General features: G+C 40.6%; 5 protein-coding genes across 19 annotated transcripts; 1 reads left to right on the top strand and 4 right to left on the bottom strand.

Annotated features, from left to right (window-relative positions):
• Window positions 1-1,675: 1,675 nt before the first annotated feature.
• Window positions 1,676-23,701, bottom strand: araf (A-Raf proto-oncogene, serine/threonine kinase). Its single transcript, XM_054773823.1, has 16 exons — window positions 23,588-23,701; window positions 21,056-21,255; window positions 20,623-20,726; window positions 15,270-15,372; window positions 14,988-15,142; window positions 14,765-14,863; window positions 13,954-14,098; window positions 13,829-13,856; window positions 13,604-13,734; window positions 13,293-13,495; window positions 12,338-12,514; window positions 11,922-11,968; window positions 11,502-11,620; window positions 10,037-10,168; window positions 8,942-9,076; window positions 1,676-8,753 (listed from the first exon to the last, which is right to left on the bottom strand). Exons 2-16 carry the CDS (start codon window positions 21,161-21,163, stop codon window positions 8,613-8,615), a joined length of 1,827 nt encoding a protein of 608 aa, XP_054629798.1. The 5' UTR covers window positions 21,164-21,255; window positions 23,588-23,701; the 3' UTR covers window positions 1,676-8,612.
• Window positions 23,702-25,518: 1,817 nt separating this feature from the next.
• imp4 (IMP U3 small nucleolar ribonucleoprotein 4) lies at window positions 25,519-31,473 on the bottom strand. Its single transcript, XM_054773610.1, has 9 exons — window positions 31,388-31,473; window positions 30,859-30,967; window positions 29,426-29,509; window positions 29,230-29,339; window positions 27,364-27,496; window positions 26,358-26,512; window positions 26,177-26,271; window positions 26,020-26,093; window positions 25,519-25,828 (listed from the first exon to the last, which is right to left on the bottom strand). Exons 1-9 carry the CDS (start codon window positions 31,388-31,390, stop codon window positions 25,716-25,718), a joined length of 876 nt encoding a protein of 291 aa, XP_054629585.1. The 5' UTR covers window positions 31,391-31,473; the 3' UTR covers window positions 25,519-25,715.
• Window positions 31,474-31,874: 401 nt separating this feature from the next.
• On the bottom strand, window positions 31,875-63,146 carry rabl6b (RAB, member RAS oncogene family-like 6b). 8 transcript variants are annotated; one of them, XM_054772837.1, is made up of 19 exons: window positions 63,008-63,146; window positions 61,673-61,854; window positions 58,817-59,133; window positions 58,316-58,450; window positions 58,208-58,222; window positions 57,982-58,029; window positions 57,808-57,834; window positions 55,597-55,649; window positions 55,347-55,435; window positions 50,899-51,039; window positions 50,352-50,457; window positions 49,659-49,762; window positions 49,192-49,574; window positions 47,643-47,790; window positions 44,318-44,521; window positions 39,727-39,973; window positions 39,434-39,620; window positions 37,362-37,420; window positions 31,875-34,776 (listed from the first exon to the last, which is right to left on the bottom strand). In XM_054772837.1, the coding sequence occupies exons 3-19, from the start codon at window positions 58,947-58,949 to the stop codon at window positions 34,594-34,596; spliced, it is 2,262 nt and encodes a 753-aa protein (XP_054628812.1). In that variant the 5' UTR covers window positions 58,950-59,133; window positions 61,673-61,854; window positions 63,008-63,146; the 3' UTR covers window positions 31,875-34,593. The 8 variants fall into 8 exon arrangements, with proteins under 8 accessions (XP_054628812.1, XP_054628813.1, XP_054628816.1 ...); XM_054772838.1 differs by having other exon boundaries at window positions 57,982-58,023; XM_054772841.1 differs by lacking the exon at window positions 57,808-57,834.
• A 924-nt stretch (window positions 63,147-64,070) lies between these two features.
• On the top strand, window positions 64,071-85,634 carry LOC129179521 (TNF receptor-associated factor 2-like). Of its 3 annotated transcripts, XM_054772846.1 has the most exons (10): window positions 64,071-64,794; window positions 67,094-67,172; window positions 67,406-67,504; window positions 69,525-69,686; window positions 69,862-69,936; window positions 70,054-70,128; window positions 74,411-74,899; window positions 75,630-75,807; window positions 75,874-76,022; window positions 79,791-85,634. In XM_054772846.1, the coding sequence occupies exons 1-10, from the start codon at window positions 64,607-64,609 to the stop codon at window positions 80,007-80,009; spliced, it is 1,713 nt and encodes a 570-aa protein (XP_054628821.1). In that variant the 5' UTR covers window positions 64,071-64,606; the 3' UTR covers window positions 80,010-85,634. The 3 variants fall into 3 exon arrangements, with proteins under 3 accessions (XP_054628821.1, XP_054628822.1, XP_054628823.1); XM_054772847.1 differs by lacking the exon at window positions 70,054-70,128; XM_054772848.1 differs by lacking the exons at window positions 69,862-69,936; window positions 70,054-70,128.
• A 6,107-nt stretch (window positions 85,635-91,741) lies between these two features.
• Window positions 91,742-214,613, bottom strand: tncb (tenascin Cb). Of its 6 annotated transcripts, none has more exons than XM_054773135.1 (23): window positions 214,469-214,613; window positions 160,832-160,967; window positions 137,443-137,993; window positions 134,261-135,481; window positions 132,473-132,736; window positions 132,271-132,386; window positions 131,320-131,473; window positions 129,227-129,496; window positions 126,826-127,011; window positions 124,171-124,260; window positions 121,204-121,467; window positions 113,960-114,235; window positions 103,845-103,967; window positions 100,841-100,984; window positions 100,597-100,716; window positions 99,885-100,028; window positions 99,645-99,775; window positions 97,306-97,438; window positions 96,984-97,135; window positions 95,020-95,116; window positions 94,556-94,717; window positions 94,308-94,471; window positions 91,742-93,135 (listed from the first exon to the last, which is right to left on the bottom strand). In XM_054773135.1, the coding sequence occupies exons 3-23, from the start codon at window positions 137,930-137,932 to the stop codon at window positions 93,025-93,027; spliced, it is 4,812 nt and encodes a 1,603-aa protein (XP_054629110.1). In that variant the 5' UTR covers window positions 137,933-137,993; window positions 160,832-160,967; window positions 214,469-214,613; the 3' UTR covers window positions 91,742-93,024. The 6 variants fall into 6 exon arrangements, with proteins under 6 accessions (XP_054629110.1, XP_054629112.1, XP_054629111.1 ...); XM_054773137.1 differs by lacking the exon at window positions 214,469-214,613 and adding an exon at window positions 164,015-164,133; XM_054773136.1 differs by lacking the exon at window positions 214,469-214,613 and adding an exon at window positions 163,996-164,132.
• Window positions 214,614-262,620: the final 48,007 nt, after the last annotated feature.

Here is a 262,620-nt window from a genome sequence, read left to right as displayed (position 1 = left end):
ATAAATGGTTATTAACCATTCTTCATATATGTAATATGTTGGGGGGTTATTTTATAAGCGACTCTTGTTAATCTTGTTAAAATACTTCGTTAGCATGGGGATGTTTAGACTGAGCTACGTAAAAACTTGCGCAATGCACGTAGCGCAGACATAAACGTCATATACGTTTACGTGTAACATACATAAATCGAATAAAACATAAAGTGTAGTTATATTTCAATGTAAACAACCACAAGTAGGGTGCAGTGGTGGATTCATCTCGAGCTTTTTCCGTTTTTTTCTAAATGGGGAAATACCATCTATCCAAACATATCTTCCTAGCAAATGTGTTTTTTTCAGTGGTGAAAAAAAACGTAAAATAATTTATGGAACAAAGAAAAGAGGGCTTTAATTGTCCACTTGGACCATGGATGTAAGAAAAAAAGATTGTTATTTCCCAAATTTCCATCTATCTTAACGTTTTCGAGAGTGGAGGGGGGGCACTTGCTGCCGTAAAATAGATCGGATGTCGTAGATTACACATGCCTGACGTGACTGCCGAAAAATAGGCCGACCAGATGTAGATGCGTTCTGCATGTGTAAACCCCAGTTGAACCGATTGCGTTCCGGGTACGTATTGCGCAGTGACATCTTCCTCTCCTCTCAGGTGTTTTCGGGAACACTCGCCCAGCATCGGCCTAATACATCCGGTAGCCGCGAAAGTTTGGCCTTCAAAATAAAAGAAGCACGACAGTAAAATAACACCAGTGGGAGACCTTCTGGAAGATCCCTTATTTTTCCAGGATATTTATAAAGGCACATGTTGACAGGTATGAAGGGAGGGGGGAGACTTACCTCGTGTGGTTGCAATTCATCACAAAACGTAGCAGCTGGTAAACATTGCGAACGTCATTTCTGGTATTAACGTGACAACAGTAACGGCTATGGGACAACGCTACACCGTCACAATTCATGCGCTGAGGAACTAAATACCTAATTGCTCGTTTATGGCTGTTAATTTGTTCCACGCCTGACTGTGATACGTGAATTTCCATTAAGGAGGATTCTTGATTCCTTATTTTCCTTGCTGCAGCATACAAAACCTGTTTACAACCATATGGTTTTTAACAGAGCTTTTTAGACATGCAATAACACCCCTATAGTCACCCATACACTTGTATTAGCCAATATAGTAGACATACACATGACTCATGCTTGTGTGTTGCTGTAAAAGAGTTCCGGTGCTAGAGGAGCTGAATTGGGGGTGGACAGGAAGTGACATCGCAGGTTCAGAGTTGAGTTTTACGTTGGCATGGGTTATGGCTGCCACAGTAGCCCATATTAGGGCTTATTGTGCCTGTTGTGAGATGATCCAAACCTGCAATAAAAGGCTGTTGTTCCGACCGTCAAGCCTGGTGCTTGTCTCACCCAGCATTACTGACACCTAGTGACCAGTGTGGAATACTACATATCACAACGTCTGAATGCTTTATATTTATTTGATTTTACTTGTCATTTTTATGCTTGAAAAATTCTTAAATTTAGGCAAACATATGTACAATTATCTTAAATATACATTTTTTGTAAAATGATAGGCCACGTTTAACAGCATGATTTATTATTGAAAAAAAGAACGAGGGACGACCGTACTTAATGACGTGTACCAAGATGAAACATGCAATCAGCAACCAGAGAATAAAAATCTCAACAAATGAATTTATTTTAAGAATAAACCCTGCAATGTCTTAGGACAAAGAACACTTTAGAGGAAAAAAAAACAACTAAGATCTCCATGACACTTTAAAATAATTTTGTTCTTTTCCATCACACAAAAAATAGAAATAAGTACATTTCTTAATAAAAAAAAATGTAACTGTACACAGCAGAATATTTATTGCAAACGGAACAGCCCTGGCACCCCAGAAAGGTGGAATTATTGCAGTTCACCTCCAGATATGAAAAAGCCTCTTCTGATACGAGCCTCCTTTCCTCCGCCAATCTTTTTCTCTTTCAATACGGCCAGAAAATGGTCCAAAAAGGTCGCATTTATACAAAACCTATTGCTCTTTATAACATGAAGGACATTTTCGAGAGCAGCCATTTGTATTCTTGCTATTGCTGAAATGTTCTAAGCGCTATTACAGTATTTTACTAAATCAAGTGTCGTGAAATCCCGAAAAAAAAAAAACTGCTTATAAAAAAATTTTTAAAAAAATGTCAGGTTTTCTTTGCGCTCAAGGTGTTTGAATGCCCTGGCAAAAGACGATCAGGTTTCCAATGTTTAGGAGGAGCAGACAGTACCAGTAGCCTGCTAGAACATGTGATCCACATCACCTCACATTTAGTTCAGCTCTGAGAGTTAAGATGTTAATAAATAAAAGGCAAGGTCTCTCCAAAACCGCCTCACGTTTCACGACTCCTCCAATGTACACTTGGTACGCATGGAAAGCGTTCACCTTCCCCCCCACACACATTTTGTTATGTTACAGACGTACTCCAAAATGGAATAAACTCATTTTTCCCCTCAACATTCTACACACAACACCTCATAGTGACAATGTAAAAACATGTCATCAAAGGTATTAAAAACAAACAAAGAACTCACATGTGCACAAGTATTCACAGCCATGAAGCTCAGATGCGTCCCGTGTCCACTGGTCATGCTCGAGGTGTTTCTTCAGCTTCGCTGGCGTCTTTGCAGCGCCTCACAAGTGTCATCAGGTCGGATGGGAAGCATCTGCGTGCGGCCGTTCTCGCATCTCTCCAAATCACCTGAATTGACCACAGGTGGACTCCAGTGAACTTTCCCAACATCTCAAGTGGGAACAGGGTGCACCCGAGCCCAATTTTCAACTTCATGGCTACGAATACTTACGCACATGTGATTTCTTAGTTGTTTTTTTTAACAAAATGTACAAAAATCACACAAATGATGAGGAACTGTGTTGAATTCTCAGTGAGCAAAAAGAATGGAATTCATTTTGGAATAAGTCTAACATAAAAGGTGGACAGGGTGCTGTGAATCCTTTCCGGATGTACTGTACATGGGATGAATAACAACATAGGGTACACACCTGCAACACTCTTACACTTCATATGTCTCTCATCACTTCAAGTGGTCTGCTCGTAACATCTACTGGGTTACAGTGGAATGAAATCTGGCAAAAACGCATTTAAAAAAAAAAAAAAAAAGGTTACGCTTCAATGACTACATTTCAAGAATTTCATGTATTTTTATCTGCATGTTCCATGCGCCAACACGATTGGAGCCATTGGACATAAAGCTTTCAAGAGTGTTTGAAGAGCCGTGCTAGCAGGGTAAGGCGTCAAGGTGTGACAAGGGTCACATGACATCACTAGTTCCTAACGTCCATGTCACACCATCCCTTAGACCAGGGGTGTCAAACTCGTGCCCTGGAGGGCCGAGACACTGCAGGTTTTCTTTCCAGCCAGTCATTAAAGCGGGTGATTTTAATGATCAACACCCTCGGTTTGAGGGAAGGAGCTCATCAATTAAAGCACCTGCTGAAGAAACTGGTTGGAGAGAAAACCTGCACGAGTTTGACACGTGTGCCTAAGACGTTAGCAGGAAGGTAAAGCAGCAAAACATAAATCCACAGGAAGCTGGTACACTGCAAAAACTCCATTTCAAGAAAATAAAGCAGTCCCATTTTAAGTAACAATTTCTTAATTTTTTTCCGAAAAAGAAAAAATATCGTGTCTAGCAATTTTCACTTGAGAAAAATAATCTTATATTAAGAAAGTATAGCTAGCCAAAATATTTTTGCCAGAAATGTCTTCTTTTTTCTAATAACAATATATTTGCCTTAAATTAAGAGCAAAAACTGCTGACCTAACTGTCTACATTTAAGAACGGACTCTCACACACACACACACACACACACACACACACACACACACAGTAAATATATCTCAAGATTTGCTGATTTCGGAACAGCCATGCAATTTTTATTCAAGAAAAATAATCTTATATTAAAAAAGTATAGCTAGCCAATTCTTATGAAGATATTTTTGCCAGTAATAAGTCCTTTTTTTCTAATAAGCTAAAAATCTTATTTTGATTATTCTTTCAACAAGAGATAAAGAATATTCATCTTAAATTAAGAATAAAACTGGTTTCTAAACTTCCTACGTTTAAGAATGGACCCACACACAGATAAATAAATAAATGTAAAGACTCGCTGATTTCGCACCAATGTGAAGGCTGCACAGCAAATTTCATAGAGCGTACCAACATTTATTCAATTAAATGTCGACATAAAATCTGTGCAGGCCGCACGGTGGTCTAGTGGTTAGCATGTCGGCCAAAACAGTAACAGTCTGGAGATCGGGAAGACCTGGGTTCGATTCTACCTTGGGCATTTCTGTGTGGCGTTTGCATGTTCTGTGTGGGTTTTCTCCGGGTACTCCGGTTTCCTCCCACATTCCAAAAACATGCATGTTAGGTTAATTGGAGACTCTAAATTGTCCATAGGTATGAATGTGAGTGTGAATGGTTGTTTGTCTATATGTGCCCTGCCATTGGCTGGCCACCAGTCCAGGGTGTACCCCGCCTGTTGCCGAAGTCAGCTTGGATAGGCTCCAGCATGCCCCCGCGGCCCTAAAATAGGAGCGGTACAGAAGATGTCTGTGTAAAGGTGTAAAATTATTCAACTTGATTGAAGAAAATATTCTTTACGTAGTTTATAAATGTAAAAAACTAGTGAATTTACATGCAAATCATGCCAAAAAAGAATTCTGATAGTGTTTATGACAATAGGTTTTCCTGAATTAAGTGGATTTTAGATTCAATCACACTCCTTTTTTGAACAAAAGTTCCATCAATATAATTTGCGTCCTGCTTGTTGAAAAGATGTAACCAGCATAACTAACATGCCAACAGGTGAAGACATTGGCTGAGTGGTTAGTATGTTAACCCCACGATCGGGCAAGCTGGGTTCAAATCCCCATTGGAACACATCTGTGCAGAACTCACACATTCGCCCTGCGTATCGGCTTCCTTCCTTCGGCATGATAGGCTGATCGGAGCCTCTAGACATTGGAAGAAAATAGAATAGCACTCCTACATCTAGAATATGTGCAAACAAGATTCTTATAAGAGCATTTGGCTTACTTCTTACCTTACCTAATAAGAACATTTGACTTAAATTCAGCTATGTGATTAAAAACAACTTGCTTATTTTAGAACTCATTATATTCTTAAAAGTCACAAGAAAAATATTCTAGTTATAAGAATTCTAGCCAAGCAACTTTTGCTTTCCCCATTGGCAGAATGTTTTGCTTGAAATAACAAAAGTTGTCTCATTTTAATATCATTTGGGCTTCTTTCAAGTATGGCGGTTTTTGCAGTGTACACAGGATCTACGCACGCAGACGACAGTGGTTTGCGAGGTGTTACTAACGGTCTTTCATTGTGGGACGGCTGTACGGACATGAGGCGGTTTAGATTCCTGGCATGGAAAGGTACCGAGCATGTCTTCCAAGTCATAAATATGTATAAAATAGTATTGTTTTGCATGTATATTAGTGTGTATGTGTTTATTTGGATACCTGCATAGTCCATGTGGTGCAGTTCCATCGTGTGTTCCACACATTACTTGTGATTTTTGGTTGTTATTTTGAGGGAGGTGTTTGCTGTGATGACCTCCCGTCTCAATTACGTGCAGTTTTTCGGGGATCTACCGTATTGACGCTCCACGGCGGCCAAACCAACAAAGAATCCCCTGTTCAAAAACAGACACCTTCAAGCTCGACTGAAGAATCACCAGCTTACAAAATGGCCAACCGGAACCGGAAGTTATGGCATCCATCTACGTCATCAGCTCTCACTCTCAAACATGTGAACGCAAAACACGTTTTTAAAGTCTCACATGCACAAAACAACTCTTAATGCATATACAGTGGTCCCTCACTTTATCGTGGTTTATCAAAAATAAGTTCTCACTGTTCTGTGGTTAAATATGGTCAATTTGTAAAAAAAAAAAAGCATATTCATGCAAATTGTACATCATCTTGGCATAAATTACCGTAAATTCCGGTGTATAAGCCGCACCCACTAAATTTAGAGGAAAAAAATAGATTTGTTCTTATATAAGCCGCATGTGTCCACATCATAAAGTGGCATATTGTGGCACGCACAAGACCGTGAGGACCAGTCAGCTCTTTATTTGACAGAGTCCATCACGAGCTATGAATAAACTCACAACGAGCTTGTCAACCCAGTAGAAATTGCAGGGCGTCATTACTAAATATAACAGTCTGACTCACTTTCATCTTACAAACAACATTCAACCCATCACACAGCAACTAACACTCAAACGTTATACCTTTAACGTTATATAAAGAAACATGTATCAAGACAAGTTTTTATATGAAAAAAAAAATCCAACATTTTAAAGTGTTCCCATAATGCATTTCGTTTGAGAAAACAATTTCACTGGAAGAGAATAAAAAGCATAGAAAATAGCTGCAATGCTGCTTCTGTCCGCCAGAGGAAGCCAGAGGACCCAAAGCAAAAAGAGGAAAGGTGATGTCATTGCAGCGCCCCAATGAATATGTTGCTCAGATGCAATGCCTTATGGGAAAACTTAAAAAAAACAAAAACATTTTAAAGTCCTATTGGGAAATGATTGTATATTTGTATATACAACTTTTGAGTATTAAGTTGCTGTGTGATGAAGTTAGTGCAGCGTTCTTTGAAAGATGACTGTTATGTTGTTATACTGGTATATACAATAACCTCCACTGACTTCCAATGTGTTGACATGCTTGTGAGTGCACTTATAGCTCGTGATTGGCTCCTGCCAAAGAAAGAGGTATTGTTTCCTCATTGACTTGCGTGCAGCACAGTACTAAACAAAGCTTAAGAAAAAAAGTAGCGGCTTATACACAATGGAATTTACGGTAAGCATTTTCAAGTATAAGAATGGCTAAATGAAAGAAAATACAAATATGATGCATTCAGACGACGTGATATGAAGTGTAATACAATATCTGTGACTTGTGTGCACCTTTATGAAGTGTATTACAGAATCTGTGACTTGTTGTGTGCGCCTTTAAGAAGCATTGTCTGGGAAGGTACAGTACGTGTGGCGTCAGCTGGCTAGAGTTGACTGTTAGCTGAGTGCTAGCAGCAGGTTAGCAGTGTAGAGAGTGTCCGACAGCAGCTCCTGTGTGAATGTTCACTGCATGTGTTCTCTGCTTGTTAAAGTGATGGAGGTGCATCATGGGTCTCTCAACTACAAACAGTGGCAGTAAAGTAGTATTCTACTCTGGTCTGGTCTGGTGAGACAACAGCCACCAGGAAGTATGCTGTTAATGCTAACGTGTGAATCTTACTTATGTCTAAGCTGGCTTATTTTCTATAATGTCTACAAGTGTAAAGGTGACTACAGCGACGTTATTTCATGTCTACATGGCTCTATTAAATGGTAAAAACAGTATTTAGAAGGTCAAAAAGGTTTTATACGCTGCAAATACGAAAATATTTCATTTATTAATATTGATACTACTCACTTATCGCGGTCAAGCTTGGAACCAAGCAACCACAATAAACGAGGGATGACTATAAATGATGAATGAAAGGGATAAATGAACATTTCAGGTTTCTTTTACCTTCACTGAAGACGTGACTGTTCCCAAAGACACAATGTGGCAGCAAGGTCAACCACCACCGCCTTCCTGTTTCCAGTCACGTCAATCACGTCTTGAATGAAGGTAAAAGTAAACTTAAATGTTCATTTAGCCATTTCATTCATCATTGATATGCCTTTAGAATTTTTTTCTCTATGTAAAACTATAATTGTAAAACTATAAAAACGTGTTCTGTGTTAACACTTTTGGCTTTCTGGAACAGATTAATTGGATTTACATTATTTCTTATGGGACAAATTCATTCGTTTAGTGTCCATTTTGGTTAGTGTGATCTTTTGGAACAAATTAATGATGTTAACCAAGGTTCCACTGTAGTAGTAAAGTAATGTGTCTTTTAGATGTATTCATTCAGTTGAGCTTGAGACATTACTGAGACCAGTGCAGACAGGAAAAATCATTTCTCAGGTGCTAACCTTTGACTTGAGCAAGATGTGTCCCAATGTTGTCATCTTGGGCTGCAAATACATTTTCAAAGGCTGAATAGTTCATATTTGAAGGTGCTGGCATATGCATTGTCATTCTTCTGTGTTGGCTTGATGTTATCAATCAACCGGATGTGCACCATTACGGGGAGTAGTGGCAGGTAATTCTGGAGGTGTATGTCTCCAGAATGACATTTCCGTGGTGATAATTGTGGATTATGGAGCGTAAAGTGACAGTATCTAACGCCTGTTTGAAAGATGCTCCCAAACCGACAGTTGGCGAATAAGAAAGCAGTTGTTGTGTGAATAACGTAAAAGACAACTAAACACCATTCGATTAGTCTTGTAGTGTGTTACTGCAGGCTGGAGCTGCAACGGCTCCAATAAGATTTAAGAGTTTGAGATTGCGTTGTGAAACAGAAGCCAGCGGAAGCCTCTCGGAGGCACTGGACTGTGTGCTTTAAAAAAAAAAAAAAAAAAAAAAGACAAACAAAGAAAAGGAGGACACAAGCCTCTCGACCAAGCACTGCTCGGGCCTTAGAGAGGCACCAGCCTCGTGGTATGGAACAGGAGGGGGTTCAGGTCCTCGGCGTGGACGGCCCGGTGGAGAGAGGGCTCAGATCGACTGCGTTCAATTTTTGGCAGCAGGTCCTGCACATGCTCGATGGATACCAAGATCTGATGAAGGCAAAGACCGTTGTAAAATGAGACATAATAATTGCAGTGTTTCCCATACATTAATGTGTGTGCGGCCCGTCACTCAATTTTGACTGCCACAAAAACCATTGCTCTTGATGCTTTCCCACGACTGAAAACCAGTCAGAGGACCCCAACATTTGGCCCATGAGGAAATAAAGAGTTGTCACCTGAGGAAACAAGGGTCTCTCATCACGCTTAAACTTCAAGCAGTCGACGATCAGCCTTTTCATGGACTTGGGTAAGGTGCTGTCGAGCTTGCCGAGGTCCGGAGACAAGTACCCACGTCCCACCATGAAAATGATCTGAAAGAAAATCAGTACACCAAAGTTTGCTCAATAGAAGATAATGAAGGCAAAGGTTTACTGAGAGGCTGAAACACCAGACAAAGGTAAAGCCGCCACATGTTAAAAATTGAGTGTAAAATTTAGGAGTTGGGCTTGAACACCATTCATACAATTTCTTCCACTTATCAGGGTCTGGATCACGGGCGCAACAGCCTCCTCCTCCAGTTCCACCAAAGGGTCACTAAGGACTTAATTAAATGTAAATTGTGCTAAGCATGTTCAAAATAAAAGGCCCCAAAACGAGCCCTGAAAAACACCAGATGCTACTGGGAAAGGATGGGAATTGAAGGAGTGGAGTTTAAAGAAACACAGTATCTCTGAAAAGTGAGTACACCCTTCATACATTATAATATCTTCTATAGGGACAATATTAGGACTAGAAATTAAGCTTGGCTTTAACTTACTTAGAGACTCAGAGAAGTCAATGTACAGCTGGTAAAGCAGTATAGATTTACCATCCTCTGAAAATAAGTCAACACACCTCCGTTATTGTCTAAATCAGTGGTTCTCAAGTGGTTTGGCTGCAGGACCCACAATCATCCTTCAGTGACAAGTGACAACCCAAAATGCAGACATTTTTTAACGCAAACTTCTCAAATATCTTATTTATTGAACAAATTACATTTATCAACCCTGTGATCCACTGAAAAAGAAGATCCACTAATTGAGAATCACCGGTCTAAATAGCATGTCAACGCAAACAAGTACAGCTCAGAGTGAACGTTTCCAAAATGTGGCTCCATTGTTACGTAAGACTGCCGAGATACAAGTTGTATGCTGACTACTATAAAGTATATCCAAGTTTAATTTCTATTGTACTGCCCCTTGTGAAGATACATTGTAATAGAAAATGGTTGCTGAAATGTGAGAGATGTGTAGACTGTATAGGCATATCAAATACAAATAGTGATAGTTCACCTGATCTCTGTTGTTGATATTCGAGTAAGGCAGGCTGCCTGACATCAGCTCAAACAGCACAACTCCATAGCCATATACATCAGATTGGAATGTATAAGGATTGCTGTCCTGCATGCGGATCACCTCTGGAGCCTTGTGGGACACATGGAACAGAAAAAAAATAAATAAAAAATCAATCCGGGACCACCAGAGAATGGCCCCTATCCAAACCCCTCCTGCTACATCTGATTTCAGATCAACAATTGCAATAAAAGCGTCTGTTGTAATTATCAGATTAGATTCAGCTCCAGAACCCTCCCCTTCTCTCTTCAATTGCCATTGTTCACTCTCGGCACAATCCAGGTTTAAGGCCAAAATATGCCTCCCACACTTCTAAAGTATAAAATGTACAGATACTCATGACTAATGAATGATAATGGAAGATCCATGACTACTGTCGGAAGTAGTGCTTCCATAGCCAAACAAACTTTTGCACATCAGCACACAACTATTTCCCACTTATGGTAAATGAGATGAGTTTTCCGTGAAACAAAAACAGCCACAACAACAAAAACATTGCAGGTGAGTGCTGAATCAAGAATGTGCAGGGCTCAACTGTACTGTGTTGCCTTAACCAATAAAAGAGCAATTTACTAGTGTATTGACTGACAACAAATATTTCTGCAATCAAAGATTTCTGGAATATCAGTATTTCTGTTCATGCAGCGTAATCCCTCGCCACTTTGCAGCTTCACTGTACCATGTTTTTCAAAAATATATTAATAAATCATGTCTCGTGGTTGAAAATGGCCTATTATTAGTATAAAAATCTGCGTATTTAAGCAAGGTTTCCGTATTTATTGCCTACATGAAGCACTTTCAAGCATAAAAAATGGCTAAATTAAGTAAAATATAAACAGTAATCCCTCGTTTATAGCGGTTAATTGGTTGCAGACCCCAATTTCAGTCAAGTAGGATTCCTTATTTATAAATCTAATATTTTCGTACTTAGAGCGTAGAAAACCCGTTGATGACATTCTAAATACTTTTTGTAACATTAGAGCCTTCTAGGCATGAAATAACAGCCCTGTAGTCACCTTTACACTTGTACTACCCGATATAGTAGATATAATATGAGAAAATAAGACATTTAAGACATAAATAAGACTCCACCGGATGTGTGGAGGACAGGAAGTGACATAGGGTGCTCAGAGTTGAGTGGATTACGACTGCAGCAGTAGTTTTTGTTGTTATTATTATTATGATTACTATTGCTATTATGTTATTATTGTGCCTGTTGTGAGATAATTCAAACCTGCAAATAAAGCCTATTGTTCTGGTGTTCAAGTCTAGTTGGTGCTTGTGTGTGTCACATTACAGTAACATTACTGACACCTGGTGACCAGTGTAGGATACTACATGGCATCAACTAAAACTACTTGTATGAACACCAAACGTCACTTCCTGTTGGACGGTGTAGGCTTACCATCCAAAGAATGGATCCACTGGGTTGCTCGACCTGTTGAGAGCCACTCCACCGTGACTTCACTGTGGCGAGACCAAAGTCCCCAATCTTAACAGTCCAACCTTCATGGAGGAAAATATCTAGAAAACCATTTCAGGAAATACCGAAGCTACCAAAAAAGGGTGAGTATTTGTAATAAGGAAAGTCATGTTACACAAAATTATTCAATTAAAGTCATTTTTCTTAACGTACAAAGCCAAACTGAGAATGAAAGCTGTGCTATCTCGGTGTCCACATAAAAAAGGTTGTCAGCAATGTCAGGAGCAAGAAGTCATGTCCATGTTCATGTAATATTTAGTGGTTCATGGCTATAAGCGCACATTTATCTCTCTGGTCATTCTCCATCTCAGTAACATCCCACCACTAGCAGGGAAAGGATACTGTTAGATTTCAGGTCTCGATGAATGATGTTCTTTGCATGAAGATAACTGAAACAGAAAAAAACCAGAACAACTTATCAGCAAAATAATGACTTAATTTACTGCATATGATTTATTTGATTCATTTATCTTTAATCAACTTATTTATTTTTTAATTTATATTCCATGTTTTAATTAAAAAGGGGTAGGATTAAATAAGCTCTTTTTCCTACTCCTTTTGAGACATGTTGAATTGCATAATTGTATACATGTGTTGTTCCTCAGTTGTATCTTTGTTAAGCAGTCCCAAACAAATAAAGCATGTTTTAGTTTGAGAAAGTCATAGCTATTTTGTTTAATAAATGGCAGATGTGGTTCTACCTAAAGAAAAAGGACATTGTTGTACATCAATATGAAGTAATAATAAACCGGTCTTACTCCATCCCCTGTGCTGTCTGTCTGGCCACGTCGATCCGCCTCATGGTATCAAACTTAGTTTCAGTGACATGCAGATGGCGGTACAGGCTGCTGCCTTCACACCACTGTGTGATGATGGCAAAGTTGGGCTTGGTCATGTAGCCCATGAACAACAGGATGTTGACATGGCGGGTTTTCCTGCAGATATGGAAATTACCAAGTGGTGAAGCATTCACACTTTAGATATTAGATGAATTGTCATTTGTGAAATCAGTGTACTCCAACATTATGCGCTTTTTGGCTGGTCCTAAACAAGGATGCCATTGTGACCGTTCAGTATATACCTTGGTTTTAAGGCCTCGGTTGGGTTCATTTTGGGTATAGTAAGGGAAAAAAATGCAAAACATAATACAGGCTAGCCAAGGCTGGACAGAACTGAATTTGTTTATCGAATAGACACGGTAAACACTTCCTGTCACTCACTTTTAATGTGTACCGTGTGGGAAATCGGTACACTTCCGTACATATCGACGTTGATTTTCTTAATTTTGGGGGATTGGCGTACATTTGAAACCGATCTTACCTACCTCCGCAAAAGATCTGAAAGTCTGCCACTGTCCCCTTTTGCTTTGCCAGATTGACTGCTAGCAATTGAGCTAAAGCTAAAGTTAACTGGAGCAAAGAGCCAGGCACTGGCCCGCCGTTAGCCATTAGCGTTAAATAGGAAAAACTAAAAAAAAAGTAAAACAATTGTTATCAGCCAAAATCCGTATCGGCAGGTCAGGCTTTTTTAAAGATCGATGATCAGCCAGAAAATTGTAATCAGTGCAAACCTAGTTACACCCTTAATGTTAAGTGAAAATAATAAATAGTATCTGATGCACTACAATGTGAAGGGACATCAGTACCTTGTGTAACTTGTGATTGTGATTGTGATTTCTGAAAAAAAATCTAAATAAATAGCAGTGCAACTTACCGTAAGACCTGCATTTCGTTTTTAAAGGCCTGCAACTGCTCAGGTGTGGGCTCTGTGACTTTAAGGATCTTTATTGCTACATCTCCATGCCACTTGCCCTTAAATACAGTTCCAAAGGAGCCAGCTCCTATTCTCTTCAGGATGGTGACTTCCCATGAGTGGACCTCCCAGTAGTAACTTGAGTCCCTGTAGCCCCCCCGATGCTGAAACACACCCAGTAGGCCAAATTCATTAATAAACTAATTACAGACTAAACTAATTACAATTTCTAAAGGGATCCATGGACAAAGAATATGTCCAAGAGTACTTACTACTTTTTTTTTGTCATCAGATGAGGAAGACTTTCGCTCCTTGTGCTCCGATGGGGACTTGGGTGGTCTTCTCCCTGGAGATCCTAAAGACGAGGGTGGGCTGGTGGAGGGCTTTGGTGATGGCTCAGGACCTGCAGATATAAACGGCAGGCTTTAAAAAGGCAACATCCCCCCAAAAAAGTAATTATTAAGGAAATACTAAAATACAAAATGAAATTATTATACCTATTGTGTTGTTGAATTTCAGTGTTTCCTAAAAAGGACAAGAAACAAAACAACAAAAATCACTTTTAAATAAATGGATTTGGATGTGCTTTTGGCAAGTACAAGGAAGGGTAGCGGACACTTGCCTCTATGATGCTGGCAACAGCAGGGCTCACTGTGCTGACTATATGAACGTTGGGAGTGGACGTGGAGCGGTGTCTTTGTAGAGACTGACCATCTCCAGTGGGCATGGGGAAGCGAAAGGCTGATGTCGGGGACAGAAGGTCCATCCTGAGACAGGATGTGAAAAAGTCACAAAATACATCTGAAAATGTTTGAACTAGGGCTGCACCATGCTGGAGAAAATAAGAAGGATGATTTTCTTGCTTAGAATTGAGATGGCGAATCTCTGGCACGACTCCCTCACTCGAAACAAGGAATAATAGGAGTGTAAAGCTGACTATAGGGTTGTTATTTCATGTCTAAAGGGCTATAATGTTAAAAAACGTATTTAGAAATTCATAAGCTGTTTTTTTATCCTGTAACTACGAAAATATTCCATTTATTGAATCCTACTTCGCGGAAATTAACTTATCGCGGTCGGGTCTGGAACCAACTAACCGCGATAAACAAGGGACGACTATACACTCATGCATATAATGAAGACAAGTAAAGAGAAAAGTCAGTTAATTAATGCTATCGCTTCTCCCGCCAGCGGCTAGAACCAGGGCAGTAGTGCCAACTCGCCCTGGCCAGCGAGGCTCACTGGGGCACAGAGAGAAAGAGGAGGAAGTGTCATGCCAATGGCAGTGCAACGTGAGTCGTTGAGTAAAATGGTAGAATTGATTTGTGATGCAGCTCGTTAAGTATAGTAAAATAATTACATAAATTACATTGCATATTTGAGTGAATCCACATCCCTTATTTGATTATCAATGAATGTGTGTGTAAACTTACCCAGCAGGCTCTGCAGTTAAGGTTATGTTACTCTGAGATGGAGAATTTTCTGGCAAGAGTATCTGAGGATACTCATCTGTGCAGGGACCTGGATCGCATCTGGGCACACAAGTAGAAAGCATTGAAACACAAAAACAAAATAAAATATAATGATATTGTTTAGCTGGACGTATTAGCAAGCCACTTTGCTGAAACTGATTTGTTTTCTGGTGATTCTGCTCACCTCTTGCTTACGGTGTCCATGTCCACACAGACAGTTGGTACCTTGCTACTACAGTGCTGGTGAAACTTGTAGCCGCAAGTCTGACACCTAAAGCCATTGAATAGAAACTTGTGGCAAAAATCACAGTAAGCCAGTTTGAAGAAGGTCTTTCGTACCTGCAATGATTAGAATGTGACAAGGAGCACATTTACCTTTGAGACAACAGAATATAAAACAAAAACGTTGTATGATTTCATACTTTGAAAATATGTGCAAAGCAGTGCGGGTTTGCTGACTACTTACAAAGTTGTGCATGGTCAGGGGAATGTCATCCAGAACCTCAACTAAAAGCTCCTCTCCTACCAGAGGAGTGATGTCTGTGTCCCAGTCTGTCAGTCTCTTACGACTGGATAAGAAATAAAACAACAGCACTATGGTGACTGATCACATTCTTCAAAGCCAAAAACAAAATGAGATCAAGCTGAAAAAGTTAATGTGTGACTATTTCCGTCATTTGCGACTTAACCTAATCCTGCACCTGTACAACTTTGGCTCCAGTACAAAAGCAAGTAGTGAGTGATAAATGAACTTCCACCAAATATGATTCCTTGATTAGAAATTTAATATTTTTGTAGTTAGTAGGGATGTTCCGACCCACATTTTTTGGCTTCCGAGCAAATTATTTTTTAAAATAAATTAGCTTTTGTTGCAACCCTGAATGTGTGGAATTGAATATGGTTATGAAAATAGCTCTTCAGAGCATTAAAAATAATGCAACCAAAGTATTGCTGAATGTACTTTTTTGTTACACAGCATGACTAACAATATTGTTTGGCTTTTGTAACAAACCTCTGTGAGTCAGGTCCCTATTTCAATGGTGCGATTTAGAATACACTCCTGATCAAAATCTTAAGACTAGTTGAAAAATTGCTAAAATTTGCATTTTTCACATTTTAATCTTAATGAGGTTTTAAGTAAGGAAGGGGGAGTGAGACGAGCATTTTGAAAAAGTAATTTATTGAAAACAACAATTACAGTGAAATAGGCTGTTTTATCAGCTGATCAAAAGTTTAAGACCACAGGCTATAAAAGCCAAAATCTGCTCAAAAGTTTCATTTTATGTCAGGCATTCACACTGTCATGCCCTCCTGATGGCTAAAGCTAAGAAGCTTTCTCTTTTTGAACATGGTCGGATTGTCAAGCTGCATAAGCAAGGCCTCTCGTAGCGTGCCATTGCTGCTGGCATTGGGTGCAGTAAATCTGTCATTCTACATTTTTTTAGAGATACATCCCTAGTAGTTAGAGCATAGAAAATCAATTTATGACCTTCTAAATACGTTTTTTAAACATTATTAAGCTCCTCCAGACATGAAATAACACCACTATTAGGGATGTCCCAATACAATCTTCAGGATCGGGATCGGCTGTCGATCCGCTGTATTTTGAAGATTGGATAATATCGGCTTCCGCCGATCCGGTTGCTGTATAACCTTCGGAACTCTGGGCCACACTCCAACATGGTAGGTGTGATAATGCCCTTCATAGCTGGTTGCCACTTGACTCCAGCCACCCGCAAGAAAATTACTATTGCGTTCAAAAGAGTTTGTTAAAAAAATAAATAAATCCTATATTCTAAATCACACCACAAACTGATCTATAACCATGTCAAATGATTACCGTAAAGCACCGTGTATAAACCACACTTTTTTTCCACTGGTAAGAAGCAAAAAATCGGGTGCGGTTTATACACGATGACAGGTCTGTGACCAGATGTAGAAATTGACGAGAAGTCCATTTTAGAATAGCCGTCTGTGGGTCAGACAGTTGCTTTGACTTTAGCGCCCTCTGCTGTACAGTTACTGAAAATGCTAGTGTATACAACTAACTTATCTGACGGCGTCTGTATTTTCACACAGTGAAACGATCTCTATATACACTGAAGCTAACCTAAGCTTCCATTAAAACATTGCATTTGTAAAATACAATACAACGTTGGAGTTTATTGAAATTCACACTGAAGCAATGCAATAAAATAATAGAGAAAGAGAGAAACAGTGAAAGATAAGATATCAAAACATCTCTGAAAATTGCAAATTTCTTTATTTTGAGTTATTATTATTATTATTATTATTAATCTGTGCTTAGCCATAATATTAAAGATCTAGATGCCGAAGTTCAGATTTCTCCTTTATTCTTCTTTTTGAAATTGCTTAGTACCTTTACGCATGTTGATTTGAGATGAAAGAGTTGGCAAGCATTTATGAACTAAATTTTTTTTTTTCCCCCGCCGTGAGCCTGAAAATAGGGGTGCGGTTAATACATGGGTGCGGTTTATACACGGTGCTTTACGGTAGTCCTACCCTAAAAATATTTTCAAGGGCCATTTTTTTCCAATTTTATCTTTTATTGGATGGACTTTTATTGGATTTTTATTGGATTAGGGACCTGACTCACAGAGGTTTGTTACAAAAGCCAAAGAATATTGTTGGTCATGCTGTGTAATAAAAAAACTACATGCAGCTGTACTTTGGTTGCATTATTTGAAATGCTTTGAAGAGCTATTTTCATAACCATATTCAATTCCACAAATTCAGGTTTGTAACAAAAGCTAATTCTAAAAAAAAAAAATATTCATACCGATCCGGATCAGATTGGCAAGACTAGAAACAAAAAATTGGATCAGATCAGAAGCATGTGGATCAGAACATCCGCAAAAATAAAAAAAATTATTATATATATATCTTTTTTTTGTCCTCATTGGGGCAGATAGTATTGTTGATCAAAATACATGCTAAACAGATTTGCTCTGCCAGGAAAAGGTGTAAGATACTCTTCCCCTGTTATATAGATTCTCTTTGACTTTATTTGATGTTAGTTCTGCAAATTTTGAGCGGCCGGATCGGAGCAGCAGGAGATAGAAAAGAAGAGAAAAGAAAACAGAGGGAGGAGTGCAAGGGACAATACGGAGATAGACACGAACACCACCACCACCACCACCAACAACAGCAACGACAATAACAAAACAGAAACAAACAGGACTGCATCAGCAAATGTCTGACGGCCATAAAGACCATAATGGAGAGGACAACATAATATAAACAGCCACAGTGATAATACTGAATTGAAACAGCCATACTTATTAGTGTTACTAGTAGTAATGAAAATATTATCTATAATAGTACACAGAATGACAATAACTTAAGCACACAATTGTAATAACTACTGTATAAGGTTACTGCCGACATCATCACTGTAATAAAACCAAAATCATGTAACACTATGGATAAATCAGTGAGTTATGTGGGGAAGTACTTATGTACTGTGAATGTGTATATGCATGCGTGTACAGGTATCTCTGTAGCATCTCTGCATGTACAGTACTGTATATGTCAATAAATGTGCGCGTATGTGTGAAAGTGTAATTGTAATGCAAAAAGTAAAAAATTAAAATACATAAAATTGTGGGGCCGTGAATGGTGACTCAAGAATGTTGGGGGATCCACAGTTCTTAAAAGACTTGGTCTTGTAAATAAAACACCCAATACAGATTCCACAAAAACAGTGAGATCTCAAATGAGCCTTTTACGATGTGAACTCTTTCCTTGACACTATGGTGCCCAAAAGCCCAGTATTAGAATGGTATGCTGTTGGTTATTTCTTTGAGCCTGGCTGATTTGATCATAGGTGAATAGCTCTATCGCTGTAAATGCACCCACAGCAGCAGAGGTCTGGGCTGCATGTGACCACATTCTTGGGTCTGGACCACACTGAGGGACTGCTGACTAAAGGACAATCAGCTGTGTATGCCAAAGTTTGTACTCATTATGATCAGTATTCTCATATGTATGATTACATGTCTGAAAATTCCAACTGCGTAGCATCATAGAAACAAAAGATGTGCAGGGATGTTGCAAATGTTGCCATCCCATTTCTTCCAAACAAGATTTTCCGTAAATGTTCAGTACTGTTCATATCTTTGTAAGGGGCCATACAAAATCAGCAGCATTTTCTACACTGTTTATACAGTAGTTCCCTGCTTTTTGCAGATTTTATTTTCCAGCGAATGGCAAAAATCTGGGAGTACCGTAATTTCAGGTGTATAAACCGCTACTTTTTTCTTAAACTTTGAAACCTGCAGCTTACACAGCAGTGCGGCTAATTAATCTTGTGACATCTCCATTACTTCAGAACTACTACTAATTGTTTAAATACTGTGCCACTCACGTGTCAGTGAGATAACAGTAGCCAGTCACCAACTACAAGGGACCTCACGATGAGCCCGTCAACCCATTGGAAATCACAGGCGGCCATTACTCAGTATAACAGTCAGTGACTAACGGTGTCTTCTAACGCTAAACTCATCACACAGCAACTTAACACTCAAAAGGTAGCTAAGAAATATACAAGTATCAATATGGGTTTAAAATAAAGAACACCTATTTAAATGTCTCCGCATAATGCATTTTGTCTTGGCAAAGCATTCCCTTCCGAGCGAATTTCAAAGCTGATTCGCTTCATTGTTCCCTCACTAAATATGCCTCACACACTTATTAAACCCATTTTGCGCTTCACATTTCATGGCTTCCCTCTATCACGGTTATTTACAAATATATTAATTAATATATCACTTTGATTCATGGTGAACATATGACCTGTTATTACTAAAGAAATATGCATATTTAAGCATTTTTTCAAGCATAAAAATGGCTAAATGAAGTAAAAGACAAATATAAGACATTCAGAAGATGCATTCAAAGACACTGATCACTAGGTGTCAGGAATATTACGGTAATGTTGGGTGAGACACTCAAGCACCGGACTTGATCGCCAGAACAACAGGGTTTTATTGCAGGTTTGGATGATCTCACAACAGGCACAACAATGTCTAACATGGTCTACTGTTGCACTATAACCCACGCCAAGCTAAATCTCAACTCTGAAACCCCAACATCACTTCCTGTCTGAGCCCCACTCAGCTCCCCTACACCCGGAACATATTTACAGCAACACACACACACACACACACACACACACACACACACACAAGTCTTATTTATCTTGTCTTAAATGTCTTAGTTTCTATCTACTATATTGGGTTATAAAGGAGTGTAAAGGTAACTATTAGGTATTGTTTCAGGTCTAGAGGGCTCTAATAAAGTTAAAACTTTAAAAAAAATGGTCTTAAACAGGTTCTCTCTTTGATTTATAAATAAGGAATCCTACTTGGCAGAAATTCACTGATCACGGTCTAGTTTGGAACCAATGAACCACAATAAATGAGGAATTACTGTTCTTATAAATTACTGACTTGTGGTGAATGAGGTGGGTATTTTACAAAGAAAAAAAATCTGGGGGCATTTCGTTTATTCCTTTTTTTTTTTTTTTTAAACCAAAAATCTGCGAATTTGCGGGTTTGCGAATGCTGAATCGCAAATATGCGGAGATCCACTGCATACATATTTTCTCCTTTTACATCTAAATCTCAAGTACCCCGTATGAGAAGCCTTGAATGTCTACTTGGCACAACAAACAAAAGGGAATGTGATTAGTGGCCTTGTCTTGGTATTGCACCACCTACAATCATTACAGTGCCTCATCTTTTATTTAAAAGCAGGAAGCGTGGTAGCACAAATCCAAGACTACAAAGCAAACGTACCCTTCTAGAAGGCGAAATACAGCGCAGCAGTCTTGGCTGAGGCCTCTGACTTTGAGAGCTTTATCTAAACTCTCATACACCGTCTGCCCTCTGCGAACATTCACCTGTAAAAGCAAACAGTGGCAGTGGCTTTAACATTTATTGGAAGGTACCTTCAGATGAATTTACATTACAAATAGAAAAAGTACTGGCACATTTCAAAATAAGGCGTGACAAGTCTGATACGAAAACTCAAAGCAGAGAATGACAAAAAAAAGTGCCATCTGCGCGACCAAATGTTCGCACTGACTGATATGGCGAGAAAGAAGTCATAGTTCGTGTGAGTACAAGTTCTTCCACCACAGGAGACCATTTCTAACTCACATTATTATGTAAAGTCATCATTCCATACACCACAAACATCCATTGTGACAAAAGAACAGCATCATCTCACCACAGTCCTCTGCTTATTAGGGAGGTAGACTCGGATGGTGCCCCCACCTCGGGGTACGTCCTCAGGACTCGTTTCCCCAGAGGAGGAGTATGAGGAGGTAGAGGACATGATGAGAGAAAGGTGGTGGATGACTTGACACCAAAGCTTCAGGAAGAGTCATGCACCGTATGATCCAAAAGAGGGAGCAGTTTACTTGCAACCTGCAACACAACCGACAGGTGTCCTTATATACATGCATGCATGTATGTATGTATGCATGTATACTCGTGTGTATTTTGCATGTATACTAGCGTTTATTTTGATACCCGCTTGTGGTGCAGTTACAGTCAATTTGTGTGCATTTCAATTTCTCTTGTTTTTTTTCACCATACGCAGGTGGTCTTGGAATGTAAACCCCGTGAAAAGCGGGGATTGACTGTACCTTTATCTGCAAAATGGTGCTGACAGTCGATTTGAAAATTCACAGAAAACAAATACATTTAATTAAAAAAAATATGTATTTTGTTAATTATCAATGCTTTTAAGTTACACTGCAGGAAAAGTTTTTTAACTGCTTTTGGCTGCACTTTGGACACCTGATTCCACCCTTTGTAACTAGTATACTGTACATGCAAAATAATACTGTTTTATACAAATTTTCTAAGGGTTGTTATCAAGCTATGAGACTTCCACATGTATGTGATCTCAACAAGTTATGTGCTGTGATCTGTGTTGTTTAATTATTTTCCGTATGAGTAGAACCCGAGCCAGCTCAACTAGTAAAACGGTGTCACATTGTCACAAATAGCCTCAGGGCCCCTCTTTGTACACCCTTGCAGTTCGACATATGGGCTTCTGATATTGCAACTGATACCAAGTAAATACAGTCGTATAAATATTTTCGTATGGGTTATGTTCCAAGACCGAATGGTAAAAAACACAAATAGGGGATGCACCCATGAAAAGCCCCAACACTGGATATTTTTTTATATTCTAAACCCAAAAAATATGCATCTCAAATATTTAACGCATTATAAATGGAGTTTTACACATGAAGAAACAATACAGGCATACAGTATAGTACGGTACAGTACAGTACTGTACTTACAAAACGTGCAGTTACACATCACATTATGTCAAAGCATCTTCCTGCTGGAAAATGTTTAGTGACTTGACTTGTGAGACAGTGCCCTTTGCTGGATTTCACAACTGCAGCATTCTTTTTCCCATGCAGAATGGCAACAAACCACTCTCTATTTAAGTTACCAAAAAACAACTAATTACTGACAATTTAAAGCCGACAAAATAATTGAACATTTATGCTGAGGAGTGAATCTACTGTACAAGGCTAGTATTGCTGATACTTTTAACTTTAATTGTTCATTGACTCAGAATAAAACAAGACAACGATTTTCGGCAAAACAATTTTCAAAACTTATTTGAGAAAAATAACAATAAAATAAAATACAATTATTCTGCTGTATCCCATACAACTGCTTGAGCAAAATAAAGTCAAGAGTGACAAATAAATCCATAAAAGCAAAAACTACTATTGGCTCGCTTCAAATCCTTTGGCTTTTTGGCATGTTTGTGAGCCCGAGTTTGTAAACAATACATACATACAACAATTTCAACTATGTTACAATATGAACACTACATCTACTTGCAAAAATAAACATAAATGAGAACAAAAAAACCCATCCATCTCGTCGGGCTATGATAGCATTGGTATCGATAGATCGATGTTTGGATGGAACCACACACCCCTTACTAAAAACACTGCGATAGTATCACTCATACAGCAGGCTTGGACAAAATCAACTATTTCAATTGAACAGCGTTATCCATTATTTCAACAGCAGCCAATAAAGCCGTAGAATCACATTTAATCAGAATTGCATGGAAAACTAATTTGCTCATACATATGCGAAACCAACAACAACGCACGCACTATGAATACTCACAATAAAACAAAAATGAAAAAAAATAAAGTCACCATTTACAAAGCAATGTTCAATAACTCCTGCCATTAGTCGTTAACCTGCAAACTTGTTAGGATTGTGCCTACGTTGAAGTGATGCTAATGCTATTAGCTTAAGGTGGATTTGCCTGCTGTGTAAAATGACATTAGTTGTGGGAGGCCATGTTTCTAAGCGGCTTTAAGGTGACTAGCCAACTAGTTTGGGAGGTAATAAACTAGTAGCATGTTGACAGTGTTATTTTAGCACATCCAAGTGATTAAAATATGTAAAACGAACAGTTCGCCAGCTAAGCGTAGTGGAACTTATTGTAGTTAACCCGGCGGCCAGTGTACTTTTATGCTGCTGTTACGCTACACATCACAACGTTAGCTAACTTGAGGCTTATTACCAGCACGTCAGCTGTTTGCTGTTCTTTTTCTCCGTTTAAGTCAGCAATTACTTGTTTCCTTGGCGTCTACACACGCACAGTCCGACTTGACTGGTTGTCTATAGTTCTTGAGACAACTCCAACCTCTACCAAAGAGCCTTAATACTAGCACATTTAATAGTAAAGATCATTTAAAGTTCTTACCTGTGGCAGCCATCTTGAACTCTCTCACTCCAGAGTACAATCTGTCAAGAACTTCAGGGAAAGCGGAAAACCTTCGAAATGCTATTTTTTCATTGGCCACATTCTGTAGTGGCGTTGCTCATTGGACAACGCCAATAAAGGTAGGCGTGACTAACCTGTCAAGTAAATGTACTCGGTGTAGATTTAGCAGAATGTGCCTTTTTTATTTCTTCAGCGTAGTCAGGCGTGTCCAAAGTGTGTCCTGTTGGCCATTTGTGGCCCGCAGTTCATCTGGACATTGTAGAAATAAACGTAAGCACTTAAAAAATAGCACAAATGGGGGTGGGAGTAAAAGCGCATGTTGACCTAACATGTACAATTGCTAATACTAATAATAGACTTTGTCACCAATAACACAAAGCTGACAAAGCTTTGTCTTTATATGTGTAGTTCAACCTTTTTTACTGAATGAAAAATAAGGCTGCGCCAATGTAGAAAATTCATATATAAAACAGCTTTGTGTTAACAAAAACTAATTGACAAACTAAGTGACTTATTTTAAAAAAATCCTGATTGTTATAACGCATAAGCTAACACAACCTGTCATCTGTACCATGACAGATGTAAATAATATAACTTAGAACTTTGCGTTAAGTATAATGTTCTAAAACATGATTTATGCACAATCTGCATTTAAGGTACGAGCCGTGTTATTAGACTTTTATTTTGAAGGTCGGACCTCACCTGATGCAGGAAGCATTGCGCCGATGATTACCGAGTGAGCCCGAAGGTCAGAGTTGCTCAAGTTGCTGATAAAGAAGCTAGCATGTGGAATACGCCTTGTCGTCTAGATAGAGGCTATATCAACCTTCACTTGTCTCGCTGTCCTTTCTCTCCGTACCTATCATCAGTTTCCCTCTTCTTTCCACGAATTTCCCACTTGTTGTTCCGTGCTCGAGATGTTCGAGTAATGACCGTTCAAAACTCGGGAGTTTTTTACTGAACCGTGAATCACGGGTATTTGTCTCTTAACTCTTTCACTTATCCCTGCCTGCCGCTAGCTAAATTTAAAAGTAAACAAGGTAGCATTTCATGAATTGTGTAACTGTCATTCTAAATGCATTTGTATAAATGTATTAACCCAGTGGAAAAAGCAACACATCTGGTCCTTGGGCGACTGTCCTCCTTGGGCATTGGAAAAAGATACTTGAGGATATTGGACACCTGTGCGAGCAGGATGAATTAGGTGTGCCGTTGAATAGATGGTGAGGGAATACCAGTGTGTATGGTAACTTTGGCTGAGCACTCACCCGCTTGCCGAGCCGTGAGGTGAAGTTGTGAAAAATGAGATGGGGGTAGGCCTCTGACATGGTGCTTATGTCCAGGACATCGTGCCTCATCACCACATTATAAAGTGTGAAATATGCAGTCGGTCCAAATGGCAGGTGGCACACCACTAAGCCATCCTTGCCTCAAATCGATTCTCCTTTTCAGTCCTGCTCCTGTTCGAGCTGCTCCCCAATGCCGAGCCTTGAAGAACCTGGGTACTGGTAACCGCTGAGCATTTACAACACTTATCAAACTCAAGGCCCAGGGGCCAGATGTGGCCACATCGTTTTATATGGCTCGAAAGCACTAAAGTGCATCAATAATGCACTTCACACATACACTTATACAGTATATTGGCAGTTACAAGAGGCTGCCAATGCAAACGAGTTTGACACCCCTGAGCTACAGCTAGGGTGCTGAATATAGCCTCCTATAACTATAGCCTCCAGCACGGTTGCCCTGAAGAGGCTTCATTTGAAAGTAAAGTTTATTTTGCTAAACATTTTGTACATAGTTATATTATTCAACCTTTGCGGTTTAATCTTCAGAGACAAATACTGTAAATGCTTTGCTATTAACAATTCTTGATGTTTCTCATACTGCTGTTATTTAGGAGAAAGGAGTCTGTACAGATTTGTTATTTTATTGAAAACAACTCCAGCACACTACATAAAACTCATCGGGAGCATCTGTGTGTGAGATTTATAGTTTCTTTTATGGTAGTCAATGCAAAGTGCATAAAACTTGACTGAATAAATGCACTCAATAGTTACTGTACACACCGTCAAACTTTTTCCAAATATGGTAAATATTGATGAGCCTATTGAACACTGAGGAACCTTCTTTTCTTGGATGTGTGTGTATAAGGGTGGTGTCGCCATTCCACATCTGCCGTGTCCTCATTTTCCAGGGTGCCCAGTTTGATCATGTATACTACAAAAAAAAAAAAAGAACAAAATATACAAAAATGACCCTGTTAATTAGCACTATATTGCCAAACCAAATTTTAAAGTCAAATATCTTTATCTTTTAATCTACAATTATAATTTCATTACTTTTGTAATAAGTAACTAATTATTCCTAATTCATGTCTTTTTTTCTTTCCACAGTTTTTTGCTACTTACACTTCATTTCAAACCTCGGCCCCACTTCTGTCAGCTCGATGTTCTTGTGGTCTTTTTTCTTGTACGTGTGATGTCTTTAAAAAAAAAGAAAAAAAAGAAAAAGAAAATTAAAACTTTTCCTACTGTCTTAAAATAGCACACGGTCCTCAACACGTACCTAAAAGAGATAAAGTCCTCTTGGTTGGCAAAAGTGATGACACGCCGACTGTCCTCCTTGGGCACTGGAAAAAGATACTTGAGGATATTGGACACCTGTGCGAGCAGGATGAATTAGGTGTGCCGTTGAATAGATGGTGAGGGAATACCAGTGTGTATGGTAACTTTGGCTGAGCACTCACCCGCTTGCCGAGCCGTGAGGTGAAGTTGTGAAAAATGAGATGGGGGTAGGCCTCGGACATGGTGCCTATGTCCGGGACATCGTGCCTCATCACCACATTATAAAGTGTGAAATATGCAGTCGGTCCAAATGGCAGGTGGCACACCACTAAGCCATCTGCAATCATTCAACAGCAAAAAAAATAAATACAATCGATATTCACACACACAATTTTACAGTATTTTACTTGTTAATTTTAATATTTTATTTATATTATAGACATTGACTGTATTAATGCTTTATTTGCTATCCAATTGTAATTATTAATGCATTAATGGGTTTAACCAAACGCTTGTTTGTATTGCGTATGTATGACTGTTCGTTCAGCTCATTAACCATACATTTCCTACAAATGAAGGTAAATATTTTAAGCATTTAATGAGCAAATATAAAACATGTTTGTATTTAATGCCTACAGGGTGTCATATAGGCAAAAATGCATATTTGATCCAATTATTAAAATATATATTTTAAATGTTTGATTAGTATAGTAATATAAATACATAATATAAAAGTGTCTTTTTCAATTCATGAATTTTAATAGAATCGTTTTATTTATATATAGTTTTTAATTTCTGTTAAATTATTAAATTGTATTATCTTAATCACTGAATGTATCATTAGTTTATTAATACATTAAAGTTTTTGTATAATGTTTAAATTAAATTTTAATGTTAATTTAGTACATCTTAAATATTTACTTAATTATTCAGGGAGTTATTACTTTCTCAATAAGTTATGTGGTTTTTTTTTTGTTGTTTTTTTTTAATTGTATAGTGTATGTGTATTTGTGTCCAGCCTTTCGGGACATGCTGCATTTTAGAAATTGTACTCCATGAGGCTATGAGTAGTACGTACAACATTGCTGGAGCATTTAAAAGTAATCAGTCTTTGTTATTATAGCATACTTAGTTGATGCCAATAAATATTGACTACAAATGGGGAAAAAGAAAAAGAAAAAGCCAAACCTGGCCGTCCTCTGGTCTCATGAATAATAACAAGGTCTGTAACGTTGTTGGCTTTACAGGCTCGAACCAGTGTAGCGATTTCATGGTTTCCTCTGTTCATGCGCTGAGCTCCAGGGAACATCAGCTTGACCTCCTGTGAAACAAAACTAAGTTTTAGGAGACACAGCACATATTGACTGCTACAAAATACAGCCCTGATTATAGCTTGGCTGAATTACAACAATTCTGCAAATATGAGTGGGCCAAAATCCCTCCACGGCGCTGTAAGAAAAAGTTATTGCAAACCCTTGATTGCAGTTGTTGCTGCTAAGGGTGGCCCAACCAGATATGAGGTTTAGGTTTCATTTAAAAACAACACTTTTTCAGCTCCTTCCAAAGATGCTCAATAGGATTAAGGTCAGAGCTCAAAGAAGGCCACTTTAGAATAGTCCAGTGTTGTCCTTGGAACCATTCTTGGGTGTTTTAAGCTGTGTTTTGGGTCATTGTCCTGTTGCAGGATCCATGACCTGCAACTGAGACCAAGCTTTCTGACACTGGCCAGCACATTTCTCTCTAGAATCCCTTGATAGTCTTGATATTTCATTGTACTCTGCACAGATTCAAGACACCCTGTGCCAGATGCAGCAAAGCAGCCCCAGAACGTAACAGAGCCCCCTCCATGTTTCACAGTAGGGACAGTGTTCTTCTCTAGATATGCTTCATTTTTTCATCTGTGAACATAGAGCTGATGTGCCTTGCCAAAAAGTTCCATTTTTGTCTCATCTGTCCATAGGACATTCTCCCAGAAGCTGTGTGGCTTGTCAACATGTAGTCTGGCCAAGTCCAGTCTGGCTTTTATATGACTTGTTTTCAACAGTGGTGTCCTCCTTGGTCTTCTCCCAATTTGGCTCAAACGACGACGGATGGTGCGATCTGACACTGATGTTCCTTGAGCTAGAAGTTCACTTTTAATCTCTTTACCAGTTTTTCTGGGCTCTTTTGTTACTATTCGTATTATCCGTCTCTTTGGATTTGTCATCATTTTTCCTCCTGGGGCCACGTCCAGGGAGGTTGGCTACAGTCCCATGGATCTTACATTTCTGAATAATATGCGTAACTGTTGTCACGGGAACATTAAGCTGCTTGGAGATGGTCTTGTAGCCTTTACCTTTAACGTGCTTGTCCATCATTTTCTTTCTAATCTCCTGAGACAACTCTTTCCTTTGCTTCCTCTGGTCCATGTTGAGTGTGGCACACGCCATGTCACCAAACAGCACAGGGACTGACTGTAGTCCCATCTATAGGCCCACTGACTGATTACAAGGTTGTAGACACCTGTTAGTGGACACACTTTGAATTGACACGTCCCTTTGGTCACATTATTTTCACTCTTTTCTAGGGGTACCATCATTTTTGTCCAGGCCTGTTTTATGAGTTAATTTTTTTCAGTAATTCTGTTGAAGTATGCTTGTCTGACGTTCATTGGTTTCATTTCATATCATTTTTTTATTTATTATTACTTTTTTCAGATTCAAGTTATTTCTGTAACCACTGTGAGTTTTTCTTTCATTGAATGAAGGGTACCAACAATTTTGTCCATGTGTGTATAAATAAAACAAAGGAAAGCACAATGGTCTTACTAAGATTACCACTGATGTGACAGTGTAACATGAAGGAATGCGTGGTAGTATAACCCCCGCAAATAGTGGGTATGTTCTTTTCCACGCTACCTTCAGCAAATTCCAAGATAATGACCAAATAAGTCAAACTGCCAAACAATTAAGAGATGTGATTAATAAAATATAGCGAATGCAATACTATGTACTAATAATATTAAACACACACAGTTTGTCTTTGAGGGTAAATGTCTCACAATAACAGCCTGACCTTAGCAAACATTTTGAGTCTGGAACTGGGATCTCTGGAAGTGGTGACCATGATTTTAGGATCTTCAACTCCAGCCCATTTGTACTCATCATCCATGTGTGAGCTGACACCTGCAAGGCAGACACGCTGCTATGATGAATGAGGCCAATCGGTGCTGTGTGAGGGTTGGGTTAGCGGCAAGACATGATACACTAACCTTCTGCACCTTCATCATCATACTCCAGAAGTTTCTGCAGCTGCAGTGCCTCTTTGCGCACCTCCGTTGGTAGAACAAGGTTATCTACAGGGAAGAATAAAACACGATTCATGTTTTACGGGATTTTTTTTCCCAACACATGAAGATTATATACATACAATACACAGTGTTGTCCCTAGGCCTGTCACAATAAAAAATATTGCTGGACGATAATTGTCCTACAAATTGTCCTACCTATTGTCGATAAATGATATTTTCAGCAAACATTTTTTTATCAACGCAATAATATATGGCATAATAATCCAAATATACCGTATTTGCTGCCTGCACCTCACACACAGAGCAGCGCTCTCCCTCTGCCGCTCTGTCTGTCCGCTGTAGGAAGAGACGACTTAAACGAGAAAAGAAACTGCATTTTGGTACACCATGATAAGCTGTGACTTCGTAAAACAATATAACACTACACTTTAGTGCCATGCTGTCAGGGCCCGTCAAGGAGAACATTGTAGTTTTCACAAAAGTTTCAGAGAGCGTATTACAGAGCTTTAACATCGTATAAGTTGCTGTTAATTCACATGTTCACTATTATCTAACGTTTTAAAGTGAAATACAGATATACACAGTGTCCCTCTCCACACTTCCATGCAGGATTTCCAGTGGCTCATACATTCACAAGTTAATGTTCATTCAAATCATTTTGTATATATTTTTGTATATATTTTCATTTGACAGAAAGAAGGGAAGAGTAAAGTGTGGAGGCGTTACGTTCGATGCACCATGTACAGTGTGCAAGTTAGCCAGGGCTCCAACACCAGCAAAGCAAAGAATTTACGTTCACATACAGTATAAATCCTGTGTACTGTATATCAATGCTCTTTTTTCATATATTGGCCGATATATCGGTTATCAGCTTTTTTTCAGCCCCCAAAATTGGTATCGGCTCCAAAAATCCCATATCAGTCGGGCTCTAGTTTGGTGCACAATGAGGTGTTATACTTCGGGAATCACTGCAGCTGAAACTCCACCGTTTTGGATTATTTATTTCATCGTCTTTGTCACAAACTTTATCATGTCTGGTAAAAAGAGACTGAATGACTGAGGGTTCACTCACTCCATTCATTCCGCTATAGAACCAACACACCCTGGTGTTGAGACAGATGCATGGAGTGAAACCTCTTATCATTCAGCCCGTTTAGTAGAGCGATAGAGGAGGAAAACAAACACGCATGCACATGTCAATAAATCGAGGCCGGCAAATTTATCGACTTCGTTTTCATTTATCATGCGTTTAATTGATTTATTGATTATCGTGACATGCCTAGTTGTCCCATTAAAATATATAATAAAATATTTGCAGAAATGTGGGGGTTGTACTCACTTTTGTGAGGTAGTGTACATACACGCACGCGCACACAGTAAATATACATACATACCATCGAGAGCCCCCTTGAGCTTCTGTTTTTTCTCTTCGATTGTTCTTAGTCGGTCCTCTTGTGCCTTCCTGAACAAATACTCTCGTCTCAACCTCACCTCTCGACGGAGCTAACATAAAAAACATAATGAACATCGTCAACATGCGTTATACTAAATGCAAAACACAATTAAGAGACATCTACATGCTTTAGAATGTAAGCTGCACACTGACTGGACATGTTTGCATGGATTGAAGAAAGCAATTTCACAAAGGAAAAAAACTCATCTAAAAATAATAATTTTCGATAAGCATACACTTTGAACAACGCTATCTTTTTTTCTTCCACCTTTAGAGACAAACATGCCAACTAGCAATCCAAGGGAAGGTAAATAAGTGCCTTTTACTAACTGACAACGATGACGCCATACAAAATTATTCAGCTGTCTTGGTTAGCAATATGCTCTTGTTCTGTCTATACTAAAAATCTATATTTGATGTATTAATGCTTAGCTATAAAAGAAAAGTTAAAGTTAAAGAAATAAACTTACCATGTTTTTACTTCAGCTAGCAGGAAGCGCTAGCAACTTCCCACATGGACAGGACCACGTGTATAATAACGCTCCTCATTGGCCAACAAAGGAGCCAATAGGAGCGTTTGATACTAACCGGAAATAACATACCAAAATAAGATCCTAAGGTTGCGACTGGACTTTGAGCTGTTAGCAATACCACGTCTGTACTGAATAAAGTACACGTTCACAAACGTTAACGTTTTTACTGAGTTTTAAAATCATCACAATGAAGACTCACATCAGTGTGAATGATGTGAAGATGCTGGGATTTTGCAAATTGAAAGTGTTGATTTACAGAAAAATGTTATGAAATATGTTATGAAATATGAAAATATGAAAATATGAAAGTGCATAGCCAACATGTCCTGCACAAGTTACAGTTTTGAATTATGGAATTAGTGTAGCATTTTTGTAATGTGAAATACCTTGTTTTGATGTAAAAAAAAAAAAAAAGACGAATGAATTGCACCTCATGAAGAAATAAGTTTGCATTTATTGGACAAACCAAAGATAGGCAAACTCATACAGTATAAAGATGGAAAATAAATGACTGGATTCTTTTCACAACATTATGTATTCACATTGGAAACAAACAAAAACATTGAAGTGCATGTCCTTTCTACAAAATAATGAAATAATCATTTTATTTTTGTGTTTTGTATATTATTTTTCCAGTCTGTAACAATTTTATGGAAATTCTGCAACATTTCCTCCACACGGTATTTTTCATTTTGGAATAAAGCTCATCATCCATTTACTTGTATCATTTATACATTCTTTTAAATGGGTTAAGGTCAGGTTTCGGGTAAGGTAAGGTTCAATCACATCATTTGAGCAAGCACAAACAATAAATAACCGCATGATTACAAATGGGAAAACTTTATATTTATATACTGTCTCAATGGCAAGAGGCAGAAGATGGTGTTCTGTGCGCTAATCTCCCAAAAGGTTTCAAGCATGGGTGTCCAAAGCGCAGCCCGGGGCCCATTTGCAGCGTGAGGCAATTTTTTTTTTATTGGCCTGTGGCATATTATTTGAAAATAACAGTAAAGACAGCATGCATCAAAACATTACCTAGGATTATTAGGACCACACTAAAAGGGAATCATAACAAGTGAGATGCCATGTAAACAATTAAAAAAAACACCCAGAGTGAATGTTGAAATGCATAAATAAGTTGAATGATTCCAGCAGGCTAAGGATTGAACCATTGGCTTTGGGAAACAACCACTCTACCTCCTGAGCCAGGTCACACAGTAGAATACGCAGAATGTTACTGTAATGGAAAATGATATTCCATCGTTCACAAAAAATGTAATTTTAAGTCTGTAAACACAAGACTCACGCGAGAACTAGTTACAGTGTGCGTCGGTGAAAAAATACACGCCAGTTGCAGCACAAGAATGCAGTGTGTGCCTGCACAGCCACACTGACGAAATGGCAGTGCGCTAAAGAAAAGTGAAGCTATTATCGTAGAAGTGAAAATAAACATCATAAAAATCTCCCAGAGAGCAGACGCCTACCAATATTGGCCGCTCCTTTGGTCCCATCATCATTAAGGATAAAGATGACTGAATGTTAATGAATGCTACAGGGATGCTCCAGCCACCGATCAGATCGGCTGATTTCCATGAAAAATAACGTGATCGGCTTCACACTGCCCGGGCGTGCCAAAACAAAAACAATGATGTCTGTCGTGTGGAACTTAACTGCCAACACACTTGGAGTATGGTGTGTTTTCGAGGCTCACAATGTGATCATCAGTCAAACAGCAGCTAACGCAGCCATGTGGACAACACTCTATGTGCGTGACAGTCAGAAGGCTTAGAAAATAACCCAAAAAATAACTGAATTCACTGGACGAGATGACCAGCCTTTCTCAGTGGTGGAAGAGACTGGTTCGCCGAGTGCTTTCTCACTTACTTAGAAGTCCTGCTGGAGCTCCAGCAATGTACTCTCACATCCAAAGTCTCTTTAAAGTAGGCATCTAATCAAATTTTACAAGTGATATTTGGTCGCTTGAAAAAGTAAGTCAAAAATGTTTTTGTCTAAATTGATTTTGTGGTTCCTTTTTTCATCATATAGCCAGTAGCAGGAGTGCAGCCAGGAATTCTGGGTCCCATGAAAAAAAAAATCAAGTCGCTGCCCCCTTATTAATTCATTACTGATTTTATTAGTAATTACCTACTGTATTATTTGGGCCCCCTGGCAGTCAAGGGATGTGGGAATTGTCCTGACTTCTCCCCTTTAAACAGCACCCCTGGCCAACAGCTCTCATCATAAATAAAAAAATTATAATTAATCCATGTGATCGGTATTGGCCGATTTCACTCCTGGATGATCGGTATCGCAATTGGCAGCATAAAACCCTGATCGGAGCATTCCTACTACAGGGGTCATAGATTCTGTACGCTATTACAAGAAGATCTGGGAGGAGAACAGGAGCTGATCTTTCCAGACTAGACTGGGACAATATCTTAAGAAGGTAGAAAGGCCTGCAAAACAACCACCGAGATAAGAGTAAGGACTTTTTGTGAGTCTTTCCTTTCATTATTGTATTTCATCATTTTATGACTGTATTTTATACAGTTTGTCCTTCATGTGTCCAAAATCATGCATGTTAGGTTAATTGGCGACTCTAAATTGCCCATAGGTATGAATGTGAGTGTGAATGGTCTACATGTGCCGTGCGATTGGCTGGCGACCAGTCCAGGGTGTAACCCGCCCCTTGCCCGAAGGTCTGCTTACACTGTGAGTGACTCACCTTACATCACAGTATAGGAACTCGTTTGTAACCCAAGGACCACATGTATATACTAATATCTGAACGCAATATTATTTGTACAATAGACACAGGGCCAACAAAAAAGGAGTTGTGGGCCAAAAATGCCCCCTGGGCCGCACTTTGGACATCCCAACTTCAACTATTCACCGAGTCATGTCCAGTCATGTGAAAGCAGCTACACCCACAATCAGCCTCTAGTCACATCCTGCCTCTTTGCTGCTTGGTACCAAATAGAGTGGAAGTTACCTCACAAGTGAAGTTAGAGGAAGAGGAGCAGAAGGAGCAACTATGTGACATGGGGTTGTTGTATTGCATTGTGTATGGCTTGGAGACACTGCTTTATGCACCCGGTGGTGATCTCCTCACTCCTTGCTGTTCTTCGCACTTTCCCAGCACTTTATAGTTCTTCATAATCCCCATCATCTCTTGTAGCGGATTTGGATCCTCCACCAAGAAAGTCTTCCAGCTCGTCCACGTCTGTTTTCTTGCTCCTTGTTTTCTTCTTCTTTTTCTCTTTGCAGTCTCCAGCCTCGTCTTTGTCCTTTTTCTTGTGTTTGTGTTTCTTGCTCTTTTCATCCTCCTAGGAAAAAGGAATGCTGTCATTAGCTAAAGTGACTTAAACACAAGCAAATGTTTTACCTTTTAACACTGTGCAACCCGTTTATATATACTGTATATATATACACAGGTATATAAATAAATATACAAATATACAGTGGTACCTCGGTTATTGTCCGCCCCAGTTAGCACATTTTTCGATTAACATCCAAAATCTTTGCTAAAGTTTTGACTTGGTATGTGTTCGCCTGCTTAGTTAGCATGCAATATGGGGCGCTTAACAAATGGTTGTATTTGTGCTTGGTTTGTTTATGCAGCGATCTTGGATCGCGCCCGAAGAGGAAATCTTGTGAGATTTAGCTCACCAACAGCTACGGCAGTTTGTACGGCACATGCATTACATGTAAGGCAATGAATGGGCCAAAACAATGGACCCTCGCTTTGATGGCTGCTGTCCGTGCATTTTTTCAGTGAGTGCGACAAACTCTAAATAAGCCGCTTGGAGTCCAAAGAAGGTTGCAAATGACAGCAACATTCCAAAGAGAGTGAATACCACCATTGAATTCAACAAAGAAGTCACTGCAAACTTTGAAGATGGTGTCCATGTTGACGCTCTCTGCAGGATGTACTGGAATGCCTCATCAGCAGTAAGTGAGCTAATGTTGTGGAAGGAGTAACGCTTAACAAAACAGAGACCACAAACCATGGAAGGTGTTCAGAAGTTGTTGCTTGCGTGAGCTAACCTGTTTCAGCGGCGAAGCTGATGGATCTAACACAGAGAACGCCTGTAACGAGTGAGTCTGTTGACAAATTTAAAGCAAGCAGAGGCTGGTTCAAATTTTTTTTTTTTTTTTAAAGAACAAGCATACACAGCGTCACCGGGCATGGCGAGTATGCAAGTGCAGACAAATGTGGAGCGTCACTACAGGTAAAATGATGTTACACGTTCATTTCTCTATTTCATGTCATGTTCGTGACTTTGTTTTTTGAATGTAAAACTGTGCATGTTAAAAAGCCTTTAACAGACCAGATTTTTTTGTGCAACATGAGTGTAACAACATAAAAAAAAGGCTTTGCCCCCCAAGCATAAACTCCTCTCCTCCCCCTCCCTTTTTACCAAATTAGGTAAAAAGGGATGTTCAGTTGTCCATTCATTTGTTATTGTTCATTATTTTTTGCATGTAAAACTATAATTATTGCCTATAAAATGTGTTTTGTGTTAAAACTTTTGGGTGTCTGGAACGGATGAATAGGATTTACATTATGTTCTGGGGGAAAACGTCCTTTGGTTAGAGTCTGTTTTGGTTTGAGTCGGATCTTTTGGAACAGATGGACACTAACGAAGGCACCACTGTATATATGCACACACACACACACACACACACACACACACACACACACACAGCAATCCCTTGTTTATCTCGGTTAACTGGTTCCAGACCCAACCGTGATAGTTGGATTCCTTATTTACAACCACAATATTTTTGTAGTTTGAGCATAGAAAACCTGTTTACAACCTTCTAAATACGGGTTTCAACTTTATTAGAGCCCTCTACATTATCACAAATAACACATGACACTCCTATTACCCAATATAGTAGAAAAAATAAGAAAAAATAGGCCATTTAATACATAAATAAGACTTGTGCTTGTGTGTGTTGTTGTAAATGTGTTCTGGTGGTGCAAACAGGAAGTGATTTCAATGGTTCAAAGTTGAGTTTTACCTGGGGGTGGGTTACGGCTGCAACAGCAGCCCGTGTTAGGGATTATCGTGCCTGTTGTGAGATCATTCAAAGCTGCAATAAAAGCCGCTGCTCCGGCAATCAAGTCTGGTGCTTGTGTGTCTCACCCAACATTACAGTAACATTATTGACATCTAGTGACCAGTGTAGAATACTGCAAATCATCACAGCTTCTCTGAATTAATCTTCTGAATGTGTTATATTTGTATTGTACTTAATTTAGCCATTTTCATGCTCGAAAATGCTTCATTTAGGCAAGAAGTATGTAAGGTTGCTTAAATATGCACATTTTGTGGCAAATACTAGGCCGTATTCAACCACAAAACAGTATACCGGTAGTTTATTAATAAATAGATTTTTGAAACAACGTAAAACTGCGAGTAAAGAGTAAAGCCGCGAAATTCGAAGCGCAAAGTGGTGAGGGATTACTGTATGTATGTGATACTGACAAATCTTTGTGTACATTCCTTTAATTATTTTTCAAATTTTTTTTGGTTTAATGTGCCACTAGCCAACACAAAATGACCCCACGGGCTGCAAACGTCTCTGCACCGCACTTTAGACATCCCCGCTTAACTCTGTGGGCAACCACAGCTTTCGTCGACTATTTCGTTTGTTACCTTCCATTGACGCCGGTGAACAATAATAATTAGAGCGAGAAGGGGAGTTTTACTGGAACTATTCAATCCGTGGGCTGTATGAACATGTTGTATACACAAAGAAAATAATGTTCTACAAGGTTGTGACAGTGTATGTTGTCGTTGGCTTAAGCGGACAACACGGTGCACCCGGACTTGATGAGTTGGTCCACTTAAGACGGTCCACATAAACGGGTTGCACTGCGTAAGACTCATGACAACACCACCTCTTTGCTTTTCTTCTTCTTTTTCTTCTTCTCTTTGGTGGAGTGCTTGCTTTCTTTATCTGAAAATGAAGCAAAAACACATTAGTTTTGACCTTATTGTTACATCAGGGGGGCGAACGGAACTAATGTAACTGTAAAGGAGCATCACATCCCATTTGGCTCATCTGCAAAGCTGTAAATCAAAAGGGGAAAACTGCATGTAGTAGCTGTGTGACATGCAATGTAGTATCGATCAACACATTCGTTTTATGGAAAGTTGTTAAAGGTACCATAAATACTGCACACATTATTGTTTCGGTACTATATTATTGTGGTTGGTATGTAAAGGGTGGAACTAAACACACTACAGTTCATTGATTAGTCGACAGAGAAATGTCACTTCGGACAAATGTATTTTTTAATTTTTTTTTTTAATTGAAGCATTTGTTGTTGTATTTCCTGTTTCTGCCCGCTTGTCCTCTTTATGCTTTGTATTGCAGACAGCTTTGTCCATTGGCTGGGGACAAAGCAACAACAGGCAGACAAAAGGTATTGATTCCTCTTCTTTTGTATTTTGTGCCTTTTTCACACTCCGTTACGGGTGGGTTTTAGTCTTTTGTTTGTTTTTCCCTGTTTTCCCCAGCATCTTCCTGGACTGCCTTGTCACTTTGTTTGCCAACTGTTATTTGCTATCCAGCTTTAAACCTATTTTGCTCCTTTGGACACTTTTACTGATTTTTTTTAGTTTTTAACTTTTTTTTTTTTTTTTTACAGCTCTGCTCTGTTTGTACTTTGTTCTCGACCATTTGTACAACTCATGTGAGTCGTGTTTACTGATGTATTTCCTGTTTCTGCTGGCATTTCCTATTTATGCTTTGTATTGCAGGCAGCTTTGTTTACTGGCTGGGACGGAGCAACGAGGCACGTTGACAAAATCTGCAGTTAGTCTGATTTATACTTACTTACTTTAGAACTGGAGACTCCCAATTCAATCACTAGGCTCCTGTTTGCAAACTTTTCATCAGCGTTCAACACTAAGCAGTAGGGATCGGGTTCCGCTGTATTTTGAAGATCAGATAATATCGGCTTCTGCCACGAGATCGGGCCTATCTGGTTGCTGTATAACGTTCCTAACTCTGGGCCACACTCCAACATGGTAGGTGTGGTAATGCACCTCAAAGCTGGTTGCCAATCGACTCCCGCCACCCTCAAGAAGAAGAAAACGCAACACTACCATGCAGACATGTCCGCGGTGTACCATGGCGAAATTAGTTTCACGTTGGACGTTGGATATTGGGCTCCGTAGCTACAGCGGTAGTTCCCCCTCAAGGTGCCTGGACTGCTGTGTCATTGTGCAGGGAGCTCACACGGGAAGTGCCACAGTCACCGCTGGTTGTTTATACTAGGGAGCGTCAATAAATTACTATTGGCTCCCATCAGGTCGTAGGTTAAGATGTCCACGCTGCAGGACACAAAGGAGGAGGGCATCCTTTTTTTCCACAGCAGTCCAGCTTCTAAACTCTGACCCCTCCCTGAAATTTTCTTTCTTTCGTTATTAACTTCCATGCGAAGTGTTTATTCTTAGTCATTTGTACTTTTAGTCTTTTTCACACTCTGTTACAGGTGGGTTACCATTTACCCGTTTCTCCATCTTCCTCGACTGTCTTGTTGCTCCGTTTCCCAACTATTGTTGGCTTTGCAGCTTTAAACCAAAGTATTTAGCTCTTTTGGACATTTTTAGTGATTATTTCTTTAACTTTTTTTTAAACTTTCTTCCACAGTAGTCTGTAGTCTTTGTTCTCGACCATCTTATTTTTGCTGTAGTTTGGAGTGTGTTCACATTTCTTTAATAAGCTCTTGTTTGAACCATATACATAACTCTTGCGTCTGCATCTGGTTCCAAAAACCTAAGATTGGATTGAATGAGCAAACCGTGACCTTAAAAGCAAGGTACGTACCCAACCGTGATGATGGTGTACCGTTACATCCCAAACATTAGATTTAACAAATAAGCCATCAAACTCCGGAAGAATCTAAACAAAGTAAGACAATGTTTCATTGCCAGAGTTACGACACATAGAAAAATATCTTGCCTTCTTGCTCATCACTGCTCTCTTTGGTTGCCGGGGGATCTTCTTGAATGCCGAGGCCAAAAAGGTCGGTATCATCCTGGTGTTTGAACAAGATCACAGTGGGTTTTGCTGGTTCTGACGCCTTTGCTGACTGTATGTCGTCGTCTGAGAGGTCAGACAGAAGTTCATGTCTGACTGGGAATGTACTCTGAGGATCACAGCAGGATTAGAGTTACAAAGATGCAGAATTTCATTCCGTCTGCACATGTTCTCCGAGTTTTCCACTAAGCTCAGTTCTGCAGGTTCTACTTCACCTTTTCTATTTTTGGTGTGTCGAACGCTTCTGACTCAAAGTCGGGGTCATCCATTACAAAAGAGAGCATCTGTTGGGCCATGGGGGTGTCAGCGTCGGTGTCAGAGTCCTCAGCCATGGGTGGCATTCCCTTCTTTTTGCTTTGCTGCTTCGGCTGCTCCGCTGCTGGAGTTAAAGTCAGGAAGATGGGTGCTGAAGTCTGGTCTCTGGGCTCTGAAGCTTTAGGTCCTTTTGGTTTTCTTATGTGGCTGCAATAGTGATATGGAAGGAAATACACTGTATAATATTTACTTATTTCATCACAACTTATTCTTCACAAGTACCTAGAAATAACACACAAATCGGGTTAGTTATTTCAAAAATATTTGTTTGCTATATGAAATAAGGATTTGATGATCTGTAAGTATACCCCCCAACAGCTGATTCCATCTGTTCTCTATGTCATTGTACATTATCATTCCTTTGTGGTGAGTACCTACACTTTTATACTGTTTAATAAGCGTACCAGGCATATTATAGGGCTTAAACTTGGATTGTGCTTATATGCATCTAGCTTCTTAGCTTCCTTCGTTGCAAGTGGACAAATGGCAATTAAAGAGAGAAGGAAAGGGTTAGTGGAGCTGAATCTAATCAATTAAGTACAATAATTGTGAATAATGTGTGAATGTTGAGATGTATTTACACATATACATTTGTACACCATTGTTCATCTATTTATTCCTCTACTTTTTACGCCTCATTTTTTTTGTCCACTCCTCCCTCATTGTCAACCGATTCAAACCAATCCACCCTCAAAATGTTCAGCTCTTTCAGGGCAGGTTGGCTATCTAGAAGGAATTTTAAAAAAATTTCCCACATTTATTGTAATTTCATATTTTCCGTGACGATTTTCCCCACTGTAAATTAAAAAATCAATTTAATTGGTGCCCCCGACAAGTGGGAAATAATTTTACATTTTCCATGACTGCAACATGCTGCGTATTCTAAACGGTGACATGGCTCAGGAGAGAGAGTGGTTGCTCCCGAAACCAATGGTTGCTGGTGCGATCCTCAATCCCACTGTAGTCTTTCAATTTATTTACACATTTCAACATTCAGTTTGCAATTTTTACTTTCCAACATTTCAAACACTGCTGTTTTTAGTCTGCCAAAAATGATAGGACAAATTAAATGGTGCTCCTACTGTTGACAAATAATTTTATATTTTACAGACTCCACTTATTCTACAAGGTGATGTGGCTCAGGTGGTAGACTGGCTGTCTCCCGACATAGTGGTAGCTGGTTCGATCCTCAGACGGTTCAACATATTTAGACAATTCAACAATCATTCTTACATTTTAACGTTACAACATTTCAAACTCTGCCGTTTTTTTACTCCCACATATTTCAAACCATTCCAGCTCATTCAGGGTATATAGGCTATCGATCATGACTGTTCTAAAAATTCCCACATTTTCAGTTTTTTCTGTGATTAATATGAATGGGGGCCGCACAGTGGTCTAGTGGTTAGCACGTTGGCCAACACAGTAACAGCTTGGAGATCGGGAAGACCTGGGTTCGATTCTCCCCTGGGCATTTCTGTGTGGAGTTTGCATGTTCTCCCCGTGTGTGCGTGGGTTTTCTCCGGGTACTCCGGCTTCCTCCCACATTCCAAAAAAACATGCAGGTGAGGTTAATTGGCAACTCTAAATTGCCCATAGGTATGAATGTGAGTGTGAATTGTTGTTTGTCTATATGTGCCCTGTGATTGGCTGGCGACCAGTCCAGGGTGTACCCCGCCTGTCGCCCAAAGTCAGCTGGGATAGGCTCCAGCATGCCCCCGCGACCCTAATGAGGAAGAAGCGGTATAGAAAATGGATGGATAATATGAATGGACAATGTCAATGTCGCCCCATTTTCCATTTAACTCATTTTACATTTAACATTACATGTACTGAAACATTCTGCTTATTCTGTGCACAGTGGAATGGCCCAGGTCTTCTCCCAAGCTGATGGTTGCTGGTTCGATCCTCAGCTACCAAGTAGATTTCAACATTCATGCTACATTTCAGTTCAGCTCCAGCATTACCATGCAATTTCTACTGAAATTGCTTCATCTAGTTCAGGGATGTCAAACTCGTGCCATGGAGGACCGAGACATCATCAATTAAATCACCTGCTGTAGAAACTGTTTGAAGAGAAAACCTGCAGTGTCTCGGCCCTCCATGGCATGAGTTTAACACGTCATCTAGTTAAAAGTCACTTTTATTGCAAATGTTGATCCAAAACCAAAACATCAACATCAAGCTAGCAGGAAAGTTTGAAGGGGGAGTAGTCAGTCTACAAGGCGCCTCAATGCAGTAGCGCTGTCCATACATTGTCCATAGTTATTTGTTTGAAAAATAGACATTTTCAGACCTGCTACACTTGAAGAAATTTTATAAACAAGTATTTTTAAGTAAGTGCATACTACTTATACATACTAGTCATTGCATCCAGTAAGGAAACAAATTACCGACTCATCCTGTAGCTCAGAAAAAACACTAATTGGTCACAGTACCATGTAAGAAGACCAGGGGCCTTACTTATCAAGCTTGCGTACGCACAAAATGAGGCCGAAAAGTATGGTACTTGACGTGAGAATGTGCGTACTGCTACGCCACCTTTGTAGTTGGCGTACACACTTTTTTTGGAGACACGGCAAAAAGGCCATGCATATTTTAAATGGTGAGGTGAAATCATATGTTAGAAATAAACATGCAATGTAAGCAAGGAAAGAATTATCCATCATTGCATGAAAACATAACGCCGTTATTGACTCAAAACATCTGTGGAAAGTGTTGTTATTTGACATGATACTGATTGGTATCATTTGTCATTTATCATAAACACCATTACGCGCGAGTGTATCATATCCCGACTAAAAGATAAATGAAAAACACAACGCAGTGCTTGAATACTTCGTCACTATTATAATAATAATAGTATTGTGTGTTTGATTAATATTAATTATAACAAACATCAGGTTGTCAATTAAATCATTCTAGGGTTTAAGTTTACAAGACACAGAGCTAATATGTCCTTAGTGCTCCGTTTCTCACTTTTCTTTGTTTATCAAAAAAATAAGACTGTTTTTTGTTGCATATGTCAAGTGTGTCATCAATAGCAACATTTATTTACCAAGGCCATTAATTGTGTGGCTAGTGTCAGGGTCGTGTGCATAAACTTACTCTTTCCTTTTCCACAAATGATGGGGTTTTCTTTTGTTGTGCTTTGAAATAACACACAACATTAGTTCCTCATAAAATAATTATAATATACCTAATATTTTGATGGTGTTAATGTCATCATTAAGTTAAATATTTTTAAACTATCCGTCTGGAATTACAGCAATTAATTTTCGACATAACTTCATCCCTGTTTTGAGTCATTGCGTCCACTTTTAAATTAAACACATTTTGCTAAGCTTATATTTGTCTAAAATGGTGTATCAATTAGGAAAAATGTAGAAACATGATCACTACAAATGGAAATGTGTGCCTTGATATCCGACGACTTTTTCTTCCTGCACTCTGTTCCACTGATGCTATTAACAGCGAACGCTACTTACTGCCACTTGCTCATCTTCCTCTTGTCCGTAATGCCACTGCTGTGTCTTCCATATATTATGTTTTTGCAGGCCTCCAGCGCTCCAACTAAGATTTTCACCTCAGTTTTAGTGAAGTTCCGCTTCTTTGTCTTCGGCTTCTCAGCAGCCATGATTCAGAACAACCGAGCAAAATGCACTCAAGGGTCATTAAATATGGACGCCGCATTCATGAGCCACTTAGCATTGACGATTTATTGCTAAGTGAAGGTGTGGAGGCGCCGTGACGTCGGGTGGAGTTGCGTACGCACATTTGGACAGCAGGTGAAGCATAAATTGCATGAATGTGTAGGTCTGAATATTTTTGTCTGTACATATATTTTGGGTTTCTGGCGTACGTAGACTTTTAGTCAGATTTCCACGCACAGTTTTATAAGTGAGGCGCCAGGTCTCAATTGGCATCAAATGGAATAAATAATATAATAAATGAAATCATCAATATTAAACACTCTTAATGTGCAACATAATTGTCAAACTTCCTCTATGTTGGATCAGGATCAAAGAAGCACTGGGCTCCGTGCACTGGTGAGTCATTCAAGCGCACTGTGTAACTGAGCGATTGGCCAACCAGCAACCCTAACCAGCAAAATGCAACAAAAAGCATATCTGGGGAGCGGTGAAGCATACGAGCGTATTCAAAGTTTTAAATGAATGCATCTTGTTTAGGTCTGTATTTTGATTACTTGAGATTTTCATTATTCGCGGGTAGTCTCAAGATGTAATCCCTGCAAATAGCGGGGATCTAACGTACAGTGCAGGCCTTTTTTTAGATGTGAAGAACTGTTTAGAATTGCTGTTGTACTGAATGTGATACACTTCAGTAAGTATTATTTTTTAATGTATAAGTAGCTAAATAGTGTTCAGTTTTGGCTCTATGACAAACATACAGTATCTTGATTTTTTTCAGGGCAAACTGTGACATTACAAGATACATTTAGACGCTTTCTGGTGATGTGTCAAGACTCACGCTTTCAGTTCAGGTTCACTGTCAAGGTCCTGGTCCTTCTTCACAGTTGGTGCAGCTGGTGCTTGCTCCTCCTCGTCACTGGACAGAGTGACGTCTTTGCTGTGGGACAGAGTCTTAGCTTGTGGAAGACTGGGCTCTGCGTCATCAGGATCCAGCTCATCCTGGAAACCAGACACCATGGGGTTTCCTCTGTCTTCACCGTCACTAGGACAAAAAAAAAAAGGAACATGACAAATGCATTTATGTATTGTGTTTGGGCATTTTAATCAAATCTGATCTTATTAAGTTTTGCTGGTGTACCTATTGAAGATGCTAATAAGTATCATATGATTGCTGCCATCGATGTATCGACAAAGTGTTGTGCAAAGGTTACTTTACATACTTATGTAAACACGGGCGGACCGATGTGTGGAAGACAGGAAGTGACAAGAGTTTTAGCTTGATGCGGGTTATGGTCGCAACAGTCCCTTGTTATTGTGCCTGTTGTGAGATCATTTAAACCTGCAATAAATAACTGTTGTTGCTTGTCTCACCGAACATTACAGTAACATTACTGACACCTAGTGACTAATGTAGAATACTACTACTAGAATACTACTAATTAGAATGTGTCTTCTGCCTTGTGTTTGTATTTTAGTTAATTTCGCCATTTTTATACTTGAAATGCTTAATTTAGTACTTAATTTTAGTAGGCCGTATACAACCACAAAACAACATGATTTATTAATGTATGTTAATATATGAAATTAATACAGTCAAACTTGTCTATAGCGGCCACTAGAGGGAGTCTGCAAAAGTGGCCGCTATAGACAGGTGGCCTCTATAGACAGGTCGGCGTCTAGTTTGAATGTTGACCAGTAGAGGAAAAAAAAGAAAAAAAAGGGGGGGGGGGGGGGGGGGGGGAAATAATGTTGACCAGTGGAGGGCACTGCGGACTGCGGATAAAAGTTGTACAGCACTACTAGGCTTGTTATTATCATGGTTCAGGGTTTTAATCCTGAACATGCATGAGTCAAACAGTAGCACATCACATAGTACAATTCACAATTTTGCATGTCCAAAAAGGAGTAGGAAGAAGCAAAGCTTATTTAATCCTACCCCTCATCAGTTTCACATCAGTTGCAATACATTTATTCACCTCTTGTTCTTCCAAGTGTACTTTGTAGGTCTACATGACAATGTAGTGCAATCATAGCCAAGGTTTTTACTTACTAAAAGGAAGCTAGAGGCTTAATAATAACTGATAAAATATATCCAATGTCTTACGCTTGTTTTTTATATTTTACTTTTTATACGGCAGAGTGTCATTACAGCTTTAGTTCATCAGGAAGTGACGGGAAGTGACGGTGGGCGTCCCGAGCAGGAAAGCTAGGCTCAGTGCTAGCAGTGAGTTTCGAGAGAGTTGGGAAGTGTGTTTATGTTGGCGTGGATGTAAAGTCCTGCAGTGTTCTCCGCTGTTAATAAAGCCATTAAAGTGCATCGGCGACGTGAGTCTCTCCTTCCCCACAACAAGCGGCATTACAGTATTGACACACATTGTGCACATTGTCTCACACCAGGAAATAAACGGTGTCACTTGTTACAGGCATTGGCTGGACAGCTATGTAGTGGGGCTTGTTTAACCTTTGCCTTGTGGGCAAGCAGGAAGGAGAGACGATGCTGAGAGATGTGTGTGTGTTCTGAGCTGCTGTCTGGTGGCCGCGTTCAATAAATAAAGTTGGCAGAAGCAACAGGAGAAGTTTCCTTCTTTGCTTCGGAGCTGAATAACACTGACAAGTTAACAGACTAGTAGCGAACGGAAAAGAAGACGGCTTTGTTTGTGTCGAATACAGAAGATGAGGACTTTGATGGATTTGTGGATGAGGATTGATCAAAAATAACGTGAGTACATTCTAAAATACTTCAATTAAGTACAACCGAACACAGTTTTGCTCCCGCTGCCGCATGCATGCTAGTGTATGTTTTTTTTTTATTGTAGCGTCGCTGGGAGCACGTCCTGTTCCCAGCCTAATTTGCGGTAATGTTTTTGTGCAAATGCTCTTAAAGTTACATGTTTGACCAGGAAATAGCAAGCTCAAAAGAAGACGGCTTTTTTATGTGGAACAACTGACAGTTTGTGTGGATCTTGTGAATGATTGTGACTGAGCTAGGACTCAGTAATTAAAGTCTACACACGACGGCTTCATTGATTGAAAAACGAAACTTTTTCGTGCATGAAGCTTCTACTTGGGTTGGTAATTTGGCCGCTATATGCAGTCAGATATTGACCAAGGGAGACAAAATAGGTGGCCGCTGGCCGCGTTGGACAGGTGACTGCTATACACAGGGTCTATAACATGTAAATTTTCTGCAGGGAATTTTTCAGTGGCTGTTATAGGCAGGTGGCCGTTCTATAAAGGTGGCCACTAAGACAGGTTTGACTGTATATGAAAAACCACGATAGCGTGAAGTCGCAAAATTCACGTGAAGTGGCGAGGGGTTACTGTAAAGTGTTTCCCACATATTAATTTATTTGTGGCGGCCAGCCATAAATATTTGGCACTACTTGTTCGCCCTTGCTCAAAAACACATTGTAATGGGACTGTCTGTGAAGCTTGTTGTTCCAACGGCGTACAGTAGATGGCATCTTAACTCTGCTTTTTAACACACCTCATATGTACCTGGTCTTCCAGAGAATAAGAAAACGGAACCGGGATCAGTGCTGCCACCTTAGCAACATTGCCGCTTTATTTAGTGAGCAATCAGACCACTCTCGAGACTATTTTTTAAAAAGCGACTACAGGTGGTCTTCGGGTTAAGTCGTTCTGACTTTCCCCATTTCGTGGTTACATACGCATCCCCATAAATTAATTATTTCATTTTGGTTCGTGAACACTGGACTAATATGAGCTGCAAACAAGCGTGCAGTGGCGCCAAGATCACGCGTGCCGTGGAGTGAATGACATCGCTTATTGAGGTTTTGCACTTCATTATGTCTACCAAGCGTAAGGCAGGATCTTCTGGTAAAAGTGCGCTGAGAAAAAGGAAAAGCCATCACCATGGAAGTGAAAACAGACATCATCAGAAGCTCTAAGAGAGGAGGAATGTCCACCAATGTTGGCTGCACTTTTGGTCTTAGCCAGTTAACTCTATCATTAAGGATAAAGATGGCATCCTTGACCATGTAAAAGGATCTGCTCCTATGAAAGCGACGGACAGTAAAAACACACTGCGCCTGTCGGCCTCTTACCGCTGACGAGTAAATATTCATTTTTTTCTGTATATTACAAATACGCAAATGACAATAACATTCACTTACTAGACCCCCCACCCTTCCTCCACATACCTGTCGCTGTCCAATGCTGTGACTGGCTGAGACATCTTTGTCTTTGACGGCAAATTATCCTCCAGGAAACTTTTGTCCAGTCTCTCCTCTGGCACAAAGTCGTCCACACTTTGCACGACAGCGGGACACGCTGGAGCAGGCGGGTCATCTAAGGACATTGCAGCGAGTTAATGCCGTCTACTACATAATTACAGTAACTGCCAATGTGAGAGGAAAAAAAAAGTCACTGCGGTTCAGCTGCGTTGCGAGACAAAAAGGCAGCACAACAGCGACTTCACATGACATTCTAATACCAGCCAGTTCTGGGACTATTTGAAATCTTGAATTTGGCAGGAATTACAGCTCAGGCTAACACCTTGTGACTCTTCTCTATTGACTAAACCTGGTCATGATGACTTTCATAACTACTATGAAAAATGTGTTCCAGTAATGGCATATTAAAACATCTTCTGTTAGTGCCATCCACTTTTAGTTTAGGATTACGTGTACATTGAAGGAATGTATTAATCATACTGTATATTTGCAGGCTACCATACTATAAAGTTGATTGAATGAATTGATTGATGTATTTGACCATGTCTTCATGCTAATGAGGATATACTTGTGTAATAAATTTGCAGACTTTACATAACAAGACATAATTAAGACTCATGCTCTTGTGTTCCAGTGCTAGGGGAGCTGAGTGGGTGGTGGACAAGAAGTGACGTCAGGGGTTCGGAGTAGAGATTTAGCTTGGCGTGGGTTACAGCTGCAGGCATTATTGTTCCTTTTGTTCCAGCAATCAAGTCTGTTGCTTGTGTGTCTCACCAGACACTACAATAACATTAATGATCCTTAGTGACCAGCGTAGAATATTACATATCATATTACATATTACATATATTACATATCATATCATCGTCTTTGAAAGCCTATTTTACTTCATTTGTCTGCTTGAAAATATGTAAAAAAATTTTTTAAATTAGCATATTGTTTTATTAATAGGCTGTATTCAACCACAAATCAGCCAGATTAATTAATAATTTGGAAAAAATCATGATAGTGAAGCCGCAAAACTCAAAGTGGCGAGGGATACTGTACATGATAAGACCCATAAAATGTACCATACATGTACCACTGTTACAAAGCCAACAATTTTTGCACATTTGTATATATAATATCTACACTGTGACGCCCATTCCCTTTGGTCATGGATCATCCTATACAAGCTATACATTGTAGACTTTAAACGTGTTTAATAATTACGTGGAGCATATTGAAAAGAGAAGGGGATGGTTCTGGAGCTGAAGCCAATCTAATAATTACATAACTCACTTTTGAGGAGCCAGTCGTGTGTTGAAAATAGATATTTTTAAGGCCATCTCAACTACTCACAGAAAGCGGGTTTCTACTCAGTGCTATTTAATACGCAGCCAAAGATTTTCACTCAAGCAGAGGTGAAAAATAACTTTTGCTCCCCTAAATAAGAATAAACAGTTGACTGGAAATGCCCTGTGTTGTGTCAAGCAAACTTCCAAAAATATTTACAAAATATTTCCATCCATCATACCCGATGCACTAGCAGAAGACTCGGGGGCAGGAGACAAGCCAAACCATCGGGACATGAAGCCGCGTTTCTGGGGGGCTGATGCCAGTGCGGCAGCGGACTGAAGGTGCTCCGGTGACTGAGCGGCTGACTTGAAATCAGCTGACGGCGAGGCAGCTCTACCGATGGCTGCGGCGAGAACCGAAGCTGAGGGAGCCGACACGGAAGGTGACTGCGGGGGCGGCTGGGAGGGCACAGGTGGCTGAGGTGTGCTCGGGCTGGAGCTTCCTGTGGAGGCCCCGCTGGGAGGGACGATGGGGGACTGGGACCCTGAGGAGGGACTCTGACCGTTGGCTGGACCAGGTGAGCCATAGCCCTTACTTCGGCACTCTAAGTGCTCCAGGAATCTATGGAAATCAGAAGATAGATCACAAAGCTACCTTCAGCAACAACATCAACGAGATGAGATTGAGGAAAAGATGATAAACTACATCTCATAGTTTTGATCTTCTGTCTCCTGCTGTACTGTTAGCTCTTCCAGGGTAGCGTCTATGTCCAACTGGTTCGTCTCCAGCTGCCTCAGGAGGGTTTCTCTCTGCATACAAACATCACTTGAATGACTGAGCCGAGGCATGCACCACAACTTCATATTTAAAACTGTATCCTGTACGCGGGAAGTTTTCATCCTGGTACACACAAGTGCAAGTTTATATACAGTGGTTACTTGGATAGCTTCTGGCAAGAAATGACTCAGGAAAGTAGCAACAGAATCTGCGTATCATCAACAGATTAGGTGTTTTTCCATAATAAATTTTTTTAAACAAAAGCAAAAATGTATAATTTCTCTTAGTTTACATGTATTAATGAAATGAAATATGAAGAAAATTTTAATTAAGCAAATAAAGCTTGAATTTACGATTCAGTTTCATTCACCCGCGAGTAGTTTTATGTAGACTTGGGTGTGCAGGTAAACAAACGTAGAAGAACACAAAGGAGGACCGAAGAATTAAAAACACAAACATGGCAAGTTGTGAGATATTTTGCTGACATAATTACATGTTTTGAAAGCAGCAAATCGCACGACGAAATATGGTGCAAGTAGTTGAACTTGTCTTCCAGCTCAAAGTTTTTACACGTTCTGGTTTCATTTCCTGCTAAGCAGCAAATAAAGAGGAAAGGATGACCTGAAGCTGCAGGAAGGGAATGTTGAAAAACCTGTGCAGGTATTTCAGGCCAAAGCCGTTCTTCATAGAAGACTCAGCATAGTGGATGTAAGATGATCCCACCGGCCTGCAAAACACAATTGCTGCAACTTATCTGGGATAATTAAAATGAGGAAATGTACAAAATATGTGCTACTGTCTATTTCATGCCTTCATTGGTGAAGTAACAATAGTGGAGCCTTAATAAGTGGGAAAATAATACAGAAGCACCCCACGTACATGTTTTTATAGTACAAAAATGTATTGTTTTTCTCCTCTAGGAGGCAGTCAAGGACACCTTTATAACAATCCCTAGTAAATTATGTCTTCTTACAGTACAAAGCATTCATTAGAGTCCTAAAATGCAACTTTAAATAAAAAAAAACACACAAACACACAGAGATACCAATTCCAGTTGTGTTTGATAGAGTTCCACCTTTTGACAGTATTTCCTTCAGAGTGTTATATTTTCCAGGGTGGTGCTATGTGTTAGTGATGTGTGGCATTGGGTCATGAAGGTGAGCGTTACCTGTTCAGTCCAGCAATCAGGTCCCTTATATCATCAGGCAGGATGACACGATGCTCACCCATGTCTCTGTGGTTTCCCAACACACATACCGGTATGTGATTGGGTACTTTGGGAAGTTCCCTTACAATGTAGTTAAATGTCCTGAAAAAAAAATCATAAATTTATCACACTCTCTCAATCTATGACAAAATAATATAATTAAAAAATAAAAATTAATTACAAAAACTGATTCACTACGTTGCTGCTGGGGTGTGGACTAAGCATATTAAAATGCTGAAAATAAAGCCAGCAGATCTAGTATAGCAGTAAACAGAACCAGACGCTTCAGGCTTACTTTTTCACACAACTTGAAAGCCATTATAAGGTCATGTCTGCCTTGGTTAGGTACTGCGTCAAAGGTTTATATTCCACCCTCATGCTGCTCCGACACTGCAAACCACGGCCCACGCAACACATACACGCACGTGCATTAGTCAAGTTTGTTGTGAGCTAACAGTAGCAATTTGGCAAAGTTTAGCTACTAACGCTAGCTATTATTGAATGTACAGTAATCTCTCACTCCTTCGCGTTTCGAATTTCGCAGCTTGACGCAATCATAATTTTTCAAAAATATATTAATTAATAAATCATATTGTTTCGTGTTTGAATGTGTCCGATTATTAGTTTAAAAAAAATGCATATTTCAGCAACTACGCTTTTTTCCCCTAAATTAAGACTTTTGAAGCATAAAAATGGCTAAATGATCTAAAATACAAATATAAGGCATTCAGAAGATGCATTCAAATATGTTGTGATGATATGTAGTACTCTACACAGATCAGTAGGTGTCAGTAATGTTACTGTAATTTTGGGTGAAACACACAAGCACCAGACTTGATCGCCGGAACAACAGGCTTTTATTGCACGTTTGAATGATCTCACAACAGGTACAATAATCCTTAACACAGGCTACTGTTACGGCCGTAACCCACGCCAAACTAAAACTCAAATCTGAACCCCTGATGTCACATCCTGTCCACGTCCTAGCACCGGAAAACAGTTACAGCAACACACGTGAGCATGAGTCCTATATGTCTTAGTTTCTCTTATTATGGCTACTATATTGAGTAACAGGAGTGTAAAGGTGACTATAGGGGTGTTATTTCATGTCTAGAGAGTTCTAATAATGTTAAAAACTGTATTTAGAAGGTCGAAAAAAGGTTTTCTATGTTCTAACTGAAAATATCCCATTTATAAATAAGGATATTTGCTTGTTTACACTACCGGTCAAAAGTTTGAGAACACCCCAATTTTTCCAGTTATTCATTGAAATTCAAGTTGTTCAAGTCCAATGAATAGCTTGAAATGGTACAAATGTAAGTGGTGAAGTACTAGTGTACATCATAACCGTCACTTTGTACATGTCATATGATGGCAGCGGCCAAAAAAAAAAAGTGGAGAACAGATGTCCGCAGCCACACATGGATAATGAAACTTTCATCTTTATTATTCTGGTTACGGATAAACTAACTGAGCGGTAAGATGCGTACATCTATAACAAAAGTTATCCGTTCACTTGTAGCGGTTAGTTATGTAGAAAAAAAGACAATTGTTTCATGGATGCGCTTCACGTCATGAACTCTACGATAGAAATGTGTTTTCTATAAGTTTGTTTGTCAAACTACTATTTCATGATGAATTGGAAAATATGGGCATTGCTGAAAGCTATTTTATATGTTGCCTTGACTTCGGCTGTATTGTCTTTTGCATAATCTTTTTAATTTCTCGTATACAGTACGTGTAATGTTTGATTGCAAATGCTAACTGGACGTGATACATTAAGCGTATGTCTAATGAACGCTATGTAGCTATTTTGACTGACATATTACTTAGTTTATGTAAATTATCTTTAAGTGTAATCATCTTTACTGCCGTATTGATTTGAATTGTGAATTACTGAATATCAACTATTTTGATGACATGTAAACTTTGAAACTGTCAATGTGAAATACTAATCATTACCGGTTAGATTTTATATATGATATACGTTTTATAGTAAGAGGTACATCATTTTGATTGTGTGCACCCCTGATGTACAATGTACATAAATACTCATATTGATAAATATGTATATTTTCTATGGTGTAGTAGAGGGTAGATCTTTGGGACATAGTCATATTAAAAGTAGCCCACAGGCTGAAAAAGTGCAAGCACCCCTGTGCTATATTGAAACATGTACAGCCTATTGTTTACATATTGACCACAATTAATTTGTAATTAATCAAATAAAATATTGTAAAATCATGTCACTGTGCTTTATTTAGAAAAACATGCATAACCCGTCTGCCCTGTTGGCACTTGACAGATAAGGAGTGGAAGAAAAGGCAGAGGGAATAGCATTTAAAGTTAATGAATGCATTTATTGTTCAAGCCTTTGAAAACGACTCTAATGTTGACATTACGACCGACAGTAAATTAAAATATATTTTTTTTAAGCGGCACAACACAGCAGCGGTTGTCTGCCTCCCATGCAGCCCACCACCACAGCTTCAAAAATCCTAGGGGACAACCTGTGTACTGTATGTACTTTTTTATGGTTTGGCTATTCCTGCGATTTATACTCCAGAGCGACTTATACTGTATATGTTTTATTTCACACTGACAGCCGCGAGAGGGTGCCCTAGGTAAACATCAACTTATAAAGACCGCTGAGAAAGACAGAACACAAATGTCCCATCCATCCATTCATCCATCTTCTACCGCTTATCTCGAGATCGGGTCGCGGGGGCAGCAACCTAAGCAGGGAGGCCCAGATTTTCCTCTCCCCGGCCAGCTCCTCACGGCGGATCCCGAGGCGTTCCCAGGCCAGTTGGGAGACATAGTCTCTCCAACGTGTCCTGGGTCTTCCCCCCGAGGCCTTCTACCAGTCGGACTTGCCCTGAACACCTCCCCAGGGAGGCGTCCGGGAGGCATCCTGACCAGATGCCCAAGCCACCTCTCATCTGGCTCCTCTCAATGCGGAGGAGTAGCGGTTCTACTCCGAGTCTCTCCCGGATGACAGTACTTCTCACCTATCTCTAAGGGAGAGCCCAGCCACCCTACGGAGAAAACTCATTTCGGTCGCTTGATCTTGTCCTTTCGGTCACTACCCAAAGCTCATGACCATAGGTGAGGGTAGGAACATAGATCGACAGGGAAATTGAGAGCTAGCTCTCTCTTCACCACAACAGACCGATGTAGAGTCCGCATCACTGCAGACGCCGCACCAATTCACTTGTCAATCTCCGTTCCATCCTTCCCTCACTCATGAACAAGACCCCACGGTACCTAAACTCCTCCACTTGGGACAGGAACTCATCCCCGAGCTGGAGATGGCATTCCACCCTTTTCCGAGCGAGAACTATGGACTCGGACTTGGAGGTGCTGATTCTCATCCCGGCCGCTTCACACTCGGCTGCGAACCGATCCAGTGAAAGTTGAAGTTCACGGCTCGATGAAGCCAGCAAGACCACGTCATCTGCACAAAGCAGAGACTCAATCCTCCAGCCACCAAACCAGAACCCCTCAAAGCCCTGGCTGCGCCTAGAAATTCTGTCCATAAAAATAATGAACAGAATTGGTGACAAAGGGCAGCCCTGGCGGAGTCCAACCCTCACTGGAAACGGGTCCGACTTACTGCCGGCAATGTGAACCAAACTCTGACACCGATCATACAGGGAACAAACAGCCTGAATTAGCTGATCCAATACCTCATACTCCCGGAGTACTTCCCACATAATTGCTCGAGGAACACGGTCGAATGCCTTCTCCAAGTCCACAAAACACATGCAGACTGGTTGGGCAAACTCCCATGCACCCTCAAGGACCCTGCTGAGAGTGTAGAGCTGGTCCACAGTTCCACGACCAGGAACTGCTTCCTCATAGGAAGACGTGTCGGTGGGATTGAGGAGGTCTTCGAAGTATTCTTTCCACCGATCCACAACATCCAGAGCCGAGGTCAGCAGCACACCATCCCCACCATACACGGTGTTGACGGTGCACTGCTTCCCCCTCCTGAGATGCTGAATGGTGGTCCAAAATCTCTTCGAAGCTGTCCGGAAGTCACGAGAACACAAATATCTCCAAAAAGAATATCATATTTTGCATATTACAAGCTGCAAGTAAACTAGTTATGTTAGGTTGCGTTGTTTAGGCTATAATTATCTGAATAACTGTTAATATGTTATGTTAACAGACCATCTATTCACGTTATGTTAACAGACGCTGACAGTACGGTACGGTAATTTGCTTCACCCAAGCTAATATATGCAATTCGGATCCCCCTTAAGAATAATACTTCCAGTGCTCTGCTTGAAACACTCAGTTTTACTGCCATGTAAATGAACTGTGGGAAACGTAACACCTCCATGCATATTGCAGCATGAGCGCTCACTCTCTCACACACGCACACGCACGCACACACGTCATACCACTGCTTGGTAATGTCAAACATCATGATGACTCCATTGCAGTTCTTGTACACATCCAGAAATTCTGCATCAAGGGCCACCTCGTCTGACTACAAGACACATATACAAATATGTTCAGAATGCCAACACATATTAATAAACACTCACATTGTACATCAATAACAGCCTGCTAGATCTCTTTATCCACACCCACCCACCCTCACATCTTATGACTAAGTTTAACCCATGGCAGTCATGTGATGGTCATTACCTCCTGCGGCTCATTCTCCAGTTTCAAATTGTCGCCTCGCCTTTTGCCTTTTCCTGAAAGAAGAAGAGACCGCAAGTTTGTCAACTAAAATAATGAGTTAGTTAACATGTGGAGCAATCAGAGAAACTGATGCTTTTCTGAGAGAAAAATACCTTATGCAGTGTTCCCTCGCTCCATCACGGTTCACATTTTTTTCCCCCAATTTTAGTGTTTTTTTTTTTTTTTTTTTTTTTTTACAGCGTACAAACGATGTTACAGGCCAAGCCTGGCCCTTTAAGAAGAATTGCATTGTGGGAATGTGACTGTTGTAGTTCTGTAGCTAACAGTGTGAGCTACTTGCTAAACGCCATTATTGTGAACAACAGAAGACGTGTGAGGAAGAAACGACGACAGGAGCAATATGTTTTAACAAGGATACAAAAAAGCTACGGCCGAACAGAGACGAAGGATGAAGAGGCACAGCCAAAAAAGTGAAATACGCAAGAAGTCACTTAATTTCTTGTGTCCAACTTAGTAGGTTGATCATTAAAATTCAAATGACATTTGAACTTTGAACTAGTGTTTAAACAAGAGAAAAATGTGAGAAAAGTGTATAAAGTGTATGGTGAGGGGTTTTGGGAGGCTATCCCCGCGATAAACAAGGGAACACTGTTCTTCAAGTACAATGTTTCCCCTAGGTTTCTGCCTTTTGGTGCGGATTTGTATTGCAATCGCAGTTACATTTCACCAGCAATAGAAAGACTCCAAAATCCACAAAGTCAAAATAATGACATGTCATTGAATGATTACAATCGCTCATCTGCATGCGATGCAGACAGCAAATGGTTAATTGCAATATGACTATGTAGAGACAGAAATTACATGCTGATGCGTACATAAGAAAAAAAATACTTAGTTTAATAAAAGACCAATGTATAGACGTGTTCTGCATGAAAGATATAATGAAGCGAGACAAGGCAATTCCAGCAGAAACGGCCTGTGAATGCAGAAGCTCAACTGAAATGTAGAATAAATATTGAAATAAGATAGTTTTGAAATCTATTCACTGACTGAGGTTGGAACCAGCTACCATCAGCTTGGGAGACAACCACTCTCCGACCTGAGCCATGCCACCGTGCGTAGAATAAGCAGAATGTTACATGCAATGTTAAATGTAAAATTAATTTCCACCAGTAGTGGGCGACAGTGAAACTGTCGTTTAATTTTCAATGGGAAACATGTCATAGAACAGTGGTCATCAACCTTTTTAAGACCAAGATTCCTGGTCTCGGCCGTGAACCTGCAAGATCGACCAACCTTGCAGGGGTTCGCGGGTTGCTGCCTGGATAGTGGCGAGGCGTACGGCCATGTTCAGCGGCCAAAATGCGTGCCTGTTGGTCACTCTCGGGGAGGTGAGGGAACGGATTTGATAATACATTTTTTTTCAAATGTTCTCACGATTGACCGGAAAAGTCCCAAAGATCGACTAGTAGCTCACGACCGACGGGTTGGCGACCACTGTCATAGAAATTACAGAATTATGAAAAATGTGAGAATTTTTAGTAAAGTCCTGATGAAGATTTTGATGTGGAATGGTTTGAAGCGGTTGAGACATGTGGGAGGAGTTACCTGACCAAAAGCACAGAATTTGGAATGTAAAAATGGAGAATTGTTGTTGAAATGTATAAATATGTTGTACGATTACGCCAGGAGTGAGGATCAAAGCAGCAACCATCGGGTTGAGATCTGACCTATCTACCACCTGAGCCATGTCACCCTGTAGAATAAGTGGAATGCTATGTTAAATAATTTTTCACCTTTGTTTTTAGCAGAGTCAAAACTGTGGAATTTGAAATGTTGGAACGTAAAAATGCAGACTGAATGTTGACACATATAAAAAAGTTGGATGATTGCAGCGGGATTGAGGCTGAACATTTTGACATTGGGTTAGTTTGAATTGGTTGAGAAATGTGGGAGGAGTTAGTGGACAAAAAATGCTTCTCAGCATTCACACAATGAACGTGACCTAATATAAGGTTAAGGGAAAGACTTAAGTAAATAAACACTAGCGTCGGGAAGAATTTTTACACACTGTTTAGATGCTTGGGTCATATAAACACAGCAAAAAAACAAACAAAACATCTAAACTCAGAATGCAGCAACACAACACAATAGGCTGGACAAGCCACTGCACACAAAAGCTGAACTTCTACACACTACAGTGGTGCTCACCTACACCTTCACCAGGATATTTTTGGCCTGAGATGAGTGCGAGAGTTTCAGAAAATACACAGATGAGTGAGGACAGGAAACGAGACAACAACCATGCATGAGGTGTTGTGAGGTGTCATGGGACAGGGCGGTCTGATCTGTGGCGATGCCGTCACACTTTTGCTCATCACTTACCTTTGTCTACCACGTCCCACACCTCCACCTTGACCACGTCATCTGTAGCTGAGAGGAACACACAGGCGGCACTGTCATGCATGTGCTGTGTTGTAAAGACAACTATTCTAACGCACGTACTATGATGTTACTCTAACAAGCTTACTGCTTTATCATTTACTTAGAAGAGTACAACAATACACATTGCTAACAATTAAAGAACTCCAGCTAAATCTCACGGTTTTACCTTGATATGGAGCCACTGGAGTGATTAAAAAAGGCAATAAAGAGTATGTAAATGTGCATTCAAGATCAAAAAGAAAGAAAAGATGATGCAATGACTAACTTGACTTACTTTTGTAATTCCAATGGATGCTTGTGGCTTGGATCTCTTGGGTGGGAATGTACTCTTCCACAAACTTCTTACCCTGCAGCCGATACCATAAAGTACTCTTTCCAGTGTTCCTATCTCCCCGGATGACGATTTTCACTAGGGTTGGAAATTTAAAAAACAATTTAATGCATTTTCTTTGAACGTATATGGACCCATAAGAAGCCATAATGTGTAAGGCGTGAATACTTTCATTCATGCAGGTCGCTGTATTCTCAGGGCATTGAATAGATCGCAACGAGACTGTTCAGGTTGTATTATAAGATGTTTGGCCTCTCATTGGAGCAGGCTTCATCACTTCATACTCAAAAACTAGGTAGGACAGCTCTAGTCTGACTAGGTAGGACAGCTCTAGTGTCTTAGAGGGTAAACACTTTGGATCCAGCACCAACCCCTCAGACTAAAGCTGTCCCATCCACATTCAAAATAGTATTCAAAGATGAAAGGCGTGTTCAGCCATCTTACTATTATATTGGACCCCTTTAGCGAAGCGTCTCTGCAAGCTTTGGTTCATGGACTGCAGGCCGGCAGGGATGTTCTTCTCCCGGAGCTGCTGGCCTGGCTCAGAGCCCACCAGCTTCTTCAATGCCGAAAACATGTTGACGGAACCTTGCAAACGTCGACAATGTACGGCTGGCCTTCCGCGGTTCAATTGGACCGGCAGCAAACTCAAGAAAATGTCGCAGATGTTACGTTCAAGCTCTGATCTGCTCTAATCAAGGTGTGTTGGTTTTGCCAGAGAGCTGGAGATAGAAGTGGGCATCACGGCGTTACAGAGTCATCTGTGGAGGAGGAAAATAAATAAATAAATAAATAAATAAATAAATACCCACCAAAGTTTGCAAACACAAAAACTGAAGGATGTGGGGGTCACATATACAATAACCCTTGCCACTTCGCTCTTCGAATTCCGCGGCTTCACTCTATCATAGTCTTTCAAAAATATATTAATTAATAAATTATGCTTTTTCGTGGGTGAATATGGCCTATTATTTGTCAAAAAACATGCATATTTAAGAAAATTATATGTATTTTTTGCCTAAATTAAACATTTTCAATATAAAAATGGCTAAATGAAGTAAAATACAAATATAAGGGATTCAGAAGACGCATTGAAAGAGGTTGTGATGATATGTAGTGTTCTACAACGACCACTAGGTGTCAGTAATGTTACTGTAATGTTGGGTGAGACACACACAGGCACCGGAATTGATCGCCGGAACAACAGGCTTCAGGGTTTGCCCTAAGATTTTTTTTAAGCTGTGGTGGTGGGCTGCATGGGAGGCAGACTGTCGCCGCTGTTGCAGGATTTTTTTTTTTTTTTTAGTATTTAAATTTACTGTCGGTAATAATATCAACATTCGGGTCATTTTCACCGGCTTGAACAGCAAATGCATTAATTAGCTTTAAATGCCTTTCTCTCTGCCTTTTCTTTCACTCCTTATCTGTCAAGTGCCAACAGGGCACTTTGTTTTTCAAAAGTGTAGTGAAACGTTTTTATGATATTTGATAAAGATTTTATTTCAAATTAATTGTGGTCAATATGTAAATATTAGGCTATACATGTACCTATATAGCACAGGGGTGTTCACACTTGTTGAGCCTGTGGGCTACTTTGTCCCAAAGATCTACCTCCCACTATAAACATAAAGAATACAGTGTGTGTGTGTGTGTGTGTGTGTGTGTGTGTGTGTGTGTGTGTGTGTGTGTGTGTGTGTATATATATATATATATAACACATACATACGCACACACATTTTTTATATTTTATTTGGAAATATGAGTATTTATATATATATATATATATATTGATTGAGTTATGATGTGATAAAGTTGATTTGAGTTTTATATATATATATATATATATATATATATATATATACAGATTTTTTATATTATATTTGGAAATATGAGTATTTATGTACATTGTACATCAGGGGTGCACACAATCAAAATGATCTACCTCTTACTATAAAACATATAGCATATGTAAAATCTAAGCGGTAACCTTTGCAACTACTTTTCCTAAATACTAATGATTAGTATTTCACATTCACAGTTTCAAAGATTACAGGTCATCAAAACAGTTGATATCATTCAGTAATTCACAATTCAAATCAATACGGCAATAAAGACAATTAATTCCACAATAGTTGTTTACATAAATACAAACATACATATGTTTACATATGTAAATGAAAATAGCTACGTAGCGTTTGTCATGTATTACATCCAGTTAACATTTGCTATACAACATTACAGATAATGTATACAAGAAATGAAAAGGATTATGCAAAAGGACAATGCAGCCGTAGTCAAGGCAACGTATTAAAAAGCTTTCAGCAATGGACACATATTCCAATTCATCGTGAAATAGTAGAGCTCATGATGTGAAGCGCATCCATTAATTTTTTTTTTTTTTTTCTACATAAGTAGCCGCTTATGTTTAGTTATAGCATAATCGGAATAATAAAGATGAAAGTTGCATTATCTGTGTGTAGCTGCTTGTTCTCCACTTTTTTTATGCTGCCACTGCGGCACAACAGCAAATCAGGAGGGGGCTTAATGTCAGCCGACTGATGTCATATGACATCTATGAAGTGACTGTAATGATGCAGGTGACACGCGACCCACACTACCTTCGTGATAATGGGCACCCCTGATATAGTATATACAGTATGTCCATCCATACACTGTATTACTTGACACTTTTTTCATGTTAAAAAAAAAAAAAAAAGGCGGCTTTTACTGAGCCGTGGCGCCCCGCCACAACCCATTATATGTCGCGGAAAGCCTGGGTTTTTATTGCAGGTTTGAATGATCTCACAACCGGCACAATAATCTCAACTCTGAACCCCCAACGTCATTTTCTGTCCTCCCTCCACTCATACCCCCTAGCACCGGAACACGTTTACAGCAACACACACAAGTACGCTGTATTTTTGTCTTAACTGGCTTACTTACTCTTATTATATGTACTATATTGGGTAATACGAGTGTAAAGGTGACTATAGGGGTGTTATTTCATGTCTAGAGGGCTGTACTAATGTAAAATAACGTATTTAGAAGGTCGCAAACAGGTTGTTCATGCACTAATTACAAAAATATTCCATTCATAAATAAGGAATCCTATTTTGCAGAAATTCACTTATAGCGGTCTGGAAGCAATTAACCAGGATTAACACAGGATTCCTTTATATTACGGGTGCAACAACACAAAACATTCACCGTTCGGTTCAATTCGATACTTTAGTGTTACGGTTCAATACAAAAAAAGAAATTTTCATGTCTTTTTAAACTTGTATTGTATTGCAAATTTACCTCTAGTTGGTAGGACACACATTCATCAAGTAGTGGTACAGGAAGATGCAGCATTCAGGAAAGCCATAATCTTTATGAAGGGTAACCCTCCATCACACGTCACAAAAGTACTGCGCTCACACAAGTACTCCTCTGCTGGGCTGGCGAGCGCAGGCCTCAAAGATGATGACCCCCTTCCTCACCTGAAAAAAAATGTGATTTATAGCAGTGTTTTCCCGAGGTTTAGAATGTTAAAACTGACTGCAATGTGATCGCGCCTCTGTAGGTGGGGGGAGTTGGTCTGAAAATCTATACACCGATACAAACACATCATGCATGCACATGCACTGCATTACGATCGCTACTCCACAGTTACACTAGACAAACTTCATAATAGAAAGCAATAGAAAGACTCCACATTACACATTACTATACAAAAACAAAAAGACGTGTCACGTAATGGGTGCCATCGGTCCCCCACACGTAATACAAAGAACAGATGACAAATTGCAAACGTGAAAAAATAACAATAAAATAAATAAATAAAATATAGACCTGTTGTATGAAATGTGCCCTTAAATGACTTCTATTGTGATTGCTTTCTATCAGCCCAATCCCCCAACACACACACGCACACACATATATACAAACGCACGTGTAAACCAAGTGTAACGAGAGAGGAGCGATCACATTACAGTCTGCTGTGCGCGTACATGTAGGGGACACACTTGATTACATGATTTAGACAGCAGGTATACAAAGACACATAAAACTACTCACTATTACCATGATTACATTTTGAAATGGAGATATTACAATATAATTGGTACTGTTACTGTATGACAATATATACAATATGATGATGATGTTGGAGAGATGCTACATGACATCATCAGGTTAATTCCTTCTTTGATCGAGTTGACATCGTCCGTGCTGTGTGTGTGTGCGCGTTTGGGCGTGACGCTGTGATTAATTCATGTATTCATTCATTCAGAACCATTCAATACCAGACTTGCATTTCGAACAACTCTCTCGCCAACGTAACCACTTAGCATTAGCTCAGTATTAGCTTTCTCGACAGCTAGCTCATTAGCGAAGAGTATGCATTTTAAAACGGCAATGTTTGGAAAATAATGATGGCCAGTACAGGTACAGGTCATGTCAAGGTCGCCGTGGGACTGAAAGAACGACCGATTTTCATTGAAAAACCCCCAAATAATATGTAATGTCAACCTCAAGCAATGTTTGTTAGCAATTCAGTCAGCACTAGCTTAGCTTCACATTTGCAGTAATTGCCATACACTGACAGCTACATTCGGCAATGCACTCTTTAGTGACAATGGACCAGATACTCACGGTTGTCAAAGAGAAAGTGTACTTCCGACATCTTGTTATTTTCCCCCCTCTGTCACACATCCATCCCTACTGCAACATTATGGCTACATTCCTTTGCAAAGAGAGCGATCGAGCCCATCCAGCATAAAACTAGACAAATACATTTCATTTTATTTCCGTTCTCATTTCACAATAAAGCTACAAATAGCTATTTCAATAGCTTTATTTTGTTGTAACCTCATTTTTAGAAATTGTCTTTCATCTGACTTGATTTTGTGTGTGTGTGTGTGTGTGTGTGTGTAAAAAGCCGACTGCAGACCAAAGCTGCCGACTGTGGTTCAACCGTCTTAATTACTGGCGTGTTTCTTTTATTTTGAAGGAAAACCTTTACGGCCTACGGGATGTGTTACCGAGCGGAACGGAAGCCGTGCTGCAAAAGAGGATTGTTTTCATTATTGTTAAAATACGGGGAATGACCAAAACGGGGAAAGCGCCGTGAAAGAAGGGGAAAATACGGTAACTTCTCGGTAAAAACGGGAGGGTTGAAAGGTACGGAGCAAGTTTCAACGCAGCATAGTGAACGATAAACGTATTTTATTTTGAAGAACACTTACAACGGGTCATTGACAGTGTAGCAATTGACTCGCCTCGCTTGCGTACAGGCAGCGATACTGAAAATTTTGGTGTCGATTCGATACCAGGTATATACGGAACCATAGTTTTTTCTTAGCCCTCTGCATCTGGTAAAAATTAAATAAATTGATCATTATCATCATGAGCTATATTATTAGTGTTTCAACCTCACATTCTTTAATTTTTCTTTATGAAAGTTTGGACACATTTTCCCTAAGGTAAGTGTTTGTTTCAAAACAAAATAACAATGTGTGTGTGTGTATTATACATCATATATATATATATATATAGTCATCAACAATGTATAACACTATACACAACACTATACATTTTGTGTAAATAAAAATTGAAGAGAACTGACAAATATCGACTTCGTACTGTGCTGTATGTGTATCTGGTATCGGAATACCCAATTGAACGATCCACTCACCCTTTTTGCTCAGCAACAGTGTGAATGGTTGTCTCCATAGAAGTAAGGTAGGGTTGTCGCTACAAGTGTCCTGTGATTGACAAGGTGACCAATGCAATGCACCTTTTAGCGTACATCCGTTGGTTAGGTTCCAGCTTCCCCCAACCCTGGACAGGATCGGTGTATAAAATGTATGGATAACTTAAAATACATTTGCGGAGATACTAAAAATCGCTACTACTGTACTGTAGAGCCGTACAGTATCGTCCTGCGCCTCCGAGAGGTAAACATGATATTGCAGCAGTGAACACAGCATCATCAGGTGTCACCTTTCAACCCAACATGGTACCTTTTGTAGACGCGAATCCCGTTAACATACTTGAAAAATATGTCTTCGTTTGAGTGGTCTTTTATGTTGTTGCACTCTTTCATGCTATTCCACTTTCATGTTGTCAAAAAGAAAGAATTCTATCGTTTATTGTAAAGTAGCATAGAGTCGTAGCTGAAGCCACACTCAGCTGTGTTGGCGTTCTTGAACACACCCCTCAGAGTACCCCGATATTGTGGAAGGGGGAATAATGGCTGCCCAGGAGCCGTCTCCACCATCTTCCCTGGAAGGGAACAAACCTGGCTTCCCCAAGAAAATTTTGGCCAACAACCTGGAGGACAAGCATTTGTGTAACTCCTGCCAGAAAGTCCTGAGAAGGCCCTTACAGGCGCAGTGTGGCCACCGCTTTTGTTCCTTCTGCTTCAAGCAAATCGTGAGGTGGGTACATACACTAAGGCTATGTATGTGGCTAATGAGCTAGCTAGCTACATTCATATACAACTGGACAATGAAACATCCATAAAAAACATTATTTTAACGCCGTCATAATGTATATATTGCCACAGCATTAACTGTTAGGTAATTACAAAGCTTCTAAACCTCCGTACAGTCGTCACATTAATCACATGTATTATAATGTTATATTTACTTTGTTTCAGTAACAGCTGGTTGTTATGCTACACCATTATAGCTCATTTAACATTTAAAGGGGGCAGTTGGGTGAACCTTATAAATGATGCCAATAACGGTTTGCTACTTCCTGACATGTTTTTCTACTGAAAGCAGGTGTAGAAGTCGTAATGATTTGTAAGAACGTCATAAAACTGGCTTGCCTAAATGTAAATGCAGTTTGTTACCATTGCCACTAATGAGGGAGTGTCGACATAACCGAAAGCGATACTAGCCATCGCTTGCACATTTACTTGTGACTTTGTCTAGAGACATAAGGAGAACGGGTGATGATAAATTATTTATTTACTGTAACGAAGGCAGGTTGTTGACACGATTTTCCTCCCTTTGTTCATTTTGATTGTTGTGTTATCATATGATATTTTATACATTTAACATAGTACACAGACAGTCCCGTTATAATGTGTTTGCGAGCGAGGGCCTACTGGTAGCGGCAAGTCTAAATTATCCAATCCATTCCACATTTTATGAACACAGTTTCCAAAGTGCTGTGCATACTAGTCAAACAAAAAATAGTAAATCAAATTTAAAAAAAAACATTTAGAACAACAATAAATATAAACAAATAAGATAAGTAAAACAAAGCAAATTTGGATGAGGTCCGAGATGTATTGAGGGGCCAGGCCATTCAAAGCCTTAAAAACAAACAATAAAATCCTGAAATCAACTGTCAAAGACAACCAGTGCAGGGAGACTAGGATTGGGGTGACGTGCTCCCTTTTTTTTGGTTTCTGTTAGAAGCCGTGCAGCAGAGTTCTGGACTAACTAAGCGAGAGAGTGTATTGAGGTTTATTCCAGAGTAACGTGCATTACAGTAGTCCAGACGTGACAAAATAAAAGCGTGCATGACTTGTTCAAAAAATGATTTGATTTTAGATAAAAGCCGAAGATGATGAAAGATTTTACAATGGCATTGATTGTTTATTGAGCTTAAGTTCACTGTCTATCATGACGCCAAGGCTGGCGGCTGCAGGATGTACGTGGTTCTTCAAGGGGCCCAAGTCCAAAAGGGGGCTGCTGTGATTCAGCAAGATAACATCAGTCTTCCCCTCATTGAGCATTAAATGATTTTGAGGCAACCAGACCTTGACGTCACTTAAGCACGAGAGAGGAGTATCAGGGGGCGTGGTCATTTTTTGTGGGTGGTAAGTAAATTTGGCGGTCATCTGCATAAAGGTGATAGGCAACCCCATGCTTTCTACATATCGCACCGAGTGGGACAAGGTACAGAGAAAACAGGATGGGCACAAGAATTGACCCTGGGGGACTCCACAGTCAAGGGTTGGCGGTGGACGAGGTGGAGTCCTCAAGTCCCATAGTAAGGCATCTCCCTAACAAGACCTAAACCACTCAAGGGCAATCCACCTGACATCCACACAGTTTTCCAAGCCAGATAAAAGAATAGCGTAGTCCACTGTGTCAAAGGCAGCAGTCAAGTCTAAAAGCACTAAAATGGCTGAACCACCAGAATCAGTCATTAAAAATAGGTCATTAAAAACCTTTTAGAAGTGCAGACTCAGAAGGCTATGGAAGGCTCTGTAACCTGACTGGAAGGTATCTAAAATCCCATTTACATCTAAAAAAGGCTGTATCTGTGTAAGTATGTTTTTTTTCTAAAATCTGTGAGACAAATGGTAGTTTTGAAATAGGCAGATTTGATAAAGCTAAAGGATTAAGACCATTTTTTTAAGGAAATGTTAAACAGCAGCTTATTTACAAAGGACGGCACAATACAAGAGGAGAGGCTGCTGTTCATGATATTCCTAACATGCGCCAATGGGAGAGGAAGGAGGCTTAAGTCCGTCAACTACTTGTAATAAAAGCCAGCGACACAGGTTGATACTGATTAAAAACTTTAGAGCACTGTGTCGATGTGGACAAATTAAAAGAAGGGTGCGATATAATGGCTCGAATAGATGCAACCTTGTTTAAAAAAAGTGCAAGAAATTTTTACAACTCTCAGACAATATTTCCAGTGTAGTGGATGGACTGGGGTTGCATTGGCAGACTGCATTTGTTCATGTCAAACTTCTGTCTTGTCATCTAGTTCTGGACCAGAAAAATGCAACGCTTGCATCAAAGAAAACCTATTTGAGGAACCCACCTCCATTCTCAAGCAAGGAGGTGTAAGTATAATTTATACATCTCTGGGTTATAGCAAAGTTTGCATAAAATTCTTACGGAGATAAAATGATGAAGCAGCTTTCGTGGTCCCACAGAATGTACTGGAGATATTAGAGCCGAGGCAATAGTGTGATGTTGTGATCCTTTGGAAACTATGACAGAGTAACGCAACCCTTCAGAGTGTAACTAAACACACGCACTAGACTACCAGTTGACAGAGATCCTCTGCTCTCAGGCTTTTGCAGACAATGCGGCACGGAGAGAAGTGGAGGCCTTGGCAGCCGTCTGTCCCAATGAAGGCTGCACGTGGACGGGGACCATTAAAGATTTTGAGGTGTGCACTCATGCATGCACTTTGACTAAAATACCAATGATGTTACCAGTAATACCCTAGTCACACTAGAGGAAGAATGAGCCACAATGCCTTCAGAATAAAAGTTTGTGGTTTATTCCTGGATATTCAAAATGCATTCTAATAATCTGACTGCATTCTGAGTGCATTCCATAGGCTACACAAGGGCCCGTTCTTGTGGCCAGCCGAATGTTTTGAGCATGCTAAAAACATTTGAGGTAGATTCAAAGTGGAAAAATATGGAACGGCATTCGAAAGGTATACTAACTGCACACTGACTGCATGCTAAATATTCTTACGATATTCCACCAACATTCCGATCACATACGGGAAAAAAAACGCAGCCAACTGGTGCTGAAACGTCACTATAAAGCATCGCCTTATTCATATCACTTCACACGCCAAGGAAAAGAAGAACCAAGATAACTCCACCAGTGGCCGCCGGCGTGGACAGTGCAGAGGTTCTGAAACCCAAGAAGTCCGCACCATTGACGCATCGCCAATTCACATCACGTTATGCCGCCAAGGAAAAAAGGAGCCAAGCTTACAAATTTGAAATCATTTCCCCAATAAGGCGCGAATTTTGAAACGTTTTCATTCCGGGCTGGTTCTGCGTGATTTGTGCTTAGTGTGATGGGCTTAAAAAAGATGAAAGCCAATAATTTCCCTCACACAACCATGTCATTTCTTTGAATTTCACGGCTTCACTCTATCATGTTTTTTCATAAATATATGAATTAAGAAATCATGCTGTTTTGTGGTTGAATATGGCCTACTAGTAGTGTATTTTTGTGCCAAAATGAAGCATTTTCAAGGATAAAAATGCAGTAAAAGACAAATATAAGCCATTCAGAAGACTCATTCAAAGGTGTTGTGGTGATATGTAGTATTCTACACTGATCACTAGGTATCAGTAATGTTACTGCAATGTTGGGTGAGACACACAAGCACCAGACTTGATGGCCAGAACAACAGGATTTTATTGCAGGTTTGAGTGATCTCACAATAGGTACAATAATCCCTAACATGGGCTACAGTTACGGCCATAACCCATGCCAAGCTAAAACTCAAACTCTGAACCCCCGACATCACTTCCTGTCCACTCTCCACTCAGCTCCCATAACACTGTGAACAGGTTAACATGCATCCCCACCTGTAAACGGTTGTCGTGTATTTTAGGTTAAAAAAATATATATATATCAAAATGGCACCCGTCATCCTTTGAATTTCCTGCATGCGGCCCTATGTGGAAAAAATTTGGACATCCCTGCCCTAGACAGACCAAATCAATATGAACCAAACACCAACAGTTAATTACAGTATATTACAAAAGTCCATCGCTGTTTTCCAAAGTCAAAGTTGATGTGGGTGAATATCTTGTTTTGCCCAAAACACAAAGATAATAAGTCTGCTTTGATGACTAAAGAAACTAAAAATATTCACATTTGAGAGGCTGAAAACGGAGGATATTAACATTTTTAAATAAAAAAAATGTTTTAATCCAATAACAAAATACCGGTAGTTGCCGATTAATTGCATAATCGATGAATTGTTACCGCTGTACACCATAAGTTGGTAAGAATGTGATAACACAATTAAAATGTAAGGCATACATCTAGTATTGTAAAAAAAAAAAAAATGCCCACAGTTTTACATGTTTATGTGTTTATGCTTCACTGATAATGTTTTATCCTGAAGCGTTGACATTTGCCACTTTGTTTGGCGCTGTTTGAACGCACCATAGTTGCTGTGCAGAGACGTGAAGTGATGGCATCTGGAGCTGAATCTCATCTGATAATTGCAACAGCCCCTTTTATTGCAAATGTTGATACGAAATCAGAGGCGAACAATTCCTCATTCGGTCCTGGAACGTAACTCCTGTGAAAAGCGAAGATCTACTGTAAATACAGGGCCAGTGTTGCTGATACTGATACTGCTGTGCAAATTGATGCTTTTTCTGTGAAATTGTTCAAGGTCCTTGAATAATTTTGTGGTTTTGCAGGCCAGCCACGAGGGCCTCTGTGACTTTGCCATCATCCTGTGTCCTTCCTGCAAAGAGTTGATGCGAGCCAACGAGCAGGAACGCCACGATGAACGAGAATGTCCAGAGAGGACGCTCAACTGCAAATATTGTAAAGAAGCCTTCCTTTTAAAGAACATTAAGGTGAGATATCCTGCTATGCACGCTGTTTAGAAACCCTATCATGTTGGAAGAGGCTGGCATGAACGCGTATGCATGTATTTGACAGTTACTATGTGTGTGTGAGCACAGTAACAGTTTACATCCTCAGCATAGTGTTCAAGCTTTTGGTTGAATGATTCTTTATTCTGTTTTTTAGGCTCATGATGAAATTTGTCCAAAGTACCCAATGATTTGTGAAGGTTGCGCAAAGAAAAAGATACCCAGAGAAAAGGTATCACAAATGTTTTGAATTCACAAAGCTCTTCTCATTGACTCATTTAGCTGCGGCTCTTAAATCGATTAAGTAATCTGTAGATCATTAGCTTTTTTCATTTTTTTTGTTTTGCAGTATGTGGACCATATTAAGTTCTGCAGTAAATTTAAAGCACCATGCAGATTTCATGTTGTTGGCTGCGATACATCTGTAAGTAGACATTTTCATCATAATTTGCTGTGTGTGTCACGAGCTAACGTCATAACTGCTAGATCCTTTGAATGAACTGGCCACATTATTCCTCTGGAGTAGTGATGACACTGACAGGAGTTCATTGCTATCACAACTTTTCATTCTGATAGCAAACCTCAAACATACCAACTATGCAATCCTTCTAAGAATACTCATTTTGAGTCAAATCAAAGTTATTCCCGATTGGTGTTAATAGGCAGTACAGTGGATCACGCATACTCACCATTCAGCATTCACATCCCCTCAAATTCACAGATTTTTGGCCATGAAAATAAAATTTCTGTGGAAAGCCACCTATTCATGCTTTCTCTCTGTTTTTCCCATAGAAAACACGTCCCATTCAATCGGTAATCATTTATAAATACTAGGAGTATCACAAGATCTCGCAGGATTAAAACGTGACAAAAAAACTGTCTTACTCACACAATGAAGGAAGATAAATACGATCATTTTTTTGGCCTCAATATATTGCCATGTGCTTGTGTGTATGTTTTTCTTGTCTCCCGCCTTCAAACAGGCAGGAAGACGGTTCACTCTTTGCATTGGTTCCATAAATCAACGACATGAATGGAGTGAGCCCTTTTGTCAGTTATACACTCTCTTTATCTCGCTGGGTGGAGGCAGGGCCGCTAGCATACACACAGAGTGCAGAAGAGTGTAGCCTTATGGGGAGCAATGCAAGGTAATGTAGTAGAAATTCAATTAGTAGATTGCAATATATAGTTGTTGTTATTTTTTATATTTTTTCCTTGTACTTTTCTTAATAGTAATGTTCAACTCTCGTCTCATCTCGTCTCGTTCTCGTAGACTTTATGGTCTCGTCATGCGAACTGAGTGTCTTGTAACACACCTAATAAATACTTGACAATAAAGCTTAAAATGAACAATACAGCATACATGTATGATGTGACACGACTTGCTACTAGAGGTGCAACGGTGCAGATAACCCACGGTACGGTCTGTACCTCAGTATTTGGACTATGGTTTGTTACATTTTTGTGCATAACGAGCATGTGCATAACTATTTTTTCTCCCCAAATTATTTATTATTTTTTGTGATTAATTATTTTTAAAAAGAAGCATGGAAATGAAATTGCAATCTACTGTCAGGTAATTAAAAAAATGCATATATTGATATAGCATACAGAAAAAAATTGAAGGATGCGGAGGCCACTCTGTACATTAATTATGCTAAAAGCAAACTAATGTAGGTCAGTATGTTGTACTACAAGCTTTATGTTATAGGTGACTAAGTGGCGTATACGGCATGGCTAATTTATGGTCTATGGTCTATGGTCTAATCTCGTGACATCTCCTTTACTTCAGAACAACTACTAGTAATTGTTTAAATACTGTGCCGATCGCAAGTCATTGAGGAAACTAACTCTTTCTTTGGCAATTACGAGCTATCAGTGCACTCACAAAGGGCTTGTCAACCCATTGGAAATCGCAGGAGGTCATTATATATAACAGTATAACAATATAACCGTCTGAGTCACGGTGTCGTCTTACAAAGAACACTAAACTCATCACACAGTAACTTAACACTCAAAAGGTATACCTCGGAAATATACAAACATGTACCAATACAAGTTTAAAATGGGGGAAAAAACAACTCTTAAAGTTTTCCCATAATGCATTGTGTCTGAGCGTCAGCCTCCCTTTGGGCTCAGAGCTCCTCTGGTGGACAGAGGCAGCATTGCAGCACCGCCACCCATTTTCTGTGCTGCTTGTCCTCCAATTAAATGGTTTACTCAGACAAAATGCATTATTGGAAAACTTTAAAATGTTTTTTTTTTAATTTTAAACCCATATTAGTACATGTTTATATATTCCTGAGGTATACCTTTTTTAGTTTTAATTTGCTGTGTGATGAGTTTGACTTGTCCGCACCACAATATGCAATTTTATGACGTGGACACGTGCATCTTATACACCGGTGCGGATTATATATGCACAAATCTGTTTTTCCCTCTAAATTTTGTGGGTGCAGCTTATACACCGGTGCGGCTTATACACATTTACGATACATTTCTTTAGAAAGAACAAGCTGCTGGCCAAAAATAGCTCCTGGGCTGCTCTTGGGACACCCCTGGTTTATGGGGTTGCAGCGTGCAGCACCATTCTCACACTGAACAATGGCAACACTCATCTTTGTCCCTTTTATGGAGGTGAAGTGTTCAAAAAGAGGTGCACCGCACCTCAACGTCGGGGCAAGCAGGCGGTGGGGCCCCGGTGGGCATGTAGCTGAGGAGCCTCAACTACTGGCGTTTATTTGCCATTCGCGGGTGAGCATAACCTCAGCGAATTGTGGGGATCGCCTCTACTCACTTTTCCTACCAGTTTTTCCTACCAGTCTATAATAACACAGTGGCGAAAAAAAACGTAAAATAATTTATGAAACAAAGAAAAGAGGGCTTACACTGCAAATTGTCCACTTGCACTATGGGTATGATATAAGAAAAAAAAGATTGATTATGTTGTTATTTCTCAAATTTCTATCTATCTTAATGTTTTTGGGAGTGAAGGGGGGGGACGCTTGCTGCGGTAAAATAGATTGACGGATGGCGTAGATTACACATGCCTAACATGTGACTGCCGAAAAATAGGCCGACCGGATGTAAACGCGTTTTGGACATGCATAGAACCCAGTTGAACCGATTGCGTTCCAGGTACGTATTGCGCAGTGACAGGGCCCTGTGATCCGCTTTAACGGAATCGCGGATGGAATCGTGGAATTAGCCAATAAAAACGGAATTTACTGTTTAAAGGCGGAATGTCGCGGAAATTGACATAATTTGAATGAAATGCTGTAATCATGAGGAGAAGGAATGTTTGTTTGGGGAAGTATTTACTCAGCGGACCACTCAATCGTGTCATTACGAACACTGACCCGCCTCCTCCCGAACTTAACATGTTGAAATGGCAATAAACACTTGCGAAAGTTAGCGGAACCTCCTCTTACAGAGCGTGCTTAGCTTAGTTTAGCATGCTAGTTTGGTTATGTGTGTGTGACTCGGGCTGGATGAAAGGAGCGTTTTACAATGCCCGATGACGACGTGCAGGTTCTGAGTGAAAAATAGATGAGAAGCATGTTTATTCTTGCAGTCAGCTCGCCTTGCGGACATTCTCAACACACACAGAACACACTTCCGGCCTACTAAATAAGGGTGCTGTTTGACGCATGTCGTCTAACTGTGTAAAGTGTCATAAAAATATCTTACATATGCAGTTGGAATTGCATCGGTGCCGACATCTTCCTTAATCACAAAACAGGCATTACACAGCACGTTTGTTGAAGATTTTGTAGCAATGTGTGCAGAGGCTAACATCCCATTAGAAAAGTTAGCCAGGCTACATCCAATTCTGAATTACTGGGCAAAATTGTCCATTGATGGATTGCATCAATAAATATAAGGATTGTTGCATTTAATTAACCGACATCTCTGTGATATGAAAGTGGTTTGATTTCGATAGAGCAGAAATGGAGCAAGAGATCATCATATGTAAAGTTTGCAAAGCAACAGCAAAAGGTGGGAACACGACAAATTAGTTCTACGATCTCAAGCACAAACACAAAGTTGAATACGAAGAGTATGTCATGAAGCGTGAAACAGAGTCAGCGAGCATGTCTACACTTACCCAGTCAAAAATACAACATGCTTAGTTTGGTAGACACTAAATTCACTTGCTGTATTGCGCGCTTCGTTACCAATAAATAAAAAAATGTGCTTTACAAGTTGAGACAAGTGTATTTCATTATAACGGGTTAACGTTTGTAGCTTTTTAGACAAATCTCCGCTGAATTGAATCATATCATCATATCCCAAAAATATCGTGATACATGCCAAATCGCCCAGCCCTACTTGCTAAGGGGTACGTCAGTGGTTAATGCCCGTATCGCTGAGCTAGTCAGGGGATTGAATGTGGGGCCCCTCAGTCACAGGTGGTACTCATAACACAAACATTCTCAGGGTCTCACACTGAGATATTTTATTTAATTTCTTTGAATATTTGCTACTATTACTCATTTTCACTGTCCTAAACTCAACATATATTTGGGTTGAGTGATTATACTCAGTATTAAAGCATTCTGTGTACATCTTTAAAAGCTCCATTATTTTGTTTGTTGTGTGCTTGTTTTTTCCCCACATACATCAACACATGATCATTTCTGGAGGATCTAAAAGATGAGGAATATTGCTCTTGATGTATTTCTATTTCTTTGTTGGACATCCAGGTGGAGAAAGAGAAGATCCATGACCATGAGCGTCAGTGTTCATACGAACACCTCAATCTGCTTCTGCATTTCATCATGGGCATTAAGGTGAGCCTCGAGAGTCTGCAGCCTCAGAGCCTGGAGGTGGCAGGCCACAAGCTGCAGGAGCTCCACCAAACCCTCAGAGACTTAGAACTGAAGATGAGCCAGCTCGGCGGAGGTGGCTCTTCAGCCTCGGTGCAGGGTGCGTGTGCTCCGACGATCCTCACCACCTCTTTCACGCCACTGCCCAGCGCTGTGGGCGCCGCTCTGGAGCTGCAGCTCCAGAGCGAAAAGACCAAGGTGGCCGAGCTGAGCCGGCGTTGCCAGGAGCTGGAGCTGAAGGTGAATACATTCGAAAACGTCGTCTGTGTCCTCAACCGTGAGATGGAGCGCTCCTGCACCACCATGGAAGCCTACAACCGCCAGCACAGACTGGACCAGGACAAGATTGAGATCCTCAATAACAAGGTGGCAATTTCAACCATTCCCATTCACACATATAGTGCCCTCCAAAAGTATTGGAAAGTCCTTTATTTTCACTGTAGACTGAAAACATTTGGGTTTGACATCAAAAGATGAATATGAGGCCTGAGAGCAATATTTCAGTTTTTATTTTCAGGTATTACATGTGGATCGGATGCACAACTTAGAAGATAGCACCCATTTTTCATGTGAGCAAAAGTATTGGAACACGTGACTGACAGGTGTGTCTTGCTTATTCAATCAGTCAATAGCACGGAATGTTTACACTACACTCGCTTTCAGATTGGGTAGAATAGCCTGCTTTGTACTTTTTGTCAAATTCCAGCCTGGCCTATCTATTGTTCTTGCTAATGAGTGGTTTGCACCTTCTGGTGTAGCCATTGTGCTCTTGTTCGGCAAGTCTTCTATGAAGAGTAGATAGTGATACTTCTGATCAAATGTTTTCCTTGGTCTACCTGTTCCATGTCTGTTACCTAGTAGTAACAGCACCTTACCTAACAGTAGTTCCTTTCTTCTTCAGGACATTCCAAATGGTTGTACTGGCTATGACCAACGTTTTCACAATGGGTGTGATTGGTTTTCCATCTTCCCTCAGATTCACAATTGCTTGTTTTCCACCCGTAGACAGCTCTCTGCTTTTATGTTGTTTTCACCTCTAAATGTAGTCTACACAGGCAAAAAGCTATCCTTGCCATCTTATTTGTTTGTGTTCAAGGTTCGTCAGCTGGAAAGAACTGTGAGTCTGAGGGACTTGTCCATTGTGGAGATGGAGGGCAAAATGAGAGAGATGTCTGCAGCCACTTATGATGGCATCTTTGTGTGGAAGATCTCAGATTTTACAAAGAAGAGGCAGGATGCTGTCGCCGGCCGAGCTCCTGCTATGTTCTCGCCGGGTAATCTATGTGATGTCTGACATTTGAGTTAGTATAAAATGGCAATGACACCCTCATGTTTTCCAGCCTTTTATACGAGTAAATATGGCTACAAGATGTGCTTGCGCATCTACCTGAATGGAGACGGGACAGGACGGGGCACCCATTTATCACTGTTCTTTGTGGTGATGAGAGGACACAGCGATGCACTCCTCAAGTGGCCTTTTAATCAGAAGGTGAGGTCTTTTTTTCATATTATTATCTTGATGACCATCCCTCTAGAGGAGATGTAATTGAGCTGAGACTGGGGGGTGGTGGTTCAATAGTTGTTCATAAGCCAGTGGTGTCCAAGGGCTACATACAGAAAGGTCAAAACATCTTAACTTTGGGGTATAGGTGACGTAGCAAGTTAGTGTAATATACAGTCAAACCTGTCTTAGCGGCCACCTTTATAGAACGGCCACCTGCCTATAGCAGCCACTGAAAAATCCCCCGCAGCAAATTTACATGTTATAGACCCTGTGTATAGCAGTCACCTGTCCAACGCGACCAGCGGCCACCCATTTTGTCTCCCTTGGTCAATATCTGACTGCATATAGCGGCCAAATTACCAACTCAAGTAGAAGCTTCATGAACGAAAAAGTTTTGTTTTTCAATCAATGAAGCCGTCATGTGTAGACTTTAATTACTGAGTCCTAGCTCAGTCACAATCATTCACAAGATCCACACAAACTGTCAGTTGTTCCACATAAAAAAGCCGTCTTCTTTTGAGCTTGCTATTTCCTGGTCAAACATGTAACTTTAAGAGCATTTGCACCAAAACATTACCGCAAAAGAGGGTGGGAACAGGACGTGCTCCCAGCGACGCTACAATAAAAAAAAAACATACGCTAGCATGCATGCGGCAGCGGGAGCAAAACTGAGTTCGGTTGTACTTAATTGAAGTATTTTAGAGTGCACTCACGTTATTTTTGATCAATCCTCATCCACAAATCCATCAAAATCCTCATCTTCTGTATTCGACACAAAAAAAGACGTCTTCTTTTCCGTTCGGTACTAGTCTGTTAACTTGTCAGTGTTATTCAGCTCCGAAGCAAAGAAGGAAACTTCTCCTGTTGCTTCTGCCAACTTTATTTATTGAACGCGGCCACCAGACAGCAGATCAGAACACACACACATCTCTCAGCATCGTCTCTCCTTCCTGCTTGCCCACAAGGAAAAGGTTAAACAAGCCCCACTACATAGCTGTCCCGGCAATGCCTGTAAGAAATGACACCGTTTATTTCCTGATGTGCACTGGTCAATACTGTAATGCCGCTTGTTGTGGGGAAGGAGAGACTCACGTCGCCGATGCGCTTTATTGGCTTTATTAACAGCGGAGAACACTGCAGGACTTTACATCCACGCCAACATAAACACACTTCCCAACTCTCTCGAAACTTACAGCTAGCACTGAGCCTAGCTCTCCTGCTCGGGACGCCCACCGTCACTTCCCGTCACTTCCTGATGAACTAAAGCTGTAATGACAACTCTGCCGTATAAAAAGTAAAATATAAAAAACAAGCGTAAGACATTGGATATATTCTATCAGTTATTATTAAGCCTCTAGCTTCCTTTTAGTAAGTAAAAACCTTGGCTATGATTGCACTACATTGTCATGTAGACCTACAAAGTACACTTGGAAGAACAAGAGGTGAATAAATGTATTGCAACTGATGTGAAACTGATGAGGGGTAGGATTAACTAAGCTTTGCTTCTTCCTACTCCTTTTTGGACAAACAAAATTGTGAATTGTACTATGTGATGTGCTACTGTTTGACTCATGCATGTTCAGGATGAATTAAAACCATGAACCATGATAATAACAACAACTTTACAACTTTTATCCGCAGTCCGCAGTGCCCTCTACTGGTCAACTTTATTATTAATTTTTTTCCCCCTTTTTTTTCTTTTTTTTCCCCTCTACTGGTCAACATTCAAACTGGACGCCAATCTGTCTATAGAGGCCACTTGTCTATAGCGGCCACTTTTGCAGACTCCCTCTAGTGCCCGCTATAGACAAGTTTGACTGTAATATAATAATATATTTCATTAGAATTGATTTTATTGTTTGTTTTTAAGGCTTTGAATGGGCTCGCCCCTCAGTACATCTCAGACCTCATCCAAATTTACACTCCAGCGCGCACATTGAGGTCCGAAGGCCAGCTCCAACTGGTGGTGCCTAAGACCAGACTTAAGACCAGGGGAAACCGGGCCTTTTCCGTAGTTGGCCCAAAGCTGTGGAACAATCTGCCCCCTCATGTAAAAACGGCCCCCACAATTGAAAGCTTTAAGTCTCGTCTTAAACCCACTTTTATTCTCTGGCTTTTAACTCGGTGTGAGTCATGTGGTGCTCTGTGTCTTTTATTATTTTTTAGTTTTAATGGTTTTGTTTATTTTAGTTTTTTAATTTAATTTACTTATTTATTTTTTACCTACTTGTTGGATTTATTGCTTTTATTATTTTTACTTCTTGTTTTAAATATCTTACTTTTGTACGTTTCTTTGTTTTTATTTGATCTTTTAGTTTTTACTGTAGTAATTTTAACTTTTACTTATTATTTATGGTTTTACTAGTCTGTGCAGCACTTAGGAAACAGTGTTTATAAAACGTGCTATTTAAATAAAGTGGATTGGATTGGATTGGGTTAGCCATTTGGCGTACAGAGTAGTTTTTAGTGTTTTTACACACTTTTGTGTTTACCTTTATAGCTCACCTTAAAACTGTTTATTTTTCCTCGGTTGATTTCCTTTTTTCAGTGCAGCCTCACTTGATTGACTTGACAGTTTGTTTGTTTTTTTTTATTATTATTTTGATGTGGACCCACCAAAAAACATAATCAAAGTAGGGAAAATTTTAGATTGTTCACGTTTTTTTCAAAATATATTATGTAATAAATCATGCTGTTTTGTGGTTGAATACGACCTATTATTAGTCAGAAAATATCCATATTTAATTTTATGTATTTTAGGCCTAATTTAAGAATTTTCCAGCATTAAATTGGCTAAATGAAGTAGTACAAATGAACTGAAGTACAAATATAAAGCCCTCAGAAGACGCATTGAAAGACACTGTAGTACTGTACAGAAAGTGGAAGTACAAAAGGAACAACAAGGAACTCTCCTAATGTGTTAGTATATTATGTCTTATTTACGGCTTAAATTACTTTTTCTTTAAATATGTCTCCTATATTTACTAATATGAGGCTAAAGGTGACTACAGTGGTGTTATTTCATGTGTAGAAGGCTCTAATAATGTTAAAAACCTTATTTAGAAGGTCATAAACATGTTTTCTTTGCTCTAACTCCAAAAATACTGTATGTATAAATAAGGAATCCGACTTCACGGAAATTCACCAGTCAACGAATGAATTGCCATAAATTACTGTAATTCAAAAAGGCCTGTACAGATTTAACAGACAACAATTAAATGTAGTGAAATAGTTAAAATAGTAATTATTCAGCTTCAAAGCCAGGAAAGGCCTCGGGCAGTTAGTATTTACACATTGTACACAATTAATGTGTCCCATTTCATTTTGTCCTCATCAAGAAAGCTGAATATAACATCCTAGATCATCCACATGGAAAAATCAGGCCTGTCTTTGCTTTTCCACCACCGGGAAGGTGTTTCATTGCCTGTTTACTTTGGCTTTGAAAGCACTTCCAAATGAGAAATAATGCAATGCTGCGACGACAAAATTGTCGCGACCATTAGTGTTCAGAAATTTGGTTTTACTTGACCGACTTTCACCATTTAAAGACTTGTTTGCAGTTCGAAGTCTGCCTTTTGGATGTGATTTGAAAAGTAGCATGTGTGTGGCTGCGTCATCATGCTGCGCCACCTACCTGTGAGGTCAAAGATTGTTAAGAGTTAATCATTGCTGTTAATGGCTGGTGGCACATGTCAGTTCAAGAAGGAGAAATTTTTAAAACATGTTTTTAAACAAATACATATCTGTACCCAGGTCACCTTAATGCTGCTGGACCAGAACAACAGGGAGCACATAATAGATGCCTTCAGGCCGGACATCTCCTCTTCTTCCTTCCAGAGGCCGGTCAGCGATATGAACATCGCTAGCGGCTGCCCGCTCTTCTGTCCGCTCTCCAAGCTGGACTCGAAAAACTCTTACATTCGCGATGACACCATCTTCATCAAGGCCATTGTAGACCTGACTGGACTCTAGGTTTGACTCCATCAGCATCACCACTAACTTTGTTTTTTCCTTAGCGTCTGTCTCATTCACTTGGCATTATGCAAGACTCTTTCTCACAGTGGAACAAATCAACACACATTTATTACACACCAAAGTAAACACGCTTTTTGTGCAAATATACAAGCGTTCTCGTACCAACATACAGATTTAAAGTGCAGTCCAAGGAGATGACATTGGGAGTGCCTCTTCTGACATAGTTGGGAGCACATGGGTTCAGAAAAAATACCCAAGATTTATAGTAGCTTATTTTCACACACATTTTAAAATTACTCCTGCAAATATATAGCATACACAGGTTATATAAACATGAGCTTTTATATGACTTTTGGACAACAACAGGTTAGAAGAAGCCAATTTGTGCTAAATGATGGAGAATATACCACAGACCAAGTAGAACAACTTCTTTATTATTTATTATTATTATTATTAAATGATTTTTTAAAATGAAGCATGAAGCATGATAATTGCAATCTACCGGCAGGTAATTCTCCAATAAATACAATTCTCAAATAAAAAGTAAAAATATTGATATAGCATACAGAAAAATGGGGCCACTTTGATGCGTACATTAAAGATGTTAAAAACAATCCAACAGGTCAGGGTATTGTACTATAAGCTATATAAGATTTGCGTTCTAGGTGAAAAAGCCAATGAGTGTAATATCTAATAATACAGTACATCTCATTAGAAAGAACAAAGAACTAGCTGCGGGCCAAAAATGGTTTTTGGGCTGCACTTTGAACACCCCTGATTTACAGTGTTTCTAAAAAAGTGCAACAGTAAACGTTTAAACAGGGTGATGATTATTTTATTTTTAGTAAACTTCCTTACCTGAAGTGTAGCGTTAATAGCTGCTGTCATCTCTACTGAACAATGGCAGGTTGTTGCTATAATCTTATGCACTCATCTTTGTCCCTTTTACGGAGGTGAAGTGTTCTAAAACAGGTGCACCACTGGGCACATGTGTAAGGAGATCTGCCGGGTCAGAGTCACCTTTGCGCATCGCAGACACAGACGGGTCTCGCCTATACTCTCTGATATATACTCTGTCGCCAAAGGCCTCGCCTTTTTGTTGAGGAAGATTTGTCGCTCGTAGCTTTTTTTTAAAAAAAAGTTGCTGGGGGGGTCTGAATACTCGCTAAATATCGATAGTGATAAAAGTCTCCAAAATGTTTCCTATACAAGCGCTTAGGGTTGTAATGAGTTAACACTGTATCAGAGCATTTTAGGACATTTCAAGTGTCACGATGGCTTCTTATGAGTTAATATATGACTTTTGCAAGTACAGTACATCTGCATTGACTTGATGTTACATTTGTGGGCAGGACAAGCTCAATACGCCACAAGGTTCCGCTAAAAAGCGACAGATACATCTTGTGGTATATCAGCTCCCATCCACAGAGGTGGATCCAACCCACAGTTGGTGTGTACTTGCTTGCCAGATGTTGTAGTAAGACTGTGATGCTTTGAAACACTTTATCTCCTTCCTAAGCATTCACATCATCAATGGTGAACATTTTGTGGTGGTGAACAGGACTTGAATTCCATGAATTCTCAATGCAGTACTTTGAAGATGAGCAGTTCTGTGTGTGTGGTGTGTGTTTGTGTTTATGTGAATACTGTATGTAAGCTAAATTGCCAAATTCCACCAGATGAAATTTTTTTGACTGGCCATATCTCAGCATTTGTGTACTTTATTTTAAACCGCTGGGGTCCAGCGTAGGATTTTACACATTTGCTTACCTTTTGTGTTGACCTTTATATCTTTCCTTAAAAACTGTTTTGTCTTGCTTTTGTTGGTTTCCTTTTTTTCAGTACAACCTCACGTGTGACTATACAGTAATCCCTCGTATATTGCGGTTAATTGGTAATAAGTGGATTTTCGCAAAGTAAGATTCATTATAAATGTAAGTTTTTCATATTTCGTGCATAGTAAACCTGTTTAAGAACTTCTAAACACAGTTTTTAACATTATTAAAGCCCTTTAGACATTAAATAACACCCCTATAGTTACCTTTACACTCCTAATTACCCAATATAGTAGATACAATAAGAGATTATAAAATATTAAAGACATAAATAACACTCATGCTCATGTGTGTTGCTGTAAATGTGTTCCAGTGGCACGGAAAGGAAGTGACATTGGGGGTTGAGAGTTGAGTTTTAGTTTGGCGTGGGTTATGGCTGCAACAGTAGCCCATGTTAGTGATTATTGTGCCTGCCGTGAGGTCATTCAAATTTACAACAAAAGCCTGTTGTTCCGGCAAAGCTTGTGTGTCTCACCCAACATTACAGTAACATTAATGACACCTAGTGACCAGTGTAGAATACTACATATCATCGCAACATGTTTGAATGCGTCTTCTGAATGCCTTATATTTATTTGTGTTTTACTTCATTTAGCCATTTTTATGCTTGAGAATGCTTCATTTAGGGGAATAAATACATAACGTGCTTAAATATAATTTTTTTTTGTTTACTGACACTAGACCGTATTCAACCACAAAGCAGCACGATTTATTAATATATTTTTGAAAAATCATGATAGCACTAAGCTGTGAAATATGAAGCGTGAAGTGGCGAGGGATTACTGTACAGTTTTTAAAAATAATAATAATAATAATAATGGATTCGATTTTATATACCGCTTTTCAAGACACCCCGAGTGCTTCACAATGGAGTGAAGCCATTATTCATTCACTCCTTACTCACATATTGGTGGTGTCAAACTACATCTGTATCCACCGATGCCCTGGGGTAGACTGATGGAAACGTGGCTGCCAATTTGCGCCTACGGCCTCTCCAAACACTACCAAACATTCACTCACAGGGACCTTCTGATTTCTGTGCAACCTGCTCCACCTCCTGAGCCACTGCCACCCTTTGTTACATTTTTCATCGTGTCTTAACACATTGGACCTAAAATCCAAGTAGGGAAAAATGTGATTTTTGACTGTGAAAACTGCTAACGTGTATTTAAAGAAAAAAAATCGTAACTTTTATTGAACCAGGAGATTAGAAATCTCTTTTACGAGAGCGACCTGGGCCAAGTGACAACGGTGTATTGAACTCTTCTTGTAACACAGAATGCAAATCTAAAATGTAGCATTTAAAAACCTGTACAACAAAGTTAAATAGTTGTGTCGACTTACCCCTTCCGCTTTCCCTCAGCAACCAAATGGCCGGTAATGCTTTGATTGGTTCATATGGAGCATTCCCACCAATAGGAAGGCAATGTCATGTTTCATTGCCAAGCAGATCTGATCAATCACGAGGATTTGACTTGACTGATTTACACCATTTAAAGACTCGTATGCAGTGTGAAATCTGCACTTTTGAGGCACCTTGAACCCGGCGCAGTCATGGACTCTGTTATTACTCGTCTAATACTTATGTTGGAAGTTCACGTTTATTCCAAATGGACATTGATATTAAGGTCATTTGGTCTTCGAGTGATGCTCACATTATTTCAGTGTTTATTTCTATGAACTTTACAAGGAACTTCCGAATGATTGATTTGATGGTTGCCAGCATTAAAAAAAAAAAAAAAAGGTATCCTGGGACCAGTTGTTAAAAACGGCAGCTTCCAAGATCATGAATTGTATGTTGTCGTTTTTGTCAAGACGCAAACTGTCACGTATTCAAATACAACAAATGCAGTACTGAACACAGATGTGCGTAACAACCACTGCAATCTGCGCATGCAACAACTTCAAAGCATAGATGTCCATAACGTATGTGTCATCATGTGAAAAAGTATTGAACACGCATGCTAAAATATATTTAATACTTGTTAGTAATGCCAACTTCCTGTAAGGAGAAGCAAGTGGTGCATTGCTCAGGTGTGACTGTGTCAAATCTTGAAGGTTCCGTGGGCCTCGTCTTTAAACTCTGACCTTCCATAGGTTTTACATTGGATTGAAGTTGCGTGATTGGCCCTTCTCACAGCTTTACTGTCTTTCTCAGAAGCCAGATAAGAGTTGTCTTGCTGACATGTCCAGCCTTGTTTCATCCTCATCATGAAACAATGTTTTCCAGTACCGTATTGCTGTTATGTCAGCACCTCCACGCTTCACTGTTGGTATGCTGTTTTTGAGGTAGTGCCATAGTCACCCATTTTTGTGGAAAAACCTGCCGTTTTTGTGCTTAGAGTCTCCATAATTAGGCCGTTTATTGGTAGAAAACCCGTCTCACGTGCCCTGCATTGGTAAAGCCTGAGTTGCATGGAGGAAAACTTCAATTTGTTAATGAATTAGCTTGACATTAACTGCGCCTACCTCACTCAGTGCTACCAAAAATAACACGTGGGACAATGTATCGAAATAGTTGCTTTCACACTAATATACATGCAAAACAATGCTATTTCATACTCATTTATACCCTGCAAAGCATGCTGGAAAGTCGCCGCTCACACTTCCCCTACAGTAAGTTACCTCGCGTTAGTGATGTGCGATACCACTGATTTCCTCTCCGATCTGATACTGAGTAAACAGCCTTTTTTTTTTACCATCCCACTCTACATTTGGGTCACGTAATGTTCCTGTGTCCGAATGTTGGCAACTGACAATGTTTGTAAGTAGGTTAGCGTGGGTACCTGCTATTTCTTTCTCAAGCTCTTTGCCACTGTTCCTTTGTTGTTGGACAAATCCTCAACTAATTCTCTTCCTCGTCCTCAGTCAGAAATCTTGCGAGGATAGAGCGCCTGGTCATGGCCAGTTCGTGGTCAAATGATGTTCACTTGACATAGCTCTTGGCTTTTAGTTGTCATGAGGTGTTTCTTTTTAAAGGCCATCAGTTGGAACGGAACCAGCTAGACTGACGAGCAGCAGGGTTCCTTGGGAATGACTCACTGGTTTGAGCTGGTGTTTTGGCTTTCCTTGTCTTTTTTTGCGGCTATCTTTCTACATGTGTTCTTTAATACCCTTTTGACATAATTGCACATAGCTTCACTTTTGGACATCTATGGTTGGATGTGTCAGCATCCAGTGGAATGTATTTGCTGACTGAAATGTTCCATGCTCATTTTACCTGCAGTATATGTGCAAAACACATTCTTCTGAAAAAGAACCAATATGCTCACGCTGCATGTGATGATGTGCCTGGTACGTCATGCACGAGGTGTTACAAGACACTCAGACTTGGTTCTGTCATTCGTTTTTCATTATTCATTTTTTGTGAAAATGTGTATTTTCCTCTGCTCTCAAATCTGTGTGTGTGTGTGTGTGTGTGTGTGTGTGTGTGTGTGTGTGTGTGTGTGCGTTCAGGCTTTAAAAAGCGTCAGTATGACATACAGTGGTTGTATTTGTGTCATAATGCGTCCTGTAGCAGCAAAGGTTCTATTACTGTAGTATTTTTATTTTTTACTCTCCATGAGTGTAATGATCTACTGTTGCAGAAAAAGTGCCTGTACCTTTTTTTTGTTGAGTTTTTGTTCTTGAACTCACCGAATTGTGAATGTGCTTTCAAAAACAAAAACCCAACGGGACTGATTTGTGTGTTTTTATTTATCGTTGTTATTATTTGATGACGTCTTTGTGACAAAGAATGTTTCCATTATTGCAAACATGAAACATGAATGTAATTTTATTTCAACAATTAAAGTGAGATGTTGACATTTCCATCTAAATGTTTCCACCGTGCGTGTGAAATGTTACCCATGAAGTCCGTTTTGTTAACTTGCTGCTTGGCAGCTTAAAAAAAACCCATGCCGTGCTCAAGGCAAAGAAGCTCCATCTTTCCCGAGTTGTACTGAAATGCACATGTTTTAACATGCTTTTACCACCAGGAGGCGCGCATTGCAAGCATCCATCCATCCGTTTTCTGTGCCGCTTGTTCCGGGGGGGTATGCTGGATCCTGTGCCCGCTGACTTCGGCCAAGAGGCGGGGTACACCCTGGATTGGTGCAGTGCAGACATTTAAAGGAAAACTGCACTTTTGGGGGGGAAATTTACCCATCATCCACATTGGGGTGGACAAGGTGAGACCATTACTCCCATATGGGTGGCGATAAGACCGCTATTAAAACACCTCCAACATGATTTTATGGTTTTATATACATACTGTAACCATGTAGTAACAGGTACATTCATATTAACATGTAATACTGACAGTATTTTCTCGTTCTTTGGTCCTGCTTGGTGGTTTTTGACTGTGAAAACTGCTAAAGTGTATTTACAGAAAAAAACATAACTTTTATTTAACCAGGTTAAAAAGTCATTGAGATTATAAATCTCTTTTACAAGAGCGACCTGGGCCAAGTGGCAACGGTGTATTGAACTCTTCTTGTGACACAGAATGCAAATCTAAAATGTAGCATTTAAAAACCTGTACAACAAAGTGAAATAGTTGTGTTGACTTACCCCTTTCGCTTTCCCTCAGCAGTATTTTGTCGTACTTTGGTCCTTTTAAGCATTACCAGAACTGCCTTCCTGGGCGCATTGATTTCACATAGCAACATACAAACAAACGCCTACGCCTAGCATTAACTTTTCCAAACCCCAAAATAAAAACGCAGCAGCACTAACATGTAGCTTTACCCGTCGATAATCGCCTGAGGCCTTGTGAGCACTTTATGACGCGCTGCGGGCGAGTGTGTGGTAAAGCTAGTTGCTAGCGGGCTAGTAGCTACTAGCTAGCCGGTGTGGTGTGGCGAGGTATTAATACGCCAGTAAAGTAGTTCGATCGGTGTAACAATGTTAATAACAATAAGAACAATGCCGCTCTAGCTTGGTTATTATGCACGTCACATTATATGTAAATGGAGCGTTGGTGGTGCTTTTTGGAGTTTTTTTTTTGTTTCCAGAAGGCTTTATAGGCGGAATATGTGTTTCCCATTACACGCGTTACACCAGGATTGTGGGTGATGGGCAAAATTGGGGAGGGGGAAAGTGCAGTTTTCCTTTCAAAGCCACAATCAGTCGGCGTTGATGACGTTTTCATGCCATGATGGACTAATCACTTAGAGTACACAATACAGTAACTGTGCTTAACTTCAACTCAAGTCCCTAAGTGACGTATAGGAAACATTTAGGAGTGGTTATCATGTGACAATCATGTAAATATCCCTGGATCTGGCTTCCCCATAATGGCAGTGTGTCAGGTAAGCTAGCTCATTTCCAAAAGCTTGTTAAGTTTGTAGCAAGAAAGCTCATTTTAATGTTTTAAATGGTATTGTTTTCAATGAATTCATAGAAAACGAGCTTGGAAAATATAACGATGGCAAAAATGCTGATAGGACACTCTATAAATGTCACTGTTTCAATGATTTTCAATGAATTTTGGCAAAATGTCTTGTGCCTGTGTAGCAGCTTGCTTATACATGGAGCACAGGTACTCAAAAATGACAAAAAAATGTTAACACAAAACACATTTTTATAGTTCTTCAATTATAGTTTTAGGTGCATAAAACGGTTATAAATGCATATGATTTAGAAATTAAAAGGATAAATTAACATTGAAAGCAGGGGTGTCTAAATTGTAGCCCGGGGGCCATTACGGTCCTCGGCACATTCTAAAATACATTCCTCGTTTATCGCGGTTAATTGGTTCCCAGACTCCGCCGCGATAAGTGAATTTCCATGAAGTAGAATTCAATGTTAATAAATGCAATACTTTTGTAGAAGAAAACCTGTTCATAATCTGCTAAATACGTTTTTTTAACATTATTAGAGCCCATGGAACAACACCCATATAGTCACCTTTACATTTGTATTACTCAATATATTAGATATAATCAGAGAAAATAAGACATATTAGACATACATAATATAACAGACTCACACGTATGCAGTTCTTTGTGTTTTACTGGACAGCGTAAATCCTGTGGTGACTATTGTCTCATCAGTGTGCTCTAATGGCAGCTTTAAATGGCTATACACTCGTAATACCCAATATAGTAGACATAGTAAGAGTAAATAAAACTCCTGCTCGTGTGTCTCGCAGTAAAATGTGTTCCCTAGGGGACCTTAGTGGTGGGCGGACAGATGGAGGTTCAGAGTTGAGTTTTAGCTTGTCGAGGGTTATGGACCCAACAGTAACCCATGTTATTACTATTATGCCTGTTGTGAGATCATTTAAACCTGAAATAAATGATGCTTGTCACCAGACAATTACTGGCACCTAGTGGCCAGTAAAGAATACTACATTCACGATAGAATGCTTCTTCTGCCTAGTATTTGTATTTAGTTTATTTAGTTAGTTCATTTAGCCATTTTTATGCTTGAAAATGTTGAATTTAGGCTAAGAATAAGTACAATTAGCTTAAATATGCATATCTTTTTTTAATATACAAATGCTATTCTGTATTCAACTGTGAAACAGCAAACATTTATTTATTTATTCATTCATGTTTGGAAACCCGCAATAGAGTGAGGGCGTGATGTTCGTACCAAGATGGAGCGAAGGACGACTGTACAATGAAATAACATTAAAAAAACAGCAAAATTGAAAAAAGCAGTAATTTGTATGAGGATAAAGATGAAGTATTAGGAGAATAAAGTCATATCAAGAGGAAACATTTTTAAAAGTTCAAAAATTGTAGAGGAAAAAAAAAGTCAATAGAAACAAAACAAAGAAAGTTGCAATTTTTGGAAAGTTAGGTTGGGAAAATGTTAGAATACAATCATAATGCCAATTATCCATTATTGATGTACAAGAAGAAAATATTTATAAAAATAAAAAACAGCAAAAAGTGAAACGTCAAGAGAAAAAGTTCATACTACTAATATGCTTTGTCACCGAGAACACAAAGCTGAGATGCAGGCTTTAGATATACATAACGGTTTTACGTATCTACATGTGTTGGTTTCGAAAATGGAACAATTATTTTCCAATGCGACCCTCTGTTGAAAAAGTTTGGACTTTCCTGATTAAGGTTACTTGTACCTTCATTGAAGACATGAGACATGTGGCAGCCAAATCAAGCCGGACACCACATTCCTGTTTTGCTCTGCTCTTGTGCCCCTGCAGTGATCCCATAGCCTGTGCATTACAGCTGAGCAATGTGTTGTAAACAAAGGATAATAGGAGTGTTTCATGTCTACAGGGCTGTAATAACGTTAAAAATCTTATTTAGTAATTCAGAAACAGGTTTTCTGTGCTCTAAATATTGCATTTGTTAACACTGAATCTGAGTCACCTCAACTGTTGCTTCTGTCCCAGCACCTTCTGCTCCGACCTGAATCTGCCCTCCGACTCTCCTGCAGCTTGTGCCTTTCCACCCTCCAGATTCCCTATTGGACCTGACAATCTTAACAATGTGCAATTCTGATGAGTCATGAGTTCAGGTGAGCTGCATCTAACTTTTAATGGACTTTTTGTGAACTCTTTCGGTGTCTTGGAAAGTCATTCTTTTTGCAAGGCATGTCGAGTCAGACTATTTGTTCCGTCTTATCTTGGACCACTAGAGGTCCACTGCAATTCATTTCCACAGGAAGTTTATTTATATGTCAGACGTGCGCTTACTTATCTTGATCCTGGAGCCCATTATGCGGCCCGGTGCTAGAAGTTTTGATGCTAACGTTATCGCTGCATTTGCTGCTTTTAGGTGATAAGCAAAGTCTTTGGTGCACAACTTGCACACAACCACACTTCCGTCGGGTGTTTTTTTAATTTTTATAAGTAAACTTTGTTGTCAGCATTGACGTAGGAACACAAACACCAAAGTGCTTTTGTCAAATTGAACTGAAAATGAACTAGTTACTGGTTACTCTCCCATTAAAGAAATTGAATTAATAACAGAATTACTGAATCAAAGTAATTAGTTACCAGGGAGAATAATTATTGGTACTTTTTTGAAAAAGCTTCAAATATGTGAAAGAATTGGAATTTAGTTTTGTAGTGGCATGTGCCTTTGAGTGATGTTTTGTGAGATTAGGGCTGAGCTCTACCAAAACGCCAGGGGGCAGTGTTTTCCTGAGAGTGAGCAACCACAACTGTCTTTGACTAGCTATTTAGCTCCCTGTGTAGTAGTAGTAGTAGTAGTAGTAGTGAACAATGGCGACTGAAGCCACATCCAGATGGTTGAAATAGATATCAGTGCAAACAGACACGAGAGCAACTTTCACCGTCAGTATCGGCGTTGTAACGTTGGAAATGGTAATTAATTCGATTACCCGTTAATGGAAAACAATAACGGACAATAAACAATAACTGTTACTCCCAACACTTACATGCGGTGTTTTCAAGTGTTTCAAGTTGTGGACCGTATTTTCACACTTTTTTTTCCATAATTTGGCTGGTCCTGCCACTTATAGTCAGGTGTGACTTATCCATACATTTTCTATGCCGCTTATCCTCACTAGGGTCGCGGGGGTATGCTGGAGCCTGTCCCAGCTGGCTTTGGGCGAGAGGCGGGGTACACCCTGGCCTGGTCGCCAGCCAATCAAACATATAGACAAACAACCATTCACATTAACCTAACATGCATGTTTTGGAACCGGAGTACCCGGAGAAAACACAAGCACGCACGGGGAGAACATGCAAACTCCACACAGAGATGCCCAATCAGGTGCTGCATTTACAGTAAGTCAGTGGTGTGGTGGCTGGCTTTTTGGCGACACCTGGTGGCCGCAATAATTCATTGAGTTGAGCTTGTGACACGGACACTTTTTGTTACTGAATAATTTCTAATATGCTTCTGCCTTGTGTCCGTAAGTAATGTGCAACTATGATAAGTGATAACTGATAACTGTGATAAGTGAATTTCGGCAAAGTAGGATTCTGGGGTATTTTCGTAGACAGAGCAGAGGTTCCAGATCACAAAACAGGATTCCTTATTTATAAGTGGAATATTTTTGTAATTTGTGCATAAACAACCTGTTTGCGACCTTCTTAATAGGGGTTAACATTATTAGAGTCCTCTAGACATGAAATAACACCCCTATAGTCACGTTTACAATCCCATTACCCAATACAGTAGACATAATAAGAGATTATAAAACATATATAAGACTCATGCACGTGTGTGTTGCTGTAAATGTGTCCTGGTGGCGCGGAAAGGAAGTGACTTTTTGGGTTCAGAGTTGAGTTTTAGCTTGGCGTGGGGATTACTGTGCTTGTTGTGCGATCATTCAAAGCTGCAATAAAAGCCTGTTTTTTCGGTGATCAAGTCCAGCGCTTGTGTGTCTCACCCAACATTACAGTAACATTACTGACACCTAGTGACCAGTGTAGAATACTACATATCATCACAACGTCTTTGTATGCGTCTTCTGAATGCTTTATATTTGTATTTTCCGTCAGACATTTTTATGCTTTTAAAATGCTTAATTTAGGTAAAAAATATGTAAAATGTGCTTAAATATGCATTTATTTTAACTAATAACAGGTCATATTCAACCACAAAACAGCATGATTTGTTCGTCCATCCATCCGTTTTCTATGCCGCTTCTCCTCATTAGGGTCGCGGGGGTATGCTGAAGCCTATCCCAGCCGACATCGGGCGACAGGCGGGGTACACCCTGGACTGGTCATCAGCCAATCGCAGGGCACATACAGTATAGACAAACAACCATTCAACCGATCTCCGTACTGTGACTGTGTGGCCAACCTGCTAACCACTAGACCACCGTGCGGCCCTTATTCATTCATATGCATTCATATATATTTCATATATATTCAAAGCGTGACATGGCGAGGGAATATTGTCGTCGGGAAAATACGGTACTATGTATAAAAAAAAAAAAGGCCAAATTTCTTTGAAAACAAACAGTTTTATTGTAATACAGTTTACAGAGAAACACCTGTTGTTTACCCAGTTATAAACAAACAAATCAATAAGAAGAAAATTAATTTACACAGGCTTTTGAAGATCAGCGGTTTAGCATCCTGCATGGCGGGAAAAGGGAACGTTGAAAAGAGTGATTCATTTTGAAGTTGGCTCATTCAAAAAACGTAACCTTACTATGTTTTTACGAGCATCTTTAGTAACACATTCTCTTGTTCGACATACATCTACCGTATTCACATTTTTCCAAGAAGTATGAAAAGACAAAATGATGAATTATATACTAAATAATAGGTCCTGCCTTGGTTTCATCAAACATGTAATATAAATGTTTCAGTGTTTTACCGCACGACACAGCGTCATGACTCGGTCAAAATACATTTCCACTCAATATGATGTGTTTTCTCTTTTCATTTGGACGTCTATCCTATTAGGGGTTGTATGGGGAGAGACGTGAGGAAACCAGGGGAGGATAAAGTGACACAGACGAGTTTAGTCACACAAAGACAAACAAATGGTCATTTTTACTGGGATGTCTGCTGTGCCGTGTGATATTCTTGTTTTTGTCACGGTTGTGCTGACCCAGATCAAGTTTTTCACTGTAATATTGTGTCATGCCCCAAAAATACTTTCCTGTATATTAACAACTTGTCATTTCTAGGGATGTAACGGTACTTGTATTCGTAATTGATTTTTTTTTTTTTGCTACGGAACCAGAGGCGTACCAGAAAATCAGAATTTTCCCTTATTTTTCCGGAACATTTCCCTTATTTTAGAATGCAAATGTTGAGAAGTACGGTCATGGCTAGTGATGGTGCCAAAAAGAAACCCTAAAATTCCATAGTTGCAAACCAGAGCAACATACCAAAATGTGACGATGGCGTACCGTTACACCCCTATTAACGAGTCAAATACCCAAACTTGGCTTTTGAGATGGGTTACTACTGTACATAACATAATGCCCACGTCAACACACATGCCTCCTGACAAACGCTGTTGGGGATAATCCTGGAATTGTTCTGTTCTCTTTGGTGTGTGATGACATTTCACTGAAGTCCAGTAACATGTATATCAGTGTCAGCACAGGCAGCAGGACTGGATGAGGCAGCCTGTAAGAGAACAATAGGATGTGTTGGTCTGCATGGAAACAGCAGGCTTTGGTTGCTGCATGGTGGGTCGGGGTTTAGGTCTGGGTTGAGGTGGCTTGTGGGCAGTCCAAACAGGATAGTAGCAATGTTGTGGTGGTCATAGGCGCAGCGTTTAGGAACGTTTCCTCCGTCCCTCCAGGTTTCTGAAGTTGGATGGCCTAATCTTCATCTCTGCAAACTCGATGGAGTGCTCGTGGCCCTTCCAGTGGAACCAGTTCACGCCCTGAGGATGCAGACAAAATGTAGGGGCCAGTTAAAAACAAAGATGTGGTGATTTTAGTGGCGCACATAATAAACCGGACCAGAATCTTGTACTCATATAGAGTAATCCCTCGTCACACTTTACGCTTAGAATTTTGTGGCTTCATTCAATCACAGTTTTTTAAAAATATATTAATTGGCTGACAATCAAAAAAACTGACATGTGTGCATTTAGTTAGTTAGCCACTAAAATGAGGCTTTATCATAGGTTGTATGTATTTTGGTACTTCAGATTCTGCTTTATCATGATTGTTAAACCTTCCCTTCAATTTGGTGTTAAATTAATATGCTGACTTAAACCACAGCCATCGTGAGTGGACAACAAAAGGGATGCTCAAATTCAACCCATTCAAACGGAAGAATGCCAGCATCAGACTGGAATCTAGGGTCATGCTGGAGCCTATCCCAGCTGACTTTGGGCGAGAAGCGGGGTACACCCTGGACTGGTCGGCAGCCAATGGCAGGGCACATATAGACAAACAACCATTCACACTCACATTCATACCTATGGACAATTTAGAGTCACCAATTAACCTAACATGCATGTTTTTGGAATGCGGGAGGAAACCGGAGTACCCGGAGAAAACCCACACACTACGAAGATTCAAACCTTGGTCTTCCCGATCTCCTGACTGTGTGGCCAACAAGCTAACCACTCAGCCACCGTGCGGCTTGATCAAAATTTAACCATGCAAAATAGACCCAGAATTACTATAAAATCAATTAACCAATTAATTATGTTCAATATTTCAAGTTAATTAAGATAAAAAGGTGTATGTTTTGTAAGTGTGCAGGAGTAGGCGGCACATGGCTTTAGGTCAAATGTCTGAAGGGGTACACGACAGTAAAACATTTGGGAACCACAGTTACAGATGAAAGTGAATGGGATCCAAGTGTATTACATCTTGACCAGCATATGGTGCAAAACCGCCAAGGCAAGAAAATGGAACATAAAGGCAAGCATGTTATATTTTTGTTGGAAAATACGTCTTTTGATGTCATGAAGTTATCAGCAACAATATTGGAACAATGCTGATGAACATGTAAACGGGAATATTCTTTTTGTGGATGCAAACGCATCGTATCAACCGCAAGCATGATATTGCGCGCATGGAAACGTGAACATAAACCGACCTTGCTGTGACTGTTGTCGCCATATCGGCCCATGAGGTTGACACGGTGACAGTTTTTGTACCAGAAGGCTCCCTTGTAGGACAGAGCGCAGTTGGTGACGGCGATGTCATTGTCGTGGTCGTACGTGGAGAATGGACGACCATGGTGGTAGGTCATGGAATCGCCTACAAAGACAAGACCAATGATGCTTTTCCGTTTAAACACACTTCACAACAAGGAAACACTATTCATATGCGTTCAGTCTTTACCTGCTGTTCCGCTATATCCCCCAACGTGGACTTTATAGCGGGTCCGAGGTTCCGACACAGAGAACTTGTCGTAGTGAGCGTAGGCTGTTTCTCCTTTGTCCCTCAGGTCCACTCGCAGTTCATACTGACCTCCTGCTGTCAACTTGTGCAGGTTGGACAGACCTGATGGAAAAATGAAGCACATGCACGCTCAAATGTCTTTTTCTCGACATCAAGTATGATGTTTAATTGTGCATTTTTATCAACACCAGACCATAGCTTGACACCAAACTAGTCCTCATACCCTGCGCATAATCCCATCAGTCACTCAACTTGACCACGTCATGTATTTAATATACAACCATTACTTCAGTGAAGCAAGAGTCTCATCAGACACCATAATTAATATAAAACAATTTGATATACTATAGAACAACATCCTTTTATATTTCACATACTGTTCTCGCATGTTTACTAGAAATTACCTAGCCAGAATTCATCGTTCATGTCTCCAAAGCCGGCTGTGTAATTCTTCCAGTTGCGGAAAAACTCCAGTCTACCACTCTGGCGTCTGAGGAAAACCTATAAAAACAAATAAGTTTAGGTTTATTTTTTTTTTTGTTTTTACCAATTTTTTAATGAAAATAATAATAATAATAACAACAAATGACATACACCATATAAAAAGATAATATATACTGTATGTGTGTGTGTGTATATCTATACTGTATATATACACAGTATACTGTATATATATATATATATATATATATATATACCACTCTTCACCCCCACATCCCCATCCCAGCCATCCTCTACCCCCCTCTCTATAACTGATGATCAGGTGAGGAGTCAGCTGAAGAAGATCAAGGCAAGGAAGGCCCCGGGACCGGACGGCATCAGCCCTAGAATCCTCTAGGACTGTGCTGACCAGCTCTGTGGAGTTCTCAGGCACTTGTTCAATCTCAGCCTGAGCCTGGAGAAAGTCCCGGCCCTGTGGTAGACCTCCTGTGTGGTCCCGATACCAAAGACACCGCGTCCCAAGGAGCCTAACCACTTCAGGCCTGTTGCCTTGACCTCTCACCTGATGAAGACCATGAAGAGGATTATCCTGCAGCACCTGCGACCCCTGGTGGGCACTCAGCTGGACCCCTGCAGTTTGCTTACCGGCCTGGGATCGGAGTGGACGACGCAGTGATCTACCTGCTGCACAGATCACTGCTACACCTGGAGGACAGCAGGAGCGCTGTGAGGGTCATGTTTTTTGACTTCTCCAGTGCCTTTAACACCATCCAGCCGTCACTACTCAGAGTGAAGATGGAGAGTGTGGGAGTAGACCAACACCTGACTGCATGGGTTATAGACTACCTCACCAACAGACCACAGTATGTGAGGCTTCGTCACTGTGTGTCTGACATGGTACTCTGCAGCACAGGTGCCCCTCAGGGTATGGTGCTCTCCCCTTTGCTCTTTACCCTCTACTCCTCGGACTTCACACACAACTCCACACAGTGTCACATCCAGAAGTTCTCCGACGACACAGCCATCGTTGGTTGTGTTTCAGAGGAGAATGACCTGGAATACAGGACGGTCATCAGGGACTTTGTCAGCTGGAGTGAGCTTAACCAGCTGCAACTCAACACCAGCAAGACAAAGGAGATGATCATTAACTTCCAGAGGAAAACATCTCACTTCACACCGGTGAACATCCAGGGAGCGGACATAGAGTTGGTAGACAGCTACAAATTCCTGGGTGTTCACCTTACCAACAAACTGGACTGGTCCGTCAACACCCACGCCCTCTACAAGAAGGGCCAGAGTCGCCTCCACCTGCTGAGGAGACTGAGATCCTTTGGTGTGTGCAGGACTCTTTTACGGACCTTTTATGACTCTGTGGTGGCCTCAGCCATCTTTTATGCTGTGGGCTGCTGGAGAGGGGGCAGCACGGACAGGGACAGGAGCAGGATCAATAGACTGATCAGGAGAGCGAGCTCTGTCCTGGACGGTTCTCTGGACTCCGTGGAGGAAGTGGGGGAGAGAAGGATGTTGGCTAAGCTGACATCCATCATGGACAACACCTCTCACCCGCTACATGACACTGTGGGTTCCCTTAGCAGCTCCTTCAGCAGGAGACTGTTACACCCACGGTGTAAGAAGGAGAGGTTCCGCAGGTCCTTCATACCGACCGCTGTCAGGCTCTACAACACCTGCACCACCTGAACCATGTTGTAGTCAATATGTATTCTTTACTTGCGTATCTTGCTTGCTGCTGTAACAAGTGAATTTCCCCGCTGTGGGATAAATAAAGTACAAATACAAATACAAATACAATACACACACACACATATATAAATATATATACATTTTTTTATATAAATCAACACTGCCATGTGCAAAAATGAGGACATGAGGCTTTGGCTCAGTATATCCAAGAATGTCAGGGACTTACGATCCATCCGCCTCCATCAGAACTCATGTCACAGTAGACTTGAAGGGGTTGGCTCTCGTCACCGCCCAGATAGATGGTGTACAGGCCAGATGTGCTTTCACCATTTAACAGTGCCTGAGAGCAGTCCTTGGGGTATTTGTAAAGCACGCCAGCTAGCAAACACAAACACACACGAGGAAAAAATAAAAACCTTTACTACATGTCAACGATGCTACGTGTGACCGCGTATGAACACAATGAATATACTGTAGGTGGGATTGAAAATACTGCCCGAGATTGTCATATAGTCTTATCAAATATCTGACTGATGTATCGTACTTACTGGTGGTGAAGACGGTGGTGATGACTCTGCTTCTCTTGGGACCAGCGATGGCCTGCAGCTTGACTGAGTATTCCGTTGAGGCGCTGAGCTGAACCATGTTGTAAGACACTGCCGTGGGACTGAGGACCACCTCCTGAGGAAGATGTCACTCATGTCAGACATTATCATAATAAGCCTGATCTGTCCTAAAAACCTGTGGGGTCCAGGGTAGGATTTTCCGCTTTTGTTTTTACAGTACCTTTACAGTCAAATCTCGGTTTTTGCATGATTGGTTTTCGCAGAAAATGCCTCAGTTTTCGTACGCCGCACATTGCACGTGACCAACTAGTCCGTTCGCCCTGCGCTGTATTGCTCTGCGAAATGGACTGGCCAAACAAAGCACCGTGTGCACGCCAACAAACAACAAAGTTAAATGTAGTGAAATACCATTATTTACTTTTGAAGCCAGGCAAGACCTGTCAGGCAGTTACATTTTAGTGTGTACAGAACAAATTCCAAAAAACATGCTTTTGTGCACCTCAATATAGAAGATAATAAACATCTAGCAACATAAAGGGCAGCCAAGGGGAAAGGCCTTTAGATCTTGGCCTCACGTGTTTCTCCACATCGGTTGTCCACATGGTGGCAGTGTTTACTTACCCTTCCCCCTCTCCCTCACACAAACACATGGCCTATAATGTTTTATAGGAAGTGCATGTGATGTTTCATGACCTGCAAATGGATTTTTCTCCTTTCGTCCTCCACCAAAAGCGCATCCAAATGTGCAACAATGACAGAGAATTGATGATATGAGTCCATTTAAAGACTCCTAAGCAGTGTGAAGTCTGCACTTTGGACATGAGTTGAAAGGGAGAGCCTGCGTGACTGCGTCGTCATGCTGTGTCACCTGAAACCGAGCGCGGTCATTGACTGCCAAGGGCAACGGTGTCGAAAGTGTGGCCCGCAGGATGTTGTTTTTTTTAAACAAAACAAAACAAAAAACACAACAGCAAAAATAAAAAAAATAGCAGTAATTTTACAATAAAGTCAAAATATTAAGAGAAAAAAGTTGTGATCTCTCCAGGAAATATTGTAATTGTCAGAGAACAACATCTTAATATTATGAGGAAAAATAATGTAATTTTAGCATAAAGTTTAAAGTTATAAGATTATGAGAAACAAAACGACAAATAAAATTGTAATTTTTGGAAAATTAGGTGAAGGAAAAAGTTATAATATTACCGTCCAAATATTATGGGAATAAAGTCATACTTACGAGAAAAAAATTCAAAAGAAAAATGTAGAAATAGTTGGGGAAAAAAACAGAAATGAAAAAAACTTTATTAAAAAAAAAAAGTCGTAATATGAGAAAAAAACAAAGCGAAACAAAGTTGTAATTTTTGGAAAATTATGTTGGGGAAAAAAAGCTATAACATTGTGAGAATAAAGTCATAATACTTATTCATTCTTCCACTAGCGTTGCGGGGGCATGCTGGAACCTATCCCAGCTGACTTCGGGTGAGTGGCAGGGTACACCCTAGACCAGGGGTGGGCAAATTGCGGCCTGCAGCCACATCATCGTGTCTTAATCCGGCCCACCGGGCATTTCCAAATTCCTTTTTTTACACCTTTAACATGGAAACTGTAGCCGGCAACATGACTTGCAGTAAAATTGTGGCATGCTTGAGTCGCCAAAATAGTAGCTTGTACAAAAAAGACATCCAAACGACGCAAAACAACACACAAAGTAACCCACCTACCTATTGTACCATCTGGTCATACAAACAAATATCTACACGCAATACCCATGCCAAAAAACACCAATATACTCTTTCTCACATTTTGCCATTTTTGTTGCATTTTTGCTAGATTGCAAAATATGTTGAGGAGGTCATCAAAGAAGTAAACAAGGAGGAGTTAGCATTATCTTGCTATCCAATGTTTTATTGTTCATATTGTTGTTGCAGCTGGACTACCCAGCATGCCTTGCGGCCATTTGGAACTAACAGTTTTAAGTTACGTGTCATGTTTATCACTTAGTTGTTCATTTATGTGATGCGTGAACTTGCTGTGGATGTGTTGTGTTTTTGTTTTGTTGTGCCGTGAGCAAGTATGTCGTTCTGTTTGATGCCACTTATATGTAGACGGCCCCTCCGCCAACCCAATGTGGCACGCCAGTCAAAAAGCTTGCCCACCCCAGCCCTAGACTGAGTGTCCCTATCAAACCCTATCAAAGTGGCCCTTCCATCCATTCCTTTTTCATTATGTGGTCCTGGAAAGAGCCCTGCCCCAGCCCCAGCCCTGGTCTAGAGAATCCAGAATGTGTCTGTGAGTGCGGATGTGTGAGTGCAGTGTCTTACCCGGATGACACCATCCGCAGACTCAAAGCTGAGGATGTACCCGGTGATGTCAGCACGAGGAGGCCTCCAGGTCAGCATGCCCGTCTCTGTCTGTACGTTGCTGGCTGCTAGGTCCTGGGGGGCGTCCACATCTGAACAGAGAACAGGCGGTCAGTGGCTCGTTGTCAGAAAGCCTTTCATCAACGTTTTATTGACAATAATGCACTGAATTGATTCCTCCAGACAGAAATGCAAGCCCACCGGTGATAAACTCGGTTGTAGTCACTGCGCTCTTGGCCAAATCCCGAATGGCGTAGACCTTGACTGTATAACGTGTTGCTGGTATCAGAGAGGTCATCGCGAACTCCACCACGTTTCCTGACACACGCTCCATCACTGGAGCCACTGAGGGACACAAAAGGGTGTGAAATGAAGTGGTACACTCATAAATACATTTTCTTCCGCTTATCCGGGTCCGGGTCTCTGCATGAAGACCTCCTCTGTCTGCCCAATGTGGTTCTTGAAAGCAGTGCGGGTTTATAAAGTAAAATACTGGAATTCTTCATGTTGAAGGATGCAGATCGGATACAGGTGTGTTTGTGGTGGTCCAAGACAGTCAGGTGATCTTTTATTAAGCAGTAAAAAAAACATTTCCATCCTAATATGGAAGACAAGGAGGTGTTGGAATGAATACGGTGGATCCTCGCGTTTCGTGGGGGTTACTATCCGGGACCACCAGCGAATGGCAAAAATCCCCAAAAGTAATTGAGATGCTGATATAAAATGTCTCTCTCCTCCCCCTCCAAACCCTCATTGACGCTCTCCAGTCTTGGATTAACATTCGCAACAAAAGTGAGTGTTGTAATTTTGTGAATGTGTGGGGATCCGCTGTATGCCCAACTCTTAACATAATTTACGATTCATCTGTGGTGTCTATACTTCATGGGCACATGTGTACAAATATAGTTCATACCTGAATCAGCACTGTAGGTAATGACGTAGCCATCCACAGTAGCGATGGCGGGCTGCCAAAGAAGCAACGCTTCAGTGTCTGTGATGTTGACTGCAGTCAGACCGCGAGGTTTATCCAGTGCTACAACACACACACAATTATATTAAAAGGTAAAACCTTGTTGGCTGATGGTGTATTTGATGACATTTACTTGTGGAAGCGTAGCTACTGGTGGGTTGTGCGTGCGTGTCTGCGTCCATCTTACCAGTCGTGACGCTGTCCGACCCCGGCTCACTCTCCCTTTGACCCTTGAGTGCCACAACAGTGACCTGATACGTGACCCCAGGTATCAGGTTGGGCAGCACCGTGTGTGACTCGGACCCGTCCACAGTCAGAGTTTTGGCGTTTCCTGAGGTCCAAACAAGTTTGCATCATATATTCCTGAACATCAACTGTTTGATAAATAATGGTTTAACGTTGTGTAGCTGGTTTCCCAACAGAGCTGACAAGATATTAAAATAGCGATGAATCTATGAGTTACTGAACTATTTTTACTTTTTTTTTAATTTAAAAATGTAAATATCCTCTGATTTCAGCCTCTAAAATGTGAATATTTTTTAAACTTCCTTAGTCATTAATGAAAGCAGACCTATTAGCTTAGCGTTTTAAGGAAAGCAAGATATTCACACACATCAGCTTTGACTTTGGAAAACCGCGATGGACATTTTTGTCTCTTTTCTGATATGTTGCGGACCAAACCACTAACTGTGTTTGGTTCATTTTGATTTGGTCTGTGGTGGGCCTAACCTATCACTCGATCAATCGAAACAACAAGCTTCAGATTCATCGACTAAGAAAATAATCGTTAGCTGAAGCCCTATGTATAAAAATAAACCATTTTGGAACTTATCACAGCTTATTGTCATTGCACCGTCAAGTAACCACACTTAAAATACAAAATGTCGAACATGCTAGCCTCAATAATAACCAGAGAAGACAAATTGTGTAGAAATTGTGGGTGGATGCTGAAGAGATGAAATGCTGCTTGGAAAATGTGGAATTACGGGAAAAGTGTGAATTTTTGATGCCCGAATGGTTTGAATGTTTCAAGAAATTTGGAAAAATTATTTTCAGTGACAATTTTTGGGCCGGACAATATGGAACAGCGGCAATGTTGAAAACAGATGTGTCTTGAATGAGCTGAATGTTTGGTGTTGGAACAGTTTGAATTGGTTGAAAATTGGCGACGGAAATGAGAATTCTTGAGGGAATTTATGTTGGGGAATTTTTGCGACGTAGAATATTGAGTGTCCTAAGTGAGCAGCAAGTCTCCATGTTGGAATGGTGTGAGAAATGTGAAACGTATAAGAAAAATTGTCCATTCATTTCCAATGGGAAATGGAATTATTGGAAATTTGGGAATTCTTTTGGTTTGTGCCGAAAGCTCTAGTCATTGTGTCGTGAATGGGCTGATGTTTTTTCATGTTGGAATGGTTTGCATTGCAAATGAGGGAATAATAACAATAATGAATACAAGAATCTTGGTGCAGAATAACATGTTCAGGAGAGAGATACACATATTTGGGATGAAATGAAGCCGAAAAAAGCAAATAGGACCTTGATGAGTCAAGGCAGTTGGTGTAACAAAGCCTCTAGGGGGCATAATTACCTTGCTTTATGGGGTAATTGATCAAAATCTTTTAAAGCCAGGGCCATTTTTAGACTTGATTAATTCATTTATTGTTACTGAATTAATGAATTCATTAATTAATAGACTTAAACAGTTCCTACAGTTTACATATTTACAATAACTATCAAAGTCTCCTCTCTACTGTCATAGCAAGCTCATCCATGTACAGTATCATCTATGAAATGAATGAAATTAGGCTTTTTGCTTTTATTTCCCATTTTTTAAATGTAATTGTAATTTTAGACTGTGCCAATAAAAATTAGGTGCAGGCCGCACTATAGTAGACCTTGAACAGCAGATCCCTTCTAGTCGTTCTAGTTTTACACTTTAAGAAACAATTACAGGCATACAGTATACGCTATTACACTTACAATATGTGCAGTTACACAACATCACATCTTGTCAAAGCATCTTCCTGCTGGCAAATTCAGAGTGAGTTAACATTTTAGCTGCGGCCCTCTTTTTTTCCTCATCAAAGCACTTTCTATTGAGGTTACCTTAAAAAATTAACAATTTACAACTTAAAGAAGAGAAAAGTTAGTTAGTTGTCTTTTAAATGTTATTTAATTTGTTTTTATTGCATTTCTTATGGATTTGATATATGCTGTAACTTAAAGTAAAATCGAAATCTTTTTTAACATCACAAATCCCACTTTAGCATTTTTATTGCCAATATTAAAGGAAAACTGGACTTTTTTTTTTTGAATGTTGCCCATCATTCACAATCCTTATGTGAGACATGAACACGTGTTTCTCTTTTCTGTGCCTTCTAAAGATATCAAAACAGATAAAAATAGACAGGTAATTAATGCATGTAATGGGACAAAGCCCACTATTAAAACACCTCCAAAAACCTCCAACAAGGTTTTATAGCTTTATATGCATGCTGTAACCATGTAGTAAGAGGTACATTCAGAATAAAATGTAATATTTACAGTATTTTGCCTCATTTTGGTCATTTTAAGCATTACCGGAACTTCCTTCCTAGGCGCATTGATTTCACATAGCAGCATAGAAACGGACACTACACCAAGGATTAACTTTTCCAAACTCAAGAGCAAAAACACAGCAGCAGCTCTAATATGTAGCTTTACCTTTTGGTAGTGGTCTGAGGAATTGTGAGCGTGGCGCTAGCCGGCTAGCAGCTAGCCGGTGTAGTGTGGCAAGGTTTCAATACGACAGTAAAGTAGTTCTTTGGCGTAACAATGTTATATAAGCACATCACATTATATGTAAATGGAGCTTTGTTGGCGCTTTTTGCAAGTTTTTTCAGAAGGCTTCATAAGCGAAATAGGTGCTTCCCTTTCTTAGCTGCGTCTTTTGATCTGTTTTTATATCTTTAGAACGCACAGAAAAGAGAAAGACATACTGTTTGTGTTCTTGTCTCACATAAGGACTGTGGCTGATGGGCAAAAATTCCAAAAAAAGTGCAGTTTTCCTATAAAGCCACAATCATGTTTTAGCACTAAACGGGGATGGAATTAATAAAATAGCGGTTAAAATGACTTAGATTTAGTTCGGATTGCGTTGGTTTACTTGACACATTGTTGCAAAGCTGTTCACACATGACGAGACTGACCTCCATGAGCTGGCACATAAGTGACCCGATAGCTGTCCACCCGGGCTCTTGGAACTGCCCAGTGGGTAGTAGCAGATGAGTCTGTGACATCTGAGAAGCGGATGCCTTTGGGTGGCCCCAAATCTGGTTAAAAAAAAAGAAAAAAATGGCACAAGAACAGACATGAACAGACATAAACAGACGGCTTTGTCAATATGGTCTCTGAATTCCAACTGGAAAACAAGACATAGAGTAAGTGCTTCCATTGATGCATGAAATGAAGCATTTCTCTTCATTGGAATACATTTCCACATGATGAAGAAGCAGAAGAGCAGTCATGTATTTGTGTTTTCCCATGCCCAAAAGCCACTTATTTAACCCGTAAGAACCCAGAACCACCCGTATCCTAGGATAGCCACGACTGTCACTCTAAAATCTTTCCCGTATGTCACTTAGGGCCTTTTAATGTGGGTTCTTACGGGTTAAGACGATACGAAGGAGACAGAAGACAGAGGACAAAAGAGACCAGTACAAGCCAGAGCTAAAAGAGAGCACTTCCCAGTAGCAGCCAGTAGCAACAGTATCTTGCGTGACAGACCTGAGGAGATTAACTTGCCCCCATTTCACGGAGAGACAAAAGTGAAACATGCTCCATGGAACCCAAGAGTAAAGCTTTACCCCCAGGGAGGAAAAGGGGACGCATCCATTGACACCACTTCTGTACGGCAGAGACAACAGCCCCTCCCCACGTAAGACAGAGTCAAAGACTCTGGTAGCACAATCAGACAGAGACAACATCTCCAAAGGGTTGGAGGAAAGCTGAGGAAGTCCTGAGTGGTGGCCAACTGGTACTTCTGATGTTCTGAGGATGAAACTGAATGATTGCTGCAGTTGACCGCCACTCAGGACTACAAAGACACAAAGCCACTGACACAAGGCACACAGTGGATGCTCTCAATTGGTTGCTTTCTTTTTGAAGTCTTTCCATTGCTGCACCGGGTGGCTTGGACACATACATTCCTTTGGTTGGTTAGTAAACAAATAAAGCCCCTTTTCCACCGCAGAAACCGGAACTATAGTCATGGAAAAACTGATTAGACCACCCGTGTTTCTTCAGTTTATCGATCCATTTTAATGCTAAAGTACATTTGTTTGGACAAATATAATGATGATAACAAATATAGTTCTTACGTGAATAGCTCTAGCATTGTACTGCCATTTCTGCTATTTCTGTTGTCATTGTTATATTTGTCCAAACAAACAAACTCTAAAATAGAGGCAGAAGTCTTTAAGATCACGCCACTGTATCGTAGCAACTGTCGTTCTAGCAACTGTGCATTCTTGGTTCAATGATTCAAAGCCCTGAGACGGCTAGGTGGTTGTTGAAATGTTTGTTCAAGATGTCCGTAAAGTTTGGTGATAGGTGGTCAAGGGGCCTGAACCGCTTCGTTTCACACTGCTTAACGATAATGATGACGTGTTGACATAAACTGACTCATTTTTCATAGACTGACCCCTTTTACGTCGACAATGTACGTCAACGTCTGCTTTAGCGGGAACTCTTTCGTAACACCTGCACTTGATTACGTTGGCTGACTGAGACAGGTTGTCAACACACTGCAACAACGTAAACATGTTCCACTGTAATTGTGCAAAGGCAAAACATGATAGGACCTTTTAGTTCCAGGGATTACAGTTACTAGTACTACAATACATTTGGTGGAAAAGGAGCAATAACATAAGATTGATAGAAATGAGCGCTTTCCCATGCTTTTTTAAAAAACTAGGACAAAAACCAACACCAACCATATTGACGAGACAAGTAAAGAACACCATCTCAGATCGGATTCTGTATTACCGTCATTCCGCCGTGTACCTGTTCTCACCCCCTCGATTACAGACTTGGAGCTCCTTCCCAAAATGAGTCCAAAGACTTCAATTCTGTACTCTGTGTCCTCGCTGAGCTCTGTCACTTGTGTGTTTCTCTCTTCACCGCCCAGCACCAGCTCTCGTGGCTTGTCTGGGCTTTCCACCTGGCTCAGCATTATGACAAAGGTGTCAAAGGCGTCATCTTCAGCCACCCAGGCCAATCTAAAGCTCTCGGGGGTGATGTCGGACACAAGGAGAGCCTGCACCTCTGGTTCAGTCTCTGAGTGACAAGTGGAAAGTCAGTTGTGCTCCTCCATGGGAGTCAAGTGGTTTGACATTTGAGGCAGTAGAAGAGAGTGGACAAAGCAGCGCCATCAGGACGTTTTTAGTTAGTGGACATACAGTCAACTAGACTACGAGAGTCTCAATGAAAAGTCCAGTAAAAAAGCAAAGAAGACGGAAAGACGAAAGGTACAGAACTTGCCCTCATCCCATCACATTGGCTGAGATCAGGACAAAAGTATTTGACATGGTACCTGTTGAGCTTGTATTTTGGAAGTACAGGATGTAAGTACAGGACAGGAGGAGTCTACAGTACATACGAGTTCCGTCCCTACGACAGTAAGGAAGTGTCAATAATGAGACCACTACACTGCTTACTTATCACTGTCCATTTCCTAGGAGAAGATCCTTTCACATGTTGAAAGATACCATCTTTATCCTTCATGATGATCGTGGCGTTTGAACACCTCGGACCGGGTCTGCAACCAATGTTGTGTTCTCCATTGAGTGTTTTACGATTTCTCATTCCACTTCACTTTCACTTTCTTTGACATGCCTACCCCAGAAGAGCCTGCCTTCCGCTTGTGGACATCATGAAGTGTACAAAGTAAACTAATAAGCGACGTTATCCTTACTCCGTGAAAGTGCAAATGAGGTGCGTAGACTGTATTCATCTCCAGCATGCAAGACGAGTAACACACTGCATCCTTGCACTGCACGCCACGTGTATTCATCCGCCGTGCCTGCTGTAACTAGTTCTCGCGCAAGTCTAGTGTTTACGGATTTGCATTTTTTATAAATTTATGGGAGTGAGTTTGTAACGTCATTGTCCATCCTCTGCTGTGCACATGTCTTTTTCTTTTTGTACCGTATCCCGCGCCACTTTGTGCTTTGAATTTTGCAGCTTCACTCCTATCACAGTTTTTCAAAAATATATTAAATAAGAAATCATGCTTTTTTGTGAATATTGAATATGACCCATTATTAGTTAAAAAAAATACCGATATAGGTTTTTCAGGGCCGATACCAATTATTAGTAGTTAAGGAGGCCGAAAAACGATAGTTGGGGCCGATATTTATTTGCAGTAAAAGTGTAAAAATTGGCGTAAGAATGTTGAATAATACAAACACTTAATTTTAACTGCCTGAAGCAGGTTTCCACAGTAAATAAAGTAACATTTCTATATAACTTATCTTTTTTTTAAGTTCAAACACAGCAAAAGGTACAGGGAGTTAACAAGCTCAGCAGCAACTCTTGTACTGTAAAGTTAAATAAAAACGTATATAATAACTCCCTGAATTTTTAATTCCCTGCAACAAAACAAGACTGAATTGCTGCCGCTTGTGTTTACTCCGCTCTTAACGTTACGTTATAGTAGTGGTCGTGAGCTGGAGAGTTTTTCATGTGGCTTTCACACAAACACACACTATTGTCCACATTGCATACATTCTCCCCATTGCTAATACAAAGTCTGCTGAGCCTTTATGCTAACCCATGCTTTTACAATCACGGACCGTTTGACTGTCGACATTATCAGCAGCCTTCTTGCAAGTAATTCACAGATATGTCGGGAGGTACTACGAGCTAGCAGAACTACTCGGCTCTTACGTTATTCTTCTGCTCACTGTAACGTTCGTAGTAGCTGTGAGATGTGGAGCACTGGGATGTTTATTACGATTTTGAGAGAGTTTTCTGCGTTTATCTTGACATGTGTGTTTGCTCTTAGGACCTTCTTCACACGAGAAAGCGTCCCTCTCAGCCATGTGTGTGTGTGAGGACAGCGTCCGCTTCAGATTGGCTCTGCCACTAATGCGAGCTGTGGCTTGATTAACCAATCAGATGGCGCCGTGGGTGGAGCAATGCTGGAGACAGAAGTCGCAGCCGGCAGGAGAGAGTGAGAGGGAGGCGCGTCTGAGCGGAAGTAACCCACTTTTAAATTGATTTCTGGATATCTGCTCGCCGGATTTAAATAAAGGCCGATACCGACATATGTCAAAATTCCAAATATCAATCTACCACTAATATTTAAGCAAATTTTGCTTATTTTTTACTTAAATGAAGCATTGACAAGCATAACAATTGCAAAATTGAGTAAAATACAATTATAAGGCATTCAGAAGACGCATTCAAAGACGTTGTGATGATATGTAGTATTCTACACTGGTCACTAGGTGTCAGTAATGTTACTGTAATGTTTTTTGAGACACACAAGCACCAGACTCGATCGCCGCAACAACAGGCTTTTATTGCAGGTTTGAGTAATCTACCACAGGCACAATAATCCCTAACACGGGCTACTGTTGCGGCCGTAACCCACGACAAACTAAAACTCAACTCTGAACCCCCGCCGTCACTTGCTGTCTGCCCCCAACTCAACTGCCCTAGCACTGAGCATGAGTCTTGTTCATGTCTTAAATGGCTTATTTTTAGAGGTGCACGATAAATGAGCAATTATGATGTCATCCCAATAACTGTGCGCAAACAGCCTGTCATAACCTCTCCTGAGCTCACTTGCAAACCAGCATTCACTGTTCCAGAGGAAGTTGCACCAAATGCTCTGTGATGAGGGGAAAAAAACCCCATCAAGCTTCAGCACATCCAAGTTTATCCTCCACCAGAATTGCCATGACGCCTGGGTTGTTCCTGTCATTACACAATCCGTACTGGAAATGCAATCGGTCCTATGAGTGTGCAGAACGCGTCTACATCCTGTCGGCCTATTTTTCTGCACTCATATGTTAGGCACGTGTAATCTACGCTAATCGTCTATGTACGGCAGCAACGTACGTCAACCCCAAAGCGATTACCATCGTTGAAGATCCTGGCTTTTGTTGGCTAGTAAACCCCTTGGAGACGCGGTTTGTACTTCTGAGCCGCCGCTATATTTTTATTTATGTTTTGTTTGAATCGTCTTACTCCCAGGTGTGCGCAAACTGTAGTTAAATTTAATTAAAAGAAATAGTAGCTACAAAAACTTAAAAAAGCAGGAATTGCTATCGGCTTGAAAAAAAATGGTGCATCCCTGTTTATTTTCTGCTATTATGTCTACTATAATGGCTAATAGGAGTGTAACTTTCGGGGTATTATTTCATGTCTAGATGGCTCTAATAATGTTAAAAACCATATTTAGAAGGCTGTAAAAAGTTTTCTGTGCTCAAACTCCAAACAAGTAATCCTACTTTGCGGAAATTCACTTATCACGGTCGGGTCTGGAGCAGATTGACCATAGTAAAGGAGCATTTACTGTATTCATAATTCATCAGGGTGCGTACATAATGACGAAACATCGTAACACAAGGACCGCCAATGCACACAATGTTTTGCTAATAAAGCACCTTCATGTGTCAAGAGACTTTAACATCAGTTAAAGGCTTTTTTTTTTTTATTTGCAGTGTGGAAATAATGATTTGATCCCTGGTGATTTTTTTTATGTTTGCCCTCTTACAAAGATATGAACAAACCATCATTTTTGTGGTAGCTTTATTTTGACGGAGGGAGACTAAATATGAAAAAAAGCCCAGAAATGAGCAGTGGATGGGCAGTCATTACCAGCAGTCGATCGGAAAAGTCTACAGCTGCTGGTGAAAACACAGCTAATTAGCTCGAGAAACTTCCGGAAGCACACAAGGACACATGGACCGAACAGAGCTTTAAAGTAATCTGGAGAGAAGCGGCTCAGAAAAGCCTGGAAGAAAGCCTTGTGTCGCTGCTCATTAAAACACCACCAAATGTGAGGGTCTCAGGGGTTCTTGAACTCGCCTCAAACCCCTTTTTTCCTCCTATGAGGAAAAAAAAAATGCATGAGGCATTTGTTGTGAGAAGAAGCAGTGTAAATGAGAAGCAGCGCAGACAAATCCCGGGGAGCTGTCAGTCTTCATTAGCCAGCTTGAAAGTGGTCAGTGCAAGAGAGGGAGGGTCACATCCATCAGCTTACAAGCGCTCGCTTGCTACCGATTTCACCGTCTCAGCACCACCGCTATTTCCACTCTGTATCCGTCCACACCCCCACGACCCGAGGGGACACAATCCCCGCTCACAAAAGCGAGCTTGTTAGTCGGAGGAGGTTATGCAGCGGCGCCAGCGAACCTGCTGAGACGAGGGCCTGACAACTTTACAGGGGCAGTTTGTGGTTACACGAATCCCTACCAGCGTATTCAGAACCCACATCTGTTTGTGCTCATTCCTTACGTCAAACTATTTGGCTAATCAAAATTTCCTTGCTCCGGTTTCAGTCGGAGGACTTCATCTTCCTTGTAATGTCTGTTGATGACCACCGCGCGCGACGTAATGAAGTTAGTCACTGGGTGCATTGGCTCGTCGGAATGTTTTACAGCGCGAGTCATGCTCGTTAACAAAAAGGTGGGAAAAAAGCTGTCTGATGAGGCATTAGCATGCAGACAATAGACGGTGTTGAGTGTATGCCATATTTCCAAGTCCCTGGCACCCAACACCAGAGCCCAGGGGTAATGGCAGCCTGAGAATGAAGAGCGGTCCAGCCTTGGGGGGGCTTGGGATGCATACAGACGAGAAGTCTCATACAAATTAACAAAAGCGCCTGAGGGTTTTTTTTGTGTGTGTTAAATTTCTCTCAGTTCTCCCATTTTTCTCTCACTTGACTGATCCTCGTCTTAAAAACACTGACTGACGATCACACACGCTCACAAAGTTGTCAACTGACCCTGAAATTGTTTCGATCGGAACCGTTTAGTCCATGTTATTTTGCTTTACCCAAGGAATATGTGTTTTTGAGGGTACATTTTATCTTTCGGTCATTGTTTGCCGCCCACTTACTGGTAGCAACAATGGTTGTAATTCAGAACGTCGTAATCACTGATAATAACTGTGATTGTCCAGGTGGGTTGGACACCGGCGCACCTGTTGCACCCGAGTTCAACAACAACTGACGCTTCTTTAATGGGTTTCTGCCTGCGCGTTTAACAGACCAGGTGTCATTTCTGGGTGGACTTGTACCAGCAGGCGAGTTGGGAATTTGAAATCCTTGACTATGAAAAGTGCCATGCAACGGCACTCGGAGGGAGCTCCGGGCGAGTAATTGTACCCTGACTTCATCCTGTGATGCAGTAATGTCACACACAAATATCACAAAACAGGAAAAAAGACTAAAAGACTTCCCTGCGGTCACAAATGAAGCATGAGTGGGCGAATGGTGTTTTGCTGTTATTTGTTTGTTTCAATTGGGTACACAATCTGAGCGGCATGTTGGCCTGTAAACAATCCGCCACAACGGGTGATGACTAGTGTTTTACTTTTAATGTGTTTTTCCAACAATTAAGAAATATTTGTACTCACTAACTTGTTGCCTTCATTTCTATGGGAGGTTTCACCCTAACAAGCATTCAGGTAACATATGCCAATTGTTACGTCAGGATGTCAGCTAAAAGCTCAACATCACCAGTTTGAGGAAAACAGAAGACAATTCACAGCACAAACACTTAAACGGGAAAATGTGGACAACTTCAAGCAAGCAGTCAGAGAGCAGCATAGGTCATGAATAATTTCATAAAACAAAACACTAATGTTGTGAACTTAGACGCGTTTGAAACACTCCAGCCTGAGTTATGCTTCAGTGTCATGGCGCTGGCTGGCTCCTCCCCTTCCAAAGCCTTTGGCGGAGCTTGATGTACACGTCCAAAAAATTCCAACTTGGTGTCAACAAACAGCACAGACTGCAGAGCCGCGAGTGGTCGGCCTGTCTTCCTACATCACTTCCTGTTTTCCCTCCCACAAATTGCCAAAACGTCCGCCATTGCAAATTGAAGAGCGTCTCAGCAAATAACTTCGCAAATACAGTGGAACCTTAGTTAGTCTTATTAAGTAGTCCGACTCTAACTGAAACGGACGTTAACCTAATCAATTTTTCCTGTAAGAAATAATGTAAATCCAATTCATCCTTTAAGAAAGCCAAAAACATGTTTTTATAGTTTAACAATGATACATTTATATGCATAAAACAATACAAAATGCATATAAATGATGAATGAAAGGGATAAATGAACATTTAAGGTTACTTTTACCTCCATTAAGGTGTGATTCTTGACCTGACTTTTCCCAAAGACACAATGTGGCAGAGGGATCAGCACCTTCCTCTTCAACACCACCTTCCTGTTTAGCCACTATTGAATTCTAGAAATAACAAATTCAACAGTGTTTCTCACCTCACAAACAAAATGGAGCCAAAGAAAGTTGTGCGTGACAGCCTTTTTATAAAGAAGGTGAGAAACACTATTGAATTCAGGAAATAACTCAGCAAAACAGGAAGGTGGTGTTGATCTCGCTGCCACATCGTATCTTCGGGAATAGTCATGTCTTCAATGAAGGTAAAAGTAACCTTAGATGTTCATGTATCCCTTTCATTTGTCATTTTTATGTATTTTGAATTGCTTTCTGCATGTAAAACTATTTGAGGGTCTTTTTTGAGAGACAACCGCTGATGACATCATAGACGGGGCGACATAGCAAGCTAAGGATGCTAACAAGGACTCTTTGTGAACACAGTTGGACTAATGCAGTGTATTAATAACACAAAAAGACAAGTGTCATATTGTACGCTACCTGGAATATGTACGCCAACCGAGGCAAAATTTGGCATAAATTTTCGACGTCAACCCAAAATTAATCGATTACCCAATTAATCAACAACTATTTTAGTATTTGATTAATCATTTTTTTCCTCTGTGATTTTTTTATTTTTAATTTCCAGAGTCATCCATGAAAGCAGACCCATTATCTTTGTGTTTTAGGAAAAACAAGATATTCACACACATCAGCTTTGACTTTGGAAAGCAATTTTTGCCTCTTTTCTAATATGTTGCAGACAAAACCACGAACTGTTTGCGTTCGGTTCATATTGATTTGGTCCGTACAGGGCTGGGGTCGCTGTTTGGGCCCATTTCCACCAAATTAAAACCCATTTGGAGCCTTCTTCACCGATTTTTGATCAACATTTGCAATAAAAGTGTTGTAACACATTGATTAGTTCCTGTTCCTGTACCACTCTCCATGTGGCTTTAGTTGCCATTGTATATTAGCGACAAAGGAAACAAAATAGCTGACCAGCATCATGGTCATCATGGTGAGCTGAGTCACTTCAGCGGAGAATTGCACGGCACATGCTCAACTCCGACACAGAACACTGAAAGACTCAAAACGGTGTAGTGACTATGTAGAAGTAAAAATCAGCTGGAGCCACGGCATAAGGATAAAAGAGATGTATGCGGCTCCCAAGCCACGGGTTGCAGACCCCTGTCAGGGCCTAACCATTTACTTAATCAACGAAGAAAATTATTGTTAGTTGCAGCACTAACTATTACACAGGAAGCTAAATAACTAGTCAACGAGAATTGTGGTTGCTCACTTTAAGCGTTTTGGTGGAGAATTGCAAGCCAAGAGCTATAACGAGATCAGGACGCCATCAAAAGGGCCGGCATCGTGACGACGCTGAAGCATAATTCAGTCTTCAGCCCTTCCAGCGGTACCAGTATCATTCTTCTACTGCTAAAACTCACTGAACAAGCATTCATTTCTCACCATTTTCTTATCCACTAGTAAAGATACAGTAGGTACATTTTCACCATCACAGGCTTTACTTTCATATAAACATCATCCATGTACACTTTGTACCTGCACACTACAATATCATTTATTTTGGCTTTTCCTTGCAAAATACCCCTCTTAAGCCCTGGGTTTAAGGGGTTACACTTCTGCCCAAAGGAATAAAGGCACTTAAGACTGACATTTTCATTTTGGGTAATTAAATGAAAAGGAGACTTGCAGTTGGAAAATATCATGACTAAGTGTTTTTTTTTTTTTTTAACTGTGCTGAACTCAGCAGAACTCCACGCACACTATATGATAGCTTCTCATTTGAAAAGTCCACACAGGTAATGACTTTCAGAGTGTGAAGCAGCAGGAAAAGAGGTAAGAAAAGGAAAGAGTAAGACCCCAGCGTTGACGACGTTGATACCTGTGATGGTGTCTGCAAAGACAGGGTCTAAGACGAGGCCCCTGTACACTCCATACAGACCGGCCCTGTACCAGGTGGTGGGAGTGAGGCCAGAGATGATAATGCTGCGAGCATCGGCGGGCACCGTATGATTTTGCCACTCAGCGCCTGTTTCTGCGTCAGTAACCTCGATCAGAAATGCCTCAAATCCCCCCTCCTCTGCAGACCAGGACAGGAGGAAGCTGTCCCATGACACATCGCTGATGGTGACATTCGTCACCACAGGTTTCTCCTCCTCTGGGTGATGATAAACATACCAACATGGAGTTACAGGATACATGAGTAATGCACACCTTTAAGCCTTTTAACAGAACCTTTTTACAGAAAACAAGTATTTGATCCTCTGATGATTGCATTCGTTTATCTCCTTACAATTAAAATATGAACAGTACATCATTTTATGGTAGCTTCATTTGAACACAAAGAGACAGAATGTCAAGAATAACATGAAATAAAGGTTATAAATTGTATTAGACTGAAGTAAATAAGTCGGAGTATCACAAGACACTCGGTTCACGAGATGAGACGACACACGAGATCGGGGCTGCAAGAAGATGAGACGAGATTTTAGCATTACTTTTAAGAAAAGTACAATAAAAAAATATATGAAACTATATTGCAATCTGCTAATTTGATTTCTACTACTTTACACTCTCTGTGTGTATACCAGCACCCCAGCCTCCGCCCACCTGACTGACATAAGGGCTCACTCATTTTATTGTACAAACGAAACAAGGTGCTAAAACCAATGCACTTCCTGCCCGTTTGGACGCGAGAGACGAGGAAAACATGCACACGGCAATATATTAAGGTCGCCAAAATGATCGAGTTCATTTTTACAGTATTTATTGTGTGATTAATTCTTTTATTTTTTATCATCCCAGTGCCCACGAGATTTTTTTCTGAAGAACTCTTTTCGCATTTTAATTTTGCTTTGAGATCTTGTGACACCCCTATAAATAAGTATTTGATGGTAATACAAAAGTCGGTTTAGTAGTTAATGGAGAAAGCCTTGTTGGCAAGCACAGAGGTCAGATGTTTGTTGTAGTTCACCAGGGTTGCACACATCTCAGGAGGCATTTTGGTCAGAGGAACATCCCCAAAGAAGAATTTGTTCCATGGACTCCCAACTGCCTTGACATCATGATCCACCTCCACCATTGTCACTGTGGACTGCTTTCTTCCATTTACAAATGATTGCACCAATAGTGCTCTCTTTCTCACCAAGCTTGTGGTCTTGTGCAAGTCTACAATCATGTCCCTGAGGTCCCACTGAGGGCCCTGTCACACCTTGACGATTTAGGCAGCGCATGCCTGATGTGATCATTTTGATGGCATACGTTAAACTGCCGACATTTTTTTTTTGCAATTTTGGGCGTATACATAGCGTATTCATAAGGAGTTTGACGTAAACATGACGTATTAGTAACTTGTATAGAACGTTTCTCAAAGTTATAGATAACTTATATCAACGAATGCGTAGCGTGTTGCCGGCGTTCACAACTTATGCCCAACGCCCAACGCCTGTCACACCTTGACGGTTTAGCCAGCTTACGCCAGCGTATGAAAAATTTGGCCAATACGCTGGCGTACGTCATAGTACGTCTAAATCGTCCAAAAATGTTGTGCCTGCCAGCATAAAACGTTTTGACGTATGTCAACGTATGATTCATACGTCCCGCATCCGCGGGCAATAAGTTATGCGATCGTTGACGCCCGTTCACACACGTTATTTGTAAGTTACGTACAAGTCGTAATACGTCAACATACCTTGAGACAGAACTTTTTGGACGACTTAGACGTACTACGACGTATGCCGGCGTACTGTTAACTTACACAAAACTTACCCATAACTTATTGGACATACGCCAGCGTATTGGCCAAATTTTTCATACGTTGGCGTAAGCTGGCTAAATCGTCAAGGTGTGACAGGGCCCTGACATGGTCTTGTCCATGGTGGTGGAGAGGTTTGAATGGAAGTGAGTGTTTGTGTGTCTTTTATCCACATAATGAATTGAGATTAGGAGCACAGTCGTCCCTCGATTATCGTGGTTAATTAGTTCCAGACCTGACCGATAAGTGAATTTCCATGAAGTAGGATTACATTTTAATAAATGGAACATTTTAGTAGTTTTGGCATAGAAAATCTGTTTACTAAGTTTTTAAACATTATTAGAACCCTCAAAACATGAAATAGGAACCCTATAGTCACCTTTACATTTGTATTACCCAATATAGTAGATAGGGTGCAAAGTAGGACATATTAGACATAAATAAGATAACACAGACTCACACATTAGCAGTTCCTTGTTTTTGCGTACTTTAAATGGCTTTATACTCATATTACCCAATATAGTAGACAAAATAAGAGGAAATAAGCCATTTAAGACATAAATAGAGCCACTGCTCGAGCAGTGTCATAGTAAATGTGTTCACCAGGGAACCTTAGCGACGAGTCTAGTGCCTGTCTCACCGAACAATTACTGACACCTAGTGGCCAATGTAGAATACAGTACTATGTTCACACTTAGGATGCTTCTTCTGCCTTGTATTTGTATTTTAGTTCATTTAGTTAGTTCATTTAGCCATTTAATGCTTGAAAATGCTTAATTTAGGCCAAGAATAAGTACAATTTGCTTAAATATGCATTTTTTAAAACTAATAATAGGCCGGATTCAACCACAAAACTTTGATTCATGAATTTTTGAAAAGCCGTGATAGAGTGAGGGAGCAATAAGGGATGACTGATGACTGCTTTTCTTAAGGGACAAGGCGAAAATAAAAAACGGTATGTGGGGGTACTTTCATTCATTCATTCATTCATTCATTCATTTATTTTCTATGTCACGTGTCCTCCCTAAGGTAACTGAGGCATGCTGGAGTCTATGCGGGGGTGCTTCTACTTATCTCATTTCATCAAAAAAACTACACTCTGTCTCTTTCAGTTAAAATGAAGCTACCATAAAAATGATGGACTGTTCATATCTGTGCGAAGAGGGCGAGCTTCCAAAGTCAATAGGGGATCAAATACTTATTTTCCCTGCTGTTGATAGCGGACAGTTTGGACTGGCTTAGTAGTGTAATGACATCCTTTTGTTGAACTCCATCTTATATTGGTCAAACAAGCACATTAAGAGATTCTTGCACATATAATGCACTCGTTGAGCATATAAGCAACCACGAGTGGGATTTGTGAAACCTTGGATTACAATGGCAGAAGAGGGTATGGACCCAGGTGACTCCTCATTTGTATTTCAGTCATTTCATTTTGCTTTCAAGAGGGAAAAAATGGCCTTCAAAACATATATATTCCCCCATTTTCACTACAAAAGGCCAGCACGGACATTTCATGGCTTCCTATAGCCATCACCTCAATATTACCATATGAGTGAGATTGAAAGCGGCATGCAGACATCCTGATGCAGCTCGCGAGCGTTAATGGCCGTGAATGAGCCATTACCATTTGAAGGTGCACCGTCGCCCTGCCAGGGTTGTAGAAAGTACGCTACCCACTTCAAACCAAGCGCAAGCCAAGCAGAGCAATGTGCTGCGGCCTATAATTGAAGTCCATTGTGTATGCAAGCGTTCATAGAATAGATTATAACGAGAGGGATGGGGCAGATAAGCCCCCATTATCCTCTCAAAATTGTCAAGCTTCCACGTATGGACAGCAGATGTCATGAAAGACTGTATGAGTGACACGGGATGAGCGCCTCTGTCACAATCAGATGATCATTGCTGAAGGATTATTCCAGAAAAATCCTATACAACACCCTGCTACGCTACTAGCGGTGTAACGGCACACTTATTCCTAATATATTTTATGTATTTATTGGTACCGGATTTCCCACACGGTGCACATTAAAAGTGCCGGACAGGAAGTGTGCCTGTATCACATGTCTACTTGGTAAACAAATATAGTCCACCCCAGCCTTTGGGTGTCATGGCTAGTGATAGTGCTAAAGAGAAACCTGAAAAGTTTGAAAGACCTCTTCCACATACCTGTCATACCTGTCAACCCTCCCGTTTTTCACGGGAAAAAAATCATTTTTCCAAGTCATGTTGAATTCTCAGGGCACTGAATCGATCGCAACTGGACTGTTGAGGTTGTCTTGGAGGACGTTTCGCCTGTCATCTGAGCAGGCATCATCAGTTCATGGTCAGAGACTAGGTAGGACTGATGAACAGTTCGTTTCATGCTGAAATACTAGGTAGGAGAGCTGTCTTTGAGCATGAACTGAATTGTTTATCAGTTCATGCCCAAAAGCAAGGTAGGACAGCCCTAGTGCTACCTAGGGCTGTCCTGCCTAGTCTTTATTAACATGAACTGAACTGTTCATCAGTTCCAGATAGGACTATAGGTGTCCTATCTAGTGTGACTATGGCTGTCCCACCACCTTGTCTTTGAGGATGAACTGATGAACAGTTCAGTCTGAGCTCTAGTCTGACTAGATGAGACTAGAACTGTCCTACCTAGTCGTGGAGCATGAACTGATGAAGCCTGCTCGGATGACGCCCAAAACGTTTTCATGGGAAACTATTTTGTCCTTCTTTCCTTTCACACTCCTGTTTAAATAGTTTCCCGTAAATTATCCACACTTGAGTTACAGCGAATTGTGAGGACGATCCAACAGTAAATTGGCAGTAGGTAGTCAGGACACCACCCCAGCTGGAGAGCTGTTCTTGTGTTGGGGAATGAATTTCCCTTATTTTCCAGACAAAAATCCCATATTTTCAATGGTAAATGTTGACAGGTATGTTCTTTCGTGGTTCAAGTCTCCTGTTTAGGAACACGTGGCCTTCCCGGTGAAATACATCACCAATACGTGAAGCTGGAACTAGTATTACTGTACTTCAACCAATAAGGAACGTAAACACAAAAGCTAAGCAGTTTTATGTTTTACATCTTACTTGTTCCTTTACTGCAGAGATCCCCAAACCCCGGTGCGTGGCCCGGTACCGGGCCGTGGGTCATTTGGTACCGGGCCCAGTTATGTTTTATTTTGAAAAGTAGCCGGATTCTCTCTGTTACATCCGTCTCACTTGACGCATGTCCATTGTGCGTGTGCTAACTTTATCTCATGCCGCACAGATAGACTACTACTGTATTTTTAGCATTTTTCTTTCACCTCATATTTGGTGTCAAATGCTGATACTATGTGGGAATGCATAAAGGTAAGTTTTGATGACTTATTGAGTACTAATGTGCGCATTTGTCTCAAGTTAATTCATGCTAGCACACTGCCTTTTACCACACACGTCAAACAGCCATGTAATAATCTCTCTGGAAAAACTTGGCTGGAACTTGAACTGGTGGATGGTGGGTCGGCATTCATGTTGTACTTTTAATTTGATGTTATTCATGTCTTAGTTTTACACAATACATAATAAATAAGATCAATTAGATCGCTATAATGTACGAAACCACCACCCGGTCCGCGGGAGATTTGTGGGAACACAAGCCGGCCCGTGGGTCAAAAAAGGTTGGGGACCACTGCTTTACTGTACCAAAAATGAACCCAAGTGTGACCTTAAAACCGAGAACCATACCAAACCATCATTACACTGTACCGTTACACCCCTAGTATGCAGATCCCTGAAACACCCAACCAAACCTTGTCTCTTCTCCAATCCCTCTCGTAAAACGTGTTAAATCTGTCTTCGTGTCTGGAGATGATAAAGGCTACAGACCAGCTCAGGCTGTGGATTAGAAGGCTGCTGATTTCCGAGACAATATTTTAACAGGAGTCCCAGCATGTGGCCTTTTATCTGATGGAGCCACAGTTCATCGTGGTCAAATCGCACAAAACCAGAGGGGAGAAGGGCTCACGCCAACAATTACCACATGAATGAACATTGTTCAATGCATCCCCCACCACCACCCTGTCCCTTACGTTTAGTGTGCTGTCCAAAATAAAATAAAGAAAGGACACATTTTTTTATAAGCTTACAAAAGAATAACTTTTTCCCCTTAGCGTTTGGATTTTTGCACACAGACACTGGTCTTTTATGACTGAAAAAATAGGTTTGGTGATTTAACCACAGTGCCAAATATGCCACAATCGTTTGTCTTCTCTGTTTTAGGTTGGGAAAAAATGGGAATTGAGAAAAATAGTACCATACGGGTGACTTGAGGCAACAATTAATTAAATTCATTGCCTCAATTTTAAACCCCTTAATATTCCGGACAGCTCTATTTTTGTCTAAAACGGCTAAAATGACATACCCAAAGTAAATGTAAAACTAACATTGAAACATTTGAAGTAGAGACCTGGCTTTGGGCTCTTTTGAAAGCCAACAAGCTGACTTTTTAGCTCCAACAATCAGAACCTACCTAGAAAAATAATGTGGGTTTTTTTTGTATGTCCGCCTAGAGTTTTTTTTTTTTTTTTTAACTTAAAATAACTTTAAAATAATTAAAATAAATGTAGATATGTGGACTGGAAAACACAATGGGTCTATATTTTAAATCCTTGCCTAATCCCATTTGGCAATAATCCAATTTGACAATGATACTACAAACATGGAGTATTTTACAAAGGTGTGTCTAGACTTAGGATCACGTGTTCCAAAACTGTTCCATTTGGAGACCCGACACTTTGTCAGAGTTTTCACTAACGCCATGCAAACAAAATTCCATGTCTTCCTGACATCTTGGCTTTCACGACAGTTTTGTCATTGTTTGGAAAATAAAGACAGAAAATGTAAAAAACTCAAGTGTGCACAATCGATGTTTTCCTGGACACGGAAATTCCTTGGTTTTATGACAAAAAGTCCACCCATCAACCAGCATATCAGTGTTTTCACAGTTTCATTGGCTATCAATGTGTCAGTCAGGATTAAGATTGAATGTAATTGGCCCAAGTTACGTACATAAGAAAAGGGGCTGGTGCTTTTTGACTCACAGAAGCTGATTGGCTATTGTACCGCAGCAGACAGGGTAAACAGTTGTCTATTGGGTCGAGTGAGGTGTCAGTCAAAAGTTCAAAGTTTACGTAGCTAATGTGTAGCTAATGCATGCTAACTGAATGTACGATCAATAATATGTGCAAAGTGTGCACTGGTAGGCTGTTGGAACATCAAGGCATGAGGTGCATCAAACTACCCTCATTGACACGCTGCATCTTGCACTCTAATGTCAAGGATACCAAGCGACACCATCATTGGAAGAGAGCTGATTATTCGCAAGACCTTCACAGACTAACCTGTTGGTGCTGAGATGGTGGTAGGTGCACTAGTCCTCCGACCTCTCTCGGCACTGATGCTGATGGTGTACAGCATCCCGGGTGTCAGGCCTCTAAAGGTATGAGATTCAGAGCCTCCTGCAACCACCTCCTCCGCCCTTTGGCCATCAGCGGACACATGGACAAGTCGGTAGGAGTCAAACTTGGCCAGAGGACGCCTCCACTCCAAAATCATGGTCGTCTCTGTCACCTCTGCAACTGTTAGGTCCTTGGGTGCATCCAGGGCTGAAATAGAGAAAGTTGCAGTTCACAATGCCGGCTTGACCAAGGACTTCTTCAGGGAGAATAACATCACTCTTTTGGACCATCCTGCATGTTCCCCTCATTTAAATCCCATAGAGAACATTTGGGGATGGATTGCAAGGGAAGTTTATAAAAATGGCCATCAGTTCCAGACAGTTGATGCCCTTCATGAAGCCATCTTCACCACTTGGAGCAATGTTCCCACTAGCCTCCTGGAAACACTCACATCAAGCATGCCCAAACACATTTTTGAGGTGATGAACAAGAATGGTGCAGCTACTCGTTACTGAGTCCTTTTTTAAAAAAAAATTATTTCTATTTTTGGGGGGTTTCGCGGTTTTTGGAGCTTTTGTCTTAAACTTTTGAACAGCCTATTTCACTTTCATGGTTGTTTGCTTTATTGCTTACTCAAAATCTTTTTTGTCTCACACCAATATTTTTTTTTTTTTTTGCATTTTGAAGTTTTATTACTTTTTTCAGAAACCGGTGCCTTCAAAATAGCTAGTTTGGTCGTAAGAACTTCTAAACACAATGGGGTCATTGCTTGACTTCTTACCTAATCCCATGTTGAATTTGACAACGATACAAGCATTTCGTAATTCACACAGTTTTTTCTAAAGTTAAGTCCATGCAAACAAAACACTATGGCTTCCTGACACTCTATTTTAACACCGTTTTGTGATCATTGTTTGCAACCTTCGAAGGCGCAGCGTTGACGCACAGTGGCGATTTCGGTTTCCTAATTTAGCTACACGTTTTTTTCTTTTGACAGCTATTTTTACAAAATGAAAATGGCCGAGAGCTACTCATTTTATAATTTTAACCCAAGCAAACTGAATATGCTTGTTTTACCAGAACATTACCAAACTGTTGGTATCCACAACTCCCATTTTGTATTTCAGGATGCATTTCCTTATAGCGTTCTCACATTATTAACTGCAAACCTGAATGAAAAGCAGGCTTGCATGCACCTCATGCGGTCTTGAGGGGGCTACCTGGTGCCCGTGGGCACCGTGTTGGCGACCCCTGGTCTACCCAGATGAAAGCTGTCCAAACTGAGCAATATTATTTTCACAAAGGCAATGTTTCGATACACTTCTTTTACTAGACTTTCTGAGGGTGTGCAAGTAGCAGTGCAAAAAGAGAGACAAAAAAAAGTCTACAGTGAGGAAAATAAGTATTTGATCCGTTGCTGGTTTTGTATGTTCAGGTCCCGTACAAAGGTATGAACAGTCCATCATTTTATGATAACTTTATTTTAACAGATTGACAGAGTGTAAAAAAAACATGAAGTAAACGTTAGAAATGAATGTTTCTTAGATAAACAAGTATTTGATGGCAATACAAAAGGTGGTTTAGTGGTTGTTCTAGAAAGTTTTGTTAGCGAGCACAGAGGTCAGCTGTTTCTTGTAGTTGCCCACCATGGTGCGCACATCTCAGGAGGGGGTTTTGCCCAAAGAAACATCCGCAAAGCAGAATGTTTCCACCTGCATGTTGCACAGTAGGAATGCTGTTGTTGGACTCATATTTCTCTGCTGTGTCCACTTAATGCATGCAAAGAGCGCCATTTTGGTGTCATGTGACCACATCACATATTCTCCCAAGCCTTGTGTGAGTCATTCAGGTGTTTTCATATCAAACATTCAGACGGTGTGTCTTCTGGAGCAGGGGGACCTTGCGGGCACTGCAGGATCTCTATCCATGACAGCAAAGTGTCTTACTAATGCCTTTCTTGCTGACTGTGCTCCCAACTCCCTTGACATCAACAACCAGCTCCTCCCTTGTCATTCTGAACTGCTGCCTCATCTTTCTCACAATCATCCTTACCCCACCAGGTGAAATTTTGCATGGATCTCCAGAGCGAGGGTGGTTGGCTGTCATCTTGGATTTCTTCCATTTATCAATGATTGCACCAATGGTGCTCTCTTTCTCACCAAACTTCTTCTTCATGCTCTTGTAGTCCATTTCAGTCTCTTGCCGGTCTACAATCTTGTCCCTGAGATCAGCTCTTTGGTCTTGTCCATGGTGGTGGAGAGATTTGAATGGAAGAGAGTGTTTGCTTGACAGGTGTCTTTTATCCAATATAATGGGTTTAGATTCAGAGTACTTTCTAGGACAGGACTAACATTAAAACCGGTATCTACTTATTTCCCTTAAGCCAATACAAATTCATTCATTTACTATGCCGCTTAATCTTCATTAGGGTCGTGGTATGCTGGAGCCTATCCCAGCTGACGTTGGGCGGGATAGGGGTACACCCTGGACTGGTCGGCACCCAATTGCAGGGCACGCACAGACAAACTACCATTCACAGAGTCTCCAATTAACCGAACATGCATTTTTTTGGGAGGAAGCTGGAGTACTCGGAGAAAAGCCACGTACACACGGAGAGATCCACACAGAGACGTCCAATGGAGATTTGAACCCAGAACCCAGATCTTCCCAGATCTCCTGACTGTGTGGCCAACATGCTAACCACTAGGCCACCGTGTGGCCTAATGTTATGTGTAATGTTATTTTTTTACATTCTTACATTTTTTCTCTCGGTTATAATAAGGCTACCATAAAAATGATGTACTGTTCATGTAAGTGGGTATCTAATACTTATTTTCCCCCCTATGCATGGTCACCATGAAACCAGCATGCATGTTATTGTGGAGAAAAAGACAAATGACGTCTTCTTACCAGTCACAGCGTTGGTGGTCGTGGGCATACTCTCACGTTCGCCTTTCACCGCCGTCACTCCCATTCCGTACTCCGTCCCGGGTCTCAGACCTAAGTACGCACAACGAACAAAACAAGTGACGCACAGAAATACAAATTCCAATATCTGCCAGTGCATGAATGGCCGGCCGTTCTCTGTTGCCAAGTGGCCAGCTGTTTCTTCTAATGGCTCCAAAGACAAAAAGACTTTCATGTGTTGTGCTAACACAATAGCTTGCAGCCAAATTGCATTTCATGGTAAACTCGCAGTGGATACACGGCTGGTGTATTTGCATTGATAGATCTATAGGGCCCTTGTGTTGCAGCAGAAACACTGCTCCCAATGATAGAGCAGGCTTCCGAAGCCCTTTGGTCTCCACAATTAAGTCCTCTCCCGGCCTGATCGCCTCTAATTCCTTTATGAGCTCCCTCAGAGGTCATCACACGCAGGCTCCTGCAGCATGAAATTACACCTAATGCCCAGGAAACTCATTATCAATAAAATCACGAGCGTGAAGGCAATTACAGATAATAACTGTGTGAAAGCACTACTTGAGGAGGACATCTGCTGAATGGACACACTGCTACATTTCCATGGGATGGGCCTCCCAAGGACAAAGAACTGGGCCAGACAAAGACACTATTAAACTGTTTTGGAAGTTTTTTTCTCCCTCTCTCTCATTGTGTCTAATCTAGAAACAAAATGTTGCTTTACAATGTCAGCAGCATTGATAGATGAAAACATGTCTGCTGCTGCTGCTTGAGTAAGATCTCAAAGAGGAATAAGCTGCAGCGTGATTCCATTGAAAGAGTGAGTTCCAAATCCCCTTGGGTGGTTTTCCCATAAACTTGTAGATGAGCAAACATTTGACGCTACACAAAAAAAGCCAAGCCGCTGTAGAAATGAGCTGGCTGAACATAACACCGTCCATTTAACAAGAAGTACCACACACACTTGTCCAAGAGTAAACCCTTCATGCTATAAAACTTCCTTTTTCCTGCAGGGACTTCACACTTGGTCTCGGCTACAAACGAGGAATACAAAAAATATGCATGCAGTAATTAAGCCATAAAAACCATCTCAAGTAAAATGATGGGAAGGTGTACCTACCACAGACCTAGTGGAACAAATACACTCGTCACTAAAATGGCGAAAAGTCACTAAAAGCATTATAAACTTTACACGTCGGTAAACTGACTTTGACCGTCTCTAAACTTGTTTTGTTCCAGAACTTTTTGGCGAATTTTTGGTCGAATATATCTTTTTTAATTTCTACATTTTTTTTTCTCTGAAAATAGGGATTTTATGGCAGAAAACATATCTAATTTACAGCGAGATGAAGCAATTTCAGTCGAAATTGCATGTGGATGCTGAAATACTGACGCTGAACTGAAATGTAGAATGAAGGTTGAAATATCCTAGATATGTGATTCAACCTACGGATCTAAGGAATGAACCAGCGACCATCAGGTTGGGAGACGACCACTCTACAAATTGTCCACGTGTAACGGATGCCAGCCTGTGAGGCTGTGCGAGTTTACGTTGGTAAACCTCACTCCCTCTGCCTCAAGAGCTGCGCTGAACACGTGGCCGACAGTCCGGGCTTTTAGTCGTGTGGTCAGCGCCCTCGCCTACCATTACAAAGATCTTGTGTTCCAGCCCCGGTGCGGGCAGGTGCGAAACAGAACGGTTTACACACACCAGCATCAATGTTACAATGTAGTGTTAATTGGAAAATGAATTTCCACCAATAGGGGCCAACATTAAAATGAATGCAGTCCATTTATTGTCAGGTCTTGATAGACAGCCTGCATGTCCTGAATGAGCTGAACATTTTGATCATTCATTTTGGACCAAAAAAACACCAGAATTTGAAATGTAAAAATGGAGAATGACTGTTGAAATGTATAAATATGTTGAACTATTACATAAGGACTGAGGATCAAACCAGCAACCATTGGGTGGGGAGACGACCAGTCTACCACCTGAGCCATGTCACCCTGTAGAATACGTGGACTGTTACAGTAATGGAAAATGGAAAATGATTTGTCACCAGTCCTGTCGTTATTATAAGACTAAAAATGGTGGAATTTGAAATGTTGGAAAGTAAAAATAAAATGTAGCAATAAGTTAAATAAGTTGAATGATTGCAGCGGGATTGAATCAGCAACCATCAGGCTGGGAAACTACCACTCTACCTCCTTACAGTAATAGAAAATGTGAAGTGATTTTTCACCACTAGGGGCACCAAATAAATTGCCCATTGATTTTCAATGGGTAAAATGTCAGAGAAAATAGGAAATTACAGTAAATGTGGGAATTCTTTGAAAAGTCCTGATAGATAGCCAACATGTCCTCAATGAACATTTTGACATCGGATTGGTTTGAATTGAATTATGGGACAAAACATTAGTCAGAATAAGAAGTAAATAAATAAATAGATGAAAAATGGTGTATAATTTCATGTGTGAATGCTTCTCAGCAAAAATGAAAAAGTGAAACGTATATATTGTATAACCGCTGCACCGTGACTCTGATTTGCAGTAAAGTGCTGCCGACTGCTTAAATTGCTTCTGTGCAATAACACAGATCATACATTATTGGCAGTGTGTGACAGTGAGAGGCAGGTTGGGTACCAATGATCTTGGCCATAGTGGAATCTTTGGCTCCGGCGGGGAACAGCAGTTCTCGATGCTCCCCTCCAGACAGAGGTCCATACTTAATACGGTAGTTGTCCACCTGAGCGTGACTGTTTTTCCACTCCAGAGTGATGCTCTCATCAGTCAGCTCCACCGGCTGCAGGTCCCTGGGAGCATCCAAGTCTAAGACATACACACAGGAAGATGTTAGGACACCCCAGTAATAGAGGTAATAACAAAAAACTTCCTGCCACAGGAAAAAAATCCTCATTATTCTGTACTTGGTAGGACATTTCATTAACCACACCTTAACAGGATATCCTCGCTCATAAACCTAAAGTATGGGTGGTCTTTCCCACACCCCCTCTAAACCCACCCCACCTGGAATGGCAACACAGTAACTGCTAAACCTGCTTGTGGTGAACAGTGAACAGGAAAAAATGAAGTATTTCATCCCCTGCTGATTTTGTAACTTTACCCCCCTTACAAAGATATGAACGCTACATCATTTTTATGCTACCTTTATTTGATCAGACAGAATGTAACAAAATAACATGAAATCAAGGTTATGAATTAATTTGTACTTGATTGACAGGAATAAGTATTTGATCCTATATCAACCAGCAAGCAGTCCAGACCAGTTTTTATTTTAGTCCAGCCCCTTTAAGAGAGTACTCCTGATCTCAACTTATTATGCAGATAAAAGACACCTGTCACACAAACCTCCCCACCACCTTAGGCAAGACCAAAGAGCTGACCTCAGGGACAAGGGTGTAGAACTGCACAAGACTGCAATGGACTACAAGACCATCAACAAAATTGTAGACCAACACAATACTTGAATATCCTACAAAACCATCACCAAAATGGTAGACCTGCACAAGACCTGGTTTACATGACCGCCAACAAAATTGTAGACCTGCACAAGACTGGATGAACTACATGACCACCAACAAAATTGTAGACCTGCACAAGACTGGGATCAACTACATGACCACCAAAAAAATTGTAGACCTGCAAAAGACCGGAAGAGACTACAAGATCATCAACAAGATTGTAGACCTGCACAAGACCGAAATGGACTACGAGACCATCAACAAAATTTCAGCCCCACACAAGACATAAATGGACTACAAAAACCATCAACAAGATTGCAGACCTGCGCAAGACCAGAATGTACTAGAAGACCATCAGCCAGATGGTAGACCTACACAAGATCAGAATGTACTACAAGACAATCAACAAGACTATAGACCTGCACAAGACAGGAATGGACTAAAATAGCATCAACAAGATTGTAGACTTGCACAAGACTGGTATGATAAATGGAAGAAATCCAAGCTAACAGCCAATCAACCTCACTCTGGAGATCCATGCAAGATTTCACCTGGTGGGTCAGCATGATTGTGAAAAAGGTGAGGGACCAGCCCAGAATGACAAAGGAGAAGCTGGTTCATGATGTCAGGAGAGTTGGGAGCACGGTTCACAACAAAAGACACTTCCTGCATTGTCTCTGTCCGTTAAAATTAAGCTAGCATTAAAATAATGCACTGTTCATATGTTTGTAAGTGGGTGAACTTACTAAATCAGCAGATTTAGTAAATCAAATCCTTATTTTTCCCTCTAAAGTTGTCCCTCGCTTTATCACTTTTCGAATATCATTCCCTCATTATATTGTGTTTTTTTTTTTTACAAAAAATAATTAATAAATGATTGCTATGTTGTGGTTGACTATGTCAAAAAAATGTTGAAATAGATAGTATTCTGGCCACGAGGCATCAGTAATGTCATGCGACATGATGTTAAAAATACATTACCTTTCACGCTACATGGAGACTGGCTACTGAGCCAGCAGAGCTGAGCCGACATGCCATGGCTGAGATCGAATGAAAAAAGGTTTTCCTCTTATTCTGTGTGGAAGTGGTAAGTTTTGGCTTCTTAGTCCTTTGTCCCCACTTCGTTTGAAACACTTTCTTAAGTTTAGAATAAATAAATTGTAGAGGCTAATTAGTTGGCTCGCTAGCTTGCTTTGCTAGTGGTGGCCGTCTGTTTTGCCCTTGCAGTGATCCATAGCCTGCGCAATGTGATTTAAAGAAAGAATAATACTGTTAAAGTAACGACAGGGGTGTTATTTCATGTCTACAGGGCTCTAATAATGTTAAAACAGATTTTATAAACTGATTTTTCTATTCTCTTAACTACTTAAATCTTCTGTTTATTAATATTGAATCCTACTTCAAGGGAATTCACTTATCGCAATGGGGCCTGGAACAAATGAACCGCGATAAACGAGGGACTACTGTATACCCGTGTGCCATGTAATGCCAACATAGAATTTGTTCAGAATATACTGAATAAAGTCATTTCCACATTAAAATTCCATTTGTAAGCTCCTGACCTGTGAGGAATGACTCGTAGACTGGAACACTGCTCCGTTCTCCCCTGCGGGCTGTCAGAGACACCTCATACTGGGTGTCTGGGGTGAGGCCTCCAAGGTGGTATTGTGTGTCGGCATAGGAAAGCTCAACCACCCTGCGATCAGCAGGGTTGGAGGCAGGCCCATAAGATATGCTAAGTCCATCCACATCGGCCACGGGGTGGAACCAGGTCACCAGTGCTGTTGTGTCCGTCACATCACGTACATTCACCTGGCTGGGGGCATCAATTCCTACAGGGGAAAGGTGTAAATAAAAAACAGTTGCAACAGAATAGGTGTGGGCGAGAGAGGAGGCTGCAGAATCAGAATGTCAGCCAAGAGGAGAAGAATGCAGATTGCAGAGATTTATGCAGTGTTGTATTCAAAGAAACTTGCTTTAGTGCCCCACTAGGATCCCATTATTAAACACTCAATATCAATCCAGTGTGGATGTTATTGCCTTTTTGGAAAAAAACCCTTCCATAAACCAGAACCTTGTATGCTCGGTACATCATATGCCGTTTCAGCAATGCAAGTGCTGTAATATACTGTATGACAATATTTTATGTATTTATGAGGTCATTCAGACAGTTTGCAGATCAAAACCCCATGAAGGACACCATTTCACCCCAGCTTGAATGAATTCGTCACACGCAAGCGACTTTAGGGAAGACACCCCTCTGTGCGGGACTGATAATACACATTTGCGCTGAGCAGAGATTTGTCTTGAGGAGGCCGCCAGTGTATCTTTTGGATATCACCAGACCATTCTCTCAGCCGGGGGGCGGTGGCATCCCTCGGAGCTTGACTGAAAGACTGACTGGTTCATTCTCAGCATGGTGGGCTGGCTTCAGAGCAGAAGCAGAGGCTTTCACGGTAGACATTTAGCCCTCAGCATACTACGAGTGTCTGAGTGACACAAAGAACTTTCAACCTCATAATCTAACTTGTGCTGATGCACAAGCGTACATTCATCCATCCATCTTCTTCCGCATATCCAAGGCGGGGTCACGGGGGCAGCAGCATAAGGCGAGGAGCCCAGGCAACCGTCTCCCCGGCTGCTTCGTCCCACTCTTCCTGGCGGATCCTGAGGTGTTCCCAGGCCAATTGAGAGACATAGTCTCTCCAATATGTCCTGGGTCTTCCCCGAGGCTCATCTGGCTCAATGCAGAGGAGCAGCGGCTCTACGCCGAGTGAGACAGAGCTTCTCACCCAACCTCTAAGGGAGCGCCCAGCCACCCTTTGGCCGCTTCTACGTGCAATCTAGTCCCTTCGGTCACTACTCAAAGCTAATGACCGTACTGAGGGTAGTAACGTAGATGGGCTAGTAAATTGAGAGCTTTGCTTCAGCAGTGCTTCTTAAGGGGGGTAGACTACACTCATAACATTTCTTCAAGGTTGGCAGGTCTGTTCGTGTCTTTATTCATGCTTGAACGATGCTGGTGCCAGCAACTCAAATAGAAGTTTGCACAGATGAATAAATTAATATTATAGGTTCTCCAAAATGTTTAAAAGGTGGTGGAAGGGAGGTGGCGGGAGGAGTGTGTGAAAACATTTCTGTCCCCTGGCGTGGGGCAAGACAGAAAGTAATTGAAAACCACTGGCATACAGTACAGTACAGTCTGTGTATTTATTCTTAATGTGTTTTTCATGAGCCACTCCTTCGTTGCTCTGGCCATCTATTTTTGGTCATTGTCAGGCTAGAAGACCCATCTTCAGTGTCCTCATCCCAGATTGTACGCTACGCAGCCATGTTCCTCTCGTCCCAGCTCTTTGGTCTTCCCCATGGTGATGGAGAGGTATGAATGGAAGAGAGTTTGTGTGACTAAAATAAAAACTGGTCTGTGTGTGTCAGAATGCTTACTAGTTGGTAGGGGAGCAAATACTCCTTTATAATACTTATTTCACTAAATCATATTTTTTTGTCTTTCTGTACTAAAATAAACCTACCATAAAATGCTGGACTGGTCATGTTTTCATAAGAGTGTTAACTTCAGCAAACACTTTTGGATTAAAGTACACAATAGTAGATTTACAGAGAAAGGCCAAAACAGGGGAAGAATATGCACACTTACTTGTGACAACACTCTTGGAGGCCGGAGGTCCGCGTGTCTTGTTCTTCACTACTTCCAGTTTGACTTCGTACTCTTGGCCAGGCCCCAGGCCGGACTGTTCAAATGTGGTGTCTGGACGGCCGAGGGAGTTTAGAATCTCACCATCCTCCTCTTTCTGGTAGCACCAAAAAGCTCTTGTCATTAAATGTTTTTTAAAGACCTTTGGCCATAAAGTATTGTGTAATAGATGATGCAAAAGAAGTGCAACAACTGAGGAGCGTTTAGTCTTCTTAAGTACTGGCATGTGACTATTTTAGTCCAATAGCAGCCTTTTATTTGGTATCGTTTCCCTCTAATTGCTCATTTTTGTGTTTCCTCTGCTGCTTTTCAATCAATGGTGTTCAAAGGCACAGTGGCTGCGGTAGGAAGATGCTGGATTGTTTATCTTCCAAGAGCTATGATGGTCTCGTATTGTTGGTTCCTCTTTTTACATTTTTTTTAATTTTAAATTTAATTTTCCCACTGATTCCTTGTCCTGTTGCACCTTTTTGCCTAACTGTAGCCTTTGGTTAATTCTTTTGCAGCACTTCATTTCTAATTATTTCCTGGTGTTTCCTCGTCTTTTATTTGATTCCTATCCACTCTGTGTACCTGATTTTTGTGATAATTGCCTGTGCCTGCGCCCCATGTAAGCTGTTCATGATAAACTGTATTTTTGACAGTTCTGAATCTCCCTCTGCACTGCGGAGTCCAATCCTACACCAAACATTGCATTATGCTTATTTCCAACATTTTTTACAACTATTTAACATTTAAAACATAGCACATTGAATTTAGGAGTCACAGTTGGACTGTGAATGGTTTTCACCGTAGCTAAAAATATACAATAATATATATACTCTGATAGGATTTATACATCTATTATCACTAGGAATATAGCAGTATCAGTAAGGATTTGCAAGCCAGACTCACAGTATTTCTAAAGATGAGGTTCCAGCCATCAAAAGGGATGTCCAGCGGGTCCCACTGCACCTCCACAGATGTCTCCCTCACTGCCTTGAACTTCAGTCCCTCCGGCTCAGGAAGGTCTGAGGTGATTAGAAACAATCATTTTATGACAATGCATCTTGCTTGTGGCCATTCAATTATAACACATTTAGTGGAACTGTCATACGTGTTGCCACCCTCGCGCTAACAGGAATGCTTCTTTTGTCGTTGAGAATAGCATATACGCTGATCAGGTACTCGATGCCAGGTTCCAACTCTCGAATTGTGGCCTTCTTCTGGTCCCCGGGTACCCGCACCTCCAGTTCCAGACCTCCAGGGGCTGTGGGAATGTAGGTGATGAGGTACTCTGTCACAAGCATCTCGTTCTGCCAAGACAGGTCCACTGTCTCAGGTGTGACCTCTTGTACCGTTAGGTCCTTCGGAGGTGAAACTGTTGACAGAGGCAGAAAGTCAGTGCTAAACAGAGCATGGATTAAGGTCTTCTCAACGTCCTCAAATTCCAGGATTTTTTTTCAAAAACACCAAAAAAGTTGCAGTAAATTTGAGTAGAAGCATGACTTTCAGCTCCTTTGAAGGTTCTTTTCTAGGTTGCCGGATAATTCCTCCAGAAACGCGTGCTCTTAAAATAGTTAGTTGGCAGTATGGACTGGAAAACCCAATGAGGCCATAGCCTAAGTTCCTACCTAATCCCAATTGAAATTTGACATTAATAGTACAAAAATGTAGTATTTTGCACAGGTTTTTCTAAAGGTTTTTTTACAAGGCGCACCGTTGATGCAGAGTCCATATTTTCTGCACTGTTGATCCCAACTACTAAAAGCTTTACAACTTTGCACTGGTTGATTGTATTGTTCCAAAATTGGCACAGGTGACAATCTCTTTTTAGGTTGTATCATCATATTTATAAGGGGGGGTCAGATTCAGATTTTGACAGTGAAATTTCCTGTTCCATCTTTATTTCCATGTACCCACTCTAACCACATCAATATAAAATGATTTATTTACACTAACAGCCTCTCTATTTTGATACCGAGATCATCCAAGTAGCTGAGGAGAAAATTCCTGATTTCTTTTGAATGTCATTTTCCAGAAAATTGGTGCAGAGTTTAAGAAGTTAACCTTGGTGGAGGCCTGCGCTCTTCTTTCTATGTTCGTTAGTGAGACTTGTTTACGACGACGCCCCTCGGACTGTCTGACTTACGTCGATATAAGTTGTTGTCAACCGAAAGCCAAACTTGCCATTTCTTGCATATTTACTTGTGACTTTTGGAGTTTTCCTCCATTTGTGCATTTTTTTTTTTTTAGATTCTCGGATATTATGTCAAGGGACAAGAGCATGCCCCAAGTTGAGGAGTTCAAGTACCTTGCGGGGCCTTGTTCAGAACTAAGGGAACGATAGAACACGAGATTGACAGGCCAGGTGTGGCGTCTGCAGTGATGCGGATTCTACAAGCGGCCGAAAAAAGTTTCCTCCGTAGGGTGGCTGAGATAGGTTGAGAAGCACTGTCTTCCGGGAGAAACTTGGAGTTGAGCCACTGCTCCTCCGCAGGATGCCTGCCGGACGCCTCCCTGGGGAGGTGTTCAGGGCACGTCTGACCGGTAGGAGGCCTCGGGAAAGACCCAGGACACATTTGAGAGACTATGTCTCTCAGCTGGCTTGGGAACACCTCAGGATCCACTGGAAGGAGCTGGACGAAGAGGCCTGGGCTTCTCGTCTTAGGCTGCTGCCCTTGCGATGCGACCTCGGATAAGCGGAAGAAGATGGGTGCATGGATGGTGTTTTCAAATTATATTTTATACTTTTATCTAACAGAGCTGCTGTGGTAATTTTGTTGTATGTCTTGACTACAATGACAATAAAGCTTTACATGCACAAATGTTTGTTCTTAACCCGCATCCATTTTACTATCAAAAACCTTCATGAAGCAGGCTTTTTACTGAGCTGTAAGCTTACCCTCAGAGCAGTCTTCACCGATGAACCCTTCATCACAGACACACATTCCGTTTTCACAGCGTCCCTGGTTCTGGCAGTCCCCTGGGCAAGTTAGGATGGAGCAGTCTGGCCCAGTGAAGCCTTCATAGCACACACAGCTGCCATCATTGCAGTAACCTCTGTCCAGACAGTTTTTAGGACACGTCTTCTCACTGCAGTCTTCGCCAGTGAAACCTTTGTGGCAAACACATTGGCCATCCACACAGTGGCCTCGTCCCAGACAGTCGTTAGGGCACGTCAGCTCACCGCAATCTTTACCCGTGAAGCCAACAAAGCACACACATGTGCCGTCCACACACTCCCCACGTTCCATGCAGTCTTTAGGACACGTCTTGACGCTGCAGTCCTCACCGGTGAAGCCTTTATCGCATAAGCACTGGCCATTGATGCAGCGTCCACGATCTAAGCAATTGTTTGGACAGGAGCGTTCACTACAGTCCTCACCTTGGTATCCTTCCTCACAAACGCATTCTCCGTTGATGCATTGGCCTTTGTTGCTGCAGTTTTCAGGGCATGACAGGATAGAGCAGTCCTCACCCTCAAATCCTGGGTCACAGATACACTTCCCGTTGAAGCAATGGCCTCGCTCGTTGCAATTCTGGGGACAGGTGAGCTTGGAGCAATCCTCCCCGCTGTAGCCAGTTTGGCATACACACAGTCCGTTCACACACACGCCGGCGTTGTTGCAGTTGCCGGGACATGTGAGCTCACCACAGTCTTCTCCGCTGAAGCCGTCATCGCAGAAGCATGTCCCGTTAACGCAGCGCCCCCGGTCGTAGCAGTCGTTCGGACAGATGAGCTCAGAGCAGTCAAAGCCCGTCCACGGCTCATCGCAGACGCACTCGTCGTCAATGCAACGTCCGCGACCAAGACAGTTGTTGAGGCAGGTGGTCTGAGAGCAGTCCTCCCCGACGAAGCCCTCCTCGCACAGGCAAGACCCTTCAACACAGTGGCCATAGTCACCACAGTCAATCAGGCACAGCTCAGCGCTGCAGTCGTCACCACCGAAGCCCTCAAAGCATTCGCATTTTCCATCCACACAGCGGCCTTGGTCCTGGCACTCATTGGGGCACTCAGGGTCTGTGCAGTTGGGGCCTTTCCACCCCGGCTCGCATACGCAGCTGCAAGTGTCAGCACTCCAGTTCCCACGGCCGTTACAGTAGGGCTTTGTGGCGACTTCCCCTGAAAAATGGGATGGAAGGAATAGGAAGTGTTTTAAAACTATTCACAGAGAGAAAGCATTAGCTCTACACTTGTTCAAATCCTAAGAAGCCAACACTTTAAATCAAACCTGTCAACACTCCCGTTTTCACCAGGAAACTAATGTTTTTTGGCTTTCTTTCCGAGCGCCCTGCCGTTTTTCTTGTAATTTTCTTGCATTTTAACTATCATGAAAAAAAATCCTCTCCGGTTCTGCCGGAGCAGCACAGTTTTGGTGTAATGTCCCCTAACATCCCCTATTGTCAGTAAAGTCAAGCCTTCAAAATAAAAGAAGCACTCCAGTAAAATAACATGACTGCACCACAGGCAGTCGGGTCTTTACAGTTCCAGTTCTGGTGAAGACCAGAATTTCCCTTATATTCCCTCATTTCGCAAATGTTGACAGGTGTGTTTAAATGTGAATGAAACCCAGCAATTCCCAAACTGACATATCGGAAACATTTTCTAGTGGTTGTCATGTGATCCCAGGATATGGTTTCCCCAAAATGCTCAAACAGCTCAATTGTCATGTTTTAATAGGGTGTCAGATATCACAGTTCAACTCTTCTTAACATATTTCTTCAAAGAAATAGAAAACAAGCTGGGAAAATATCACTATTGGGCTTTTGGCCTTAAAATTGTTATGGAAAGCCTGTCAAAAATGCTAATAAGACGTCACTGATACAATGTCAATGTTTCAATGATTTTCAATCTATATATGTTATTTCTTTCAATTCAGAGTACATTTGTACTACACATCACACATCTTTGACAAGATTTAGCAATATGCAATATATTTGGTGACAGCGATGGACTCTTATCATCAACAAGGAAGATCGAGGAAGAGCCTGGAGAGAATGTATAAGAGTCTGTATATATAGCAGTTGACACGCCCCTCTAGAAAGTCAAAGTTAAGCTTGTGTGTCTAGAAAGTAAAAGTTATGCTTGTGTGTGAGAGGCTGACTCAAACTGGTTCTAACTGCACAGATAGCGTGTCTGTTTGCTGTCTTCTCCTCTCAGTACTTTTCCATGAGTTATCTGTGGGTGTTGTGCAACTCTAGTTGTGCTATGTGAGTGAGGTGTCATGAAAGCATTCCTATGAGAAGCTATTAGACTCAACCTAAAAGTATTATAATAATCTTTCCATTTTCTATGCCGTTTATCCTCACTAGGGTCATGCTGGAGCCTATCCCAGCTGACTTCGGGCGAAAGGCGGGGTACACCCTGGACAGGTTGCCAGCCAATCGCAGGGCACATATAGACAAACAACCATTCACACTCACATTCATACCTATGGACAATTTAGAGTTGCCAATTAACCTAACATGCATGTTTTTAGTATGTGGGAGGAAGCCAGAGTACTCTGAAAAACCAAACACGAGATGCCCAAGCGAAGGTTCGAACCCAGATCTTCCAGCTCTCCTGACTGTGTGGCCAACATGCTAACCAGTATTATAATAATAATAATAGTAATATAATAAGACATTTTACAAAAAACATCACTAATGTATTTATATTTTCCACTTGATATATCGGCCATCTTTCTTTGAATTGCTCCGGATTCTTAGGGCGTTCACCCGAATTAAATTCAATTAAATGCACTGCAGCTAATTTAAACAACAGCAACAAGAAAACCACTTGGATAATTCATTCTCTTGAGGAATACTGCACACTCAGCAAAAGTAACATTTATACACCTGCACAAAATAATGAGATCCAATATAAACGCTGTCTTTACAAACGCAACAACGCTGGGTTAGGACTGAGCCTTTCAGAGAGGTACCGGTATTAATTGTAATCAGTGATTTGGAAATTCACAGAATCTGACTGAGCAGTAAGAACTTGCTGTTTTACTGCCCGTTGTAAATGCTTCAAAAGTCTGCTTGTTTATAATACAATATACTGAACAAGAAGCGGTCAAACAGCATGTGACGTTAACCTACCAGCAACTTGAGCTCCACAGCAACCGGCACCGGTGCCACATTGCTCTCTCAGGCTAGAAAGTTCAGACTCCAGCATCTCCAGCCTGTTCAGGATGTCTTTCAGATCAGGTAGCTGGTTGTTGCAGCCGCACGCCTGCTTGGGGATGTTGATGCGGTGGGTGAAGACGATCTGATTGTCACCATCCACCGTGTGCTCCATGTGCTCGGTGTTCTGCATGTCCAGTGGACTTTGGTTCCTGTGCTTGGGGTCGGTGCCGCCAGGTGACTCGAGGTCCACAGAGCAGAGGGATGTCGTGGGAACGTTGATGTTGTAGACATGGTTGAACACAACCGGCTGGTCAGGGTTTGGCAGCGTCAGGTTCTCTTGATTCTTCTTCGGCATTAGATTATCTCTGCGATGCCTGATGACCCTCTTGACCAGGCCGGCGGCGGACGGCTGGAGGACCACGGCCACAATCGCACAGCCAAATAGGAGACCATTCATCCCCATGATGACCTTTCACTTGCACCAAGAGAGGAGTCTAGAAAGGGATTACTTCTTCTTTTGAGACCTCGGATGAAAGAAGAGAAACACATAAGAACGATTATTTGTGAAACAAAACAAAATACAGTGCGTATATGTATTTGAAGCCTTAGTGCTTTGTAAGTTTAGCCCCTTACAATGATATGAACAGTCCATCATTGTTATGGTAGCATTATTTTAGACATCTGAGAGATAAATATTTAGAAAAAACAATAAATGAAGGCGATAAATAGTATTTGATTGAGGGAAGTAAGTATAGTATCCCTTACCAACCAGCCAGCATTCTGACCCCCACAGACAGGTTTTATGTTAGTCCTGTCCCTCTAGGAAAGTACTCCTAATCTCTGCTCATTATGTGGATAAAAGACACGTCACACAAACACTCTATTCCAGTGAAATCGCTCCACCACCATGTGCAAGACCAAAGAGCTGTCAAAGAGAGAGCACTTTTTGTGCAATCCTTGATCAAACTGTTGACCTGCACGAGACTAGAATTGACTACACGGCCATCACCAAGATTGTAGACCTGCACAAGACCGGAATGGACTACAAGACCATCAACAATATTTTAGACCTGTACAAGCCCGAAATGGACTATAAAATCATCAACAAGATTGTAGACCTGCTCAGGACCGAAATGGACAACAAGACCGTCATTAAGTCTGTAGACGTACACAAAACCGGAATTGACTACACGGCCATCAACAAGATTGTACACCTGCACAAGGCGGGAATTACCAACAAGACCATGAACACGATTGTAGACTCGCACAAGACTGGACTGGACTACAAGACCATCAACAAGATTGCAGACCTGCACAATACCGGAACGGACTACAAGAGCATGAAGAAGAAGATTGGTGAGAAAGAGAGCATTACTGGATTGGATTGAATTGAAGAAATCCAAGATAACAGTCAATTACCCTCACACTGGAGCTCCATGCAAGATTTCACCTGGTTATATAGGTAAAAAAGTGTTTGATAGTATGAAGCTCGTTCTTTGCTGTTTTTTCCCATTTTTGCTGTTTTTTTTCATTTTCCAAATTCACCTTTATTTTTAAATAATCTTTTAATAATAATAATAATAATAATAAATTTACATCTCGTAATATTAGGAGTTTATTCCCATATTTTGACTTATTCCCGTAATCCATCCATCAATCCATTTTCTTCTGCTTAGCCGGGTCCGGGTCGCGGGGGCAGCAGTCTCAGTAGAGAAGTCCAGACTTCCTAGTCTCCAACCACCTTTTCCAGTTCCACCGGTTGAACACCAAGGCATTACGAGGCCAGCTGTGAGAAATTCTCTCAGAAGAGGGTCTAGTGCCATCTCTAGGCTCTGGGCCTTCTCTCGGCTGGGCATGGCTGGAACACCTCACCAGGTAGGCATCCGGACAAGATTCTAGAGCCATCTCAACTGGCTCCTCTCGCTGTCACGAAGCACCGGCTCTACGCTGAGCCCCTCCCGGATGGCCGAGTTCCTCACCCTATGTCTTAGGGTGAGTCCAGCCACCCTATGGAGGAAACTCATTTCCGCCGCTTGTATCCGTGATCTCGTTCTTTTGATCACGACCCAAAGCTCATGACCATACGTGAGGGTGGGAACATAGATCGACGATCGATGTGCAACAACACATCATCAGTGGGGTAGAACTGACCTGTCTCACCACGGCCTAATCCCAGCTCGCGTTCCCTATTAGTGGGTGAACAATCCAACACTTGGTGAATTCTGCTTCACAATGACTGGATGATTATTCCCATAATTTTAACTTTTTCCCCAAAAAGTTTGGACACCCCTGTGCTAAACCACCTTTTGGATATGTTTGGACATATTTAGGATTTTCCACCCCTGGCAGACGTTTGCACTCAACTGAGTGCCATTCAAGTTCAAATATATTTAACCTTTTATACGCTCAAGGAACATTTCTTTCCACTCTGGTAGGACACAGCAAATCATAGACTTAGTTGATCCCTCGAGGGAAAGTAATTAGAGGCATATCATATCCCGTGTGTTTTTATTCACTTTGCTGAAAATGCTACAGGCAAAATTTCCTTAGTACTCCTTAGTTTGCTCCACTTTCTGGGACATTCTTTTCACGTTCGAGGACCAATAAATGCATGGATCGCGACCATGTTAAGACAAGAAGTCTTTTAGGGCCCTGCAACACCTGCATCCTCTTTTCTCTGCAGATGAATGCTGACAGAATAATACCGCTGTGCGGTTGAACCATCTGTGGGGTGCCTGTAAAGCACACCAGTCTGCAACGTCTATGCTACCTGGAAAACGGCAGGTCAGCATTCCCCAAACTGCCTTCCCGGCAGCCACTGGGGTTGCTTTTAGTTCTGTAACATGACTCTTATTACCTTTTACTGAAACCCTCTGAGACCTGAGCACTTACACCCGGGGCCATTTTGCTGTAAAAAGACAAAGTACATGATATTTGAGTGTGAATGTAAAGGGTGCACATGGATGATGTTGGTGTGAAAGTAAAGACTGTCACACCAATGTAAGTGTCTTTACTAGTGGATAAGAGCAAATGAAGATGCTTGTTCAATGAGTGTTAGCGGTAGCGGTGTGATACACTTGTAACGTTGGAAGGTTTACGTGGTAACTTTCCAATGTTGCTAAGTTTGTTACATTAGTGTTTTCTTTTATGACATTATTCATGACATATGCTGCTCTCTGACTGCTTGGCCATTTAAGGGCTTGTGGTTTTACGATCTTGTATGTTGAGCAAGCAACCATGTTAGCAGCTTGCTAATACATGGAAACAGGACATGTTAGTCAGCTCCGTCGCCTGCCTATGATGTCATCAGTGGTTGACTCTGTGGTTCTTTGCTAACTGACAGTTATGCCACAAGTCTCAAAAATGTTAACACAAAACACCTTGTTATATTTTTACAATTATAGTTTTACATGCATAAAAAAATCCAAATGATGAATGAAAGGGATAAATGAATATTTAAGGATATTTTTACCAAAGACGCGATGTGGCAGTCAAATCAACACGGACGCCACTTGTTTTTCTATGAGTTATTTCTTGAATTCAACACCTTCTTTATGAAAATGCTGGCACTTGCAACTTTCCGGAACAGGTTTATTAGATTCGCATTATTTCTTATGGAAAAAATGATTAGGTTCGAGTAGGTTTTGGTTAGAGTTGGACCTTCTGGAACGGATTAATAACGCTAACCAAGGTTCCAGTGTTCAATTTAAATAAATGAATTAATTTAAACTACCTTGAACACTGAAAAATAGCATTTGTTGCCAGTATTGGCTTCCTAAAATAAGACTTCACCATGAAATATCATCATTTAAATCCTTCAGAAATGATACATCAATCACAAGCAATTGACAGAACGCAATTGCCAAGAAAGCACATGACTTAAAGAAGCAGGGGGAAATTCAACTGTAAAGTCTACATCAAGTTAAATGACCGACCGGAGGAAGCCAAAACACACAAGACATTAACGAACTGGACAAATATTGAAGATGACGTCATCTCACTGCAAGAAAATTAAAGATACAATTCACACAGACTTAATGCAGCTGAAAGTCAACATCCTCAGTGTTTTTATTTACTTGTTTTATTTAATGTCACCACTAATTCTAACTTATTCTTATTTATTATTAACAACATTTTCCTATTTGATCATTTTTCACTTTTTATTTATTCCTTTTCCTTGACAAGGTTTATTGTGTCATTAATTAACTTATACAGTAATCCCTCGCCACGTCACGGTTCAAATTCCACGGCTTAGCTCTATCAAGGTTTTTCAAAAATATATTATTTGATAAATCTTGCTGTTTTGTGGTAGAATACTTCCTATTAAGAGTAAACAAATATGCTTATGTAAGCAAATCTTGGATAAATGAAATAAAATACATATATAAGGCATTCAAAAGACGCATTCAAAGATGGGATATTTAGTATTCTACACTGGCCACTAGGTCTGAGTACAAAATGTACTTTGCTTGTGCCTTTGCGTTTGCTGTTCAAAAAGTACAACTCGCAACAAACCCTGCAGAAGAGCAGACCACAGCGCGTGCCGTAGCCGCTCGTAAACTTAATAGCAGTAGTTAGCAGTGAAAATGTCAGGTTAGTGGACATGGAAATGCATTACAGCTTAGAGAAACAACAAAAACAGGCCATGCCAGCCCGCAAGGCCACGCAAGCCCAGGGACGTCCGACACCTGACAGATTAGCTCATCGTAGAGGCATTCCATGGGATCTCCCAAACTGGGAAGGCAGGGAAGAGTAAACGACAACCATGATAACGTAGCTCGCTGCTAGACTTGGACCCACGGGAGCCACCAAATTCCTCTCCGCGTCTCAATCGTTGACATACTGCAATGTGATTTATCAAACCTGTAGGTGTTTTTGCATCCATATTTAGTTTGGAGCAGGTGCAAACTGGTGCGTTATGCACAAATGACTGCGAAGGAGGACGATCGAGGCATAGGTGAAATGACAGACGACAGAGAAAGAGAATTTTTAGAGCACCTATCAGTCTATGGTTCTCTCACGGAAGAGGGTGTAGTGCCATCTCCTAGTTGGAAATGAGATCCTGACCCAAGTGGAGGAGTTCACCTTGAGGTGTTGTTCACGAGTGAGGGAAGGATGGATCAGGAGATCGACAGGCGGATTGGTGCGGTGTCGACAATGATGCGGACTCTACATCGATCTGTCGTGGTAAAGAGGTAGCTGTGCCGAAGGGCAAAGCTCTCAATTTACCAGTCGATCTACAGTACCTTCCTACGCCCTCACCTAGGTCATGAGCTTTTGGTAGTGACCGAAAGAACAAAATCGCAGCACAAGTACAAGCAGCCGTTGGGTGGCTGTGCTCTCCCTCAGCGATAGGGTGACAAGCACTGTAATCTGGGAGGAACTTACTTAGGAGTAGAGCCGCTGCTCCTTCATATTGACAGGAGCCAGATGAGGTGGCTGGGACATCTGGTCAGGATGCCTCTTGGACACCTCCCTCCCTGAGGACTTAAGGAAGACCCAGGACAGATTGGAGAGACTATGTGTCTCAACTGGCCTGGGAAAACCCTGGGATCCCCCGGGAGGAGCTGGATGAAGTACCCAGGGAAAGGAAAGTCTGGGCTTCTCTGCTAGTATTATAACTATTTGATTTATAAATAAAGAAACCTACTTTACAGAAATTCACTTATGGCATTTGGATCTGGAACCAATCAACCACGATAAAGGAGGGATTACTGTATATGAAAATTGAATGTGTTGTATTGAGGTTTCAGGCTTAATAACACAATTGTTAAAATAATAACTAGCCAGTTTCAGGGCTCGTTTGTACAGACTGGCTTGTTTTTTTCCCCGATATCATTATGACATCATAGACATTGATACCAGTGTGATGTTTTTACCTGCCTGTCTGTATTCCTGTGTGTAACAACCAGGGTGTGCACGACTGTACACAAACTGGGTTAAATGTTTCTGTATGAACATCTGGTGTTTGGTGGTCAATGGTGCAAGCGCTCCACTGCATGAATAAGGTACGAATACGATAGACCGCACCTTTGTTTGCAGTGACTATGTTCAGGAGCATCGTGGGGGATGAAATTGCTTTTTAAACATTTGCTCAGCAGGGTGCCTCTATTGATACCAAACAAGACAAAGTCTGCTAGAACTGCAAGCGAGATGAAAACGACCCGCAAAGGTCAATGCTCTTTCATGTGTAGAGTCCATGAGTATCTGACAATACCGCAAAGTGTCTCTTCACGTACACAACTCCTACGTTCCTGATCGTTATCATAATCCTCCCTGTCCTTGGAGGACCATTTTTCAGCATATCCCAAGCGATGTTTAAGTACTGACCTGATATCCTTGTCAAGGGTATGTACTTATTTCACTCACACCTTGAAAGAGACGCTCAGTTTTTAGTGAATAAAACATCCAGAATGCACATGAATAAAGGATTTGGGATTTCAAGTGTAAAACAATGAACATCCTTTGACAATGTTATCAAATGAAACAGGAAAAATGCAAGAAAAAACACGGAGAAACATGAAAATCAACAGTAAAAAACATCCAATTGTCTGATAAAATACGACTTTTGTCATATCAAGATAACTTCTCCGTCCCTCTTTGCCTCACAGCTCTTATCCACTTTTTAAGTATTTACAGAATTATTTGGATTATTTAGCAGCGTGGTCTGGGCTTGACCTAATTAAAAGACAAAACCAAATACTAAACCGAAGACAAAACCGAAACAATGTCCCAGTCCCTTGTGAGCAAAGCTTTATTTTTGACCTTCATGGTCTGGCATCCTTCTTTTATTGTGTTGATTTCCTGTTCAAGCCTTGCTGTTCCTGTTTTCTTTGGTTTTCAGCCAGCTTGCTTTGTGGCTTTGGCACAGAGCTCAATCAGCAATTAGTGCCATTCTTAAACCCTGCGTCCACACCAGCTAGACACCAGATTGGATCCTCAGTTCTGCACCGTTACTCCAGAACTCCAGTTTCCATACTGTGATTTGTCTTTTTGGCTTTTCATATCCTTATTTTTTATCACCCAAAGTCTGGTCATAGCAACCCTGAATACGACGCATTGCTACTGTTGAATGTATATAGATTTAGGGGTCAGTATTTTGGACATGCTCACAAATGTATTGATCTGAGTGGTATATATTCAGTGAGATGTTCTTGTAAAGATGAATAATGAAAAAGCTATGGCTCTGCAGGCATTCTGCTGTCAATACACTGAGCTCCTGCACAATTCAGTGCACTTGCACTTTCTAATGCAGTCCAAGAGCTGTATTATTTACAAAATAATAATACCATGTGCCCTACAAAATTCTTAACTGGTGAGGGAGCCCAAACAATAATTGTGGATATTGAGGATTCCAGACGCAACCTGTGATGTTCTGGTGAACTCCATGCCCAAGAAAGTTAAGGCATTACTGGAAAATAATGCTCTCCACAAGTAAAAAATCCACAAGTATAAAATGTATAGCTGCTCACCAGTAATTTGAGGCGCATTGACTGTCGAACCTCGTGCTTCCGAAGCCAAACAAAGCATAACAGCACACAACAACGGTGCATTCAAGGACTGCCGTACAAGAGTGCGAAATCTCAGCAGTTGAAGAAAAACATTATCAATGAAGCATAAAGATATAAACATGTAAAAATTGTGGTTTTCTAACAGTGGTACATATGTGCTGTACCTGTATTATCACCTTCATTGGTGTGGAAAAGTGTTTGCCCTCTTCCTGATTTCTTATTATTTTGCATGTTTGTCACACTTAAATGTTTCAGATCATGAAACTAATTTAAATATCAGTCAATGACAACACAACTGAACACAAAATGCAGTTTTTAAATGAAACCTTTTATTATTAAGGGAGAAAAAAATCCAAATCTACATGGCCCTGTGTGAAAAAGTGATTGCCCCCTAAACCTAATAACTGGTTGGGCCACCCTTACCAGGAGCAACTGCAAACAAGCGCTAGCTATAACTTGCGATGAGTCTCTTACAGCGCTGTGGAGGAATTCTGGCCCACTTATCTTTGCAGGATTGTTGTCATTCAGCCACATTGGAGGGTTTTCCAGCATGAAGCGCCTTTTTAAGGTCGTTTTTGCCCAGTGTCTTTCTTATGGTGGAGTCATGAACACTGACCTTAACTGAGGCAAGTGAAGCCTGCAGTTCTTTGGATGTTGTTGTGGGGTCTTTTGTGACCTCTTGGATGAGTCGTCACTGCACTCTTGGGGTAATTTTGGTTGGCTGGGAAGGCTCCTGGGAAGGTTGGATCCTGGGAAGGTTGGCTCTCACTGTGGTTCGCTGGAGTCCCAAAGCTTTAGAAATGTCTTTCTAACTTTTTCCAGACAGATAGATCTTAATAATAAAAGGTTTCATTTAAAAACTGCATTTTGTGTGCAGTTGTGTTGTCATTGACTAATATTTGAATTTGTTGGATGATCTGAAACATTTAAATGTGACAAACATGCAAGAAAATAAGAAATCAGCACGGGGGCAATCACCTTTTCACACCACGGTACTTGTAAAGTATTACTGACTTATGGTGAATGAGATGTGAAAATCAGCCTATTTTTGGAGAACAAAAAATCAGTGAATTTGCGGAACAAAATGCAAAACATTAAAACTACTTAGCGTCTGTGTTAGGTGAATGAGATGTTTATTTCTGCAGAAAAAACACCTTTTTTGGGACAAAAAAAAATTTTTTACAAAAATATTTTTTTCAACCAAAAATCTGCGATTTTGAAAGCAGCAAATGCCGAATCGCAAATGCTTTCTCTGGAAAATTATTATTTATTTTCAGAGAAAATAAATAAATAATTTTGGGGGGCCAAAAACCCATAAATATGTGGATATTTAATCCAGTTTCATAGGCTACATTCACACTGCAGGCCAATTTAGATTTCTTTTCTCATATGTGACCTGTATCTGATTTTTCACATCAGTGCAAGCAATACAATTCACATTTTTTCAAATGCGACTCAGGCCTCTTTCATATGTGGATATAAATCCATGTATCCGATATGTATCTGGGTCGCGCATATCTGATCTATACGTCATGCACCACTCCTCACCAACATGCTCCTTAGAACAGACGTTGCAGCAAGTTTCCCAGGAAATGTCATAGCCATTGCCCTCTTCCCTACACAAAATAATTAAGAATCCGGTTGATCAAAATCCTTAAAATTGCCACAAATGCACCATGAGATTCCATGTTTACTTTTGTAAACACACTCACACACATGACGTTGTGTTTTGTGCCATGCACGGCACTTCCAGGACGTATTGAGTTTACATTACAAACAAATACATGTCGCATTTGTTTTGGCAATGTAAGCAACTACATGAAAAGATCGAATTTGAACAAAAAATCCGAATTGGGCATCATACCCTGCAGTGTGAACACAGGCCAAGTCTGTGGTATCATCATTTTCCTTTAAGCGCAAATGGCTGTGGTTTCTTATGGGTTAAAAAAAAAATGCTATCAGTAGTTTTGCTAAAGCGCCGCCTGGCAGCACAGCATCTGCCTGACTGTCTCAACAACAAACAAACTGAATAATGGAGCGTCACAACCTACTTGGCGTGTCAAAACTGTAAATATTCAATGACGAAAACAGCAGCTCAAGTCCCAGGATGTATTTCAAGCAGGTCTGGTATGATGCTTTCTTTTAATTTCTGAAGCATTTACCAAGCTTGCCTTGTTTTGTAGGTCATCCATGGCAACACGCAGCTTGCCTTCAGTGGTACCCAATCCAAATCTGGGTCATTGTCATGACTGAATGGAAGGTTTTTGTCTGGAGCCCTTTCACCTTGAAATGTGGTCACAAAGTGAAGGCGAGCTAACGACCCTGCAGTCACAGACACCTGAATAATCTTAGTGACTCTGACATCACCTTGTGTTAGGGATAAGGTTGGGGTTGGCGTTATGGTTAGGACGGAAGTTTGTTCATTTAAGTGCATGCAACATCTGATTGGTTGAGCTTTTAGCTGACGTTCTTCCAGTTATGTGAATGTATAGCATGTATATATTGATACAAGTGTCACGTAGCAACACATAAGCATCTCAGCGGCCTCCAGTACCGGGGTCCTTTGGCTTTAAAGGGTGAAACAACGATCTAATGTCAAAAACATCTACCACAACTTGGATCCTGCATCTCCACCAAGGTCAAAGCTGGAGAGATAGCGAGCTGCCGAGGACAGCGCTGCACCTGTGAGTTACGATAATCAAACACAGAAATGAATTTCCAGGAAAGGAACCATCGCTTGAGTCGTCCTCTCCATTGGGATTGATGATTGTCAGAAAAGGTTTTTAACATTTTATCGTCGCACGCTGTGGAGGGCACGCGTCATTTCTGCCTCCAAAGACAAATGTGGTCATGCTGAGCTACAAAAATCCCTGACACCTGCACAAAAAGATAACTGCTGTGTTAACGGACAAAGTGATGCATTGTCAGGAGGAAATGAACAGGGAAGATAAGGATGCAGGATTTTGTTTGATGATGACAGTAGAATGTTCCATTATGCTACAGCTAATTGACTGTTTCCCTCAAATAATACAGGCTGGACACAAAGGATACGTGGAGTTATTGCATCCAATTCAAGTTCACCAAATCATACTGTTAACTGTTTATACAATAACCCCTCGTTTATCACGGTTCATTGGTTCCAGACCCGACCATGACAAAGGAATTTCCGCAAAGTAAGATTCCTGATTTATAAATGGCATATTTTTGTGGTTAGAGTATAAAAAATGTGTTTAAAATGTGTCTAAATACAGTTTTTAACATTATTAGAGCCCTCGAGACATGAAATAACACCCCTATAGTCACCTTGACACTTCTATTACCCAATATAGTAGACATACAGTAATAAGAGAAAATAAGACATCTAAGACATAAATAAGAGTGTGTTGCTTTAAATATGTCCGGTGCTAGGGTAGCTTAGTGGGGAAAAAGTTGGAAACGTTGGAGGTTCAGAGTTGAGTTTTAGCTTGGCGTGGGTTACGGCGGCAACAGTCTCCTGTGTTACAGATTATGTGCCTGTTGTGAGATCATTCAAACCTGCAATAAAAGCCTGTTGTTCTGGCAATCAAATTTGGTGCTTGTGTGTCTCACCAAACATTACAGTAAGATTACTGACACCTAATGACCAGTGTAGAATACTACATATCATTACACCCTCTTTGAATGCGTTTTCTGAATGCCTTATATTTGTATTTTACTTCTTTTTGCCATTGTTATGCTTGAAAATGCGTCACTTAGTTAAAAAATAAGTAACATTTGCTTAAATATACATAGTTTTTGAGCAATAATGGGTCGTATTCAACCAAAAAACAGTATGATTTGCTAATGAATATATTTGTGAAAAACCGTGATAGAGTGAAGCCATGAAATTTGAAGCGCAAAGTGGCGAGAGATTACTTCATTCTTATTGAATAAAATGTTGAATATTTCTTGAACACATGCATTTTTGCTAGGGATGGTTGATACTGGAAATTTTGGTATCGATCCGATACAAAGTAAGGCAAGTAAATACAGGACGAGTATTGTCGAACTGATACTTTTTGCACACACACCGGAATGCGATCCCGAGTTACATTTGGGGTGCACACATGCTCTGCAATCCGCGGTCACATTTCACAGACTTTTATGACAGAAATATATAGACGCCAAAATAAAACATACGTTTGTGATACAGTATAATAAATCAAGTTTAAAAAATCAAGTAATTTAATGAATACAATTGCTCCTTCACGGACAATACGGAGAGCAGAACATACATTGTAAACGCTCCCATGTAGAGACAGAAATGACATGCTGTCAAGTAGGGATGTCCGATAATATTGGCCTACCCATCTAACAAAATTAAAGTTCTCAGAAAAATAGCTTAAATTTGCAATGAAAGCGCTGGTGATGCGAGGGGGAGGCATCTCGCTTGTTCTATACCTTACATTGCATATTGCAGTATTTGTCTTATTTTCTACAAACAGCGTTTGTTTGTGAAATGCATCCATCATGTGTTCATTACATGACATCAGCTTGAGGGAACATCTTCCCCCAATATCGGTATCGGTTGATGTATTTAGCATCTCTTCTGTCAGCATTCACGGCCCTGCACGGCCCCAGAAAAAAAACATCTCATTCACCCAAAAATCATCAAAGCTGTTTACACAGAGACGAAGTAGTTTTATGTTTTGTTCCCTTACTCTACCCAACATGCGCCCAACGGTCACCTTAAAACCGATATAAGTACCGTGACGACGCTGTACCTTTACACCTCTGCTGTGGAGTCACTGTCACAGTACACTCACAATCCAGAAATCACAGATTTTTTAGTTTAAAAAAAAAACAAACTCAGAAAAAAGGCAATTTTTTTCCACAGAAAGTGCATCTCAGTCACTCTAAGTGGGTAATCATTTATAAATACGTGGTCATCAATAATACATGTACATGTACATCTTTATGTCTTTATGCTTCACTGATAATGTTATTTCATCAAACGTTGAGATTTTGCACTTTGTTTGGCAGTCCTCGAACGCACCGTAGTTGTGTGCTGTGAGTGGCTACACCGTGACTCTGATTCCATCTGTTCATGGATCATCTTGCATTATCGTGCATGTGTTTAACAAGTGTGTGAGGGATATTTAGGGCTTAAACCTGGATTGTGTCGCGAGTGATCAACGGCAATTGAAGAGAGAAGTTGGAGGGTTCTGGAGCTGAATGCAATCTAATATTCACAATAATTACTTTTAGTGCAAACGTTGATCCGAAATCGGAGGAGAACGTCAAGCTAGCAGTTGGGTTTGGAGGGGGAGGAGTGAGCCGTGTGCCAAAAAGAGACATTTATTTGGGCAATATTGATTACTCACGGATTTTCGTCATTCGCTGGTGGTCCCAGAAGGCAACCCCATGAGAAGTGTGGCTCTACTGTACTTTGTTTGTTTAATAAAAAAATGTATGTACTTGTTCTATATGAAAAGGTATCCTTAAATTACTTCTGGCACTAATATAATGGGGGGGAGGGAAATGCTGCATGTATTAATTATGGGACTTGATAAACAGAGGATATATGGATTTTTTTTTTCCCATGGAACTGAGGCTACAGTCTCAGCTCCGACCCAATGGGTGTGATGACAGATAAGCATGGAGTGGTGGGGGTTGGCGTGTTCGTTGCTGATAAGGCTTCGGCGTGTCGTGCAGGAGAAACTCTGTGGAGAGTCGCTGCCAAGACTGAGCCCACATCAGACCTTCCAGAGCTGCTGGAATGATACACAGCCCCAGTCAACATGTCTGACTGATAGCATCCCAAAATCTCTTCTAGCAAAACCAATTCTCCACTTTGACACAAAGATACGGAGAAAAAGGATGTTGGCACTCGCCGGCCGGGTCAACCGCAATCAGAACTCAGTCCTGTTACAATCCAAACAGGATAGTTACGTGTTGTGAGGCCCATCAATATTCTTTATGGCTTTTCCCCCACGGTGCCTCCTCCTTCTACTTTCATTCCTGCTGCATCCAGATGGAGACGTTGGATGCAAGTCATTGTTCATCCGCTTTTGAGCATGTTGGACGCTGCTTTATGAGTCTAACCCCTGTGTGGCATGGAGGCTTGGCCGCCTCATGTGCAGCCTTTACACATCCACCTGCTGTTTTGTCCACAGACTTGTAATTGCGTAAATCTTTGTTCTTTCCACTCCCACTTCCTCAGCTTCCACAAAGCACTATAATGACTATCAAAACCTGCCCTGTACCTGACTGCCTACAGGCTGGCGATGATGTTGGCCGTATAAGTTTTTGAATCAGGCTCGCCCAACTTATTTTATTAAAACCCCTGAGCCCCAGCGACAGGTTTTTGCCATAACTACCATAAGTCTTGAACCATTTGGGCAATCAAAATAACTTTCTGAAACTCGAGGTTCTGTGCTTTCCGGTGATATACACGTCATTACTGTAATCCAACAGACTGCATCACGGCAGCTACCGACAAGGCTTTGATACAAAGCAGAGTGGGGGTTTGTTTTCAAAGCAGAGTAAGCCTGTCTGACGAAAAACTAAGAAACAAGCTTTATATGACAAAGTTATGCAGGAAAGTGGATTTGATTGGATATTTGGATGTTTTTACAGTTGAATTTCGTGTTGGTGGTCACATTTTTTCCATTTGAGTTCGACAGCAAACATTTTGAGGACCTGATTGAAGGACGGAGGAAATCATCTGAATACCAGTGAGTAGTAAAGACTGCTCCAAAAAAGAAATACTGGCCGAAGTTCCCAATCCAAAATCCTTTATTCATGTACATTCTGGGTGCCTTATTAAGTAAAAACGTTTTGAGTTGCTCTGCCATTATACCCTGGTTGAACACTTACAGCAGGCAGTACAGTAATCCCTCGTTTATCGTGTTTAATTGATTTGTAGTGAACTTCCGCGAAGTAGGATTCCTTATTAATATATGTAATGTTTTCATAATTAGAGCATAGAAAACCTGTTTACCAACTTATAAATACGTTTTTTATTCTTATTAGAGCCCTCTAGACATGAAATAGAAACCCTATAGTCACCTTTACACTCCTATTACCCAATAAAGTAGACATACACATACTTTTGTGTGTTGCTATAAATGTGTTCCGGTTCCAGGGGAGTAGAGGGCAGACGGGATGTGACATCAGGGGTTCAGAGTTGAGGTTTATCCTGGTGTGGGTTACGGGCGCAACACTAGCCTGTGTTGGGGATTATTGTACCTGCTGTGAGATCTTTCAAATGATCTCACAACAAGTACAATGAAAGCCTTTTGTTCTGGACATCAATTCTGGTGCTTGTGTGTCTCATTACATTACAACATGACACCTAGTGACCAGTGTAGAATACTACATATCATCACAACATCTTTGAATGTGTCTTCTGAATGCTTTATATTTCTATTTAGTTCATTTAGACAATTTTACTTTTCAAAATGCTGAAAATTTCTTCAAAGTGCATATTTTTGGACTACCATAATAACCACAAAACAGCATGATTTATTAATTCATATACTTATAAAAACCACGATGGAGTGAAGCCACCAAATTGGAAGTGCGAAGTGCCGAGGGATGATTTGAATGAGAAACAAGCAACATAAAAAGCAGTCCTGAAAAAAGGGATGAAAAGGTGGTTTTTACATGTCATACCGTATATACACCATATACTGTAAATTGGACTTCACACAAACACTCCATCCAATTTTAGAAGCCACTGTGGCCCACGAGTCAAATGGTTTGCCCACGCCCGTTGTTGGCCGTGTTTAAATCCATCCTTCCATCACTTCATAATCCCATTGTTCATCCCAAAAGTGTACTCTCAAAAGTCCATTTCATAACATTATGTTGTCTGGTTGCCTATTTTTCTTCACTTTTTCAGGAAAAATGTATTTAGCATATGTGATTGCTAATATTAGCATAGATTTGTGTGAAAGACTCCTGATACCATTAATTTCCATGTACCAATGGAAGCGATGAATCGGATTAATGTATTCAAAATAAGTATGTTCTTTATGTTTTGAATATCATCAATTTATGTCGCAAGCATGAAAGTGAAGTGGCTCATGTCTTCTTTCTTGTAAGGTGGCTGGTTCCTCCAATTCAGACGAGATAGAAGGACTATTTCTCTCTCCTCTCCAGGGGAAGCGGAGAAGTTGGCAGTGATATTGGGACATCTGTTAGTCCTTGTCTGCAATGAAAGCCTGAAGCGTGTTGCGTGTCCCAATTGGGAGTGTCACGCATTCACACACTTGTATGAGCCTAATGACCTGCTACCCCAGGTCGGCTCCTCATTGGCTTCCCCCATTTTTTAAAAGTATTTCTTTCAATGTGAATGATCCAAAGGAGCCCGGTTCTTTTCCAAGACCCCTATGGTTCATACATTCCAATGTGTGAGGTCACAGTGAAGAGTCTAACATGTGTTCATCTGCTGGCTGCCCCCGACGGTGGGCTGACCAGTACAAAGCCATTCTCAATCTCAATGCTCCGAGACTCGTTTTAGTTTGCACACGAACACCAATGGAACATTAAAAACCATCTGGGATGCTTTAAAGACAGTTTCTTTAAGGATCTGACCAGCCTGTCTGCAACAGACTATACCAACATCAGTGAAGGATACAGAAGACCCACGCTTACGTTCCGACACCATCAGCGAATGTTGATTGATGCGCCCATAAAAATGTGGATTTTTGACGGCTTACTTCCCCACCCCCATCCAAACCCTCCTGCCAGCTTGATGTTATGAACGGCCGTCGTCAACGATGTATGATAAAAACTTCATACAGTGAAACCTCGGTTAGCGTGCGCCCTGGTTTGCTAGATTTTCGGTTTATGTCGAAAATTTACGCCAAAATTTTGCACACATTTCCCGTCTTGTCTTGTTATGAACACACTGAATGAGTGCAACTGTCTTCTTAATCTATTTTTATCACAAAATGTCCCTGTTAGCAGCTTGCTAATACATGGAAACAGGAAGCGGAGGTCAGCTCTGTCGCCCATCTATGATGTCATCAGCTGTTGACACTGTAGTTCTTTGCCAACTAACACAGTTATGCCACAAGTCTCAAAAACCTTAACACAATCAACGTTTTTAATTTTCCCTTACATTCATCATTTATATGTATTTGTATGCATTTACAATTGTTTTCTGCATGTAAAACTATAAAAATGTGTTTTGTGTTAACATTTTTGGCTTTCTGAAACAAAGTCATTGGATTTATGTTACGGGAAAAATCTATTTGGTCAGCGTTTCAGTTAGAGTTGGACCTTCTGGAACAGATTAATAACGCTAACCAAGGTTCCACTATAAATTTGGTCTACGACAGAGATTTTAATAATTCAGTAATTCATTTTGATTACCTAGCCGCGTGCTGCAAAATTGAGAGCGAGAGTCGCCAATGTAATGTAACACTGCAGCCAGTGAGGCTAAAGTATGCGCATCCTGCAAACTTAGTGTTCTACTTAGATGATAAAACATGGCAGCTGGTCGTATTTGTAAATGGATAATAAGACTGTTAGCCGTGCTAGCAAAAAAACAAACTGGCAGCCTTTCATTTTTGACTTAAAAAAAACCCCCTACATCCCAATGTACAGGGTTGCACAGACGCTTGTATCAATATACACATTCTATACATCCACATAACCACAAAAACATCAGCTAAAAGCTCAACCAAACCAATTTTCTGAAAACAGAAACAATTCGCACCAGAAGCACTCGAATGAACAAATGTGTGAAACAAGTGCACAGTCAGAGAGCAGCATATGTCATGAATTATTTCATAAAACAAAACACTAACGTAGCACTCTTACCAGCATTTGAAAGCTAACGCTACTTGTACCATTGCTCTACCATTACATCTCACTCAACATGCATCTTCATTTACTCTTATCCTGAAGATATGTACATGTTCACATCTACATTCATCTAAGTCACTTTATAACAGACTTTTAGGAAAATGGAATCCCACAGGCTCCACTGTGGACATTTCATGTGATGTTTACCGTTCTATGCTTGTCGTTGTTTCTTCGTTCTTTTACTTGTACTCGATTCATTCAAGTCACCCAAGACAGAGCGCATGTGAAGAAATGTGAATCGGGTACTCGATTCACTGGAGTCAACCGTAACAGAGCGCATCGATTCACTCTCGTCGCATGTAACAGAGCGCATGTGCAGAAACTTGCGTGAATCGGGCAGTCGATTCACCCGAGTCACCCATCACAGAGCAAATGCGCAGAAACGCTTGTGAATCAGGTACTGGATTACTTGATTCAATTTAGGTCACTCATCACAGAGCCATGGGCAGAAACTCGGACATGCTCAACAAGTCGCACAGAAACTTGACGGGTGACACACGTGAATCCAGCGCTCGAGTCACGTGAATCACCCGTCACAGAGTAAATGCGCATGTGCAACAACTTGTGAATCGCCTACGCTATTCGCTCGAAACTTGCACATGCGCAACAAGTTGCGCAGATAATCACCTGAATCGGGTACTCGATTCACTCGCGTCCCCTGTCACAGAATGCAAGCGCAGAAACTCACACATGCGCAACAAGTAAATGTAAATCCAGTACCCGATTCCCGCGAGTCACAGAGCAAATGCTCAGAAACTCACGCCTGCGCAACAACTTGTGAGTCGCATACTCTGTTCACGCGAGTCGCCCGTCACAGAGCGCATGCGCATAAACTGGCAAAGTTCCACCCACTCCCCCGACTTGTCCCGCATTTAATCATGCCCTGACTTGTTACCTGGTTTCCTTTTTTAATTTTGCTGGCGAGTACGTGAACAAGTTAACAGAGACGAGGACTCGGGAGTCCCGGGTCAGTAAAAAATTCTTCACAAATGGACTTGTGTGTCATGTACACTGCATGAATTGGTTGAAGAAATATAGTAAGAGGAGTTGAATCGTAATATTTAAGCACAACCAAAGCATGGCATTTTTAAAGTTTTAAATGTGACATTTCAAGTGTGTCACCGTGGCTTCTTACGGGTTAAGAATGCGTTTGTGAATGAAATACACTGATATCGAGTCAGAGTGCTGCCAGCCATGGGTGATCATGAATATCCACAATTATTGTTAGTGCTCCATCGCCAGTGGAGAAGCTAAGTGGGGTTAAAACCGCCCTCATCGAGAGCTTTGTCGGGCGTCGGGCGCTAACAGCTGTCCAAACAATGGCCTATTTCCCACTCATCGTCATGCTGACGGCGGCTATTCACATCCTGCAAGACCACCAATGAATGGACATCACACATGGTAGACTGAGGTCATCACAATGTAAGCAGAGCCCCGGCGTGGCTGTGGTAAAACGATGCATCCGAGTGCTATTTCACCGTAATAAAATTCAGCAAAACCCACAGTGAACTTGAATGAAACCCCTCGTTTGGATTTGTAATGCTTGATCTGCACAATCACCCTGCAGCACACACAATGCTATCCTGTGGACATCTTCCAACAGCAGCCAAGCTTATATTTTCATTTACTCTCCTCCCACTGAGCACACATTTAGCTCTCTAGGCTTCAACTCTCTTCAGGGCTACAGGGGACAATCTCTACGTAGAAGCCAGAAAAACATTTAGCTTACCTAAAGGAAAAACAGCTTCTGATCAATCATTTTTAAAACCCTAAAGTAGCTATTAGGGGTGCAAATGTTGGTATCAATCCAATACTCAGTTTTGCATCAGGAAGGGCAGCCTATGTAAAAACTAAGCTAAAATCCTTCATGCGATGAACTGAAATGGAAGGATTTTGTCATTTTAATTTTTGGATCGCGATTATAATCAGAATAAAAAAAAACGGACAAAGATTTTTGGCAAACGTGAGCATTTTTATTAACTTATTTATAAAGAAATGACCAATTTATACACTTTATTCCTCGTCACTTTGCACTTTGAATTTTGCAGCTTCACTCTATGATGGTTTTCAAAAATGTATTAATTCAATAAGTCATGCTATTTCGTGGTCGAATAAGGCCTATTATTAGTCAAAAATATGCATATGTGACCAAATTTTACGTCTTTTTGTGCCAAAATGAAGAATTTTCAAGCATAAAAATGCCTGAAATAAAATACAAATATAAGGCATTCAGAAGACGCATTTAAAAATGTGATGATATGTAGTATTCTACACTGGTCACTAGGTGTCAGTAATGTTACTGTGATGTTGTGTGAGACACACAAGCTCCAGACTTGATCGCCAGAACAACAGGCTTTTATTGCAGCTTTGAATGATCTCACAGGTACAATGATCCCTAACACAGGCGACACGGGCACATTTACAGCAACAGTAAATCTTATTCATGTCCTTTATGTCTTATTTTCTCTTACTATGGCTGCTATATTTGGTTAATACCAGTGTAAAGGTGGCTATAGGAGTGTTATTTAAGTCTAGAGGGCTCTAATAATGTTAAAAAAAAACGTATTTAGAAAGTCGTAAACAAGTTTTCTATGCTCTAATTAGGAAAACATTCCATTTATAAGTAAGGAATCCTACTTTGGAGAAATGCACTTATCACGGTCGGGTCTGGAACCAATTACCTGCGAGAACTGCGATAACGATTGCTGTACATACAACATTGTGAGACAATGGGTGGATCCAAATATCAAATCAAATTGATGCCATGAGTAATATCAGTATCAGGTCGTGATGAGATGGATATTTTTCAGTTCTGTTTATTTTAACAAATATTCATGTTTTTTTTTTGTTGTTGCGTTGTTGGTTTTGTTATATTATTGCTATATTTATCAGAGTCTATGCAGGTTTCAACAATTCAAATTTAAGACTTTTTTAAAGACCACAGTGAAGACAATTTAACACCCGTTTCACGTCCCTACTGGCAGAAAAGCACACAAGCCATGAAGGATAATCGCAGGCCTGTGGCACACGGCAAATTCATGCAAAAGATCTGCACGAGCACTAGCTGCTACGAACTAGTTAAATCAATCAAATGTGACCGATCTGCATGGGTACTTCAGTACTGTGTTGTAATTCTGTTCTAGCATCCCAAAAAATGGAAGCGATTAAAAGCAAAACTGAAGTCTATGCCTTTGTTTTAAATGAAAGTAATGTTAATACATTTTGAAGACCTTTTGAAATTGTATTAAATACATTTTATGAGATTTTAAGCAAATTTTAGAAATTTGCAGGCCTTCAATTCAAATTATTGGATTTTAGACTTTGTAAGACCCTGCAAATAGCCTGTTTATACATTGTTATATTGTTAATAAACAACAGCGCTAGCCTGACGACCAGACTAAAGGCTAGACTGTGACTGTGGTTCCATCTATTCTTCCTATCATTTTACATTATCATTCATTAGAAGCGAGTAGCTACCGTATATATTTTATACTTAAAATGTGTGAATAAGTGTGTGAGGCAATGTATTTTAGCCTGTTATCATCATAACGAGTGAGCAATGGCAATTGAAGAGAGCGGGTCAGGGTTATTGTAATTGAATCTAATCTAATAATTAAAACAAGGTAACTTTTATTTTTAAAAGCTGAAGAAAATGTTCGCGTCAAGCGAGCAGGAGAGTTTGGAGGGAGAGGAAAGAGTCCACTTTCTTCCTATTTGTGGGCGGTATCTTGTGTATTTTTAAATATTTCACACATAAATTTCTTGAAAAAAAAAATATATATTATGTTTTATTCTGTGTATAATCATCAACAAATTAAAAGCACAAAATCGTACAACGATCTTTTACAATTCCAAGTAAAATGTATCAGTATCGATATCTGCAATATCCTGCTCTGTAGTACTTGATCGATACCGACATTTGCCGAATCGCCCCCCCTACTATCACTGTCAACATGTAAAGACAAATAAAACACAAAAATCAATGGCGTGTTTGGACTGACAAACGCTTATTACTGTTTATTTACCAATCCATTAAACATCCTTTTTTTTTATCCCTTTTGCATCCTCCCCATGGGACCGAACTGTCTAACAAATGATTCTAAATGTGTTATCGGTGTCTGTGTGTGTGTGTGTGTGTGTTGATGGTTTACAGTCTGCAGTGTCAGTGCTGGAGATCTAAGCGAGAGGAGCCAAGCGGCAGCATCTAATGCAAAGCAGCTGTCTGTTTCGTGCCGTACAAAAGCCTACTGTCTGCTGCCGTAAACCTTCAAGTATACATCTGGACCTACTCTGACCAATAGAACACACACTTGGACACACACACACACACACACACACACACACACACCGTACCTACAGTAGCACTTTTCTCGTGTCCCACCAAACTACAGAACAGTTATCACGCCTGCTAGTTGTCTTACGTTAATACAGTATATAATTAATACATCTTCTAATACGTAGTAAAATGCACGGTAAAAAATAAATAAATAAATAAAATATCTGTAATATGAATTAATAATAATATGACATTTGTCATTGTCGCCACAGAATGCCCAGCTAAAAATCGACAGAATTGATTTATTGTGTAATTGGAGACATTATTCATTCATATCTTCAAGAACCCACAAAAACGTAAGACGCGTCCTATACAGCTTTGTGTTTAACTTGAACTCATCAAGCCCCGAAGTGATATACCGTAATCCCCCGTTTATGGCGGTTAATTGGTTCCAGACTCGACCATGATAATTTCATAATTTCCAGGATTCCTTATTTATACATGGAATATATTCATAGTTTGAGCATAGAAAACCTGCTTACAGCCTTCCAAATATGAGTTTTAACATGATTAGAGCACTCTAGACATGAAATAACACCCCTATAGGCACATTTACACTCATATTACTTTTATAGTAGACATAATAAGAGTAAAGACATATAAGAAAATAAGACTCGAACAGCAAGTGATTGTTTTTTTTGTTTTTTTTAAGAGTTTTAGCTTGGTGTGCGTTACGGCCGCAAAAGTAGCCCGTGTTAGGGATTATTGTGCCCGTTTTTGAGATCATTCAGACCTGCAATAAAAGCCTGTTGTTCCGACCAGCAAGTCAGTATCATTACTGACACCTAGCTACCGGTGTAGAACACTACATATCATCACAACACGTGTCTTCTGAATGCCTTATATTTGTATTTTACTTCATTTAGACATGTTCATGTTTGATACGCTACATTTAGGCAAACATACATAAAATGGATAAATGCATAAATACTTAAAATACATAAAATTTTTACTAATAATAAGCCGTATCCAATCACGAGACAGCATGATTTATTCATTGACATATTTTTGAAAAACGGTGATAGAGTGAAGATGCAAAATTCAAAGCGCGAAGTGGCAAGAGAAAACTGTACAGGACATTTTCGGGTGGTTGTCACGTGACAGTCATGTAACTATCCCAGGATATGTCTTCCCCAAAATACCAGTGCGTCAAGTAACCTCGTTCGGTTCCATTGTTAACCCATTTAACGCTTTAATAGGGTGTCAAATATTCAACTCTTCTTCCTAAAATTCTTCCATGAATTCATAGAAAACAAGCTCGGGAAATGTCACTATCAGGCTTTTAGCGTATTAGCATCACAATGGAAGAAATGCTAATAAGATACTCAATAAATGTTCTTTGTTCAATTCAAAGTACAAACGTTGAGTTCTTTTCAAATAAGGAATACATTTCGCATGGACAATGTAACATACAGGACATGTAACTAGTAGAAAAAACACCATACAGTATATTCCACATCATTTTCCTCTCAGCGCAAATGGCTCTGGGTTCTTAAAATTGGTTCACTATTTATGATCATCGTAAAAAAATAGTGAAAATTAACTTTTACCGCACATGGAAGTGAGAGAATGTGAAAATGGTCCAACTTTGCAAGTCCACATGCATAATTATGCGAATGAATCAATTAGTGCATTCCTTCCACATAGTGGCTGCTTCCAGGTAAGAAAGGTGACTTACCTCCTGCCCAGCATCCACTGCTTTAATGCCAACGCACTCGTCTGCCGGCAGTCTGCAGCTCTCAGAGCGCTGACAGCTCTGTCATGTTCTTACTTCTCCTCTCTTTGAGCGTTGGAGTCTACCTAAGACGCTGATGCTGCGCAGCCAGTGAGGAGAGAGAGAGAGAGAGAGGGTGAGAGTGGTAGAGAGAGAGAATGTGAACGAGAGAACCCCCCTTCCCTTAAACCGTGGACCCTCTGCGCTCAGACTCCACTCCCACTCACTGCTCTCTTAAACGCCCCCCACCCATTCATTCTTTCACGCCATTGTGACCCACAGCAAAAGAGCTCAAGGCTGGGAAGAGAGAGAGTGAGGGAGAGAGAGGGAGGGCGGAGGAGAGGAAAAGATGGAGGAAAGGGTGGGGAGATGGATGGATAGATGGGGGGGCGGTAGTGGCGTGTCTGTGGTCCATTAGCTGCAAATTGTAGCAGTGAGCCAATAGGAAGTGAGAGTGAATGCGCGTCCGGCATTGACGTCAGAGTGGGACATCTTTACTTCAATTTTTGGAGCAAACTAACATCAAGTGTATGCTCATATTTGTGGGAGCAATATTACAAGGCCCACTTTCACCAAAAACTGGTACGGCGCATCCCCACTTTTTGCGGGGGTTACCATCCAGGACCACCAGCGAATGGCGAAGTAATTGATACACACATAAAAAAACTTTCACACACGACTTACTCCAAACCAATGTGTCCAAAACAACATTTACAATAAAAGTATTATTAGATTACATTCAGCTCCAGAACCCTCCCCTTCTCGCTTCAAAATCCAGGATTAATCCCTGAATATGCCTCAAACACGTACTAAGCGCATGTAAAGTACACAATGTATAGCTATTCACCACCAATGAATTCTAATGCCAGATGATCCATGAACCATGGAATCCATGTCCAGTCGCGGTGTAGCCTTTAGCCCGTGAATGCACCTCATGTTCTTTGTGCTATTTGCTTGCTATACCACCATGAGGTGAATGAGACGGGAAGGGAGGACATCGAGTGTGGGTTCAGTGTGTCATCAGTCCGACACACAGCTGCAGATATCTGCTGGAGAAGAGTGTGCCATAAAAAGAGAGACAGAGCCTCACCACTGCAGCTCACGTTATGTTGATTGGGGGAATTCCGCCCACAATGAAGACTGCTCACATTCGAAAGTCAGTGCCCGTCTAGGCGGCCGCATAAATATAACATATTTGAGAGGTTGAAGTTGCAATTTGCGTCAGCGCTTGTCACTGAGAGGTGGTGGTGGGTCCTGTAGCCAAACCTGCTGAGAGCTGGTCTACAGTAGATAATCCACACCGCTTGCCTGCTGTGACCCCTGTCATGATTTACCAACATGTATTAACTTGTGTTCACCTCGCTGCGGAAAAAACATCCTATTTTAGTTGAAAAAAAATACAAATTAAGAAATGACCAAAAATTCTTTTAGGTCACGTTTGGGTTCATTTTGAGTACAGGGACCAAAATGCAAAACATAAAACTGCTTAGCTTCTATTAAACAGCTTTAATAAATTTTTATATTAGATTTTGATTTTTGATTTTATGCTGGAATGGTCTGACTGGTCTGGAATTTTGGCAACAGTGGGAATTTTTGGAGTGCGGAAAATTGTTAGTCTGAATGTCCATTCAAATGCCCATGCAAAAAATAAGACTGCCCTCAGTCAGAATGTCAACTGGTCTGGCAAGCGGATTGGACAGTCACAGGTGAGCTTGGACTCACTTTACACCAAGCAGCTGCCGAGACTGAGCTCTAGAATTATACAGAACCTTCTGCACCCCTTGAACCACCTGTTCGAGTAGCTGCCATCAGGACAGACACTAGTGGTCCCAAAATGCAGAACCAAGAGATACAAGGACAGTTTTCTCCCAGCAGCTACTGTCTTAACAGCATGTCCCGACGGGTATTAATAAAGAAACCTGACCTGTCCTGAATGACGTGATTGTTTTCATTGGTTGACTGTTTGGATTGGCTGAGAAATGTGGGGGAAAAAAATCCATTCATATTCATTGGGAATTTTGACTCACAGGAGGCACAAGTGAGGCTACGGAGCACCATAGCCTCCTCTCGGGCCATCAGCATTGGTGCCCCCCCCGGGGGTGTGTCCTCTCCTCTCTGCTCTTCTCCCTGTACACAAATGACTGCACCTCAGGGGACCCAGCTGTGAAACTGCTGAAATTTGTAGATGACACTGCGTGACGATTCTGCTTAAAGACGTGAGGTGGATCAGCTGGTCTCCTGGTGTGGTCAGAACAAGCTGGAACTGAATCCGCTCCAGATTGTGGAGATGACAGTGTCTCCAGTGGTCTCCTTCAGGTTCCTGGGCTCCAACATCTCCCAGAAAAAGGCGCAGCAGAGGATGTACTTCTTGAGACTGCTTAAGAAGTTCAACCTGCCTAGGGAACTGCCAACAACCTTCTGCAATGCAATAAACGCAGCCTGTTCTTTGTACCTCCATCACAGTTTGGCTTGGCTGTGCTACCAAATTGGACAAGAGCAGACTGCAACGGACAATTAGGTTCAATGTTAACCGAAAAACATGCTAACCAGGGCGTATGCTAACCGAGCTTCCAATATACTGGCCTAAAGTTCACAGACTCTTTAATGTTTTGTAGTTCGTAGCTAAATTGGAAATCCTTTATCCGTGGGCATTCTGGGTGTCACTTGGCAGTGTGAAGCACATTAATACAGTTAATGTTTCATTCCTATAACCAGCTTTTATAATTCCCAATGACAAATGCAGCTCATGATGTGAAATGCTGGCGGTGATGATCCTTACGGAATGTGTGTGTGTGTGTGATGAAGGCTCTATCCAGGCTGAGTAGAGTTTTTCTCAGCAGGGGAAACGATCCTCATCTTGTTGCTGAGAGCTGCTGTCACCAGTCAGGCAGAAAAGATCCTCCCTAATCTTTCATCCAGCACAATAGCACATATGAAGCACAGCTTTTGCGTTAAAAAAAGAAAATACTTAAGGACTACTCAATTCATTTTCACCCTCGTCTCCCTCAGGGAGGAGGAGATCTATACTGTCTCGAGGAAATGGTGGTCCTGCTATCACTGAAAGCACGTCTATGTATATATAGCACCTGTTTTAAAAAGAGTGTCAGCATCGAGTCGCCGCATCTCACCATCTGTTCCTCTTCTCACCTTCCTGACGCGCTCTCTCCTTCTGTCTTCCCATCACTGCCTCGCCAAGCCTAACGGGGAATTGCTGTGGGAGCTCTCCACCTCCCTGTTTACGAAAGCGTACCTGCACATCGACTTTCACAGCAACCCAACTGAGCCGGTTTGATTTCCCACATGACAGCCCCGCCCCCCGAGTCTCCAAACATGCATCTACGCCTGTCATCCAGTTTCTTGGACGAATCCATTTTAGTTCATTAAAGTGCAACAGTGCCAACGACAAGCGCAATCTACAACGGCGTTCCTATTTTGCTATTCCTTTCTCGGTGTAGCAGCACAAGATGGTCTGACTTCCTCACGTTCTAGCCAACAGATATACAGTAGTCCTTGCCACACTTGGACAGGTGGGGGTCTTCCTTTGATCTTCCCTTTTGGCTTGGTTCCCATGGCAACATGTCCTCCTGGGTTGTTCCAGGACCTCGTCATTGGGATCTGGCATTTTCTCCCCCAACTGTTTGACTGAATAAACTGTGTGGTCTCAGTGCCTGGCCTTGTGAGATCCCTGATTTATAAGACCTATACTGTAGGTTAACTACCGATTTCGGACGATACTGTTGTATTGACTACAAAGCAGAAACATTAAGAAACAATCAATATGGAGTAATCCCTCGCAGTTTATCGCAGTTAATTGGTTCCAGACTAGACGGTGACAAGTGAATTTCCGAATTTCTAAGTAGAATTCCTTAATTTATACATCAAATATTTTAGTAGTTAGAACATAGAAAACCTAATCTACTCTCTAAATATGCTTTTTTAACATGATTAGAGCCCTCTAGACATTAAATAACACCCCTATAGTCACCTTGACTATCAAATTTGTGCTTGACCAAAAATCACTCCATACTCTTTACTCAAACCTGCAATAAAAACCTGTTGTTCTGGCGATTAAATCTGGTGTTTGTGTGTCTCATCGAACATTACAGTAACATTACTGACACCTAGTGGCCAGTGTAGCATACTACATATCTAATACAAACCTCTTTAAATGCATCTTCTGAATGCCTTTTACTTGTGTTTTACTTCATTTATATGCTTTGAAAATGCTTCATTTAGACAAAAAATACATTAAATTTGCTTAAATATGAAAACAATATGAAAAAATCTAAAATATATTAAAAACATGATTGAATGTGGCGAGGGACGACTGCACCGTGGAACTTTTTTTCACTGACCCCTCCTGGCGGAAAACTATATTAGCGCAACATTTCTCACATTCATCAAACTATTCAAACTATCCCAACATTTCAACATTCATTCTAAATATTTCTGTATTCGTTCTCCATTTCAGTTTTTTTACATTTCTACAGCATCTCAGTACAGCTTCAGCTCAGCTTCCGAGCTATTCGTGCCTTCATTCTACATTTCAACATTCCAGTTCAGCTTCGGCTGTCCAGCATTCACACACAATTTCTGCTGAAATTGCTTCATCTGATTCTTTCACTTGTCTGTCTTCTTATTCCGCCACATTTCTCATCAATTCTCGATTCAAACCAATCCAGTGTCAAAATGTTCAGTTCGTTCAGGACACACTGGCTATCTATCTGTCTGTCTGTCTATCTATCTATCTATCTATCTGTCTATCTGTCTATCTGTCTGTCTGTCTATCTATCTATCTATCTATCTATCTATCTATCTATCTATCTATCTATCTATCTATCTATCTATCTATCATTCAAAAAATTCCCACATTTATTGTAATTTAAATGTTCCTATTGCAAATGAATGTGCAATTTATTTGACACCCCCTACTGGTAGAAAATCATTTTCCATCAGTCTAACAAATGGGTGAGATGGCTCAGGAGGTAGAGTGATTGTTTTCCAACCCAATGATTGCTGGTTCACTCCTCAGCCCCACTGTCTCAACATTCAGTCTGTTTTTTACTTTCCAACATTTTAGTCAGCTCATTCATGACATGTCAGGACTATCAATCAGGACTTTCCTGAAAATGTCTACATTTTCCATGATTCAGTATTTTCTGTGACATTTTTCCCACTGAAAATGAATGGACAGTTTCAGTGTTGCCCCTTATTGGTGGAAAATCAGTTTCCATTTAACATGACATGTCACATTCTGCCTATTCTGTGCACGGTGGCATGGTGGCACGGTTCCAGCCGTAGAGTGGTTGCCTCCCAACCTGATGGTTGCTGGTTTGATCCCCAATCAATCAATAGAGTTGATCACATGTAAGGGATATTTCAACGTTCATTCTGCATTTCAGTTCATCCTCAGCATTTCAGCATTCACACGCAATTTCTACTAAAATGGCTTCATCTGGTTATTTATTAGTTTCCAGATTTTCCCCATCGTTTTGTATATGTCTTTGTATAAACTGTTTTGTGCTACTATCACAACCTTCCCCGTCCAGAACCTAACCGTCACACGGGGATAACAAATGTATTGAATAGAAAGAGGAAAGCTGTGGCAAAAAGGTTTGGCGCAGCACTGATAATAAGCTTTTCTTCCCTCGGTGTAATTGGCGCTATCTAACTTGGAGTTTGGAGACTCTGCGAGAAGTGAGACGTGTTCTGTCAATGACAGCGAGACCCAATTATGCGATAGAACCCCTGCAGCCATGGAGGATGTCAAAGCGGCCAGCAATAAGGCAGCTCACGGTGAAGACACACCACCCACCGTGGGTGTGTGTGAGTGCGCAAGTGACCTGGAAAGACCTGTTTACCTCATTAAAAATGAATCACAAGGTAATAAGGAGCCTGCTCCTATTCCTCCTCCTCTCTCCCCGTGTCTGTCCTTCATCCATTATGTAGCAGTGAGGAGGGACGTGTGGGTCAAGTCCATAGGGAGGGTCACTTGGACGACGACCCGGATCACGCCCTCCTGCCTTGGCTCATGGAGCCTTTGTGATGTGTTAATGAGACAATAACACGGGAATGGAGGCTTCAGCTATAATCAGCAATAATCCATGAACATCTAAACAAGCATGCACAGAGCCTGTTGGAACTATTTCATAATTCATAAAGGGCGAGCTTAACGATAATAGACATTGTGAGAAAAGATGTCTCTGTTTTTCTGCATATACAGTGCAGCCATGCATATTCATGATTCAGGATTTGTAGTCCCATAAATTTGCTGATTTTTTGTCACTTTATTAAGATTAATTTTTTTCTCTCCAAAAAAAGGTTTTTTTTTCGCAGATAACACGCCTCATTCAGTCATCATTTATCCATGCATTATCCTTTTTCATTTGCAGTGAAACCCCAGTTAGCGTCCACCCCGGTTAGCGCGTTTTTCAATTCATGTCAAAAATGTACACCAATACGTACATTTTGCAATTACCGTACAATGCGGCGCGTATTTTCGTGTTATTAATAAACTGCGTGAGTCTACCTGTGTTTTTATAATTTTACATGAATAAAACAATCCAAAATGCCTATAAATGAGGATTGTAAGGGACAAATGAAGATTTAAGGTTACTTATACCTTCACTGAAGATGTGATTCTTGATGTAACTGTTTCCAAAGACACAATGTGGCAGCGAGACACAACACGAACGCCGTATTCCTGTTTTGTCATGAGTTATTTCTTGAATTCGGCAGTGTTTTTTCATCTTCTTTATCAAAATGCTGGCACTTGAAACGTTCTGTGGCTCAATTTTGGGTTACTGAGGCGAGAAACACTAGTGAATCCCAAAAATAACTCAAAACAGGATGATGGCGTCCGTGTGGCGTCTCGCTGCCATATTGTGTCTTTGGGAACAGTCACATCGCGAATCACGTCTTCAATGAAGGTCAAAGTCATTTTAAATGTTCATTTGTCCCTTTCTATTTATATGCATTTTGAATTATTTAAAACTATAATTGTAAAACTATAAAAACATGTTTTATGTTAACATTTTTGGCTTACTGGAAGGGATTCATTGGATTTACATTACTTCTCTCAGGAAAAATGTACTTGGTTAGGGTCCGTTTTGGTTACAGTTGGACCTTCTGGAACAAATTAATGACGCTAACCAAGGTACATAATGTCATATTTATATATCATATATATCATACATAACATCAAATTTGGATAAGTGGCCATGACGCATTTGCCAAAGTAAGTCAAAAAATGTGAAAAGCAAAACAAGTATGTTCAGAACTACAAATAAACTTCCTTCTGTGGCTTGTTTTTGTCATTTTTTAAAATGCCACAAATAAGACGCAACCGCCTGTCAGTGTCTGAGATGGGGGAGCGCCCCACAGCAGCACCCGCCGCTCGTCTTTCATGTCAGAGTCGACAAAAGTCTGTTCAGTAGATTTGTCGCAAGTCGCTCAGTCCTCTGCCTCTTATTCTTTGACAGACCAGGCGCGTTGTGATGTGTTTATGAGCAAGGGCAAACAGTCAATTATAGCAATATTATTATTCGCATTGCTTTATCATCAGCGTTATCGTCAGTATCATTATCATCAGTATCATAAAATATTTGCAGAAATGTGAGAGGTAGACTCACTTTTACGACATACTGTGAAATTGCAGAGGTGCAATGGGACCACACACAGTCGCAACTGTCTTGACCAGTTGTATCAACGAGCTGTAAATGTCCTCACCGCAGTGTCAAGACCCTGTGTGTGTGTGCCATTAACTCTGACCTCTGACCCTGCATGTTGTTACATTTGACGCATTTTCCCCTCGACTGACCAACTGTTGACGCTGTGTACGCAGAGGGAACGTTCCTGCTCTGCATGTGTTTGCTGTAACTAAAGGGTACACATAAAACTCGTAGACCGCCTCCGTGTTCCGAAGAAATTCACCACAAGATCAGAGTTCATTCCCCATCAACAAGACAAAATGTATCATTTGAAATGAATGAAAATGGAAACATTTCAGCAAGATTTTGACTGCTGCTATAATCTTTGGCTCGGCGTTTCAGACCAACCGAAACGGAAATGCTAACAATGCTAACAGCTAGCATTCTATCAATCTGTGTGGCTATTGTGATAAGATGGGAACGTCTTTTGCTTCTATAAATGGTGGCTAAAGCGCTAAATGTCAATGTCATATGCAACATGCAAAAATGCTGAATATAGCGCCTTGCAAAATAGGCACTATGGGCCTCATTCACGAACATCTTCTTAAAAGTCTTCCTAAGAAGTGTACTTAAGAAGGCGTGGGTTGGAAACTGCGCCACATTCACGACACGTTCTTAAGTAGGGATAATCGTTCGCACCGGTGTTCTTAGGATGATGAATGCCAACTGCGATGCCCGTGCATGTGAGGCCTAATTTGCATAGTTCACCGCCTATTATTTCCTATATAAGGTCAAAAATGTGCCGTGCGCAACAGGCAGCTGGAGGCGGAGATGGCAACGCGCAAGGGCAAGACTGAGGAGCAGCTGGACAACAAACGAAAGAAAAACTTCAATTGTACAGAAATAGAGGTGCTTTTACAAGGAGTGACCGAACACAAGACCACCTTATTTTCACGTGTATCCACCCGTCATCAGGCCATCCAAAAAATGGAGCACCACTGCAGGAAACGTAAATGCCGTTTCCACGGAGAAACGCGCCACCGCAGAGGTTTAAAAAAAAGTGATTTGACTTAAAATAGACTCAAAAAAAAAGATTGGACTGCACCGGAGGGATCTGGAGGAAACGGGAGGTGGGCCATCAATCAGAAACCAAACCATTTCGGAAACTCTAGAAAATATTTACACAATCATGATGGAAAAATAAAGTCAAAATACATAGTTTGTGTGTGACAATGTATTTTTTCTGTGGTTACATTTGATTAGACGCTGCCTAATTAATACAGCAGCCCCGTGCTCTGGCTCAAGACGTGGCTGGGGGCGCATGTCGTTATCTGGGGGTGCTACGTGCGTAATAGACACACCACGTTTCATTGCGATGTTATTCCTATTATCCTGCACACCTGCAAGAACAGAGAGGGAAGCCTGAAGCCTGAAGCGGGACATCAAATATTCGTGGCTTTCAGCAAATAAATCTAATGGTCCCTTTACATTCTCTCTCTGCGCAGCGCTCGTCCAGCCAGCTACTTTTTTTTTTTTCATGAATTGGGATTTGAATATATATTTATCCATGGAGTATATTTTAGTTGTTTTGATGATAAATAATTGTTGGGATATTTTATTTGCACTACATTTTTTGGGATCAGGTTGCAAAATCCATCATGAGGGCGATTGCGCATTGAAAGTGCAAGCTTTGCTTGTGCGTAAGAGTCCTCCTGAGCGTTCGTAGAATTTGTTCTTAGATTTAAGAACTGTGAGTTAAGAACACGTTTCGTGAATGCCAAAAATCTTCGTAAGAAGGCTTTAAGAACACATTTGTGCGTAAGAACGTTTCGCGAATGAGGCCCAATGCACGTAAAAGTTCTAACTGCACAGCTATTTTCATTTTGGAAGAATCCCAACAAAATGGATACATTGTGGATACATAACATGGAACATCTTTTGCTTCAACAGATGGTTGCTAAAGTGCTAAATGCCAATGTCATATGCAGCATGCTAAAATGCTAGCAACCTGTGTGGCTACATTAAGATAACCGGGAACATCTTTTGCTTCTATAGATGGTTGCTAAATGTCAATGTCATATGCAACACGCTAAAATGCTAGCGACTGGTGTGGCTACATTATGGTAAAATGAGAAGATCTTTTATATCTATAGATGGTTGCTAAGTTGCTAAATGTCAATGTCATGTGCAACATGCTGAAATGCTAGCCACTGGTGTGGCTACATTATGGTAAAATAAGATCTTTAGATGGTTGCTAAGTTGCTAAATGTCAATGTCATGTTTCACATGATAAAATGCTAGCAACCGGTGTGGCTACATTATGGTAAAATAAGATCTTTTACATCTACAGATGGTTGCTAAGTTGCTAAATGTAAATGTCATATGCAACATGATAAAATACTAAAGCCAGCGCCTAGCAAAATAGGCACTATGTAGGTAAATGGCCTAACTGTTTTCATTTTGGGAGAATCCCAACAAACTGTCAATGCTAACCATGCTAAGCGCTAGCATGCTAGCAAACATCTTTCATTTCAATAAATGGTTGCTAAAGTGCTTGAATAAAAATGTGTTCAAATCCAGTGGGATTTCCCTTCAAAAAAAAAAAACTTTATAAAAACAAGTGATTGTAAACAATTGTGACTCCACAACAAAATGATAACAATAATCTTGGATATATGGATAAATGGAACATTCTGACTGCCACAGATAGATCTATAAATAGATAGATTAGTTTTAGATAGAACTTGTTAAAAAAGGAGAAAAAAAACCCAACAAAAACCAGCTGTGTCATTCCTTACCCACACTGGAATGTGGGAAGTGGAACCTTCTTGGTGAATTGACCCCCAGAGACATGACCTCCCCACAGAAGTCACCTGGAGGCATGTCCCCCAGTGTGGATATATGGTATTGGACTGGAGGAATGAAATGTAGATGCTGATGATGTTCTCACTTGTTCTCAGAGTCCAAGGTTATTAAATAGATGAATATGTAAAGTATGTTGATGAGACAGACGCTCATGGAACTTTGCTTCCATGCATGGAATTGAAAACTGATAGGAAATAATCTGTGTTGAGTTATGTCTTTTCCTGCCATTATTTCCACTTCATTCATTGCTTTTATTTTGTTCCATTTGTTTCCTCTTTGGACTGAATGCATGACTTTTACTCTGGTTAGATGGCGCTGGGGAGTGCACCTGTTTACAGGGTGATTGTAATTCGGGTTCTACTTAGTTCAGCTGGGTCTTCTGCTAGTTGCTGGTTCATTACCTTCTCCGGACTATGTCTACCTGTGTATGTATTCCATTGCATTGCATTCTCGTGTAGCGTGGAGACGTGGAAAAGAGGAACATGCATGAAAAAGAACATTAATTCCAGGAAACAGGAAAACAGGTAACCATAGTCCATGGAAAACTAATGAACCAGCCCAGGCCAGCTGAGAGACATAGTCTCTCTAACTCAAGTATCTCCTGGGTTTTGTCTGAGGCCTTCTCCCCATTCAGGTGTCCAGGAGGCATCCTAACCCGATGCCCGAGCCGCCTCATCTGCCTCCTCTCAATGCGGAGGATCAGAGGTTGTACTCTGAGTTTCCCTATCTATGGGAGAACCAAGCCACCCAATGGCGGAAGCTCACTTCCGCCGCTTGTACCCGTGATCTTGTCCTTTTAGTCGCTACCCAAAGCTCATGATCCCAGCTGAGCGTAGGGACATAGATCGACATTGACACCGGACTGATGAAGAGTCCGTAACCCTGCAGACACCTCACTAATCAGCCTGCCAATCTTGCGTTCAAGACCCCGAGGTTCTTGAACTCCGGGCCAGAACCATGGATCTGAACTTGGAGGTGCTGATTCTCATCCCTGACGCTTCACACTTGGCTATGAACCGGAAATAATGACAGAAACAAAGAAAAAAACAACAGTCCCAACTGTTATGCGGAACATAACAGATCCAGGCATACACTGTGTGCACAATTATTAGGCAAGTCAGTATTTTTATACATTTTATGTGTATTTTCCAACCCCAAACTGAATAAACTTGAATGCCTATTGAATGCCTAAGCATCCCAGGTGATGTGCATGTGAGTACTAAGGGAGGATGTGGCCTTAGGAGATCAATACCCTTAATTAGGCGTGCACAATTATCGGGCAGCGTCTTTTCGTCTGGCAAAATGGGCCAGAAAAGAGATTTAACAGACTCTAAAAAGTCCCCCCAAAAAAACGTCCACCTCTTTGAACAGTGTCTGCGAGGCTTTGGTTGCTGCTGCACAAAAAGTTGATGTTCAAATGATCAAGTAACCGACAGACTCCACGGACGGAAGGCTTTTCCGTGTGATTGAAAAGAAGGGTGCTATATTGGTCACGGATTTATTTTTGGAAATGTCAGAAACATTTATTTGTAAAGTTTGTGTTGTTTGTTTATCATTCTCATTAAAAAAAAAAAGAAAATAAAGAAGTGAGATGGGAATATTTTTGCTTTTCATTGACTTGCCTAATAAATCTGCACACTCACTTTCACTTCCTTAAATATTCAAGTTTAAGGTTTATTATCATCAAGGATTGACCGAGAGCATTGTTATTGTTGAATAATAAAACTAATAATCAATAATGCAAAATAATGCCTAATAATGGTGCACACAGTGTATGCCAATCGGCTTTTTAATACCTGTAAAAAAGGTGCTTACATCTCAAAGGTTTAAGACTATTTGCTATATTCTGTTTAATACAGGAATGTTGTGCCTCAGGGAAAACATAACCGCAGAAGAGGGATACAATCGAAAACAATTCACACAAAACAGACATGTATGTCGAATAAAATGAAGCTACAGTGGAACCCCAGTTAGCATATGCCTCGGTTAGCATGTTTTTCGGTCAACGTTGAAAATTGACGCCAAAATTTGGTCTTGTTGTATTATTAATGCACTGCGTGAGTGCAACTATGCTGTTATCACAAAACGTCCTTGTTAGCAGCGTGTTAACACATAAAAACAGGAGGCGTCTGTCGTCCGTCTATATTGTAATCAGCGGTTGACGCTGTAGTTCTTTGCTAACTAGCACAGTTTCGCCACAAGTCTCAAAAATGTTAAAAAAACACATTTTTATGGTTTTACAATTATAATTTTAAATGCATAAAGCTATTCTAAATATGTCTAAATGATGAATGAAAGGGATAAATGAACATTTAAGGTTTCTTTCACCTTCACTGAAGAACCTTCTTGGTGTTTCTCACCGTCTTTATCAGAATGCGGACACTTACAACTTTCTTTGGCTTCAGTTCTTTTATTTTGCAGACGTGATCAACAGAAACACAGAGATCTGAGGTGAGAAATACTACTAAATTGAAGAAAGAACTCATGGCAAAGCACAAAGGTGGTGTCCATGTTGATCTCACTGTCACTTTGTGTCTTTGGCAACACTCACATCTTCAGTAAAGTAACCTTAAATGTTCATTTATCCCTTTCAGTCATCATTTGTATGTATTTACATGCATTTAGAATTGGTTTTCCAGCCTGCCTTGCGGGCTGTAAATGACTGCACCGTGAGTGAGGCAGGTTTGATGAGCTCCTGTTGGTTGCTGATGTGCGAGTAGATGTTGAATTGCGACTGTAATTGAAATGCGACGGTTCTAGACGGTATTTACTTGCTGCTGATTGTGTTCCAACATCACTTTTGGGACATCACCTGCAGCAGATAATACAAATATCTCATAAGAAATATATAATATAATCTTACAGCTCCATGGAAGCCATATCAGCACACAGGGATTTTTTGTTTGTAATAATATGTCTGAGACACGCCTCAGGAGACGTGCTTCTTATCGCGTCTATTTTAAGCTTTGCAGAGCAGCCCCTATAGAACAGTATGGCAGATCCCACCCATTGAATCCTCGCTGAACCCAAGCTCACATGTAGCGTCACACGGATGCAACACTATATCTCGCAATTTATTGCTTTGTAGATTAAAATGTCAGCCGCTTCAGAATATTCCAGCAGGCGCATAAAGCCCGAGCCGCATTTATACAGTTTATGGTTTTAAAAATAATGCCATTTCTGCCACACACAAAAAAATAACAAGCATAAGCTGAAGGATTCAATATGACAACGACGTTCTAGAGTTGATATTTCACCATCGGGGGCACCTTGCAGAAGAATAATGAATGTCCTGTTATGAGTTTCTTGAACAAACCCATGGCTCGCACTCATAAGCTCAACGCATGCACGGCGTAGCGATGATACCGTGTGATATCCAGCGTTGGGAGTAATGCCCTTACTGTTTTAATGAGTTCCTTTTTCAAAAGTGACAACACTGTTACCATTGCCAGCGTGAAACGTGGCACATTATTATGCCTCGATAAGTTGCCGGCTCATTCGTAGAGATGTGACGTTCGCTAACGAGTCAAGCCTTTTGAATGGCTCATTTTAAGTGAATGATGAGAATCGATTCACAGACCGTCCCGTCGCTCTTAGCGGTATAAATTAATACAGAAATCATGTTGTTTGGTGGTTTAACACTATTATTTGCCTAAAAATAACAGAAATAATTACATTAATCGTATTTTTGCCAAACTGAAGCATTTTCACAATTTTTTGCATTCAGAGGACGCATTCAAAGACGTTGTGATGATATGTGGTATTCTACACTGATCGCTAGGGGTCAGTAATGTAAAGTTGCTGTAATGTTGGGTGAGACACACAAGCACCAGACTTGAACAACCGGAACAACAGGCTTTTATTGCAGGTCTGAATGATCTCCCAACAGGCACAACGATCCCTAACATGGGCTACTTTTGAAGATAAAACCCAACTTTGGAGCCCAGACGTCACTTCCTGTCCGCTTCCCACTCAGCTCCGCTGGCAGAGGAACACATTTACAGCAACACACACAAGCACAGGTCTTATTTATGTCTTATATGTCTCATTTTCTGTTATCATGTCTGCTATATTGGGTAATATATGTGTAAAAGTGACTATAGGGGTGGTATTTCATGTCTAAAGGGCTCTAATAATGTTAAAAACCACATTTAGAAGGTTGCAAACAACTTTTCTATGCTCTAACTATGAAAATATAAAATAAGGAATCCTACATTGCGGAAATTCACTTATCACGGTCAGGTCTGGAACCAATTAACCGCGATAAATGGGGGATTACTGTATTAGATTTGTATAGAAAAGAAAATATTTAAACAATTAAAAAAAACAAGCAAAAATGAGCCAGACTGTGATAGCATGTATTTGATTATTTAAAGGACATTTCCTGCTTCCTGGTATGTTTCAGCGTGTGATTACCCTTGCATGATGTCTTTGCAATGACTGTTACGGAGAAACGGGACATGTTGTCGTACAAAGGCTGCAGTTAAAGCTTGACAGAGCCATGTCACTGCCCAGCTCCATTCAAGCCCGCCATCTCTTCACGCTCCCTTTACGGCTGTCTGTCTGGGCAAAGGGTTCAGGCCTGTGTCTTTTCCTCTTTTGTCTGCTCCCTTCGAGGACATGAATGGGAGGTTGGGGCTCTCAACAAAAGGCAGATCGCGGGTCTATTGGGGGGACAAATGAGCTTAGTTTGGGTAATGTCAACCAAAAGGAAAGGGAGGCCTGGAGCTCTTATTGAGACCCACCTACAACCGGAATGGGAGGTAAGACGGGGGGAACAGCTGAGATCCCCCTTCCCACCCTGCATCTACAACAACATTATATGGTTTATGTTTATGGGGGGGGGCACCAGCTGATTGTATGGCAACCATAAACTCTGACTGGGGAGTTCAAAGTGAAAAAGGAGGAACTTTGACTTGGGAATATTGGTCGTTTCTCTGTAAATCTGTAAAAATCGTTGTTGTATCCTCCCTTTGATGAAGAACATGACACAAATAAGACAGTAAACACTGTCCTTACACACAGTGTGTATAATAACACATCTTCTGTTTTGATTCAAATTGTTTGCGAGAGACCCCCATTGAAAATGGACAACCGCTGTTGTGTTGGTGAATAAAAGTTGGCTATTAAATAAGTATTTTGTAAGTTTAGAGCCTAAAAATTAAATCCCTCAAAAACATGTTGAAAACTAAAATAAATATTTTGGTTATTTATTAACATACAGAAGTTTTTCAAGAATAATAACCCCCCAAAATTGTGTGATTTTAACAGCTTGGGAAGCATTTTGTGTTCAGGGTTGGAAGTAGACAGCTATAATTTGACATCTTAACCCTTCGGAGCCCAGGGTGGTGTTAGCATTTTTGAGTACTCTTAGGTATTGTACAGCAGGGGTGCTCACACTTTTTCATCCTGCGAGCTACTTTTAAAATGGCCAGTTCCCGAAGAGCTACTTCCTACTATAGACATAGAAAATATGACTATTTATGTATATTGTACATGTATATCGGGGTGCACGCACTTTTTCAGCATGCAAGTTATAAGCCGACATCATCTATCTCTTACTACAAAACGTACTATATATAAATATAACATCCAACCGGTAAACTTTGACTACTACTACTACTATACTAAATACTAATGATTAGTATTTCACATTCACAGTTTCAAAGTTTACAGGTAATCAAAGTAGCTGATATCATTCACAAATACTTCACAATTCAATTCAATGTGGCAATAAAGATAATTACACATAAATCCTCAACAGTTGTGTACATAACCTGAGTACCGGTAATATGTCCGTCACACTTCATGTATCACGTCCAGTTAGTATTTGCTATCAAACATTGCTGATATACAAGAAATGAAAATGATTATGCAAAAGACAATATAGCCGAAGTCAAGGCAACATATTAAAAAAGTTTCGGTAACGGGCACATTTTCCAATTCATCATGAAATAATAGCTTAAAAAGGGAAGAGTAGAAAAGCATGTATTTCTATAGTGGAGTTCATGACGCAAAGAAAAAAACCCTCAAACAATTCACTGTTTTTCTACTTAACTAGTCACTACAAGTGAAAGGATCACTTGTTATGGACATAGGCATCTTACCGCTGAATTAATTGATCTATAATCAGAATAATAATGATGAAAGTTGCATCTCTGTGTGTTGTTTGAGATGTCTGTTCACCATTGCCGCGGGGGAGCAAGAGCGAATCAGGAGGGGAGCTTAATGTCAGCTGACTGATGTCATATGGTGATAGGTGATGTTGAAGTTATTAAAATTGGGAGCTTGGCATGTACAGTACTGGATGTCTGTATTAATCCCAATATGAGCTCATATAAACACCTCCAGGAAAATATGGTTTGTAATTGCACTTATTTAATTTTTCCATTTGATTTGATTAATATTAGTTATAGTTATGACCTAACATACATATGTATTCCTGTTACGATACACATTAATGTCACACTGACTTGCTATGACTATTTGCTCAAGGCAAAACAAGTCCTCCACATGCTTATCACCTGATTCAAGTAGCCTTCGTTGTCTAGTCTGCCCTTCACGAGGAGGAGATCACCACTCCCCTCCTCAAGTTTCTGCTTTTCTTTTGATCACAGCCGCAAAGTAAGCCCAAAAATGCTGCAAGTGCCAGCATTTTGGTAAAGAAGGTGAGAAACGTTATTGAATTTAAGAAATAACTCACAGCAAAACATGAAGGTGACGTCCGTGTTGATGTCGCTGCCACATCGCGTCTTTGGCAGCAATTAAACCTTAAATGTTAATTTATCCCTTTAATTCGTCATTTATGCGCATTTAGAATTGTGTTATGCATGTAACACTATAATTGCAAAACCATAAAAACGTGTTTTATGTTTTAGACTTGTGGCGTAACTGTGTTAGTGGTGAACTACAATCGGACTCTGATGACATCATAGACTTCCATTTATGGTTTTATTGTTTGTCATAAAAATACATTACGAACGCAACATAACATGGCAAGACGCACACCGTGTTGTACGCTTACCGGAAGATGTCTGAAAACCAAGGCCAAATTTTCAACATTAACCGAAAAACATGCTAACCGGGGGGTATGCTAACAGATTCCACTGTAATGCTTCTCGTAGCATATGATGCAACAAAATGTAACATAAAGACAAACATTTTGTCTTTATTGTGAAAAAACACGATGATAGGAATATTTGTAGTGTCTGTGGATGCCAACACGTCTTGAGGATAATATCCTTTACTGGAATAGTGTCTGCATGGAAACGCGGTGAATGTCATTCAAGCTGTCTTTCTCATCACGTTGGTGACTAACTCGACACAGACGGAACCAATCTGTCTTGTTGCCACCTTTGACCTCCAGTCAGAACCTTTGGTGGGATGAGGGCGGCGCTGCTGCCAGGACCGTTCGCAGCACTTCATCCATTAGCTGGGTGGAGCGGAGGAGGTCTTCACCTTGGTGCTGCACACCTCTCCTGAGACGTTAATTTGAACCTACTTAATTGCCTCCACCACCTAATGAAGTGTCGTGGCAGTTTCACCTTTCACCCCTGTCTTGAAGACATTGTTTTAGCCTCGGGTTAAATATTTATGAGTATAAAACTGGACAAAAATGCTGAAAGCTGCTTTGACACTGAATCTGCATCTCAGCAGACTTCCTTGCTTGTTCTGGCGATTGGGACTGGAGCAGCGAAGTCCTCATGTTGACCTGTTTGCGACTAGCTTCCAAGCTAAGTCTTGGTTTTTATCTTTTTTCGTCCTTCATTCTTTGGTTGCTACATTTTACTATTATTTCTCCGGCGTCTCCCTGGATACCATGTTACGCCGTTCTTGCTCAGGGTTGTTTAAAGCGTAGTACCTGCTCTCTTGGACACTCTGAGTTAAGCATAGTACATGCCCACTTTTTACCAGGGTTCAGTTCCAGACCCACCAGTGAAAAACAGCAAGTAATTAATACGGCCATAAAAAATGTCTATTTTTGACACAGGGCTCACTCCTCCCACTCCAAACTCTCCTTCTAGCTTGACGTTGACGTTCTGCTCTGATTTCGGATCAACATTTGCAAAAAAAAAAAGAGAGACTGTTAGGTTTCGCAGGACAGGAGCGAGTTCTTCCTGTCCTGCGCCTTTATTTTGGAGAGCTGTACTTCCTGCGTGGTGGCGGAGACGGCCACTTCACGTTTTGTGGCTGTACAGCTGCGGCCAATTGTCATTTGCGGGGGTTAAAAGGCCAGCGCCGTCGTACGTGCGGCGCTGGTTCATTGCCATTGCGACTCATGTTTCTCGTCTCCTAGCTAGTGCTGCCACGTGAACTATCCACTATTATCTGGACTATCCGCACTTTTTGTCACTTTTTGTTGCTTTTTGTTTATCCCTGCACTTGTACAATTAAAGACTTTTTTTGTTTGCACGCCAAACGCCTCGTCTCTGCACACCGGGGGTCAAGCTTCCTACAGACCAACCAGAACGTAACAGAGACTGCACAACAACAACAAGAGAGCGTTTTGACATTTATGCAACCTCTGACCCGAGCACAGGTGTGGTGGATTAATTCACACGATAAAAAACCCAAAAACAATGCATCCACCCTTCGGACAGTGCTTATAAAAAGAAATAAAACAAGCATTACCCTTTTCTGAGTGACAGGCGACAATGAGTTCCTATTGAGCAACCTTCTTTTGCTCTGAGCTGAAAATAAGACCTTTCAAAGAACAAGGAGCTGAGTTATCTTTAAATGTCACCTTATCAAAAATGCCATTTAAGTTCCTTTTTTTTTACATTTATTTTTGTACACCCTAACCCGCCCTCTGTAAACTTCTCTCTGGATTTGCTGATCTGCTGCTTTCTTTATAACACGCATCACGGTGAGCACATTGCCCACAGCGATAACGCATAGAAGGAATATTGGTTGTCATAGAAGGATTTCTTTGGAGCCGCCTTATACGGATGTGAACAATGACCTGTGAATGAATGAACTTTTATGGTGGGTTGGTTTTTGACAGTGAGGCAGAATATCAACAAAAAAAATGTCATAAATTCCTTTGTTTATCACCAGGAGGTGATCAGACTTTTACACCAAAGTCAGAACTTCTCGTGGAGACGGATAGGGTGCATGTATTTCATATACAGATAAAAGACAAGAACCAGGGAGACAGTTTGATTCACGAAATTGGGTCTATGAGAACGAGAACGAGATTTTAACGTTGCTTTTAAGAAAAGTACAGTGAAAAAATATTTTAAAAAATATGACAATACATTGCAATGTACTAATTTAATCTCTACACTCTTCTGCACTCTGTGTGTATGCGACTGGCCCCGCCTCCACCCACCAAGACAAAGAGACTGTATGACTTACAAAAGGGCTCGCGGCGTTCTAAAGAACAAACATGCCAAGGTCCTGACACCAACGCACAGAGTGAATCCGCTTCCTGCCTGTTTGAAGGCGAAAGACGAGGAAAACAGACACGTATGCACATGGAAATATATTGAGTGTTCATTTTCATTTATTGTGTGGTTAATTCATGCATTCATTATCATCCCGGGCCTAGTGCCCACCAGGCATTTTTTCCAAATGAGAAATCTTGTCACATTTTAATCTCGCGAGATCTTAGCAACACCCCTCGTGAGAACACAATTGTTTTTCAGCAACTAAAAAAAGAACTAAATGGCTATAGAAGTATTTGAAAACAATTTGAAGACATTTTTTTCAACAAAAGTGAATTACTCGCTTCTTTTTCTTGTCATCATCTTAATACGCAACCTGTATTAACGTTAAAAAAAAAAACCTCCAAATGACTCAGTGCCTCACCAGCCATGAACCTCGCTGCACGTCACTGTTCAAATCCCATCAAGCGGTAGCGCAAGCCATGCTGCACGCTACTCTCCCCACCCATTATGTTTCCTCCATCCCCTTCCAAGATGAGCCATTAGCAACACTGTGCTACACTGAAAACACAACCTGTCAACTTGTCGGGTCCCTGACAAAGTAACACACAAAGCCACCTGCTACCGAACCATGTACGTTTTTACCACCTCAGGGGTGAAACATCCGTATGCTCGCACCGCACTAGCAACTTTTAGCATGTCAATATGTGCAGTAAAGTGATAGAACACAAACATATGTTGTTCATATTGGAGGGAAGAGAAGAAGGCTCTTTCATCTATCCCGAATACATTTTTTTAGCATTATTTAATAAATTTAATTATTCCTTCCTCTATATTTAGAGTAAGAGTAAGTATTGGGAAATATAAAGCATTATTTTGGTCATTAATCAATTAATTACGGGCCTTTAAACCTTTCACTGGGTGGTGGTTTGACACAATGGTTAAGCACTGTAAGCCAACATACGCATGCTATGCTGTTCCTACTCTGGTGTGGAACTAAACTGCCATCATAATGTTCTCAAGTGGGCCATCTTTACTTTTATTCTTAGAACATCCTTCTTAAAAGAAGCTACGGGCCACAAATGTCACCCTGTGCCGCACTTTGGACCCCCCTGGTTTATATCTACAAGCAACTGGCCTGGCTTTTTGGTGTGGGGTTGATAAGTGTGCGGATGGATCCAAACATTGATACCAGGGGTAGTATCAGTATTGGAATGATATTACTGATATTTGTGTGTATTTATTTTTTTTCACAAATAACTGTGGTTATATTGTTTGTAAAGTCAGGGAGTACATTTTTGGTGTCATGAGGCTGGGTGTGTTGTTTTTGCTTCGCTCTGTTGCAGTACCTTTTTTGGACTTCCTGGGGCGGAGCCACCTGCTGCTCATCTTCTTCAGGCCTTTACTAGCCTGGTGTTTGCCACGGTCGGACAACGGGCTATCTTTTTTTCTACGCCCCTCCATGGCCATAGTTTTGTGCCTTCCCTTGTAATTTTCTACTTTATATTTTTGTGTGGCTCCGCCCCAGCTTGTGCTGTGATTTTTTTGTTGCACTTTTGTGTTATTTTCTTCACTTCATGTTTTGAATTTTGCGACTTCATTCTATCATGGCTTTTCCAAAATATATTAGTTAATAAATCATGCTGTTTTGTGTTTGAATACGGTCTATTGTTAGTAAAAAAAATATGCATATTTAAATAAACTTTATGTATTTTTTGCCTAAATGAAGCATTTTCATGCATGACAATGGATACATGAATAAAATACAAATATAAGACACTCAGAAGACGCATTCAAAGACATGGTAAGGTATGTAGTATTGTACACTGGTCACTAGGTGTCAGTAATGATACTGTAATGTTGGGTGAGACACACAAGCACCAAACTTGATTGCCGGAACAACAGGCTTTTATTGCAAGTTTGAATGATCTCACAACTGGCACAATAATCCCTAACATGGTTACTGTTGCGACCGTAACCCATGTCAAGCTAAAACTAAACTCTAAACTCATTTACAGCAACACACAGGAGCACTGGTCTTATTTATGTCTTACTTCCTTTTATTATGTCTACTATATTGGATTGTAGGAGGTGTCTATAGCAGTGTTATTTCATATGTAGCAAGTAGCGTTACCTCAGGATACGGAGACATGGCAGCAGGTGCAGTCAATAATAATCTTTAATAATAATAATAATAGTCTTTAATAATGACGTTTGCAGAGCAGGAAAAAAGTTATCTAGACCAGGCACATGGCAAGACATACAAAGGAGGCACAAAACATGCACAATGAACCAACACAGGGAGATGCTACCAACTCAACTAACTAAATACGGGCAAACTGAAATTAGCAGCAGGTGCGTGTAATCAGGAGAGTAAACGTTGTTTAAAACAAGACGGAACAAAACAGGATGTGGGGCAATATAAAGGCACAAAAACCGTCAATAAGACATAAACGAAGCAACAAGCCATCTGTCACACAAGGAAGTCATGCAGGGCGTGACACTAATAATGTTAATAATAAATAAGGAATTCTACTCACTTATCGAGTCTGGAACACATTCATCCATCCATCCATGTTCTATGCCGCTTATCCTCATTAGGGTCGCCAGGGTATGCTGGAGCCTATCCCAGCTGACTTCGGGCAAGAGGCGGAGTACACCCTGGACTGGTTGCCAGCCAATGGCAGGGCACATATAGACAAACAATCATTCACACTCACATTCATACCTATGGACAATTTAGAGTCTCCAATTAACCTAACATGCATAATTTTGGAATGTGGGAGGAAACCGGAGTACCCGGAGAAAACCCACGCACGCACGGGGAAAACATGCAAACGCCACACAGAGACGCCCAACGGAGATTCGAACCCATGTCTCCCCGATCTCCTGACTGTGTGACCAACATGCCAGCCATTCGGCCACGGTGCAGACCGGGTCTGGAAACAATTAAATGAAAATAAATGGTTCACAAATAAGTTTTATTTTTGGCTTAAAATCTTTTATTCTGATTTGCAGTCTCCGCAGTCAACATATTAAAATCACAAAATCATTCAATGAGCTTGAACAATTTCAAGAAAAAGTATCGGTAATGGCGATACTGCATTGTGGTATTTCCAGTCAATACCGATACTTTTTCTTGAAATTCTTAGTACTACAGTACATCCCTAATACTGTAGATCACCGCTTTTTGTGAGGGTTGCGTTCAGGGACCACCAGCAAATGGCAAAAAATGTGTGTTTTTGACACATGGCTTACCCAGTCTTCTTCAGCTGTTTTTGCATAAACCTGCAATACTGTACGCATTTTGAGAGATATGGTGATGGAACCCTTAGCACCTTTTTGTTCTCACACAGTCAGCACTTTTATTCCTTTCACTGCTTTCACCTTTTCACCTGGATCAGCAGCGCCTTTGCACATCTGTATGCACAAAGTGCAGCTGAAGGCTGCTTGCTGCTCTGCCTCTTCGGGGTAATGATTATACTCCACAGAGGCTGCTCTCTTGCAAACAGTAGCATGCCAAGGTAATGGCTTCCATATGCATGTTGCACACGAGCCGGCACGCTGCGCAGCCATTAGAGCGTCTCAGCCGTGTTCTTCTTCATGTTCACACTTGCGGCAAACCCACTGTTTATCTCCTACGTGTGCGCACCAGGCGTGTCCACACTTTGTGCGAGCGTGTGCATGGACACGTTTGCATGTCTGGTCAAAAGAGAGGACAAGCTAAAGCTGTCTGTAGCGTATCATTACTGAGGCAGTATGGAGCCTGCTGTGTAATTGCCACTAAGAGCACTAAAGGAAGTACGTCTCCTTTCCGCACAGCCTTTATTCAAATGGACGAACTCAAGCAGGTCCACAAACCAACATCAAACTACATATGTCAGCAGCACTTTGTTTTGCACGTTTGATATCCATCATAAACAGCAGGGGGGTTCAAAATTGCATCCATATTTTCTTTCAATATCTATAACGTCTTAGTATGTCTACATGGCTTGGTTTTAGCCCGTTTATAACAAAAAAAATAACCCCCTCGTCCTTTGATTTTTCAGTATGTTTTGACACCCCTGAAATATGGTACAGTAATCCCTCACCACGTCACGCTTCAAACTTTGCAGGTACACTATCTATTAAGAAATCATGCTGTTTTGTGGTTAAATATGGCCTATTATTGGTCAAAAGTATACATTGTTTTAAAACAAATTGGATATATTTTGTTGTGTAAAATAAGCATTTTCAAGCATAAAGATGAAGTAAAAAAAGAACAAGGAACTCTCCCAATGCTAACATGTGTGAGTCTATATTATGTCTTATATAGTATGTCTTATATTCACTGATTATGTCTACTATATTGGGTAATAGGAGTGTAAAGGTGACTATAGGAGTGTTATTTCATGTCTAGAGGGCTCTGATAATGTTAAAATTGTATTGAGAAGGTCTTAAACTGGTTTTCTACGCTCTAACTACAAAAATATTCCATTTATAGGTGAATAAGGAAATGCTGAAATGCAAATGTGCGGGGATACACTGTATATAAAGAACCAATCAGACGCGTCTATGGACAGTTCACCAACTAACCTAACATACATGTTTTTTGGACTGTGGGAGGAAATTGTGGTAGTCGGAGTAAACCTACCCAATCACAGGGAGAACATGCAAACTGTAGATTTGAACCCAGATTCTTCTGGTTGTGAGCCAGACTCGCTATTGACACTTCCATCGTACGGTCCTGATGCCTGACCAAGTTACACAAATGAATCCGTCTTTCTCCATCTGGTGTGGCCCCTTCAAAGCACAACAATGTAATAACCCGCACAAGACGCTAATACACGGACACAAGCCGCAGCAAGTCGGTAGAATTTGAGACAGCCTTTCAAGATGTCAGCAGGGGGAGGCAAATACGAGCATTTGTTAACCATATATTCTCACAAAGACGGAGGCTGGCAGAGCACAGACAATCTGTGAACGTTGCTATTGATACAATGCCAACTAAATACAGGCCAGTATTGCTGATGCCAGTACTGATACTGATACTTTTTACTTGAAATTATTCAAGCCCATTGAACGATTTTATCATTTCATGATTATAATCGGGATAAAACACAGCACACACAAAAATGTTTTGATTGTGAACAATTTAGCAATATACGAATACCACAATATAAGACAAGGTAAGTAATTTCAGTACAAATTGTATGTGATTGCTGATGAAATGCAGAATGAAATGTGTTGAAATCTATTCACCGGCTGAGGATCGTACCAGCAACCATTAGGTTGGGAGACAACCACTCTACGACCTGAGCCATGCCACCGAATGTTCCTTATACAGGCACAAATATAAGGCATTCAGAAGACGCATTCAGCAATATTGTGATGGTATGTTCCACCAATTAATTGGTTCCAGACCCGATCGTGATAAGTAAATTTCCCCGATGTAGGATTCCTTATTTATAAATAGAATATTTTGGCAGTTACAGCATAGAAATCCTGTGTACGTTTACAACCTTCTAAATATGCCTCTAGACATGAAATAACACAACTATAGTCACCTTTACACTCCTATTACCCAATATAGTAAACATAATAATAGAAAATAAGACATTTAAGACAGAAATAAGACTCATGCTTGTATGCGTTTCCAAACGTGTAGAGGAAAGGTAATGATGTTGTGGGTTCAGAGTTGGAGCGGATTACGGCCACAACAGTTACCCATGTTATTGTTATGTTACTCTTATTGTGCCTGTTGTTGGATCATTTAAACTTGCAATGAATGCCTGTTGTTCCGGCGATCAAGTCTGGTGCTTGTGTGTCTCACCCAACATTACAGTAACATTACACACAACAATAATACATAGCATCAGGTTTTGGAATGCGTCTTCTGAATGCCTTATGTTTGTATTTTAATTCATTTAGCCATTTTTATGCTTAAAAATGATTAATTTAGGCAAAAAATACATAACATTTGCGTAAATGTGCATATTTTTTTTTACTAATAATAGGTCGCATTCAACCACAAAACAGCATGCTTTATTAACTAATATATTTTTGACATGGGACGACTGTAATGTTAAATGTAAAATTAATTTCCAACAACCGGGGCACAACTGATATTGATCACACATTTTCAATGGGAATAATGTCATGAAAAATGAGGGAAAAAGTGTGAATTTTTCGAAAAGTCCTGATAGATAGCCTACATATCCCGACTTGTTATGTAAAAACTTGCTAAATGTATGTGTTTAGAGATGATGTAGTAGTTGTACTGTTGTACATGTCGTGCTGTCATTTTTGTGTTTGCATCGTGATTGTAGGTAGTTTTGTGTCTGTTAATGTGTGACAAGCTCACTGTGTGTTCAATGGTCAGTGTTTAAAGACTGCGGGCCACACTAACACTTAACTTTGATGTCAAGTAAGAGGCCACAAAATATGATCTGCGAGTTTGAGACCCCTGGCTTCGAGTGTCACTGAGTCATCAGCAGGTTGCAACAGAGAGACTTGAAGAGGTACAGAAAGGCATACTGTGTGACGTTCTGTGAAAATTCAGCTCCTTGTCAGTTGGTCAAAAAGTACTGAAACCTACAGTGGCCTACCTGTGTGACTACAGTAATGACGACTGCTCATGCTGGGAGTGTGAATGGGTCTCAAAAACCAGAGGACTGCAGCAAAATTGGTTGTAGCCTTATGTCAGCAAGGGTTTGCTGAATCCAAATATCTTCTGGATTTCAAACCGTAAACTTCAAGCAAACATTGACCAGACCACACAAGGGGGGAATACAATGTCTCCCTCAACAAGCTTGCGTTTAAAGAACGCTTCATTCGCATGTTTCAGATCTGCCGTATTTGCATCAGCTACTTTGTATGTTACTATAAAAGCTGGAGGCGTGTCATCACTCACAGCACACAATGGTTGGGTATCTGTATGCTTTCTCTTGGGTATTTGACAATCCCATCTTTTTCCACAATCATATTCTATGGGTGAGTGACACAATCAGAGACCTTGGATTGAATAGCCGGAGACCTGTGCTCATTCCCCGTTGTACGAGCATCAGGCGTGTACAAAGAGCTGAGTGTACGCACGAGTAGGTGAAGAAAAAAGTGACAGCATGGATGTTTATACAGTAGCTCCATGTCAAAGCAAACACAGACTCCGAGCAGATGGTGAAAAGACCTCACAATATGGCTTTTCTGAAGATTTCTGTCATGTCGCAGCACTGGATGTCAAAGTTTGACTTGGATTTGGGTGATTATATGCATTTAAGTCCTTACGTAACTAACCGAGTTCTGACCCCATGAAACCCGGCAAATCTCCTTCAGTTTGGTTTGAGCCGTTGTGCCGTACGTCTGAAAGAAGTACAGTCGTCCCTTACCACTTTGCGCTTCCAATTTCGCAGCTTCACTCTATCATGGTTTTTAAAAAATAATAAATCATGCTGTTTTGTGGTTGAATACGACCTATTACAGTCCAATATGCATATTCTACGAAGTTTTTGCCTAAATGTAGCTCTTTCATGCATAAAAATGGCTAAATTGAGTAAAATACAAATATAAGGCGCCGGAGCACATTTACAACAACACACACGAGCAAGAGTCTTATTTATGTTCTAAAAATGTCTTATTTTCTCTTATTATGTCTACCATATTAGGTAGTAGGAGTGCAAATGTGACTATAGGGGTGTTATTTCATGTCTAAAGGGCTCTAATAATGTTAAAACCCATATTTAGAAGCCTGTAAACAGGTTTTCTATACTCTAACTATGAAAATATTCCATTTATGAAAAACGAATCCTACATCACGGAAAATCACTTATCATGGAACCAATTAACCACCATAAACAAGATTCTAATTTGGCTGGTGATATAAAGTCAGTTGGAAAACTTTGCTCGTAGTACTGAACATGGTGCTTTTGACAAAACCACAGTGAACCAGGCTGACAGACTATTTCCTTGTTTGCCATCACATTGTTTGCATGGATCACCAACTTCATACAGATCATTAAAAATAATGAAATAATAAAGTCTTACAGATCACTTACACACATACAAAGTACACATATAGCTGAATAATCAACAATAAATATAACAATTTCTGATCATCCATCCATCCATCCATCCATTTTATATGCCGCTTCTCCTCAGTTTTCACCTGGCCTTAAAATTTTGGCCAGGAGTGGAGTTGATTACAGCGCTGGAAACTAGAATCAACAGGAATTCAGATTGACGAAGAGCCCAAAATGAAAGTATACAGCGTCTACATAGCAGTTGCCACTCCTCTTAAGAAAGTGAAAGTTACGTTTGTCTGAAAGTGAAAGTTAAGCTTGTGTGACTGTGTGAGAACAATGCTTCTGTTGTGTGTCTGCCTCTTCTCACAGTGTTTTTCCATCAGTCATACTGTATATACTGCAACTCTGATTGTGCTTTGTGAGTGTGTCTCATGAATGCCTCAATGCGAGGTTATTAGGCCGACAATGCACTGATCTATTAGACTGAATCTAAAAGTGGAATCATAATAATATCTTACAGTAGCAAGTGAATGCAAAGGACAAATTGCTAGTTGATCCATCATACTCATGTTCCACTTTGAGCAAACATAATCGTTGGTCTGCAAAGGAGTAGATTGAAAGTGTCTTTGGACTTGAGAGCACTGGGTGGACTGATTGAGGGCTTCCTTCCCTGCTCTGTGATGAGATGTCAACCCCAGCCCGGATGGATCACGTTGCTGCTTCCCCTTCTCAAGCAATCCTGGGGATTCTTGTGAAAGCACTTTGAAAGGTTTGTGGTCTAAAGTGAGGCACAGCAGTTGAAATATTGTTTCTGTGCTAATCTATGCTATGCTCATCTTTTTCTGGAAAAGGGAAGGTGATGAAGTTGTCACCCAACAATGACCTTTCTCAATTTTTGTCATGGGTTACATCCCAGCGGACTCTTATTTCCTGATTTCCATCTGGTGTTTCCTGTTCTCTGCTCTGTGTTTGCAGGCAATTTGATCCGGTGACTGGGGTGGAGCAGTGAGGCAGGTGGACACAGCCATCCATCCATTTTCGATGCAGCTTGTCCTCACTAGGGTCGCGGGGGTATGCTGGAGGCTATCCCAGCTGACTTTGCGGAGGGGTACACCCTGGACTTGGCGCCAGCCAATGGCAGGCAGTTGGACAAAATTGGAAATCATCACCATATGTTTAGTTTCTTCTTTTTTAGGTATATTAGATGGAGTTTTACCTTGATATGTTTTGAATGTCATCACCATTCTTCCTCTGAAGATACTCAATATACTGAATAAAAAGACAAAATGAACCTATTCAAGCTATTTACAGGAAGATTTGGACACGATTGTGTTATTGGACACTTCTGAAAAAGACTGGTGATGACAGTCAAAACATGTCAAGGTAAAACTCTCATACACAGTGGAACCTTGGTTGCGTATTCAATCGTGTTTCTCATGTTCTTCATCAAAATGCTGGCATTGCAACTTTCTTTGACTTCATTTTGGCTTATTTTCCAGTTGTGATCAAAAGAAAAGCAGAGACTTAAGGTGAGAATTGACCGAATTCAAAAAATAACTCATAGCAAGACAAGAAGTGGTGACCGTGTTGATCTCGCTGCCACATCGTGTTTTTGGCAACAATCACGTCTTCAATGAAGGTAAAAGTAACCTTAAATGTTCATTTATTCATCTACACTCCTGGTCAAAAGGTTTAGAACACTCCAATCTGTCCAGTTATTTATTGAAATTCAAGTCGTTCAAGTCCAATGAATATCTTGAAATGGCACAAAGGTAAGGTTTGCTCAAAACTGGAAAATGATGTGTATTTCAGAATCATACAAAAAGGCCTGTTTCAGGGACCACCAAAGGGGTCAACAATTTAAAGCTGTTCTGCAGAAATGGAGGTTGATCAAGCCTTGGCAGTTGGTGCAATTAATTCCTACAGATGTTCCAAGTTCTGGAGTACTTACTACCTCCTCTGTCTGCATAAAAACAGTGTTCGGAACACACTGTGGTACTATACCCTCGTGAACATCAGTTGAACAGCATTGCACTGGAGAAAGTAATTTGTTGCTACAAAAATGGCGAGAAAAAAGGGAATTAGCAATGGAAGAGAAACGAACTTAACACTTAACACTTAATCATGTGGGTTTTTCCTCCAGAGAAATTGGAGTGTTCTAAAACTTTTGACCGGTAGTGTATATGTATTTATATGCTTGTTACAACTATAATTGTAAAACTATTGAAAACATGTTTTGTGGTAACATTTGTGGCTTTCTGGAACGGATGGATTTAGATGATTTCTGATGGGAATAATGAATTCCGTTACAATCTGAGCTCCAACGTTCTACTGTATTTGTAGAATCCATACATACATGAAGTATAGGTATTTTTGTGTGCATATGATGAATAATATTTTAAAAATGCACATACTCTGACTGGTGTACTTTACACCTTCATACCTTTTAGTATTCATGAGCGGTTTATTGTTTCCAGAATTTATGAGCAGCCAGGCCAATAATTGCCTTTGTAAGTGATACTGCCACAAATGTGTGCAGAGGTATTACAAGAAAATAACCAGGAGCAGGTTCCGACTGGAAAAGCCGTCTATAAAACGCTCTCAGGTTTTATACGAGGTCTATCTTGATGCAGTAACTTATAGTCACAAGTCACACTGCAGGTACGGGGGCTTCAGAAGTCCTTTGCTGTGATGCAGATATCATATTACCTGACAACAGTGTGAAACGTGCTTTTATCCAATACCAGTGTCAAATCGATGCTTAAATGGTGCACGAAACTGTACTTTTAAAAAGGAAAACATACTGTATATTTTGGCCCAAAACAATGCCTTTTTATTTTTACAGAATTGCGTGACATGCAAGTTGAGCAGAATCATCAATCAGAATCCGTTTTTCTCAACTGGTTTGACTGCGGGACCCACCATCACCTTTTAATGACAAGCAATGACCCAAATTGCAGACGTTTTTCAACTCAAATTTCTCACTGTGTTTTTTCCATGTCCTTCCCCTCCCGCTCTCGCTTGACAAAGTCGACCAGAAGCATGGAATGCATTTTGTGGCAGCGTATAAGAAGCGAATATCACAGACAGAACACGAGGCGCATCCACGGACGTTGGGTTGTTACATTGTTATTGTATGTTTTTTTCACGTTCTGGCTTGCCGTGTTGTGGTGAGGACCCCAGCATGCGAGAGATGAGACCCATCATCATCATCGACCCAAGAACAAGGAAAAAGGAGCCGCATAAACCCATGTTTATTGATGAGACTGAGGTGGAGAGGGTGAAAACCTTCAAGTTCCTTGGCACACACATCAGCGAGGACCTCACCTGTTCTCACAACACCCAACAAATTATGAAGAAGTCCCAAAGGAGACTGTACTTCCTGAGAAGACTGAGGAAATTTGGCATGTCCACCACAATCCTGAGTTGCTTCTACAGATGTACTATCGAAAGTGTCCTTACCGCCTCCATCACTGTTTGGTACGGTAACTGTACAACACGTGATAGGAAGGCACTCCAGCGGGTGATCAAGACCTCACAGAACATTGTTGGGGCAGCCCTCCCCTCACTGCAAGACATATAAAACTAGAGTCCTACGCAGAACACACAACCTCATCAAGGACAGCACACATCCACAACACTCATTATTCACACTCCTACCGTCAGGCAGACGCTACAGGAGTTTGAAGTCCAGGACCACAAGGCTGGCAAACAGCTTTTACCCACAGGCCATCAGGCTTCTCAACAAAGCACTCACACACGCCGCACGCAACACACACTCATAGCACTTTATCTATTTATTTATTTATTTATTTGTATATTTATTTGTATTAATGTCTCTTCTGTTGTTGTTGCTTAATTTATTGGTATATATGTTTATGTTTCTTATGTTCTTATTTATTCTTGTGTTTTCTTTCTTTTCTTGGGAGAATGAACAGAATAAGATTTTCATTGCATAGCATAACTGCTGTTTTACCATGCACATGACAATAAAACTCTCTTGAATCTCGAATAAGAGCATGGAAACAGGAACTAAGGCATAAAAGTGACGACATAAACACACTCTCACGCTGGCTAACTCACGGATTGTGACAGGTTTTTGTTTTGCTCAGGCAAAGACCTGCGAATGAGCTGAACATTTTGATGTTGGACTGGGGGGCTGAAGCGGTTGAGAAATGTGGGACTAGTTAGCGGACAAAAAAACAGCAGAATTTGAAATGTAAAAATGGAGAATGGTAATGGTAATGGTTTAATTTATTTGAACATGCACATAGGTTACATATACATCACGTTACCATTCATATAGCCGCATGTCCAAAAGGAGTAGGAAGAAGCAAAGCTTATTTAATCCTACCTCTCTTCCGTTTTCCATCAATTGCAATACATTTGTTCACTTCCTGTATTCCAAATGCACTCTCTTCTGGTTGAATACACAGAAAAATGATGAGGTGATGTAATAATGTGGTAAAATAGGCGTCAAATTTCTTGTTACTGTACCGTACTTCATATGACACTTATAATAAATAACAACAATAAATAATACAGTATGTATGAAATAGACTTAACAAAACACAGTTGATCATGGGTGAATACTGACAATGAACTCGCAAAAATGAAGAGTTAGTAATAAGTGTGGTAGCGTTTAGACATAGCATTGGCAAATAAAATAGAACAGAACATAGTTCACATACGAATGAAGAGTAATAAGTGACAAGAATGAAGAGTTAGTGGTGAGTGTAGTACTGTTTAGACGTAGCATTTTGAAACTGGGTGCCTCGGGACTCTTTTTTTCCTTGTATTTTGCAAACATCAACTGTTTGTATTGTTTCTTGAAATCGCTCATGTTCGTGCATTGTTTGAGTTCCTTGCTCAATCTGTTCCATAACTTAATTCCACTTACTGAAATGCTGAAGGTTTTTAGCGTTGTTCTCGTGTATAAATGTTTTGTTTCATTTTTCTCTGAGGTCATATTTCTCCTCTCTTGTTGAGAAGAATTGTATGGCATGTTGAGGTAGCAGATTACTGTTTGCTTTATGCATAATTATAGCTGTTTGAAAATTAACTAGATCATCCAATTTTAATAACTGTGATTTTAGAAATAGAAGATTTGTATGTTCTCCATACGCAGCATTAGGGATCATCCTAACTGATCTTTTTTTTGCAGTACCTTTAGCGAGTGAAGTGTACTTTTATAGTTATTTCCCCATATCTCCACACAATATGTTAGATATGGTAATACCAGAGAGCAACAGAGTGTATGGAGTGATTTTTGATCGAGGACAAATTTTGCTTTATTCAATATTGATGTATTTTTCGCCACTTTATGTTGTATATTTTTAATGTCACGTTCCCAGCTCATCTTTTCATCTAGAATGACCCTCAGAAATGTATTTTCATTCACCCTTTCAATGTCCACTCCATCAATTTGTATCCTTTTTGCTATGACCAAATAGCGTTATCTTAGTTTTACATAGGTACAGGGATAATCTGTTTTTATCAAACCATATTTTTAATATAGTCATTTCATCTGTGATTTTTTTTTATTAGCTCTTGTGTACTTTTTTCAAAACAGAAGCCAGTAGTACCGTCTGCAAATAGTAGGCTACTAGCTTTACGTCTTTCGTGACTTTACAGATGTCATTCATGCCACGGCCACCACTGGCCACCCCGTAGCACCCCATGGCGGCCCAACTCAGGGGATAATACGGGAGTGGATGCTGATCGTCACTCCTTGGTTTACACGCCCACTCAGGCTGCTACAGAGAGCTTCCAATATTAACAGATGTATGTGCTGAATCACGGCTTCAGAATTTAAGTTAAAGTCAGCATAATGAGAAAACATGCAAGACACAGTTTTATTCACAGCTCCTCCACACGGAAAGTTGTGTGCTGCAGTCAAATGCGTCCAAGCGGAAACGGCAGTTAGGCTGAACTAATGTTCTGCACCACAGAACTGTGTTTGTCAAAATGGTCCCCCAGCCGTGGGGGTGGCCACTGGGCTGGCCGGAGAGTGACCGAGGGTGTTATCCTGTTCACTATTATGGTTAATATTTTCGTATTAATGATTTATTAGGTTTTAGTAATTAGTATGACTGTTTCAATTCAGTATTATCACTTTGGCTGTTTATATTATTTCGTTATTTCTATTACGGTCTTTATGGCCGTTATAGACATTTGTTGATGTACTCCTGTTGGTTTCTGTTGTTACTGTCATTGCAATTGTTGTTGCTGTTGTTTTTGTCTCTGTCTATATTGTCCCCCTCGTGTCCCCGCATTCCCCCCACGGTTTTCTTTTCTCTTCTTTTCTATCCCCTCCTGCTCTGGCCCAGTCGCTCTGCTCTGCCACTGGCCAGAATGCTACAGTAATGGAAAATGTAAAGTGATTTTCCACCGGTAGGGGGTGCCAAATAAGTTACCCATTCATTTTCAATGGGAAAATTGTCACAGAAAATATGAAATTACAGTAAAAGTGAGAAAGTCCTGATATGTAGCCAACGGGTCCTGAATGAGCTGAACATTTTGATCTTGGATTGGTTTGAATGGGCTGCAAAATGCGGGAAGAGTTAGCGGACAAAAAGTTAGGCGGAATAAGAAATAGAGGAATAAACAGATGGAAAATGGTGTAGACTTTAAATGTGTGAATGCTTCTTAGTATTCACACATTTATCATAGCAAAACTAGCTGCAATGCACAATACAGGGAATGTGCAAAAAATAAAAATACTGCTTGTGATGTTTCAGAATTCCGCTGGCTCACTCGCCATGACCGTGATTGGTTGACAATGAGGAAGTATTGCGTGGTGAAGAGCACTACGGCAAAATGTGCGAGTGGTATTGGAACTGAGCACTGCTGTTGACGTATTAAGGTATAAATAAAGTTTAAAAAGAGCGCATGACTCTGTGTTCCTCCATCCAGACTTCGGGTGTGTCCCGTGGGGGTGGTCACAATAGGTTTGTTGTGGTTGTGGTTGCCAGGGTTTCGGCATAGGTATTTGCCAGCCTGGTGGCAAAACAGCTCATTAGTGGCCACTCTTCTTGTGGAATGAGACAATATTTGGGGGAGAGATGTTAGAATGACAGGTGAAAGTGGGCTGTTTATAAAAGGCCTTTCTTGTTTAACATAGATGGCTTCTTTCACACCAGCAGTCCTTCCAAGCCGGAATTTTAACACGGTTGTCCTCAAAGCAGTGTCCCGTCTTTTTGAGATGCAAATTAAGTGCTGACAACAACCCTATTGTGACCACCCCCAGGGTACACACCCACCAGAGATATGAACTGAAACATCTTCAACAACCAAGAAGAATCCCTCGATTTGTATTCTTTGTGTTCTGTCTCTCGCTGTTAAAATAAAGTTAGCAGAAATATCAGGATGGTTCATGTCTTTGTAAGGGGGTAAACTTACTAAATCAGCAGCGCATCAAATACTTATTTCCCCCGCTGGCTCTCCTTCAAGGGCAAAGCCTTTGACAGCTGCAAACTCAGTGAGTAAATAACTAGCATCCAAAAATCTTAATCCGCTATTGGGATCCAGCATGGATCGATATTACAGATTCTGACATCTGTCAGAAATACTGCATGAGCTTGAAGAAACATTCCCATTAGAAAGAAAAGGAAGGATTTGAAAATGTGGATGTTTATGATGTCACAATTTAACATTCTTGGAAAAACGTGTGTCCAATGGTAGACATATGTGTTGTTAAGTGTGTAGCTCAGCAGCTTGGAAGAGCTCTTTGAGAGTGAAGGCAGTCTGGATAATGCAGCCATTTGTTCTCTGGGAATGAGAAGGAGTTGGCACTGATTTAGCTCTACTGGCAGACACATTCTCCCAGGTCGAGGAAAAGCCTGCAAAAAGTGATTTTAAACAGAGACCGCCATCAGGTCAGTCCAAGACAAAGGTTAACCTTTTCAAAACCACCGGAAGCTGGTAAGAGGGGCAGCCGGGTTGCTGTTATGGTAACTGCTGCACGACGCAGTCAATATCGATATACACATGCTATATAGCCACATGAATGAAAGAACGTCAGCAGAAGACAACTCAAATGGACAAATGGACAAATGTCAGATACAAGTCAGAGACCAGCGCATGTCACGATCAGTAGAGGGAGTAATGATGTTAAAAATACCGGCGTTACTGTGTTTCTCACCTTCTTTATCAAAATGCTGGCACTTGCATCTTTCTTTGGCTCCATTTTTGCAGCCAAAAGCAGAGATTTGAGGTGAGAAGCACTACTGAATACAAAAAAAACACATAGGTGCTGTCCGTGTTGATCTTGCTGCCACACTGTGGCTTTGCCACCAATCACGTCTTCAACTAAGGTAACCTTAAATTTAACGTGTCCAAAGAGAAAGAATAAAGTAAACAAAAAAGTAAACAGTAAGAGAAAAAAGTAGTAAACTAATAAGAAAAAGTTTTTATTTTAATTTAATTTTAATTTTATGAGATTAAAGTCATAATATTATTCGGAAAAATAATGTTATTTTAGTAGCATAATATTGAAATATTAAAGAAAAAAGTTATTAATTTTTTTTAAACTTGTGATATTATGAGAAACAAACAAAACAATGAATAAAGCTGTAATTTTTTGGAAAATTAGGCTGGGGGAAATGTTATAATATTATGAGAATAAAGTCAAAATATTATGGGAATAAAGTCTGAATATTAAGAGAAGAAAATTTACAAAAAGAAAGTTAAAAATTCCAAATTGAAAAAAACAGCTGTAACTTTATGAAAATAAAGTCAAAATCCAAAAGTCGTATTCTAAGAAGAAAAAAAATGCAATTTTACCAGAATAAAGTCATAAAACATTGTAATCTAATAAGAAAAAGTCATCATTTTATGAGAATAACATCATAATATTAGGAGGAAAAATAATTGATATATAATTGAATAATTGAAATATTAAATAGAAAGTATGTTATATTTTTCTAAAAGTAAAACTAAAATAATGTTATTTGGTAATTGCAGAAAGTATACTTATGAAACAAATACGACGACACGGCATAGACAACACAAGGTCAACAGAAATCTATTTCTAGGCGTGATTATAAACGACAAAATGAATTGGAAATCCCACATTAAAAACATAAAACATAAAGTGGCAAAAAATACTTCAATACTGAACACAGCAAATACGTTCTGGACAAAAAAAATCACCCCATACTCTCTATTGTTCTCTGGTTTTACCATATCTAAGTTATTGTGCGGAGATGTGGGAAAATAACTATAAAAATACACTTCACTCACTAACTGTACTTCAGAAAAGGTTAGTCAGGATAATCCATGATTGCCGCTCACAGAGAGCGCACCAACTCTTTATTTCTAAAATCACAATTATTCAAATTTGTTGACCTGGTAAACTTTCAAACAGCTAAAATTATGAATAAAGCAAAAAATAACCTGCCACCCAAAAACGTAATACAATTATTCTCATCAAGAGAAATGTAACGTCAAACACTAACATGCACAAACAACGCCAAAAACCTTCAGCCTGTCAGTGTGTGGAATCAAGTTATGAGTAAAGGACTCCAACAATGCACTAAAATGAGCCATTTCAAATACAAGCAGTTGATGTTTACAAAGCACAAGGAAGAAGAATCCACAGGGAAATACCTGTACAGCGCTATGTCACATGACAACTACACTTACACATTACTTTCCATTTCTTATTTCGTATCTGAAATATTACAGCACATTGTTTGTACTCAGTCAACAACTCCACTCCAACAATGCACAGTATGTGTCAACTATTAACGTCTTCATTGTTTATGATTACATCAACTTTTGTTTAGGAGTGCTATACAACGTACTTATATTGATTTACAAACCTCAACTTCATTGTAGCACATTGTTGTATTGTTTTATGATTTGGGAACTGCAGAGGGGCACATGCTGAATAGGAAGTGAATAAATGTATTAGCAAATGATGGAAAACAAAGCGGGGCTGGGATTGAATAAGCTCAGCTTCTTGGAATGGCCAGTTGTAATATGTGATGTATACCAAAGTAAAACGTCTGTATGTCCAAACCAAATTAAACCAATAAAGTCATAATATTATGAGAAACAAACAAAACAAAGTAACATTGTAATTTTTGGAAAAGTATGATAGTGGTAATGGTAATAGTAATAGTTTCATTTTATATGAATTAGGTTGGGGGAAAAGTTATGGTAATAATAATATTATGGGAATAAAGTGAAAATATGATGGGAATAAAATCATAATACAACAAAAAGAATATCTGAGAAGATTATGTAAGCAGAAAAGTTGAAATAGTGGGAAAAAAAGAACAAAGACCGAAATTCTTACTCATAATATGTTTTTTTTCCTATATCACAAAGCTGAGATGCAGTTTTTTCTTAAAATACACGGTACATTTATGAAGGAATAACTTTGTTACTAATTCATTTCCTTTTTTGGGAAAAGTAACTACTTGTTTAAATTCATTTGTCCAACACTGGCCATGAATAACTGAATAAAACAAAACACTAATGTAGTATACTAAGCAGCGTTTAAAGCTAACATTTAGCCCTTCCAATGCCACTAAAACTCACTGAGCAAGCATCTTCATTAGCTTTGATCCACTAGTAAATATGTGTACATTTTCACTTAACCATCAAAGTCTTTACTTTCATACATGTACACCTTGTACAGAAAAGCATTCTTTCTGGATATGTCTTTTTTTAGAAGAAATGACACATTCCAGACGGTTTCTGGTTAACAAAGCTTGCTGATGGGTAAAAACATCGCCACAAAGCTGAGGGATTGAGGGGGCACCTCTTTGGATCCAACATCAGACCTTCTGCGGGTACTTACACTTTTGGGAAAAACCGTCAAAAAGAAGCACGTCGAGGTTTTTACTTTTTTGGGGAATGAATTCTCTTTTTCCACTGCCAACCGTAAGTGACTGCGGCCAGTTCTTGTTCTTGAAAGCCGATCGGGTCCCCACAGGGTCACGCATGCCTGAATGGGGTTTTTGACTTCCTTAAGAGTTCAGAGCAAACCATATCAAGGACATTTTTACACAGCGCTTCTAACTAGGTCACTAAACCAAGTGAAGCTGGAGCTGGCAAGCACCCCACCCCACCCATGCCACGACGCCTCACCACAGGAGAGCTTGTTAAGAGATACCACAGAAAAATATGAAGGAAAACAGGATGCCCAAAACCAAAGGGCTAATTCCGAACATCTGTGCAATACATGGCATACAAGTAACTAGGGGCAGGGAAGCCGTTCTCAACGACACTACATTATTTTGTTTATATAAGAATTAGCTTGAAGGAAGCTGACAGGAACAAACGTCAACGTTGATGTGCAACCGAACAAAACGGAACACAGCCAAGAAAGCACGTGACCGAAGCAAGCAGCAGAGGAAGCCAAAGGAAAATGAAAGGCACAAAAAACAAAAACTGATTGCTGAACATGAAGATCTGGAATTGCAAACATTTTGCCACACTGATGAACAATACAGCAGCACATTTAACAACTCGTTACAAATTAGTCAGAAGTAGGAATTGTATGCCAATCTCCACACTATCATAAGCAATATATTTCATTAATTTATACCCTCATTAATAAGTTACTGCTTAATCTACAGTATATTTTTACATCATCCAAGGTTTCTGTTAGTTTTTACTCCTGTGTTTATTATTTATTCAGTTATCTTGAATCACTCATTTACTTCTGATTTCCATTTTATTTAGTTCCAAACAATTAAACCGTGTAAGTATATCTCGTCAACTAATAAGAAATTACAATATAATTCTAATAATAATTATTGGAGCCGATTGGAGCTATGGCCACGAGGTGGGAGCCCATTTTGGGGGCCCGAGGATCTCGTCTCTGCTATTCGCAGTCTGTGACGTTTATCGGGGTGGTTGTTGAGCTTCTGGGATGAGACTCAGCACCTCCAAATCCGAGGCCACCGGTTCTCAGTCGGAAAAGGGTGGATTGCATCCTCCAGTTTGGGTGTGAGGTTTTGCCCCGGGTGGAGGAGTTCAAGTATCTCGGGGACTTGTTGAGTGCGAAAAAGTGAGGTCGATAGGCGGATCGACGCAGCGTCTGTAGTAATGTGGTCGCAAGGCAAAGCTCTCAATTTACCGGTCGATCTACGTTCCCTCCCTCACCTACAGTATGGTCATGAGCTATGGGTTGTGAAAGAATGACATTTCGGATACAAGTGGCTGAAATGAGTTTCCTCCGTAGGGTAGCTGGACTCACCCTAAGAGATAAGGTGAGGAGCATCCAGGAGGGGCTCGGAGTCGAGCTGCTGCTCCTTCACATCGAGAGGAGCCGTTTGAGGTGGCTCGGGTATCTAGTTCGGATGCCTCCCGGACGCCTCCCTGGTGAGGTGTTACGGGCATGCCCAGCCGGGCAGACCTAGGACACGCTGGAGGGGTTATGTGTCATAGCTGGCCTGGGAACGAATTGGTGTCCTCCCGGTGGAACTGGAACCGGGAAGTCTGGACTTCCCTACTGAGACTAATGCCCCCGCGACCTGGATCAGCGGAAGAAAATGGACTAGAATGGAATGCAGTAAACATTTCCAAATGCATATAAATACATACGAATGATGAATGAAAAAGATAAATAAACATTTACGGGTACTTTTACCCACATTGAAGACGTGATTCTTGATGCGTCTTTTCCCAAAGGCATGATGTGGCACCGAGACACCACACAGACACCACCTTTGTGTGTTGCCATGAGTTATTTCTTAAATTAAACCGTGTTTCTCACCTCAATAACCCAAAATGGAGCCAAAGAAAGTGTTTTGATAAAGAAGGTGAAAAACACTACTGAATACAATTCAAGAAATAATTGATTACAAAACAGGAACATGGTGTCCGTGTTGTGTCTTGCTGCCACGTTGCGTCTTTGGGAAAACTGATATCAACAATCACATCTTCAGTGAAGTTAAAAGCAAACTTAAATGTTCATTTATCCCTTTCATTCAGCATTCATATGCATTTAGAAGTGTTTTAAGGATGTAAGACAATTAAAAAAGCGTGTTTTGTGTTAATATCTTTGATGACATCATAGAAAAGCTATGTAGCTGACTTCCGGTTCTGGTTGCCATTTCGTTAGCAAGCTAGCTTCTTTATTAGCTAATGACGTTTTGTAAAAAAAAAAATACATTAAGAACACAGTTGTCACACAGTGTATTAATAAGACGACAGCTAACCAAAATGTTTCCATACATTTTTGACGTTAAGTGAAAAACATGCTAATCAGGGCAGATACTAACCGAGGTTCCACTGTACACTGCGTGAGTCCAACGGTGTTCTTAATGTATTTCATCACAAAACGTCCTCGTTAGTAGCTCGCTAATACATGGAAACAGGAAGCGGAAGTCGTTTAAGCAACCTTAAATGTTCATTTATCCCTTTTAGTCGTAGAAATGTTTTCTGCATGTGAAATTGTAATTGTAAAACTATCGAAACGTGTTTTGTGGTAACATTTTTGAGACTTTTGGCATAACTACAGGGTCAAGTGCTGATGACAGCACAGGACCTTGTGGCGGACCTGACTTCCGCTTCCTGTTTCCATTTATTAGCAAGTTTCTAAAAAGGACGTTTTGTGATAAAAATCCATTAAGAACTCAGCTGGACTAATACAGTGTATTAATAACACGACAAGCTGTGCAACATCTTGTTTGGTAACCGGAAAATGTATGGAAACCAAGGCAATATTTTGGTGTCCTTTTTTTGACCTTAACCTAAAAGCACACTAACCAGGGCGTCCGCTAACTAAGGTTAGCTTTTAGCTGACACGTCTGCAATTACGTGAATGTATAGCGTGTGTCTATTGATACACGCATTGCATATCAGTTACCATAGCAACACAATGTTTCCACACTTTCGGGACCGTCTATCAGATACAGTAAAAATAGAATTTCTACACTAAATGCCACATTATCAAATCTGTAGATGTTTATTTGTGAAATGATAGTCATTTTGAATCAAGAGACAGAGTAAACTAACACTTCTTACGTCATGTTGTCTCATGTCCATGTGGTCTTTGATTCATTGGCTGGTCTGCAAAGTGATTCCGTGGTGGCTTCTTAGATCTTAGGAAGCGGTTAAACTGAGAGTCAAAAGGGCACTTTTCAGTAACCTCCAGGTCTGCCAACAAAAACTCTTGTAAAAGTCATTTGGAAGATTTTCCTCATATCCTGGAAGATAATACCACTAATCATAGAAGCAGATATAACTCCACACACATGAATGGAATTGTACCACTCGCGTTAACCCAGGGGTGTCCAACGTTTTTCCCAGCGAGGGCCGCATATACGAGAAAAATGAAAGGACGCAAGGGCCACTTTCATATTTTGCAAAGCAACACGTGTAGATATTCTGAGAAGTTACGCTGTATATACTGTATTTCAAGAAAAAACTGCATGTCAGCTTTGTGATATAGTTGAAAAAGCGCATTATTAATATGAACCTCACTTTTCCCCCCTTTTTTTCTCGTTTTTCTTTCTATGTAGCTTCTATGTAGCTTTTCCTGGCACAAACAAATTCATGATATGGCTTCTTAAATCGTCTTTGTAAATTTTGTACACGTAATATTATACCTTTAGTCCCAAAATAGGCTTGACTTTATTTCCATGTTATAACTTATTATGTTTCGTATGTTTCTTGTAATATTAAGACTTCAAAAAAACATTTTTTTTCTCGAATATTTCAACTCCATGCTGCTAAAATGACATTATTCTTCCTCGTAATATTACAAGATTATTCTAGTAAAATTAAGACAGCTTTTTTCCTGTGATATTTGGACTATTCTTGTAAAATTACAGCAGTTTTTTTTCCATTTCTGCTGTTGTTTTTTTCCCCCAAATATTTAAATGTTCTTCTTTTTTATGACTTTTTCCATTCTCGTAATATTTGGCCTTTATTCTCATCGCATTACAGAACTTTTTCCGCTATCTAATTTTCAGCTTAATTTTTTTTTTGTTCATTATAATATTACAACTTTAAAAAATCTATATTTTTTTACTTCTATATTTGAACTTTATGCTACTAAAATGACATTATTTTTCCTCATAATATTACCATGTTATTCTCGTAAAATTACACCTTTTTCTCTTTCGATTACAACATTTTTGTCTTAATATTTGGATTTTATTCTTTTGTTGTTGTTGTTGTTTTGTTTTTTTTTAGTTTTCTTGTTCAATTATATTTTTAGAATGGGCCATGGACCAATAAAAAAAACAGCCTTGGACCGCACTTTGGACACCACTGCTTAAACTCATAAGATCAACACTTGAAACGTGTTCACACGTGTACTGTACAGGTTTGTGCTTGACTTGGACACTAAGCGACGAATAGGAAACAGTTCGGAGTGTTTGCCATGTGACAGTCATGTGACCATCCCAGTATATGGCCTCCCCAAAATGGCAGTGTTTCATTTCCAAAAGTTTATATTTTGCCATTAGAGTTGATTTTAAATCCATTTAACAATTGCAACGCTTTAATAAGCTGTCAAATATCACAATTCAACTCTTCTTGCTATACTTCTTAAATTAATGATTTGAAAACAAGCTAGGAAAATATCGGGCTTTTAGCCTTCAAATTGCGGTGGAAAGACTGACGTGACGTATTTGTCACAATAGCAAAACGACATGCAATCAATTTGACTGTGTCAGTCATTTTGAATTAATACAGTGTCCCTAAAGTCTGGACACATAAGCAAAAATCCATGTATAATACAATACAATTTATATAATATATATATAACAGATATTTATATATATAATAATATATAGAAATCAATATTTTCTTTTTTTATTTGATGATTTTATTTAAATATGTTTATGTACATCATTATATGTATTATTTTTTATGTATTATTTTATTTAATAATTTCATTTTTTAATTATTGGGAGAATCATTTATTTTCTCTAATTAAATAATTAGTAATTCAACTTTGTTGGATAATGTATGTATGTTCTATGTTAAAATTTTCACCTTGTACATACATGGTACAAAAAAGTTTTAATTTTTTAAATTAATAAATAACAATATTGTAAAAATAATGAAAATATAATCCTTTAAAAAAAATTGGACCTCAAGGACCTCAGGACCTCCTGAACATATATTATGCAAAAAAGTTTAATGTAATTAATAACTATTTAATAAATAAATCATAATAATGTACAAATAATGAAAATTAAATCATTTGTAAAAATGTAAATGTACTAAATAAAAAAATATATAATGTCTCACAATGTAAATAAGAATATATTAAAAGAATACTTCTAATAATTATTTAATTAATAAATAATAGTAATGTACAAACTCATGTAAATTAAATCATTAATAAAAACTGAAATGTACTAAATATATAATGCATCATAATATAAATTCGAATATATAAAGTAATACGTGTAATCAGTAATAAGACTTACATATGTATATGATGTTATTTATGTTCTATCCATTCAATTTAAAATAGTATCATTATGTATTTATGTTTGCATTTTTATCTTATGTGTCCAGCCTTGAGAGGTACCCTGCAAAAGCTCTTGTTCAATTCAAAGTACGTTTGTGCTGGCATTTTTACATACGGAATAAATGTAGCATGACATATACACATGTCATACATACATATATGACATGAATTAGTAGTATTACACAATAAACATCTCCAATGTCTTTTCTGTGCTCTATGCTCTATGCATTGACTTTCAACGCGAATGCTTTTTAGAAGTTGACGTGGAAGCTGCACAATAGTGCTCCGAATGATAAATGACATATTGAACGTGTTAAATACCATCTCCGCTGTCGTAACTTCACTTTAGCAGGAGCCTGACGGCGATCAAAGCCCAGCTTAGAACTTGTGCTGTCTCCTCTGAGGACGTTAGCTAATGCTCTTGATCCAGCGGTACCTCCCCCAAGGCAACCCACCCCTGAAACTGGAGCATGGCCTGGAGGCATGCAAAGGTAACATGTCAGTGGAAACGGCTTCTCGGCTGCTGAACGGCCACAGTTTCCTCGGCCTGAAGCCATCTCGCCAGCTTTGTTGTGCTCGTTATCTTGTGCAGCAGATAATCCTGCGTTTGCCACGTGGATCGCAGCTGCTTCGCTACAAATCTACCAGCAGCTCAGCGTGCATGATAAACTCATTACATATTCAAAGGGGAACTAAATCTCCTGCATATCTCCTTGCTGGAGGGCTGTGTGCGCGCGTGTGTGTGCGTGTGCGCTTTGGCCTACTCTATTTTCAAACTGGTTAATCTAATATTTGCATTCTATATTTAATGGGTGGATTGATGCAAATATCACTAGCATCAATACCATGGGTAGTATCGATATCGGATCCTGACTAACGTGATAATCGTTTTTTTATTGGTCCCTGCCTCAAGCGCACCACTAACAGGCAGCTCTGTCTAATTTAATTTATCAACTAATTTATTCATTTGTTATATTAATTATATATTATAGAATTATACATGATAAAAAATTACTATAATAATTATAAATTAAAAAGATTAAATTAATTCTCAATTATTCTGTAATGTATCATTCATGAATGAATTAGTTGATTTATAAAATTAAAAGAAATACAATTATAATTAGGAATAATTATAAATCGTAATAAAAGGGTACCCGTTCCATGAAGCCTCCAAAGTCTACCACAATCCGTTACGTGATGACGGTCGACTTCTAGTTTGTTCAAATTCCAAAACAATTCCCATGGATGTCAAAGATATTTCCAGTATTACAAGCTCTTAACTGCTTTGTTAGCAGTGCAGACTTTTATTGTTGTGGTTTCCTCTTTACACTTTTTTGGCAGGCAGGCTGGCTGAGGTCGGAGTAACGATGCAAGCGGACGCAATCGGCATATTGTCTCATTCTCAAGCGTGTAGTTGTCCATTCTCTACCACGACTTCCTTGTTGCCTTGTTTGCTTGCTACTAGCTTCCATGCTAAGTCAGTAAGCAAGCTTTTAAGATATTATTTGTGTTTTCCGAGGAACTCAATTAGCAAAAATGGCAAAATCCTGCACGATCTGGGATGATCTGACTTTAGGGATGAGCACTAATCTGAACATTTGTTAACTAAGTCAAAGGAAAAGAACATTCCTATTATCTATAGGCTGACGGAAATAAAATACAGGGTTGGTGTCAATAAAACCTATAGAATATATATATATATATATATTGTAAACATGTTTTACAACAAATGTGGTCAATCCCAATAAGGGTATCATTTCTTTATTGTAGCATATGCCATGAATGGCCACTGTGTATTTACTATATTTCATAAATACTGAAAACTCAACGCTACTACAGTCATATATGTCGTATAAGTGGTCCGGTTGCTAATGCGCTTGTTTGCATGTGTGGCTCAGCCAGGGTCTTCACCTCCATGCTCCCCCTAATCCTGTCCCCAGACAGACTGATGCCAGATCAGCTGCCTTCAGGCTGGGGGGACCCCTATCCCCACAAATACTGTAATACTGCTTTTAATCATGGATTCCAACAACTCACAGCCCTAAAATGTATGGTACAGGTACAGTGAAGTGATGCAACCTCAGCATTAAGGTCATTACACGTATTCCTATATGGTCTTGGAATATTATTAGCAATAATATCAATAATAATATCAATAATAATCAATTGAAAAAAATAAAAATTCCAAAATATATTAACAAATCATGCTGTTTTGTGGTTGAATACGGCCTATTATTAGTAGGCCGTAGTAGGCCTAGCTAACACTGAACTCTGAACCCCCAACGTCACTTACTGCCCTCCCACTGAGCTCCCCGAGCACCAGAACACATTTACAGTAGCACACACGAGCATGAGTCTTATTTATGTCTTATTTTCTCTTATTATGTCTACTGTATTTTGTAATAGAAGTGTACGATGACTATAGGGGTGTTATTTCATGTCTAGAGGGCTCTAATAATTTGAATAATGAATAGGTTTACTATGCTCAAACTGTGAAAATATTCCATTTATAAATAAAGAATCCTACTTCACAGGAATTCACTTATCACAGTGAGGTCTGGAACCAATTAAAGGCGATAAACGAGGGATTAATGTATAGTAAAGCTCTCCTGCTCTGATTCTTTCAGTGGCTACTGGAGCGGAGCCACCTGATTGCACATTAGGGGTTTACAGGCCATGTGGCTGCAGCAGGAAGACACCAGCCTGCTTTGCTTCTTCTTTGTCACGTGAATTGCTCGTTCATTCCTATACCTTCACCCTTTTGTGCTAGTTTGAATAGTTCCTTTGCTTCCTTTTGTCAACTATCGAAGTGCCTTGTCTACTTACCTATATTTTTGCAGTCGTTTATGTGTATTTTTCTTCTCTCTGCGTTGTCTTTCTCCCGCTTTCTCCGTCCACCTCCTTACTTTAGGACTGTCGAGACGTGCTGTCTTACAGACAAAGCACTCTATAACGCAGGCAAATATAATGTATTTATAACCCAGGTTCCATTTCACCTCTTGACATTTGGTATTTGCAGGTGCTGAATGCAAACAGGGAGTGTGTTGCTTCAAGAAACAAAGATTGTGTGATCAGAATAAAATGAGAGTATGTCGCAAGCCACTGCCACGTTCTGTGTTACGCTCTGTTATTTCATTTTTGTTTCTGATTTATTTTCACAGCAGCGTCAACGGCTTGCTGTCTGCAATCAGGTTGATTGATAAGCTCTGTGGTTCTGGCAGGAAGACGTCGCAGTCGACACTTTGCCGTGTTTTCTGATGTTTACCTTCTTCGTGTTTTCCCATTGAGTTCTTCCTAAATGCCCATCGTTGCGCAGTACAGCCGCTTTAGCCTTTTGTTGCTCATTTCGACGCCTTCCAGCCTTGTGTCGCCCATGTGACCTACTTTGTATTTACTTTGTATTTTGCTTTTGTTGCAGTGAATTGTGAACTGAACATCGTTTCTCTCTACTGGTTCCTTTTTTGTGTTTCCTCTGCAGATTACGTTCCGTATGTCCTTCTGGGGTGGAGCAACGACATGCACCAATTCCAAACTAGTGATCTTGAAAAGCACAGCGGCTGCAGCAGGAAGACACCAGATTGTTCGTCTTTCTCGTTACCAAAAACCGTGAGCATTATATCCCGTTCTCTTCCTGCTCCGGTTTCTCCAGTTGCGGTCTAAACACCGATTCCTCATCCTCCGGCACTTTTCTCTTTTTACCTAACAATTCTTAAGTTGTAGCTTTTGGTTAGTTCTTTCAAGATTTCCTGACACCGCCACTCCTATGTCCTGTGAGTACCTGATTTTCTGCAGTTTAGTATTGCGCTGTACGTGAGCTATTCATTAAAGACTGTTCAGTGGAAACTTGGTTAGCATCATTTTTCTGTTTCCGAAGGTTCGACTCTAACCAAAATGTACTCTAACCAAATACAGGTCTCCCATAAGAAGTAATGTAAATCCAATTAATCCGTTCCAGAAAGCTAAAAATGTTAACACAAAACATGTTTTTATAGTTTTATAATTATATATACATTCTAAATGCATATAAATACATATAAATGATGAGTGAAAGGAATAAACGAACATTTAAGATTATTAACTTCATTGAAGATGTGATTGTTGACAAAGACATTATGTTGCAGTGGGATCAACACCTTCGTGTTTTGCCATGAGTTATTCCTTGAATTCCAGTCTCTGCATTTCTTTTGATCACGTCTGCAAAATAAGCCAAAATGGTGCCAGCATTCTGATGAAGGTGAGAAACACTACTGAATTCAAGAAATAGCAAAACACCAAGGTGGTGTCCGTGTTGATTTCGCTGCCACATCGTGTCTTTGTCAACATGTCTCCACATCTTCAGTGACGGTAAAAGTAACCCTAAATGTTAATTTATCTTTTTCATTCGTCATTTATATTCATTTTGAATTGGTTTATGCATCTAAAAATGTAATTGTAAAACTATAAAAACGGGTTTTGTGTTAACATTTTTGAGTCTTGTGGCATAACTGGGTTAGTTAGCATAACCGCTGATGACGCCATACTTCCACTTCCTGTTTCCATGTATTAGCAAGCTGCTAACAAGGATGTTTTGTGATAAAAACGCATTAAGAACACAGTTGCACAGTTGCAGTGTATCAATAGCATGAAAAGATGCGCAGCATATTGTACTCTAACTGGAAAATGTCTGCAAATTGAGGCAAAATTTTGTTGTAAGTTTCTTATGTTAACCGAAAAACATGCAAACCGGAGCGTACGCTAACTGAGGTTCCGCTGTATTTTTCACAATTCGCTTCTGTCTCTACAAAAATACAAGGCAAAGATCCTCTATATCAGTGATTCTTAACTGGTGGGTCATGGGTCTTTGCCTGGGGGGGGGACATCATACAAAAATAGTGATACAAACCAACATCTGTGAAAGTATTTCACGTTCTTGTCTGTGCTATTCACTTGGTACGCAAACACGAGGTACGTGCCGTGTTTCTGGTATGGCTGAGCTGGAGGGGAAAGACAAGTGAGAAATTTCAGTTGAAAAATGTTCTGCAATTTGGGTCGCTGCTTGTCATGAAGGGCCGAGAACCAGTTGAGAACCACTGCTCTCTATGACAGTAAAAACACGAGTCCAGTCCTACATAAAACATTGCAGCCGCATTGTATGACACTTCATCACATCACGACAACACGTTTTTTCCTTCCGCTCGTTCACAGATATTGATAGTATGGCAATATCGGATATGTTCATAAAATCTAAAGTCATAAAGGTTGCACGTTCGCTCGTCGTATACACACTTGACAAGTCTTCTGCAAGAGTTTCTAAATAGGTCAAACCGCAAGTGCTTTTTCATTCATAATACACACATGGAGTGTGATGCAAGCTTCCCGCCCCCCTTTTGTCCCATCATCAGCATGACTTCCCCCAACACATCATCATCCCGCCACCCCCCACACTGTCCATCATATCATTGTCTTATTATACATAAGCTCTGGGGAGAGGGGATCAATGTCTTTTAGTGAGTAAGATACTCTAAAAAAAATAGTTGATCTGTTTAAAGTCCACAGAGGCTTGGATGAAACTACAAAGTCTTTTAGAAATACGCTGGGGTCAATGGAAGGCAAACTCCGGTAGATGGCGCGTCTGAATCAATGGCCTTGAGGGTTTGTCAGCTTGATTGGATTCGGAGGGAAAGTGGGTTGATGAGTAAACATGACGGCATCAATATTGCATGAGAAGGAGCTTCCAACGATTTCTTTCTTTAATGTCTTGAAAAGATCTGGGTCGAATCCTCTTAATTTATATATATATTTTTTTCACGGACAAAGCTACAGAATTTACAAAACTAGAAAGTGTACCCAACATTTTTTGCTCAAACAAACAGCTTCTATTTTAACGCAACATTACCATTAACACAAGAGCTACAGACCCCAATAGAGGGGGCAGCGTGGCCGCATGTGTGTTGCTATGCTAACTGCTGTAGCAATACCGTAGATTTCCATGCTACAAAACTAAAACCATAAACCATAAAAATGTCTGTTTTTAAGACACGGCTTGCTCTTCTCCCTCCAAACCCTCCTGCTAGCTTGACGTTGACGTTCTACTCTGATTTCTGATGAACATTTACAACAAAAGTGAATTGCCATTGTTTTCTCGTAAAACAATCCAGGTTTAAGCCCTAAATATGACTCACACGCTCATCATGAATCCATTCCAAAAGGTCAGACAAAAACTGAAATGTATGAATCCCGAATCAATTTTGAGAAATGAGAAACAATGCAAATCCAATGAATCTGTTCCAGACAAACAAAAATATGAACACAAAACATACTGTTGTACAGAGAGTAGTTATAGTTTTTAGGAATGTCCCGATCAGATCTTCAGAATCGTGATCGGCTGCCGATCCGCTGTATTTGTGAAGATCGGATAATATCGGCTTCCGCTCGGTTGCCGTATCAGTTTTGTAAATCTGAGCCACACTCCAACATGGTAGGTGCAGTGATGCGCCTCAAAGCTGGTTGCCACTCGACTCGTGCCACCCGCAAGAAGAAGAAAACGCAACACCAACACGTAGACATGTCTGCTTTGTACCGTGGCAAAGTTTCTCATTGGACCTTGGATGTTCGGCTCCATAGCTACAGCGCTAGTTCCCTCTCACTGTGCCCGGACTGCTGCGTCATGGTGTAGGGAGCTCGCGCGGGAAGTGCCGCTCTAACCGCTGGTTGATAATAGAGGCCGCACAAACACTACTAAACATGTCGAAACGGCGGCGAAAAACCTTGGAAACTCCTCTGTTACGGAGCGTGAATGGAAGCTAGCGGGGTTCACTTTAGCTAGTGCAGCTGTGCGTGTGTGTGTGTGTGTGTGTGTTCAGTATATTTTCAGTGTGTTGTGTTTTACTGCTTTCATGTAAGGACCATTTTACATTTCCCACTGACGACGTGCAGGTTCTGAGCGAAAAAAGACGGGAGGCACGTTTATCTTGCACCCAGCGCGTATCAACCGTCAACTGCCATTCTCAACACACGCGCACAACATTCCGGCCTTCAAAATAAGAGCGCTCTTTGTCACATTTGTCTAATTGTGTAAACAAAATAAGAGTGTCATTAAAATATCTCACATTAATAACACGATTGGAATTACATCTGTGACATCTGTGTCACTAACCCAAATATCACACACTCTATGCTGGTAAAATAAGTGGAAAAGGTAAAAAACTGATTTCTAAAAAAATTTAAACTGAGAAAACGGAATTTGGAAAAAAATAAAACGGATTTCATAGGAGAGTTTGTTAAAAAATCTTATTCTAAATCACAGCACACATTGATCTATAACCATGTCAAATGATTAGTCCTACCCTAAAAGTATTTTGCGCGCCCATTTTGTCCAATTTGATCTTTTATTGGGTATTTTATTGGATTAGGGACCTGACTCACAGAGGTTTGTTACAAAAGCCAAACAATATTGTTGGTCATGCTGTGTAATCCCACAAATTCATGTTTGTAACAAAAGCTTATAATATTATTAATAAAACAAACAAACAAACAAAAAGATCGGCAAGACTATAAAACAATCAGATCGGCAGCCAAAATATGTGGTTTGGGACATCCCTAATAGTTTTACATGTAGAAAACAAAGAGAAATACTTAGAAGTGAGCAATGAAATGGATAAGGTAAGCAGGTATAGTCATCATAACACACACTGGCCTACCTTACTTTCTGTTATGTGTCTCACTTAAACCGTTCCCCTTACAACCTGTATTAAATAGGAACCTTTACATTACAGTCGTATTGTAACAGACGCTACCTTCCTACTTTGCTACCACTTTTTTCTTGAATTCAACAGTGTTTCCCGCCTTCTTTTCTAAGTTCTGCCGTTTGCAACATTTTTTGCAGTCGTATTTAATTTTAAAAAGCACAGATTCCTCTGACACTCAACAAATACAACAAAACTCAACAGTGCACTTGAACGCCTCATCAGCACAGGCTGCACACTGCTCCATAACAGGAATAAAGCAGACACATACAGAGTTGTTTATCGTTCGGGGTGCGTTTCATGAACAAATAAACGACACACACACACACACACACACACACACACATACAATGATGATTAAAGGAGTCCCTGATCAGTGTGTCCCAACTCTAAAAGAACCACGATACATTCTTCACAGAAACTGAGTCACCAATGCATGGATGCTTTGTTTGGGCACCCCATTCTGCGGCAAACCAACTACTTTGTTAATGTGCACTGTTTTTGGTAATAATTTTTGTCAAAAAACTAATCCTATGAAACTCTGGTGCATTCAAGGACTGCCGAACAAAGTGCGGAATCTCAACGCTTGACAAAAAAAACATTATCAGTGAAGCATACAGAAATAAACATGCAAAAATGATGGACTTTTAACAGTGGTACATGTATGCTGTACATGTGACCTGTATCGGCACCTATTTATAAATTATTACTGACTTATGATGTGTTTCATGTGAAAATAATGGCCTATTTTCAGAGAAAAAAAATGTTTGTTGAGTAAACATCTGCAAATTTGTGGGGTCGCAAATGCTGAATCGGCAGAAAAACGTCAGTGTCAAGGGAAAATCTGCTGGCCTCAAAATAGCTAAGATACTGAACAAGTTCTTAAAGTATAACGAGAGGTCAAATTTCATAAAAAGTGCATGCACGGAGACAAATCAATACAACCTGAACAGAAAATGTCTGACTATTCATGCTAAAATGTTAGTTAATATAGGAAACCACATACACAAGGGGCTATTTGAATCAGGTGATAAGCATGTGGAGCAGATAATCATAGCAAATCGATGTATCTTATCAGATGTATGTGAGTGCATAATTACAATTAATATCAGTGAAATCAAATGAAATAATGGACACGAAACATTTTATAAGTGCAATAACAAACCATATTTTCTTGACAGTCAGCTACAAGTTCAACAAAACCAATTTGGTGGAAAACAGAAGACAATTCAAAGCACAAACACTTAAATGTGGAAATGTGTCAAACAAGTGAGCAGTGAGAGAGCAGCATGTGTCATGAATAATTTCATCAAACAAAAAACGAATGTGACAAATTCAACAGCTTGAAAGCCAATGCGAGAAGTACGATCCCTCTGCCGCCAAAACTCACTGAACAAGCATCTTCATCTTTCCAGTAGTAAAGATATTTACATTTTCACATCAAAGTCTTTACTTTTCTAACAACATCACCAACAACAAGCCACAAATGCTTCTTCCCCAAAATGAAGTCAAGAAAAAGACGTCTACCTTGTTCATACGGAGCACTCCAGTGGCATTGTCAGTGCTGGGGCTGCAGGGTGCTTGTGTTTCCCCGGAGAACTGCAGCAGATGTCAGCAGAGACACCTGCTCTGGCTCAGCCTCCTTCCACGTCGCATGGTCAGGGTGTCGGGGGTCGCCGCCCTGCCCCAAATTACACCCGTCCCTCAGCCCCCTCTCATGCTATTGTCTTAAGCACCCCCGCAGACTTATGCACTGGTTTGGACATTTCCTTACATTTCTCATCTGTTGCATGACCGTAACGGTGTCGGATAAAGGGGAAGGAAGCCAGCTTTAGTTTCCTGAGCGTTTTGTTAGAAAATAAATGACTATAACAGCTTTGATTAAAAAAGAAACAAAATTAGTGATAAGCATGAAAAAACTAAGGAGCTTACAGTCTCTTCCATCCATGCTGGATGGGGGTGTACGCGTGTGGCGGTGGTGGTGACTGGCCATCTGTTGGGGATGTTTGACGGTGGGCCTGTGTGATTGATTGACAGCTGGCCAATCCAATGTGTGAGAGTAAGTGAGGCACAGACCAAGGATCCTCAGCAATGGAGGACATTATCAACGGCAAATGTTGTGTAACTTGCTCGTCTTGCTGCTTTAATCAGGCCCGAGAAGCACTGACCTACATTTGTCCTCATCTGAATGACAGATGTCCCCCGTGTCTTTGAGTAGTACTACGAGTCTTTAACGATTACCGCCGCACGCAATGCAGCTCAAGTCGTCACAGTTCCGCAGCAGGAAAGAAACCATAAAAGGATGCGTTCCATTAAGCTCGGCAATGACACCTCTGCACGAACGCTAGCGGGGCATCACGAGACCCCACCGCAGCAAGAAAATAAGCTTTCACAAATTCCTCTCACAGCAACACGACAGTTGCCCAATATCTGAACAAGTACCTTATTTATTTCCAATGCCTGATATAGAAGAAAATAAATGCTATAGCGGAAGTCGAAGTTCAAAATGCTATTTATTTATGGTTATTTATTATGTAATTTATTTTATGTACATTTATTGATGTTATCAATACATACAGTCGTGTGTTTGTCACACTTAAATGTTCCAGATCATCAAAGAAATTTAAACAAGTCAATGACAACACAACTGAACACAAAATGCAGTTTTTAAATGAAATTTTTTACTAAGGGAGAAAAAAAAATCTAAGCCTACATGGCCCTGTGTGAAAAAGTGATTCCCTCCTGTTAAAACATAACTTAACTGAGATTAATTGAGATCTATCAGTCTGGAAAAGGTTATGAAGCCATTTCTAAAGCTTTGGGACTCCAACTAACCACAATGAGAGCCATTATCCACGAATGGCGAAAACATGGAACCTTCCCAGGAGTGGCCAGCCAACCAAAATGACCCCAAGAGTAAAGCGACGACTCAACCAAGAGGTCACAAAAGACCCCACAACAACACTCAAAGAATTGCAGGCCTCACTTGCCTCAGTTAAGGTCAGTGTTCATGACTCCACCATAAGAAAGACACTGGGCAAAAACGGCCTGATAAAGTTCCAAGACAAAAAACACTGCTGAACAAAAAGAAGATTAAGGCTTGTCTCAATTTTGCCAGAAAACATCTTGATGATCCCAAGACCTTTGTGGTCTGACGAGACAAAAGTTTTTGGAAGGTGTGTAAAACACCACATTTCAGAAAAAGAGCATACCAATAGCCAACAGTACCATACCATACCAACAATAAAATCCGGTGGTGGTGGTGTGATGGTCTGGAGCTGTTTTGCTGCTTCAGGACTGAAAGACTTGCTGACTCGCTTAAATGGAACCATGAATTCTGCTGTCTACCAAAAACTCCTGAAGGAGAATGTCCGGCCATCTGTTTGTGACCTCAAGCTGAAACCAACTTGGGTTCTGCAGCAGGGCAATGATCCAAAACACACCAGCAAGTCCACCTCTGAATGGCTGAAGAAAAACAAAATGAAGACTTTGGAGTGGCCTAGTCAAAGTCCTGACCTGAATCCTATTGATATGCTGTGGCATGACCTTAAAAAGGCACTTCATGCCGGAAAACCCTCCAATGTGGCTGAATGACAACAATTCTGCAAAGATGAGTGGGACAAAATTCCTCCACAGCGCTGTAAGAGACTCATTGCAAGTTATCGCAAACACTTGATTGCAGTTGTTGCTGCTAAGGGTGGCCCAACCAGTTCTTAAGTTTAGGAGGCAATCTCTTTTTCACACAGGGCCATGTAGGTTTGGATTTTATTCTCCCTTAATAATAAAAAATTTCATTTAAAAACAACACTTTGTGCTCAGTTGTGTTGTCATTGACTAATATTTAAATTTGTTTGATGATCTGAAACATTTAAGTGTGGCAAACATGCAAAAAAAAAAAAAAGAAATCAGGAAGGGGGCAAACACTTTTTCCACACCAGTGTACTGTATATATTATTTGTGTGTTATATATTTATTATGTTATTTATTTTATATATTTTTGATATATTTGTATGTATATTTTTGTATGTATGTATATTCACACTGTAATGATGTCTTGATGTCCAAGGCAAATAAGCTTTCTCTCTTTGAATGCAGTCAGATTGTTGAGCTGCATAAGCAAGGCCTCTCGCAGCACGCCATTGCTGCTGAGGTTGGACACAGTAAACAGTCATTTTAAACTTCTTCAAAGATCCTGAGGGTTATGGAACAAAAAAGTCAAGTTGTAGACCCAAAAAAAATCTCACCTGCCCTGATCGCAGTATCCAACTGGCTGGGGACAATCCTCGACTCATATTACTGGTGCCGAGCGCAGTCCGAAAACGTCAGACGGCATCGTTGAGAGAAGAACAAAGAAGAAAAAGGAGAAAAAATTTCAACCTCGACCACAAAATTTCACGCTTGGAATTTGCACATGAGCACCAAACATGGGAGACTGAAATGTGGAAGAAAGTTGATGATGGGAAAAAAATGTAACCTTCCAACATTACTGGCATGACAAGGAACAGCGACTTCAGTGCTAAGTATTTTGTTATGTAACATAACTTTTCCGATACTTTTGTGATTTTGGTCTTTTTGGCCTTCTCTTACCAGTAGGTTACTTTTTTCCCGTTTCTCAGGTGTCTTCCTGGGGCCCATTGCACAAAAGTGGGATTCAGACATCCAAGATAAATGACTGAGCTGAGCTCACCCAACCCAAAACAAGAGCATCGAGGCTTAACTGGTTGTACAAAGCCTAGGCCAGGATGAATAAACACTGACTAATCAAGCCAGGTGAACCCGATCCTAGATCAGTGCGCATACGCGACTTCCTTAAATAGACCCCGCCTTTCGATCACAGAGTCACCGATTCACCATGGCAACGAGAGCGGCGTACTTTCTGTCAACGAAAGAGCAAATAAAAATGAAAGGCAACACCTCCACAGTCATAAAACAAAGACAAAGAATGGCAAAGTATGGCAGAGACGATCTGCCATACTTTGTGTCTAAGTAGTGCACAAATACACACTCATTGCTCCACTGAAACCATCATAATTACAATCCAAATAGTTAGTTGATGTTATGTTTGTTGCCTCGGTGTACACTAATATCTATGAACGCTTTGCTTTATTAGCATATCACCATTACTCGCCCGTAGCTTCAACGGTGTGTAAACTTCCGGTTTCCCCTCGAGCGCTAACTGGCTTCTGCGTACTGTAGTTCACATCCACAACCAACACAAATAACAACTCCGAAAACGCTGTCGCACTGTGATTATGAATCCGTTGAAATTTTAGGTGAAATTGACTCCAGATGTGAGTGAAATTGTATAGCCTGTATAACTCTTATCTTGCAGATGTGTATTTGTATTTACAGTATGTGGGATGTGTATTTTATATATAGTATGTGTAAATGATCTAATAAATGATCTGATGAATCATAACAAATGTTGAAATAATGACAGTGGATGTAGTTGAATGTGATAACTGTCTAATGGGCAGTGGATTAATTACTGGTTTCCATTTATGGTGACTACTGAGATAAGGGATGAGTTGAAATAGATCCTAGACCTTAGCCTGGTCTGGAGCAGGCTAACGCCACAGAATAAATCTCCATGGTAACTGACAGTATGTCAGAACATATTCCACTTTCCACTATCCCACTTTTGTGCAAGTGGATCACGGATAAATTCAGCCAGGATAAACAAAATATCCTGGCTTAATCCCTTATCCTAGTTTTGTGCAATAGGCCCCAGGACTGCCTTGTTGCTCCGTTTCCTAACTTTTGTTAGATTTCTGCCCTGAAGCCAAAGTAGTCGCTCTTCTGAACACTTTGAGTTTATTAGTTAATTCTTTTAGTATATTATATGTTATATGCATTATGTTATGCTTGGTTTGTTCTTTGTTCTTTTGACTTTTACTTACTCACATAATTACATTTTTTATAGCCTTTATATGTAATTTAGAAGTGTCATTTCCAGTTTAAAATTTTCTTTTCAAAGCAAGACAAGTGACAAATATCTCAGGATATTATTACATTTTCGGGAAGAATGGTGCTTTGATGTGCTTTTGTCGTGTTTTTGTGACAGTCAGTGCTTGGTAGTTAACCCTGCAGCCATTTTTTTTTTTAAACATGACAAATGAGCAAAGTGCTTCATTCATCTTCCCAATGCAACAGAGAGCTGGCTAATCTGGAGGCGTCTGAGGGAAGGTGATCCCATCTATCATATTACACACCTGTGCTGCTGTTCTTTGCCAGCATGGCAAGGTCAGCTTTCACTCACACAAACACACACACACACACACACACACACACAGTTAACTATATGTCCCTGGTGTTTTAGGACACTATTATTGTTTTGTTTTTTTTTTGGAGTGGCTTGATTGACGTTATTGAATCTTTCTGAGTGTTTGTTGTGCTTTCAGAATGTCCTACCCATGACGTGTCTGGAGATGTAATGTACGTACAGTATGTATGAACAATAATCCCTCGTTTTTATCGCCGTTAATTGGTTCCAGAACCAACCGTGATAAGTGAATTTACACAAAGTAGGATTGCTTATTTTTAAATGGAATATTTTTGTAGTTACAGCATAGAAAACCTGTTTACAACCTTATAAATATAGTTTTAACATTATTAGAGCCCTCTAGACATATACAGTACAAATAACATCCCTATTGTCACCTCTTATTACCCAATATGGTAGACATAATAAGAGAAAATAAGACATAAAAAAGACTTGTGTTTGTGTGTGTTGTTGTAATTGTGTTCTGGGTCTAGGAAAGCTGAGTGGACAGGAAGCTGACAGGAAGTGATGTTGGGGGCTCAGAGTTGAGTTTCATCTTGGCGTGCTTTACAGCTGCAACAGTAGCCTGTGTTAGGGATTATTGTGCCTGTTGTGAGATCATTCAAACATGCAATAAAAGCCTGTTGTTCCGGCAACCAAGTCGGGTGCTTGTGTGTCTCACCCAACATTACAGTAACATTTCTGACACCTAGTGACCAGTGTAGAATACTACATATCATCACAACACTCTTGAAAGCATCTTCTGAATGCCTTGTATTTGTATTTGAATAATGATAAATAATAATTTTACTTAATTTGGCCATTTTATGATGGAAAAAGTTTAATTTAGGTTTAAAAAAAGAGCAAAGTTTGCTTAAATATACATATTTTGTGACTAATAATAGGTCGTAATAAACCACAAAACAGCAAGATTTAATAATATCCATCCATCCATCCATCCATTTTCTATACCGCTTCTCCTCTTTAGGGTCGCAGGGGCATGCTGGAACCTATCCCAGCTGACTTCGGGCGACAGGCGGGGTACACCCTGGACTGGTTGCCAGCCATGGCAGGGCACATATAGACAAACAACCATTCACACTCACATTCATACCTATTTACAATTTTTAGAGTCCCAAATTAACCTAACATGCATGTTTTTGGATCTGGGAGGAAACCGGAGTACCGGGAGAAAACCCACGCACGGAGAACGTGCAAACTACACACAGAAAGGCCCAAGAGAGAATCGAACCCAGGTTTTAATTTAATAATATATTAAAGAGAGAGATTTAATAATATATTTTTGAAAAATCGTGATAGAGTAAATTGTGGCAAATGATTTCTGTACTTGTGTTTTTTCACTATTTGCAGCTGGCCTCTGAACGTAATCCCAGCAAACAGTAGGAATCCACTCTATATAACATTAGTCCTGGAAATTCTGCCGCAGATGAATAGTGTACAATGCGTGTCTCATTCACAGGTACACAGAGCTAATGACCTCGCTTATTAATAAACTTTTTGCACTTGTACTTTTTACACATGCTGACATGCTGGAAGTGAAAATGGACGTCATCAAAAGCTCTGAGAGAGGAGAAACGCTCATCAATATTGGCCGCACTTTGGGTCTTAACTGTTCAACTGCGAATTCTATCATTAGGGATAAAGACGGTATCCTTGACCATGTAAAAGGATCTTCTCCTATGAAAGTGACAGTGATAACTAAGCAACGTAGAGGTGTTATTGTTGAGATGGAAAGGTTGCGTGGGCTCTGGCTGGTATCCCAGTGAGTCTTATGTCTTATGCCCTCTACCTGAGCACCTTCTGCAGCTTCTCCTTCCTGTTCTACTTCCTCCTCCCAATAAAGAACAGGGATAACAGTAAATTGCGTTCTTTCTATTACTGTTTCCATTCATTCTCTTATAGTGTTTAGTGTTGTGTTACTGTAATGTACTGTATGTCCTTCATGTGTCCCTGTGTACAGGGTGAGTGACGAAGGAGAACATTTAGGTTCAATTTGCGTATAGATTCGACTTACATCTCAAGTCCACTTACATCACAGTCTAGGAACAGAACACGTACGTAACCAGAGTGAGGCTGCAACTAACGATGATTGTCCTAGTCAATTAATCTGAAGCTCATTGTTTCGATTAATCTAGTATTTGATTAGTTTTTTCAGTAGTTAATTATTACACGATTGCTGTTTTGTGGTAGACTGGTATATTATTAATCAAAACATACTGAAAAACAAGTGACAATACATTAACCTTATATTATATTACTTTAAAACTGCACGAAGTCATGTCAGCCATGACATATCCGACATGACAGGGTCTTCTCCCATTCCATGTGGAAGTGGTAAGTGTCTGGCTTCTTAAGTTTCGAAGAAATACATCTGAGGCTAACTGGTTAGTTTGCTAGCCGTAGTAGCCCTTTCAAGTCCCAACAGTGTTGCGCAATGTGTTGTAAACAAGGGATAATGGGAGAGTAAAGGTGACTACAGGCATGTTATTTCATGTCTACATGGTTCTAATAATCTTAAAATCCGTATTTAAACAGTCATAAAAGGTTTTCTATCCTCTAACTATGAAAATATTATATTTATCAACAATGAATCCTACATCGCGGAATTCATTTATCGTGGTCCGGTCTGGAACCAATTAACCGCTATAATGGAGGAACGACTGTATCACATCAGTGGCCCCACATCAGTCTCACTCTGCTGACAGGAAAGTGGGCAACAGGCCCACGGAACACAACCATACACCTCGCCGCTCTCCAGGCACACAACAAGCAAGATCCAGCCCGGAGCCCAGTGCCCTAAACCTGTCCGGAGATGCCAGCACACGCCATGCTGTTCACCTCGCCTGTGACGTGTACCGTTAGTGACGTAGTGACGTACAACGTTAGAGCTGACTGTTACGCATTGACCAAGCCCTCTCTCCTCAACCACCATCGCTTGCCCACAACACTACTAGCCAACAAGCTATTGTGGTTTGCTCGCAGAGCTGACGCCACACGCCCAACCCCATCGGGCCATCTGCAGCCCGTGCCTCATCAGCCAAAAATCAGAAATGCTAAAAAGGTGTAATGTTGAGACCAACAACTGATAACGCAAAGTTTTGTCTTTAAATATGTATCACTTTTTACTTTACTTTAAAACCTTTCTGCAAAATAAAAAAGATGAATCTTGGTCGATCTTGCATAGGTTCACAGCCGAGACCAGGGATCTTGGGGTCAAAAAGGTTGGTGACCACTGCCCTATATGGACCAAATTAATTACCAATTCATCGAATACCAAAATAGCTGTCGATTTATAGAATAATCGATTAATCAACAACTCATCAATTCATTTTTGTAGCTCTAACCTGAGGACCACCAGTGACCTTGAAAGTGAAGTAAGAAATAGTAGTAAATCTGTGCGATGATTCCATACTGTATTTCGGCACATTGCGGTTGCTTGCAAAAAAATCGAGTCTTGCATGTTCAAAAAGTTCAAACCAGAATGGAATCCAATTTGAATAGCACGACTGGCTTAGACAAGTAGGTCTTCTGCTAAATGTTAAAATATATGACGTACCGTGTCTTGCATTTTCCTGGTTAGGTGGGCATGTTATGCAAGCGGTTCTCCTGCTGGGTTTATGAGCCTTTTGAGTATTCATGGAGGATTTATGCTGCTTGCAGGAAAACTGTAGCCAAATCACGTCAGTCATCATACCCCTTTGTTGTTATTTCAACTGAATGTCAGCTTTTGACCTTAGCTGAAATTAGTTTGAGGCCATTTTACGTATTTTACGATTTAGTTTCAGGGGTTTCACCTTGACCGGTACGCGTAATCATGACAATTTAAGTTCAAGTCAGTCACACAAGTGGACATGTGGGAAATCAACCTGGCCGGTTAAGAAGCAACGCTGATGATTTTTGCTGACTTTCGTATGACATGCGTTGTACTGCATTGCAAGCGAATGAAGCAGACAAGAACATCAGGTACATTCAGGGACATCGGGTCGTTAAATTACTTTCGGATGATTTTTTCTTTCTTTTTTTTTTTCCAGGCAAAGACGCGACCAAATACCCACCAGGAGAGAATCACTGCACAAGAGGGCCCAGTGCTTACAGCCCAACACCATGTAGCCCATGGGCATTTGCCAGAAAACACCAGGACAGGCGCCCTGTGTTCATGGGAGCAGATTCACACTGACCTCATGTGACAGTTTGGAGATGCTATGGAGAACATTCTGCTACCTTTGAGGTTGGGTCAGTGATGTCTGGAGAGCCATATCCTTGGAGGGCCCCAAAGACCTACTGTACTAGTGCTAACCAGATGTACTATGAGAGATCCATTGAGAACCATAGTCAGACCATATGCAGGTGTAGTGGGTCCTTGTTTCGTCGTTTTGTAGGTTTTATAGGGATGAGCTGGATATTCATTTTAGACGAGTATCTCTTACAGATAATTCATTTTTGCTGAGTACGAGCATGAAACGAGTACAAATCATCATTATCCGTAATCGTGATGAAGGAAAATCCTCATTGAGTAACTACTTATGTATTCACTCTTCACGCTCTGTGATTGGCCAGTCACACACAGCGACCGCCCCTCCCTCGACAGACTCCCTACAGCCAGAGAGAGGAGTGCGCGGTCCATTTGACAAGACAGAGTTGAAAACGGCTTGTGTCGCTTTGGTCGCTGCCCCTACTCTAGACAGGTTTTTTTAGGTTTTCCTCAGCTCAGCTCGTAAGGAAAGTTACAGCCAACAAGGCTGACAGATTATTTCCCTGTTTGCCATCACTGGATGTTTGCATGAATCACCAACTTCAAACAGATCATTAAAAAAGAATTAAATAATAAAGTCCTAAAGATCACTTACACACATACACAGTACACATATAGATGAATAATAAACAATAAATATAGCAACTTCTGATCAATCCATGTCAATTTCAGACTTAAAATAATGTACAGATTTAACTCCCACCCATTTTTGTTTAAGCCATGCCCACTTCCTGTCTATGCCCCGCCCATTCAGAGTACAGGTACAGATACAGATCATTTAGATAGGTGAACAGATACAGATACAGATCGTGGTGTACTCGCTTATCCCTAGTTCAGTTGTGGTTGCCTTAGTTCATGCCCAAAGACTAGACAGGACAGCTCTAGTCTGAGGGCATGGTGCCAACTGGATTGCCAGCGGTCTCTCGCCTCACTGTATCCTAATTGTTGTTTTGCATCCCAAAAGAGTGAAATCATTCTTGGTTGGATGATAAATACTTGGGTCCTACATCATTCCGTAAGACAAGAGCTGACCTATCTAGTCTTTGAACAAAAACTGATGAAGACTGCTTGGATGAGAAGCGATATGTCTTCTAAAACAACCTCAACATGACCTGGATGGATGACTAGTTGCTATTTTCTCCTACGCTGTTGTTCTTTGGTAAAGTCTTGTTTTTAAAGGTAACGCTTTGAAAATGACAACTTGGTCTTATTTTGGTCCACTGGCTTTGTAAACAGCAGCTATTGAGCTTTCCCGGGTGCTTTCACTATCCATCTTGCAGGTCCTCGGGGTGCTTTTGTCTGCATCGCCCTCGCTGAACTTGCTACGGCTGGTGGTGTGGCGATGCTTGAAATGTTATTTTTTGCAATAGCAGCTGCTAGGCAATAAACGATGCAGAAGTTTCCTTAAACAAAACTGCATGTTGCCATTTGTCAAGGGAAAATTTGCTGCTCGCTTGGAAATAGATAAGAGACAAGACAAGTTATTTGAGAATAATGAGAGGTACAATTTCATAAAACTTGCATGCAAGGAGACAAATCAATACAACCTGAACAGACAGCTTCTAGAGAAAATGTTAGTTAATATAGCACACCACATATGCGAGGGGATGATCTCCTCCTTCTGCGAGGGAAAGAGACGACGATGGGCAGACTCACATTCATTATCGTACAAGAACAGGAAACTTGTGAGCTAGCAGTAGCTCGCCACCTGATTTTGCTCAAAGAATATGTGCATGAACTCGTTTTTCTAACAGTTCGATTCATTGTTTTAAAAGACACAAAATTGTACAAAACGACAAAACAAACACACTGCTTGAGTGGAGATCTGCTTTGTACAGTATATCGGTTAGCATAAACCCCAGTTAGCATGTTTGTTGGTTAATGTAAACAATTTACGGTTTGCATAGATTGTCCAGTTGGTGTACAATATGCCACGTCTTGTCGTGTTATGAATACACTGCGTGAGTCTGTGTTCTTAATGTATCCCCGCGACCCTATTGAGGATTAAGCAGCACAGAAAATGAATGAATGAATGAGTCCCTGTTAGCAGCTTGCTAACACATGGAAACAGGAAGCGGAAATCAGCTCAATCGTTTGCCTCTTTATTTCTTTGCTAATTAACACACTAACTAACAGTTACGTCACAAGTCTAAAAATGTTAACACAAAACATGTTTTTGTAGTTATGCGTGAGTAAAACAATTCTACATGCATATAAATGAGGAATGAAAGGGATAAATTAATAATAAATTAACATTTAAGGTTACTTTTACCGTCATTGAAGACGTGATTGTTGCCACACACATGATGTGGCAGCGAGATCCACAGTGTTTCTCACCTTCTTCATCAAAATGCCGACACTTGCAACTTTCTTTGGTTCCATTTTGGGTTATTTTGCAGCCGGGATCAAAAGAAAAACAGAGACTTGAGGTGAGAAACAAAAATAACTCATGTACAAAGGCGTTGTCCGTGTAGAGCTCGTTGCCATCATTTCTTTGTCAACAATCACGTCTTCAGTGAAGGTAAAAGTAATTTATCGGTATTGCTCCCATGCTTTTTGTACTTTCTATGACTATTACATTTTGTTGTTCTGTCTTCCTGTCTTTGCCTCGTTGCTTCACCTGCTTTTGACATAGCTGTTATTTGTATATTTTCCACAGTGCTCTTTTTACGCTGTTCGTCATTCTGGAATGATCACTTTCCGTCATTTTTCTAAAAAAAGCCTGCTTTTTGTCAAGCTACACTTCTGTTCCCCTGCATGGGCCTACTGACAGGTAAGGAGACCCCTCCTCTTTCCTTTTATTGTATTTCACCAGGCTCTGCACATACGTGTTACAAAAGCCATAATAAAACCCTGCTGTGAATGAGGCCACTGGTGAAGTAAATAAAACACCTCAAAAAGGCTCAAAAGTGGCTATAAACTCACTTTACAGTGTGATTCCGCAAGAATATGTCAAAAAGAAAGGCAAATTTCAAGAGTTGTATGATGACTGCGTTCATATTTTGAATTCACCTTCCGTTTACTGACCTTCTTGCCTCATAGCAATGTTAGCATTCATTTGGAGTCCCTTTTTTTGGCTTGACTCTGTTCCCTCCACCTTGTCCTGAGGGATATATCTGTTTGGAGGTGATAAATGTTTCAGTATGCTCAGCAGCTTCACTGTTTGTGTTTTGAAGTGCAGGGCAGAAAGGATCCAGGCGGTTTCCGTACTCACACAGGGGCTGTTCGTCCTGCGCCAACACTGGAGTTTACTTCTTCCATCACTTCTATTGTGCCGTTTTACTACAGTTTCCCTGACTTTGTGAAATATTTCCAATCTTATGTTAAGTACTGATTATTCATCTTGTGGCGCTTGTCATTAATCACTTGAGGGAGGAGCTATCGCATTAAGTAAATGACACATGTGCCGTGGGCAGGGGTGGTGTTTGCCACCAGGCAAGGCAGGCAACTGCTTGAGGGCCTGGTCCAGTTGGAGGCCCCCGAGGGCTGACAAACATTTAACTTTGCAAAGGGGTCCAAAGTGAAGACTTTGGAATCACCTCTGATTATTTTGAGTATTTCTATTATCTGTTGGTTAGTTGTGTTCTTAGACCACCTGTGACTACTATAAATATGTAATATGTATGCATATTACAATATTAATAAATATATTTTTTAAAATACGTAAAGTAATCCCTCGACACTTTGCAATTAATAAATCATTAAATTGTTAAAAACTGCCCATTATTAACCGTAGTTAAAAAATGTGCATATTTAAGCATATTTGATGGATCTTTTGCCTAAATGAAGCTTTTTCAAGCACAAAAATGACAAAATCAAGTAAAATACAAATATAAGGCATTCAAGATACATTCAAAGACGTTGTGATGACATGTAGTATTCTACACTGGTCACTAGGTGTCGGTAATGTTACTGTAATGTTGGGTGAGACACACAAGCACCAGACATCACCGGAACAACAGGCTTCTATTGCAGGTTTGAATGATCTCACAACAGACACAATGAAGTCCAGGACCACAAGACTGGCAAACAGCTTTTACCCACAGGCCATCAGGCTTCTCAACGAAGCACTCACACACGCTGTACGCAACACACACTCGTAGCACTTTATTTATTTATTTATTTATTTATTTATTTATGTATTTATTTATTTATTTATGTATTTATTTATTTATTTATTTATTTATTTATTTATTTATTTATTTGTTTGTTTGTTTGTTTGTTTGTTTGTTTGTTTGTTTGTTTATTTATTTATTTGTTTGTATATTTATTTGTATTAATGTCTCTTCTGTTGTTGTTGCTTAATTTATTGGTAGATATGTTTATGTTTCTTATGTTCTTATTCTTTCTTGTGTTTTCTTTCTTTTCTTGGGAGAATGAACAGAATAAGATTTTCATTGCATGGTATAACTGCTGTTTTACCATGCACATGACAATAAAACTCTCTTGAATCTTGAATAATCCCTAACACAGACTACTGTTGCAGCCGTAACCCACGTCAAACTACAATTCAACTCTGAATCCTCGACGTCACTTCCTGTCCTCTTGCCGACGAACTCTTGTTTCAACTCAAAAGTACAGTTTTGAAATGAAATTTATGTGCTGCAGCCGAAGTCAAGGCAACGCATAAAAAAACGAAAGCCTTGAGAAGATTTTTCAATTCATCATAAAATAATAGCAACAAAAACAAGTGTTCGAAAAACACATTTCCGTAAAGGAGTTCAGGGCAAGCATGGCACAACTGACCTTCTTTAAGGTTTTGCATAGAAACTAGCTGTTACAAATGCACTGAGGACTTTTATTGTATTTATATGCCTGTACTGTATGTCTCCGAGACCACCGTATCGAACACTTTGATACAGATACATGTATTGTTGCACACCTCATATCTGTCTTAAGACTTCACCTTGTGAATTAATGATTCACCATCTTACATTTATTTAGCAGCATTATTAATTAAATATATGCTAGAAATGCAATCTCTTTAATAAGAAGAGATTTTTTTTCTATTATTTATGAAAAGAACCTGCGGGCGCAGGCAAGATATTGAAGGATGTAATATAAACCTAATAATATAAATGAATTTTCTTCTAATTGAGTTTACCAGACCTGACAGCAGAGCAAAACCTCATGAAGGGGAATATATATTGGGAGAATATATCTCCTTTTCTTTCTGCTAGCGTCCATGAGATTGATTTCTATTGGAAAGCAAGCTGTGTGATATACTGTTTCATTGGCACACCAGCAAGAAGGAAGGAATGAGATGTGACACATGCACACAGAAGAGTGTCACTTCAGAAACTCATTAAAATGAATGAGGAGCAGAGGATGAGGTTAGATGTTTGTGTGTGTGTCCCATGGGACTATGACTGAACAAGAGCTGCTCAAATATCGATTATGGGGATTTTCATCATTGATTGACACCCGACTGCAGACTTTGTTGACATTACACTACGTATATTTAGACCTATGCCACTTTGTTGTCTTTAAATATTCTAAAGGGGCGGGATTAAGTTGTGGTAAGACAGTGACAGGTTGTTGTATTTCTCAGGTGATTGTCTGTTATCTTTGATTTCTTCCATTTATCAATGATTGTACCAATAGTGCTCTCTTTCTCACCAAGCGTCTTCTTCATGCTCTTGCAGTCCATTCCAGTGCAGGTCTATAATCTTGTTGGTGGTCTTGTAGTCCAGTCAACCCCAACCCCCGGTACCGGGCTGTTGGTCATTTGGTACTGGGCCGCACAGAAAGAAAAAATCATTTCCATGATGTTTTATTTTGAAAAGTGGCTGGATTCTCTTATTCTCTTCCGTCTCACTTGACGCATGTCCATTGTGCGTGTGCTAACTTTCTCTCGCCGCATAGATAGACTACTACCGTATTTTTAGCACTTTTCTTGGTGTCAAATGCTGATACTATGTGGGAATGCATAAAGGTAAGTTTTGATGACGTGAAGTTTTGAGTGCTAATGTGCACATTTGTCTCAAGTTAACACTGCCTTTTACCACACACGTCAAACAGCGATGTAATAATCTCTCTGGAAAAACTCCAGGCTTGAACTGGTGGATGGTGGGTCGGCATTCAGATGTTGTTCATGTCTTCGTTTTACACAATACATAATAAATAAGATAAATTAGATCGCTTTAATGTACAAACTTCCCCCCGGTCCGCGGGAGATTAGTGGGAACACAAGCCGGTCCATGGGTTAAAATAGGTTGGGGACCACTGATGTAGTCGATTCCAGTCTTGTGCAGGTCTACAATCTTGTTGATGGTCTTGTTTGTAATCTATTCCAGTTTTGTGTAGGTCTACAATGTTGTTGATGGTCTTGTAGTCCATTCCAGTCTCGTGCAGGTCTACAATCGTATTGATGGCCTCGTAGTCCATTCCAGTCTCGTGCAGGTCCATAATCTTGTCCTTGAGGTACTTTGACCTCGCTTTGGTCTTGCCTATGGTGGGGCAAGTACTTTCCTAAAGGCCCAAGATTACATAGAAAAACGGTCTGTGGGGTTCATGATGTGTGCTGGTTGACAGGGGATCAAATATTTATTTCCCTCAGTAAAAAATAAACAAATTGTAACCTTTATTTCTGGATTATTTTTACATTCTGTCTCTTTTGGTTAAAATAAACCTAGAATAAAAACTCTTCGTCAAAAAATACTTATTTTTTCCACAACATATCATTTTTAAATGAAATAGATAGTACATACAATATGATGACATGCAGTATTGGCTTTAGTCACATTCCATTGTGAAGCTGAAGTCTTACTCACTCAATAAAGATGTAAAAACACTTTATATAGCATTGTTGGAATCTATGTTGCAACACAACAACAGCAAGCTACAAATAGCACTCAAAATAGAAAAACTAGATTGCAGTGCGGGGGGTTGATCCCTTCATTAACATTGCAAACAGATTTGAATAATTTCTAAATATAGTACAATACTTTTGAAAGCAAATTTAGGTTACTGGGACACAGGAAACGATATTGTCTTTCATTGAAGTCTCTTGGCGTTTGTCTGTTCAACATAAAAGGAATGAAATGTAGAGCTTTAGAAGGAATGAGCACAGCGTCTTGGACATGTTTTTTTTTTTTTTTTTTACTGCCTTTGTGTGAAAAGAAAGGGTGTGAAACACCCTCTTTTGGAGAGCAAATGTTATAGACCAGGTGTGTGTCAACATTTTGACTCAATGGCCACAATGGGCTCTAAGAAGAAGTGGATGGATGAACTAATACAGTATATGACATGTAAAAAAGGCTTGCTTTGTCCCTTTTCAGGACTACTTCTTACGGCAGGTATTACTGCATGATTGAAATGTTATACCACAGTATCATGACAAAACAACTTCAAAAAACTGAATTAAATGTTAAAGTTTTTTAAGACTTGTGCTCGTGTGTGTTTGCTATCAATGTGTTGCTGTAAAGGAGAGTAGAGTGTGGGGGGGACAACAAGTGACGTCGGGGGTTCATATTGAAGTTTTAGCTTGGCGTAGGTTATGACCGCAACAGTAACCCGAGTTAGGGATTATTGTGCCTTTGGTGAGATCATTCAAACCTGCAAAAAAAGCCTGGTGCTTGTGTGTCTCACCGAACACAACAGTAACATAACTGACACCTAGTGACCAGTGTAGAATACTACATATATTATCCGAACGTCTTTGAATGCATTTTCTGAATGCCTTATATTTGTATTTTACTTAATTTAGATAATACATATCATCCAAACGTCTTTGAATGCATTTTCTGAATGCCTTATATTTGTATTTTACTTCATTTAGCCATTTTTGTGCTTGAAAATATTCCAAGCAAATTTGCTTTAATATACATATTATATGACTAATATTAGGCCTTATTCAACTGCAAAACAGAAATGCTTTATTAATGAATATATTTTTGAAAAAAATGAGTGAACTGCAAAATTTGAAGCACCATGTGGGGATTACTGTATAAGGCATTCAGAAGATGCATTTAAAGATGTTGTGATGATATGTAGTATTCTACACTGGTCACTAGGTGTCAGTAATGTTACTGAAAGCACCAGACTTGATCAATGGAACAACAGGCGGTCACACTTACAATAAGGTACACAAAAATACAGTCATTATCGAGGAACTAATTAAGAACTAATGAGGAACTAATGACTAAGGCACATAAATTTAGACTAGTTACTGAGGAACTAATGAAAAACTAATAAGTAACTAATGAATAGTGGTTAGGTATGTTTGTTCCTCATTAACTACTGTAATTTTGTGTCCCTTATTGTAAAGTGTTATCTAACAGGTTTGAATGATCTCACAAAAGGCACAATAATCCCTAACATGGGCTACTGTTGTGGCCATCACCCACACCAAGCTAAAACTGTCCGGATCGGCCGTAGTGTAGTTTGCACTCAGCTTAAGAAGCTCCTCAAATGAGGCACAGGTGTGGCCAATTAGGTCCTCACAGCGGCTCAGGGGTGTGCTGCAACAGATGGCAGAAAGATGGCAGCAAAGCAGCACACAGATCATGACAGTACCCTCCCTCTTATAAGACACCCCTTGGCGGTATACGTTGTTCATTGGGATGAAGAGAGTGGAAGTCGCTGATGAGAGAAGGGTCAAGGAGCGGGCAACCCAGGAGCGCTCCTCAGGTCCATATCCCTCCCAATCAACCAGATACTGCACCGCCTCCCCCTCTTTCTCGAGTCCAAAATTACTCTCACAATGTATGCTGGCTGGCCATCGATGATGCGCGGCGGACGAGGAACCTCAGGTGGAGGGCACAGCAGGTTGCTGGCAACCGGTTTGATGTAGGAGACTTGGAAGACCAGATGAACCTTCAGGGATGCTGGGAGACGAAGGATTTATTGACAACAGACTCAATCACATAAGGTCCCACGAATCTTGGAGCCAGCTTTTTACAAGTCCCTGCCAGACGTAAGTCCCGGACGGAAAGCCATACCTCCTGGCCGGGCTGGTAGGCGGGTGCGAGAATCTGGTGCCGGTCGGCTAGCTGCCGGTTGAGGTCCGCTGTCTGATCAGAGCTGCCCGGGTCTCACGCCAGATGCAATGGGCTCACCGAAGGTGTGGATGAACTGCCGGGACTGCTACGTCTGCCTCCTGGGAGGGAAAGAGTGGGGGCTGGTAGACAAAAACAGTCTTAAACAAGACGTACCTGTCGCCGAGCAGGGCAGTGAATTGTGGGCGTACTCAATCCAAGGGAGGTGGGCAGACCAGGCGTGGGCAGACCAGGCGGAGGGATGTCAGTGGCAGACGCATCGCAGTGCTGCTCCCAACTCTTGGTTGGCCCGCTCCGTCTGGCCATGGGATTGCAGGTGATAACCTGAGGAAAGGCTTACAGTTTGCACCAGCGCTCTGCTAAACTCCCGCCATACTCGTGATGTGAACTGCGGCCCCCTGTCCGACACGATGTCCATAGGAATCCCATTCAGGCAGAAAACATGCCTCACCAACAGTCTTGCGGTCTCCAGGAAGGAATGCCTTCCTTCCTTGGGTAAGGAAACGAAGTGCGCCATCTTGGAGAACCTGTCCACAATGTTAAGGATTAATGTGCGCCCATGTCAACCCAGCGAGGGGGCGATGAGAGGGATTGCTTCTACCACAGACGGAGCAGGCAGTGACAAACACTTGATGTCGGTGGCCATGGATGGCCACCAAAACCTCTGGGAGACCAGGAATTGGGTCCGCCCGATCCCCTGATGACACGCTAACTTGGAAGCATGGCCCCACAGCAGCACTTCGGACCTGAGTCTGTTGGGCACGAACAGCTTCCCTTGTGGACACCCCTCAGGCAGCTCCGTGCCTTCTACCACTTCTGAGACTCTCTTTTCCACCTCCCACTGGAGAGCGCCGAGTACCCGGGCAGCAGGTACAATAGTTTCAGGAGGTGAGTCCACTTCCTCTGGGCCATAAATCCTAGACAGGGCATCAGGCTTGATATTCCAGGATCCGTGTCTGTACGTAATGGAAAAATTTTATCTGGTTAGAAAGAGTGACCATCGAGCTTGACGGGAGTTGAGTCTGTGTGCAGAGCGGATATAGGCCAAGTTATTATGGTCGGTAATAACCACCAACGGCTCCAACCAATGTCTCCACTCCAGCAGTGCGAGCACGATGGCCAACAATTCTCAATTGCCCACATCATAATTCCTTTCTGCTGCGGTGAGGCGAAGTGAAAAGAATGCACATGGGTGGAGCCTCTGGTCGACTGGTGAACGCTGGGATAGGACAGCTCCCACTCCTGTATTCGAGGCGTCTACCTCAACGATAAATTGCAAAACAGGGTCAGCCTTATAATACCGGAGCCGTAGTAAACAGAGTTTTAAGTCTAGCAAAGGCCCCCTCAGTTTTTGGGAGACCAAACAAAAGAACTTAACAGATGTAAGCCGAAATGCTTCCGGACCAAGTCGCGGGAAAAGGCAACAAGAACAAAAAACACTGCTAAGCACGGATACTAAGGCAGGAAAAAAGACACGGGATCTAACCAAAAGAGCTGCTATCAAACACTAGCAGAGAAGTACCACAAAACACAAACACCGCTGCTGGAGTAAGCCAAGCAGGGAACAAGCTACTTACAGAGACTAGGTAATGAAGTCACCAGAGAGCCGATAACACTGAGTACAGGAGTGTACAGGAGCATGTCACGGTGCAGCGAAAGGTAACAATCTGGCACTGGAGTGTAGTTTGCACACAGCTTAAGAAGCTCCTCAAATGGAGCACAGGTGTGGCCAATTAAGTCCTCACAGTGGCTCAGGGGTGTGCTGCAACAGATGGCAGAAAGATGGCAGCAAAGCAGCACACAGATCATGACAAAAACTCAACTCTGAACTCCTAACATCTCTTCCTGTCCCCAACACCGGAACACATTTACAGCAACGCACACGAGCCTGAGTCTAAAAAGTTTTATTTCTCTTATTATGTCTAGTGTACTTGGTAAAGCAAGTGTGAATTTGACTATATGGTAATGGTAATGGTTTAATTTTATTTGAACATGCTTACAAGTTACAATGGAATACATCACATAATAAAATTCATAGTTCCACAGGTCCAAGTTTATATAATCCTACCCATGTTGCCATACGTTTATTCACTTCCTGTATTTCATATGTGATCTTTTTAATATAAGTTATAAGGTAATGTATCAGTATGGTAATATAATTGCCAACGTATTTCCACAATCACAATAAATAATAATCGTGTATAATAATCAATATAATAATAAATAAATAATAATAAACACAATAAAAACAAATTCAAGACTCTTCTTCCTGCTTGGATTGTTTCTTGAAATCACTCATCTTGGTGCTTTGTTTGAGTTCCTTACTCAATCCGTTCCCTAATTTAATTCCACATATTGAAATGCTGTGGGTATTTAGCGTTGTTCTCGCATATAAGTGTTTCAAGTTTAGTTTTTCCCTAAAATCATATTTCTCCTCTAAAATTCACTAAATCAGCAAATTTTTATCATTGTCATTTTAGAAATAAAAGATTTGTATGTTCTCTTTACACATCATTATGGATTATCCTAACTGATCTTTTTTGCAGTACATTTAGCGAGTGAAGATTGCGTTTATAGGTATTATCTCATATCTCTGCACAGTGAGTTGGATATGGTAATACCAGAGAGCAGTAAAGAGTATGGAGTGATTTTTGATCAAGGACAAATTTTGCTTTATTCAATATTGGGGTATTTCTCTGCGCCTTATGTTGTATATTTTTAATATGAGATTTGCAGCTAATTATTTCATCTATTATGGTCTCCCACACCATGTCCACACCATCAATTTGTATTTATGCGTACATGTCCTTTCTGCTATTACCAAATAGCATTATCTTAGTTTTACTTAGATTCAAGGATAATCTATTTTTATTAAACCATCTTTTTAATATGGCTGTTTCATCTGTGACTTTTTTTTAATGCTTGAGTACTTTCCCCAGAACAAAAGGTAGTAGTATCATCTGCAAATAATCCTAACTTTAAGTCTCTCGTCACTTTACAGATGTTATTAATATACAAGTTGAACAGTTTTGGTCCCAATATTGACCTCTGGGGTTCTCCACACGTAATATTTAAACTTGCAGATGCATATTATCCTAGCTTCACATATTGCTTCCACTTCAAAACTAACTCTCTGATTTCATATCTTTCTAATTTTGTAATTAGGATGTTGTGATTAATTGTATCGAAAGCTTTTGTCCAATCCATAACTACTGCAGCTGCACACTTTCTGTGGTCTGTAGCGTTGGTAATTTCCTCAGTAATTTCAATCAGTGCCATGGAGGTTGAAATGTTAGCTCTGTATCCGTATTGGCTATCCACAGGTAATTCGTTCTTATTGATAAATATGTCCATTATTCTCGATTATTTTAGAAAATTGTGGTAATAAGGAAACTGGTCGGTAGTTTGCAAATTGCTATTTGTCTCTGTTTTGGAAGATTGGAACTACTAGAGCTGTTTTCATTTTGTTCGGAAATTTTCCAGTCTGAAATGATACATGTTAACAGTTCTATGATCTCACTGATAACTCTTTTTATTGTTTCCATTTCAATTTCATTACAAGCAGTTGATGTTTTTGCTTTACAATTACTGACAAAATCGGTGGTTTCCTTTTTTGTCACATCAGTGAGGAACATGGAATTAGGATTCCTGTCTATTTTTTCATTCGTTTCCTTCACTGTCCAGAATTTTGGAATCTCTTCTTCCAGTTTTGGTCCAATATTTACTAGGTAGTTATTAAACTTCTCCACTACCTCATTCATATCATCATTATTGGTGTTTCCAACCATACAATAATGAGAGTAGTCTGCTTTCTTATTCTTATTTCTTATGCTTCCTACTATTCCTTAAAATACTGTTTAGAATGCCCCAAATTGCGCCAATGTTATTTTTATTCTTGTATAATAATTGACTATAATATTCTTTCTTGCACCCTCTCAGGATTGTTGTCAACTTATTTTTATATGTCTTATATGTTTTTTCTGCTTCTTTAGTTTGTTGAATGATACATTTCCTATATAATGTATTTTTCTTCTTACAGCCATTTTTCAGTCATTTGTGATCCGTGGTTGATTATTTTTCTTTTGCTTCTTGGACACATGACTCAAGGGACAGTTATCATCAAAGAGTATTTAAAAAGTGTTCTCAAAATTGTGTCCTGAGTCTTTTGTGTCTTTTTCCAATTCCAATTGTTTGTGGTCTGTGAAACACAAGGTGTCCAATTGCAGATGTTCTTGTGGCATGCTGATAATGTTGATTGAGTTATTTTCCTTTTCCATGTTGTCGCGTTGATATGAGCCTTAGTATTTATCCAGATCCTTGATGTCTCTGACAACAAGCCTCTGATCCTCCATTTAACTTGATGAAAATTTTGCAGTTGGCACTCCCAAGTATCTTGGATCCTTCCCTGCTTCCTGAGATTGCGTGCTTTCTTGACGATTTCAACATTGCATTTTTTTCAGATACTCATTCATATAGACGTTTGTACCTTTCAGCTTCTTTCCCTGTTTCAGTAGTGCGGTTTTGAATTTCCTGTTAGTGGAAAGAATATTAATTCATGACTAGATGGCTCTAATGATGTTAAAAATTTTATTTAGACGGTCGTAAACACATTTTCTATGCCCTGACTATGAAAATATTCCATTAATAAATAAGGAATTGCGTAAATTGGCTCATCATAGTCAGGTCTGGATAAACAAGAGATTACTGTACTTTTTAAAAGTAATTTACCCAACACTGGTTTTGACCATGTGATTGGCTGGCGACCAGTCCAGGGTGTACTATGCCTCTCGCCCAAAGTCAGCTGGGATAGGCTCCAGCATACCCGCGAGCCTAGTGAGGACAGGCAGCATAGAAAATGGATGAATGGTTTTGACCAATAGCTACAAAGATGGTTAAAGCAGAGTCTGCTCACATGGAGATACAGTAGTGTTGAGGAAAAACTATGACTCTTTGGAAACAGAAAACTCTTGTGTGGTTCCTTTTATCCATTTGGCCTTTCACCGAGTCATTTGATACATAAGATTTCCATCTGCTTGATCAAAGTTTCCTGATACACTGTCTTCACAGCAGGGCTAACTGTTCTGTGAGTCACACACAGTAGAGCTGGCTTTCCAACCACAGCCACGCTTCATATTTCCCAGTCAGTCATCTTTTTCCATCTCAGAGACAATCACATTGAAAGGCTGTCCTCACAATTAAAGGTCAGACCTTCAGATCATAGTCCTGCAGCTGCATCCTTATGAATGGAGGTGTTCTGTGTCTGTGGGGTGGGTGTTATAATGGGGGAACATATTTGCACATGCTGACAAATTAAGCAATCAGAATGTCCATCCATTTTCTTCCACTGACCTAGGTCCAGGTCACGGGGGTAGCAAGGCCAGACTTTGTGGTCTCTGGCTACCTTCTCCAGTTCCACCGGGGTACACTGTGGCATTCCCAGGCAAGCTGCAAGACATAGGGCCAACTCCAATTGTACTCCTTTGCCCTTGATTTTGCGCTTTTATGTCTAGTGTAGGGTTATCCCAATTCTCTGTGAGGTGAAAGGGAAGGACTAAGGGGAAGCGATACATAGCCCTTGAAATGAAGGAAACTGGGACCTGACTTGAAACAAAGGGGTATGAGAGATATGAGAATATGAGAAATTTCACGATACACTGTGCCCGCTGACAAGATGGCAAGTCTAACCCGGGGCCTCCTCTCGGGTGAACACCACACCAAGGACGCATCCGGGAGGCATCGATGGGAAGGAGCTCCTCATGGATGACCGAGCGCCTCAGCCTATCTCTAAGAGTGAGTCCAGCCAGTCATTTTGGTGGCTTGTACATTGCTCTTTTGGTCACTACCCAAAGCTTGTGACCATAGGTCAGGGTTAGAATGTAAACTGATAAACTTATCCATATCACACTCCAGCTTTGCAACACAAATACTAGGGTTCTAAGTGTACAAAAAACAACAACCCTGACAACCACCATGAACCTCATCACTTTAGATTTCAACATATGTCGTAAGTTCGGTGAGGATCTACAGTATTTTGACAAATTCATTTGATTTGGTCACTTCCTGTTTTCTGTCTGGTGTTTCCTGTCTTCTGCTACGCTTGCAACTTGGTCTGATGGTTGGGGGTGGAGCAATGCTGCAGGTGTACGCAATCTTTAACTAACATGATTCCTCAGTCTTGCTTCGCCACCAGGAAGACGCCAGATTATTCCTCATGCTTTCCACATGTATCCATGCCAGGACTTCCATGTTTTTGTTTGCTTACTTCTAGCTTCCATGCTAGCCCTTGTTTCCACTTTTGTATGTTCAGTCGTTTATCAGGTAGGTTTTGGTTGTTACTTTTTACTGTTGTTTCTGAAGCGTATTCCTGGGCTGCCTTGTTGCTCCGTTCTCCTTTTATGACTGGCGTCCTGGCCTTTTCATTTGAGTTTCTTTTTTTTTTTGTAAAACGTGCACAGAGAGAGAGGTCTTTTCCAGAGTTAAACATCAACACATCAGTCTGTTTCTCAGTCAGATGGTTTTCTCATTTAAGACTTCCCTCTTCATGCCAGAGCGGAAAGCTCAAGGAAAGAGTGCTGAGGCCCTGGGGAAGACGTCATTCTCAGATTACCAGGTTGACCATGAAGCTCACTTTGGGCACAGACAGGCTTAGTGGGGGAAAATAAGTATTTGATCCCCCGCTGATTTTTGTATGTATTAGAGAATGCTGACTGGTAGGGGATCAAATGCGTACAAATAAAGACATACAAATACAAATGTCGGAAAATTACATTAACGTCAATGGGAATTGTTGGGCCATACAATTTCTAATTTGATTTAAAAAAAAATAATAATAATAATAATAATAATTAATGAATTTTGAAAATAAAGACCCTAAATGTGTTGATGCTTGAATGCTTTGAATGGGCTGATAAATGTGTAGAAACTACATTAATTTCAACTGGAATTGTTGGGCCGGAAAATGTATAATTTAATAATCATAATTTTTTTTTAAAGAAATTTTATAAAGTTGTAAATATTTTTAAATGTTGGAATGCTTTGAATGGGTTGGGAAATGTGGAAAAATTACATCAATGTCAATGGGACTTTTTGGACTTAAAATGTGTAATTTAAGAACATTAATGTTACTAACAGTAATGTTACTATTAATACTATTAACATTATATAAACATTATGTTAATGATATTATATTAATATATTATAATATATTATATTACTATTATATAATAAATAATAATATAATTAATATTTATAATATTAATATTGGTAATATATTAATATAATTAATAAAAACACAAATTTTGAAATGTTGAAATAGATGGACCCAATGTGTTTGATGCTAGAATTCAGTTTGGATACCAACGCAGAGAGTGTCATTTAGGGGTGAAAAAATAAAAGGAGTTGTCCCCTGTTGTGGATAAAGGCAAATCCAAAAATCACATAGAAAAATACAGTCCAACAAAAAGCACAGGCTAGGCCACAAAAAGGGAAACAGAAAACCCTGCCACAAAAAGGTATGCAGGAAAAAAATAGTTAACAGAAAACGCTGCTGGAAAAAACCCAAGCAGGCAATAGCAAAAGCACAAAAATACTAGCCACTGCTGAAAATGCCAAGCAGGCAAATAATACTCGAAGTACACGAGATAGCAAAGAGACCAGATGGGGAGTAACACTAATAATGAGGAAGGGTAGCAAGGAGAACACTTGAAGCTTGAAGGCACGATCTGGCACTGAACGAGTATCAGCGCCCAGCTTAATTATGAGATGCAGGTGATTGCAAGCAGGTGTGCACCGGTGGCTCTGCTTCAGCCGGACCAGCAGTGCTCTGCAAGACATTACAGATAGGCGGCAGCAAAGTGACAGACACAGATCATGACAGTATCCTGCCCTTTTATAAGACGCCCCCTGGCGGCACACCTGGCTTATTAGGATGGAGTGAGTGGAAGTCGCTAATGAGAGCCGGGTCGAGGATACAGCAGCGGGAGACCCAGGAGCGTTCCTCAGGTCCATATGCCTCACAGTCGACCAGGTACTGCACCCCCCTCACCCTGCTTCTGGGGTCCAAAATGGCCTTCACTGTGTATGCTGGCTGACCATCGATCATGCGCGGCAGAGGAGGAGACTCGGCCAGCGGGCAGAGCGGACTCGTCGTCTCACTGGCTAGAAGACTGGTTGGAAGACTGGATATATCTTGAGTGATGGCGGAAGCTTGACCTTTACTGATGAGGCTTTGATGATGGAGCCGATCACATACAGGCCGATGAACCTCGGTGCCAGCTTTCTGCAGGTACCAGCTAAAGGTAAGTCTCTGGAGGAGAGCCACACATCCTGGCCCTGCTGATACTCGTGCCGGAATCATGTGTCGGTCTGCTAACTGGCATTAGGTGCAGCTGTCTGTGAGAGTGCCGCCCGGGTGTCCCGCCACACCTTGCAGGTGAAATTGGACCGAAGGAACCGCCACAGGGCTTTGTCCTCGCTGAAGACTACTTTCAGATCATGATAATCGATAGGCACCATTGATAGGTGCACGCTTTGTACCGGGGAAGACACAAGCGGATTGTCAGGCATGGCCAGACACAGGCAATTAGCATAGCAGAAAGAGCTCCAGTTCTCAATCCCGGTCCTACCCCAGTCTACCACAAGGTTATGCAATTTAAGCCACGTAAGACCCAGTACAACAGGCGCAGACTGTGAGGGAAAGAAGAAGCGAATAGCTTCATGGTGGTTACCCGAAAGACGCAATGACAACAACTCTGAGGATTCAACTCTAAAGATTGTACCTCCTTAGGAGATGAGAGCTTAACCTTAGCCAGTCCATATTTTTCAACAAACGGCGAGTCCAAAAAATTATTGTCCGCCCCTGAGTCAATCAAGGCGGATATGGGTATGTTCTGGGGTGTAACAGTTAACTGTTTCGGTTCTGCATGTTCGGTTCCGTCCACTTGCATACCGTATTAGTTACATTTTATGCTATTTTTCTCATTGAATTTATTACTAGAGTGATCTAAGTGCTTCATGCGGAACTAAAGCCCTGGGCGAGTTTTCACACGGACACCTCTGATTGTCGGACACCACTGACTGAGGGGGAAGAACGCTAGTAGCTCGCGGTTGTGACAAATGGCATCATGGCATATGCAAGCGAGAAGCCTAAGCTGGAAAATCCTCCCAACTCACTATGGTCTCCTGTTTGGGAACACTTTGGCTTCCCTGTTAAAATTACGGATGGACAAAGTGAATAAATTCAAAGTTGTGTGTCGGCATTGTTCCACGGATAGCGGGTATGCTGCAGGAAATACGTCTAATACTTAAAACAGCATCATCCGGCAGTGAATGTTACATCTACAAGAAAGAAAACCAGCTTAGTTCAAACACCAGTAACTTCAGCATATAAACAACCTCTAGCAAGCAACTCTGATGGGCCAAAGCAGTAACACATAGTATTGGAGTTTCTATAACTACAAGATTATGTGCATAATCAGTTGTTGAGAGCGTTGACTTTAAGTACAGAAAAAATGATTACACCACGTTCATTTTAATGCTTGATACAACTAAAGCTACCTTTGTTTGGGCAAATATAACAATGACAAATAACAAAAATAGCTCATGAGAATTTTCTTGAATTCAATAGTGTTAAAGTCTCTGCTTTGCTTTTGATCATGGCTGTGAAATAACCCAAAATGGAGGCAAAGGAAGTTGCAAGTGTCAGCATTTTGACAAAGAAGTGAGAAATTCAAGAAATAATTCAAAGCAAAACACCAAGGTGGCGTCCGTGTTGAACTCGCTGCCACATTGTGTCTTTGTCAACAATCACGTCTTCAATGAAGGTTCAAGTAACCTTCAGTGTTCATTTATCCCTTTCAATTGTCATTTGTATGCATTTACAATTGTTTTCTGCATGTAAAACTATAAAAAGGTGTTTTGTGTTGACATTTTTGAGACTTACATTAAGTTAGTTAGCAAATAACAACATAGTCAACCGCTGATGACATCATAGACGGGCGACAGAACTGACTTCCATTTCTTGTTTCCATGTATTTGCGAGCTGCTAACAAGGACGCTTTTTGCTGAAAATACATTAAGAACACAGTTGGACACACGCACTGTATTAAACCGACAAGACGCTCTCCATATTGTACTCTAACCAGAAAATGTACTCAAACCAGGGCAGACATTTTCCACGTTAAACAAATAACAGGCTAACCGAGGCAGATGCTAACCGAGGTTCCACTGTAAAGTCAAAGTATTGTATGTCACGCACATAAAGGACGAATCTTGCATTGTTTTTGTTCAGTCCAGCTTTGTCAGTGTGCACAAAATAGCATTCATTCTCCTGCAAACTAATACAGTAGACGCTCATATCGACATATAAGCATATCAGCTTCCATTTCTTCAGCATATACCCGCAGATCAGATATGTCCAACCACCTTCAATGTATCCCAAGCTTTTCAAATGTAAGCATTTTCGGTGTATCTGTAGAACAAAGACAAAATATTCATATACCCCGCAGTGGGTTTTGCCAGTTATTTCCCTCTCATATCATATTATTTGCAGATCATGCACCACATGCTCTCAAGCATCTGAATTGTGTCATTGACTCTTTCAGCTTTGTCAAAATCTAAGCTTTTGTCTCGCAACTAAGCTTTTATTTAGCATTCTGACACACTATTGAAAGGAGGATTAGTATAACCCGATTAGCGGGCTGCTGACTTGTCCCGGATCTCCGAGTGAGGTTTTCAATTTACACAAGTCAAACTTTGCAATTAATGTGCCTTGCATGTCCCCGAGGTTATTATGATGTTATTACCATCAGGGCGGCACAACGCCCTCATGCAATTACATTTTTACCACATGTTTTCATTGTTGTCATTTTCTATTGCCGTCTCTTTGGCCCTGTCCACACAGGAACATTCCTGGGTTGTTTTTTTTTTTTTTTGGCGGGTTGTGTCGGCTTAGTAAATAGTTGCATCCAGACGGGAATGGATACCCTGGGTGAAAATGATGTAATACACAAGGCACACCTGCGTGTGGTGCTGTAAACAGATACACAGACGGAACCACGTGACGTAAGTCCTTCCATAAGTCCGCATAAATCCTTCCAGTTTCCAAGGCTCACCTGACTTACGACGAAGTGGAATTACTTCTACGATTCATTTTGGAGAATAAAACAATAAAATATCAGGAGAATGTCGACTGGGGTGAGTCACGCCTGCAGAAATATTCAGATATTATGTTGGCCTGTCGTCAAAACTAATTTCTGCTTATGTGACTGTGATGGGGTGGTGACAGATCGGCTGTCTTTACGACAAGCCGGTGTTTTCCCACTTTGGGTGTCGTTTTAAAAAAATACTGAATGGCGTTTTCGTGTGCATGAGAGGCTGAAATGATAAATTACTTTGCGGTTTTGACCTGAAAATGTTCTGTGTGCCCCTTTGTTTACTCCCCAGTTGACGTTGCTTCCAGTGGTGTGCGGGGCAAAGAGGCACACCTGCAGCCGCTCTTTTTAACCAAAGCAGCTGCAGCAGGAAGACGCCGGATCCTTCTTCAGGATTCCTTTCCATGCATTTGCATAACAAAGCCTACCTTGACACTTTGCCTGTAACAATTTGCTGTCTCCTCCTGTTTGTATTTTGCATTTGTGAGCATTGTATTAAATTACAATCTGCATCTGGGGTCCAAAGACTTAACACTATCGTGACAAAGATAACTTCAATCACTTGACAAATCTTTTCTTAATTCCTACCAGGCTTCTTTTTAGGATAAAGAGCCTCAATGTCAGATTAACTTACAGCATTATCACGTAAGAGCAAGTTGAATTGATATCGCATTCAGTGATAGTAAAATAAATCTCTACCTGAATCTTACTAATGGAAAAGTTGGATAGGAAAGTGTGTACAAAATTGAACTGGGTGCATTTTGTTAATTGCAGAAAGGGCGATGGAAGAGCAGCTAAGAGGTCTACTGATCCCTCACCACTATGCAGTTTCACTCTATCATAGTTTTTCAAAACTACCGAATATCAATTAAGAAATCGTGCTGTTTTGTGCTTGAATATGGCCTACTATTAGTTTTTAAAAAATGCATATTTAAGCACATTTTTTGCCTTAAGTAAGTATTTTCAAACATAAAAATGGCTAAAGGATGTAAAATACAAATACAGTATAAGGCATTTAGGAAAACGCATTCAAAGACATTGTGATATATGTAGTATTCAACACTGGTCACTAGGTGTCAGTAATGTTACAGTCATGTTGGGTGAGACACTCAAGCACCAGACTTGATCGGCGGAACAACAGGCTTTTATTGCAGGTTTCAATAATCTCACAACAGGCACAATAATCCCTAACACGGGCTACTGTAACCCACGCCAAGATAAAACTTCCTGTCCACCCCCTGCTCTGTCTTGAGGACTCTAATAATGTAAAAAAAATGTATTTAGAAGGTTGTAAAGAGGCTTTCTTTGGTCTAGCTATGAAAACATATCATTTATAAATATGGAATCCTACTTGGAAATGTACTTATCACGGTCGGGTCTGGAACCAATTAACCACCATATACGAGGGATTACTGTATTGGAAAACTTTTTTTTTTTACCAAAGTGGATTATTATTTTCGTTTTGTTGTTATTCTCTTAATGAGCACCCTGAGCAACCTGTATTAACATAAAAAACTCCAAAGGAGTCAGAGACACACCACCCATGAACCTCACAGCACATCACTGGCGTTGTTGCGAAAATTTTAAACGAAAAGTGAATCATACAAAAACCTGGGTGTAAACTTTGATTGACTCCTTGCAGGGGCTGAGTGTCTTGGTTTTTGTTCACCGTTCACCACAGTTAGCAGCGGGCTAACTTCAGTGGCGCCTGGCATTACTCCACCTTGTATTCCACTCATAAAACAATCTGACTTCTACATCGACTCCATTATATTCACAGTGAAGTCAGGAAAGTATGGTTTGCTATTGCACGTTTTGTGTCCACTATTATCATTATTATTATATTATTTGATTTGACTAATTAATATTGGTTATATATATATGCACTGCTGTGTTTTTCTGCTAAGATACACATTAATGTCACACTGATTTGCTACGATAAACTGCTCAAGGCTGGAGGCCTCATCTTGTGTCCAAAACAAGTCCTCCAAATGCTTATCACCTGATTCAAATTGATGTCAAATTTGATGTCTATGCATGCGAGCCAGCCCTTCATCGTCTCTGTCCCTCACAGGTGGGGGAGATCCCAGATCCCCCCCCCAGTTTCTTATATTAACTAAGCTATTTTCTCTAGAAGCCGTCTGTTCAGGTTGTATTGATTTGTCTCCTAGGATGCAAGTTTCATTAAATTGTACCTCCCATTATTCTCAAAGAACGTGTCTCATCTCTTGAATATTTTAGAGCTAGCAGAAGATTTTGGGGAGAGGTCGTCCAGGATTCCAACATCTTCCCGACCGACTGAGTTGGACCTTGACCATGCATGGCAAAGTCAAGAGCGCCTTAGAGGAGGGAGGTGGGGGAGGTGGGGGGTGATGGTGGTGCTGGTGGAAATTCCATAATTTTCCCTTATTTTCCGCAAAATGTCTCTTACTTCAAATGCAAATGTTGACCGGTATGAGATCATGAGCTTTCACTGCAGGTCATGACGCAAAGCGATAGTCATGCACATTATTAATGATAATATCATTATTATGATGATCTGACAAGGAAATGTAGGAGCAAGCAGAAAGTGGTTGTTTTGCTTTCAGTTTGATTGCTAAAGAAGCCTGCAGAATCAAAGTCCCAGAGGTACACTGTTGCTATGGCAACGGGCCTTCGTGAAAGGCAAGCGATAGTACACACTGAGAAGAGGGTTACACTTAAGTTAATATGCTTTTACAGTATTTTCCCATGTATATGAATTATAATGCAAACATACTGCAATGTTGTATATCAGCCTATACCGATACCAGTCCGACACCTTCCTTTCTCCTTTCTTGTTATCGTAATCGAGTTGTATGCATGTGCTTTGCTGAATAAAAAAAACACCATATTGCACAATCAAGATTCTCCTACCATGAAGGAATACATCAAAATGCCCACAGCATTTATTACGGTTTATCGTGGCTAATTGGTTCCAGACTCACCGGTGATAAGTCGTAGTAGTAGTAGTAGTAGTACTTTATTAATCCCACAGCAGGGAAATTCACCTGTTACAGCAGCAAGCAAGATACACAAGTAAAAAATGCATAGTGACATAGTGAATACAAAAAGGTTCAAGGTACAAAAAGTCAATTTAGGTAGTAGGATTCCTTATAAATAAATTGAATATTTTGTAGTTAGAGCATCAAAAACCTGTTTGCGACCTTCTAAATATGATTTCTAACATTATTAGAGCCCTCTAGACATGAAATAACACCCCTATGGTCACCTTTACACTCCAATTACCCAATAAAGTAGACATAATAAGAAAAAATAAGACATAAATAAGATTTGTGCTCATGTGTGCCGCTTTAAATGTGTTGCGGAGTTAGGGGAGCTGAGTGGGGGCGTGGTCTGGAAGTGACCTATGGGGTTCAGAGTTGAGTTTTAGCTTGGCGTGGGTTACAGCCACAGCAGTAGTCCGTGTTAGGGATTATTGCGCCTGTTGTGAGATCATTCAAACTTGCAATTAATGCCTGCTGCACTGGCAATCAAATCTGGTGCTTGTGTGTCACACCAACATTACAGTAACATTACTGACACATAGTGACCAGTGTAGAATACTACATACAGTATCATCACAACGTCTTTGAATGCGTTTTCTGAATGCCTTAAGCCCCCGTCATACGACGCACAAATCAGTACGAATCAAACAGAACCAGTCAGAATGAAATAGTTTCAAAATTTTGAATGCAATTTGAATACTTGTGAGGAATAGGAGCTGGCGCTTCAGGGGCTTCCTGGATTTCAGAACCTCCGTACTGTGCACGCTGGTGCCACATTTTGCCGCCACATTTTCTTGCAATTTTCCGTGGCAATGCATGTCATTTAGTTATTTATTCATGGCAAGCCTGAAAAGCGTGAAGACTAGTTTGCGTTGTGTTTACGCAAAAATGTCGCGCTTGACATGCAATTCGTGACCAAAAATGGGTACGCATTGTCACCACCACTTCCTGCATCCCTGAAGCAGTCGTGGCATTATTTGGTCCCGCTGTGTCCCGTTTGACGCCTCGCAACAGCAGGCATCACCCCTATAGCTTCATTAATTCCCCTATTTGCAAGGGACCTACAAGATATCGAACTCCACAGAAGGAGCTCACGCAAAAAAGTAATGCAAGTCTATTTTCTCGCAGCTGCAGATAAAGAATGTGCAAAGAGCAGGAAAAAGGCAATAAACTAGACAAAAAGGAAGCATTTTCGACATTCCTGCGCTGTCCACACCAGTGTCCGCTTGGCCACTTTACCTTGGCGGTGATGTGAATGTGATGTGATGTGAATAACGGCATTAAAAGTGATTAAAAGTTTGTACGTTTTTTCATGCATAATTTTTTTTCTATATATAATTTCTTTTTACTGACTAAGTGCTACTAAAACAAAGCATATTTGTAATGATCCCCAATTAAAATAAACATGAAACAGATGAATTTACTTATTCTGTTATCTTTTAATAATTGGAAGGTTACATCTACCAACATAATTCCCATTGCACAGAACCAGCAGAAACAGTGCACCTGTAGCAGCATGTATACAATTAACAAACTTCAGCATATTCTGAGTAACCAACATAAAAAAATATGCCATTATTTGCACATAAATAATAGACTTCTGAATTCAAACTAATATCCTGAGCTAGACTCTCTGACAAAATAATATTTTTGCTGTACAGCAAAGTCAAGAACAGCTTCCATACAAAATATAGATTACTGTGCCAGCGGCTCTCATACAAGAATAATGCTTGCAGACGTCAGTATATTATGAATAACCAAAAAAACGGGCTGCCCTTATTTACAGTTGAAGTGTCATTGAAATAACGTTCCAATGGGACGTTGTATCTGGGTTCTGCAACAAAGCACGAAAGCCCTGCTTTTCAACAACCGAATACGGCCACAAATCCTTCGCAATAAAAGTGATTCAAGCAGAAACACTTTTCCAAGTTGGGTGGAAAATTAGTTATCACCTGCTCGATGGTTCTCTGGTTGGCAGCAACTTCACCTGGTTATTTTTCCTCCTGGCTCAGGTGGAAACGTGTTATGTGCTTTCTCATATTTGTCATGTTCCCAAAAATGTTTAAGCTTGTATGACAAAGCTTGCATATTGTCTGGCTCTTGTCCAACTCATTTTTACCTTCAAGTACATGAAAGCCAAAGTGCTTCCAGATGCTCGCTTAAATCCAGGGGGTGCGGTAGAGTTTACACTCATCCATTCTGGTAGCGACTTACACCGAGGCGCGCCACCATAAACTGTCCGTGCAGCATTTCCGCTTTCCGTCTTTTTGTTCTGTTTTTTTGTTCCGTCAGTCTCGATTATTGAATGCCTGTTTAATGTCCGCATCACGATGCATCTAAGAATCGATTATTTCCCCCACCCCTAGTACATAAGTCATCTGGTCGACCTAAATCCTCACTCAGTGACAACCCCCGTATGACTCGCATGGAACAGCAGTCAAAAATTTGTATTTTTGACTGTTAAGTATGAACAATATCCCACTGAAGTGGCCCGACATTCTTAATCAAATCAGAGGTGTTCTGTTAAGGTTCAGAACAGGTGTATATGCAGTTTTGAGAGACATCAAGAAAACGTACAACTCAGTGTGGTTGGAGGACCGACAAATGCATCTTCACAGGTTCCTATAGAGAAACAACCAAGATGAAGACATTGGCGAATATGCCATCACAAGAGTCAACATTGGAGATAAAATTAAAGCACAAATTAAGCATCTTCTCTCACATGGAAAAGAACGCAGAGTTCTTGAAGTGGACAGTTACGTTGATGATATCTTTACCTCCTACAATTGCCTCGAAGAACTTGACAAGATCACTCAAGAAGTTGAAAAGATCCTGCAGGCCAGAGGGTTCTTCCTCAAGCCTTGGGTCAGATCAGGCCAAAGTGGGAGGAAGCTAGACGTTTCAAAGCCAAATGGAAACTTCATCCTCCGTCCCTCACCAACTGAAAGATGATGATAACAAAGCTCTAGGTGTTGGATATCTTGTAGAAGACGACCAACTGTACATAATGGCATAAATCAACTTCTCTTAAATCAAGAAAATAAGAACTCAGGAGAATCTTCCAGAGGAAGAAGTGCAATGCAATATACCAAACCCCTTGACAAGAACAGAACTCTTGAGCCAAGTTTTCGGACTCTATGATCCTATCGGTCCAGTCACTCCTACCGAGCAAAAGGGAGCAACCCTTGTCAGAAAAGCGTTTCAAGAAGCAAGGGGAGGAAAAAATCAATCCATGAGACATGAGACAAACCTCTGTCTGACAGTCTTAGGGAAGAAGCTATTAGGTTGTTTGAGGAATATGTTCTAATTGCTGGAATCAAGTTTCCCCGAAGTTTGACACCGTTTAACTAGCAAGGAGAGTCGATCGGACTCACGTTTTCAGATGGAAGTGACAAAACCTATGGAGCCGTAATGTACCTAAGATGGGACACAGACAAAGGGGTTCACATGCGACTTGTTGAGTCAAAATCTAAATTAACCCCTCTAGATCAGATGTGGGACGCATAGCTCACGAAGCAAAAGGTCTGATGTTGTTTCAAAACTTTAATCCTGTTTCCTTTTTGTATTTTGTCCGGTATATGGTCTTTTCCATGTGCTCTTAAGACTGGTTGGGTTACTATTATGGAAATCCAAAAAGTGTCTGGCCATAGTGTAGTTGTTTACTGTGCGAATAGCATTTTTATGCTTCTCCAGTCTGTCTTGTTGTCGTCTTTTTGTCATTCCAATGTAGAATGTACTTTGCAAATTAAACATTCCAGTTCATAAACAGCAAATGTTGTCTTGCAATTGATTAAATGGTTTAGTTTAATTTCCTTTTGTGAATGACTGTCCAAAAAAGTATTTGTTTGCCATAATTTGTGCAATGATTACATGAGCCAACCGCTCTATATCTTAACGATGCCTGTTTAGAAGCTGGTGGTTGGTAGCTATGAACCAGTTTATTTTTTCAAAGTTGTGCACATTTTGAAACTGACAAGTGGAGCATCTGGAAATATTTGTCTTAGAGTTTCATCACTTTCAATAATACTCAAATTTCGTTTTATAATTTGTTAGCCTCAACACTGTTAGTGGTACTGAAAATAATACAATCCTTGGTCATTTTAAAGTAGTTATTCAAATGTCCAACACGATCACAAGCATTTTGGGGTGTTTTTATTGTACCCTCTTTCTTGAAATCTGGCTACCATTTCTTCAGATTAGGCCTTAAAATCAGTCTCTAGGTCACAAATCCTGCATATTCTTAGTAGTTGACCAGATGGTATATTATCTTTCAGCCACTTAGGATGACAGCTTTTGCCACGTAGAACAGTATTTCTGTCTGTGGGCTTTCTAAAAGTGGTAGAATGTAAGCTGCCCTGATCATCTTTAAAAAAAAAAAAAAAAAAAAAAGAGACATTTTCTAGGCTATAGAAAAGAGTATCCCCAGGTTTCCAAGCATCAACCGCAAAGTACATCACATCCCAACAACAGTGAACTTCAAAGTCGAATTCCAACTACATTTCTTCACAGAGATGTGAGGCGCCTCGTCATCTTGATACTGTCAGGAAAGGGTTCGGGGTTGTGGGCTGAACTACAAAATGCAGACACCTTAGTGTGAGTAGAAGATGAAAGCTTACTGATGCTCAGAGTTTATCAATGGGTGTAGGGGGAATCCTCGGATGGCAGTGTGAGGACAGCTGGGCAGCGAACGCATCAGCAAGGCCAGGCAGGGAAGATGATGAATCCCACTCCAAAAGTGCACAACAAAACAGGTGGTCAAAAAGAGTGGCAAAATCACAAAGAAGCAATCTTATTTGAACATTGAAGAGAGCCAGTGTTACCACAAGAGAATTGTTGGTGACGTTTCCTTCTCTCGACGGGCCTTTAAAGCCCTGTCCACAAGGGAACATTCCTGGGATTTGTATTTTGGCAGTTTGAAAAAAAGTTGCGTCCACACTGTTCCGGATTTGTAAATAGTTGCATCCATACTGGGGTGAAAACAATGTAATACACAAGGCACACCTACGTGTGGCGCTGTGAACACACGCGCAGACGGAACCACGTGACACACCAAGCAGTAGAGCAGGGGTGTCAAACTCATTTTCATTGAGGGCCACATCGCAGTTACGGCTGCCCTCATAGGGCCACTTGTAACTGTCAGTATATATGAATATAAATATGAATATAACCTCATGATATTATTACACAATTGCCCAAGCATTTGATTATTATATACTGCTCAAAAAAATTAGAGGAACACTTTGAAAACACATCAGATCTAAACTGGGGGGAAAATGATCTTGAATATCTTTCCTGATAATAAATGGGTGATGTATTAGTAACAAAATGATGCCACATCATTTGATAGAAATGAAAATGATCACCCTATAGAGGGGGGAAATCAAAGACACCCCAAAAATGAAAGTGAAAAAATGATGCAGCAGACTGGTCCATTTTGCTAAAATGTCATTGTAGCAACTCAAAATGATTCTCAGTACTGTGTGGCCCCCACGTGCTTGTACACATGCCTGACAACGTCGGTGCATGCTCCTAATGAGACTACGGATGGTGTCCTGGGGGATCTCCTCCCAGATCTGGACCAGGGCATCCATGAGCTCCTGGACAGTCTGAGGAGCAACCTGGCGGCGCCGGATGGACCTAAACATAATGTCCCAGAGGTGTTCTATTGGGTTTAAGTCAGGTGAACGTGGGGGCCAGTCAATGGTATCAATTCCTTCATCCTCCAGGAACTACCTGCATACACTAGCCACATGAGGTCGGGCATTGTGGTGGACCAGGAGGAACCCAGGTCCCACTGCACCAGCATAGGTTCTGACAATGGATCCAAGGATTTCACCCTGGTACCTAATAGCAGTCAGGGTGCCATTATCTAACCTGTAGAGGTCTGTGCGTCCTTCCAGGGATATGCCTCCCCAGACCATCACTGACCCACCACCAAACCAGTCATGCCGAATGATGTTGCAGGCAGCATAACGTTCTCCACGGCATCTCCAGACCCTTTCACGTCTGTCGCATGTGCTCATGTTGAACCTGCTCTCATCAGGGAAGAGCACAGGGCACCCTTGGTGTAGTTGCCAATTCTGGTGGTCTAGAATTGAGTTCTACGGTGCTGGGCAGTGAGCACAGGGCCCACTACAGGACGTCGGGCCCTCAGGCCACCCTCACGGAGCCTGTTTCTGATTGTTTGGTCAGAAACATTCACACCAGTGGCCTGCTGGAGGTCATTTTGTAGGGCTCTAGCAGTGCTCATCCTGTTCCTCCTTGCACAAAGGAGCAGATATCAATCCTGCTGACGATTGAAGGACCTTCTACGGCCCTGTCCAGCTCTCATAGTATATACATATATATACACATAGTATATACAGTCAAACCTGTCTTAGCGGCCACCTTTATAGAACGGCCACCTGCCTATAGCAGCCACTGAAAAATCCCCCGCAGCAAATTTACATGTTATAGACCCTGTGTATAGCAGTCACCTGTCCAACGCGGCCAGCGGCCACCCATTTTGTCTCCCTTGGTCAATATCTGACTGCATATAGCGGCCAAATTACCGACTCAAGTAGAAGCTTCATGCACGAAAAAGTTTTGTTTTTCAATCAATGAAGCCGTCGTGTGTAGACTTTAATTACTGAGTCCTAGCTCAGTCACAATCATTCACAAGATCCACACAAACTGTCAGTTGTTCCACATAAAAAAGCCGTCTTCTTTTGAGCTTGCTATTTCCTGGTCAAACATGTAACTTTAAGAGCATTTGCACCAAAACATTACCGCAAAGTCGGCTGGGACGTGCTCCCAGCGACGCTACAATAAAAAAAAAAAACATACGCTAGCATGCATGCGGCAGCGGGAGCAAAACTGAGTTCGATTGTACTTAATTGAAGTATTTTAAAATGTATTTTAAAAAAAAAGAATGTACTCACGTTATTTTTGATCAATCCTCATCCACAAATCCATCAAAGTCCTCATCTTCTGTATTCGACACAAAAAAAAGCCATCTTCTTTTCCGTTCGCTACTAGTCTGTTAACTTGTCAGTGTTATTCAGCTCCGAAGCAAAGAAGGAAACTTCTCCTGTTGCTTCTGCCAACTTTATTTATTGAACGCAACCAACAGACAGCAGCTCAGAACACACACACATCTCTCAGCATCGTCTCTTCTTCCTGCTTGCCCACAAAGCAAAGGTTAAACAAGCCCCACTACATAGCTGTCCAGCCAATGCCTGTAACAAGTGACACCGTTTATTTCCTGGTGTGAGACAATGTGCACTGGTCAATACTGTAATGCCGCTTGTTGTGGGGAAGGAGAGATCAAAGATGGCGCCCTCCGTGGCAGACATCTTTGTGACACTCTCCCGTTTTTTTCTATTTTTTGCTATTTTATTGTTCATTTTGGACATTCAACACACTCACGCAGTACATTACAACAGAGAGACACTTTTGAACATCGGCAGGGTTCACCATGAACTTTCGTTTAACCTCTCAGACTTTGCCTTTCTTCTGCGCCGGGAGAACGCAGCAGCCTGCGGGCCTGGTGAGCTGAATACCCGGTGAGCAAAGCATCCGAGGCGTAAACGAGGCAAGCGGGCCGGCCTGCATGCTAGGCTAAAAGCTAGAGCGACTAGGCCACCGCTACCAAGCCTGCTGCTAGCCAACGTCCGCTCCCTCAAAAACAAGATGGACAAACTAAGAGCAAGGATTACAGCTCATCGTGAGATCAGGGAATGCTGTGTCCTCACCTTCACGGAAACCTGGCTGACAGAGGATATACCGGACTCGGCGATCCAGTTGGAAACATTTGCTGCTTACCGGGGAGATCGGACTTTAGCGTCTGGTAAACACAGAGGTGGCGGCATCTGTGTTTACGTAAACAAACGGTGGTGCACAGACGTACAGACGATGGAAAAGCACTGCTCGCAGGACATTGAGCTGCTGATGGTGAAATGCAGACCTTTTTATTTGCCTCGTGAGTTTAGCGCTGTGTATTTAACTGCTGTTCACATCCCACCACGAGCTAACACCGCTAACGCACTAGGCCTCCTGCATGACATCATTGATAAACACGAGACCAAACACCCAGACGCTGTATTTATTATATCTGGCGATTTCAACCACTGCAACCTCAGGACTGCCCTCCCCAAATATTACCAGCATGTGAGCTTTCCCACAAGGGAAAATAACATCCGGGACCAAGTCTACAGCAAATGAAAGGTGTTTTGAAGGCTGTTCCAAGACCCCACTTTGGAAAGGCGGACCACATCTCCATATTCCTTTATCCAACATACAGACAACTTCTTAAACAAGCTCCCCCTGTAAGTACAGCAGTTAAAGTGTGGAATGAAGAAACTGATCAAGTACTTCAGGACTGCTTTGGCTGCACAAACTGGGATGTGTTTAAAACTGCAGCGGGGAGGGAAGATTGTACTGTTGATTTGGATGAATATGCTTCTGCTGTTACTGGCTACATTAGCACATGCATAGAGACTGTTACCACCACCAAGTATTACAGAAAATACCCTAACCAAAAAAAAGTGGATGAACTGTGATGTAAGGGCTAAGCTACGTGCTCGTTCGACTGCATTTGTCATGGGCACCGCTGAGGACTACAAAAAGGCCAGATATGACCTGAGGAGGTCCATACAAGAGGCCAAAAGACAGTACAGACAGAAGCTGGAGGGCTACTATTCCACCTCAGACCCACGGCGCATGTGGGCGGGGCTCCAGCACATCACAGACTATCGACAGCGGAGTAGCGTAGCCACGTCCAGCCAAACCACACTTCCAGATGAGCTGAATGAGTTCTATGCCCGCTTTGACACCCAAACTCCTGATGAGCAGAGAGGGTGGCTGGACTTGGGGAGCACACAGGACTCACCTCTCATGGTGACATCAGCTGATGTGCGCAGGGTTCTGAACAAAACAAACCCACGAAAAGCAGCAGGCCCAGACAACATCTCAGGACGTGCACTTCGGGTTTGCTCATCAGAGCTAGCTGATGTGCTTGCTGACATATTTAACCTGTCGCTTGCACAAGCATCTGTACCGACCTGCTTTAAGTCCACCACCATAGTGCCCGTACCCAAGAAGAGCAACGTGACCTGCTTGAATGACTATCGCCCTATAGCACTCACTCCTATTGTTATGAAGTGCTTTGATAGAATAGTCATGACCCACATCAAAAAGAGCATCCCGGCGGCAACTGTGGACCCTCTACAGTTTGCATATCGCCAGAACCGGTCCACGGATGATGCAGTCAACACTGCCATCCACACAGCCCTTTCTCACCTACAGGGCCAGAACACATATGTCAGAATGCTATTTATAGACTAAAGCTCTGCTTTTAATACAGTCTGCCCCCACAAACTCACAAATAAGCTCCTCACACTTGGCCTGTCTCCCTCCCTCTGTAACTGGGTGTTTAACTTTCTAACAGGCAGGCCCCAGTCAGTCAGAGTCCACAATCGCACATCCAGCTCAAGAATTGTGAGCACTGGGACACCACAGGGGTGTGTGCTGAGTCCGCTCCTCTACACGCTCTTCACCTACGATTGCGCCTCATAGCTTGGTGTCGTGATAACAATCTCCTTCTCAATACAGATAAGACTAAAGAGATGATCATCGACCCAAGAACAAGGGAAAAGGAGCCGCATAGACCCCTGTTTATTAATGAGACTGAGGTGGAGAGGGTGAAAACCTTCAAGTTCCTTGGCACACACATCAGCGAGGACTTCACCTGGTCTCACAACACCCAACAAATTATGAAGAAGTCCCAAAGGAGACTGTACTTCCTGAGGAGACTGAGGAAATTCGGCATGTCCACCACAATCCTGAGTTGCTTCTTCAGATGCACTATCGAAAGTGTCCTTACCGCCTCCATCACTGTTTGGTATGGTAACTGTACAACACGTGATAGGAAGGCACTCCAGCGGGTGATCAAGACCTCACAGAACATTGTTGGGGCAGCCCTCCCCTCACTGCAAGACATTTATAAATCTAGAGTCCTACGCAGAACACACAACCTCATCAAGGACAGCACACATCCACAACACTCATTATTCACACTCCTACCATCAGGCGACGCTACAGGAGTTTGAAGTCCAGGACCACAAGGCTGGCAAACAGCTTTTACCCACAGGCCATCAGGCTTCTCAACAAAGCACTCACACACGCCGCACGCAATACATGCACACACTCATAGCACTTAATTAATTTATTTATTTATTTATTTGTATTAATGTCTCTTCTGTTGTTGTTGCTTAATTTATTGGTATATATGTTTATGTTTCTTATGTTCCTATTCTTTCTTGTGTTTTCTTTCTTTTCTTGGGAGAATGAACAGAATAAGATTTTCATTGCATAGCATAACTGCTGTTTTACCATGCACATGACAATAAAACTCTCTTGAATCTTGAATCTTGAATCACGTCGCCGATGCACTTTAATGGCTTTATTAACAGCGGAGAACACTGCAGGACTTTACATCCACGCCAACATAAACACACTTCTCAACTCTCTCGAAACTCACAGCTAGCACTGAGCCTAGCTCTGCTGCTCGGGACGCACACCCGTCACTTCCTGATGAACTAAAGCTGTAACGACACTCTTTCTGTGGGTCGTGGATATATTCTATCAGTTATTATTAAGCCTCTAGCTTCCTTTTAGTAAGTAAAAACCTTGGCTATGATTGCACTACATTGTCATGTAGACCTACAAAGTACACTTGGAAGAACAAGAGGTGAATAAATGTATTGCAACTGATGTGAAACTGATGAGGGGTTGGATTAAATAAGCTTTGCTTCTTCCTACTCCTTTTTGGACATGCAAAATTGTGAATTGTACTACGTGATGTGCTACTGTTTGACTCATATGCATGTTCAGGATGAATTAAAACCATGAACCATGATAATAACAAGCCTAGTAGTGCTGTACAACTTTTATCCGCAGTCCGCAGTGCCCTCTACTGGTCAACATTATTATTATTATTTTTTCCCTTTCTTTTTTTTTTTTTCCTCTACTGGTCAACATTCAAACTGGATGTCAACCTGTCTATAGAGGCCACCTGTCTATAGTGGCCACTTTTGCAGATGCCCTCTCGTGGCCGCTATAGACATATATATACACATATACACATATACACATATGTGTGTGTGTGTGTGTGTGTGTGTGTGTGTGTGTGTGTGTGTGTGTGTATGCACACACAAAGACAAGCATTAACATAAGTCCCCTCACTGTGAGCTGAGCTTCAGCTGTGCCCGCTACAAGGTCAATATCTATCATTTTACATAAAAGTTTATATTTATATACAGGTATATATGTATTTTCAAGTGCAGGCTGGCTTAAGTTCAAAAGAACTTGACAAATATTTTGAATGCTCTCAGAATGCAGTCAGAATTTTTAGAGTACACTTAGAATATCCAAGAATAAACCGAGAATTTTTATTACGACTGCATTCTGGCTCATTCTGCCTCTAGTGTGACTAGGGTATTGTACAAGTAGTTTGCTTCATCAAGTCATTTTTTATGCCGTAAATGCTTCATTCAATTTAATTCAATTTCCTTGAATATGCATAGTTTTGACTTAAAATAGGTCGTATTCAACCATGAAACAACATGATTTATAAATTACTTTATTTCATTGATAGTTTTTCCCTCAAGATACGGATCCAAACCTTTGAAAAAACCTGCGTGAAATACTAATTTTCTCTAGTACCCTTGTCAAATTTGAAATGGGATTAGGTCAGGACCTCCTTGTGTTTTCCGGTTCGTACCTCCAAACTAGTTATTTTGAAAAAATATAGGCCAGCCTAAAAAATAATCCTTCTTTTTCAGTGTATTCAAACTCCTATTACTCAGTGTCTGTAGCACTTAGACACTATCTGACTGTTGGTGATAAAAATCAACATGTTAGCTTTCAAAAGAGGCCCAAAACCAGTTACAGTTACTGTGTGTATGACTTTTTAGGGGGTTAAATTGTAAAGAGACATGATGGACATCCTGTTTAGGGAGCACAGGATGTATCAGCAAGATACTGGCAGGTGGGAGGACTCATATGAGAGTGACATCTGGTTTCATCTTCACTGGTCCACGCAGAGTCTTGGATGAGAAAGCATGAGAACTGGTTGGTGTATGACCTTCTTCTTCCATTCTGTCTGTCGGAAGCTGTATTACCAAGTCATTTGACTCCATGCAGGTACAGAGAAGGGGCGGATTCTGGATCTGAATCTAATCTAATAATTACAACAGTTACTTTTATTGCAAATGTTGATCAGAAATTGGAGAAGAATGTCAACGTCAAGCTAGAGGGAGGGTTTGGGATTTTTATGGGCATATCAACTATCCGCATTTTTTTTTGTGTTTAGTGAACATTTTTCCCTGAAGTCTCCATAGCATGATGCAGACTCTGGCAGTGAATCAAAGAAAATGAAAGTGAACGTGAAGTGAAATTAGACACGATAAAATGTTCAGAAAGTGGAGAAATCAACATTGGCTGCATGCCCGGTCCAAGTTGCTTAAATGAAGCATCATGAAGATGGAATCCTTGAACATGTGAAAGGATCTGCTCCAACGAAATGGACAGTCATAACTAAGCAATGTAGTGGTATTATAATTGACACTTCCTGTGTCTCCCTCTTTTGCAACACCCCTTCCAGTGTGCAAGACAACCACAGGGATAACATGTAATTCTTGTATTTCATCTTTTTATGACAGTATTTTACAGTATATGTCCTGTTCTGTGTGCAGTGTGTGTGACTTGGTTGTTCATTTAGCTATGATTTAGGTATAAGCTCCCATTTAGTCCTTCGTAGGAGTGAAACTCGTACGTAAACCAAGGACGTTATGTAGTTGGATATTGTTGTGTTGTGGTTGGAGTCGGTTATAGGGCAATAGAGCAGACAAGACTCTGCAGCCAAATAGCGTCAACAGCCTCTGCTGGCAGATCATAGCAATAATCTGACCCTTCTTATTGTAAATCACGGAGCCACGGCTAATAGGATTCCAGCTATCAGAGGATTAAGTTCCAGTGATGCCATTATCCGAGCATTCTTTATCAATTTGACACACACTTTGTCAGCAGCAGTTGATGGTGTGTCCCCGACCCCCCTCAGAAGACAAGTATCAGGATGTGTGGTGTCAAGTGTTTTCCTTTGAAGATAGTCTCATCATGGAGGATATTACTCTGGAAATGCTTCAGAGGATTGCAGTACATTGCAGCAGTCCATTGATGACAGGGGATTATTCTAAATGACAGGTCGTAGGGAAGGCAGCCTGGGTCGTTTATTTTCTTGATTACACACCGCAGTGTTGGATGGGTGCTTCATCATGAGCATTGCACTGTGACAAGCACATGATGGGACTTTAAACAAAAAGGGAATTACACCATTTACCTGCATGGAGTCTTTTTTCTGCAAATGTCTTGGTAATACACTTTCTGACAGACAGAATGTTCTAAAAAACTGCCCAAACTGAAGAAGGTCATACACCAACCAGTTCTCATCCAAGACTGTGTGGACCAATGAAGATGGTGCCAGATGTGACTCTCATGTGGGTGCTCTCACCTGCCAGTATCTTGCTGATGAATCCTGTCCTCTTCAATTGCCCTTGTTCACTCACAACACAATACAGTTTTAGTCCTTAAATATGCCTGACATCAGGGGTGGATTGGCCATCGGGAGTACCGGGAGGTTTCCCGGCGGGCCAACCAAAAATGGGCCAATGAACGACTGTTTATTTACTTACGTATTGCTGCGCTTTATTGTTACGTTAAATTAAATGGAAATTGATACATGCCAGGCACTAAGACCAAGCAAAAAACGGTCGCTCAAGTCAAAGACCTCCGACAAGCTCGTCGATCGGCTCTTTCCGTCTCTTGCTAACCTGTGATTGCCCATCCCTGCTGTCACTCCTGACCGCTTGGACATTCTCCAAGGTGTTTTGCTAGTTGGCCAGGAGTTCACGTTCATCTCACTCTCTGAAAGTTATTAACATGTTGGCCTTTTGTTGTGCCTGGGCCAAGTAAACTAAACAGATTTTAATATCAGATGTTTTATTTCCATTAATATTTAAACCTGTGTGCATCCGTGTGTTTGATGTGGAAAACTAGGAGCTACAGTAAATGGTTCAGAACACTTGCTTTTAACTGTCTATGAACTTTATGTGACATAATACATAGCAAACAAGGTGTGGTATGTTATCTAGTTTTTAAAGTATTGGAAAACAATAAGCATACTCTACTGATTCATTAATAAGTTGCTTTTATGAAGCACTTAAGTGATGCTGTCCTCAAAGAATGCAACATTGCACACCACTCAGCTTACAAGTCACATGTTGCTTTATGATGTGTTTTGAGCATGTACATTTGCTATTTTTACACTTTGTAATAATTTCTACCTATAATGACATCCCCCAATCATGTCACCTGCAGAGTTCAAGTGTTTAAAGTGTGGACATGCTCCTGTTTCAGTGCCCACAGTCAAATTTGCATCGTGAAAGACATTGACGTAACAATTTAAACAGTGTCTATGCTTTACATATATTGTCGGTCAGTGTTTATGGTCCTTGATAGTTACAATGACTAAAACACTACTGTTACAATAATAAAATACAATCAGATGGTTATATTATTGTTGTTGTCCATACTTTAGTCAACTAGCCAAAGTTCTGATTGCATGCAGACTTTTTCTTTGCATGTAATCTTGTTCAGAAGTATTCCACATTATTCCCCTGCTTTTCATGCCCATATTTGTGATCTCCTGTGGACATGATCTCACCAGAGACCCCAGCAGCCCAGTGAGCCCACCCATAAATGATTTCACTCTCGGCTCCAGAATATACAGCAGAGGGATATGGTTTAGTGGTGTTATTATGGACTTGTGTGTTCATATGTCCATTAATGGGGCCAGTCGACAGAGTATATGCCTGCGGATTGTAGTGGGCCGGTCTGGATCAAAAGGTCCATGGCCAAATTCTTGTCCCAGTCCATCCCTGCCTGACACACTCATTAAACACATTTAAAGTATAAAATGCAGAGGTACTCACTACTAATGACTGATAATATAAGATGATCCACGACTGTCCCAGTTAGCCAAGATGTAGCCAAACAAACTTTTGTGTCTCAGCAAGCAACTACGGTGCATTCAAGGACCGCTGAACAAAGAGCAAAATCTCAACACTTAAGGAAAAAACATTATATAGTGAAGCAGTGATCCCTTGTTTATTGTGGTTAATTGCGTCCAGACAAGAATGTGATAACTGATTTTTCTGCGAAGTCTTAGGCCTTATTTATGAATTGAATATTTGCATAGTTAGAGCATAGAAAACCTGTTTACCACCTTCTAAATATGTTTTTAACATTATTATGGCCCTCTATACATTTAAATACCACCCCTATGGTCACCTTTACACTCCTATTACTCAATATAGTAGACATAATTAGAGAAATAAGACATAAATAAGACTCGTGCAGGAAGCAACGTTGTTGTTTCAGAGTTGAGTTTTAGCTTGGCGTAGGTTACAGCTGCAACAGTAGCCCAGGATTATTGTGCCTGCTGTGAGATCATTCAAACCTGCAATAACATCACCCAACACTACAGTAACATTACTGACATCTAGTGACTAGTGTAGAATACTACATATCATAGCAACGTCTTTGAATGCGTCTTCTCGATGCCTTTATTTTACTTCATTTAGTCATTTTTTATGCTTGAAAGACATTGAGGCAAAAATATGGAAATTTTGCTTAAATGTGCATTATTCTGACTAATAATACGGCATATTCAACCACAAAACAAAGTGATTTATTAATTCATATATTTTCATATGTTGTTTTGAAAATAAGAGGCTTTTTTCGTTTCAATTCCTGATGGAAAACCAATCAAGTGGGGGGGAGGGAGGCGCCGGGGACGTATGGAGCCCCCACATCCCTTCCGTCACTGCAGCCCTTGTGCTAACTACAAAGGACTCCTTTCAACCCATGACG

Source organism: Dunckerocampus dactyliophorus, chromosome 4, assembly GCF_027744805.1.
Source record: "Dunckerocampus dactyliophorus isolate RoL2022-P2 chromosome 4, RoL_Ddac_1.1, whole genome shotgun sequence".
Lineage (NCBI taxonomy): Eukaryota > Metazoa > Chordata > Actinopteri > Syngnathiformes > Syngnathidae > Dunckerocampus > Dunckerocampus dactyliophorus.
The sequence above is the reverse complement of the archived record's forward strand: the minus strand, read 5'-3'. Positions and strand labels throughout refer to the sequence as shown.

Excerpts from the sequence above, each read along its gene's own strand:
- araf (XM_054773823.1), bottom strand. The coding sequence starts at position 21,163 with ATGTCCTCTACCTCCTCATACTCCTCCTCTGGGGAAACGAGTCCTGAG. Across the intron at positions 20,727-21,055 it reads CTAATAAGCAGAGGACTGTG|GTGAATGTTCGCAGAGGGCA; the intron begins GTGAGATGATGC and ends TTGCTTTTACAG. Across the intron at positions 9,077-10,036 it reads ATATCAACAACAGAGATCAG|ATCATTTTCATGGTGGGACG; the intron begins GTGAACTATCAC and ends ATTTTCTTTCAG.
- imp4 (XM_054773610.1), bottom strand. Across the intron at positions 29,340-29,425 it reads TGATGATGAAGGTGCAGAAG|GTGTCAGCTCACACATGGAT; the intron begins GTTAGTGTATCA and ends TCTGCCTTGCAG. Across the intron at positions 26,272-26,357 it reads CCTCACGGCTCGGCAAGCGG|GTGTCCAATATCCTCAAGTA; the intron begins GTGAGTGCTCAG and ends CTGCTCGCACAG.
- rabl6b (XM_054772837.1), bottom strand. The coding sequence starts at position 58,949 with ATGTTTTCGGCATTGAAGAAGCTGGTGGGCTCTGAGCCAGGCCAGCAG. Across the intron at positions 55,650-57,807 it reads ATATCCTGGTGAAGGTGTAG|GAAAAGGCAAAAGGCGAGGC; the intron begins GTGAGCACCACT and ends TTCTTCTTTCAG. Across the intron at positions 37,421-39,433 it reads GAGCAGTGATGAGCAAGAAG|ATAAAGAAAGCAAGCACTCC; the intron begins GCAAGATATTTT and ends CTTCATTTTCAG.
- LOC129179521 (XM_054772846.1), top strand. The coding sequence starts at position 64,607 with ATGGCTGCCCAGGAGCCGTCTCCACCATCTTCCCTGGAAGGGAACAAA. Across the intron at positions 69,937-70,053 it reads AAAAGATACCCAGAGAAAAG|TATGTGGACCATATTAAGTT; the intron begins GTATCACAAATG and ends TTTGTTTTGCAG. Across the intron at positions 76,023-79,790 it reads AGTGGCCTTTTAATCAGAAG|GTCACCTTAATGCTGCTGGA; the intron begins GTGAGGTCTTTT and ends ATCTGTACCCAG.
- tncb (XM_054773139.1), bottom strand. The coding sequence starts at position 137,932 with ATGGGGATGAATGGTCTCCTATTTGGCTGTGCGATTGTGGCCGTGGTC. Across the intron at positions 121,468-124,170 it reads GACCACCAACGCTGTGACTG|CCCTGGATGCACCCAAGGAC; the intron begins GTAAGAAGACGT and ends TCTCTATTTCAG. Across the intron at positions 97,439-99,644 it reads CTGCGGATGGTGTCATCCGG|GAGGTGGTCCTCAGTCCCAC; the intron begins GTAAGACACTGC and ends CATCTTCCTCAG.